Raw genomic sequence first — 283639 nt, 5'->3', positions numbered from 1 at the left:
CACTACTTCAGTGTCAAGGACGCTAGATCAGGCTACTGGGCTATCAAGCTCACAGAAGAGTCATCTAAGCTCACAACATTCAACACACCGTTTGGACGCTACAAGTTCCGAAGCCTGCCTTTTGGGATTATCTCAGCCCAAGACGAGTTTCAGCGAAAGATCGACGAAGTGTACGAACGCCTCGACGGAGTTGTGGCAATTGTGGGCGACAGCCTTGTCTGTTGTCAAACCAAAGAGGAGCACGACCAAAACCGCCGCAGAGGATTCCGGCTCAACCCCGAGAAGAGCACAGAGGTCAGCTACTTTGGACATCTTCTCACAGCAAATGGAATCAAGCCAGATCCACAGAAGATCTCAGCCATAAAAGAAATGGAGCCACCAAAACCATGCAGAGCTGAAAAACAGTGCTTGGCATGGTCAATTACTTAGCCAAGTTGGCACCCAGCCTCTCCAATGCTAATGCACCCCTGCATCAACTGCTAAAGCAGTCCAGTGAGTTCCTCTGGGAAAAGCTTTCCAGAAAGTGAAAGACTTGATCACGAGAGAACCATGACTAATCCTTGCCTACTACGACCCCAACAAAGAGCTCAGACTCCAAGTGGACGCATCGAAGTATGGACTAGGTGCAGTGTTACTGCAAGAAGGAAAGCCCATCGGCTACGCTTCCAAATCTCTCACAGACTGTGAAATCAACTACGCTCAAATTGAAAAGGAGCTCTACGCCATTCTGTTCGACTGTAAACGTTTCCCATCAGTACATATATGGACGACAAGTCATTGTGGAATCTGACCACAAGCCCCTTGAGTCAATTATGAGGAAACCACTAGCTGCAGCCCCGCCAAGGCTACAGAGAATGATCCTTCAAAACTACAAAAATACGACTTCACAATCACTCACCGTCCAGGCAAAGACATCCCTGTCGCAGACACACTCTCCAGGAAGTTTCTTACCTATAAGGACAGTAGCCTCAGTGAAGGCATGGACATGCAAGTGCACACTGTGTACAGCAACTTACCAGTTAGTGACACAAAACTGAAGGAGATCCAAGCAGAAACAGAAAAGGACACACAACTCGCACAGCTGAGGAAAGTCATACAGGGTGGATGGCCTGAGGAGAGGAGAAAATGCCCTCAGCATTTCAGCATCTCAGCATTCTGGAACCATCGTGATGAACTATCACGATCAACGGAATAATTTTCAAAGGAGAGAAAATCATTATTCCTACCAGTCTTAAAGAAGAGATTTTGACCAAGATCCATGCTGGACACATGGGAATGGAAAAGTGCAAACAGAGAGCATGGGACATCTTATTTTGGCCCGGAATGTGCAAACAAATAGAGGACATTGTTGGTAAATGAGCCATATGTCTTGAATGACGACCCTCAAACACCAAAGAGCCAATGTTACCTCACTGTATCCCAGACCAACCCTGGCAGGTCGTGGCAACTGATCTGTTCACCTGGAACAATGAGGACTACATCGTAACAGTGGACTACTACAGCAGATACTTCGAACTCGACAAGCTTCAAGGCACCACATCTGCAGCTGTGATACACAAGCTGAAAGCAGCCAGGCATGGCATTGTAGAGACTTTAATATCTGACAGTGGGCCCTGTTACAAATCAAATGAGTTTGAATCCTTCACAAAAGCATGGGAGTTTACACGTCACCACAAGCCCACATTACCCTCAAAGTAATGGCTGATAAATCTGTGCAGATTGCTAAATCACTCATGGATAAAGCAAAAACGGACAAGAGAGACCCCTACCTCAGTCTCCTTGAATACCGCAACACTCCAGTTGACAACTTCAAATCACCAGCCCAGCTGTTGATGAGCTGCAGACTTCGCTCAATCCTTCCCAGCACCAACCAGCAGCTGCAACCTGAGGTCGTCAGCTACAAGGAAATGCATGAAAAACGTGTACAGAGATAACAACAACAAAAGCAATACTACGACAGGTCAGCTAGACCACTACCACCACTGATCGACGGAGAGTCAGTTAGAATCCAGGAGCATGGCCTCTGGAAGCCAACAGTCGTCATCCAGCTAGCTGACACTGAACGTTCATATCAAGTCCGCACCGCAGAAGGAGTGGTGTACCACCGCAATCATCGTCACCTACTGAACACAAAAGAACAACACACTGATGAGATGAACTGTTCCCCTGAAAGAGAACTTGATGAACTAAACACACACACAGCACAACATACACCATACTTACCTGCAACACCACAAGAACTGTTGACTGACACAGAAGCATGCTCAGCATCATATCGCACAAGGTTAGGAAGAGATGTCAAGCCCAGAGCTGTCCTAGACCTGTGAAACATCAAAGGGTGTTGGCGGATCGCTGCCCTAAAAGAGTTCCAGACTGTAAACTTGTTATTGAAAGTTCACTTGAAATGCTTTGGTATTGTATTTGTTTGAAATGTTAAGATGTTATTTCTACAGTGAAAGCTGAGTTGCTGAGAATCCCTTGTTTGAAAAGTAACAGTATGTTGGATTATTGTTTCAGAGTCTATGTTGATTCAGTTGGTGTAGTGTAAGGAAGTGCTATTTCTTATGCAGGTGACCAGCCTACTGCTATTACATTGCTATAACTGAGACAACGTATTTTCACAGTAAAACATGTTAGGTCCCATACAGGATAGCTCCCACACCCACACACACAGCACACACACATTACACACACTAACTGCCGAGGACACACAGATAAGACATACACCCACACATTGGGAGGAAGAGACAGCCTTGACTTGCAGAAACCAGCGCACACACCTAATCTCCTTTTTTAGCTGAACATTGTGTGACAAGGAACGGCACGACAAGACTCAGAGGGATGACGGACGGCCCAACAGGACCAACCAGAAGACCAGAACTTCTAGACTCAACCTACTTTCTGTACTGTATATAACATACATGCACTCTGTTATCGGGGCTTCTTTTCTGCTGGTTCCTTAAGAACCGAATGAAATGGGCCCGTATACGTTGTACCAGATATCTTTACTCATAATTAAACTGTCACTTGTCATACAATTTACCACCTTGTCTGAATCGATCCTTGACCGGCTCACCCTCCTACATATCCCATTATCAAAAGAATCTTGGTAGCAGAGAGATGGTTTACTAACGACCCAGTCCAGAGTGGTTGATGTGGGTGTGAGGGGGCGAGTTGGTGAAAGGACGGTTCCCGGAGGACAGGTGAAAACTTTCGGGGGTGGACAACAATTCTGCTCAACTCGGGAAACTGATCTCTGGTCGACCACAAAATAAGGTAAGCAAAACCGGTTAAATCGAACTTTGCATATTGTCGAATAGTCATACCAAATTACGATCAGTAGTACCGAGTGTGGGTAAGAATTTTTGTGTAAATTTAACATAAATAATTGACTTGAAATTGACAGTGAAGTAAACATTAGTGGGAATTAGAATATCCCGATAGTCCGGCTTGTGACCGGTCCGGCTTGTGTCCGGTCAGGGATAAGTAGTAGTAGACCTAAATAACCCGAGGGTCCGGCTTGTGTCCGGTCAGGGATAACTAACAATAAATATAGAATATTCCGATAGTCCGGCTTGTGTCCGGTCCGGCTGAGACCGGTCAGGAATAAAATAGTCAATATAGAGTTGCTACCGATAGTCCGGCTAGTGTCCGGTCCGGCTTGTGTCCGGTAAGGTGATCTATAATTGGGCATAGATTTAACCAATAGCCAGGCTTGTGACCGGTGAGGTGTCTACAAAAGGTTAATATATTGAATCTCTAATTAGGCATAGATATAACCAATAGCCAGGCTTGTGACCAGTGAGGTTAAAACCAATAGCCAGGCTTGTGACCGGTGAGGTGTCTACAAAAGATTAATGTATGTTGGACTGAAAAGTCCGCTTTGTGTTTTGGTCTGAACTGATGTGATAAATGTACAAATGTGTGACGTCGTGGAATAAGATGTTCTAATTGATCGATTTTGTTGAAGCTATGTACATGTAAGAATGTTCGTGTATCGACTATAGTATAAATGTAAACGGAGTTTCACAAGACCCTGTTATTATTTCCTAAATTCTAAAAGTATTATCCAATCATTAAACCATTATTGTTGAAAATTCTGGATATACGAAGGAGAAGCTCTGAGATAAGGCAGAGTACGAGCAATAGTGTCTCCAAGAATACATCGTTGATATTAACTAACGACGGGCTAAGTATATTCAGGTAGTCTGTGAGAATTCCGATTAAATTCCGATTAAATTCAAATTAAGATAAATTTAATTCCGATTAAAGCAAATTCACCATGGCGACCCCTAACACTCCTAAGCTGAAATTTAATGATTTCCTAGACCAAAAAATGGAATATAGATCAGGGGGAAAGGAACAATGGAAGCATATCAAGAAAGTTTGGGAGGGATTGAAGTTAAGATGGACAAAAGCAGGTTATCTAGGAGGGGGGCCGCCAACAGGGGCCCAGTTGAAAACAATGGAATGTAGGTTAAGAGAGACGTTGCAGGAGGCTAGAGACAAGGAGGTAGAAAGAAACAAGAGCCGTTTATTTAAGAATCAAGGGACTAAACAGAGAGAAAGAGCAGAAGCGGAACTAAAAAATAGGAACTTGGGCTATCGAGGAGACGCGCAGAGTGCAACTGAATAAGAAACCAGAAATGGGGGTGGTTACTCCCACAGAGGGGGAAGATGAGCTGACGGACCTCCCTCAGGAGATGTCGCCAAATCCCTCTCTGCTGTTTGATGTAAATTACTAAATTTAAACTATTATGATGTGTGAGATTGGAAAATAGTTGAGAAAGTAATATCTCTATTGGCAACTGCAATTTTATTATTGATCGACAATACTTAATGGTGCATTGTGTATGGGATGTACTAGTATGCCTGGCTGGTAGGTGGTAACAGAGAACACTTACTACATGTATGAATGGTGGGTAACGAGTGATCACCAAAGTGCGAATGGAAAGCCATATGATGCGAATGTGATGTACTAGGCAGGGCCAAGTGTGAATGACGGATATTTGAATTGATTACTCGGACTTGAGACCGATTTAGCCTTTGGGAAAGGGTCTCTCTAAGGTCCTAACAAAGCATAGGTGTGTGTGTGAAGTACATCGGGTAGTGAAGTCGGCGCACTGACTACCAAGTTTGAGTGAGGCAGTTTTAGTAAAGGCATAGGTTGTTGACAGTATTGTAATGTACATAAAATATCGTTGAATATAGAAAAGGTGTTGAAAACGCTGAAGTCCACTCTAGAATTGAATGAAGGCAGAGAGGGTAAGGAGTGGAAGAGACGGGGTGAGAAGCTGTACAGAGAATGGACAGAAGGCGGGGACATTGTGTCTCCCACTGGTCTGCTTGCTGGGGTGCATGAAATACGCTTGATATTCAGTCGGGAACTAATATCGGTATGAATGAGGTCGGGGACCAAGCGAGTGTGGTACATTAGGTATTTCAGTTGGAGCTGGTACCGGTGAGAATGTTGAAAAAGTCGCAGGCTTGCTGATGGGAGTTATATCATAGAATATTGAGGGGTGTGCATGACAGTTGGAAAAAGTGTTAAACTCTATTAACGTAAAATTCTGTGTGTAGATTTATATTATGAGGTTTGAACTATACTAATATTGTAGAATTACATAATCAACATCTGAACATACTTACGTTAAACATTAATTGAGCCACTGAATAATAGATAAGATATACACTAGGGACGGGGCGAAGGGTGTGTTCGATGTAAAACGGGAGTGATGTTCTAACCAAGTGCTGAGAAATAAGGTAGATTTATTTTGTTCTTTTAATTAATTTACACAAGTACTTCCCGGTTATTGATTTTGGTTTGATTGTTCAGATAACACCACTGAAATTAAACAGGAGGTTAAGGTATACTAACATTAGAATCTGTTTTCATTATGGGGAACAATGAAAGGCCCGCAGAGTGGATTGCAGGCTGATATTATTTTATGTTAAAGGGACAGTGCACGTTTATCACAATTGTGTGAGTTTATTGGCAGGGTATAAAGCATTTTGGGGAGACAATCCTTTAAAGACTGAATGAGTTACATGAAACATTGAGGAAATTTAAAACAAATTATTTGAAGGTATTATTATAATTATTAGGTTTTGTTTGTCGCAAACGTTTTGGGTTTAAGGGGATTTCCATGTTCCCAGAGACAATATATCTTAAAGGGGTACACTCACATATGAAATATTATACGTTTTTATTTTCTGAGTCTTAATTAAATAGGTGAAATCTTTTGATAGAGGAATGTTGTTTAATATAGTAAGAAACACTTCTTTGAAGGGGTGGTATGACTTATGACCTCCATTGTAACTTTCCTTTGTGGTCTGATCAGCCTCATTGGAAAGCCATTTGGATGGAGAATCTAGGGTAATTTGTAATACTGATATTAAGGTAATTTAATACAAAAAGGCTTTGAAATTTACATTATAGTGTCAATATATTTTCTCTGATGAACGTGGTGTGAAAATTCAGCTAGGATAAGTTTTATTTATGGTAGACTCATGTTAAGTATTTGGGACATATTTTGAGCCAACAGGGCAGGGAAGAAATTGAGATATTTGTGTTTGGTTTTAACACCTGTATATAGGGGGTGCCATTTGAATATTTAATTTGTGGTCATGGGTAATACGTTTATTTTTTTATTTTTTTTTATTTTGTATTTTATTTTTTAAGGTAAATTAATTATAGTGGGGTTTAATTAACCTATATAAGGACTTTAGAAAGTGCCACCATAGACATGTTTTTCTAAAAAAAAAATCCATGAGTTTAGATAAAGCCAAACAGTGAGACATTTAGTTCAAATTTGGAAACATGAGAAAACGAGCTACAGACAGATAAGGGGAAAAGGCAGACAGAAGAGCCCTCCCCTGCACTGCAGAGACCTTGAAGGTTGGAGAGCAGAGAGGAGAAGTTTTAAAAGGGAGCCAGGACGAGCAAAGATAACAGAATGTGTAGATAACAGTTATTGAGTGGAGACAAAAGGGAGAATTGGACATGTGGAAAATGAAAGGGGCGCTCCTACATGATAATGTCAGAACAGAAGGATAATATACTAATCTTACCTAAGTCATTATTTAGAGTAGGTAAGGTTGTTACCTGGGCAGAGCCAGGTATCAAAAGGGGGATGGGTAAATTGTGGTCTAGGATAGGATGGGGCCTATTGGATAAGAAACTAAAGATATAATCAGATAAAACATATGAGAAACTGTTTGTTAACCAAGCCTGTATGTCCAGGATTTTATGCATTACAGGTGAACTACAGGTGAAGTCACTCAATCCAGTCCCAGAGGCTTGTTGGGGGGACCACTCCTGGTGACAGCTAGCTGAAAGAGCTACCCGGATTCATATCGCACGGGGGAGGGTAGCACACACTGACACTGTCGAACAATAAACAGTGTTCGAGAGGAGAACTGGAATTAACAGGATTCCGGGGGCCATCTCTCGAATGAAGTAACCCTCCCTGTCCTGTCACCCCTGTTTTTGTTCATAGAAGTGAAGATGTGTCTCTTGCTAGTGATGTGTTCTCTGGGAGAGGGTGGGGCTTTACAGGAGTGTCAGTGTACCTGTGTAATGGGGGAGGGTGTCCATATGGGGATTACATGATAACCAACTTGGGACAATTCTAGGATTGGAGAAGAGGGTATTCTTAAATTACCCTCCAATACTACTGGAAGCTGTGCACTTGTTACTCTCCTTTTGCCTGTTTCTATCTACCCTACAGAGGCTGGAGACCTCATCCTTAGGGTCCAGAGGGTGAACCCTGAATATTGGAGGGGACGTTCCAGGCGTGCCACCACCCCATCTAGTGGTGATCCGACGTACATAGACGCCATTGGAGTCCTGACGAGTACAAGTTGGTGGATCAGGTGGCAGCTGGGTTTGAGCCCTCCATTTGTTGGTGGTGCACTGTTAATAAAAATGTGGATAGAATACATTCCAGAATCGCATTGCAGTGGATATGCTACCGGCAGAGAAAGGTGGAGCTTGCACTATGTTTGGTGAACAGTGTTGTACTTTCATCCCTAATAACACAGCCTCCGATGGTAGCTTGACCGTAGCCCTAGAAGGTTTGAGGACTCTGAATGGTAAAATGAAATCTCATTCTGGGATTGATACCTCAATGTGGGACTCCTGGATGAGTGCCTTTGGTAAATATAAAACCCTGGTTTCCTCCATTTTGGTCTCCATTTCGGTGTTCGCGGCCATTTTGGTTCTCTGTGGATGCTGTTGCATTCCATGTATCCGTTCCCTTACCACTAGGGTTATCTCTAGAGCTATTGACCCTTCCCCCCTTTCCCAGATGTTTCCTCTGCTTGCTAATGACCTGCCCGAATTTGAGGATGAGGTTGAGAGTGCCTACTAGGTTTTGTTTTTCTTTTCATGAAATGCTATGACTGCTGAAATAAGGGATAATGAGTGACACCCTAGTGGGTGTCAAAAAGGGGGGCTTAAATTTCACACCATTTTCTTTTGTTCTGTTTTTCAATGAGCTGTTGTTCTCTTTTGACATGAGGGTTGCAAGTTCCTAGGTGGCTGGTAGCCAATCTAGTACATAGTGGGATCGAATGGAGAACATGAAGGTATTTTAAACTTTGTAATTGTTAGCCTAGTTTATGTCACATCTCTTAGGAGATGTGAAGAGAGGGAATCACAAAACTTTTCCTTCTGGGAAAAGTTTTCTTTTTGTGTCTGGATCTAGTTAGGTTGTGTCACGTCTCTGGGGAGACGTGAAGAGAGGGATTTGTAAGGAAGTGCTATTTCTTATGCAGGTGACCAGCCTACTGCTATTACATTGCTATAACTGAGACAACGTATTTTCACAGTAAAACATGTTAGGTCCCATACAGGATAGCTCCCACACCCACACACACAGCACACACACATTACACACACTAACTGCCGAGGACACACAGATAAGACATACACCCACACATTGGGAGGAAGAGACAGCCTTGACTTGCAGAAACCAGCGCACACACCTAATCTCCTTTTTTAGCTGAACATTGTGTGACAAGGAACGGCACGACAAGACTCAGAGGGATGACGGACGGCCCAACAGGACCAACCAGAAGACCAGAACTTCTAGACTCAACCTACTTTCTGTACTGTATATAACATACATGCACTCTGTTATCGGGGCTTCTTTTCTGCTGGTTCCTTAAGAACCGAATGAAATGGGCCCGTATACGTTGTACCAGATATCTTTACTCATAATTAAACTGTCACTTGTCATACAATTTACCACCTTGTCTGAATCGATCCTTGACCGGCTCACCCTCCTACATATCCCATTATCAACAGTAGTATGCAATATAAATAGTTACTTACCTTGAGTTCAAACTACAGAGCATGTATTCAAAAGAAAAGCTTAGAATATGTAAACATTTTTGTTTTAAAAGAAGGGGGTTGTAATAGTCATATGTGTAAACATACTGAATTGTAATTGGATGCATTTTACCACCATGTCATACTGTGCTATGATTGGTTAAGACCACCCAAATGGTTAGGTCATGGGCAGTTTGATCCTGATGGGCAATACGTGAACATGACAGTTATAGCTAGCTAATAAAGAGCTACGTTAAGAAATATCCTGTAGTACTGCATTTTATTATTTTGTACAAAGTGTGCAAAACAAGACAACAATGACAGCCTACCCCGGCCAAACCCTCTACTAACCCGGACGACGGCCAATCGCGTGTTGCCCTACTGTAAGTTCAGGAGTACAAATGTGCTTAAGAAGTCACATAATAAGTTCCATGGACTAAGTCACATGCAATAATAGTGTTTAACATGATTTTTGAATGACTACCTCATCTCTGTACCCCACACATTATCTGTAAGGTCCCTCAGTCGAGCAGTGAATTTCAAACACAGATTCAACCACAAAAACCAGGGAGGTTTTTCAATGCAAAGAAGGGCACCTATTGGTAGATGGGTTAAAAAAGCAGACATTGAATATCCCTTTGGGCATATAAATTACAGGTAGGTGAATACGTCGTCAGAGCGCACAACAGGACATTGTACTGTCTACACTCTGTGATTTTAATCCGAACTAAAGTTGCTAAGGATTTCATGAGGGGGTTCCTTTACAGCTGGGACTGCAAGTTTGTGTTCCTTTTTTTGCGTGGATTCCACGAGTGCTAGCTGGCTGTACTACAGACACCTGTTGTTGCCGTGGGAAAGACTCATTGTTATATTTTCGTAAAACAAATGGTTGCAGTAAAGAGCCAATCTGGACACTAAGGAGATCCTGAGGTAAATCGACGAGTACCAACAGCTTTACGTTATAGAGGAACAACATACTCCTTCATGGAAAGATCCGACCACCTCACAAAATAACTTTAACCCTACAAAAAAAAGAAAAACAGATTAATCTACAGACACGGACGATTTACTTAACATTGAGGTTGAGGCTAGTGCTCTGGCTGAAGTCCATGCGACCGGGAGGTCCGTGGGGCGACGCACAATTGGCCTAGCGTCGCCCGGGTTAGGGAGGGCTTGGTCGGTAGGGGTGTCCTTGTCTCATCGCGCACCAGTGACTCCTGTGGCGGGCTGGGCGCAGTGTGCGCTAGCCAAGGTGGCCAGGTGAACGGTGTATCCTCCGGCGCATTGGTGCGGCTGGCTTCCGGGTTGGATGTGCGCTGTGTTAAGAAGCAGTGCGGCTTGGTTGGGTTGTGTATCGGACACCTTTTGAGGATTTCAGAAATCATGTGTTGGGCTAATATTTTGGATTGATGTCGAAAGAGGTTGCAGAAGAAGGAAATGCAAAAAGTGTCCCACTTATTCCAAATTCACCCTACTGTTTGAAGTTTGATTCAATTATTTGATTTTGGACAAAATATAGTAACCAGGCCTGTTTCCTTTCAAAACAACCTATAATTGTTCTAGGCAATTGTCTAAAAAACCTTTCTTGTCCATGTTTCATTTCCTTGTCTACACTGTTTGGAAAAGACATGACAAGTGAAAACCATATGTCTGAAGCTTATCTATCATTGGCCTGGCTTTCAATAAAATAAAAAAATTAAATTGGTAAGTTCTTTCTGATCAGAGAACCATAAATGACCAGAAAACAGAACTGTGTCCATTTCACACACCACGTGGTATATTACTTATTTTCCAGTGAGTGGAAAGTGTTTGAATATTGTTCAGCTGTACATTAATGTTGAAGGCTCTCTTGTTGCCCCCAACAATGAGATATCTCTTCTCCTGCCCATCATTATATTCCAAAACTTATATCCAAAACAAAAAAATTATATTGTGGCACACACACCCCTCCTTCAATTGCTGGAAAAAGCACGATGCTTCAGACTTGATATGGTTGCACACCTGGCAAGTGCATAGAACGCCAAGTAACTTTCTTAACCACCTGCCCCGCTTAACCTCTGGGGTCTCATCCCTGAGCAAGGGCTTGCAGAGGTCTCCTGGTTGATAGATTCACTGCTCTGTCCTAATAAAACCATAATGAGCTCTCTCTTTTTGAGGAATGAGAAAAGGCATCTACATGGGCACCTCTTGGTATAGGATTAATATTGGAATTGGAATTTCCAAAAAGTGCAAGGTCATCTTGAAATCCCTTTTCTAAAAAAGCTTTTTAGGTGTTTATCAATATGAGTTTTTTGTTAATGTGAGAGAAAACAAATCCCTTACTCTTGTGCCTTACATAATGCAGGCCACTACCGGTAAGCCATATTTGTAATGAGGTTGATAAAACAAGACATGCCACAAGAGTTCTCTTCACAATCCCCAAGTCTAGAACAGACTATAGGAGACACACAGTACCTCATAGAGCCTTAACTACATGGAACTCTATTCCACATCAAGTAACTGATGCAAGCAGTAAAATTAGATTTCAAAAACAGATTAAAAAAACACCTTATGGAACAACGGGGACTGTGAAGCAACATAAACATTGGCACATACACTTGCATATACACACACACACACGATAACATAGGCCCTATACATACACATTAGTACTGTTGGAATAGGGGCCTGAGGGCACAAGGTGTGTTGTGAATGTATTGTAATGTTTTTAAAATGGTATAAACTGCCTTAATTTTGCTGGACCCCAGGAAGGATCCATAATAAATACAAATACAAATGATTTATCAGCAATCTGCTGGCCATATGTACTGTAAATTATAAGAATAATAGCTCAAAATGGTTCCTAATATTAGCTCCTCAAAACTGCTTTGTCACAGGCAGAAATTTTCCAAATTCTGCCAACAGCTTGGCATCCTTTAAATTTCTTGTAAAAGCACACGTCACTGAGCTGTGTGACACCATTGGTACATTGAAAGGTCTATTCAACTAAGCTCACTGTCAGGATTCTCCTTATATTTGGCATGACCAGGTGTAAGTACTAGTACTTTGATAAATGTTTTATATCCAGCACTTGCTCTTAGTCAATGGATGTGCATATGCAACTATGCTACCAACGGGACATTAAAAACTTTAATATCTCATGTTTCACCGAGTCTGTCTGAACGACGACATAAATAATATACAGTTGGCTGGGTTTTCCGTGCACCGGCAAGACAGAACAGCTACCTATGGTAAGATGAGGGGTGTGCCTATGTCTATTTGTCAAAAGAGCTGGTGCTCTTAACTCAAGGTTTTGCTTGCCTGGGGTAGAGTTCCTTATGATAAGCTGTAGACCCCACTGTCTATCCACCAAGAGAATTTTCATCTATATTTTTTGTAGCTGGTTATTAACCACCACAAACCGACCTCAACAATCTGTATAAGACCATAAGCAAACAAGAAAATGCTCATCCATAAGCGACGCTCCTAGTGGCCAGGGAGATTGATGCAGAAAAACTTACATTTGTTTGACCTCATTTCTACCAGCATGTCACATATGCAATCAGAGGAAAAACAAACTCCAGACCACCTTTACTCCACACACAGAGATGCGTACCAAGCTCTCCCTCGCCGTTCATTTGGAAAATCTGACAAAAATTCTATACTCCTGATTGCTCCTTTCAAGCAAAAACTAAAGCAGGAAGTACCAGTGACTTGCTCAATATGGAAGTGGTCAGATGACGCAGATGCTAAGCTACAGGACTGTTATATTAGCACAGACTGAAATATATTCTGGGATTCATCCGATGGCATTGAGGAGTATACCACCTCAGTCACTGGCTTCATTAATAAGTGCAACGATGACATCGGTCCCCAAAATGACCGTACGTACATATCCCAACCAGAAGCCATGGATTACAGGCAAAATACACACATAGCTAAAGGCTAGAGTCTGCCGCTTTCAAGGAGAAGGACACTAATCCGGACGCTTATACGAAATCACAATATGCCCTTAGACGAACCATCAAACAGGCAAAGCATCAATACAGGATAAGATTGAATCCTACTACAACGGCTCGGATGTGGCAGGGCTTGCAAACTATTACAGACTACAAAGGGAAACCCAGCCGCGAGTTGCCCAGTGACGTGAGCCTACCAGACGGACTAAATGCCTTTTATGCTCGCTTCGGCAAGCAACACTGAAGCGTGCATGAGTGCACCAGCTGTTCCGGATGACTGTTTGATCACACTCTCCGTAGCCGATGTGAGCAAGATCTTAAACAGGTCTACATTCACAAGGCGGATCAACTGGCAAGTGTCTTCACTGACATTTTCAACCTCTCCCTGACCGAGTCTGTAATACCTACATGTTTCAAGCAGGCCCAAGAATGCCAAGGTAACCTGCCTAAATGACTACCGCTCACGTCTGTAGCCATGAAGTGCTTTGAAAGGCTAGTCATGGCTCACATCAACACCATCATCCTGGAAACCCTAGATCCACTCCAATTCGCATACCGCCCCAATAGATCCACAGAGGACGCAACCTCAATTGCATTCCACACTGCCCTTCCCCACCTGGACAAAAGGAACACCTACAGTGGGGAGAACAAGTATTTGATACACTGCCGATTTTGCAGGTTTTCCTACTTACAAAGCATGTAGAGGTCTGTAATTTTTATGATAGGTACACTTCAACTGTGAGAGACGGAATCTAAAACAAAAATCCAGAGAATCACATTATATGATTTTTAAGTGATTCATTTGCATTTTATTGCATGACATAAGTATTTGATCACCTACCAACCAGCAAGAATTCCGGCTCTCACAGACCTGTTAGTCTTTCTTTAAGAAGCCCTCCTGTTCTCCACTCATTACCTGTATTAACTGCACCTGTTTGAACTCGTTACCTGTATAAAAGACACCTGTCCACACACGCAATCAAACAGACTCCAACCTCTCCACAATGTCCCAGACCAGGGAGCTGTGTAAGGACATCATGGATACAATTGTAAACCTGCAAAAGGCTGGGATGGGCTACAGGACAATAGGTAAGCAACTTGGTGAGAAGGCAACAACTGTTGGCGCAATTATTAGAAAATGGAAGAAGTTCAAGATGACGGTCAATCACCCTCGGTCTGGGGCTCCATGCAAAATCTCACTTCGTGGGGCATCAATGATCATGAGGAAGGTGAGGGATCAGCCCAGAACTACACGGCAGGACCTGGTCAATGACCTGAAGAGAGCTGGGACCACAGTCCCATTAGTAACACACTACGCCGTCATGGATTAAAATCCTGCAGCACACGCAAGGTACCCCTGCTCAAGCCAGCGCATGTCCAGGCCCTTCTGAAGTTTGCCAATGACCATCTGGATGATCCAGAGGAGGAATGGGAGAAGGTCATGTGGTCTGATGAGACAAAAATAGAGCTTTTTGGTCTAAACTCCACTCGCTGTGTTTGGAGGAAGAAGAAGGATGAGTACACCCCAATAACACAATCCCAACCGTGAAGCATGGAGGTGGAAATATCATTCTTTGGGGATGCTTTTCTGCAAAGGGGACAGGACGACTGCACTGTATTGAGGGGAGGATGGACAGCCTGCATGACAATGACCCGAAACACACAGCCAGGGCAACTAAGGAGTGGCTCCGTAAGAAGCATCTCAAGGTCCTGGAGTGGCCTGGCCAGTCTCCAGACCTGAACCCAATATAAAATCTTTGGAGGGAGCTGAAATTACGTATTTCCCAGAGACAGCCCCGAAACCTGAAGTATATGGAGAAGGTCTGTATGGAAGAGTGGGACAAAATCCCTGCTGCAGTGTGTGCAAACCTGGTCAAGAAGTACAGGAAACGTATGATCTCTGTAATTGCAAACAAAGGTTTCTGTACCAAATATTAAGTTCTGCTTTTTTGATGTATCAAATACTTATGTCATACAATAGAATGCAAATTAATTACTTAAAAATCATGCAATGTGATGTTCTGTATTTTTGTTTTAGATTCCGTCTCTCACAGTTGAAGTGTACTTATGATAACAAATTACAGACCTCTACATGCTTTGTAAGTAGGAAAACCTGCAAAATCGTCAGTGTATCAAATACTTGTTCTCCCCACTGTATGTGAGAATGCTGTTCATTGACTACAGCTCAACTTTCAACACCATAGTGATCACAAAGCTCATCACTAAGCTAAGGACCCTGGGACTAAACACCTCCTTCTGCAACTGGATCCTGGACTTTCTGACTGGCCACCCCCAGGTGGTAAAGGTACAGTGCCTTGCGAAAGTATTCGGCCCCCTTGAACTTTGCGACCTTTTGCCACATTTCAGGCTTCAAACACAAATATATAAAACTGTATTTTTTTGTGAAGAATCAACAACAAGTGGGACACAATCATGAAGTGGAACGATATTTATTGGATATTTCAAACTTTTTTAACAAATCAAAAACTGAAAAATTGGGCGTGCAGAATTATTCAGCCCCTTTACTTTCAGTGCAGCAAACTCTCTCCAGAAGTTCAGTGAGGATCTCTGAATGATCCAATGTTGACCTAAATGACTAATGATGATAAATACAATCCACCTGTGTGTAATCAAGTCTCTGTATAAATGCACCTGCAATGTGATAGTCTCAGAGGTCCGTTAAAAGCGCAGAGAGCATCATGAAGAACAAGGAACACACCAAGCAGGTCCGAGATACTGTTGTGAAGAAGTTTAAAGCCGGATTTGGATACAAAAAGATTTCCCAAGCTTTAAACATCACAAGGAGCACTGTGCAAGCGATAATATTGAAATGGAAGGAGTATCAGACCACTGCAAATCTACCAAGACCTGGCCGTCCCTCTAAACTTTCAGCTCATACAAGGAGAAGACTGATCAGAGATGCAGCCAAGAGGCCCATGATCACTCTGGATGAACTGCAGAGATCTACAGCTGAGGTGGGAGACTCTGTCCATAGGACAACAATCAGTCGTATATTGCACAAATCTGGCCTTTATGGAAGAGTGGCAAGAAGAAAGCCATTTCTTAAAGATATCCATAAAAAGTGTTGTTTAAAGTTTGCCACAAGCCACCTGGGAGACACACCAAACATGTGGAAGAAGGTGCTCTGGTCAGATGAAACCAAAATTGAACTTTTTGGCAACAATGCAAAACGTTATGTTTGGCGTAAAAGCAACACAGCTCATCACCCTGAACATACCATCCCCACTGTCAAACATGGTGGTGGCAGCATCATGGTTTGGGCCAAAGTATTAACTTAAGGGGGCTGAATAATTTTGCACGCCCAATTTTTCAGTTTTTGATTTGTTAAAAAAGTTTGAAATATCCAATAAATGTCGTTCCACTTCATGATTGTGTCCCACTTGTTGTTGAATCTTCACAAAAAAATACAGTTTTATATCTTTATGTTTGAAGCCTGAAATGTGGCAAAAGGTCGCAAAGTTCAAGGGGGCCGAATACTTTCGCAAGGTACTGTAAATAGTATGCAGGTGGTCTTGCAAGGCCAAGATATCGACTCTTTGGAAATCGACTCCAAGAAATCGACTCTTGTGGCATCATGTTCTAGAAGTGTCACTATCCCCAAAAAGTTTGATTGTTTTGTTGTAGATGTGGCCTTGTGCCAAAACATTTGTTTGTTGCAGGGATTTTCCCCTACTGCACTGGCGGATGCTGTTGGTACTATATCTAATTATTTAAAACCTTTTCCGTCATCTGAATTTGTTATTTTATTTTAACCTGGATTGACCCCGGCCTCTGATCATTTGAAGAACATTTGCCTTTTCTTTAACCTGACTCAACTAATCTCCAAACCTACACGGATGAATGTAAGAAACCCAGCAAACTCCTTGCTGATTGACCTAATTTTTTACAAATAGCCCCCACAAGTACGAGTGGTGTTTTTGCTAATGACATCAGTGATCACTGTCCTATTGCACGTATAAGAGATACAAAAGAGAGAAACATTGATCCTCGTATAATTAGGAAGATCAAACTCTTTAAAAAATATGTTTATTGTCACATACTGTACACAGGATAGATGCACTGAAATGTGTTGTTTTACAGGGTCAGCCATAGTAGTATGGTGCCCTTGGAGCAAATGATGATTTTGTGCCTTGCTCAAGGCCACATCAACAGATTCTTCACCTTGTCGGCTCGGGTATTTGAAGCAGCGACCTTTCACTGATTGTATAGATTGCCCCTGTATTGTAACATGTTTCATCCACTAGATGGCAGTAATGTGCTAACACTACTGAAAGTTGACAGATTGCACTTGTATGAAGTTAGCTATTTCAAAGATTAAAGCCCATTTTCCAATTGTTTTTTTGTCTCAGAGCAAAACAAAGTAAAAAAAAAATCCCAGTCCCATTTTCAATGGAGAAAATCCTGCTAATTTTCCCCAGGTAGGAAAACTGAGCCATATTATTTACTGTTAAAACAAAAAAACACAAACACAAGAATTCAAGTGTTCAATACATTTTATTTGTGAAGTGCCTTTGTAACAACATTGGAAGAGAATGCTGTAAGAGCTTATTTTTATACCAACAAAATGAAAACACACATACCCCAACCAGCAAGAGGCATGGTCAGCAAGACATGCTTCAAATGATGAAAACATCAGTATCCTTAACATCCTTAAAAGCGCCAAGTGTGCTTGATAAATAGTGAAAAACAGCACAAAACAATAATGTCATTACAATCACAATGTGTTGCGATCGACTGGTTAGTGACCACTGGAATAGATCAATCAAATAGAAAGGCCTGTCCTGTTCTTCAGTCACAATTGGTGATTACATAATTATGCATCGTTCGATTCCCCTCGCTCATCAACTCACCCATTCTCCCCCTTTCTCCCCCATCAATCAAAGTTTCAATAATCCATGCCATGATCCTGGGGAGCGCAGAAGCTACACAAATATACACAGCCATCTGTAGGATGTCAATAGACTGTTTGGTCAAAAGAGAGTTGGGGTTAATACCATACCACATAAACTCACTCAACTAAATTCATAAATAAAAAAATATGTAGAGGATCTTCATAATGGGGATTTTTCTAATCATTTATTTGAGTTTCTATGCATTCCCATGAGTTGAATGAATTAAGTGATCCAAAAACCGTCGTAGCAAATACATTTTACTCCCTGTCTTCCTTCCAGGGTGGGACAGCTTCGTCTGAATGGCGACCACAGAAAGGAGGACTGCATCACCTTAAGTGCACTTGATTACACAAGCTCACTGGGCCTCTCTGCCTCTCCTTAGGCCTGGCGTGTAATCTGTTGAGATTTAAACCTGCTGCTTCTGTTTAATAAATCCCACTGCGATTAAAATAGGATTAGAGCTCTGCTTTCACCCCTAATAACATTTCAGCATGAAACAAATTTAGATTTCTCCCTAATTTTTTTCACTCATTGACATTGCTCATGACAGGGACGGACTTCCAGTTCTTGGCCTATACCTCCTCTCTCCTCAGTGGCCCAGCAGGTCAATCCATAGTAGTCAGTCCATAGTAGGGTGGTCTAATGGAGATTAACCGTATAATACGGTGCACACTCTGTATCAATGCAGCTGCCACTCACAGTAGATTTCTCAATGAGAGATAACGTCCACAGAGAATATGGAGATGGATTTGATGGCATTTGTCCATCCATGTAAGATGAAATATAAACTCAGTAAAAAAAAGAGACGTCCCTTTTTCAGGACCCTGTCTTTCAAAGATAATTCGTAAAAATCAGAATAACTTCACAGATCTTCATTGTAAAGGGTTTAAACACTGTTTCCAATGCTTGAACAATGAACCATAATAAATGAATGAACATGCACCTGTGGAACGGTCGTTAAGACACTAACAGCTTACAGACGGTAGGCAATTAAGGTCACAGTTATCAACATTTAAGACACTAAAGAGGCCTTTCTACTGACTCTGCAAAAGGTCCTTGCTCATCTGCGCGAATGTGCCTTAGGCATGCTGCAAGATGTGGCCAGGGTAATAAATTGCAATGTCCATACTATGAGATGCCTAAAACAGCTCTACGGGGAGACAGGACTGACAGCTGATTGTCCTCGCAGTGGCAGACCATGTGTAACAACACCTGCACAGGATTGGTACATCCAAACATCACACCTGCGGGACAGGTACAGGATGGCAACATCAACTGCCCGAGTTACACCAGCAACGCACAATCCCTCCATTAGTGCTCAGACAGTCTGCAATAGGCTGAGAGAGGCTGGACTGAGGGCTTGTAGGCCTGTTGTAAGGCAGGTCCTCACCAGACATCACTGGCAACAATGTCGCCTATGGGCACAAACCCATCGTCGCTGGACCAGACAGGACTGGCAAAACGTGCTCTTCACTGACGAGTCATGGTTTTGTCTCACCAGGGGTGATGGTCGGATTTGCGTTTATCGTCGAAGGAATGAGCCTCACACCTTGGCCTGTACTCTGGAGCGGGATCGATCTGGAGGTGGAGGGTCCGTCATGTGGTACCCTTCTTGCAGGCTCATCCTGACATGACCCTCCAGCATGACAATACCACCAGCCATACTGCTCGTTCTGTGCGTGATTTTCTGCAAGACAGGGATGTCAGTGTTCTGCCATGGCCAGCGAAGAGCCCGGATCTCAATCCCATTTAGCACATCTGGGACCTGTTGGATCGGAGGGTGAGGTGCTAGGGCCATTCCTCACAGAAATGTCCGGGAACTTGCAGGTGCCTTGGTGGATAAGTGGGGTAACATCTCACAGCAAGAACTGGCAAATCTGGTGCAGTCCATATGGAGCAGATGAACTGCAGTACTTAATGCAGCTGGTGGCCACAGCAGATACGGACTGTTAATTTAGATTTCGACCCCCCCCCCCCCCTTTGTTCAGGGACACATTATTCCATTTCTGTTAGTCACATGTCTGTGGAACTTGTTCAGTTAATGTCTCAGTTGTTGAATCTTGTTATGTTCATACAAATATTTACACATGTTAAGTTGAAAATAATGATGAAAATAAACGCAGTTGACAGTGAGAGGACGTTTCTTTTTTTGCTGAGTTTATATAAACTACTGTTCAAAAGTTTGGGGTCACTTAGAAATGTCCCTGTTTTCCATGAAAACATACATGAAATTAGTTGCAAAATGAATAGGAAATATAGTCAATACGATGACGTTATATAATGATTTTTAATTTAAATAATAATTGTGTCCTTCAAATGTTGCTTTCGTCAAAGAATCCTCAATTTGCAGCAATTACAGCCTTGTAGACCTTTGACATTCTCGTTGTCAATTTGTTGAGGTAATCTGAAGAGATTTCGCCCCATGCTTCTTGAAGTACCTCCCACAAGTTGGATTGGCTTGGGCACTTGTTACATACCATACGGTCAAGCTAGGGTTGAGATCCCGTCACTGTGCTGGCCACTCCATTAAAGACAGAATACCAGTTGACTGCTTCTTACCTACAGTGCCTTGCGAAAGTTTTCGGCCCCCTTGAACTTTGCGACCTTTTGCCACATTTCAGGCTTCAAACATAAAGATATAAAACTGTATTTTTTTGTGAAGAATCAACAACAAGTGGGACACAATCATGAAGTGGAAAGACATTTATTGGATATTTCAAACTTTTTTAACAAATCAAAAACTGAAAAATTGGGCCCCATGCTTCTTGAAGTACCTCCCACAAGTTGGATTGGCTTGGGCACTTGTTACATACCATACGGTCAAGCTAGGGTTGAGATCCCGTCACTGTGCTGGCCACTCCATTAAAGACAGAATACCAGTTGACTGCTTCTTACCTACAGTGCCTTGCGAAAGTTTTCGGCCCCCTTGAACTTTGCGACCTTTTGCCACATTTCAGGCTTCAAACATAAAGATATAAAACTGTATTTGTTTGTGAAGAATCAACAACAAGTGGGACACAATCATGAAGTGGAAAGGATCTCTGAATGATCCAATGTTGACCTAAATGACTAATGATGATAAATACAATCCACCTGTGTGTAATCAAGTCTCCGTATAAATGCACCTGCACTGTGATAGTCTCAGAGTTCCGTTAAAAGCACAGAGAGCATCATGAAGAACAAGGAACAAACCAGGCAGGTCCGAGATACTGTTGTGAAGAAGTTTAAAGCCGGATTTGGATACAAAAAGATTTCCCAAGCTTTAAACATCCCAAGGAGCACTGTGCAAGCGATAATATTGAAATGGAAGGAGTATCAGACCACTGCAAATCTACCAAGACCTGGCCGTCCCTCTAAACTTTCAGCTCATACAAGGAGAAGACTGATCAGAGATGCAGCCAAGAGGCCCATGATCACTCTGGATGAACTGCAGAGATCTACAGCTGAGGTGGGAGACTCTGTCCATAGGACAACAATCAGTCGTATATTGCACAAATCTGGCCTTTATGGAAGAGTGGCAAGAAGAAAGCCATTTCTTAAAGATATCCATAAAAAGTGTCGTTTAAAGTTTGCCACAAGCCACCTGGGAGACACACCAAACATGTGGAAGAAGGTGCTCTGGTCAGATGAAACCAAAATTGAACTTTTTGGCAACAATGCAAAACGTTATGTTTGGCGTAAAAGCAACACAGCTGAACACACCATCCCCACTGTCAAACATGGTGGTGGCAGCATCATGGTTTGGGCCTGCTTTTCTTCAACAGGGACAGGGAAGATGGTTAAAATTGATGGGAAGATGGATGGAGCCAAATACAGGACCATTCTGGAAGAAAACCTGATGGAGTCTGCAAAAGACCTGAGACTGGGACGGAGATTTGTCTTCCAACAAGACAATGATCCAAAACATAAAGCAAAATCTACAATGGAATGGTTCAAAAATAAACATATCCAGGTGTTAGAATGGCCAAGTCAAAGTCCAGACCTGAATCTGTGGAAAGAACTGAAAACTGCTGTTCACAAATGCTCTCCATCCAACCTCACTGAGCTCGAGCTGTTTTGCAAGGAGGAATGGGAAAACATTTCAGTCTCTCGATGTGCAAAACTGATAGAGACATACCCCAAGCGACTTACAGCTGTAATCGCAGCAAAATGTGGCGCTACAAAGTATTAACTTAAGGGGGCTGAATAATTTTGCACGCCCAATTTTTCAGTTTTTGATTTGTTAAAAAAGTTTGAAATATCCAATAAATGTCGTTCCACTTCATGATTGTGTCCCACTTGTTGTTGATTCTTCACAAAAAAATACAGTTTTATATCTTTATGTTTGAAGCCTGAAATGTGGCAAAAGGTCGCAAAGTTCAAGGGGGCCGAATACTTTCGCAAGGCACTGTAAATAGTTTGTGCGTAGTTTTAAGCTGTGATTTGGGTCATTGTCCTGTTGTAGGAGGAAATTGGCTCCAATTAAGCGCTGTCCACAGGGTATGGCATGGCGTTGCAAAATTGAGTGATATCCTTCCTTCTTCAAGACCCCTTTTACCCTGAACAAATATCCCGCTTTAGCACCACCAAAGCACCCCCAGACCATTACATTAACTCCACCATGCTTGACAGATTGTGTCAAGCACTCCTCCAGCATCTTTAAAAAAAAATGTGTCTCACGAATGTTCTTCTTTGTGATCCGAACACCTCAAACTTAGATTCGTCTGTCCATAACACTTTTTTACAATCTTCCTCTGTCCAGTGTCTGCGTTCTTTTGCCCATCTTAATGTTTTATTTTTATTGGCCAGTCTGAGATATGGCTTTTTCTTTGCAAATCTGCCTAGAAGGCCAGCATCCCAGAGTCGCCTCATCACTGTTGACATTGAGACTGGTGTTTTGCAGGTACTATTTATGAAGCTGCCAGTTGAGGACTTGTGAGGAATCTGTTTCTCAAACTAGACACTTTAATGTACTTGTCATCTTGCTCAGTTGTGCACTTCCACCCCTCTTTCTATTCTGGTTAGAGACAGTTTGCGCTGTTCTGTGAAGGGAGTACTACAAAGCGTTGTACAATATCTTAAGTTTCTTGGCAATTTCTCGCATGAATAGCCTTAATTTCTCAGAACAAGAATAGAGTGACGAGTTTCGGAAGAAAGTTATTTGTTTTTGTCCATTTTGAGCCTGTAATTGAACCCACAAATGCTGATGCTCCAGATACTCAACTAGTCCAAAGAAGGACAGTTTTATTGCTTCTTTAATCAGAACAAAAGTTTTCAGCTGTGCTAACATAATTGCACTGTTTTGGTTAGTGATTATTTTCTTATTTCACTGCAGAGCCCCGAGCCCTGTCGAATATGCCTTAGATAACCCTTTTTTTCCACCCCCCACGCATGCGGTGACCTCACCTGGTTTAACTGGTGCCTCTAGAGACAAAACTTATCTCATTGTCCCTCAATGCCTAGGTTTTCCTCCACATCCTACCATACCCTTGTCTGTACATTATACCTTGAATCTATTCTTCCGCACCCAGAAATCTGCTATTTTTACTCTCTGTTCCGAACGCACCAGATGACCAGTTCTTATAGCCTTTAGCCGTAAACCCTTATCCTACTCCTCCTCTGTTCCTCTGGTGATGTAGAAGTTAACCCAGGCCCTGCCGCCCCCAGCACCACTCCCATTCCCCAGGCGCTCTCATTTGTTGACTTCTGTAACCGTAAAAGCCTTGATACCATGCATGTTAACATTAGAAGCCTCCTCCCTAAGTTTGTTTTATTCACTGCTTTAGCACACTCCGCCAACCCTGATGTCCTAGCTAATCATGGCTTAGGAAGGTCACCAAAAATCCTGAAATTTCCATCCCTAACATCTTCCCACAAGACAGAACTGCCAAAGGGAGCGGAGATGCAATCTTCTGCAGGGATACCTTGCAGAGTTCTGTCACACAATCCAGGTCTGTACCCAAACAATTTGAGATTCTACTTTTAAAAATCCACCTTTCAAGAAACTAGTCTATCACCATTGTGTCTAGCCCCAAACTAGTTTAGCCCCAAACTGTGCCCTGGACACCATATGTGAATTGATTGCTCCCCATCTATTTTCAGAGTTCATACTGTTAGGTGACCTAAACTGGGATATGCTTAACACCACAGCGGTCCTACAATCTAAGCTTGATGCCCTCAATCTCACACAGATTATTAAGGAACCTACCAGGTGTAACCCTAAATCTGTAACCATGGACACCCTCTTAGATATCATCCTGACCAACTTGTCCTCTAAATACACCTCTGCTGGAACCAATATACTCAGTCAGTTAGGAAAGCAAAGGCTAGCTTTTTAAACCAGAAATGTGCATCCTGTAGCACTAATTCCAAAAGGTGTTGGGACACTGTAAAGTCCATGGAGTAAGAGCACCTCCTCCCAGCTGCCCACTGCACTGAGGCTAGGAAACACTGTCACCACCGATAAATCTACGATAATCAATTATTTCAATAAGCATTTTTCTACGGCTGGCCATGCTTTCCACCTGGCTACCCCTACCCTAGCCAACAGCTCAGCACCCCCTGCAGCAACTTGCCCAAGTCCTCCCCGCTTCTCCTTCACCGAAATCCAGACAGCTGATGTTCAGAAAAAGCTGCAAAATCTGGATCCCTACAAATCAGCTGGGCTAGACAATCTGGACCTTCTCTTTCTAAAATTATCTGCCAAAATTGTTGCAACCCCTATAACTAGAATGTTCAACCATTATTTTGTATCATCTGAGATCACCAAATATTGGAAAGCTGCCGCGGTCATCCCCCTCTTCAGAGGGGGAGACACTCTAGACCCAAACTGCTATCCTACTCTATCCTACCCTGCCTTTCGAAGGTCTTCGAAAGCCAAGTTAGCAAACAGATCACTGACCAATTCGAATCCCACCGTACCTTCCCTGCTATGCAATCTGGCTTCAGAGCTGGTCATGGGTGCACCTCAGCCACACTCAAGGTCCTAAACGATATCATAACCACCATCGATAAAAGACAGTACTGTGCAGCCGTCTGTGCATACTGTGTAGACCTGGCCAAAGCTTTCGACTCTGTCAATCACCGCATTCTTATTGGCAGACTCAACTGCCTTGGTTTCTCAAATGACTGCCTTGCCTGGTTCACCCTCTGCTTCTCAGATAGAGTTCAATGTGTCAAATCGGAGGGCCTGTTGTCCGGACCTCTGGCAGTCTCTTTGGGGGTGCCACAGGGACTCTTTTTCTCTGTATATATCAATAATGTCGCTCCTCCTGCTGGATTCTCTAAGCCACCTCTACACAGACGACACCATTCTGTATACATCTGGCCCTTCTTTGGACACAGTGTTAACAAACTTCCAAACGAGCTTCAATGCCATACAACACTCCTTCCGTGGCCTCCAACTGCTTTTAAATGCTAGTAAAACTAAATGCATGCTCTTCAACCGATTGTTTCCCGCACCCGCCCACCCGACTAGCATCACTACTTTGGACGGTTCTGACTTAGAATATGTGGACAATTACAAATACTGGAAGGAAGCAGATTCTGGATTTAATTTTGGATTGGAGATGTTTAATGTTTGTCTGGAAGGTGAGTTTACAATCTAACCAGACACCTAGGTATTTGAAGTTGTCAACATATTCTAAGTCAGAACCGTCAACCCACAACCCTGGTGTTGCAAGCACCATGCTCTACCAAGGCCAGATATTGTGTTGATATTATGAAAACTATTTGGAATGCCGGTTATATTACATGTGCGATCTTCTAGGACACGCAAAGTGACCTCAGTGTTTCCTCATGCAGGTGTAATATTAGGACATACTTACTTTCATAGAGGAAATTCATTCACCCACTGTAGAAGGAGAAGTTAAGTGAACAGACTCGAAAAACGCATTGTTGGTCAATTGAGTGCTGAGCTAAATTATAAACTGGCAAAAACGGCAACTGTTATAGTGGTTCCCAAATGTGTTTGTGCTATGACACATCATAAGCTCTGTTTGAGTAAACTAAACAAATGTCTCTGATCACAAACCAGTCTTCAACTATTCCCTGGATGAAAGAAATGATCTATGAGTCCCACCCAGTTCCCTATAGCTATAGAAGATGAGAGAAGTTGTCTGAAAAAAACTCCTGTGTGGGTGGATCAGTCCTGCGGTCTCTCCACTCAACTCATGAAGGGATAGGTGGCTCAGTGTCTTGGGGGCTTACCCAATGTTTACATGCCTCTGTTTCACTTTTGACTGAAATATCCTTCACCTGGTGAAGAGACAAGAACTGTAATATCAGAATCTACAATCCAAAAGTAGATTGTTATTTACATTGAAAATTGGTATAACAACTCATCATGTCAATGTGTGTGGGGCTGTATAAGTCACACCTGACAACGCCCCTGGAAGTGTTGATTATTGTCCCTATTGCATTACCATGGGCATACTCTCAAAACAATAATGGACACATAAGTAGATTGACACATAACAGAGTGTGTAAATTGAAGAGTATTTGGGGTATAGTGCTATAGTGTTCGTGCAAGCTCTTTATGTGCATCATGATGACTTTTTATGAGGTGTGAGTGAGAGCTGGTCTCTCACTTTCCATTGTGCTGTGGTCTAATTAACCCCTGGATTTACCGGTAAAAGACCTGCTTGTGGATTATTGTTCCCCTGATCTCTTTAGAGGGAGGACTAAAATGAATATTCACATTTCATTCCCTCTCTGCTCATTGGTTTTGCGGCTCCATTCCAAATATGTATACTATACTTCTGCTCAGACTGAGCAAACATCTCCACTCTGTTCAAACTTCAAATATCAGGTGAATAGAGTCAATCGTACACCTAAACAGGCAGCTAAGGTGCAGGAAGATACATCTATTAGAGGGAGAAGGCAGCATATACATTTATATACACTACCTATACACTACCGTTCAAAAGTTTGGGGTCACTTAGAAATGTCCTTGTTTTTGAAAGAAAAGCACATTTTTTGTCCATTAAAATAACATAAAATTAATCAGAAATACAGTGTATGTCACATCCTGACCTTAGTTCCCTTTGTATGTTTCTATTTTAGGTTGGTCAGGGCGTGAGTTGGGGTGGGCATTCAATGTTTTTGTTCTATGTTTGGTATTTCTATGTGTTTTGCCTGGTATCAGAGGCAGCTGTCAATCGTTGTCTCTGATTGGGAACCATACTTAGGTAGCCTGTTTTCCCACTCTTGTTTGTGGGTGGTTGTTTTCTGTTTAGTGTATGTCACCTTACAGAACTGTTTAGTTTCATCCATTTCACTTTGTATTAAGTTTTGTGCGTTCAGTCAATAAATTATGACGGACACTTACCACGCTGCATATTGGTCCGATCCTTCTTACTCTTCCTCAGATGAAGAGGAGTTTCGTTACAGTGTAGACATTTTCAATGTTGTAAATGATTATTGTAGCTGGAAATGACTGCAACTATCTTTCCTGTGTTCCAATGGGTTGGGTTAGCTAATCCAAGTTAATAATTGAAAAAAAAACCTTTTGCAATTATGTTAGATCAGCTGAAAACTGTTGTTCTGATTAAAGAACCAATAAAACTAGCCTTTTTTAATGCTAGTTGAGTATCTGGAGCATCAGAATTTGTGGGTTCGATAACACGTTAAAAATGGCCAGAAACAAATAACTTTCTTCTGAAATTCGTCAGTCTATTCTTGTTCTGAGAAATGAAGGCTATTCCATGCGAGAAATTGCCAAGGAACTGAAGATCTCGTACAACGCTGTGAACTACTCCCTTCATAGAACAGCGCAAACTGGCTCTAACCAGAATAGAAAGAGGAGTGGGAGGCCCCGGTGCACAACTGAGCAAGAAGACAAGTACATTAGAAGTGTCTAGTTTGAGAAACAGATGCCTCACAAGTCCTCAACTGGCAGCTTCATTAAATAGCACCTGCAAAACACCAGTCTCAACGTCAACAGTGAAGAGGCGACTCCGGTATGCTGGCCTTATAGGCATAGTTCATCTGTCTAGTGTCTGTGTTTTTTTTGCCCATCTTAATCTTTTATTTTTATTGGCCAGTCTGAGATTAGGCTTTTTCTTTGCAACTCTACCTAGAAGGTCAGCATCCCGGAGTCGCCTCTTCACTGTTGATGTTGAGACTGGTACTATTTAATGAAGCTGCCAGTTGAGGACTTGTGAGGCGCAATACGCAAGCACCTATGCTCCTCTGGCCTCTTCTTAAAAACGCAGGAAAAGTTAGAGTCAAACAGCTTGTTGGACAGCTTGTTGGACATAATTTTCTTTAGCATTTATTATACCAATAGACTATTCGAAGAGGGACGCAAGCTCTATTTTGCTGAATGTTAAATACAGCAGCCAATAGAACTCCTGGGTAGTTTGAAGAAGAGTGAACACACGATGGCGGTAGGCTATAGCAGTTATTTATTCAGACCCATAACCATTCAATCTTCATGAAGAGAAGTGAAAGCCTCCTGCATCAAATTATAGTCCTATATTATTCAAGGATTTCGTTAGAATGATGAAGATAAGGACAACGAAATGTATTTGTTTTTCTGTTGTGCGTAATGTGCAGCAGCCTATGTCATATTTGTATTGGATAATGGCACAATCCTTTGAGCTTTTTGGGCTCATTAAATGTTGTTAATGTAGGGCTCATAAAATGTATTTAATATGTGGCTCATCAGGCTCATGTAGCGTCAGGTTTGAATTGTCAGGCTGATCAGAACTCTAATAAAATCTAGACATACTTTTATGTTTTATAATGCTTTTCATAGACACTTCAGGGTTTGGCGGGAAATACCGGGTTACCCGGCAGAAAAGTGATTTATTCTCGGGATGGAACATTTGTAAAATACCGGGAAAATGTTCATCCCTAGTGTACCCAGAAAGCACAGCTGGTCTCTTATAGGCCAATCCAAGCCTTTTTGGTCAGTATTGTGGTGGAGGAGGGGGATTAGCCTACAGCAGATGTTAGGGCATCATTTAATCTCATCCCAGAGTCTTCCAGAAAAAAAACGATTTGGATGACCCTACACTTGTAATGTTTCGACCACCAACCCGCAAAACTTCGGCAATAATTGTGGTTAGTCAGTTTAAATTTGCTTTGGTGGCAGCTGCATCTCTCCCTTTTTGGTGGAGAACCCCCTATGTTCCACACAAAAGCATGAATTTGGCTGCTGGCCCAAACTGAGGGTGGTATGGGTGGTAGGGCCTGGGTGGATCATTCTGTTCTTTGACTTCGTACAGATTTCAGACAAATCAAAACAAGCCCCATGACCAGTCATACATTTTATGCTGGAGATGCAGCCAGGTATGTGCAACTCATGAGGAGAAGGCTGGGGACCCATTTTGGAAAAAAGAGCTGACAATGTCGGGGGATCTCATTTGATAGGTAAAATCATTGCCACATATCCAACCTCATGTGAAGAGGGGCTGGTTGTAGTCAAGTGTTGTTGTAGTCAAGTGTTGTGCAAACACATGCCATTGGCCTTTGTTACTTTATAAGGTTTTCAAATTTAACAATAAAATGATTCATTCATATGGGGTGAATGGGGTTATCATCCCAAGATGTAGCCTTCAGAGACAAAATGTAATTGTGCACAGACTAAATTCACCAAACTTGAATACTGACAGGTGAACAAAAAACTGCTTCCTGCACAGTAAATATTCTGCAACGATCTGATTGATCACATAGCATACGTATCTATCTATCCATCCATCAATCAAACGCTCATTTTAATGAACTTGTCTAATGGATGAAGACACACTCTGAGTAAAAAACTTTGGAGTCGGATGACTAGGGACACTGATTGTGAGAGGCAGTGCCCAATTCATTTGGAGGAGTGCACGCCACTGCATAATGGATCAAGCAAAGCAATACATTTTGAAACACTTTGCAAGTAAATTAATGGCCCAGTAGGTTTTTACATCTTTCATTTTGTATTTTTTAAATGTAACCTTTACTTAAATAGGCAAGTCAGTTAAGACCAAATTCTTATTTACAATGACAGCCTACCAAAACGCAAAAGGCCTCCTGCGGGGGCTGAGATTAAAAATATAGGACAAAACACACATCACAACAAGAGAGACAACACAACACTAGATAAAGAGATACCTAAGACAACAACATAGCATGGCAGTAACACATGACAACACAGCATGGTAGCAACACAACATGACAACAACATGGTAGCAACACAACATGGCAGCAGCACAACATGGTAGCAGCACAAAACAGGGTACAAACATTATTGGGCACAGACAACAGCACAAAGGGCAAGAAGGTAGAGAGAACAATACATCACGCAAAACAGCCACAACTGTCAGTAAGAGTGTCGTCCATGGTTAAGTCTTTGAATGAAGAGATGGAGATAAAACTGTCCAGTTTATGTGTTTGTTGCAGCTCGTTCCAGTCGCTAGCTGCAAGACGAGCGACCCAGGGATGTGTGTGCTTTGGGGACCTTTAACAGAAGAACAAACCAATGTTTGTCCTAGGAAGAATTTAATGATATTACACACAATAGGTATTTCTAAAGAAGTATTGATAACACTTTCTATCAGACGTGGGACCAAGTCATTGTTTTTACAAGTGACAAGTAAGTCTCAAGTCTTAGCACTCAAGTTCCAAGTCAAGACAGGCAAGTCCGAGTCAAGTCTCAAGTCAAGACCAACAAGTCCCGAGTCAAGTCTCAAGTCCTAAACTTTGAGTTTCGAGTCCTAAATAAGTCATAATGTGCTCTTCACCAAATGTAATACCATTTCATGTTTTTAACAAGAGTAAGAGTTAGTATATTATATTTACGCAAAACATGAATGCTTTTAAATATATATATATATATATATTTATTACTTTCCAAATAAACTTTATATTTCCATGGCAATACATGGGTAGCCATGAGAAAGACAGATCAGTATGACAACAAAAACAAAATATTGGAGTGCTCTCTCTCTCTCCAGATATACTCTTGACACCTAAAACAATCCTGCCATAAAGTTACAATAATTTATTAAAAGGTACATCAAAACAACTGCTACTGAACTTCAAGTAGACCTACAATTTGAACACTGGCATGAATGTCTGAGAAAAAAATACAGATCCCAAAGATGGGGGATAAAACCTGAACATGGAGACTACGTGTGTGTGTGTGTGTAATGCATAAACAGTTTACTTTTTTCTCTTATCTCAGGGCCCTATGATGCATTGTATTTACAAAAGACCACATTTTATACAAGTCTGTCAGTCATTTGTGCATGATGAGGCCACAGTTTGATGCCAACATGGCTGAAGACATGCTCCACCGGAGCACTGGAGGCAATAACTGCCAAGACCCTGATGGCCACTTGGGACAGTGAAGGAAGAGCCTTCACATTCATTGCCCAGAACAAGAGGGCATTCTGTCCTTCGCATATGTAAAGGTAGTGACTTAGCTGTAGTGATCCCAACAGCTTTCTTCTGCCTCTTACAGTATGCTGCAAACAACTCTTCTTCTTGTCCAGGACTATGGTCCTCTCGCTCTTCCTCATCAACAAGAGGCACAGCTTGCTCAGTCCCTGCAGCATCTTGCAGAATCAGTTCTGGCAAAACATGTAAAAGCATAGCAGAAACAAAAAGGTTGGAATTAAAGTATTGGTGATGCAGTGGATTAAACAAAAAATATTATTGTTGCAGTCAATTGGATTAAATTATGAGAAAAAGTTACATTCAACTCAATAATATTTACCTTTCACTCTTTGTGCCACCTCCTCCTTGACCAGCACACCTGCTCCACCCACATCAGAGAAAAAGCCGGATCCAAGGCAGCTGCTTTGAGGTAGACTGGATCTGAAAAGGGGGCAGGGATTCCATCTTGTGTCTTGGCCATTTTCACATTGATGAAATTCCAATAAATCTTTTGTTCAGGGATGCATGGAGACTTCTGACCAGGCCGCTCAGGAAATGGACTTGATTCTTCTGCTGCTCCAGGTGGTGATTTAGGGACAGGACAGAGGGAACAACAGAACTGATTGTGACTATCTTCTCCCCCTGTGTCATATCTGTTGCTCCAAATGGCTTCAGGATGTCCACCAACTCCTTTAACTTATTCCACTCCCGTACTGTGAACAACAACTCCTTGTGCCCAGCCTTTTCTAGAACATGACAGAGCTTTAGATGGTCACATTGGATTACTGCCTTCACTTTACTCAGTGTTGAGTTCCATCTTGTGTTGACAGCAGTAGGCATGCCTCTTTCCCCAAATTTGAATGTTGTTCTTGTATGCAGCAGTGAGCTGATTTTTGATAACTTTGAAAGAGAAGGAGTCATCACTTTTGTTTCTTTCAAGCCATCTCCCACCACCAGCTGGAGAGTGTGGGCAAAACACTGCGAGCGCTGTTTTTTTTTGCAATAGCAGCATCCACTGTTTGCTGGTCTTCCAGGGTTAGGTCATTCCAAACCCCCTCATCTTTCGGTCGGACCAAATGTCCACTGTGACTGAAACTTGGTCTGTGTCGCTCAAATGAGTTTTCAGTTTTTAACATCTCTCTGTAGCAAGGTTCTCTACTTTTGATGTCAATGTTCTGCGACACACTGGGCTGTACTTACTGTCAACCATTGACAGAAAGTGATGAAAACTTTTTTTCCACAATAGACAGAGGCAAGTTGCAATCGATAACCAGGTCGAACAGTATTGCTTTGTTGATAGCTTTCTGCTGTGGATGATTCATGCTGTACTGCCCTACACGGGTCTCCATGAACTGTGAGATTGGAGACTTTTGTGGTTCACTTCTGACACTTTTGTTCTTCTGGAATTGTTCAAATCTGTAAGAGGTAAGCATATCAAAAAATTATTGAGCCGCTGCAATAGAACCCCCCCCCCCCCCATAGGGATCGACTATCGAGGATTGCTATGGGGCGCATAGGAGCAATGTAGGCTTGTACACAATCACCCGACCTTACACACACACACACACACACACACACACACACACACACACACACACACACACACACACACACACACACACACACCCTCTCTGTCTGTGGTTACAGTAGGCTAACATATGTCAATGGTTTTAGGAACAGCAGTAACAGTATCAGGCAGGATTTAGGCTACCAACTGCCTAACCAGTTGTAGCTCAATCTTGTGTGCAATGATTACGTTCCCGCACTGAATGACTGTGTGGAGGCTCATTGATTTAACGTTACGTTAGCCTACATGCTACACTAGCAAAGTTATATATAGCTGTCGGCTATATTAGCCACAACTTACCGTTCTTTGTGCAGCTTCAAATGTCAAACAAAGTTGGAAGTTGTTGCGCTTCCGTCTATAATTTTCTTCCCGCATGTTTTGCAAGTTGCAATCAATTTTTTGGTGACTACAGTATTGTCTTTATATCCGAAAATAATAATTTGGGGTATCATCTTTCCAAGGGCTCCATCTGAATTCACCCGCCAACGTTCCTCTGCACTGCCATGCGCAACTTTTTCTCTGCTGGCACAATTGATTGGCTGCTGTCCGATTCAAACTGTAATCCGTTAAATGACGGTTTGATGTGGCGCAAATTTTTTTAATAGCATAATTTTTCATATTTGGGCTTGGGGAGGGTATCAAGTCAGTTCGAGTCAAAAGGCTCAAGTCCAAGTTTAGTCACGAGTCATTGGTGTTAAAGTCAAGTTACAAGTCATCATATTTGGGACTCGAGTCTGACTCGAGTCCAAGTCATGTGACTCGAGTCCACACCTCTGCTTTCAATTAACCCCATTTAGATAATGCGTTAAACAGAGACAAAATGGGTTACAATTTCCCCACTTGCGCTGCCGAATAGCTAGTTTTAAGGTGACGCATCTGGTAAAAAACTTTGGGAAGACTGTCACGTGTGTTTGCGAGGCTGAGGTCCTGAGTTCAAGCCTTGATATGATCTGAATCAGGGGGAAGAGGTACTTGCTAAGCAAGCAGCATGCTGTCCTTTATAATGGTGCTGTGACCCGGTTCAGCAGTTACGCTTAGCTCAATGCCGGGGTTGTTGGGGGGTGAATGTAACAGATTGGGATCTGTGAAACTCACTCCCCAGCCTGAAGTGTCCCCACCGAATAGCTAGCTTTCGGTGGTGCAACTTGTAAGACTCTTCAGGAAGACGGGCACGTGTGTTTGCGAGGCAGAGGTACTGAGTTCGAGCCTCGGTATGAGCCGAATCAAGGGGAATCAAGCAGCGTGATTTCCTTTACACATTTGAGTGGCTTCATTAATCCAGTTCATCCCTCAGCTCTTTACCAAAACAGTGGCAGGGTGACACTTTGTTGTTGTTGGAATTTCAGATTTCCCCTTTTATGTAAAGTAGGGTTACAATCTATGAGAAGTTATACATTTTTCAGAAAACTGCACCTTTAAATCAATCGAAACTAAACAATGTCCTTCCTGTAGTGCAGGGATCATCAACTAGATTCAGCCAAGGGACAATTTTTTCTTGAGTGGATGGTCGGTTGGGGGTCCTGAACATACTAAAAATAAAAATAAATTTGACTGCAAATTGATCGCAAGAAGCCTTAACAGGGGCCTTAATAACAAGGCACTGCATCGCAGTGCTAGCTATGCCACTAGAGATCCTAGTTCAAGTCCAGGCTCTGTCGCAGCCGGCCGCGACCGGGAGAACCATGGGGCGGCGCACAATTGGCCCAGTGTGGAGGTTTTGGCCAGCAGGGATGTTCTTGTCCCATTGTGCTCTAGCAACTCCTGTGGTGGGCCGGGTGCAGTGCATGCTGGCATGGTCACCAGATGTACGGTGTTTCCTCTGACACATTGGTGCATCTGGCTTCCGGGTTAGGCGGTCATTGTGTTAAGAAGCAGTTTGGCTCGGCTGGGTTGTGTTTTGGAGGAAGCGCGGCTCTCGACCTTTGCTTCTCCCGAGTCCGTACGGGAGTTGCAGTGATGGGACAAGACTGTAACTACCAATTGGATACCACGAGAAAGGGGAATTTAAATACATTTTAAAAAGCCTTAAAAATATATAATATTTGACTGAAACATAATAATTTCAAACCTTCATTTACATTTGGGGACATTATTTTGGATGGGATGTTAAAATCGGTGTCCTGACTCTCTGTGGTCATTCAAAATCCCATGGCGCTTATTGTAAGAGTAGGGGTGTTCACCCCGGTGTCACGGCTAAATTCCCAACCTGGCCACATTCCATCATAGCCACCTAATCCTCCACCTCATTCCTAATGGGCATATATCACTCTTCACCACCCCAACTAAGAGCTGATGTGTGGTGAGAGTTCTGGCACAAAAATGGTCGCGGTGCATCACTGAAGTGGGTGAAACACATTGATGGTGGAGGAGGTGAGCTTCCCTCTACTATGTAGCTCAGTTGGTAGAAAAGTGCTATATAAATCCAATCAATTATTATTAATTATCATTATTTATATACGATCACACGTCTCTCTATTATGCGTGGGAATACTTGGGAACAGATTTCTGATATTAAAATCACTTTTTGCTGATTTCCTGGTGTTGTTACAGTCTTCTATGTCCAAATATAAAAATAAAAAGTACATGTATCTCTATTAATTGCTCAGAAAACTTGTGGGGCCAAATATAACCACCGGCGGGCTAAATTCGGCCTGTGGGACTCCAGTTGGGAAACCCTGCTGTAGTGGATGCTGCAAATGATGTGTCAGTTAGGAAAAAAGCTGACGTATCAGGAGCATTACAATCATGTGTTATTATATATATATTTTTTTTCAGGAACAATATTCTAATTCATAGAATTTCATATATTCAGTTCATATGATATTTTCCAATCATTATTTTCCACATACTGTACAGTCAGGTCCAAAATTATTGGCACACTTGAAATACTGAGCTATATTGTATGCAAAAAAAGAAAGGGAAATCATTATGTTATACTCATACAATTGCTCACAGAAGGAGATTTTGATTAACAGGTAAAATACGCATATATATATATTTTTAAAAGGATGCATGAGCAGAAAATAACCCCCATACTTACTGTAAAATATGGTGGTGGATCTTGCCTACACTGGTCCTGGGGCCCTAGTTTAGGTCAACGGCATCATGACCTTTACCTAGTACCAGGACACTGTAGCCAAAAACCTGGTTGCCTCTGCCAGGTGTCTGAAACTTCGAGGCAAGTGGATCTTCCAGCAAGACAATAACCCTAAGCACACATCAAAATCCACAAACAAATGGTTAATTTAACACAAAATCAACATTTTACATTGGCGATCTCAGTCTCCGGACTTGAACACAATTGAATATCTGTCGTTTGAATTTAAGAGGGCAGTCCATAAGCACAGACCAAGGATATCAAGGATCTGGAAAGATTATGTATGGAGGAATGGGCTAAGATCAATCCCAGTGTGTTCTCCAATCTCATACAACATACTCAGTGTCGTTATCCTCGCAAGATGAGGTATTGAAAGGTATTAAAAACAGCGGTGCCAATAATTTCCCGTATCGATTTGAGAAGAAAAAATATGACTTGATTAACAAAATATATTTATCTGAGCAATTGTATTAGTATAAAATAATATGTTTTGGGGGAGCATACAAAATAGCTCAATATTTGTATTATTTATTTTATACAATATTTTTTGCTCATCTTTATCAAACAAAAAGAAGTGGGCCTCCACCCCAAAACCCCCATGCCATTACCCCAACCCCACCCCTGTGTTTAATTTATTCTTAGGAAATGTTCACATGGTATATGTAAAAGTATTTTGTTTTTATATTTCTTTGACCACTTATTTACTTTAATCATGCAATTGTACTAGGTACTTGTTTGCATGTATACTGTACATTCTCTGTATTTTCTACTGCAGTCCCTTCAGAAAGTATTCACACCCCTTGAGTTTTTACACATTTTAGTGTGTTACACCTTGGGATTCAAATTTATTTAATTGTATTTTTTTTGTCAAGGATCTTCACAAAATACTCTGTAATGTCAAAGTTTAAGAAAAATTCTAACATTTGTCTTTATGGAAAAGTCTTAAAGAGCTTTCCACGCCTGGATTGTGCAACATTTCACCATTTCAAAATTCTACTATCTCTGCCAAATTGACCATTGATCACAGCTAGACATAACTGTAACTCAGCCACTCAAACATTTACTGTCGGTGTAAATACGGCCTTGTGTTTTAGGTTATTGTCTTGCTGAAAGGTGAATTCATCTCCAAGTGTCTGAACCGGGTTTTTCTGTAGGATTTTGCCTGTGCTTATTGCCGTTCCGTTTATTTTAATCCTGAAAAACTCCCCAGTCCTTAACAATTACAAGCAAACCCATAACATTAAGCGTGTTAACCCTCAGAGCAAGGGCCGAATAGCTGGCTGGCTGGAGACATATTCAATCCCTATCCCAGTCTGCTGTCCCCACATGCTTCAAGATGTCCAACTTTTTATTTATTTATTTATTTCACCTTTATTTAACCAGGTAGGCCAGTTGAAAACATTTACATTTCATTTACAACTGCGACCTGGCCAAGATAAAGCATAAAGATAAACAACAACACAGAGTTACACATGGAATAAACAAACGTACAGTCAATAACACAATTGGAAAAAATATATATACAGTGTGTGCAAATGAGGTAAGATTAGGGAGGTAAGGCAATAAATAGGCTGTAGTGGAAAGTAATTACAATTTAGCAATTAAACACGAGTGATAGATGTGCAGAAGATAAATGTGCAAGTAGAGATACTGGGGTGCAAAGGAGCTGAAAAAAATAAATCAATAACAATATGGGAATGAGGTAGTTGGATGGGCTATTTACAGATGGGCTATTTACAGGTGCAGTGATTTGTGAGCTGCTCTGACAGCTGATGCTTAAATTTAGTAAGGGAGATATGAGTCCCCTGCTTCAGTGATTTTTGCAATTCGTTCCAGGCATTGGCACCAGAGAACTGGAAGGAAAGGCGGCCAAAGTAGGAATAGGCTTTGGGGGTGACCAGTGAAATATATCTGCTGGGGAGCGCGTGCTACGAGTGGGTGCTGCTATGGTGACCAGTGAGCTGAGATAAGGCAGGGCTTTACCTAGCAAAGACTTATAGATGACCTGGAGCCAGTGGGTTTGGCGACGAATATGAAACGAGGGCCAGCCAAGGAGAGCATACAGGTTGCAGTGGTGGGTAGTATATGGGGCTTTGGTGACAAAACGGATGGCACTGTGATAGACTGCATACAATTTGCTGAGTAGAGTGTTGGAGGCTACATTATAAATGACATCGCCGAAGTCAAGGATCGGTAGGATAGTCAGTTTTACGAGGTTATGTTTGGCAGCATGAGTGAAGGATGATTTGTTGCGACATAGGAAGACGATTCTAGATTTAATTTTGGATTGGAGATGCTTAATGTGAGTCTGGAAGGAGAGTTTACAATCTAACCAGACACCTCAGTATTTGTAGTTGTCCACATATTCTAAGTCAGAACCGTCCAGAGTAGTGATACTGGACGGGGAGGCAGGTGCGGGCAGCGATCGGTTGAAGAACATGCATTCAGTTATACTTGCATTTCAGAGCAGGTGGAGGCCACGTAAGGAGAGTAGTATGGCATTGAAGCTCATATAGAGGTTAGTTAACACAGTGTCCAAAGAAAGGCCAAAAGTATACAGAATGGTGTCGTCTGCGTAGAGGTGGATCAAAGAATCACCAGCAGCAAGAGCAACATCATTGATTTATACAGAGAAAAGAGTCAGCCCGAGAATTGAACCCTGTGACACCCCCATAGAGACTGCCAGAGGTCCGGACAACAGGCTCTCCGATTTGACACACTGAACTCTGTCTGAGAAGTAGTTGGTGAACCAAGCGAGGCAGTCATTTGAGAAACCAAGGCTGTTGAGTCTGCCGATAAGAATGTGGTGATTGACAGAGTCGCAAGCCTTGGCCAGGTCGATGAATATGGCTGCACAGTATTGTTTTTTTTATCGATGGTGGTTATGATATCGTTTAGGACCTTGAGCGTGGCTGAGGTGCACCCATGACCAGCTCAGAAACCAGAATGCATAGCGGAGAAGGTACGGTGGGATTCAAAATGGTTGGTGATCTGTTTGTTAACTTGGCTTTCGAAGACCTTAGAAAGGCAGGGTAGGATAGATATATGTCTGTAACCGTTTGGGCCTAGAGTGTCTTCCCCTTTGAAGAGGGGGATGACCGCGGCAGCTTTCCAATCTTTGGGGATCTCAGATGATACGAAAGAGAGGTTGTACAGGCTAGTAATAGGGGTTGCAACACTTGTGGTGGATAATTTTAGAAAGAGAGGTCCAGATTGTCTAGCCCAGCTGATTTGTGGGGGTCCAGATTTTGCAACTCTTTCAGAACATCAGCTGTCTGGATTTGGGCGAAGGAGAAATGAGGGAGGTTTGGGCTAGTTGCTGTGGGGGGTACAGGGCTGTTGACCAGGGTAGGCGTCGCCAGGTGGAAAGCATGGCCAGCAGTAGAAAAATGTTCTTGAAATTCTCAATTATTGTGGATTTATCGGTGGTGACAGTGTTTCCTAGCCCCAGTGCAGTGGGCAGCTGGGAGGAGGTGCTCATATTCTCCATGGACTTTACAGTGCCCCAGAACTTTTTTGAGTTTGTGCAACAGGATTCAAATTTCTGTTTGAAAAAGCTAGCCTTTGCTTTCCTAACTGCCTGTGTATATTGGTTCCTAACTTCCCTGAAAAGTTGCATATCGCGGGGGCTATTCGATGCTAATGCAGTATGCCACAGGATGTTTTTGTGCTGGTCAAGGGCAGTGAAGTCTGGAGTGAACCAAGTGTGTATCTGTTCCTGGTTCCATTTTTTTTTTATGGGGCATGCTTATTTAAGGTGGTGAGGAAAGCGCTTTTAAAGAATAACCAGGCATCCTCTACTGACGGAATGGATACCTGGGCCAGGTCGATTAGAAAGGCCTGCTCGCGGAAGTGTTTTAGGGAGCGTTTGACAGTGATGAGGGGTGGTCGTTTGACCGCAGACCCATTACGGACGCAGGCAATGAGGCAGTGATCGCTGAGATCTTGGTTGAAGACAGCAGAGGTGTATTTAGAGGGCAGGTTGGTCAGGATGATATCTATGAGGGTGCCTGTGTTTACAGATTGGGGTTGTACCTGGTAGGTTCATTGATAATTTGTGTGAGATTGAGGGCATCTAGCATAGAATGTAGGACGGCCGGGGTGTTAAGCATGTCCCATTTTAGGTCACCTAACAGTACGAGCTCTGAAGATAGATGGGGGGCAATCAATTCACATATTGTGTCCAGGGCACAGCTGGGGGCAGAAGGTGGTCTATAACAAGCGTCAACAGTGAGAGACTTATTTCTGGAAAGTTAGATTTTTAGAAGTAGAAGCTCGAATTGTTTGGGCACAGACCAGGATTGTATGACAGAACTCTGCAGGATGTTTCTGCAGTAGATTGCAACTCTGCCCCCTTTGGCAGTTCTATCTTCTCGGAAAATGTTATAGTTATGGATGGAAATTTACGGATTTTTGGTGGCCTTCCTAAACCAGGATTCAGACACGGCTAGGACATCAGGGTTGGCAGAGTGTGCTAAATCAGTGAGTAAAACAAACTTATGGAGGAGGCTTCTAATGTTAACATGCATGAAACCAAGGCTTTTACGGTTACAGAAATCAACAAATGAGAGTGCATGGGGAATGGGAGTGAAGCTAGGCGCTTCAAGGCCTGGATTAACCTCTACATCACCAGAGGAACAGAGGAGGAGTAGGAGAAGGGTACAGCTAATGGCATTCTGTCTGTACCAAAGAAAGCAAAGGTAACTGAACTAAATGACTCTCCCCATAGCACTCACTTCTGTCATTATGAAGTGCTTTTAGAGACTAGTCAAGGATCATATCACCTCAACCTTACCTGCTACCCTAGACCCACTGCAATTTTCTTACTGCCCCAATAGATCCACAGACGATGCAATCTGTTGGAAGAGGTTAATAGATAATGCCATTGAAGTGTTATTTAATTTGTGTTCTCTTTATGAAAGCAATACAGGCCTTTTTGTGAAATGTGAAAAGAGAGTTTTGCTTATTTGGTAGGCATGATTGATTTTTTTTTTTATAACAAACCACAATGGAAGTGCACATTGTGTTGGTTGGAATAGTATAGAAGAGTTTGAGAAATCATGTCAACCTTCTCAATTCATAGCTCTGAGCTTCTAACACTGTGGGTGCACGGGTCAGTGTGAATTGTTCATGCACATGTCTGTCTTTCAATGATAGGCCTAAGTGGATATTGATAACACAAAGGCAGACAAGTTTCTATCTGTCTATGTTCCCATTTTGGGTTGATTGCAGGCAGGGAAAGAAGGGAGGGCAATCAATAAGGTCAGTGAATCGTGATTTATTACCTACCACGAGGGCATTAGTGTCACACATACTTTCCCACTGCACACAGACGTCAGTTCAATGCCTAGTTTTGATTTACATTTGGTTGAGTTGTCAACTATTGTGAATTGAATGTGAAATCAACAAAACATGTCACCATGTCATTCGAGGTTAAACGTTTAGGTTAAAGGTTAGGTGAAAAAAACACGAAATTCCCTGACGTTGATGACTCTGCAAATCCAATGAGTTTTCCTACATTTATTTTGGGGGGTTGAAATGATGTGAAAACAACGTTGATTCAACTATTTTTCCCCCAGTGGGTTGTCATGCTGTGCAGAGACTGCTGTCTTTATCCAACATGGCTTGTTTGGCATGTCTGCTAATGCTAAGCCCTGGTGGGGATTTTGATGTAAGAGGAATGAAAAGTAAACATGAGCAGCAGGTTCGTAGAGATGAATGTAACTTCAACCGAAGGCTGAGCAACAGACAAATCCCACAACACCAAATCCCACTGATTTCATAGAGCACACACTATTTGACCTTGAAATCATGACTGCATTCCTTTATGGATCTTATGTCCCAAAATGCCCTGATGTTTTTCAACCTAGTGATAGATTAGGAGTGCTGATTTAGGAATAAAGTCCCCCCTCGTATTCCATATGGTTTAAAAGGCTAACCTGATCCTAGCTCTTCCACTTTGTGAATAAAGCACCGGTTTAGCTCCATTTTGGCGACTCCCCTTCTGTGACCTTCAAACCTTCTATCTATATATGAAGGATCATGTGTAGGCCATTAAGTAACATCATTGAATGTTATTTCAAACATGCACAAGTATATCCATCTATATCAGCCCTATCTGTATAGTTGAAATGGTGCCATTGCTGTAACCACGGCAACTCCATCAAGGTCTAGTCTATCCTGTCATGGCATATGACGGCTTCCACTGTTGTAAACTATAACCTCCCTATTCACGTGGTTAGACCGACCTTACCTTAGGTTCCAGTCGTTTCTTTTACATTAGCAATGTATTTTAGACTAGAATGATTTCCCAGTGAGATGGGAGGGATGATGTTGAGGTGAGCGCAGTTTGCAACCAGTTTGTCGGAGCTCCTCCTCAATCGTCGGATAGGGTATGAACATCACATTTGCTCAATGAGAGCAAGGGAACACAAAAGACGGAACCGAATTTCGACCTGGTGTGTTACGGTTGCCGTTCTATTTACCGCTATATAAGGTAAGACATTCATAATTACTGACACATTTGTCAATGTTACATGTTTTGCCCATTTTGCGCAAATTACGACAACTGAGTAGTCTATCCACTGGGCACAGACCCCAGTGCAATGTCTAGTTTTTATTTACATGTGGTTGAGTTGTCAACTAATGTGAATTCAAGGTTAAATCAACAACAACAAAAAATCTCCATGTCTTTTTATCTAGTTTTAAAAGTCGAGGGAAAATACAAAATTCCCTTACATTTCCACGTTGATTCAACGTCATCACATTGCATTTTTTGGGGGGTTGAAATGACGTGGAAACAACATTGATTCAACCAGTTTGTGCACAGTCGGTAATAATCACGCAGCTTTGACGTGTTATGTTTTAATGTTAAGCGGCAGGGAGATTTTACTGCAGGACAGACGCGCAGGTGGCAACAGACGTTTGTCGCTCCTCATATAAATGAAGACAAACCATGCGGATATTTCAATGCACGGTGTAGGCTACGCTAGAGAAGGCCAGTAGCCAATTTTTTTTGCGTGTAGACTATTTCATTTAAACGCCAATAGCCGTTAATATTTTTTATATTGTAAAAGTATTTAGATTTCCGTGACTCAAGTAGAATCTGTCAGTTAACCACGTTTGCGACACAAAACAAGTCTGCGCAACAGAAATGTTACATTCTGCCGAGAATAGATAGCCTAGCCTATGCAGAACAAACGCACATATGATTTGCTTTGGCTACGTTTGATCTGCTTCAAACGCCGCAATCCAATCATATAGTAACTATAACCGGTATAAAGGTTCCATTGAAGTTCGTTTTTAGGTCTGGGGCATTTGGTGCATCACATACCGAGTAGGCCTATAATTTTGTGGAATTTGGTTATTTGCAACAATTCTACCTGGATACCATACCATTAGTAGGGCGGATTCTTTATTATAAATATTTTCTAATGAATCCGAGTAGGCCAACTTGGTGAATTATTTCCACTTTTCACATACATAGCATGGTAACTACAGTGCATACATTCCTGTCATCTATATTTTTCAGAGGAAATAGCCTACCTGTTTTCCATGTTATTATTAGCCTTTATACAACTGGTGGGTCTAATCCTGAATGCTGGTTGGTTAAAATCGAATTCCAGCCGGTGTCTGTTCCATAAATTACCATTTGACTGCGCAATCCACTGTCTCATCAACCCAGCGAGGAAATGTATAAACTTGGCCTTCTCTATAAAAAGCATCTAAACATTATCTCACATTTCTTTTAGCCTAACGTTTAGTTTTCAACAGCAGAGATTTGTATAAACATTGCTGTCTGTCTCTCTGACATTTGCAACATTGTTTCAATATTCAAATCTCCAGTTGTCTCATAGTGATGAATGTGTTGGGACGAGACAGCCAGGCATGCAGCTTTTCTCAGCCCGTCGAAATCAGGAATCGGCTGGTATCATTTTTTATGGCTATATACAAAGAAATGTCAATTGAAAAAAGCTCAAACTAAACGAAGTGCAGTTAGTTTGCAGTCTTTCCAGCTTCAGTTTGAAGTGATTTGAATATGTTGGTAACTCGTTGTATAAAAGCGATAATGCCCTCAAAGCCGATGTTTGGAGGATATATTTTAGCTCGGGCAAACACTGGCATCTCGGGCCTTATCACTTTAATATCTGGGTGTAATTTGCAATGCATGTGACAAGCAATGATTAGTCTATTATGAATTCAAACATTTGAAGATTTTTCCTGATGTTATTTGCTTGTTTCAGAAAATATAAAGTAAGATATAGCTTATTCCCTCAATTTCTCTGCCTCTGAACCCATGTATTGCTGGTATATCTGTATCATAGCATAGGCCTTAATACCACAATGAAACATCAGAACATTGAAATGTAAAAATAATCTTCAAGGAAATTGGATAACCATGGTCAGGACTAGGCTACATCGTGGTGTTAAATCCACTACAGAATTGAGGTAGGCATGTGACAGCTAACAGTTTGTTGCTGTGTGTAAATTCTACATGTTGAAGCTTCCTCCTTTTTCTCTTCAATTTCTATTCAAATCTTGTTTTTAGAGGCTAATATGAAGACATCGTTTGGCAAGCCAGACCCTGGAAAGCTTCAGGAATACTCCCATGTTGTTTGAAGCCCACGGCAGCACCATGCGTTGTGTCTGGTAACAAAAACCAGCTCACCCTCTTTCCAGCCAACCATTGAGAGTATAGAAACACACACAGCACATCACAGTGATGGGTTTGGACCAACCCTGCTTGGATATGGTGGTGCAAAGGCCCTTTCTGGATGCAACGTGTAAGAGGCACCGTCACCAGAACCTGCTTAGAAAGCTGAGGCCCATACGAATCCTGGGTTTTGTGTTCAGCCTGGTAGCCATAAGTGCTATCTCCTTTTCCTTCAGCGCCTTGACATGGAGCTCAGGGACCCACTCGGAGCTGCTCCTGCCTCAAGAGGCCCTCCTTCAGTCTGGTCCTGCTCCCCACAGGACTCTACTTTCCACTCAGCACCAGAGGGATCCCAATGTCTCAGCCAACATGCCCGTGGCCATGAGGTCTTCGGCAGACGGCAACGAGAGCCAGGGGGACTACCCCACGGACCTGTTCACTCTGGAAGAGAGGCGCCAGGGTGCTGTGGTGCTCCACATGTTTGGGATGCTGTACATGTTCATCTCTTTAGCCATTGTGTGTGATGAATTCTTCGTGCCCGCTCTGACAGTCATCACAGAGAAGCTGGCCATCTCTGATGACGTGGCGGGGGCCACCTTCATGGCGGCAGGCGGGTCAGCTCCTGAGCTTTTCACTTCTGTCATCGGCGTATTCATCTCCCACAGCAATGTGGGTATCGGAACCATTGTGGGCTCAGCTGTCTTCAACATTCTCTTCGTCATTGGAATGTGTGCCATCTTCTCCAGGGAGATCCTCAATCTGACCTGGTGGCCCCTCTTCCGTGACGTCTCCTTCTACATCATAGGCCTGATCATGCTCATATGTTTCTTCCTGGATAACTACATCTCCTACTGGGAAAGTATTGCTCTGCTCTCAGCCTATGCCACCTATGTGATCTTTATGAAGTTCAACAGCAATGTTGAGGGCTTTGTGAAAGGCTGCATGAACAAGAATCAAGTGGTGGTGGTGGAGGTTCAGCCGAAGGTGAGTCTCTTTCCCTTCATATATTTTTCTTTATCTCTCTTCCTCTCAGAGTTTCATCAACATTTCCTCTGCCTCCCTTTCTTATGAATGTGACCATTTCAATCTAGGCCAATTGTGCGCCGCCCTATGGGACTCCCAATCACAGCCGGATGTGATGCAGCCTGGATTCGAATCACGTACTGCAGTCTGGATTTGAATCACATACTGCAGTGACTTATAGGCCACTGCGCCGCTCAGGAGCCCCCCTATGTTGTATCCCATAAAAAGTAAAGTCTATCCGTTGCCTGGTAATATACACTATATAAATTAATTCAAATTGAAGTCAGTCAGTTTTTGTATTTAATTGTTTCATTTAACTTTTATTTTAACAGGGAAGACAAATGTGCCCTGTATATACAACATAAATATACATATTATACCCAAAATATATACAGTACTCCCGAGTGGTGCTCTCGAGTGGCACAGCAGTCAAAGGTACTTACATCTCAGTGCTAGAGGTGTCACTACAGACCCTGGTTTGATTCCAGGCTGTATCACAACTGGCCGTGATTGGGAGTCCCATAGGGCGGCGCACAATTGGCCCAGTGTCATCCGGGTCACGGTTTGGCTGGGGTAGGCCGTCATTGTAAATAAGAATTTGTTCTTAAATGACTTGCCTTGTTAAATAAAGGTAAAAATATAGATACAATACCAGTCAAAAGTTTAGACACACCTATTCATTCAAGGGGTTTTCTTTATTTTTGACTATTTTCTACATTCAGAGGAGACTGCGTGAATCAAGCCTTCATGGTCATAACTTCTTTGGTTACCACATGATTCCATATGTGTTATTTCATAGTTTTGATGTCTTCACTATTATTCTACAATGTAAAAAAATCCCAAGAATGAGTAGGTGTATCCAAACTTTTGACTGGTACTGGATATGGCGGACAAGCATAAAGATGGCAGCCACACATGTACTTACCACAAATGCCTAATGGGCTAAGTTCACTGTATAATACAGTGTTCCCCATTACTATTTTTTTGTACTTGCATTAGCATAGTAAACTTGATCCCAACTCTAGCTCAAAGATGGAAAAAAAAAGTACATTGTGCTGATTTATTGGCACGTTGAACCATGTTGCTATAGTTAATAAATTCTGCGGGTTGTGCTAAAACAATGTCAAATCTGAATTCCTCCATCTTTATACACCTTTGCCATCAGGAAATGATTTGAATCTAACATCTTTTCAGTTTATTTAAATAATTTGAAGTGGTTCTTTTTTCACTTATTGAATTGGAATTTCAGGTTACTTCCTGAATTGACTGACTTGACTGACTATTTGGTTTCGATATTTATACAATTTTGGGCTTGCCCAGTCCATGAACTTTAGTCAGCAGGTGTCGTTTGAATGCTTACCCTGTGCTCTGAAATGAAAACGTTTTATTTCATAATACCTCTTTAAATTGTGCTCAATTACAGTGCCTTTGGAAAGTATTCAGACCCCTTGACTTTTTCCACATTTTGCTAGGTAAAAGCCTATTCTAAAATGTATTAAATATTTTTTCCCTCATCTACACACACTACCCCATAATGACAAAGCAACAACAGGATTTTAGAAATGTTTGCTAATTTATATAAGTATTCAAACCCTTTACTCAGTACTTTGTTGAAGCACCTTTGGCAGTGATTACAGCCTCCAATCTTCTTGGGCATGAAGCTTGGCACACCTGTATTTGGGGAGGTTCTCACATTCTTCTCTGCAAATCTTTTCAAGCTCAGTCAGGTTGGATGGGGATTGTTGGTGCACAGCTATTTGCAGGTCTCCCCAGAGATGTCAAATCAAATTTTATTGGTCATATACACGTGGTTAGCAGATGTTATTGCAAGTGTAGCGAAATGCTTGGGCTTCCAGTTCCAACAGTGCAGCAATATCAAACATGTAATCTAACAATTCCACAACAACTACTTAATACAAACAATACTAAGTAAAGTAAAGGAATAGAATAATAATATATACATATATATGGATGAGCAATGACAGAGCAGCATAGGCAAGATGCAATAGATGGTGTAAAATAGAGTATATGAACTCAAAAGCAAAAAAAGAAATGTCCTCTCACTTTCAACAGCATTTATTTTCAGCAAACTTAACATGTGTAAATATTTGTATGAACATAAGATTCAACAACTGAGACAGAAACTGACCCCACTCTTCCACCAAGGCACCTGCAAGTTCCCGGACATTTCTGGGGGGAATGGCCCTAGCCATCACCCTCTGATCCAACAGGTCCCAGACGTGCTCAAAGGGATTGAGATCCGGGCTCTTTGCTGGCCATGGCAGAACACTGACATTCCTGTCTTGCAGGAAATCGCACACAGAACGAGCAGAATGGCTGGTGGGTTTGTGCCCATAGGTGACGTTGTTGCCGGTGATGTCTGGTGAGGACCTGCCTTACAACAGGCCTACAAGCCCTCAGTCCAGCCTCTCTCAGCCTATTTCGGACAGTCTGAGCACTGATGGAGGGATTGTGTGTTCCTGGTGTAACACAGGCAGTTGTTGTCATCCTGTACCTGTCCCGCAGGTGTTATGTTCGGATGTACCGATCCTGTGCAGGTGTTGTTACATGTGGTCTGCCACTGCGAGGACAAACGGCTATCCGTCCTGTCTCCCTGTAGCGCTGTCTTAGGTGTCTCACAGTACGGACATTGCAATTTATTGTCCTGGCCACATCTGCAGTCCTCATGCCTTCTTGCAGCATGCTTAAGGCACGTTCACACAGATGAGCAGGGACCCTGGGCATCGTTCTTTTTGTGTTTTTCAGAGTCCGTAGAAAGGCCTCTTTGGTGTCCTAAGTTTTGATAACTGTGACCTTAATTGCCTACTGTCTGTAAGCTGTTAGTGTCTTAATGACTGTTCCACAGATGCATGTTCATTAATTGTTTATGGTTCATTGAACAAGCATGGGGAAACAGTGTTTAAACCCTTTACAATGAAGATATGTAAAGTTATTTCGATTTTTACAAATGATCTTTGAAAGACAGGGACGTTTCCTTTTTTGCTGCGTTTACATATGAGATGAGTAATTACATGACATGTAAACATTATTAAAGTGACTAGTGATACATTTATTAAACTGGCCAATGATTTCAAGTCTGTATATAGGCAGCAGCCTCTGTGTTAGTAATGGCTGTTTAACAGTCTGATGGCCTTTATAGAAGGTGTTTTTCAGTCTCTCGGTCCCAGCGTTGATGCACCTGTACTGACCTCGCCTTCTGGATGGTAGTAGGGTGAACAGGCAGTGGATCGAGTGGATGTTGTCCTTGATGTTCTATTTCACCTTCCTGTGACATCAGGTGCTGTAGGTGTCTTGGAGGGCAGGTAGTTTGCCCGCGGTGATGCCTTTAGCAGAGCGCACCAATCTCTGGAGAGCCTTGCGGTGCAGTTGTCGTACCAGGTGGTGATACAGCTCGACAGGATGCTTTCAATTGTGCATCTGTCAAAGTTTGTGAGGGTTTTAGGTGACAAATTTCTTCAGCCTCCTAAGGTTGAAGAGGCGCTGTTGTGCCTTCTTCACCACACTGTCTGTGCGGGTGGACCATTTCAGTTTTTCCGTGATTGCTCAGTTTGTCCGGGAGGCCAGCTCTAGGAAGAGTCTTGGTGGTTCCGAACTTCTTCCATTTAAGAATGATGGAGGAATTGTGTTCTTGGGACCTTCAATGCTGCAGTAATTGTTTGGTACCCTTCCTCAGATCGGTGCCTCGACACAATCCTGCCTCGGAGTTTTTACGGACAATTCCTTCAACCTCATGGCTTGAGTTTTGCTCTGACATGCACTGTCAATTGTGGGACCTTATATTGACAGGTGTGTGCCTTTTCCAAATCATGTCCAATCAATTGAATTGATCACAGGTGGACTCCAATCAAGTTGTAGAAACATCTCAAGGATAATCAGTGGAAAATTGATGCACCTGAGCTAAATTTCAAGTCTCATAGCAAAGGGTCTGAATACTTATTTAAGTAAGGTATTTCTGGTTTTTATTTGTAGTACATTTGCTTTGTCATTATGAGTTATTGTGTGTAAATTGAGGATTGGATTTTATTTAATCCATTTTACAATATGGCTTTAATGTAACAAAATGTGGAAAAAGTCAAGGGGTCTGAATACTTTCCAAAGGCACTATATATGGCTTTACATGCTGTACATTGAAGACACAATTTTCTGAGTGGGATTTCAAGTAGTTTTAGAGTTATGATAAATTGTACAACCAATACGGCTTTTGTGTTAAACGCTTTACGACAAAGCTTTCTTAGTGTCCATCAGGCTTTCTCTACCCTTCACCTTGTTCTGAAAACAAAGGTAATGTGGTTTTGTAAGAAGAATGCCCTTCTCCCCTCCGGTGTGATTACTACCTTTGAGGGTTCAGAGCCTGAGGTGGTCACCTCATACAAGTACTTGGGAGTATGGCTAGACGGTACACTGCCCAGCACATATCAAGGTTTCCTCTATCATAATCACTCCTCTTTCACCCCAGCTGCCAAACTAACCCTAATTAAGATGACCATCCTACCAATGCTAGATTACGGAGACGTCATTTATAGATCGGCAGGTAAAGGTGCTCTCGAGCGGTTAGATGTTCTTTACAATTCGGCTATCAGATTTTCCACCATTGCTCCTTACACACATCACTGCACTCTATACTCTTCTGTAAACTGGTCATCTCTGTATACCCGTCCCAAGACCCCAACGGTTGATGCTTATTTATAAAACCCTCTTAGGCCTCACTCCCCCATATGAGATATCTACTGTAGCCCTCATCCTCCACATACAACACCCGTTCTGCTAGTCACATTCTGTTAAAGGTCAAAGCACACACATCCCTGGGTCGCTCGTCTTTTCAGTTCCATGCAGCTAGCGACTGGAACAAACTGCAACAAACACTCAAACTGGACACTTATCTCAATCTCTTCATTCAAAGACTCCATCATGGACACTCTTACTGACAGTTGTGGTGGCTTTGCGTGATGTATTGTTGTCTCTACCTTCTTGCCCTTTGTGTTGTTGTCTGTGCCCAATAATGTTTGTACCCTGTTTTCGCTGCTACCATGTTGGGCTGCTACCATGTTGGGCTGCTGCCATGTTGGGCTGCTACCATGTTGGGCTACTACCATGCTGTGTTGTCATGTGTTGCTGCTATGTTGTCTTAGGGATATCTTTATGTAGTGTTGTCTCTCTCGTGATTTGTGTTTTGTTCTATATTTTTATTTCATTTTTTTTAAATCCCAGCCCCCGTCCCCACAGGAGGCCTTTTTCCTTTTGGTAGGCCGTCATTGTAAATAAGAATTTGCTCTTAACTGACTTGCCTAGTTAAGTTAAAATAAATAAATACCAAAGTATTGTGAAAATGCAGTCAGAGCTCGCTCAACTCCCTCTACATGTTATTTGCTTGAAGTGCAAATAAAAACAAATCTGAGTCTGAGGAAAACACGGACATGGACATTTTGTATATTATTTGCACTCAAATTACCCAACACAGTCTCCACTTTCTCCGTCTTTCTTTTTCTGATTTTTCATTTAACTACTACAGCCTGTACGAACCTTCTTGTAAAATAATTACAAATTTAGCTTTTTCTACAACAAAGTAAATCAGTTTTTCCTCCACATTCCTCTAGGGACATGACATGACAAATTTTCTCAGATGTTTTCAGACTTCAAAAGTGTTCTTCTGTTGATGACACTGGCCTGCGTCATCCAAGCTGCCATAAAGTGTTCCTTTTTGGGATTAATAAAAATGTCAGTATCATTCTAGGTTAAGCTGTACATGTGTCCCAGTTTGACAAAAAAGTCCCTGAAAATTTAAGGAATCCCTACAAAACATACTTCAAGGTATGGTCTGTTTTGAAAATGTATTTATTTTTCTTCTTCAAATATCTTAATCTCATTCCTCAAAGTATGATAAATAACACCTATTAGGAGACCTTTACTGTGAAAAACCTTAAACCAGTATTAACACCTTCCACATGATAATTACAGGTCTCATTGCAAGGAGGAGCAGTACCTGTACACAGAATTGCTACTGTGGTACAATGGTCTTATTCCATCTGTCTCAGACATTCTCATTAAGAAATTCTAAGAAGCTTGAAATACTCCCTCGGGTTAAATTATGCTGTAAGATATTTTTGGTTTATTCACCAAGAATGACTGGTATCTTCCTTGTGATACATGTATAAGAAATCCATTGATTCAAAGCATTACTTCACAGAGTATAGAATGCTATGCTCAATGACACTGGAGGGCAAAGGGAATATATTCCAGAGTAATTTGATACCGTTGTTGAGATTATCCTGATGGATTTAGGTTACTTTGTGACACGAGATGGAAATTAATTTTGGTGATACTAAGTCAGGATTTACTTTAGGTACATAAAGGATATTTCATCAGAGGTCACATAATACTGGGAATTGAACATCCAAGAGACTGAAAGATTTGCATAGCTTTCAAGGGAGTGAGATTCTAATAACAAAGCTTTCAAAATGTAAAGAGGTCTAGAATTTGTATTTTGGACTCTGGCTGCTTCTAATGAGGGAAATAAACCTCATAAAAATACAACAGGGAGTTCCAGAGCAAATATATTCTATTGACCTTGAGCTGCAATGCATGCTGAGCACCCGAATAAGACTACTGAAGAAAATAACAGAAAAACAAATAAAAAAAGGAGGGAGACCGATAAGTCGATCAACCTGGCTTGTGGAGCTGAGAGCAGACACATCTCTGTCATCGCACATTTATGTCTTTCCTGTCACAGTCTGCTGAGTAATGCCCCCACCCCCCGGCTACAGACCAAGTGTAGGAAAGGGAACAGAAGATGCCTAGTCAATTGTACAACTCGAAGCATTCAACTGATATGTTTTCCGCATTTATCCCAACCCCTCTGAATCAGAGCGGTGCGGGGGGCTGCCTTAATCGACATCAACGCCTGGGGAACAGTGGGTTAACTTCCTTGCTCAGGGGCAGAATGACAGATTAGATCCTGAATGTGAGAATCTATCTTATGTTTATAATTTTACAGTTGACATTTGACATTTTTTGCTTCATTATATAACTGTAGGTATTAGTGATATGATCAACTGTAGTTGTATTTGGATGTTACAGTGGATATGAGCTATCATGTAGCCTCTTATTTTATTTTAACATGATGGCGCCGATTGAGATGTGTTAGTGTTTAAATACTGGAGAGTTGAGAACAAATCACGGACGCTGGACAGAGTGGATTTCAGTTGTAACAAAAGACAGTTTTAATGAGTCAGAGATATCTTGTCCCGCAGTTTTACGTGCACGGACCTAGTTCACATAACTCGGCAAGGAGCCAGGTGAAAAAGAGGCCTTATACTACGGTTACATTCATTTTTATACATAGAATAAAGTAGGTGGAGTCTTGTCGTTTCGGTCTTCTTGACTGGTCGGAGGGTTGGAGGCGGGCCTTGCTCTAGCCAGAGCGGGCCCCATTGGTGCACAGCAAAAGTCCTTTGCTCTTGGGACCGGCCAGTTAGAGGGAGGAGATGTGTGTTTATATAAGGAAGAGGGGGTCAGTCTTATGGCTGGGTGTATGTGTTCTTACGACGGAATGTCTTTGTTTATATGAGCTATGTGTATGAATATTTATATAACAAATCCCCCTCTTCACGTCTATTAGACGTGAAAACTATAGTGCAATGGTGGTGGTTGCATTCGTGGTGCTTCTAACCTTGCCTGGTGTGTATGGTGGGTCTGTAGGTGTAGTGCTACGTTTGGGACGGGAGTGATTGGAGGGAGTGATATCAGGAAAAGAGTTAGGGGCATGTGTAGGGGTTGGTGTACGTGATGTGGCAGGGTGAAATAGTTGTTCAATTAACCATGTGAAAGTCCTAGGGTTACTCCAAATATCAGTAGGAATATCACAAATAAGGGACCAGATATCCCCAGCCTCACCCAGAGAGGGAGAAATTTCCCTCTAACTGGGCGAGGTTCCCTTCTCAGGGGAGGCGGAGTTTGATGCCGCATCACCTGAGGAAGGAGTGTCTTCATTTGGAATCGAATTTAGGCCGCTCAAATCAGCTCTGACTTCAGTCAGTGTTTTAGAAGGAATTGGGGCTGGGGTGCACCGCAATGTGTAAGGCGGTGCCAAGGTGTGCCTGATTTACCTTTGACCTGGACTGAGTGTGAAGTAACCTCCTTCACTTCGTACGGTCCAGTCCACCTGGGTTCCAGCCACTTTCTCTTGTGGACTGTAACCCTCACCCCGTCACCAACCTTTACCTTCAGTAGTGGCGTGTCCCCCGGCAGCTCCCCCTCCTGGACCTTGTGAACCTGGGTAGAGAGTGCTGCAGAGAGAACCGTCAGTTTTTTCACATAATTAGACATTACAATTTGTTGTACATCAAGGGCGGGCATATGACCTCCCTCCCTTGGTGGACCATGCATGACTCTACCAGTCATTATCCCATGAGGCACATACTTTAGCTATCTTAGCTTTTGCTTTTGGTTTGACGTTCCACCAGATTTTGGGATTGGGGCCTGTACACAGATCCAAATCTGTGGGTTATGCCAAATCTTTCTTCCACCTGTCTCAGGTGTTTGTTAAATGTAAGCCATTTGTCAAATTTGATTTGTCTTGGGATGCCATACCTGGGTATTAGTTTGGTTTGTAGCCACTCAAAGACTGACCTAGCATCCTCCCCTTTTGTTAGTATTGCCTCTACCCATTTGGAGAACCTATCTACTATGACTAGGAGATAGAGTTTGCCTTTAGATACATTTTCGGGGCCCATGTCGGTGTAGTCTATACTAATATCCTGAAAACATGCATTAGGTATTAAGTATGAGCCCATTGGTGTTCGATATGGTTTCTTTGGGTTGTGTCTGTCACAACCATTGCATTCGTCACAAAATAAATAATCGTCATAAAATAAGTCAGTCATATTTTTTATGTGAGGGTGCCACCAGATGTGCGAGGCCTTTTTGGAGGGTCTTTAGTTTGCCTTCGTGTGTGGGGCCATGTGTTTCTCATAAAAGTTCTGGGTCCATCAGTGTGGCCTGCTTCATGGGCATGGGCTGAGTCTGTATAGATATTCAGTCTTTCCTTTTCCTCTGATGAGGACCTGCGTCAATTCGATGATTTCAGCTAATTTGGCCGATGCTGGTTGAGGGATGATGGCTGATTGAAGGGTGACATCACGAGGTGAGCTGTTTTTTCAATAGCTTTTGCTACTGCAGCAACGTATCTGGAGCATGTTGACTGTCCTACCTCAATGTGGTCAAGTTTGAAGAGTAGTACATCAAGACCCTTCTCTCCCCCTCTTGTTTCTGGAATAGGACGGATGAGGTGAATCCTTCCCTTTCAGAAACATCCAAATGGAACTTGTTCTTGTAGTCAGGTGCAGTCAGAGCTGCTGCCGCTGATAGATCTGTTTTCAGGAGTGCTATGGCTGTTGATGCTTCAGCCGTCCAGGCCAGGGGTGCATGGAGGTTCCTTGATCGTAGGATGACTGGTGCTGCCACCCCCTCTGGGCCACACCCAATGGTACAACACCTGATAGGTGCGGTCAGGTGCATCATGTCTTCGTCACAGTCTGCAGTGTAGAGGCAGTCATCAGTTTCTGTTGCATTGAGTGTGCAATGGATCTCAGCTTGGGGAGTCTTATATGGGTGCAGAGTGTAGATTTGAGCTTTCAGTTGGTTGAACTTAAACTGGATGTGAGGGGTGGCAGGCCCTGTGGGTAGGCATTTTAGCCAGTACACTTCTTGGGCTTCAGACAGTGTGGTCATCGGCAGGAGTGGCATCCTCATCATTCTTACTGGGTGATCAGGTGTTGAAGTGGGAGGGTTGGTTGTAATCTTGCTGCTCCTGCTGCATGTGGCTAGATTCTGGGTGGTTGTATGCTGGCTGTTGCTGATGCATGGGTGTGGGTCCTGGTTGCTGATGTTGCAGAGGTGGGTTTCCCCCACTTCCTCTTGCTCTCCATTGCTGTTGCTGCGGGGAGAGTGGTTTCATGCAATCTCTGGCAAAATGACCGGGAATTCCGCAGTTAAAACACTGGTAGTTTCCCCCTCTGTGTTGTCCAGTGTAGGGACCCCGTCGAGCCCATACTGGGTGTTGTTGTTGCAGGATATACTGCTGTGGGGGAGGGTATTGGGGTGGTTGGGCCCCCCTAGTGGCCGTGAGTGAGGCTGCCTGCTGTTGGATCATCTGAGAGACAGTCTGGGCCACTATTTGGGAGATGTCTGTTTTGGTTCCCGGCTCCTTCGTTTCTTCCGCCACCATCTGTTTCTTAGGTTTTTCTCCTTGTTGTGCTTCCTTCAATTGGAGTTTCAGGAGTTGTACCAGGAGGGACTGCACCTGGCTCTCAGCACCCCCTCTTTCCTTGTTGTGGTGGGTCACATGGTGGTGCACATGCGTATTGAATTGGGTCCGAGGAAGTGCAATCAACCCTACCGTTCCTCTGAGTTTGGTTTTAACATCTCCAGGACACCCGTTGACCACCATTTCCTTCCACATGCTGAGTGTGGTATCAGTGTGATCGAATGGTTCTTCGTGGACCGATCTCCATGTGGTCTTAGCCCTGTCCAGGTATGCTGCAGGTTGCTCACCTGGGTTGATTGTAAAGGAGGATAAGGTGGCATGGTTTCTTTCTGTAGGGTATGCTCTCTGTAGAACTTCCCATAATCTGGTACGGAAGTGGTCTATGGGCAGTGTTGGGGCCCGCCATCCAAGGTCAGCTGCTGTCATGAGGGCCTCCATGGTTCCGTGGTCGGTGGCTCTTGCTAGAAGTGCTTTCATGTCTCCTAGGCAGAGTTGCAGGCCTGACGTAAGTGTCTGCAGTTGAAGTAGCCACGCTGAAGCTCCTCCATGTAGGCTAGGCATCTGTCCCATCAGTGTTGTTAAATCAGTCATTTTCAAGGGCTGGTACTCCACAGTGTGTGCATCACCTGGTGTCGGTCGCAGGGGGTACTGTCCTGCCATCTCCTGCTCTCGCTCTCTTCTATCAGCAATTCTGGAGGACCGACGGAGTGTTTCGGACCCCATTGATTCGGTAACTTTGGTTACTGTTCCTCTCATTATGCCTTCCACACGGTAGGCTCCCTCTCTGTTGTTATCTTGGTTAGCTATTAGCTCCCTGAGTTCCTTAGCTCGAGCTACTGATGATTTCAGCAGCTCCTGCATCTTAGTCACGTTTGGAGCTCCCATCGGAGCTGGGGTGAGCACCATGTCAATTTCTTCTTCGTTTTCGATATCCATGTTCTGATGACAGTCCTCCCTATCCGTCTGATAGAAGTGGTTTGAATCTAATCTTGTTTGTAGGTGTCCTCTGGTTTCAGAGGTGAGAGAGTTCACAGAGGAGCATTGCGGCCTCCGTTCCTGGGGGAGGTCTCCTGCTCCTGGAATCCCAGTTTCGAACTGTTCACATACCATATGGCCAGCCGTTATCCCCAGGGTAATTTCCCCTTTTAACTCCCCTTGGTCTATTCTCAGAACTGGAGCCTGTATTGTGGGAGGTGCCCTGGGCAGGAATGGGTTGTGTGACGGGCTCCGGTGATTTTGTCCCTTTGAGTATGGCTTTAACATCCCCCGACGCCACAATAGCCACGCACATCATGTCTGGTGTGTTTTTGGGTAGCACCCTCCTACTCTCCTGTATGGCCCATGTACCTATCTTGAGCTCCCCCTCCGCTCTCTCTCTCTCTCTTGTACCTACTTTTTTGAACCTGTGTATCTTGTTTCTCTCCGCATCACTCGCTTTTGCATGCTCTACTGCGTCCTCTAATTCTGTCTGCATATCTTGGAGTTTCCCCCCTGTAGGTGGTCCTCCGCTAAAATAACCTGCTTGTGTCCATCTTATCCGTAATCCTTTCCACACTTTCTCCACTTTCCCATACTGTTCTTTACCTCCCGCTCTATCAATCATACTCTGATCTAAATATTCATTGAATTTTAGTTTGGGCGTGGTGGCTGCAGACATTTTATCTAGTTCGTCTGATAATGTGTATAATGCGTTATTTTAGGTATATTCAATCCTTACTATGTGGTGTTTATTTCTATCGTTGTATGCTTAGCCCGTCCCTGGTCGAGTCCAGGGATGTACTGCTGTACTGGCTGTGGCTTATCTCTTCCACCCCCACCCTCGCATACAAAGGGGGTTATCAGTATGTGACGCCCGCCACGTGTCTGTTTCTCCGGTATTTTATTTGAATTTGTTCAGCGATTCGTTTAGGTATTTTCTAGAAATGATTCGGCGATTTCCTTTTGGAACAATATATCAGTGAATATATGCGGTTCTATAACAATTTTCAGAGTAATTCTAGCTCTTTAGGAAATATAGATAGAATTTCTAGACAACTAAGAGTTGTTCAGTGAATTATTTAAATACTTTCTGTAAACAATTCGGTAAATTCCTTTATGAACTTATATCAGTAAATTCGAGCGATTCTATAGCAATTGTCAGAATAATTCTATATCTTTAGGAAATATGGATAGAATAGAAAAACCCAAAAATCAGTGTGTAGCTTTTAGCGTCTGTCAAACAAAGTCTGTACTAAGCTCGGCGGATTATTTAAATACTTTCTAGAAACAATTCAGTAAGTTCCTTTATGAACTCATATCAGTAAATTCCAGCGATTCTTTAGCAATTGTCAGAATAATTTTAAACTTTAGGCAATATCAACAGGAATGAAAAAAAAACGAAAATCAGTATTCCAGCCCGGCTGCTGTCAATCAAAGTTGCACGGCCATTCGATACTAAGGTGGCTTTGTCTATCAGCACGTGTGCCTAATAGCCCAGTTACGTATCCCAACCTACTCCGCGACAAACGTTTCTTTCAATTTAATTTCCCCCATCTCCAAATCATGGAATGTCAACTCTGGTTCATATTATGTTTATTGTTTGATGTGCAAAAGCCACCTCATTCCCGATCTCTGTCTTGTGGAACGCCAAACTCCTGTATCCTGTATCTACTCGACTACACCTCTTACAAAACCTATTAAATAATACACAGCTTTTTTAATAGGGCATTTTTCATGCAGATTCATTCAATCCAACCACACCTCCACAAGACCTATTCGATGTTATATGTATCAACAGGAGACTTTACTTGCAGATCCGGTTCATCTATCATTCAACTATAACCACACCTCCACAAGACCTTATTCGATAGTACAGAACGTATCAAAATAGGACATTTTTACTTGCAGATTCGGTTCATCTATAATTCAACTATAACCAGACTATAATTTATAAAGGCCTCATGAGCATAGCTCAACTGTCGTTCTCTATAAAACACCAAAATATAAGGTTGTTTTTACTCCATTGTTTAAAGACAAGAACGTAAACAAACAATGTAAAGTTTTCTAAATATGTTTAAAACAAACTACTGCCAGTTGATGTCATGGACTGGCAGTCCATGCATCTAGAGCTGTCTACGAATTTAAGAGGGCGTAATATTCCCTTTGTCCCATCTCTTAATTGTATAACAAAACAAGTGGCAGGGCTGCTGTTTTGTTGTTTTCGAATACCACATGTAGTTTTAATGAAGCATTCATAAAAGACCTGCATATACAGTGCATTCCGAAAGTATTCAGACCCCTTGACTTTTCCCACAGTTTGTTGCGTTAGTCTTATTCTAAAATTGATTAATTTTTTCCCCCTCATCAATCTTCACACTATAGCCCATAATGTCAAAGGAAAAGCACATTTTTGCAAATGTATTATAAATAAAAAACTGAAATATCACATTTACTAATAGGTGCCCTGCTTTGCGAGGAATTGGAAAACCTCCCTGGTCTTTGTCATTGAATCTGTGCTTGATATTCATTGCTGAACGAGGAACCCTGCAGATAATTGTATGTGTGGGGTACAGAGAAGAGGTAGTCATTAAAAAATCCTGTTAAACACCATTATTGGGCACAGAGTTAGTCCATGCAACATATTATCTGACTTGCTATGCCCATTATTACTCCTGAAGTTATTTAGGCTTGCCAGAACAAAGGGATAGAATATTTATTGACTGAAGACATTTCCGCTTTCCATTTGTTATACACATTTCTAAAAACCTACTGTACATCCACTTTGACATTATGGGTTATTGTGTGTAGATCAGTGACACAAAATCAAAATTTAAATGATTTTAAATGTGTGCTGTAACGTAACAAAATGTGTAAAAAGTCAAGGGATGTGAATACTTTCTGAATGCACTGTATAAGGGTGATATCAACATGTCATTAAATCGGGTGATTTGCAGATTGTGGCATAAATCCGTTTGCCAACCTTTTATAGTATGTCATTCTTTTTACAAATTATGTGAATCATTGATGTAGGCCGTATAAGGGCTTATGGAAACTTTGTAGATTTTTAAGATGAATTTTGTACTGAATCTGAGATGTGTTTGAGATTTTCAAACTATTTAAGTAAGTATATTATGCCCGTTGGTGTAAAGTGAGGAAGTCTAGTTTTCATTTTACACCAATATTGTTTTGTTTCTATAGCCAGATGTCCATCCAATTGGTGACTTTAATGGTGATTTAAATGTGAATATAAAAAATCCACATAAAGAAAATATGCGCATTTTCCCACCGCTGGTGTTTCCACCAAACTGACTTATTGTGGATAAAATTCAGTACGGGATGACAATACTTTTTTGCAGACAAGCATCGTTCATCGTGTCACCAGAATAAGACCCTCAATATTTACTGGAAAAGAGGATCAAGCTCACCCCCGTGTGAAGTTCATCCTAACTTTATTAATTTGTAGCCTAATAAACTGTGTGGCTTCCTGAGTCGTAGGGGGAGGATCTTGCACTATATAATCTTGTGACTCCAAGTTTACTTCAATATGATGATTATTATATCAATATTTGCGCATAAAGGAGTTTCCGCTGCCATTTCTCGCATAATTAATTTCACATACACAAAAAGATCCCACGATGTCGAAGAACAAATTATCTGTCAGCATTTAGAAAATTGTACCAAAACTTCCTCTTTCCATCACAGCTGTTGTGATTTTTTTTTAATACGGTATGACTTTACCGTATAAACTTGACTGTGCACATTACTCTAGGTCTGGGTTCATAAAATGGAGAAAACCAGCTGTCGTTGTCGATCACTAGACGAGTCAGATATGCAACTCAATTTAGCCCTGAGGGTCAATACTTCAAACTCAAACTGTCTGTTCCCAGTTCTGCTTTGTGCTTGCCTCTGCAAATTGCATAGGAGAGAAACAATTTGGAGATGGTATGCTCTTTCTAGGCCTTTGTAAGCACATTTCAATCTTTGAGAAAATCCTATAGCAAATCTTTAGTAACAGTTTACCGCTGCTGACAACACATCACAGTCTTGTTGACATGCATATCTTGCATAACCTGTGGAGAAGGTTGATCAGTTGGAAATTGATTTTAGAATCAGCTGATGCATAGTAGCAAAATGCACAAGAATGTGTACCAACTATGTACCATTATGTTGTTTAAAAAGATGTGACATGATTGGCATCTAATCAGAAAGCACCCACCAATCAAAGCATTCCCTCTTAAAACTCTACGGGATCGGTGGGACACCCGCAGGACGGTTGAGCTAATATAGGCTAATTTGATTAGCATGACGTTGTAAGTAACAAAAAAAAATCCCAGGACATAGACATATCTAATATGGGCAGAAAGCTGAAACTCTTGTTAATCTAACTGCATTGTCCAATTTACAGTAGCTATTACAGTGAAATAATACCATGCTATTGTTTGAGGAGAGTGCACAATTATGAACTTGAAAATGTATTAATACACCAATTAGGCACATTTGGGCAATCTTGATAAAACAGTTTGAACAGATATGCAATGGTTCATTGGTTCAGTCTAAAACTTTGCACATACACTGCTGAGATCTAGTGGCCAAAATCGAAATTGCGCCTGGGCTATAATAGTACGTTATGGCCTTTCTCTTGCGTTTCAAAGATGATGGTACAAAAAAAAATACATTTTTTTTCTTTTTATCTTTTACCAGATCTAATTTGTAATATTCTCCTACATTCATTTCAAATTTCCACACACTTCAAAATGTTTCCTTTCAAATGGTATCAAGAATATGCATATTATTGCTTCAGGTCCTGAGATACAGGCAGTTAGATTTGGGTATGTCATTTTAGGTGAAATTTGTAAAGAAAAAAAAAAGGTTGGATCCTTATTAAGCTTGTCCATTACAGATAATATTATATTATACACTGAGTGTACAAAACATTAGAAACACCTGCTCTTTCCATGACGTAGACTGACCAGGACAATTCAGGTGAAAGCTAAGATCCCTTATTGATGTCACCTGTTAAATCCACATTAATTAGTGTAGATGAAGCAGGAGAAGACAGGTTGAAGAAGGATATATATTTTTTTTACCCTTGACACAATTGAGTATGTGTGCCATTGAGGGTGAATGGGCAAGACAAACGTTTTAAGTGCCTTTGAATGAGGTATGGCAGTTGGTTCCAGGCGCATCAGTTTTAGTGTGTCCTTTGAAACTGGGATTACAGATACCTGTGTGTCCTTTGAAACTGGGATTACAGATACCTGTGTGTCCTTTGAAACTGGGATTACAGATACCTGTGTGTCCTTTGAAACTTTATAAACCAGTGACCCACAGTGTTTGTCATTATACTATGATGAAGACAGCTTGTCTGTCGAAACAATGGAACTCTTTCGACCCCTTGTAGAGTCCAGGCCCCAACAAATTGAGGTTGTTCTGAGGGCAAAAGGGGGTGCAACTCACTATTAGGAAGGTGTTCCTTATGTTTTGTACACTGTGTAATATGACTACAAAATTAAGGAAATACTATAAAAAATGCTAGCTGAATATAACAGTTCTGTACTTGCTCAGGAGTTTCAAGCTCTTAGATAGATCAACTCTGTGATACCGAGGCACATAATACTTTGTGTTTATGGCCTCTTTGACCCAATAGATGTCTAAGAGTTGTACTACCCTTCATTAATGCATGTCCAATTGGCTGCTAATACATGTGTATCCATGATGAGCACTTACCCACTGATAAGGTCTTGAAGTGCTCTCTTCTCTGGCCTATAATGTTACCATTGCTACCTCTACCAGCATGACTTGGCTAACCTGGGATCACACAGATCCCAGGTTAGTGGTACTGGGTCAGTGGTATTGACTGGTTGATGAGGAGGGTGAGTTTCCTAACCAGTCAGGTGGAATTTTCACTCTATCACAATGGTGCTTTGGCTTATTGTTTTATGTCAGATATCGAGACGATTCCATCTGCACTGATTTGTCTCGTATCTAGCAATGAGTAATCGGATAGATCAAAAGTAGTAGCTACTAACAACGTACTGTCATAACATTCTAAAATATGACCTATTGTATGTATGTGTCTGCTGAATGTCTGCCTCAAAACAGTCTAAATGATTTTTAGCTACAATACATCTGTAAACCCTTTTTTGCACATTTGTTTATTAAATAACTATCATGCCACAGGATTGCGTGCCTGCAAGTTTACTATGTTGTATCGTCCTCCCATTACGACTTAGAAAGCATGCATAGTTTATTATATTTATATTACTAATTTGGTCTCTAACTTTGAGTAACGCCTGGAGGCAGAGTCAATCTAGGAACATCCAATCACATAACGTGTCATAGACAGACAGGAGCATCTGCCAATAGTGCAACTAATAAGCATGGGAACGTTCTTTTTACATTCCAAGCATTTTTTCCAGTCCCACAAAAGCGCAACAAAGCAAAACACTCACCCCGTCACTCAGAAACGTATTCCAGTGTCTGCCTGCCTGCCATCTGAAAATCTTTGCCAGTGTGTGTGCGTGCGTAGACCTCTACTCCTCCGAATCATACAAGCATGATTCAGAATTTAGGGATAAGATATTTTTTATTAGATAAGAATGGATGAACCTTTTCAAAGTTAGTTAAGGATATTATAGTTATCACTTTTCACATTGAATTTATTAACTACAAAAAGGTAAGTGTTTTTATTTTCATTCTGGTGCCGCTCTGCACACACAAGCTTGTTAGCTAGCCAGTGCAAGCTGGTCCAACGTTAAGCCAACTTTCTTGATTTTTTTTTGGGGTCATTTGTTCATTTTTTTAAACAATACAAAACATACACATATAAAGAGAACATACAAACATCAACATCACTCCTGCCCAGACTCGCCTGTTCTCCCCATCTCACCAACTACCTTCCACAACATGTCCTCAAAATGCACCATTTTGTTCCTCTCTGTCGCCCACACTATTTCAATATTTAGATAATGAAGCACATGATTGTTCCATTGTCTTAACAATGGAGGATTGGTTCATTTCCAAGTTTGATCAAATCAAAATATATTTTAGATTCTTGAAAGTAGCTACCCTTAGCCTTGATGACAGCTTTGCACACTCTTGTTATTCTCTCAACCAGCTTCACCTGGAATGTTTTTCCAACAGTCTTGAAGGAGTTCCCACATATGCTGAGCACTTGTTGGTGAGTCCATGTATTGACAGGGGTAGCATTTTATATTGAAAGTCAAGTGTTTTTTTTTCTCCAATTGAGTGATCAGGGACATGCAACTATAGTTTTCCTTCACATAAAATACATTAGTGCAACACATTCAGCAGAAAATAGCTTCCTTTTCATCAGATGACAATAGAAGCGCAACTCTATTTGTCTGGCAGCCACACAAGTAAATGAGCTCACAATGAAAAAGCAAGGTATTTTTTTGAAGAAATTATGCATGGCCATCATATTACTAATGTTTATCGTGGAAAGAATGTAGTCGGCTACAATTCGAAATGTTTTGCTTAAAGTTAATCTTGCATATTACCAGAGACAGGTAGACTGGCTACACCGGGAAAAGTAGCTACACAGCTGTCTGCTGATAGATGAGAATTCACAAACTGGCATTCTGAGTGGAGAAGTGCAACTGAAGCACAAAATGAGTCTGATGCTGAACAGAATTTACAATATGAAGCAGTTTAGATCTACGTTTACACATGTATAACTTTATGAGATTGATTGCCTGTCTTTGCAATTTGTTTATTTTAGTTTGCACTCGTTAGCAGATTTAGCTAGCAGCCTCCATGGAAATGTGCTATTACTTGTGCTAATTTTGTTAGCATTTGCATTTTTGGGCGCCCCCTTGTGTACTAAGCCGGTAATACCGTAAATCCCAGGAGGAGAGAAGGACGGTATGACAATATGAAAATCTGGATGCCGCCTGACCCTAAAGTCAATGCACAGCTGACCCTGCTATGTGGGAGGAAATCTGTGTCATCACAGATCTCATTCTCCGCGGCTCTTGGCACGCCGTTCAGAGTTGTGACCTTACCAAAAGATTTACGATAGTAGGAAAGAGGGTCCTTTGGCTGGACTTTGTCAGTCTTATGGTCAAGGAAAAATATGGGCTCTTGGATGCCCCTATTATACCCATTGGGTTTTTGTGCAATCTGTCACTGACATTCTTCAGAAATGCTAAACCTTTTCATTGAAAGTCAATATATATAAAAAAATATTTAAAAAATAAAAAGAGTTCTTAACAGGGCGTGTTTTTTTTTACTCTCGCAGGGCTGGTCCTAATAGCATTATTAACCGTCTTGGGCTGGACAATAGTAACCCACATGGTTAACTTTTCTGCATCGTCAATTCCAACCTATTCTACTAAATTTGCCCCCTAAATCTTGCAGATAGACTCCCAGACTGTTAACACACAGTCAGCTGTTCCGCAATTTTTGTTTTGCCGATGGCCACCGCGAGGCACTATACTTAGTCTTATTAATATAGCTAAACGAATCTCCCGGGGAAGATCTGAACTTTCTACGGACGGTGACAATGTAGACAATAGGACTTCGTTTGGGTTTTGGTTGTAAAAAGAGAGGAGACTAACCGATTTGGACAGCGAGTTCGGGTTCAACTATCATTCCTGAGATCTCCTCTGACAGTCTCTCATCCAAGGCCAAATCCACTGTAAAGCTGTTAGACAGAGGATGAGTAAGAAGATTTGCTCCACAATTTTTCTTAAACTGGCGCCTGCTTCCTCTCCAACCTCTCCCATCACAAACTCAGAAACCTCCTTATTTTGTTGATACGAGTTTGTGTCTACACCTGCTAATAACTTGCCAGCTAGCTAGCAGAAAACAACATTTTGACATTTCTCATTCTCAACTCCTGTGGCTGGACGCCACTCAGGCCTTATGGATGTATCGCCGCCTTGTCATCTGTCCCTATCCAAATGTCCTGTGCCACCTGGAACTTGCCTGCCAAGGATGTTGTCTCCATCTGCTTCTCCTCCACCATCTTGTAGTGGAGTAGACGGAGAACAGCGCTGGTCCCATGTCACAAGTCATGGAAACTGAAGCCAGCGGAATGTTGCGAGAAGTTTGGAGCAGATTGACATAAGAAATAGCTTTGCCGCACTGGTGCCTGATCTACCTGCGCCTCCATTTCTGGGATATCTGTGTCTTCGACAGCTATGCTGACTCCAACTACGCTGACTCCAGCAGCGGCTTCGTCGTTGAGTTCGACTCCTTTCCCTCTCTGGAGCTGATGGGGCACTGCCTGCTGTGGGAAGTCTAGACCTATTCTCGGGAGCAGCTATCCTTCTTCTCTTGAGCCCGTGAATGGTTAAATTAATTGTGTGAGAGGTGGGAATGGGCAGATTTCTCCATCCCCTTCTCCAGCCATTGTATTTGGCAGTTCAATGGTGAGAAATGTCTCAGTCCCTAGAGCAAAAACATTGTGCTATCCAGGAGTGTGAGTACAGGACATCAATAAGCTGCTCCCAAACATTTTAAACCTGCATCATCTGGAAATTGAATCTATTATAGTTCGTGTGGGATTCAATGACATTATGAAGAGCAGCTCAGAACAGCTGAAGATGGATTTTAAAGAACTGATTGGGTCGCTGCTTGTTACCAACAAATGCCACATATAAGGACATGTGCCCTCCTTAAATCATGGAATTGAATGTTTCAGCAGACTTTTAGCCCTCCATAACTGACTTTTAGCCCTCCATAACTGGCTATGAAACTATTGCAGCTCTGTGGGTGTAACATTTATTGACAATTTTGATACCTTCTGGAAGCAAAGCTCATATTATAAGGAGGATGGGATGCACCCAAAACATTTGAGTTCCTGGATCCTCTCACATTATAAGGCTGCGTTGAGACAATGACTTACCCAAGCCCAACTCAGTTATTCCCTACCATTGTGTCGCTGAGTTGTCATGACACCTCAGCAAATGTACATTATCCCAGTAGTGTTGGAAGACACAATGTTAGTAACCCAACTGATGTCCCTCTTACTGCCCTGAATGCCTCTGCTGATCTCAAAGCTATTGTATGCCGTAATCATGTGCCTATGAACCAGAGTTATGTGCCTTGGTAGGAAGTCTACTGTGTGCAGCTCACCCTGCACTAACATAAATAACATGAGCATATCTGCTTAGCTTCCCAGTAAAGCAATGTAAACAATCAAGCAACCCAGAAAAGTGCTAAAAATAGCTCATGTTAACATATGAAGCTTAAGAAAGAAGGTTCATTCGGACAATCTCCGGCCCTCAAAGAACTTCACTGGACTTTATGCAAACTGGAAACCACATATCCTGAGGCTGCATTTATTGTAGCCTGGGATTTTAACAAAACAAATCTGAGGACTAGGCTGCCAAAGTTCTATCAACATATCGACTGTCCTACTTGAGTTAAGAAGTCTCTCGACCATTGCTATTCAAACTTCCCAACCCTTATTTCGGCAAATCTGACCACAACTCCATTTTGCTCTTCCCGTCTATAGGCAGAAACTCAAACAGGAATTGCCTGTGCTTCGTACTATTCAACGCTGGCCTGACCAATCGCAATCCATGCTTCAGGATTATTTTGATCACTTGTACTGGGATATGCTCAAGGTAGCTTGCGAAAATGATCTAGACGCATACATGGATACAGGGACTGAGTTTATTAGGAAGTGTATAGGAGATGTAGTACCCACTGTGACTAAAACATACCCTAACCAGAAACCGTGGATAGATGGTAGCATCGCGCAAAAATGAAAACGCGAACCAGTGCATTTAAACCATGGCAAGATGACTGGTAATATGGCAGAATATAAACAGTAAAACATTTCAACGTGTTAACCGGCCCAGACGGCATCCCTAGCTGCGTCCTCAGAGCTTGTGCAGACCAGCTGGCTGGTGTGTTTACCGGCATATTCAATCTCTCCCTATCCCAGTCTTCTGTCCCCACATATTCAAGATGTCCACCATTGTTCCTGCACCCAAGAAGGCAAAGGTAACCTCTGTCATCATGAATTGTTTTGAGAGACTCGTCAAGGATCGTATCACCTCTACTTTACCTGCCACCCTAGACCCACTTCAATTTGCTTACCGCCCCAATAGATCCACAGGCGATGCAATCGCCATCACACTGCCCTATCCCATCTGGACAAGAGGAATACCTATGTAAGAATGCTGTTTATTGACTATAGCTCAGCATTCAACACCAAGCATTCAACCTTAAGCTCGAGGACCTGGGTCTCGACCCTGCCCTGGCAACTGGGTCCTGGACTTTCTGGCGGGCCGTCCCCAGGTGGTGAATTTAGGAAACATCACCTCCTCTCTGCTGATCCTCAACACTGGGGCCCCACAAAGGTGCGTGCTCAGCCCCCTTCTGTACTCCCTGTTCACCCAGGACTGCTTTGCCAAGCACGCCTCCAACTCAGTCATCAAGTTTGCAGACGACACAACAGTAGGCTTGATTGATTGACGAGGCCGCCTACAGGGAGGAGGTGAGGGCTCTGGGAGTGTGATGCCTGGAAAACAACCTCAACAAAACAAAGGAGATGATCGTGGACTTCAGGAACCAGCAAAGGGTGCACCCCCTATCTACATCGACGGGACCGAAGTGGAGAAGGTGGAAAACTTCAAGTTCCTTGGCGTACACATCACTGATATTCTGAAATGGACCACACACACAGACAGTGTGGTGAAGAAGGCGCAACAGAGCAGCTTCAACTTCAGGAGGTTGTGACGGTATCTTAGTCACTTAATGTTTACATATCTGGCATTACTCATATCTTATGTATATACTGTTTTCTATACTATTCTACTGTATCTTAGTCCGTTACATTCTGACATCGATCGTCCATATGTATATAGTCTTATTTCGTACCTACTGAGATTTGTGTGTATTTGGGTATATGTTGTGTAATTTGTTAGATATTACTTCTTAGATATTACTGCACTGGCGGAGCTAGAAGCACAAGCATTTCACTCCACCCGCAATAACATCTGTTAATCACGTGTATGTGACCAATCAAATTTGATTTGATTTAGAAGTTAGCACTGCAGTCGCAGACACAGATAGTCCCAGCGATGAAGGCGCAGGTAGATCAGGAACCAGTGCAGCGAACCTCTCGCAGTCACTCTCGTCCGCTTAGCAGCATGCAGCTGGCTTCGGTTTACACGACTTGTGACATGGGACATTCTTGCTGTTCTCCGTCTACTTCACTACAGGATAGAGGAGGAGAAGCAGATTGAAACGACTTCCTTGGCAAGCAAGCTCCAGGTATCACAGGCCATTCGGATAGGGACAGATGACAAGGCGGGGAAACACCCATTAGGCCTGAGTGGTGTCCTGCCATAGGAGTTGAGAACGAGAAAGTTCCAATCTGCGTTTTCTCCATAAGTTTGTGCACAATTGAGATTTGTTTGCTCAGCATAGCCACCTCATTCCGGTAATCCTCCGCAAGCAAACCATTTCTGCATGTCCTGTCTCAGCCACTGCCTGTCATGAAGGGAATACACCAAGGCTCGATTCAAGGCTTTCTCTGAACACCTCTAAAACAAAGATGATGTGGTTTGGTAAGAAGAATGCTCCTCTCCCCTCCGGTGTGATTACTACCTTTTTGAGGGTTTAGAGCTTGAAGTAGTCACCTCATACAAGTACTTGGGAGTATGGTTAGACGGTACACTGTCCTTCTCTCAGCACATATCAAAGCTGCAGGCAAAGGTTAAATCTAGACTTCGTTTCATCTATCGAAAACGCTCCTCTTTTACACCAGCTGCCTAACGAAGCCTGATTCAGATGACTATCATACCCATGCTGGATTACAAAAACATAACTTATAGATCAGCAGGTAAGGGTGCTTTCAAGCGACTAGATTTTCTTTACCATTCGGCCATCAGATTTGCCAGCAATGCTCCTTGTAGGACAAATCACTGCACTCTATACTCCTCTGTAAACTAGTCATCTCTGTATACCCGAGGCATGACCCACTGGTTGATGCTTATTTATAAAACCCTCTTAGGCCTCACTCCACCCATCTGAGATACTTACTGCAGCCCTCTTCCTCCACAAGCAACACCTGTTCTGCCAGTCACATTCTTTTAAAATTCCCCAGAGCACACACATCCCTGGGTCGCTCGTCTTCTCAGTTCGCTGCAGCTAGCGACTGGAACGAGCTGCAACAAACACTCAAACTGGACAGTTTTATCTCAATCTCTTCATTCGAAGACAAGACAATCATGGACACTCTTACTGACAGTTGTGGCTGCTTTGTGTGATGTATTGTTGTCTCTACCTTCTTGACCTGACTGTGCCCAATGTTTGTACCATGTTTTGCGCTGCTACCATGTTGTGTTTCGACCATGCTGTTGTTATGTTGTGTTGCTACCATGCTGTGTTAAGTGTTGCTGCCTTGCTATGTTGTTGTCTTCGGTCTCTCTTCATTTAGTGTTGTCTCTCTTGTTGTGATGTGTGTTTTGTCCTACATACATTTTTTAAAATCCTAGGCCCCTGTCCCCACAGGAGGCCTGTTACCATTTGTTAGGTCGTCATTGTAAATAAGAATTTGTTCTCAACTGACTTGCCTAGTTAAATTAAAATGAAATGTCTGTCCAATAATGTTTGTGCTGCTGCCATGTTGTGTAGCTACCGTGTTGTTGTCTTGTTGTGTTGCTGCCATGCTGTGTTGTTGTCAGGGGTATCTCTTTATGTAGTGTTGTATAGTGGTGTTCTCCTGTCGTGGTGTGTGTTTTGTCCTACATTCATTTTTTAATCCCAGCTCCTGTCCCCGCAGGAGGCATTTTGCCTCTTGGTATGCTGTCATTGTAAATAAGAATTTGTTGACATATTGGCATTGCTTAAAGATACATTAATCACCCTCATATAGAAACATTATCATAGTTGTCATAGTTTTTGCAAAACTATAGACTAAAATAATGAAAGTCGTAGGTTGTATTGGAGGTGTTGGTGGTTATCGTCATATTTGTTCATGTCATACCTTAATGTCATGTTGTGGCATCTATCGCCATCGTCAAAACAATGAGTGTCTTTGTACTGTATGTTAGAGAGGTCTTATCATTTGAAGCGCTAGCCAATCATCTGTATGGCTTTCCCATTCGTATCTTGTTATCTTGCGGCTCTCTCATTGCTTGGGTGATGAACTGACTGGATGCTTTTGAAAATACTGGGTCTGGCAGATTAGATTACTCAGCACTTTGCTCAGGATGGTTTTATGAAAGACAGTGAGAACCATTTTGCACAAAATGGTACGTCTGACCTTTATGTGTGAAGGTCGATATACCAAAAATCACATTACAGTGTGTTCATATTATATCACACTGTTAATATAAAGACATGTTGGTACATGATTTAATAAAATTACCTTGAAACGGGACTTTTACATGATGATGTAGGCTGGTAAAAAGTATCTGCATATATTGACTACACAAATGTATCAGATAACTTTTGTCCTAGAAACAACATTAGGATGAATCTCTTGATTGAAATGGAACATGATATTAAGTCCTAGAATCTAGTTAGTTGACTTAACTATTTAAAAGATAAAAATAAAGCATATAGCGTACCTGCCAACAGTACACGCTAGACAGTATGTCATATATGGATTAAGTCAGGCAATTTACAATCTGTGGAAATCTTGATGAAGTACAATCAATTATCTCATATTAAAATATAGACGGGCTTAACATTGTTTGTTTTTATAAAATGGGTTTGGAGAAATATGCAATATGATTGGCTGAAATGCCGTTCAAATACATTAAACAGTAAAGGCAAGTTGATATAAGAGCATCTACGACAAGAAAAGTCAAGTCTTTGAATAAAATGGAAAGCACATTTAGGAAAGACAGGCAAAAAAAGGGGAAAAAAACAGACATGTTTTTATCCTCACAACGGTGCTAAGTAGGATTCCGTGCCTAGCCACAATATTAGATGTCTGTGTCCTCCATGTTGGATAAGCCGGTGTACTGAGGCAGATGTTGGTGCAGTGATGGAAGGTGTGACCTCCGATGCATTACCAAGCTATAAATAGAGGCACAGAGGCAAGATCCACCATCAGGATGCAGAACAGTTACAAAGGGGATTGTGTGCAAACACAGCAGACAGTTTGCAATTTCCTTCTGCGGATTTAGAAATTTGGGTACTGGTGTTGATGTTGTTTGAGTTCCACAAACAGTTGAAGTCAGATGTTTACATACACTTAGGTTGGAGACATTAAAACTAGTTTCTCAACCACTCCACAATTTCTTGTTAACAAACTATAGTTTTGGCAAGTCGGACTCTACTTTGTGCATGACACAAGTCATTTTTCAACAATTGTTTACAGACAGATTATTTCACTTATAATTCACTGTATCACAATTCCAGTGGGTCGGAAGTTTACATACACTAAGTTGACTGTGCCTTTAAACAGCTTGGAAAATTCCAGAAAATTATGTAATGGCTTTAGAAGCTTCTGATTGGCTAATTGACATCATTTGAGTCAATTGGAGGTGCACCTGTGGATGTATTTCAAGGCCTACCTTCAAACTCAGTGCCTCGTTGCTTGACATCATGGGAAAATCAAAAGAAATCAACCAAGACCTCAAAGTATTGTAGACCTCCACAAGTCTGGTTCTTCCTTGGAAGCAATTTCCAAACGCCTGAACGTACCACGTTCATCTGTACAAACTTTAAGCAAGGATAAACACCATGGGACCACCCAGCCGTCATACCGCTCAGGAAGAAAGACGTTTTCTGTCTCCTAGAGATTAACTTACTTTGGTGCGAAAAGTGCAAATCAATCCCAGAACAACAGCAAAGGACCTTGTGAAGATGCTGGAGGAAATGGGTACAAAAGTGTCTATATCCACAGTAAAACGAGTCCTATATCGACAATCTGAAAGGCCGCTCAGCAAGGACGAAGCCACTGCTCCAAAACCGCCATAAAGCCAGACTACGGTTTGCAACTGCACATGGGGACAAAGATCGTACTTTTTGGAGAAATGTTCTCTGGTCTGATGAAACAAAAATAGAACTGTTTAGCCATAATGACCATCGTTATGTTTGGAGGAAAAAGGGGGAGGCTTGCAAGCCGAATAACATCATCCCAACCATGAAGCACGGGGGTGGCAGCATCATGTTGTGGAGGTGCTTTGCTGCAGGAGGGACTGGTGCACTTCACAAAATATATGGCCACATGAGGTAGGAAAATTATGTTGATATATTGAAGCAACATCTCAAGACATCAGTTAAAGCTTGGTCGGAAATGGGTCTTCCAAATGGACAATGACCCCAAGCATACCTCCAAAGTTGTGGCAAAATGGCTTAAGGACAACAACATCAAGGTATTAGAGTGGCCATCACAAAGCCCTGACCTCAATCCCATAGATGATTTGTGGGCAGAACTGAAAAAGTGTGTATGAGCAAGGAAGCCTACAAACCTGGCTCAGTTACAACAGCTCTGTCAGGAGGAGTGGGCCAAAATTCACCCAACTTATTGTGGGAAGCTTGTGGAAGGCTACCCGAAACATTTGACCCAAGTCAAACAATTTAAAGGCAATGCTACCAAATACTAATTGAGTGTATGTAAACTTCTGACCAACTGGGAATGTGATAAAATAAATAAAAGCTGAACTAAATCACTCTTTACTATTATTCTGACATTTCACATTTTTAAAATAAAGTGGTGATCCTAACTGACCTAAGACAGGGAATTATTACTTGGATTAAATATCAGGAATTGTGAAAAACAGGATTTTAATGTATTTGTCTAAGGTGTATTTAAACTTCAGACTTCAACTGTAATTAAGCAATAAGTCCCGAGGAGGTGTGGTGTATTGGCCATATACCACAAACCCCTGTGGGTTTGCTAATATTGCTATTATAAATTGGTTATCAACATAAATAGAACCGTAAACAAGTGTTTTTGCGTCATACCCGTGGAATATTGTCTGAAATGCACATGGCAGAAATGCTGTTTCAGCCAATCAGCATCCAGGGCCCAAACTACACAGCTTATAATTGCTATTATAAACTGGGTAGTTTGAGCCCTGAATGCTGATTGGCTGAAAGCCGTAGTATACGAGACTGTATACCACCAGTATGTTGTGACTGGACTATCATTAAATGTGAATAGTTATATCAAATCAGTTCTCTAGGTGTAATTATTACGTGATTAAACTAATCATGTAAACATGAATTAACTAGGAAGTCGGGGCACCATGGAAAATGTTGAGATTTACAGAGTCATAATTTTCCGAATATAACTCTTCAGATATTTTAATATCTAATCAATTAGTCTTTTGTTAACGAATTCTTCTTATTATTACCTCATCAGTTCTCATTACTGAACATCGCAAACCCTTAGATATCTGAACGAACCCTAGTTTCCATAATGAATCAGAATTATACAAATTGGCTTAATTATTTATTTACCAACTAAGTAATCACAGAAATACATAACAAACAAACAGTAGATATTGGTTACTCACAATGATAGAAAAGTCCCTAGTGGGCTAAGCCGACATGGCGGCTTGCTAGACAAAGGAAAGGGGTGGGGACTGAGAGAGTGGGAAAGACAAAATGGATTCACGACACACAGCGGATAATTATAATCACTGAAATGCTAATCCTTTGCACATGAACGGCCGCTCATTCGAGAATATCTACAATGTATATAATTACACCCGTATGTTGTTGTTGTCTTCTCTGTTGGAATCCGGTCCATCTGCTGGAGAGTCAGTTCATCAAAGAGTCTCTGGTTAACGTCCCCAGAAGTCCCAATGTCCTTAGTGGTTGTATGTGGTTAGAATCTATACTTCAGAGTACCATTCGGAAATGCTCTAATAGATAGATGCTTTGGCAGTTGTCTGTATTCTCATTCTAGGTTACTTAATTTCTAGCTGCAGACTAGTAATTTGTGTCATCTACAATTGGCTCCTTCTGTAGTGAATCGATAGTCTCATAGTTGAACCATTTGTAGCCATGTAGCCAAAACTATGGCTGTATGGTCTGCGTGGTCTATAGAATTGTGGCCATTCCAACGTGGGGACTCTGTCCCGGTGTTCTCTGACTTAATGTATATGTTGTAGGAAGTGGGTTTTATACTCTGTGAAAGGGGCAGTTCTATGATGCCTAATGTGATGTCTGGGCTCACAGGGGTGTGGCTACTGACTAGTTAATCTTTATATGAAAATCTATGCTCTCATTTAAAAGGTTAACATCACATTGCATCTTTTCACAAATAGTTTCATGTTTAGTCACTTTCGTTTCACAATATTTAGATGTAAACCTGACAGCTGGGAAATGTACACTTTAAGAGATACAGTTGTGTGTTTCCTGTCCATGAGATCACCAAATGAAACATACTCGTCATAACTGTCCCTTAAGTGTCTATGGACCATTCCCACATTCTCAAAAGTAGAAACATTATTTACTTCTCCCTTTTTGGGGATTAAGAGTTTGGCCAAGTCTCTCTTTGTTCTCTCTCCCTCAATACTGCATGTCCAAAGGGGAGAGGGTCTCTTCCAGGAATGTACAACCTGTCGTTAAGTCATAAAACTGTGGAGAGAGAGGGGGGGGGGGTGCCTATGATACCCCCCCAAGGACAGTCATGACAGTCCCCCCCTGGTGGTTGAATCTTGTGATTATCCTGCAAGTTGCCAACCAACATAAAAAGGACCACGTGATGTCCTGGTTGTGGATCATCTTTGCGGTCCCCTTCTGGTAGTTGACCTTGGTAGGCTATCTGAAAGCGGAGCAGTCCACCACAAGGATGGGCAGTGGAAGTCCGGTGGGTGATCGCTGTTGCGGTCCCCCTCTGGTCTGTTTACCTTGGTAGGTTTTCTGGAAGCTGCAAAGTACCACAGGAATGGCCAGGGGATGATCGCCGTTGCAGTCCTCCTCTTGTGGTCGACCCGGGTAGGATTTCTGCAAATGGAACAGCCTGCCACAAGGATGGGCAGTGGATGTCCGGATTGGGAAGGCCGTTCCAGACCCGTCGTCTGGTTGTCCAGACTGGAAGATCTGGGCAGTAACTGAGGCAGATGTTAACAACACACACACCCACAAAATATATAATTACATTTCTTCCCAAATGAGAGGTGTTGTGGCACTAAGTGATGGTTGTATGGGGAACTTGTTTATGGCTCTATCACCTAAGTGTCAAAGGAAATTAAATGAAAAGGAATGAAAGCAAACAAAAGATACAGTGTGATCATGGTTCATGACTACTCATAACTGTCCTCCTGAATGGAGGGTTCTATTTATTAATGGCAAGTGTGATGACCATCAGAAGAGTGTTCTGGAGATTCCCTTACACGTGTTGCAATCTGAGTCACTACTAACTCCTCTGTCGCTGTTATTAATAGCAATTTGACTTGTGATGTCTCTAATCCTCTCACTGACTGTGGTAGCGTTGTTACTGGTACTCAAGGGGATCAGTTATCCTACTGATTTATTCTGAAAAATTATCCTACCGGAACACATGATTAGAGCATTTTACTAGTTGTAGTTGTTTTGGAGATGGAAGTCCACCTCAGTAATATCTTAGATGTGTTCTAAGATTATCTCCGTCTAGGGGCCTGTCTGCTCCTCACTGTTCTCATAGGGGAGTTTACCACTAGATTTGTTTTCTGCTCTGGCCGCCTCGTACCATGCTGCACATGGTCTCGACCTCCCCACTGGCCTCGATAAGGCTCATCATGGGTCTGGGCTACTATTCCTCCCCTTTGTGGCTTGGGAACCCCCCCAGCGGTTGGCGTTGGTATCCGAGGTACAAACGAAAAGGTCGGGCCCTATGTACGAGTTGTCAGCGGCCGCGTTCTAATGAGAATGGCTGTAACCTTTCAACCAAATCTCCTGGTGTTTGTGCTTCAAAATGCCCAGTGGCTGTCGAGGCCTGTCAGTCCCCACAGCGTCCGCATGTGGCAACCTCTTCAGTACCTGCGAACTGAGATGAGGATATCTGTCTGTGATATCGCAAGGTGTCTTACCAGTGGGAGTCAGCGGGTCAGTTGCGGTACTGATGCCATTAGTGTCATTGTAAGGGGTGAAAGTCCCCCCCCAAAGTGGAAGATGTATCATTGGAAGTACACTGCGCATCAATGTTTTTCTTGCTGAGATGGCCGCAGTGCTTGAGGAAGTGTCCGAAGGGCAAGAGAATTTAATCTCAACTACAGTATTGCACGACTTCAAGGAGGAGGGACGTTGCTCATTCACAGAGACTGCTAGCTCTAAATCATGAAAAGAATGGTCAATCAGGTTTGGTGATGGAATGTTGCGAGATTGTAATATCTCCTTGGATCGGATGGATCTGATCCCACTGGGTACAGACATCAATTTAATGTCTATTCCACATCAACGTAATTTCATTGTGTGCCCAGTGGGATAGCTTTGCCCCGTCGCTGCCCCCCAAAAATCATGTACGTTTCTGGACTCATCACTGACAAATTAGAAATATAGTTCCTTCAGAAAGGATTCACAGCCCTTGACTTTTTCCACATGTTGTTGTGTTACAGCCTGCATTTAAAATGTATTAAATTAAATAATACCCCATAAGTGGAATTGTTTTTTTTCCCGCTAAATCTTTACAATAATTTAAAATTAAAAGCTGAAATGTCTGAGTCAATAGGCATTCAATCCATGTTATGGCAAGCATAAATAAGTTCAGGAGTACAAATGTGCTTAACAAGCCACATAATTTGCATGGACTCACTCCATGTGCAACGACATTTAACATAATTTTTTTAATGACATCCTATTTTCCGTATTCACATGTAAGGTCCCTCAGTCGAGCAGTGAATTTCAAACACAGATTCAACCATAAAAACCAGGGAAGTTTTCCAATGCCTCGCAAAGGTCACCTATTGGGAGATGTTTAAAAAAAATCTGATGTTGAATATCCCTTTGAGCATGGTGCAGTTAATAATTACATTTGGGATGGTTTGTCGATACACCCATTCACTACAAAGATACAGGCGTTCTTTCTAACTCAGTTGCCGGAGAGGAAGGAAACCATTCAGGGATTACACCACGAGGCCAATGGTGACTTGAAGACAGTTACAGAGTTTAATGGTTGTGATAGGAGACAATTGAGCATGGATCAACAACATTGTGTTTACTCCACAATACTAACCGAACTCACAGATGGAAAAGGAAGCCTGTACAAAATAAAAATAATCCTAAACATACATCCTGTTTGCCACAAGGCACTAAAGTAATACTGCAAAAACGGTGGCAAAGTATTTCAATTTTTGTCCTGAATACAAAGTGTTATGTTTGGGGGAAAATCCAATACAACATATTACTGAGTACCACTCTCCATATTTTCAATCATAGTGCATCATGTTATGGGTATGCTTGTAATCATTAAGGACTGGGGAGTTTTTCAGTGTAAAAAATAAATGGAATGGAGCTAGGCACAGACAAAATCCTAGAGGAAAACTTTGTTCAGTCCAGAAACTGGGAGATCAATTCACCTTTCAGCAGAACACCAACTTCAAACACAAGGCCAAATCTACACTGGAGTTGCTTACTAAGAAGACATATAATGTTCATAACTTGCCGAGTTACAGTTATACTTAAATCTGCTTGAAAATCTATGGCAAGACCTCAAAATGGTTGTCTAACATTGATCAACAATGAATTTGACAGAGCTTAAAGAATTTTGAAAAAAATTATGGGCAAATGTTGCACAATCCAGGTGTGGAAAGCACTTAGAGACATACCCAGAAAGACTCACAGCTGTAATTGCTGCCGAAGGTGATTCTAACATGTATTGCCCACTTAGGGGGTTGTTTAGTAACCAAGATATAATAGTGTTTTATTTTTCATGATTCTTTTTTACAAATGTTAGAATTTTTCTTCCATTTTGACATTAGAGTATTGTCTGTAGAATTTTGACCAAAAATGACAATTCATTTCATTTTAATCCCACTGTGTAACAACAAAATGTGGAAAAAGTCAAGGGGTGTGAATACTTTCTGAAGGCACTATAGAGTGCATTCGGAAAGTATTCCGCCCCCTTTTGTTTTTCTACATTTTGTTATGTTACCACCTTATTCTAAAATTGATTAAAAAAAAGATCAATCTGCACAAAATACCCCATAATGACAAAGTGAAAACAAGTTTTTAGAAATTGTTGCAAATTTGTGACGGACCGGCTCAAATTGGTCTTATGTAGCAACATTTGAAATTGTGATTTTTTTTACATTGGATAAAAGTAGAGTCTCAGAGCTACATGTGCTAAACAGTGAGTAGTGTAGTAAAGATGAAGTCTAAAAGTGGTAAAAGTCGTAGCCTACAATAAGGAAAAATTCCAGGTAAACAGAAAGTGTCCAGATAAAAATATTTTATAAATATTAGATGACGCTTACCCAGACACATTTTGATGGGTCATGTGAAGGAAATGCTATATACATACTATGCTATATACATATTGCCAAGTGGATGGGTCTCTGCTCGTAACCATTTGGCTATACCGTAATATCAGAAATATATAGTGTCAATATAAATAAAATAATATACAGTACGTTCAAGAACAACATCAATAATGATGTCAGTGATAGACAAGATAGTTATATGAATACAATCAGGGGTAAAGTGTCTGAGCAGCAGGATAAAAAAATTAAAAAGTAGCAGCAACGTATGGCATGTGTGTCAGGAGAGAGTCATTTGAATAGAGGGATGACTAGTCCGTCCGAAACACACATAAACAAGGGAGCCTATATTCGGAGAGTCTGTTTCTGTCCTGCCCTTGACTTTGGTGCAGGACATGTGATGTCCATAGCCTCTTCGTTGCAAAACTCCCTGATCTTCTCAAAAAACACAAGTTTGTGTTTCCCCAACTCCGTAGTTGGTGAAGAAATGGTGCATGTAGTTGATGACTGCGCTGCTGCCTTTGCTGGATGACATGCCTTCATCCATTAAGTAGTTGACAGGTTGTGGTATTTCTTCACAACAGACACCAAACAAGCCACGCTTGCAAGGAATAAAACGTAGATGGGACCTGGCTGCATAGGGTCAGAAGGATGGTGCACCTGCAATCAACAAAAGAACATTAAAAAAGTTAATGAAAATAAAATGTAATGTAAAACAATATAATTTTTTAATGCATCATTATCAGGTTAAGTTTCACTTACCTACACATGTGCAGAGCAGCAGCACTGGATACATAAACATCTTGGAAACTGGAAGCTAAAATGATAACACAAGTAATGTGAGATAATAGCAGTGCCAATCATGTTGGAGGTCAATTAAATAATCAAAACGTGTTGTTTATCCTTAAGTGTTGTCAGCGATTCCTTGTAGAGATGCCACACTGCTGCTTTTGTCACATGGGATGGCATCAGCTTTCCACCAAAGTGTTTGTGTCCTGGGTGGCGTCCTGGTAATACTATTGCATTTTCTTCTGCGTAGTTGTTGATGAAGTTCACCACTCGCTGCAAGTCCTCATGCTTCAGGTGTAACCTGTGCTTGCTTGGGCCAGCTCTCTATTTGATGGGAGGCATTAGACCATTCTCCTTTTATGACTGGTAGAGGAGAGTCAGGTGTGTTCTACTGATGCTGAAGACAAATTTCAGATACAAATATTTTGGCATTATTATACAATAGATAGCTGTAATCACCGTCAGACACACCTGGTGGGCCATGTATTCATCTGGTGAATTATAGTCTTTTGTTTAGAAATGCTAGCTACACAATTAACCATAATCCCAATCCATAGAGTACTAGCAATACAAACCGATTGTCATAGCTAGCTAAAGTTAACCAAATAGGTTCAACATTAGGCTATAACTAGCAATGTGAAATGGCATTCTGAGATTACATTACTACACACAAATCATAAACGTAATGTTACCTAGCGAGCCAGCCATTTAACGTCAGCTAGCTAGCTAACAGTAAGCTTTAACTTGCAATGAAAAAATATATAATAATTGAAACGTATCAAATCTGGATGAATCCTTCACCGCTGACTGAAACCCCTTTTATTAAATAAGACATTTTGTTTGTACAGCTTGCTTGGCCAGTCAAGTCACTCTGGTTCACACTGATCACACTGATCATGTGCAATGCCATAAGAATCATCTCAAGCTTTAACCCCCACCCAAACTCTGACCATTTTACTCGCCCTAGCAGAGCTGGTTAGGCTGTTTTCATGTTAACCAGAGCGTTGGTGACTGTAACTGAGCTCCTGGCAACAATTTAATTACGCTTTTTTTTGCTAACGTTTACTGACACCGGCCATATTCAACCGGCGTTGATCGTTTGTAAACTCATCAGTTATTCTGCGCTCTGGCATACTCAGACGAGAGTGCTCGGAAGCAGTTGTTGCAGTGACGTTCTATTGAAATGAATACTTGCATTGTTGACCCTTTTGTTAAATTTTACTATGCAATACATTTAAAAAAAGCTGCGTTAGACAGGATTACCTACACAAACTTACCGACTCAAATAGACAGAAGCGTGCTATATGACAGACCAATCCAAACAAATCTCTTGGTATGTCCAGCCCACTCATTATCGCAGCCAATCATGGGTAGCGGGAAGGAGGCTCACTTTTTCTGTGGCTTAACCAACTAGGCTCGTAATTTAACAATTCTATTCGTATTTACAGATGGCATACACATTTCTTATTAAAGGCACATGGAAGTTCACATGTTCGAGAAGGCATTTCATCCCCAATTTCTTTTTGAAAATTAAAAATAGTTTACGTTCAAATGGCTCTGCTCTGAAGTAGTGAATAAAAATAAACAGAAATACCTTATTTACATACAGTTCGGCAAAAAAGTATTTAGTCAGCCACCAATTGTGCAAGTTCTCCCACTTAAAAAGATGAGAGGCCTGTAATTTTCATCATAGCTACACTTCAACTATGACAGACAAAATGAGAAGAAAAGAAATCCAGAAAATCACATTGTAGGATTTTTAATGAATTTATTTGCAAATTATGGTGGAAAATAAGTATTTGGTCACCTAAAAACAAGCAAGATTTCTGGCTCTCACAGACCTGTAACTTCTTCTTTAAGAGGCTCCTCTGTCCTCCACTCGTTACCTGTATTAATGGTACATGTTTGAACTTGTTATCAGTATAAAAGACACCTGTCCACAACTTCAAACAGTCACACTCCAAACTCCACTATGGCCAAGACCAAAGAGCTGTCAAAGGACACCAGAAACAAAATTGTAGACCTGCACCAGGCTGGGAAGACTGAATCTGCAATAGGTTAGCAGCTTGGTTTGAAGAAATCAACTGTGGGAGCAATTATTAGGAAATGGAAGACATACAAGACCACTGATAATCTCCCTCGATCTGGGGATCCACGCAAGATCTCACCCCAGGGGGTCAAAATGATCACAAGAGCGGTGAGCAAAAATTCCGAACCACACGGGGGGACCTAGTGAATGACCTGCAGAGAGCTGGGACCAAAGTAACAAAGCCTACCATCAGTAACACACTACGCCGCCAGGGACTCAAATCCTGCAGTGCCAGACGTGTCCCCCTGCTTAAGCCAGTACATGTCCAGGCCCGTCTGAAGTTTGCTAGAGATAATTTGGATGATCCAGAAGAAGATTGGGAGAATGTCATATGGTCAGATGAACTCAAAATATAACTTTTGGGTAAAAACTCAACTCGTCGTGTTTGGAGGACAAAGAATGCTGAGTTGCATCCAAAGAGCACCATACCTACTGTGAAGCATGGGGGTGGAAACATCATGCTTTGGGGCTGTTTTTCTGCAAAGGGACCAGGACGACTGATCCGTGTAAAGGAAAGAATGAATGGGGCCATGTATCATGAGATTTTGAGTGAAAACCTCCTTCCATCTATAAGAGCATTGAAGATGAAACATGGCTGGGTCTTTCAGCATGACAATGATCCCAAACACACCGCCCGGGCAACGAAGGAGTGGCTTCGTAAGAAGCATTAAGGTCCTGGAGTGGCCTAGCCAGTCTCCAGATCTCAACCCCATAGAAAATCTTTGGAGGGAGTTGAAAGTCCGTGTTGCCCAGCAACAGCCCCAAAACATCACTGCTCTAGAGGAGATCTGCATGGAGGACTGGTCCAAAATACCAGCAACAGTGTGTGAAAACCTTGTGAAGACTTACAAAAAACGTTTGACCTCTGATGGTATATAACAAAGTATTGAGAGAAACTTTTGTTATTGACCAAATACTTATTTTCCACCATAATTTGCAAATAAATTCATTAAAAATCCTACAATGTGATTTTCTGGTTTTGTCTGTCATAGTAGAAGTGTACCTATGATGAAAATTACAGGCCTCTCTCATCTTTTTAAGTGGGAGAACTTGCACAATTGGTGGCTGACTAAATACTTTTTTGTCCCACTTGTATTCAGACCCTTTGCTATGAGACTTGAAATTGAGCTCAGGTGCATCTTGTTTCCATTGACCATCCTTGAGATGTTTCCGTAACTTGATTGGAGTCCACCTGTGATAAATTCAATTGATTGGACATGATTTGGAAAGGCACATATCTGTCTATTTAATGTCCCACAGTTGACAGTGCATGTCAGAGCAAAAACCAAGCTATGAGGTCGAAGGAATTGGCAGTAGAGCTCCGAGACAGATGTGGAATAGAGTCAACACATTGTTCAACACTTTTATAAGCCATCAAATGTGCGTTCTCCCTACTTCCACAACCAGCACTGCAGCTGCAATGAATGAGTATAGCAGTGTTTAGATAAGCTTGCATTGTTATTATTAGCGGCTTGTCTCTTTTTTATATCAAGTAATATTTCATTTTTTCTGGACATCGGATTAACAACATTTAGTGGTAGATGAGGAAGAAATAATGCAGTGTGACGAGTTTTGCCATCAGCTGGAAGACAGTGTTCCCTTTTCTCAGCGTAGGGAGGGAGAGCGTAGGGAATGTTGAGTCGGGTGAGAGGCCTCAAACTGACCATCAGTCCAGTAAAAAAAAAAAGCCTATTATTATGCTCACTCAGCAGTGCCTCAAAAGTTATACAACAAATGATCTATTACAAGTGTGATCACATTCCTCCAATTTTGAAATATTATTTCAAAATGGTCTGAGAAGAACAACATTGGCAGGGCAATTCAAGCATAGACAATACATATTGGGCATACAGCATCCAACAAACCTCATTGATACAGAACTGTTTTTAGTAGGTTAATGTTGCATCAGCTTACTTTTAAGTAATGTTTAAAAACAAATCTGAGTGGTAGATCTCGGCTTGCATTTTGTCTCAGAAAGTGATCTTGACTCATAAAAGGTTGGTGACCACTGAACTACACCATCACCAATACATCTATTATTTAATCTAGACAGGTCTAAAGAAACATGATATGAAGAAAATGTTAGGCCCTGATCTGGCTATGCCATATTGCTGTGGGCTACACTAGTTAATTTAACAGACAAGATTTGCTTAGAATTCCGTGGCATTATTTTATAGAATGAAGAATACAATTGAACATACAGTGCCTTGCGAAAGTATTCGGCCCCCTTGAACTTTGCGACCTTTTGCCACATTTCAGGCTTCAAACATAAAGATATAAAACTGTATTTTTTTGTGAAGAATCAACAACAAGTGGGACACAGTCATGAAGTGGGACGACATTTATTGGATATTTTAAACTTTTTTAACAAATCAAAAACTGAAAAATTGGGCGTACAAAATTATTCAGCCCCCTTAAGTTAATACTTTGTAGTGCCACCTTTTGCTGCGATTACAGCTGTAAGTCGCTTGGGGTATGTCTCTATCAGTTTTGCACATCGAGAGACTGAAATTTTTCCCCATTCCTCCTTGCAAAACAGCTCGAGCTCAGTGAGGTTGGATGGAGAGCATTTGTGAACAGCAGTTTTCAGTTCTTTCCACAGATTCTCGATTGGATTCAGGTCTGGACTTTGACTTGGCCATTCTAACACCTGGATATGTTTATTTTTGAACCATTACATTGTAGATTTTGCTTTATGTTTTGGATCATTGTCTTGTTGGAAGACAAATCTCCGTCCCAGTCTCAGGTCTTTTGCAGACTCCATCAGGTTTTCTTCCAGAATGGTCCTGTATTTGGCTCCATCCATCTTCCCATCAATTTTAACCATCTTCCGTGTCCCTGCTGAAGAAAAGCAGGCCCAAACCATGATGCTGCCACCACCATGTTTGACAGTGGGGATGGTGTGTTCAGCTGTGTTGCTTTTACGCCAAACATAACGTTTTGCATTGTTGCCAAAAAGTTCAATTTTGGTTTCATCTGACCAGAGCACCTTCTTCCACATGTTTGGTGTGTCTCCCAGGTGGCTTGTGGCAAACTTTAAACGACACTTTTTATGGATATCTTTAAGAAATGGCTTTCTTCTTGCCACTCTTCCATAAAGGCCAGATTTGTGCAATATACGACTGATTGTTGTCCTATGGACAGAGTCTCCCACCTCAGCTGTAGATCTCTGCAGTTCATCCAGAGTGATCATGGGCCTCTTGGCTGCATCTCTGATCAGTCTTCTCCTTGTATGAGCTGAAAGTTTAGAGGGACGTCCAGGTCTTGTTAGATTTGCAGTGGTCTGATACGCCTTCCATTTCAATATTATCGCTTGCACAGTGCTCCTTGGGATGTTTAAAGCTTGGGAAATCTTTTTGTATCCAAATCCGGCTTTAAACTTCTTCACAACAGTATCTCGGACCTGCCTGGTGTGTTCCTTGTTCTTCATGATGCTCTCTGCGCTTTTAACGGACCTCTGAGACTATCACAGTGCAGGTGCATTTATACGGAGACTTGATTACACACATGTGGATTGTATTTATCATCATTAGTCATTTAGGTCAACATTGGATCATTCAGAGATCCTCACTGAACTTCTGGAGAGAGTTTGCTGCACTGAAAGTAAAGGGGCTGAATAATTTTGCACGCCCAATTTTTCAGTTTTTGATTTGTTAAAAAAGTTTGAAATATCCAATAAATGTCGTTCCACTTCATGATTGTGTCCCACTTGTTGTTGATTCTTCACAAAAAAATACAGTTTTATATCTTTATGTTTGAAGCCTGAAATGTGGCAAAAGGTTGCAAAGTTCAAGGGGGCCGAATACTTTCGCAAGGCACTGTAGCTCAATAAAATAGAAAGGATATTTTCACCAAATTATTTCTGAGAGAGTGCACACATTCTGTTTTGAGAGATTGACAAAGAAACAGATCCTCCTAAATCCTCCTTAATTTAGAGTTATGCAATTTAAGTTGTGATACAAACATTTGGTTAAATGTTTAGATTTTTAATACATTCCAAGGCTGCATGATACGACTAATGATTATTTTAAAATAATTGCATGAAAGGCATGACCTCTGCTATGTTTCTGGCACAGGCTGCACAAACTTCATCAGTCTCTCATTCACAATTTGGCAAGCACTTGATAATATTCTCACCCATCAGACTATTCTTAATTTAAACTTGTCTTTACATATAGCCTACTAATAATATGTCTGTGGAGTAATATTTTATTTAGAATGACCCACAAAAATATACTTGTCATCCGTAGCCTGCACTTAAATTGTCAAATATATACACTACCGGTCAAAAGTTTTAGAACACCTACTCATTCAAGGGTATTTCTTTATTTTAACTATTTTCTACATGAAACTATGAAATAACACATATGGAATCATGTAGTAAGCAAAAAAAGTGTTAAACAACTCAAAATATATTTTATAGTTGAGATTCTTCAAATAGCCACCCTTTGCCTTGATGACAGCATTCTCTCAACCACCTTCACCTGGAATGCTTTTCCAACAGTCTTGAAGGAGTTCCTACATATGCTGAACACTTGTTGGCTGCTTTTCCTTCACTATGCAGTCAGACTCATCCCTAACCATCTCAATTTGGTTGAGGTTGGGGGATTGTGGAGTCCAGGTTTTCTGATGCAGCACTCCAATGCTCTCTTTCTTGGTAAAATAGCCCTTACACATGCTAGAGGTGTGTTGGGTCATTGTCTTGTTGAAAAACAAAGCCCAAACCACATGGGATGGTGTATCGCTGCAGACTGCTGTGGTAGCCATGCTGGTTAAGTGTGCCTTGAATTCTAAATAAAATCACAGAGTGTCACCAGCAAAGCACCCCCACACCATAACACCTCCTCCTCCATGCTTTATGGTGGGAAATACACATGCGGAGATCATCCATTCACCCACACTGCGTCTCACAAAGACACAGCATTCGGAACAAGAAATCTCCAATTTTGACTCCAGACCAAAGGACAAATTTCCACCTGTCTAATGTCCGTTGCTCGTGTTTCTTGGTCTTGTTTCTTGGTCTTATTATTTGTGTCCTGTAGTAGTGGTTTCTTTGCAGCAATTTGACCATGAAGGCCTGATTTACACTGTCTCCTCTGAACAGTTGATGTTGAGATGTGTCTTACTTGAACTGTGAAGCATTTATTTGGGCTGCAATTTCTGAGGCTCTAATGAACTTATCCTCTACAGCAGAGGTAACTCTGGGTCTTCCATTCCTGTGGCGGTCCTCATGATAGCCCATTGCATCATAGCGCCTGATGTTTTTTGCGACTGCAATTCATGTCAAATCAAAATGTATTTGTCACGTGCGCAAAATACAACAGACCTTACAGTGAAATGCTTACTTACAGGCTCTAACCAATGGTGCGGAAAAAAAGGTTTGAGTGTGTGTGTGTGTGTGTAGGTAAGTAAAGGAATAAAACAACAGTAAAAAGACATTTGAAAAAAGAGTAGCAAGGCTATATACAGACACCTGTTAGGCAGGCTTACTGAGGTAGTATGTACATGTAGGTATCGTTAACTATGCATATATGATGAAAAGAGAGTAACAGAAGCGTAAAAAGAGGGGTTGGCGGGTGGTGGGACACAATGCAGATAGTCCGGTTAGCCAATGTGTGGGAGCACTGGTTGGTCGGGCCATTTAGGGAGTATGTACATGAATGTATAGTTCAAGTGACTATGCATATAAGATAAACAGAGAGTAGCAGCAGAGTAAAGAGGGGTTGGGGGGGCACACAATGCAAATAGTCCGGGTAACCATTTGGTTAGATGTTCTTATGTCTTATGGCATGGGGGTAAAAACTGTTGAGAAGCCTTTTTGTCCTAGACTTGGCACTCCAGTATCGCTTTCCATGCGGTAGTAGAGAGAACAGTCTATGACTGGGGTGGCTGGGGTCTTTGACAATTTAAGGCCTTCCTCTGACACTGCCTGGTGTAGAGGTCCTGGATGGCAGGCAGCTTTGCCCCAGTGATGTACTGGGCCGTACGCACTACACTCTGAAGTGCCTTGCGGTCGGAGGATGAGCAATTGCTGTACCAGGAAGTGATGCAACCGGTCAGGACGCTCTCGATGTTGCAGCTGTAGAACCTTTTGAGGATCTAGGACCCATGCCAAATCCTCCTGAGGAGGAATAGGCTTTGTCGTGCCCTCTTCACGACTGTCTTGGTGTGTTTGGACCAATCTAGTTTGTTGTTGATGTGGACACCAAGGAATTTGAAACTCCCAACCTGATCCACTACACCCCTGTCGATGAGAATTGGGGGCGTGCTCGGTCCTCCTTTTCCTGTAGTCCACAATCATCTCCTTAGTCTTGGTTACGTTGAGGGATAGGCTGTTATTCTGGCACTACCCGGCCAGGTCTCTGACCTCCTCCCTATAGGCTGTCTCGTCGTTGTCGGTGATCAGGCCTACCACTGTTGTGTCGTCAGCAAACTTGATGGTGTTGGAGTCGTGCCTGGCCATGCAGTCGTGGGTGAACAGGGAGTACAGGAGGGGACTGAGCACACACCACTGAGCTGGTTGAGAGAATGCCAAAAGTGTGAAAAGGTGTCATCAAGGCAGAAGCCAGAAGCTAGCCAGAAGCTAGCCAGAAGCTAGCCAGAAGCTAGGCAGAATTTAACCAGAAGCTAGGCAGACGCTAACCAGAAGCTAGGCAGACGCTAACCAGAAGCTAGGCAGACGCTAACCAGAAGCTAGGCAGACGCTAACCAGAAGCTAGGCAGACGCTAACCAGAAGCTAGGCAGACGCTAACCAGAAGCTAGGCAGAAGCTAGGCAGAAGCTAACCAGAAGCTAACCAGAAGCTAGGCAGAAGCTAGGCAGAAGCTAACCAGAAGCTAGGCAGAAGCTAACCAGAAGCTAGGCAGAAGCTAACCAGAAGCTAGGCAGAAGCTAGCCAGAAGCTAGCCAGAAGCTAGCCAGAAGCTAGCCAGAAGCTAGCCAGAAGCTAGCCAGTTTACTGGCTGACGTTAGTATTCAGCTAACCACGGTAGGTGGTCATCAGCTATCCTTTAGCTCGAAAGGATAGCTGTACAACGCGACTCAGACCAGATCATACTGGACCTATTTTTCTCTCCATATCCCCGGATTTCAACCGAATGCTCTGGACATTTACACCTGGATCTGGAAGCTAGCAGGCTGCTATACGTGTGACTATTGGCTTACGTCGATTCCGGCGCAAACATCAATTATTCCAGAGCTAGCCAGCTGAATAGTTACATCAGCCACTCCTGGGCTACAATCACCTATCCGGACCCGTTTTACTGCCGATGCGGAGCCCCACCGAGCCTTCATGACTGGCCTACCGACGTTAACTGCCCGAGGGAGTTATCCAACTGGCCCCTCCGTCGCGACGTTACCTGAACGGCCATCTGCGGCCTGCTAATCATTGTTACGCACGCCTCTATGAAGAGGGAACGCAACACCCTGCTACAACTAAACTCTCCGTGAAGTGAAAAAGGTATGGACTGTAGGTGCGAGTAAGGATGACAACAGGCAGAATGTGGTACCGTTTTACAAGGACTTTATTCCTTTACACGGTAATATGGGGAAAAGGGGCTGGACGGAACCAAAGCAAAGAAAGTAAATTTCAAAGCCCCCTCTCCTATCTTACCTGCCTACCCACTACTTACCTAATTTAGCACCACCTGGTGCCCTAACCAAAATACAGGGGGTGATCCGCCCAGGTCTTACCTAGTGTGCCTAGACAGTGAATATACTACGGGTATATGTATGCCCGCAGGCCTCTTGCCTAAGCACTCCCAAGGTGCCTTCCCCTTCCCCCCTGGGAACAAATGAAACAGAATATTAAACAATTTCACAAACAAACTAAGAAACAAAGGACATCAAATAAGCTCTACCTGAGCAACAAACTCACAGAACATACCACTTCCCAGCAATGAACTCCCAGCAAAATCAACCTCTAGCAAAATCTCTCTGCAATGACCTCCCAGCAAATCTCTCTAGCAAATCTCTATCACAAACAATCGCTCTGCAATGACCTCAGCAAAATCTCTCTGCACTGACCTCCCAGCAAATCTCTCTCCTGAACAGAACACTGGCTTTTATATAGCTTCTGAAGGAATGTGTAACTGGAGACAGCTGCCTCTTGACGAGGGGGCGGGGTCAGCTCTCCAATTAGCCATGGAGTCGACCAATCAGCTGCTTGAGGGATTTCAGGAAGCCATTTCCTGAAATAAACACATGCAAATACACAAACTACAACACATACGTGCGTAACAATCATTAGGTGTCTTTTCGTCTGCTATCTGAATAGGTCTATTAGACAATTTTTCTTGGGTATAACTATATATATTTTGCCAATTGGATTGATCCCCTCTACCACACGGAACCCCACTAATCTACTGACGGAAACGCACGTGGAGGCTAAAAACAGACCTCCATCCTATGCTAGCCTGCTACCGATGGCCCGGCTAGCTGTCTGAATCGCCGTTACCCCAACCAACCTCACTACTCACTAGACCCTTATGATCACTCGACTAAGAATGCCTCTCCTTAATGTCAATATGCCTTGTCCATTGCTGTTCTGGTTAGTGTTTATTGGCTTATTTCACTATAGAGCCTCTAGCCCTGCTCGTTATATCTTATCCAACGTTCCAGTTCAGTTCCATGACATCACCTGGTTTCAATGATGTTTCTAGAGACAATATCTCTCTCATCATCACTCAATACCTAGGCTTACCTCCAATGTATTCACATCCTACCATACCTTTGTCTGTACATTATACCTTGAAGCTATTTTATCGCCCCCAGAAACCTCCTTTTAATTTCTGTTCCAGACGTTCTAGACGACCAATTCTCATAGCTTTTAGCCGTACCCTTATCGTAATCCTCTTCTGTTCCTCTGGTGATGTAGAGGTGAATCCAGGCCCTGCAGTGACTGGCTCCACTCCTATTCCCCAGGTGCTCTCTTTTGATGACTTCTGTAACCGTAATAGCCTTGGTTTCATGCATGTTAACATTACAAGCCCCTCCCTAAGTTTGTTTTATTCACTACTTTAGCACACTCTGCCAACCCGGATGTTCTAGCCGTGTCTGAATCCTGGCTTAGGAAGACCACCAAAAATTCTGTAATCTCCATCCCAAACTAAAACATTTTCAGACAAGATAGACCTGCCAATGGGGGCGGTGTTGCAATATACTGCAAAGATAGCATGCAGAATTCTGTCCGACTATCCAGGTCTGTACCCAAACAATTTGAACTTCTACTTTTAAAAATCCACCTCTCTAAAAACAAGTCTCTCACCATTGCCGCCTGCTATAACCACACTCTGCCCCCAGCTGTGCTCTGGAAACCATTTGTGAACTGATTGCCCCCCATCTATCTTCAGAGCTCGTGCTGCTAGGCGACCTAAACTGGAACATGCTTAGCACCCCAGCCATCCTACAATTTAAGCTTGGATGCCCTCAATCTCACACAAATGATCAATGAACCTACCAGGTACCACCCCAAAGCCGTAAACACGGGCACCCTCATAGATATCATCCTGACCAATTTGCCCTCTAAATACACCTCTTCTGTTTTCAACCAAGATCTCGGTGATCACTGCCTCATTGCCTGCATCCGTAATGGGTCAGCGGTCAAACGACCCCCACTCATCACTGTCAAACGCTCCCTGAAACACTTCAGCGAGCAGGCTTTTCTAATCGACCTGGCCCGTCAGTAGAGGATGCCTGGTTATTTTTTGTAAATGCCTTCATCACCATCTTAAATAAGCATGCCCCATTCAAGAAATGTAGAACCTGGAACCCTTGGTTCTCTCCAGACCTGACTGCCCTTGACCAACACAAAAACATCCTATTGCGTTCTGCATTAGCATCGAACACTCCCCATGATATGCAACTTTTCAGGGAAGCTAGTTTTCTCAAATTATCTGCCTATATCTATCCTACCCTGCCTTTCTAAGGTCTTTGAAAGCCAAGTCAACAAAACAGATTACCGACCATTTCGAATCCCACCATACCTTCTCTGCTATTCAATCTGGTTTCAGAGCTGGTCATGGGTGCACCTCAGCCACGCTCAAGGTCCTAAACGATATCTTAACCATCATCGATAAGAAACAATACTGTGCAGCCGTATTAATTGACCTGGCCAAGGCTTTCGACTCTGTCAATCACCACATCCTCATTGGCAGACTCGATAGCCTTGGTTTCTCAAATGATTGCCTCGCCTGGTTCACCAACTACTTCTCTGATAGAGTTCAGTTTGTCAAATCGGAGGGCCTGTTGTCTGGGCCTCTGGCAGTCTCTATGGGGGTGCCACAGGTTCAATTCTTGGACCGACTCTCATCTCTGTATAAATCAATGATGTCGCTCTTGCTGCTAGTGATTCTCTGATCCACCTCTATGCAGACGACACCATTCTGTATACTTCTGGCCCTTCTTTGGACACTGTGTTAACAACCCACCAGACTAGCTTCAATGCCATACAACTCTCCTTCCGTGGCCTCCAATTGCTCTTAAATACAAGTAAAACTAAATGCATGCTCTTCAACCGATCGCTGCCTGCACCTGCCCGCCCGTCCAACATCACTACTCTGGACGGTTCTGACTTAGAATATGTGGACAACTACAAATACCTAGGTGTCTGGTTAGACTGTAAACTCTCCTTCCAGATTCAAATCAAATTGTATTTGTCACATACACATGGTTAGCAGATGTTAATGCGACTGTAGCGAAATGCTTGTGCTCCTAGTTCCTACAATGCAGTAATAACCAACGAGTATTCTAACCTAACAATTCCAAAACTACTACCTTATACACACAAGTGTAAAGGGATAAAGAATATGTACATAAAGATATGAATGAGTGATGGTACAGAACAGCATAGGCAAGATGCAGTAGATGGTATCGAGTACAGTATATACATATGAGATGAGTAATGTAGGGTATGTAAACAAAGTGGCATAGTTTAAAGTGGCTAGTGATACATGTATTACATAAAGATGCAGTAGATGATAGAGTACAGTACATACATATGAGATGAGTAGGGTATGTAAACATTATATTAAGTAGCATTGTTTAAAGTGGCAAGTGATATATCTTACATCAATTTCCATCAATTCCCATTATTAAAGTGGCTGGATTTGAGTCAGCGTGTTGGCAGCAGCCACTCAATGTTAGTGGTGGCTGTTTAACAGTCTGATTGCCTTGAGATAGAAGCTGTTTTTCAGTCTCTCGGTCCCTGCTTTGATGCACCTGTACTGACCTCGCCTTCTGGATGGTAGCGGGGTGAACAGGCAGTGGCTCGGGTGGTTGTTGTCCTTGATGATCTTTATGGCGTTCCTGTGACATCGGGTGATGTAGGTGTCCTGGAGGGTAGGTAGTTTGCCTCCGGTGATGCGTTGTGCAGACCTCACTACCCTCTGGAAAGCCTTACGGTTGTGAGTGGAGCAGTTGCCGTACCAGGTGGTGATACAGCCCGACAGGATGCTCTCAATCGTGCATCTGTAGAAGTTTGTGAGTGCTTTTGGTGACAAGCCGAATTTCTTCAGCCTCCTGAGGTTGAAGAGGCGCTGCTGCGCCTTCTTCACAATGCTGTCTCTGTGAGTGGACCAATTCAGTTTATCCGTGATGTGTACGCCGAGGAACTTAAAACTTATTACCCTCTCCACTACTGTCCCATCTATGTGGATAGGGGGGTGCTCCCTCTGCTGTTTCTTGAAGTCCACAATCATCTCCTTTGTTGACGTTGATGTTGAGTGTGAGGTTATTTTCCTGACACCACACTCCGAGGGCCCTCACCTCCTCCCTGTAGACCATCTCGTCGTTGTTGGTAAATCAAGCCTACCAATGTAGTGTCGTCCGCAAACTTGATGATTGAGTTGGAGGTGTGCATGGCCACGCAGTCGTGGGTGAACAGGGAGTACAGGAGAGGGCTCAGAACGCACCCTTGTGGGGCCCCAGTGTTGAGGATCAGCGGGGTGGAGATGTTGTTACCTACCCTCACCACCTGGGGGGCGGCCCGTCAGGAAGTCCGGTACCCAGTTGCACAGGGCGGGGTCGAGACCCAGGGTCTCGAGCTTGATGACGAGTTTGGAGGGTACTATGGTGTTAAATGCTGAGTTGTAGTCGATGAACAGCATTCTCACATAGGTATTCCTCTTGTCCAGATGGGTTAGTGCAGTGTGGTTGAGATTGCTTCGATTATCAGACTCACCTGGACTCTATCACCCCTATTTATCAATGTAGTGTCAGTGCTACTTAAAAGTTTGTTTTGGACAATACTTTTCTCCTCAAGTTTAGATGGATGTCATATTCTATTTGTGTCTCCCGTTTGTGTAGGTCTATTATATGGACAACGTCATTTTTATTGATCTCTTTGATCTACTCAGCATAGTAGGCTACCCTGTATTCTGCTGTTTCCAGTCGGATAAAGTTAGAATTGCATGAAATGTGTTTATATAAGGGCAAATTTTTAACCGTTTGTAAAGCGGATTAATGTGCTTAATTTTAAGAACTGAGCAATAAATATAGCAGCATAATAAAGCTGGGATCCTCCTTTAAATAGTGGCCAGTCAAAACAATGAATGGGCTTACAAGAACACATTTCACTAGGCCCTGTAGGCGATGTGCTCTTCAGGGGTCCTAAACCTACAGGCTACATTTGGAGTTTTGGCCACTTTAGTTGTGATGCAAACCTCATCAAAACATATCGGCTTATGGGCTAGGCTACATGTGTGCGACTATGATTTGAAAAAGTAAAAAAAAGCTGGCCAGCATTCACATGTAATGTAATATTATCACCCATCAGACTATTTTCAATTTAATTTTGTCTTTACAAATGCTAAATAATATATGTGTGAAATTAGTTTTGATTGAGAATGGACCATTATCATGCACCGGAACAGTGAAAAAACAAAAAAACATGTCAAGAATAAACTTAAATAGAAAATGGAGGATGCTTTTCCCTTGGCTCATTTTCATGCCAGCCAGGTAAGCTACTCCTGTTGTGAAGAGAAGCAATGTGCTTAATATTAGGAAAGTTGAGAAATAGATAAAGTAGGCCTAGCCTATAGAAAGCTGATGAGAGCCTCTTCTTTTTAATAGAGGCCATAAAAACTCTGTTTTATCACGTAATTGCATAGCCTATAGAAATGTTGAGCAACATGGGCTAATGAGCTCATGGGTGTTTGATTTGATTTTCGATTGCATTTGTCCCACCTGCTCCCGCTCCTCCCCCCTGGCGCTAGAGGGCGCCAGGCTCCCCAGCATTGCGCACTCCTACCACCATCATTACGCACACCTACCTTTCCCACGTCACACGCATCAGCGATTATCGGACTCACCTGGACTCTATCACCCCTGTCATTACCTTCCCTATATATGTCTGGTTCCCCTCTCTGTTCCCTGCTTCAGCATTGATTGTCGTATGTCCTTGTTTACCCGTGTTCCGACGCTGTGCCTGTCTTGTTATCTGTTTGTTCCTGATTAAATGTTGACTCCCCGTACCTGCTTCTCATCTCCGGCGTCAGTCCTTACAGCATTGACATTGATGTCATGAGTGATTAGAGGGACAATAGAGCGCTGAGTATCAGCCCAGCTAGCACAGTGGAAATGGGATCTCGGCTGAGATTCAGACTCGGCCGACGTCATGTGGCCCGAGTCTGGGCCGCTTTCGGCAGTTTTACTATTGGCTAGGATGAGGGGATTGAACTCGGGCCAATTCCGGTGTGAGTTATCTGGCCCAAATGTAAAATCAGCAAAAAAAGAAATGTCCTCTTTTCAGGACCTTGTCTTTCAAAGATAATTTGTTAACATCCAAATAATAGATCTTCATTGTAAAAGTTTTAAACACGGTTTCCCATGCTTGGTCAATGAACCATAAACAATTAATGAACATGCACCTGTGTAATGGTCGTAAGACACTAACAGCTTACAGACGGTAGGCAATTAAGCTCACAGTTATGAAAACTTAGGACACCAAAGAGGCCTTTCTACTGACGCTGAAAAACACCAAAAGAAAGATGCCCAGGGTCCCTGCTCATCTGCGTGAATGTGCCTCAGGCATCCTGCAAGGAGGCATGAGGACTGCAGATGTGGCCAGGGCAATATATTGTGATGTCCGTATTGTGAGACGCCTAAGACAGCGCTACAGGGAGATAGGATGGAGGGCTGATCATCCTCGCAGTGCACAGGATCGGTACATCCGAACCATCACACCTGCGGGACAGGTACAGGATGGTAACAACCAGGAACGCACAATCCCTCCATCAGTGCTCAGACTGTCCGCAATAGGCTGAGAGAGGCTGGACTGAGAGCTTGTAGGCCTGTTGTAAGGCAGGTCCTCACCAGACATCACCGGCAACAACGTCGCCTGTAGGAGAAAAAAAGTGCTCTTCACTGACGAGTCGCGGTTTTGTCTCACATAGGGTGATGGTCGGATTGCCGTTTATCGTCGAAGGAATGAGCGTTACACTGAGGCCTGTACTCTGGAACAGGATCGATTTGGAGGTGGGGGGTCCATCATGGTCTGGGGTGGTGATTCACAGCATCATCGGACTGAGCTTGTCATTTTTATATTTTATTTTACCTTTAGTTAACTAGGCAAGTCAGTTAAGAACAAATTCTTATTTTCAATGATGGCCTAGGAACAGTGGATTAACTGCCTTGTTCCGGGGCAGAACGACAGATTTTTACCTTGTCATAATTAATATTTCATTATTTCTTTCTTTCATTATTTATTTTTCCATATTTTCTCATTGTTTCTGTGATCAAAAATACTATTATGCACGCAAACTCGGTCACCAGGTGTACAGTGTTTTCTCCGACAATTTTTTTTTGTGGATGGGGTTTTGTATAATTTGTATGTATAAAATGTTTAATGGTAATATTTAAGACTAAAATCGGGTAATTTTGTATTAATTTATAAAATGTTGCATCGGTCTGCTTCTGTGAGGATTCTGGTAAGATGGCGGCAAAATTGGCTGAATTCCGGTAGACGGGCCGATTCTGGGCAGTCATTCATTTTGATTCCAGGCCGAGTCCGACACCCGATTCTGGGCCGATTTAGTCAGTTCCGGCCCCCCGGAAGAGGGCTGCTTCATTGTGAGCTGGGAGTCCATTAGCGAGGGGCAGTTAGCAAGTTTGGTAGGCTACTAATAACCATCAGTGGATCAGAGTGCAGTTTTGGAGAAGCCTAGTTACCTTTTTTATTTATTTTTATTTCACCTTTATTTAACCAGGTGGGCAAGTTGAGAACAAGTTCTCATTTACAATTGCGACCTGGCCAAGATAAAGTAAAGCAGCTCAACACATACAACGACACAGAGTTACACATGGAGTAAAACAAACATACAGTCAATAATACAGTATAAACAAGTCTATATACGATGTGAGCAAATGAAGTGAGATAAGGGAGGTAAAAAGGCAAAAAAAGGCCATGGTGGCAAAGTAAATACAATATACCAAGTAAAACACTGGAATGGTAGATTTGCAGTGGAAGAATGTGCAAAGTAGAAATCAAAATAATGGGGTGCAAAGGAGCAAAATAAATAAATAAAATAAATACAGTAGGGAAAGAGGTAGTTGTTTGGACTAATAACCTTGACTGATAGTCATGTGGAATTTGACTGCGGTCATGACTCGTGACCGCCGGTGTGGTGGTAATGGTCACCATAACAGTCCTTACCTTACTTCATTTTTAAATTACAGACAAAGGAGTCACCAGACCCGATCACAGAGATGACTAATTCTAGAGGTCCTGTTGGTCACTTCGGAATTAGGTAAATCTGCATTCCGTTTTTTTGCACCCGGTGTATGGAATTTCCTGCCGAGCTCTCTGTATCTTCAAGATCTTAATGGAGGACCTCATTGCTGAGGAATGTGTTTGCTTCTTAAATTGCTTGTAGTATTGTTTGTTCTTGTGACGTTGTATGTTTGAATGTTGTACATTTTATAAATTGTGTTCATGCAGGGCTCCCTTGGAAAAACGGCTATAGTCTCAAAGGGAGTCCCTGCGAAAATAAAGGTGAAATAATTAATGACATTTTTTGGGGATACATCCAAAACAATGGCACAGATAAGTTGCTGTCTTGTCAGGACACACACTGTTGATTACAGTAGTCGAGGAGATCGCATTGCAAATTAAAAACTAGACTAGAAGCTAGCTAAATAGTTTATTGCTAGCAAATCTGCCAGTATGACAACCAAATTCAACAATATCAGTTGCTGAAAACATCTGGGCAAACCAATAGGGTCTGGCTTCATTAGATAGCCCTCCCTCACAAGGAAAGCTGGTCTGTGTGATTCAGTTCAGTCCGCTCTCAGCTGCGCAACATATGTTGTTGATTTGTTCACCAGGAGTGTCCGTATAGCCTCTCCCTACAAATTGTCTTCATGTCCAGAATGCACCGCAGAGCAGCTGTAGTCAAACAATCGCTGCCTTTCTACGTATTCTGCAAAGGGCCCAATCTTTTCTTCAGAACCATGGACAGCAGCCCCATAGGGGTGGCTCTTGTACTGCCTGAAAATTTCCCTTATTGCAAGGTTAGAACTGTTTAAATCCTATATGGTCATTTTAAGGCAACCAGAGGACTATTCAAACAGGTCAAATCACTTGGCCTGTAAAGGCAACCAACTATATGGTCTGCTGGACTCGAGCTCCAGCAGAGAATCGAATCTGAATAAGTCCAGACCGTGAGCCGCTTCTCTCCCTTTGTTGCTTAATGAGTGTGTGTTCTGAAGTGGCCTGGGAGTGGGGGCCTGCTCATGAAGAGCATTGCCTTAAGTTTAAATTGGCATCTTTAACGGAAGCCGTTTCAATTGATTGTTTCAATGCCCTGAAATTATACTTTAACTGTTTGCAAGTCTAGCAAGAAGTAGGCTAGATAAACCCTGGATTGCAGGCAGTCCTCCTCCATTTATAATGTTTTATCAAATTCTGTGTCTACACAATGATTTTGGTTTAATTGTGCAGGTTCATCATGGTATTTGTATTAATTAGCGATCCCCAAGGCAGCAGCTACTCTTCCTGGGGTCCAAACACACCAAAGCATCCACATTATACATATAAAACAAAAGATTAAAAACAGTGAACTGTGTTTGTACTGAATGAGGTGAAGATAAAACAGTACATCATTTAACATGCCTACACCACCACATATCCACAACACAAAATGTTCAGTACCACCATACAACAATATGACAATGTGTGCATATACATGTGTCTGTACCTTTTGTATGTGTCTGTTCACAGTCACCGTTGTTCCATGATGTGTATTTTTATCTGCTTTTTAAATCTGAATCTACTGCTTGGATCAGTTACCTGATGTGGAATAGAGTTCCATGTAGACATGGCTCTATTTAGTACTGTGCACCTCCCATAGTCTGTTCTGGACTTGGGGACTGTGAAGAGACCTCTGGTGGCATGTCTTGTGGGGTATGCAACACCTCTTACAAAAACAAGTAATGATAAGGTCAATCTTTCTTCCACTTTGAGACATGAGAGACTGACATGCATGTCATTAATGTTAGCTCTACGTGTAATTTTAAGGGCCAGTCATGCTAGACTGTTCTGAAACATCTGAAACTGTGGTCAGGTGCCTCTTTGTGGCACTTGACCACACTACTGAACAGTAGTCTATGTGCAACAAAACTAGAGCCTGTAGGACCTGCCCTGTTGATACTGTTGTTAAGAAGGTAGAGCAGCAACACTTTATTATGGACAGACTTCTCCCCATCTTAGCTACTGTTGTATCAATATATTATGACCATGACAGTTTACAATCCAGGGTTACTCAAAACAGTTTAGTCACCTGAACTTGCTCAATTTCCACATTATTTATTACAAGATTTAGTTCAGGTTCAGGGTTTAGTGAATTATTTGTCCCAAATACAATGCTTTTAGTTATAGAAATACCTAGAATGGGTGGTAATAAATAAGTTAGTCCTAAAATTGGCTGCAGACCCTTTTTAAGTATTGCAGTGATTTCACTCACTGTATTAGCTGACATGTACAGTGTTGAGTAATCCGCATACATAGACACACAGGGTTTACTTAGAGCCAGTGACATGTCATAAGTAAAGATTGAAAAGAGTAAGGGGTCTAGACAGCTGCACTGGGGAATTCCTGATTCTACCTGGATTGTGTTGGAGAGGCTTCCATTAAAGAATACCCTCTGTGTTCTGTTCGACAAGGAACTCTTAATCTACATATAGCAGGGGGTGTAAATCCATAACAAGTATGTTTTTCCAGCAGCAGACTATGATCGATAATGTCAAAAGCTGCACTGAAGTCTAACAAGACATCCCCCACCATCATTTTATCATCCATTTCTCTGAGCCAATCATCAGTCATTTCTGTAAGTGCTCTGCTTGTTGAGTGTCCTTCCCTATAGGTGTGCTGAAAGTCTGTTGTCAATTTATTTACTGTGAAATAGCATTGTAACTGGTCAAACACAATTTTTGCCTGAAGTTTACTAATAGTTGGTAACTGGTCGGCTATAGGCTGATTGGTCAGCTATTTGAGCCAGTAAAGGGGGCTTTACTTTTCTTGGGTAGCGGAATGGCTTTAGCTTCCTTCCAGGCCAGAGGGCACACACTTTCTAGTTGGCTTAAATTGAAGATGTGGCAAATCGTCCACTATTATCCTCAGTAATTTTCCATGCAGATTGTCAGACCCCGGTGGCTTGTCATTGTTATTATTGATAGACAATAATACTTTTTTTCACCTCTTCCACACTGACTTTACGGAATTCAAAAGTACAATTCTTGTGTTTCATAATTTGGTCAGATATACTTGGATGTGTAGTGTTGGCGCTTGTTGCTGGCATGTCACCCATAAGTTTGCTTATCTTGTCTTAAAAGTTATTAAAGGAGTTGGCGATATCAGTGGGTTTTGTGATGAATGAGCCATCTGATTCAATGAATGATGGAGCCGAGTTGGCTTTTTCCCCACGAAATTTAATCTAAGGTGCTCCAAAGTTTTTTACTATCATTCTTTATGAAATGCATCTTTGTTTCATAGTATAGATTATTTTTATTTAGTTTCATCACATGATTTGTTAAATTTGCCATACCTTTTGCCTCATCACTCTCAACCATATCACAATGTACTGTATACCCAAACATCAAACACTGGACCAGGGTGATACAAATGCATTTTTGACTGCTTCATCTCAGAATAACCTTGGAATATCTAATCTTGATTAGATCTAAGACAAGACACTACAGTGCAATACAGAAAGCCTCAAATCCATAATTTTAGACAGTAGGCAGACCGTATTGGCTATTTCCCACAGGGCACAGACATCAATTCAACGTCTATTCCACATTGGTTCAACGTAATTAATTGAAATGACACGGAAACAACGTTGATTCAACCAGTGTGTGCCCAGTGATATTTGAATTCCAGTAATATGACAGAGAGGCAGGGCCTCTCTTCGATAATTGAATTTCAAATCAAACGGGAAATGTCAAATAGATCATAACATCCAGATTTAGTTGCGCTAGCCTCTTAGATGCATGTAAAGCAATCCTGTCGGCCTGGGTATTTTTTTCAAGTTTTAGCATCACATGTGGCAAGGATACTCAAGGTGAAGAACCGAGACGAATGGGAAACTGGAAGCTCAATCGATGCTGACTATTTTGAAAGCCTGGTCGTATTAGCTAGTGTAGCCACTGTAAAAGCATCATGGAGGGACACTGTTATTCTCCAGTATAAAATGGGGGGGGGGGGGGGGGGGGGTTGTACTGTACGTGGGGGGTGGGAGGGGATTCTAGGTGGGTTCGCATGATCAGTGTTCATCCCGAAGGGATTTTTTCAGCTGTAATTCTGTCGGCCTCGCTAAACTGCTGAGAGAGAGTGTTTGCAGCGCCTCTAACACTAACGTCAGTCTCTCAAGTCGTGGTTCAAATCACCTCAGTTTAGAATATGCAATAAATTGTTCCCTGCATAGCACTGAACACAGTGGGTTTTACAGTATTAGACTGACCTGACATTGCTGCTAATGGGAAACCAGTTGTTGCTGAGATTAAATTAAAAGGTCCTCACTTTCATACCCTTAAAAATGCATGACTCTAATGAGCTAATTAGGAGAAGAACAATTCTGTAAATTAATCTACTTTAAGCCCTCCTTGTCCAATAGGCCTCCACTCATTGGGTTAGTCTAAAAATGGGAGCAGGTGGATGTCTACTTTAAGGTGACACGAAAGGGCTGCATCAGCATGTTGCCATGTCTATAGTAAGTGCTATATTGTAGTGTGTGACACGAGTTTCTGCTGCTGATAGAGACAGATATGGGCTTCCTGGTGTTTCCTCTGCGCTGAGGTAAGGTTTGTTATCTGCGACCCGACCCGGTTAGTGGTAAAGTATAGAGGGAGACAGGGTTAGTAGGGGCGAAGACGGGGCTCAAAACCCGCCGCCAGGGGGCTTGTGTGGTCCGGAGATGAGAGCGTTGCCAGTAGACCACACTTTGCCAACAAGGCAGATACTCTTGGGTCAAATAACCAACAACAATTAATAGAAAACTAATATTATAGCCCTAACTAAAAAGGTGGAACAACAGCTCAACAGTGCAAGTGGAGGCTGGCCATTGAAATGATACCTTGCTTGCACCTGAGGCACAACTTAGATCTTCTTCAGGTAGGGATATGTCAGGACAATGGCCCTGAATGATGATTGTGAAAGAATGAGCACTTAGTGTTCCAACCTGAACACCACATTTGAAATCCTTGAAGACTTCTGTTTTTATCTCCCACTGACTTTGTTTATGCATTGAAATCACTGTCATTCTCATGTAGTTCAACCTCTTTTTTAGTAGTAGTGTTAGTAGCAGGAACAACAACAGTAGTAGTATTAGTAGTAGGGCAATTCCACAATAATGGAATTACACTTTGATTCAGATTTTCCACTTCAAAATGTATACCAAACAAAAAGCATTGATTTTAAAAGTTTAAACATTTTACACAGAAAATGTATTTCACAAAAACAAATTTACTGGAAAAACTGTAGATGCGAAGTTTGGTAACAGAATTACATTAAAATCTCCCGTTTTTTTATGCAACCACCTCAGTTAAATATCTGCTCCAAATTAAGATTCAAAGATGTCTGCAGAAAGAATGTGGTGTCAGCTATGACGACACCTTGAGTTTAAAAAAAAATGGACTAATTGAACTACAGTAGGTGAAGTTAAGCCACATTTGGTTGGTCCGCTACACCCTCAGTAACATTTGCTAAATATGTGAATGTGACCAATACATTGGATTTTTATTTTATTTGGTCAAATCTGAAACAAAAAGTTTGGACATTACAGTAGAGCAGAAAGAGAAAGATCAGTAAAAATGCTATAACTAATTGATAGGTTTAGCTTTACTTGTTATTCTGTGAACATTCATTATCCTCCCTCATAAGGGAGAGAAATCAGAAAATATCGTCAAGGTGTGTGGGTTTTTGTTAATGGAATTACAAGGCAATGGTGCTTAAACTTATAGAAGGAAAATCATATCTCCAAAACTACAGTGCCTTGCGAAAGTATTCGGCCCCCTTGAACTTTGCGACCTTTTGCCACATTTCAGGCTTCAAACATAAAGATATAAAACTGTATTTTTTTGTGAAGAATCAACAACAAGTGGGACACAATCATGAAGTGGAACGACATTTATTGGATATTTCAAACTTTTTTAACAAATCAAAAACTGAAAAATTGGGTGTGCAAAATTATTCAGCCCCTTTACTTTCAGTGCAGCAAACTCTCTCCAGAAGTTCAGTGAGGATCTCTGAATGATCCAATGTTGACCTAAATGACTAATGATGATAAATACAATCCACCTGTGTGTAATCAAGTCTCCGTATAAATGCACCTGCACTGTGATAGTCTCAGAGGTCCGTTAAAAGCGCAGAGAGCATCATGAAGAACAAGGAACACACCAGGCAGGTCCGAGATACTGTTGTGAATAAGTTTAAAGCCGGATTTGGATATAAAAAGATTTCCCAAGCTTTAAACATCCCAAGGAGCACTGTGCAAGCGATAATATTGAAATGGAAGGAGTATCAGACCACTGCAAATCTACCAAGACCTGGCCGTCCCTCTAAACTTTCAGCTCATACAAGGAGAAGACTGATCAGAGATGCAGCCAAGAGGCCCATGATCACACTGGATGAACTGCAGAGATCTACAGCTGAGGTGGGAGACTCTGTCCATATGACAAGAATCAGTCGTGTATTGCACAAATCTGGCCTTCATGGAAGAGTGGCAAGAAGAAAGCCATTTCTTAAAGATATTCATAAAAAGTGTTGTTTAAATTTTGCCACAAGCCACCTGGGAGACACACCAAACATGTGGAAGAAGGTGCTCTGGTCAGATGAAACCAAAATTGAACTTTTTGGCAACAATGCAAGATGTTATGTTTGGCGTAAAAGCAACACAGCTCATCACCCTGAACACACCATCCCCACTGTCAAACATGGTGTTGGCAGCATCATGGTTTGGGCCTGCTTTTCTTCAGCAGGGACAGGGAAGATGATTAAAATTGATGGGAAGATGGATGGAGCCAAATACAGGACCATTCTGGAAGAAAACCTGATGGAGTCTGCAAAAGACCTGAGACTGGGACGGAGATTTGTCTTCCAACAAGACAATGATCCAAAACATAAAGCAAAATCTACAATGGAATGGTTCAAAAATAAACATATGCAGGTGTTAGAATGGCCAAGTCAAAGTCCAGACCTGAATCCAATCGAGAATCTGTGGAAAGAACTGAAAACTGCTGTTCACAAATGCTCTCCATCCAACCTCACTGAGCTCGAGCTGTTTTGCAAGGAGGAATGGGAAAAAATGTCAGTCTCTCGATGTGCAAAACTGATAGAGACATACCCCAAGCGACTTACAGCTGTAATCGCAGCAAAAGGTGGCGCTACATAGTATTAACTTAAGGGGGCTGAATAATTTTGCACGCCCAATTTTTCAGTTTTTGATTTGTTAAAAAAGTTTGAAATATCCAATAAATGTCGTTCCACTTCATGATTGTGTCCCACTTGTTGTTGATTCTTCACAAAAAAATACAGTTTTATATCTTTATGTTTGAAGCCTGAAATGTGGCAAAAGGTCGCAAAGTTCAAGAGGGCCGAATACTTTCGCAAGGCCCTGTAAATGTTTGTTGATATTAGTTGGTAGGGGTCTTTACTTCGACATTGTGTTTTGATGTATTTCTATTACCTTTCAAGACTTTTGCTGGTAAGACCCCTTTTTCCATCTGTTTTGACCAGATATCAAAGCTATATATATTTACACTGCTCAAAAAAATAATGGGAACACTAAAATAACACATCCTAGATCTGAATGAATGAAATATTCTTATTAAATACTTTTTTCTTTACATAGTTGTATGTGCTGTCAACAAAATCACACAAAAATTATCAATGGAAATCAAATGTATCAACCCATGGAGGTCTGAATTTGGAGTCACACTCAAAATTAAAGTGGAAAACCACACTACAGGCTGATCCAACTTTGATGTAATGTCCTTAAACAAGTCAAAATGAGGCTCAGTAGTGTGTGGCCTCCACGTGCCTGTATGACCTCCCTACAAGGCCTGGGCATGCTCCTGATGAGGTGGCGGATGGTCTCCTGAGGGATCTCCTCCCAGACCTGGACTAAAGCATCCGCCAACTCCTGGACAGTCTGTGGTGCAACGTGGCGTTGGTGGATGGAGCGAGACATGATGTCCCAGATGTGCTCAATTGGATTCAGGTCTGGGGAACGGGCGGGCCAGTCCATAGCATCAATGCCTTCCTCTTGCAGGAACTGCTGACACACTCCAGCCACATGAGGTCTAGCATTGTCTTGCATTAAGAGGAACCCAGGGCCAACCGCACCAGCATATGGTCTGTGGTCACAAGGGGTCTGAGGATCTCATCTCTGTACCTAATGGCAGTCAGGCTACCTCTGGCCAGCACATGGAGGGCTGTGCGGTCCCCCAAAGAAATGCCACCCCACACCATGACTGACCCACTGCCAAACCGGTCATGCTGGAGGCAGCAGAACGTTGCAGGCAGCAGAACGTTCTCCACGGCGTCTCCAGACTCTGTCACGTCTGTCACATGTGCTCATAGTGAACCTGCTTTCATCTGTGAAGAGCACAGGGCGCCAGTGGCGAATTTGCCAATCTTGGTGTTCTCTGGCAAATGCCAAACGCCCTGCACGGTGTTGGGCTGTAAGCACAACCCCCACCTGTGGACGTCGAGCCCTCATACCACCCTCATGGAGACTGTTTCTGACCGTTTGAGCAGACACATGCACACTTGTGGCCTACCGGAGGTCATTTTGCAGGGCTCTGGCAGTGCTCATCCTGCTCCTCCTTGCACAAAGGTGGAGGTAGCGGTCCTGCTGCTGGGTTGTTGCCCTCCTACGACCTCCTCCACCTCTCCTGATATACTGGCCTGTCTCCTAGTAGCGCCTCCATGCTCTGGACACTACGCTGACAGACACAGCAAATGTTCTTGCCACAGCTCGCATTGATGTGCCAACCTGGATGAGCTGCACTAACTGAGCCACTTGTGGGTTGTAGACTCCGTCTCATGCTACCACTAGAGGGAAAGCACTGCCAGCATTCAAATTGACCAAAACATCAGCCAGGAAGCATAGGAACTGAGAAGTGGTCTGTGGTCACCACCTGCAGAACCACCTGTTATCTATTCTAGTTGCACAACAGCATGTGAAATTTATTGTCTATCAGTGTTGCTTCCTAAGTGGACAGTTTGATTTCACAGACGTGTGATTGACTTGGAGTTACATTGTGTTGTTTAAGTGTTCCCTTTATATATGTACACATATACATACATACATACATACATACATACATACATACATAAAGCATACACACATACAGTGGCAAGAAAAAGTATGCGAACCCTTTGGAATTACCTGGATTTCTGCATAAATTGGTCATAAAATTTGATCTGATTTTCATCTAAGTTACAACCGACAAACACAGTCTGTTTAAACTAATAACATACAAACAATTATACATGTCTATTGAACACGCCGTGTAAACAATCACAGTGCAGGGTGGAAAAGTATGTGAACTCTTGGATTTAATAACTGGTTGACCCTCCTTTGGCAGCAATAACCTCAACCAAACATTTTCTGTAGTTGCGGATCAGACCTGTGCAGAAAGATTTTTGGACCATTCCTCTTCACAAAACTGTTTCAGTTCAGCAATATTCTTGGGATGTCTGGTGTGAACTGTTCTCTTGATGTCATGCCACAGCATCGCAATTGGGTTGAGGTCAGGACTCTGACAGGGCCACTCCAGAAGGCGGATTTTCTTTTGTTGTTGATTTACTTCTGTGTTTTGGGTCATTATCCTGTTGCATCACTCAACTTCTGTTGAGCTTCAATTGGTAGACAGATATCCTTACATTCTCCAGCAAAATGTATTGATTAACTTGGGATTTCGTTTTCCCACAATGATAGCAAGTTGTCCAGGTCCTGAGGCAGCCCCAAACCATGACGCTCCCTCCACCATACTTTACAGTTGGGATAAGTTTTTGATGTTGGTGTGCTGTGCCTTTTTTTCTCCACACATAGTGTTGTGTGTTCCTTGCAAACAACTCAACTGTAGTTTTATCCTTCCACAGAATATTTTGCCAGTAGCGAAAATCCAGGTGCACTTTTGCAAACTTCAGACATGCAGCAATGTTTTTTTTGGACAGCAGTGGCTTCTTCTGTGGTGTCCTCCCATGAACACCATTCTTGTTTAGTGTTTTACGTATTGTACTCATCAACAGAGATGTGAACATGTTCCAGATATTTCTCTAAGTCTTTAGCAGACACTCTAGGATTCTTCTTAAACTCATTGAACATTCTGCGATGTGCTCTTGCAGTGATCTTTCCCTTACGGCCAAACCCTAAGGATAGTAGTAATAGTGATGAACTTTCTCCATTTATAGACAATTTGTCTTACCGTGGACTGATGAACATCAAGGCTTTTAGAGATACTTTTGTAACCCTTTCCAACTTTATGCAAGTAAAAATGCTTTATCTTAGGTCCTATGAGATCTCTTTTGTTCGAGGAATGGTTTATATCAGGCAATGCTTCTTGTGAATAGCAAACTCAAATTTTGTGAGTGTTTTAATTAGGGCTAGGCAGCTTTAACCAACATCTTTAATCTCATCTAATTGATTGGACTCAGGTTAGCTGACTCCTGACTCCAATTAGCTTTTGGAGAAGTAATTATCCTAGGTGTTCACATACTTTTTCCAACCTACACTGTGGATGTTTAAATTATGTATTCAGTATAGACAAGAAAATACAATAATTTCTGTGTTCTTAGTTTAAGCACACCGTGTTTGTCTATTGTGACTTAGATGACGATCAAATATCATTTGATGACCAATTTATACAGAAATCCAGGTAATTCCAAAGGGTTCACATACTTTTTCTTGCCACTGAGTATGCCTTAATTTAAAAAAAGATATAGACTGTTAGCTTTTATTTTACACCCAATTTGACATGCTCATATGAACTTCATATGTTGGTGCTCATGGGTCCTTTTAGATGGAAATGTCCAGTAGCAGTGGTGGGAAAAGTATCCAATTGTCGTACATAAAAGTAAAGATACCTTAATAGAAAATGACTCAGATAAAAGTAAAAGTCACCCAGTAAAATTATGGTTGAGTAAAAGGCTAAAAGTATGTTTAGAATATTTAAAATATACTTAAGTATCAAAGTAAATTAAATAGCTAAATTCACACACTTATCAACAGAACATCCCTGGTCATCCCTACGGCCTCTGATCTAGCGGACTCATTAAAACACACATGCTTCGTTTGTAAATTGTATCTGAATGTTGGAGTGTGCCCCTGGCTATCCATGAATTTAAAAAACAAGAAAATTGTGACATATGGCTCGCTTAATATTAGACTCCCCAAAATTACTTAATTAGCACTTTAAAGTATTTTTTACTTAAGTACTTTACACCACTGCCCAGTAGTAATAGTAATAGTTGTATAAAGTGTTATTATCCCTTAGGGGGAAGTAGTTTTTGCAATCATCCATAAAAACAGCAACATCAACCAATTTATTGCCTGTGAACTAATATACTAATACAGTTCATACTGATCAATAAATGTATTTGCTTGAAGCATGCATTTGTGAAAATGACACAGTGTTATTTATCTGGCCTCCAATCAACAAGAGCAGCCTGATTGGAGGGAGAGCAATTTTGATTAGTTCTGTGGGCATGTGGAGCATTGCCTTGTGGGAAATCAGTGATGTGGCATCTCCTGTAATTAGTTGTGCTTTTTAGAAAATTGAATGGGCTAGTAATTAGCAAGTGGGTAGCTTTTTGACTTGTTGTGCCTTTCCTTGAAGATCATTATTATTATCTTCTCAAGGCAAATCTAAGAAGCCTTGTGGCAGAGGCGAAAAACAGCTCAGTCTTGCTGCTCAACAGCTTCATGCCTACGTGTGTAGTTTAATGTGTATATTTTATTTTGATATGTATAGGTTTGCTAAACAGGGCTCATCTGGAAAATAGACCTTGGTCTCAGCATTGACTCGCTGTCAAAATAAGGGTTAAATAAAATAAAACATGCAGATGCAGCGCATCTAGATAGTTCTTATGCATCCTCCGAAACACAACTCAACTAAGCCGCCCTTCTTCTTGACACAATGCCCATCCAACCCTGAAGCCAGCCGCACCAATGTGTCGGAGGCAACACTGTACACCTGGCGACCGTGTCAGCGTGCACTGCTCCCGGCCCGCCACAGGAGTCGCTAGTGCCGGCCAAACCCGGACGACGCTGGGCCAATTGTGCGCCGCCCCATGGGCCTCCCTGTCACGGCCGGCTGTGACAGCCAGTCTGGAGTCGAACCCAGAATCTCTAGTGGCACACTGTGCCACTCGGGAGGCCCTTCTTTCCATTTTTTAATAGTGTATTTAATGGTGCTCCATGGAATATTCAAGTTTCTTTATTTTTTTATAACCCAACCCTGATCTGTACTTCTCCACAACTTTGTCCCTGTCCCTGCCCTGTCCTGTCCTGTTTTGAGAGCTCCTTGGTCTTCATGGTGCCGCTTGCTTGGTGGTGCAGTCCCTGGGGCATTTCAGAACAGGTGTATATATACTGAGATCATGTGACAGATCATGTGACACTTCGATTGCACACAGGTATACTTGATTTAACTAATTATGTGACTTCTGAAGGTTGCATCAGATCATATTTAGGGGCTTCATAGCAAAGGGAGTGAATACGCACGCACCACTTTTCCATTTTTTTAAGTAATTTTTTTTCATTTAATTTTCATTTCACTTCACCAATTTGGACTATCTTGTGTATGTCCGTTACATGAAATCCAAATAAAGAATATATTTAAATTACAGGTTGTAATGCAACAAAATAGGAAACACGCCAAGAGGGATGAATACTTTTGCAAGGCACTGAAGTGACTAAAGAATTACCTACAGTTGCATAAATCGTTCAATCCACATTTTGGTTTCCATGCTGTGTGTATTGGTCCATTTCTCTGTAACATTCTTTGTTGAAACCAGGCCAGGAATAGAATATAACTGGAGGGTGCTTACTTTCAAAATGATCACTTGTTGGCGATCAAAAATCCTTATTGCCTTAAATTGGGGAGCTGGTTGATTGAAACAAACTTTATTTTGCACTGATCCGGGTTGTAATATGTGTTGAGTTTATCAATAGCCTGATTAAGTGTATGCACACTTTTACGATTAACTGGTCTGTGCTGTACTTTCCAACACTGTTGAATATTAACTGACTGTAAATAAACTTTAACATCCAGAACAACTTTTACTTCTTCACCCAGCTCTTTTTTGGAAGACACAAAATAAGAACATAGGCTATTGGCCATTTGTGTCATTGGATTCGTCTGTAATTATGGAGATGCTTTTTCATTTGTTTTATTTCTTAACTTCAGATGGCGGTCTATTGCACAGTTTATTTTTTAGTCTAAGGTATTGTAATAGTTTTGCAGCATATACTGTATTGTTACCTGCAACAAGCACCCCAGCAGGGTATTGACACTATTTTTCAAGCGATATTCTGATCTTGAATTAGCCTATCTATTCTTTTCTTTGTACTTCCATGGTTGGTTTCACTGACTTTCCCTTTTAACTGCCCCTAATTTACTCATTTTTACAATTTCCGATGACCAGAGATTGAGTTTGTTGGAGAGGATCAGCGTAAGCAAAGTGAGGTGTAGAATCACGAATCTACAAATACTACACAAACAGACATTGATTGATTAATTGATTGATTGGAGACACTAGCGGGATAATGCTGTAAATACACAGTGCCTCATTTAATTGCCCAAAACACAGAGCCCTATACATGGTATCAGAGACCAGCAGCCTTCCAGCTGTCAGTTCAGTTCCATTCTTGTGTCGCACGGCCCCGTGCTTGAACCAGAAAACGGAAGTCCTCCTCCCTAACCTCTAGGCTACTGCTGTCCCACGAGCTAATCCCCTCATATTTGAATGAGTGGATGTGAAATTCAGATCACTACGATTCTTCTACTTTTAGGACTTTTAATGGATAGCAGAAGTTGCACAGGAGGAACAGGAGGTCAGTTTTACACATAATAATCCATAATCCGTTTCCAGGAATGATCCTGATGTGACATTACATAAGAACTGGGACCAGAGCTGTCGGGATTAGCACGCACAGTGACTCCAGAGGACATGCTAATCTCCCTATGTGATTATTAGTCATGATATTTAACACTGGCTTAATGAGCAAAGCAGTATTATCTGGCATATTTTCCTGTTCCATCTGCCTCTCTGGGTTTCCTTTAACAAAAGGTACAGAGAATTTAAGTGGATTTATTCTAAATCAGGGATTATTCAACAGATATGGAATGACTAAGGAAGGTTTTAGCAGTTCAGTCCTGATGAATCTGGACTAAAAGGGAGCTCTAGGTCCTTTTGTTAGATCAAATGTTTAGGTGTTGGAACCCTGTGATGGGGATGCTCATTCGATCCTCGCATGAGCCCTACACACTTCTACTCCCTCGATTCCAGCCATACTAAACAAGCGGATCACAGTCTTTCTGAGGTCTTGGCTGATTTCTTTAGATTTTCCCATGATGTCAAGCAAAGAGGCAATGAGTTTGAAGGTAGGCCTTGAAATACATCCACAGGTGTATCTCCAATTGACTCAAATGATGTCAATTAGCCTATCAGAAGCTTCTAAAGCCATGACATAATTTTCTGGAATTTTCCAAGATGTTTAAAGGCACAGTCAACTTAGTGTATGTAAACTTCTGACCCAGTGGAATTGTGATACAGTGAATTATAAGTGAAATAATTTGTCTGTAAACAATTGTTGGAAAAATGACTTGTGTCGTGCACAAAGTAGATGTCCTAACCGATTTGCCAAAACTATAGTTTGTTAACAAGAAATTTGTGGAGTGGTTGAAAAATGAGTTTTAATGACTCCAACCTAAGTGTATGTAAACTTCCGACTTCAACTGTAGGTCTCTTTTACAAATGCACCTTGTATATACAACATAAATATACACATTTTACCCAAACTATGTTGAAATAAAATATAAACGGAACATGCAACAATTTAAGTTAGAGTTCATATAAGGACATCAGTCAATTTAAATAAATTCATTAGACCCTAATCTATGGATTTCATATGACTGGACAGGGACGCAGCCATGGGTGGGTCTTGGAGGGCATAGGCCCACCCACTTTGGAGCCAGACCCATCCAATCAGAATGAGTTTTTCTCCACAAAAGGGCTTTATTACAGACAGAACTATTTTAGAGTGGCCTTTTCCCCAGCACAATATGTGCAGTGTGTGTTGTCCGTGTATGTTCCAATCTATATACGCCTAAAATTCGGTGTAATGATCATGCTGTTTAATCAGCTTCTTGATATGACACACCTGTCAGGTGGAGAACTACTCATTAACAGGGATGTAAACAAATTTGTGCACATCATTTTAGAGAAATAAACTTTTTGGGCATATGGAACATTTCAGGGATCTTTTATTTCATCTCATGAAACGTAACAACATGTGGAAAAAATCAAGGTGTCTGAATATTTTCCAAATGCAATTTATATACAGTACCGGTCAAAAGTTACTCATTCAATGATTTTTCTTTATTTTTACTATTTTCTACGTTGTAGAATAATAGTGAAGACTTAAACTATGAAATAACACATATGGATTCATGTAGTAACCAAAAAAGCTTTAAACATTCAAAATATAAAAAGTAGCCACATTTGCCTTGATGACAGCTTTGCACGCTCTTGGCATTCTCTCAACCAGCTATCACCTGCAATGCTTTTCCAACAGTCTTGAAGGAGTTCCCACATATCCTGAGCACTTGTTGGCTGCTTTTCCTTCACTCCTTCAACTCATCCCAAACCATCTCAATTGGGTTGAGGTCAGGTGATTGTGAAGGCCAGGTCATCTGATGCAGCACTCCATCACTCTCCTTGGTCAAATAGCCCTTACCTGTAGGTGTGTTTGGTCATTGTGCTGTTGAAAAACAAAGGAAAGTCCCACTAAGCGCAAACCAGATGGGATGGTGAATTGCTGCAGAATGCTGTGCAGGTTAAGTGTGCCTTGAATTCTAAATAAATCACTGACAGTGTCACCAGCAAAGCACACCCATACCGTCTAACCTCCTCCTCCCTGCTTCACGGTGGGAACCACACGTGGAGATCGTTCGTTTACCTACTCTGCGTCTCACAAAAACATGGTGTTTGGAACCAGAAATCTCTAATTTGGAGTCATCAGACCAAAGGACAGTTTTCCACCTGTCTACTGTCCTTTGTTCGTGTTTCTTCGCGCAAGCAAGTCTCTTCTTCTTCTCCGTTAATCGGGGTTTCTTTTTAGCAATTCGACCATGAAGGCCTGATTCACGCAGTCTCCTCTAAAACAGTTGATGTTGAGATGTCTGTTACTTGGAATAATTATTTAATAGTTTTGATGTAAAAATAAATAAAAATCCTTGAATGAGTAGGTGTGTCCAAACATTTGACTGGTACTGTACATTTTTCCCAACTCATTCATTTACTGAATGAGTTGGGTAACGCGTCTAGTCTGTATCTTACTTGTTGATATTCAGTGGCCAATCACAGTCTCCGTGGATTGATAAATACAGTGCCTTGCGAAAGTATTCGGCCCCCTTGAACTTTGCGACCTTTTGCCACATTTCAGGCTTCAAACATAAAGATATAAAACTGTATTTTTTTGTGAAGAATCAACAACAAGTGGGACACAATCATGAAGTGGAATGACATTTATTGGATATTTCAAACTTTTTTAACAAATCAAAAACTGAAAAATTGGGCGTGCAAAATTATTCAGCCCCTTTACTTTCAGTGCAGCAAACTCTCTCCAGAAGTTCAGTGAGGATCTCTGAATGATCCAATGTTGACCTAAATGACTAATGATGATAAATACAATCCACCTGTGTGTAATCAAGTCTCCGTATAAATGCACCTGCACTGTGATAGTCTCAGAGGTCCGTTAAAAGCGCAGAGAGCATCATGAAGAACAAGGAACACACCAGGCAGGTCCGAGATACTGTTGTGAAGAAGTTTAAAGCCAGATTTGGATACAAAAAGATTTCCCAAGCTTTAAACATCCCAAGGAGCACTGTGCAAGCGATAATATTGAAATGGAAGGAGTATCAGACCACTGCAAATCTACCAAGACCTGGCCGTCCCTCTAAACTTTCAGCTCATACAAGGAGAAGACTGATCAGAGATGCAGCCAAGAGGCCCATGATCACTCTGGATGAACTGCAGAGATCTACAGCTGAGGTGGGAGACTCTGTCCATAGGACAACAATCAGTCGTATATTGCACAAATCTGGCCTTTATGGAAGAGTGGCAAGAAGAAAGCCATTTCTTAAAGATATCCATAAAAAGTGTTGTTTAAAGTTTGCCACAAGCCACCTGGGAGACACACCAAACATGTGGAAGAAGGTGCTCTGGTCAGATGAAACCAAAATGGAACTTTTTGGCAACAATGCAAAATGTTATGTTTGGCGTAAAAGCAACACAGCTCATCACCATGAACATACCATCCCCACTGTCAAACATGGTGGTGGCAGCATCATGGTTTGGGCCTGCTTTTCTTCAGCAGGGACAGGGAAGATGGTTAAAATTGATGGGAAGATGGATGGAGCCAAATACAGGACCATTCTGGAAGAAAACCTGATGGAGTCTGCAAAAGACCTGAGACTGGGACGGAGATTTGTCTTCCAACAAGACAATGATCCAAAACATAAAGCAAAATCTACAATGGAATGGTTCAAAAATAAACATATCCAGGTGTTAGAATGGCCAAGTCAAAGTCCAGACCTGAATCCAATCGAGAATCTGTGGAAAGAACTGAAAACTGCTGTTCACAAATGCTCTCCATTCAACCTCACTGAGCTCGAGCTGTTTTGCAAGGAGGAATGGGAAAAAATGTCAGTCTCTCGATGTGCAAAACTGATAGAGACATACCCCAAGCGACTTACAGCTGTAATCGCAGCAAAAGGTGGCGCTACAAAGTATTAACTTAAGGGGGCTGAATAATTTTGCACGCCCAATTTTTCCATTTTTGATTTGTTAAAAAAGTTTGAAATATCCAATAAATGTCGTCCCACTTCATGATTGTGTCCCACTTGTTGTTGATTCTTCACAAAAAAATACAGTTTTATATCTTTATGTTTGAAGCCTGAAATGTGGCAAAAGGTCGCAAAGTTCAAGGGGGCCGAATACTTTCGCAAGGCACTGTATGACGTCTAGGGCTGGGAATTAACAGGGACCTCACGATATGATTTTTATCACAATTCTTAGTTACTGATATATGTATTGCGATTCTCACAATTTTCACAATTCTATATGTATTGCGGTTCAATACGGCAATTTTATTGCAATTTTATGTTCCAAACATTTTGCTCACTGTATCGATTTTTTATAAATCAGCCCAATCCACTTTTTTATTTTTTTCAAATTGTCGTTGTCTGCCGCAGAGATGCTTGAGAAGTTTGTTTTGATAAGTCTTGGAAATAAAAGTGATGACAACATTTTGGCTCACTATTTAAAAAAAAACGTAGAACTAGCTATAGAATGAAAAATACCAGAGTTTTGGAGCAGGTACAGCCGACTAGCGCTAGCTAACTCTACTTAGCATTTTTTACAGATAGATACTTGGAGTCAAAGTATCGATATAATATCGGCCAAAATAATATTGCGATATGTAACTATCGATTTTAATAAATCAGCACAATCTACCTTTTCATTTATTTTTTTTTGTCGCCGTCTTGGAGCTAGAATTGGGATCATGTATGCTAAATAATGCTGATACAAAAAAAGCAGAACGGAGAGCAATGTAATAATTCGGCAAACTTAGCAAATGAGGCAACCATGGTAAGTACATGAGAGCGGTCATCTTCATGCATGTCCGCCATTACTATAACTCCTTTTTTCCCCAATGATTTGCCCTTAGCTTGAGTGGTTTTCCATGTGGCTGATAAATCTCAAAAGTCTGCTGAGAAACACGTTTTTTAATCAGGAGCCTATCTTGGTCAGCTATATAATGACTGATATACAGTAGACACAGCACTGCAGTGGTGTCAGTCTCTTGAATCCATTCTCGTCAAATCATCATCACTATGACACTAATGTCTCTCTACTGTCTTCATCTGCCTGTCTCTGGATTGTAAAGGCATGCTTCACATCTATGTGCTCTTTTTCTTTCTCCCTCTCTCTTTTCTTTGATGTGAAGGCTGTGAGTCCCGGGGCACCAGAGGATGAGAGCAAGCTGTCGGTAGGTCCTGTCTTGTTTGTCTATGTTTATGTCTGTCTATATGGCTAGTCTAACTTCTTTCTCTCCTTCCATACTGTACTCAAGAACCATGCATTATCTGTTTTATGGGTCCAACCTGCCTGTAGTATCTCTGTCTTAAAACTTTTTTATTGAAAACTTATTTATTTAACTAGGCAAGTCAGTTAAGAACAAATTCTTATTTACAATGACGGCCTACCTCGGCCAAACCCAGACAACACTGGGACAATTGTGCGCTGGCCAATAGGACTCCCAATCACGGCCGGATGTGACACAGCCTGGATTCAAACCAGGGACTGTAGTGACGCCTTTAGCCCCGAGATGCAGTGCCTTAGACCGCTGCTCCACTCGGGTCTGTCTTTGCAATTCAAATATTACTCTCTCAGTACATCACTAGTGCTACTGTGAGTTATCATACAATGATGCCTACAGTTTCAAACACTTGAAGACCAGTTAATATATCCAAAATGCTAAAACAAAGTTTTTGATCAGAGAGTGTTTTGCTAAAAGTCCTTCATAACCAATATAGGCAACAATGAAATATTTACTTTACATTTTGTCCAAAAAGGCCCCAAAACTGTTTTGAACAGCAAAATAACAATTCTCAGCGGATTCCACTAAGCTGCATACTTATGGCCTTTCACAAACAGCGCAGACAGTCTTGTGCGTCCCAACCTGCACACAACCACATGGCCTTGAGAATTAGCAGCTGACACCTCCAGATTGGACCGAAGCATCACCACAGGCCAGCCAAAGCGGGCACACTCAAAACAGCTGACGCCTATGACGGTGGCCGATATCACACATATCTCAAGTTCAGCTCAAACCACCAGAGTAACCTTGGCAAGGCTATTTGGGCTATTTTGGCGATATCATGATGACCACTTTAGCTGTAATCGGTTGCTTTAACCTATGGAGTGGTACATTCTGTCTGATACCCCTGGCCTTGTGCCTGTTTCAGCATTAGCTGCTATTGAATTAAGCTTACATTTAGCATGAAAGCTTGTGGCTTTCATGCAAAGGATGAACGGTGAATCATATGCAACAGAGTCTCATTAAAGATTATGCTATTGGGCACAGTAGACCTGTCAGAAAGGGCTTTGATTGCTGTGTTGGAGGTGGAACTGCGTTAGAGCTGTCAAATACACAAGCGGCTCCTGAGAATATACTGTACCTAAAGCGGACATTGCCATTGGCTGCATAGAGTTGCATTAACAGAAATCCCATGAAGACTTGTTGACGAAATGTGTTTTTCTAGCCACAGTTACAATCCATTTTTCACATTGGAATTTTACAAACATTCACATTAATTGTGTGTTTGGTGTAGGCTTACCTTGTCCTGACAGTTTTAATAGCCGTGTAATTCTCTCTCAGAAAAGTTGAGAATTCCCTGTCAAGTAGAGAGACAAGGAAGCCCAGCTGGCTTAGCTAGCCTAGCTAGCCTGTAGCCTCAAACGGAGGACGCTAACAAATGTATTTAACGCTACAGGAGCTGTGCTTATTTTACTTTATTCTGGGGCAATGTGGACCTCCCATACTTTCAATATAGCAACTGTTTGCTTACAGAGGACTACAGGGGCAAAGTGGCTACTCTTAGCAAACAAGTAGCAGACTTACACAAGCTACTGGGGAATCCACGGCCACCTACATTTTATTTCTCTTCTACCTCAGTAGCCGAACGTCGCTCTGGCCTGGTAGAAGTGTCGCTGCCGTGTCGGCTCTCCATAGCCGACTGGCCGGTACTCTGCAGGGATCCCTCCCCAAAGGAGTCTACCCCTTACCTAGAGAATGGATTTAGTAGGGTGCTCCTGAATGACTTGGTGGATGTTCCTGTTCTCCATCCTACCAACCAGCCATGGAGATATGTCACTTGCCGTGGAAGTTGAAAACAGCAACCTCTGGCAACGGGGGCCTACTTGTCAAAATTAAGCTCGGACTGGACTCTAGACTGGAGTCTAGAAACAGCTTCGCTGCCCTGGATCCAGAGGTTCTGACGCCTTCTTCCCTGGGGGCTTCTGATATGAGATCGGATGCGGAGGTACCTGCGCCGTGTGTTCTGTCTCCCTCTCCTGTGGCTTCTACCTCAGGTTCAGATCCTCAGAGCTCCCCCTCATCAGACCGTGAGACTGTCTAATACTCCATCTCATTCATTATCCACAATTTATACTACAGCTGGCTCGGGTCCATCGGGTCCCACCGCCCTTCAGTCCTCGAGAGGTTTGCGAAAGAACGGCCGGACCTTGTCGGCCATTGCACTAGCTGTCGTCATCGGCAGCTCTATGGTAAGAAACATCTCAGTTCCTGGGGCAAAAACCCTTTGCTATCCTGGAGCAAAACAAGGCTGCTTCCAACCATTCTGCGACAGCTGCCGGGAGCTGACACAGTCATAGTCCATGTGGGGTCAAACGACATTAGGAGGGCTAACTCGGAACTGCTGAAAATGTATTTTAAAGGAGGGCTAGCGCTGAAAAATTCCCAAAAGCTGGCAATTATTTCAGGTCTGGTACCAACGTTGGGCCGTGGGTGTGAAAGATTTAGCAGGCTACTAGCATTACACACCTGGCTAAAAGTTTCCTGTAGCTCTGTTGGAATATCTTTTTTAGATAACTTTGACACCTTTTGGAAACAGAAGATGCTCTACATGAATGACGGAGTCCATCCAAATTATCTTCGCTCCTAGACTCTGTCTACACATATCAAGGCTGCGTTGAGACAATGACTTATCAATGACTCAACCCCAGGTTAGATAATCACTACCATTGTAATGGTGAGTTGTAGTAATGCTGGAAAAAATTTACATAATCCCAGGTGTGTTGGCAGTCACAATGAAAGTAACTTTTATGTCCCTCTAACTCCCCTGAATGCCTCTGTCGATCCTATAGCTATTGTATACAGTAATCATGTGTCTATGAACCAGCGTTATATTGTTAGCACTGAGGCGGTGTGCCCTAGTAGGAAGTCCACTGTGTGAAGCTCACCCTGAACTATCAGCTCAAACATACAGTAAATAATAATAAGCTTCCTAGTAAAGCAATATAAAAAATCTAGCATTCCAGAAAAGTGATAAAAATAGCCTACATTAACATATATAGCCTAAGTGACAAGGTTCATGAAATCAATAACTTGCTAGTAACAGATGACATTCATATTCTGACTTTCTGAAACTCACTTAGATAATACATTTATTGATACAGTGGTAGCAATACATGGCTTTAACATCTACAGAACAGACAGAAACGCCAATGCGGTGGTGCAGCCTATATACAGAGACAGATTCCTGTAAAGCTTAGAGAGCATCTCATGTTAAATATTATTGAAGTAAAATGGCTACAGGTTCATTAGCCTCACCATTCTTGAGGGAAGCTGCTATAGACCATCAAGGGCTAATAGTCAGTTTCTGGATAATTTGTATGAAATGCATGTGATTTTCAACAGAGAGGTATATTTTCTGGGTGACCTTAATATGGACTGGCTTTCATCAAGCTGCCCACTCAATAAAAAGCTTCAATCTGTAACCAGTGCCTGAAACTTGGTTCAGGTTATCAACCAGGTTATTTACAAACAACACAGGAATTAAATTAAATCATGTATTGATTACATCTTTACTAATGTTGCAGAAATCTGCTTTAAAGCTGTATCCAAATCCATCGGATGTAGTGATCACAATATAGTAGCCATATCTAGGGAAACCAAAGTTCCAAAAGCTGGACCTAACATAATACATACACAAGGTCATACAATACATTTTGTAATGATTCCTATATTGAGGATATAAAGAATATTTGCAGGTCTGTGGTGTGTAATGAGGAGCAACCAGACGCTGCACTTGATACATTTATGAAATTGCTTGTTCCAGTTACTAATAAGCATGCACCCATTAAGAAAATGACTGTAAAAACAGTTAAATCCCCATGGATTGATGATGAATTAAAGAGAGGGATGAGGCAAAAGGAATGGCAAATAAGTGTGGCTGCACGACCAATTGGCAAACGTACTGCAAATTGAGAATTCATGTGACTAAACTGAATAAAAATAATAAACTATACTGTGAAACAAAGATAAAATATATAAAGACTGATAGTAAAAAGCTTTGAAGTTTGCAAAAAGGCAAACTCAGCTCCATCATGCCGACACTACACATCCAAGTATAACTGTCCAAATTATTAAAGACCAGCATTGTAATTTTGATTTCCGAAAAGTAAGTGTGGAAGAGGTGAAACATTATTGTTGTCTATCAATAATGACAAGCCACCTGGGTCTGACAACTTGAATGGAAAATTACTGCGGAAAATAGCGGACGATATTGCCACTCCTATTTGCTATATCTTCAATCTAAGCCTACAGTTGAAGTCGGAAGTTTACATACACCTTAGCCAAATACATTTAAACTCAGTTTTTCACATTTCCTGACATTTAATCCTTTTAAAAATGTATTGTCTAAGGTCAGTTAGGATCACCACTTTATTTTAAGAATGTGAAATGTCAGAATAATAGTAGAGAGAATGATTTATTTCAGATTTTATTTCTTTCATCACATTCCCAGTGGGTCAGAAGTTTACATACACTCAATTAGTATTTGGTAGTATTGCCTTTAAATTGTTTAACTTGGGCCAAACGCATCGGCTAGCGTTCCTCAAGCTTCCCACAATATATTGGGTGAATTTTGGCCCATTCCTCCTGACAGAGCTGGTGTAACTGTGTCAGGTTTGTAGGCCTCCTGGCTTGCACACGCCTTTTCAGTTCTGCCCGCAAATTGTCAATAGGAATGAGGTCAGGGCTTTGTGATGGCCACTCCAATACCTTGACTTTGATGTCCTTAGGCCATTGTGCCACAACTTTGGAAGTATGCTTGGGGTCATTGTCCATTTGGAAGACCCTGATGTCTTGAGATGTTGCTTCAATATATCCATATAATTTTCCTACCTCATGATGCCATCTATTTTGAGAAGTACACCAGTCCCTCCTGCAGCAAAGCACCCCCACAACATGATGCTGCCACCCCGGTGCTTCACGGTTGGGATGTTCTTCGGCTTGCAAGCCTCCCCTTTTTTCCCTTCAAACATAACGATTGACATTATGGCCAAACAGTTCTATTTTCGTTTCAGCAGACCAGAGGACATTTCTCCAAAAAGTGTGGTCTTTGTCCCCATGTGCAGTTGCAAACCGTAGTCTGACTTTTTTGCTCCGGTTTCGGAGCAGGGGCTTCTTCCTTGCTGAGGACTGGTTTTACTGTGGCCATATTTCCTCCAGCCTCAGGCCCTGGGATTGATTTGCACTTTTCACACCAAAGTAAGTTCATCTCTAGGAGACAGAACGTGAGCGGTATGACTACTGCGTGGTCCCATGGTGCTTATACTTGCGTACTATTGGTTGTACAGATGAACGTGGTACCTACGTTTGGAAATTGCTCCCATGAACCAGACTTGTGGAGGTCTACAAATTTTTTCTGGGGTCAAGGCTGATTTCTTTTGATTTTCCCATTATTTAAAGCAAAGTGGCACTGAGTTTGAAGGTGGGCCTTGAAATACATCCACAGGTGCACCTCCAATTGACTCAAATGATGCCAATTAGCCTATCACAAGCTACTAAAGCCATGACATAATATTTTGGAATTTTCCAAGCTGTTTAAAGGGACAGTCAACTTGTGTATGTAAAAGTGTATGTAAACTTCTGACCCACTAGAATTGTGATACAATGAATTATAAGTGAAATAATCTGTCTGTAAACAATTGTTGGAAAAATTACTTGTGTAATTCACAAAGTAGATATCCTAACCGACTTGCCAAAACTATAGTTTGTGAACAAGAAATTTGTGGAGTGGTTGAAATATGACTTTTAATGACAACCTAAGTGTATGTAAACTTCTGACTTCAACTGTACGTAAAGCAAAAGTCATTCCGCTACTCAAGTAAAACTTGCTCAAATAGCAAACCAATTCAGCCTGTTACCAACCCTTTGTAAGCTTTTGGATAAAATGTTGTTTGACCAGATACAATGCTATTTTACATTAAACAAATTGACAGACTTTATGCATGTTTATAGGGAAGGATATTTAACACAAATGACTGGCTGAGGTTTGGCTGAGAGTCTGGGAGAAATTGGCTGAGAGAAATGGATTATAAAAAGATTGTGGGAGCTGTTTTGTTAGACTTCAGTATGGCTTTTGACATTATCGATCATAGTCTGCTGATGGCAAAACATATGTGTTATGGATTTACACCCCCTACTATATTGTGGATAAAGAGTTACCTGTCTATATTGTGGATAAAGAGTTACCTGTCTAACAGAACACAGAGGGTATTCTTCAATGGAAGCCTCTCCAACACAATCAAGGTATAATCAGGAATTACCCAGTGCAGCTGTCTAGACCCCTTACACTTTTCAATCTTTACTAATGACATGTCACTGGCTCTAAGTAAACCCTGTGTGTCTATGTATGCGGATTACTCAACACTGTACATGTCAGCTAACACAGTGAGTGAAATCACTGCAATACTTAAAAAGGGACTGCAGCCAGTTTTAGAATGGGTGGCAATAAACAAGTTAGTCCTAAGTATTTCTATAATTAAAAGCATTGTATTTGGGACAAATCATTCCCTGAACCCTGAACCTCAACTAAATCTTGTAATAAATAATGTGGAAATTGAGCAAGTTGAGGTGACTAAACTGCTTGGAGTAACCCTGGATTGTAAACTGTCATAGTCAAAACATGTTGATGCAACAGTAGCTAAAATGGGAAGAAGTCTGTCTATAATAAAGCTCTGTTCTGCCTTATAAACAACACTATCAACAAGGCATGTCCTAGTTTTGTCACACCTGGAATACTGTCCAGTCGTGTGACCAGGTGCCACAAGCCTTTGTCCTTCAGGTATTTCCTTAGGGGAACAGCCAAGGACTTGAAAGGATTGTGTAATGGTGCCATTGTTTGTTTGACAGCGTTGACCTCCTTTTGCAGGCTAGGCCACGGCTCCAGAGAGGTGGCAGCTCAGCCTCCCTGCACAACAGCCTGATGAGAAACAGCATCTTTCAGCTTATGATCCACACACTGGACCCACTCAGTGAAGGTAAGCAGTTATCCAACATACACAACACTGTTTCTCTATTCTTGTCTTGCTACTAATGTTTACACAAAGCAACATGGTATGCCTTGTTTTTATCTTTGCCTGGTTACACTTCCATAGAGTGCCAGAAAGTTAACGGGTGTTCATAATCCCGGTCCTCTTCAGGTTAACCCAGGACTTTCTGTCACTCGACCAACGCTCAATGGAGAGAGGTTGAGTTGTTGCACATACGTTTTTGCAATTAGATGGATTCTAATAGAACCATGTGGTTCATGGCCTTTTGATAAATAAATATAGAACACACCATAAAACCTATATACTGTGAAATGAATGTCTTCATTCTACCATAAATGTAGCACTATCCACTACTATCCCTCTCAGAGCAGTACAGTAGTATAATGTACTTCAAGTCACTTGCTGCTCTGACTTACAGTATAGCTCTGAGAGCTGTAAATAACATTCCCAGGTTAAACCTGTTGCTTGGGCCCTATACTTTATATTGTGATTTATTGTAGCAGAATTTTGCTTGTTATTTCAGACCAGGGCTCTGTGAACATATACAGTACCCCATACGAGCCTAGTGAGGGGAGGATAGTTCATAATAATGGCTGGAATAGAGTGAATGGAATGGTATCAAACACATGGAAAGAACAGAAAGGCCACGCACTGTACATCCCCCTAATTACCACCTTTCAAATCAAATCAAAGTTTATTTGTCACGTGCGCCGAATACAGCAGGTGTAGACCTTACAGTGAAATGCTTACTTACAGGCTCTAACCAACAGTGCAATTTCAACAAACAAAAAAAGTATTAGGTGAACAATAGGTAAGTAAAGAAATAAAAACAACAGTAAAAAAAGACAGTGAAAAATAACAGTAGCGTGGCTGTATACAGTAGCGAGGCTATATACAGGCACCAGTTAGTCAGGCTGATTGAGGTAGTATGTACATGTAGATATGGTTAAAGTGACTATGCATATATGATAAACTGAGAGTAGCTGTAGCGTAAAAGAGGGTCTGGCGGGTGGTAGGTGGCAGGACACAATGCAGATAGCCCGGTTAGTTGGGCTAATTGAGGTAGTATGTACATGAATGTATAGTTAAAGTGACTATGCATATATGATCAACAGAGAGTAGCAGCAGCATAAAATAGGGGTTGGGGGGGCACACAATGCAAATAGTCCGGGTAGCCATTTGATTACCTGTTCAGGAGTCTTATGGCTTGGGGGTAAAAACTGTTGAGGAGCCTTTTTGTCCTAGACTTGGCACTCTAGCACTGCTTGGCTTGCGGTAGTAGAGAGAACAGTCTATGACTGGGGTGGCTGGGGTCTTTTTTTTTAGGGCCTTCCTCTGACACCGCCTGATGTAGAGGTCCTGAATGGCAGGCAGCTTAGCCCCAGTGATGTACTGAGCCATACGCACTACCTTCTGTAACGCCATGCGGTCGGAGGCCGAGCAGTTGCCGTAACAGGCATTGATGCAACCATGCGCTCGATGTTGCAGCTGTAGAACCTTTTGAGGATCTGAGGACAAAGCCTTTTCCCCCTCAGGATACTAAAAAGGCATTACGGCGAAAGCATACCATGCGATTATCTGAGGACAGCACCCAGCACACAAAACATTACAAACAGTTACCAGCCAAGTATTGGAGTTACAAAAGTCAGAAATAGCGATACAATTAATCACTTACCTTTGATGATCTTCATATGGTTGCACTCACAATGATCTTCATATGGTTGCACTGACAAGAAACTCCCAGTTTCACAATAAATGTTTGTTTTGTTCGTTAAAGTCCCTCTTTATATCCAAAAACCTCTGTTTTGTTGGCGCGTTTTGTTCAGTAATCCAATGGCTTAAAGGCAGTCACAACAGGCAGACGAAAAATCCAAATAGTATCCATAAAGTTCGTAGAAACATGTTAAACGATATTTATAATCAATCCTCAGGTTGTTTTTAGTCATAATGATCGATAATATTTAAACCGGACAATAGCTTCGTCAATATGAAAGAAAAACAAGAAAGGCGTGCTCTTGGTCGGGCGCAGCAAACAGGTCTGGGGACTTTCCACTGTCCACTTACTCAGAGTGGTCTTACTCCCTCATTTTTCAGAATACAAGCCTGAAACAATTTCCAAAGACTGTTGACATCTGGTGGAAGCCATAGGAAGTGTAATTTGAGTCCTAAGTCATGGGATACTCTATAGGCAGTCAATGGAAAACTACAAACATAAAAAAATCCCAATTCCTGGATGGATTTTTCTCAAGTGTTCGCCTGACATATCAGTTCTGTTATACTCAGAGACATTATTTTAACAGTTTTAGAAACTGTAGAGTGTTTTCTATCCAAATCTACCAATAATATGCACATCCTAGCTTCTGGGCATGAGTGACAGGCAGTTTAATTTGGGCACGCTTTTCATCCAGAGGTGAAAATAGTGCCCCCTACCATAGTGAGGTTAAATATGTTTTTTTTCCACCTATCTACACACCCATCTTTCACCCATCCCCATAATAATTCACCCATCCCTGACACTGAAGCATCCCCATAGCATGAAGCTGCCACCACCATGCTTCACATTAGTGAGGGTGTTAGATGGGTGATGAACTGTGCCTGGTTTTCTCAAGACATAGCACTTTGCATTCATGCCAAATAGTTAAAAAAAATTCTCATCAGACCACATAATCTTTTGCCTTATTCTCTCATAGTCTTTCACATGTCTTTTTTCATACTCCAGGCGTGCTGCCATATGCCTTTTTCTCATGAGTGGCTTCCATCTTGCCACTCTCCCATAAGCCCAGATTGGTGCAGTGCTGTGCTCTCATCTCAGCCAAGAAACTCTGTAGCTCTGTCAGAGTTGTCAATCAGTTCTTGGTCACCTCCCTGACCAAGGTCCTTCTTGCCCGGTTGCTCAGTTTGTTCGGACAGCCAGTTCTAGGCAGAGTCTGGGTAGTTATATATATTTCTAATTTCCCAATGATGGAGACCACCGTTCTCTTGGAAACTTCCAACACTCCAGAAATTGTTTAATACCATTCCCCAATTCTATCTCAGAGATATACGGATAGTTCCTTTCTGCTTTGACATGCACCGTCAACTGTGGGACCTTTTATAGACAGGCGTGTTTCTGTCTTAAATGTCATGTCTAAACAATTGAATTGGCCACAGGTGGACTCCAATCAAGTTGTAGTGACGTCTCAAGGATGATCAAAGGAAATGGGATGCACCTGAGTTCAATTTGGAGTGGCATAGCAAAGGCGTGTAATAGCTACCTAAATTACACTTCTGTATTTCATTTTTTTTAATAATAAAATGTTTTCACTTTGTCATTGTGAGATATTGTGTTGATGGGTGAGAAAATATTTTTTAAATACATTTTGAATTCAGGCTGTTACACAGCAAAATGTGGAATAAGTCAAGGTATATGAATAGTTTCTTAAGGCATTGTATGTAATGGTGTGAGTCCATATAATGGGACTTTCACAAACACTATTAGCCCACAGATTTGTGTAATGCTTTTATCCTAATAAATGGCTGCTAAGGGAAACATCTTAAATGTAATGTGAGGTCAGTGTAATATCGGGAATCTAGTGAAGGAGAGAGCTGATTTATTTTAATCCAAGTTGAAAACCTATTAGCTATTTACAGAGAAATTATAAATGGCATCGCGTCAGGGCTGAATATGCTAATTCAGTGGGGAGGTACAGTGTCATTCCAATCTAATCCCGTCAAGGGAGTAGGGTGAAAATATCACCCAATTTTGCAATGCAAATAGAAAGGCAAGGAACTTGAGGATGCCCTGAATGATTTGCGTTCCAAAGGATTCTCCATATTAAAGCTTAGATGAAGGAGATTTTTGAAGTTCAGAGAAACATAGCAGCCATGTTTTTATATGTGGGATGAATGTAGTTGAGCATTTCCATTTTTTTTTTTAAATAAGTGAGTGCCGAAGAAATGTTTGAAATGTAGGTGTGAAGAAATATTGTCAATAGTTTAAAGGAGTAAATGACTAGTGTTGTTGACCTGTAAAATGGTCTGCTGTTCTGAGGACTGGTTGTGTACAGTGCCTTGCGAAAGTATTCGGCCCCCTTGAACTTTGCGACCTTTTGCCACATTTCAGGCTTCAAACATAAAGATATAAAACTGTATTTTTTTGTGAAGAATCAACAACAAGTGGGACACAATCATGAAGTGGAACGACATTTATTGGATATTTCAAACTTTTTTAACAAATCAAAAACTGAAAAACTGGGCATGCAAAATTATTCAGCCCCTTTACTTTCAGTGCAGCAAACTCTCTCCAGAAGTTCAGTGAGGATCTCTGAATGATCCAATGTTGACCTAAATGACTAATGATGATAAATACAATCCACCTGTGTGTAATCAAGTCTCCGTATAAATGCACCTGCACTGTGATAGACTCAGAGGTCCGTTAAAAGCGCAGAGAGCATCATGAAGAACACACCAGGCAGATCCGAGATACTGTTGTGAAGAAGTTTAAAGCCGGATTTGGATACAAAAAGATTTCCCAAGCTTTAAACATCCCAAGGAGCACTGTGCAAGCAATAATATTGAAATGGAAGGAGTATCAGACCACTGCAAATCTACCAAGACCTGGCCGTCCCTCTAAACTTTCAGCTCATACAAGGAGAAGACTGATCAGAGATGCAGCCAAGAGGCCCATGATCACTCTGGATGAACTGCAGAGATCTACAGCTGAGGTGGGAGACTCTGTCCATAGGACAACAATCAGTTGTATATTGCACCAATATGGCCTTTATGGAAGAGTGGCAAGAAGAAAGCCATTTCTTAAAGATATCCATAAAAAGTGTTGTTTAAAGTTTGCCACAAGCCACCTGGGAGACACACCAAACATGTGGAAGAAGGTGCTCTGGTCACATGAAACCAAAATGTAACTTTTTGGCAACAATGCAAAACGTTATGTTTGGCGTAAAAGCAACACAGCTGAACACACCATCCCCACTGTCAAACATGGTGGTGGCAGCATCATGGTTTGGGCCTGCTTTTCTTCAGCAGGGACAGGGAAGATGGATGGAGCCAAATACAGGACCATTCTGGAAGAAAACCTGATGGAGTCTGCAAAAGACCTGAGACTGGGACGGAGATTTGTCTTCCAACAAGACAATGATCCAAAACATAAAGCAAAATCTACAATGGAATGGTTCAAAAATAAACATATCCAGGTGTTAGAATGGCCAAGTCAAAGTCCAGACCTGAATCCAATCGAGAATCTGTGGAAAGAACTGAAAATTGCTGTTCACAAATGCTCTCCATCCAACCTCATTGAGCTCGAGCTGTTTTGCAAGGAGGAATGGGAAAAAATGTCAGTCTCTCGATGTGCAAAACTGATAGAGACATACCCCAAGCGACTTACAGCTGTAATCGCAGCAAAAGGTGGCGCTACAAAGTATTAACTTAAGGGGGCTGAATAATTTAGCACGCCCAATTTTTCCGTTTTTGATTTGAAAGTTTGAAATATCCAATAAATGTCGTTCCATTTCATGATTGTGTCCCACTTGTTGTTGATTCTTCACAAAAAAATACAGTTTTATATCTTTATGTTTGAAGCCTGAAATGTGGCAAAAGGTCGCAAAGTTCAAGGGGGCCGAATACTTTCGCAAGGCACTGTATATACTGTAGGCTATATCATATAAGTCAAAGGCTATTTCCATGTGGAATTGGGATTTGCTCCATTAGTTTTGTTGGTAGGTCTACATTATGCTAAAATAACCACGAAAGCATATTGGCTACTGGCTAAAACTGTAAAGGTACAGCCTCACTGTTCACTGTAAATGCATGCCAGAAGTTGCGAAAAATTCTCACAACTTTCAAGTTTCCACTCACAAGACCTAAAATTTGCTCAGTCCCCCAAAATATTAGAGGGAACATCAGTGAAAAGCGTGATTTATAAGATAGGAAGATACATTTTTCATTAGAGAAGAATAGATACATTTTTCAATGCTTGTTAAGGATACTTTAGTTTCACATTGGCTTTATTAACTGCAAAAGGTAAGATGTGTTTTTAATTCTGGTGCCGCACTACACACACAAGCTTGCTAGCAAGCTAGCTCTGGTCCAATCAACTCTCAAAAATTTAAAGACATTCAAAGCTGCTCCTCTGTAGGTAGCGTATAATTCTGTGGGCTTGATTCAGATAATGCATGTCATAACAAGACATTCAACGCTTCAAGCAGCCTCCTCCTCCACCCTCTCTCAATCTCTCCCCGCCTGCATCTCGCGCTCTACACTTGTCTGTCCACCGCACATGTAAACAACTATCCTGCCCGCTACATGGCAAGCTGCTCTATCTGCACGGATTGGTGAAGTAATTGAATTAGCTAAATGTAAAAACCAATCAATTTTACAGGTTAAAAAAGAAACCGAAAGGAATTATATAAACCATCACTTTTTGGGGGGGGGGGGTTTGAAATGGTTTAGCACCTTATTTTGCTGGTCGGAACAGTGGAACGGAACAATTTTGGGGGGGGTTCTGTTCAGAATGAAACGATTGGAAAATAAGTTTGGTTCCAAACCCTAGTGCAAATAATCTCTGAACCTCATGTTTGTGCTGGTGGACAGCTAAGGACGCTGTTTAACAGTCTTATGGCCTGGAGGTAGAAGCTGTCTGAGACCAGATGCTCTGCTACCGTCTGCCCACACTGGATAGGGCAAGCAGAAGCATCAGTCTAAGACAGAGCCAAAGTATCTTGTCCTTAAGCCTCACCATCCCTTGCAGGCTTTTAGACCTTAAGTTGCTCAGTGGTGTTATATAAAGCCGGCAGTGTTCATAAATATCTCATAGAGACTTGTAAATGTAAGTGGAATGATGCTGTCTAGTCTCACTAGACACATCCCACTGGGCACTGACGTCAATTTCATTTAAATGACGTGGAAACAATGTTTATTCAACCAGGGTGTGCCCAGTGGGATAGGAGCTTGTAAAGAACAACCTTCCATTGGGTGGTATTCATTTACCATGGTGCAAGACAGAGGGGTAGTGCGAACGGCCCAGTACATCACTGGGGCCAAGCTTCCTGCCATCCAGGACCTCAAAACCAGGCAGTGTCAGAGGAAGGCCCTAAAAATTGTCAAAGACTCCAGCAACCCTAGTCATATACTGTTCTCTCTGCTACCACATGGCAAGCTGTACCGGAGTGCCAAGTCTAGGTCCAAGAGGCTTCTAAACAGCTTCTACCCCCAAGCCATAAGACTCCTGAACATCTAGTCAAATGGCTATCCAGACTATTTGCATCCCCCCCCCCCCCCTCTCCACACTACTGCCACTCTGTTGTCATCTATGCATAGTCACTAATAACTCTACCTACATGTACATACTACCCCAACTAACCGGTGCCCCCACACATTGACTCTGTACCGGCACCCCCCTGTATATATTGTTATTTTTTACTGCTTCTCTTTAATTACTTGTTACTTTTATCTCTTTTTTGATCTCTTTTTTATTTCACCTTTATTTAACCAGGTAGGCTAGTTGAGAACAAGTTCTCATTTGCAACTGCGACCTGGCCAAGATAAAGCATAGCAGTGTGAACAGACAAAAACACAGAGTTACACATGGAGTAAACAATAAACAAGTCAATAACATAGTAGAGAAAAAAAAGAATCTATATACATTGTGTGCAAAAGGCATGAGGAGGTAGGCAATAAATAGGCAGAGGAGTGAATAATTACAATTTAGCAGATTAACACTGGAGTGATAAATGATCAGATGAACATGTGCAGGTAGAGATACTGGTGTGCAAAAGAGCAGAAAAGTAAATATAATAAAAACAGTATGGGGGTGAGGTAGGTAAATTGGGTGGGCTATATACCGATGGACTATGTACAGCTGCAGCGATCAGTTAGCTGCTCAGATAGCAGATGTTTAAAGTTGGTGAGGGAAATAAAAGTCCAACTTCAGCAATTTTTGCAATTCGTTCCAGTCACAGACAGCAGAGAACTGGAAGGAAAGGCGGCCAAATTAGGTTTTGGCTTTAGGGATGATCAGTGAGATACACCTGCTGGAGTGCGTGCTATGGGTGGGTGTTGCCATTGTGACCAGTGAACTGAGATAAGGCAGAGCTTTACCTAGCATAGACTTGTAGATGACCTGGAGCCAGTGGGTCTGGCGACGAATATGTAGCAAGGGCCAGCCGACTAGAGCATACAGGTCGCAGTGGTGGGTGGTATAAGGTGCTTTAGTAACAAAACGGATGGCACTGTGATAAACTGCATCCAGTTTGCTGAGTAGAGTATTGGAAGCTATTTTGTAGATGACATCGCCGAAGTCGAGGATCGGTAGGATAGTCAGTTTTACTAGGGTAAGTTTGGCGGCGTGAGTGAAGGAGGCTTTGTTGCGAAATAGAAAGCCGACTCTCGATTTGATTTTGGATTGGAGATGTTTGATATGAGTCTGGAAGGAGAGTTTGCAGTCTAGCCAGACACCTAGGTACTTATAGATGTCCACATATTCTAGTTCGGAACCATCCAGGGTGGTGATGCTAGTCGGGGGTGCGGGTGCAGGCAGCGAACGGTTGAAAAGCATGCATGTGGTTTTACTAGCGTTTAAGAGCAGTTGGAGGCCATGGAAGGAGTGTTGTATGGCATTGAAGCTCGTTTGGAGGTTAGATAACACAGTGTCCAAGGAAGGGCCAGAAGTATACAGAATGGTGTCGTCTGCGTAGAGGTGGATCAGGGAATCGTCCGCAACAAGAGCAACATTATTGATATATACAGAGAAAAGAGTCGGCCCGAGAATTGAACCCTGTGGTACCCCCATAGAGACTGCCAGAGGACCGGACAACATGCCCTCCGATTTGACACACTGAACTCTGTCTGCAAAGTAGTTGGTGAACCAGGCAAGGCAGTTATTAGAAAAACCGAGGCTACCGATAAGTCTGCCGATAAGAATATGATGTTTGACAGAGTCGAAAGCCTTGGCCAGGTTGATGAAGACGGCTGCACAGTACTGTCTTTTATCGATGGCGGTTATGATATTGTTTAGTACCTTGATCATGACTGAGGTGATTTGTGTGAGATTGAGGGCATCTAGCTTAGATTGTAGGACTGCCGGGGTGTTAAGCATATCCCAATTTAGGTCACCTAACAGAACAAACTGAGGGGGCTCGGTAGCTGAGGGGGGTCGGTAGCAGGCGGCAGCAGTGAGAGACTTATTTCTGGAGAGATTCATTTTTAAAATTAGAAGTTCGAACTGTTTGGGTATAGACCTGGAAAGTATGACAGAACATTGCAGGCTATCTCTGCAGTAGATTGCAACTCCTCCCACTTTGGCAGTTCTATCTTGACGGAAAATGTTATAGTTTGGTATGGAAATCTCAGAATTTTTGGTGGCCTTCCTAAGCCAGGATTCAGACACGGCAAGGACATCAGGGTTGGCAGAGTGTGCTGAAGCAGTGAGTAAAACAAACTTAGGGAGGAGGCTTCTGATGTTGACATGCATGAAACCAAGGCTTTTTCAATCACAGAAGTCAACAAATAAGGGTTCCTGGGGACATGCAGGGCCTTTGTTTACCTCCACATCACCCGAGGAGCAGAGGAGGAGTAGGATGAGGGTACGGCTAAAGGCTATCAAAACTGGTCGCCTATAGGGTTGGGGACAAAGAATAAAAGGAGCAGATTTCTGGGCGTGGTAGAATAGATTCAGGGCATAATGTGCAGACAGGGGTTTGTGGGGTGCGGGTACAGCAGAGGTAAGCCCAGGCACTGGCTGATGATAAGAGAGGTTGTATCTCTGGACATGCTGGTTATAATGGGTGAGGTCACCGCATGTATGGGAGGCGGGACAAAGGAGATATCAGAGGTATGAGGAGTGGAACTAAGGGCTCCATTGTAAACTAAAACAATGATAACTAACCTGGACAACAGTATACAAGGCATATTGATATTTGAGAGAGACATACAGCAAGGCATAAAGTAATCGCAGGTCTTGATTGGGAGAGCTAGCTAAAACAACAGGTGAGACAACAATAGCTAGTCAGCTAACACAACAACAGCAGGTAAAATGGCGATGACTAGGCGGAGAGGGTCGGATTAACTACACACAGAGCCTGAGTTTGCGGCTGGGGCCGACAGATAAAACATAAATAAACAGAATGGAGTACCGTGATTAATGGACAGTCCAGCAGGCATCAGCTATGTAGCCAAGTGATCATAGTGTCCAGGGGGCAGCAGTAGATGGAACCAGGGGGCAGCAGTAGATGGAACAGCTAGCCACTACGCTAGCACGCAGGCGACACGGCGTTTAAAGTTAGTAGCCCGGGGGTGGTAGGGGGGTCTGCTCAGATGGAGGCTGATTGAAGGCACAGTGGATGGAGTATTCGTCGGCAGACCAGACGTGGTGGTGCGGAGGGGCGCCGTGTCGACAGAGAATCCAAGCCAGATGGAGAAAAAGGTATTGTAGAATTTTGTTTGCTAGCCGGGAGATGTGCCTGGCTCACGGCTAACTGGTGCTAGCTTCGTGGCAGTGGCGTTAGCCACTATAGCCAATCGGTAGCAGAGGTGATCCGGTGCCAAGGTCCAGAGTTTACAGCAAAGATCCAATGGAGTATTGGACTCTAGCCGTGCATGAGTGGGGTTCGGGTAAACAGCTGAGTAGGCCAGGAGGTGGGCCTCAGGGATAGCTTCGGTACTGGGTGCCACGGAGGGTGCAAGTTAGCTTTGAAGATTAGAAGTATTGGCCCAGGGATTACGGCAGGAATCCGGCGTTGTTGTGGAGAGACAGTCCGATACTGGTAGGTTGGCGAGTAATATCCAGGCTAAGAACAGGGCTGGTATCTCTGCAGAAGGTAAAAGCCGCTAGCAGTGGCTAACAATGACTAAATATATTGTAGCTAATTAGCTGGTTAGCTTCTGGAGGTTCTTGAATGTGTTCTAAAGTTAAAAATAATATCGATTCCGTATCACATTGGGTGAGGCAGGTTACCGGAAGGTATAATCAAATTAAAAATCGAAAAGAGATTGAGATTTAAAAATATATATTTATACAAAAAATAAGAAAAATACAAAAGTACACAAGAGGACAAACAAAACACGTCTTCACTGCTACGCCATCTTGGCTCATGCTGTTATTTTTATTCATATTTGTTTTAAAATGCACTGTTGGTTAGGGGCTCGTAAGTAAGCATTTCACAACCTCTTGAATCTAGGGGACACTATTTTCATTGTTGGAAAAATAACATCCCCAAAGTAAATGGCTATTTTGTCAGGACAAGATGCTATAATATGCATATAATTGACAACTTAGGATAGAAAACACTCTAAAGTTTCCAAAACTGTAAAAATATTGTCTGTGAGTATAACAGAACTGATGTTGCAGGAAAAAGCCTGCAAAACAGGAAGGGCTCCCGGACCCGGGATGGGTAGTATCAAGAGTCTACACAGTCTACACCTGTTGTATTTGGCGCATGTGACTAATAAGATTTGATAAATAAAAAAATAAAAAAAGACTGTGGTACATTATTTTGTATTAGCGTCCCAACTGGCCAACATCCAGTGCCCAAAATCCCAAAATACTAAATTCAAATATTTAACATTCTTGAAAATATATGTGTTATACATCAAAATAAAGCTTAACTTCTTGCTAATCCAGCCGCTGTGTCAGATTTCAAAAAGGCTTTATGGCGAAAGCAAACCATGCGATTATCTGAGGACAGCGCCCTGCATACAAACACATGACAATCATATTTCAACCAGGCAGGTGCGTCACAAAAGTCAGAAATGGAGATATAATTAATGCCTTACCTTTGAAGATCTTCTTCAAAGGTACTCCAAAATGTCCCAGAAACATCACAAATGGTCCTTTTGTTCGATAATGTCCTTCTTTATGACCCAAAAATGTCAATTTATTTGGCGTGTTTGATTCAGGAATACACCGGTTTCAACTCGCCCTTAACATGCCTACAAAGTATCTAATAAGTTACCTGTAAACTTGGTCCAAACATTTCAAACAACGTTCCTAATCCAACCTCAGGTACCCTAAAACGTAAATAATTTATCAAATTTAAGACAGAATAAACTGTTTCTTATACCGGATAAAAACAACGTGAAGCACACTCCAGTTCACGCTCACCAAAACAGTAGAGTCACCTGGAGTCACCTGGAGTGACACAATGACTTCTTCATTTCTCAAAAGAAAATCATCGAACAATTTCTAAAGACTGTTGAAATCTAGTGGAAGCTATAGGAACTGCAACCAGGTTCCTAATAATAAGGGAGTCCCATAGAAAACAATTGGAAAATCCTATGACCTCAACAACAAAAAATTCTGGATGGTTTGTCCTCAGGGTTTTGCCTGCCATATCAGTTCTGTTATACTCACAGACAATATTGTAATAGTTTTAGAACCTTTAGAGTGTTGTATATCCAATTATACCAATTATATGCATATCCTAGCTTCTGGGCCTGAGTAACAGGCAGTTTACTTTGGGCATGCTTTTCATCTGGATGTCAAAAAACTGCCCCCTACCCCAGAGAGGTTAAAGCTGAATATAACCTCACTGTAAAGCTCAGGAACAACAAAGCCCATTTAGCAAAAAAACATGTCTATAAAGTCCAGTACATGTCTGTCAAAAAAGGTGCTTCTAGAACCTAAAAGGGTTCTTCGGCTGTCCCCCATGGGAGAACCCGTTGAATAACTATTTTTGTTTCCAGGTAGAACTTTTTCGACAACCAAAGAACCAGTTTGGAACCCTTTTTTTCTAAGAGTGTAGCAATATTCCAATGGCCAAATGTGCTTATTTAATTTTTTGATCTACTTAACCATAATTTATCCAGCTCATTCAGATAATTCAGAGCCAACTCTCATTGGTGTTAATGGCCTAAGCATAATGCAAACCTTTCATAAGATCCAATGTTTTATCATGTTTTATCAACTTATACATCATCTGGTTTATCTTTTCTCTCTCTCTGTATTTCTCTTTCTTCCTCTGTCCCCTCAGAATTTGCTGATTCTGGTGAGTTACTTTTCTAACTATCTCTTTTTTACCCCTTGTAAGCTAACCATTGTAACAATACATGCTATACTGACCATCTTGCATGCATGGGACCGGGAGATACATTGGGGCCAAACACTGAGAGAGCTAGGTACATGATTTGTTCTTTGACACACGTCCAAAAAAAGTAGAGGACAGAGGACTATGGAAAGACCAAAAACAGTCCGTGGCCGACCATTGCTCACTGTGTCTGTGGTGTGTTTGCCCAGTTGAGGAGAAGATTCTTGCCACTTTGATTCCTTAATAAATCTACATGTTTTCAGGATGACACAAACAGCATGTAATTGTATTTTAGTCTCTGACACTAACAATACTGTCTTTGGCATGTTCAAAAAAAGGTGTTAGTATTATGGTCAGCTAGCTAGTCATAGCGTGTAACAAACCACACCTAACCTTACACTTTGAGTGTCTTTGTACTTATAGACATTCCTTTTGACTTAGAAGTCAAGACAAAAATGACACAAACATTTGGGAAGACAGAATAATGGTTGTGTTTAGAAATCCTTGCAGTGTCAGGCACAGTTTTTCATTACATTTTTTTTTCAATCACATTGCTGCATTTTGTACTGTACGTGGTATATTTTCTAAACTGTAAATGCAAAACTTTAAACTGATGGCACTTGTAATGTAACCATGGATGTTTAACTTGCACAAATGGGTAATTTGGTCATTATAGAGTTGGATCATTTCTGTTTTGGAAGTGGTTCCTACATTTATTGTGTTCATCCTGTTTTATTGAAGGTCCTTTTTGGAAGAGACAATTCAAGTCTGACTACGCCCTGTGCTATTATTACACACCACAACTGTCAGCACACTCTCTCTTTTTCCATCAGTGTGGCGCTAAAAACAATATCACTTAGGAGCTGCATCAAATATTGAACTGCAGAAAACAGGGAGGGGTTGGCTACATTGAACATTTTGGTTTTGTGCCTGAGCTCTCTTTTAATAACAAAATCATGTCATAGTAACCTGCACAGCCTTACAGTACATCTAAGTTCTTAACCAGACCTCTGATCCGAACACAGTCTTGTTATCTGTGGAGTTCTGTTGAATATTCATAGCTGAGATCAGCTTCATTGTCAGAGGTTTACACAGATCTGTGACTGGGGGAATTATAACTTTTGGGATAAATAAAACAAAATGTGTGCTCCATCTCGATCTAGTTCGCAATTTAGATAGCTAGTTGAATAATTTTAACTCAGTCCTGAACATGGTGTACACTGGGAAAACATAAAAATATAAAATAGTGGCATGAAATCATGTTGTCATGTCAACAAAACGTGAACGACAGGGTTGGTAGCTCATCCCAGAGCACGCTCTGGCAGAGCATATGATGAAGAACAAAGACGCTATGCTCGTTCGCTAATAGCATATTTTTTTCTATCTAGAACCTTTTAAAGGCTTATTTGGCTAGCCCCACCCTTTTTGGTTCCATGTTTTTTTTTATTTAACTAGGCAAGTCAGTTTAGAACACATTTTTATTTAAATTACTGCCTACACTGGCCAAACCTGGACAACGCTGGGCCAATTGTGTGCCGCCCTATGGGACTCCCAATCACGGCCGGTTGTTGTACAGCCTTGATTCAAACCAGGGTGTCTGTAGTGATGGCTCTAGCACTGAGATGCAGTGTCTTAGACCGCTGCACCACTCAGTAGCTCCGTGTAGAGCCTTTTCCCCAGAAAAGAGTTCTACCTGGAACCCATAAGGGTTCTATCTGGAACCAAAAATGGTTATCCTATGGGGACTGTCATGTACTGTCATGTTGTGTCTTGTCTCTGTCCTTTCCCTTCACCCTGTCTCCCTCTGCTGGTCGTTGTTAGGTTACCTTTTCTCCCCCTCTTTTCCCCCAGCTGTGCCTTGTCTCCTCCTAACCACCTCGTCACCCCTTTTCCCACCTGTTCCCTTTTTCCCTCTGATTAGGTCCCTATATCTCTCTCTGTTTCTGCTCCTGTCCTTGTCGGATTCTTGTTTGTTGTGTTTCATGCCTGAACCAGACTGTCGTCATGTTTGCTGTAACCTTGTCTTGTCCTGTCGGAATCTGCCGGTCCGTCTGAGCCTACCTATGTTTGGTAATTAAAGAAGCTCTGTTTAAGTTAATTCGCTTTTGGGTCCTCATTCACGCACCGTAACAGAAGAATCCGACCAAGAATGGACCCAGCGACTTCGGATCCTCTCCACTCAGCCGTCGGGATCCAGGGAGCGATGCTAGGCAGACACGAGCAGGAATTGTCTGCTGCTCGACATGCCGTTGAGACCCTGGCCACCCAAGTCTCCAACCTCACAGAACAGGTTCACCATCTCCGCCTTGATCCACCGGCCACTTCCAGGGCTTTCGAATCTCCGGAGCCCAGAATCAATAACCCGCCGTGTTACTCTGGGGAGCCCACTGAATGCCGCTCGTTCCTCACCCAGTGTGATATTGTGTTTTCTCTCCAGCCCTACACTTTCTCCAGGAGCACTGCTCGTGTCGCCTACGTCATATCTCTCCTTATTGGACGGGCTCGTGAGTGGGGCACGGCAATCTGGGAGGCAAGGGCTGAGTGTACTAACCAGTATCAGGACTTTAAGGAGGAGATGATACGGGTTTTTGATCGATCTGTTTTTGGGGAGGAGGCTTCCAGGGCCCTGTCTTCCCTATGTCAAGGTAATCGATCCATAACAGACTACTCTATTGAGTTTCGCACTCTTGCTGCCTCCAGTGGCAGGAACGAGCCGGCTTTGCTCGCTCGTTTTCTGGAGGGTCTCCGCGCAGAGGTAAAGGATGAGATTCTCTCCCGGGAGGTTCCTTCCAGCGTGGATTCCTTGATTGAACTCGCTATTCGCATTGAGCGACGGGTTGATCTTCGTCACCGAGCTCGTGGAAAGGAGCTCGCGTTCTCCGTTGCCCCCCTCTCCGCATCACTACCATCTTCCTCTGCCGGCTCGGGTGCTGAGCCCATGCAGCTGGGAGGTATCCGCATCTCGACTAAGGAGAGGGAACGGAGAATCACCAACCGCCTCTGTCTCTATTGCGGTTCCGCTGGTCATTTTGTCACTTCATGTCCAGTAAAAGGCCAGAGCTCATCAGTAAGCGGAGGGCTACTGGTGAGCGCTACTACTCCTGTCTCTCCTTCAAGATCCTGCACTACCTTGCCGGTCCATCTACGCTGGACCGGTTCGTCAGCTTCCTGCAGTGCCTTAATAGACTCTGGGGCGGAGGGCTGTTTTATGGACGAGACCTGGGCTCGGGAACATGACATTCCTCTCAGACAGTTAAAGGAGCCCACGGCCTTGTTCGCCCTGGATGGTAGTCCTCTCCCCAGGATTCAGCGTGAGACGCTACCTTTAACCCTCACTGTTTCTGGTAATCATAGTGAAACCATTTATTTTTTAATTTTTCGTTCACCTTTTACACCTGTTGTTTTGGGCCATCCCTGGCTAGTTTGTCATAATCCTTCCATTAATTGGTCTAGTAATTCTATCCTCTCCTGGAACGTCTCTTGTCATGTGAAATGTTTAATGTCTGCTATCCCTCCTGTTTCCTCTGTCTCTTCTTCACAGGAGGAGCCTGGTGATTTGACAGGGGTGCCGGAGGAATATCACGATCTGCGCACGGTGTTCAGTCGGTCCAGGGCCACCTCTCTTCCTCCACACCGGTCGTATGATTGTAGTATTGATCTCCTTCCGGGAACCACCCCCCCCCGGGGTAGACTATACTCTCTGTCGGCTCCCGAACGTAAGGCTCTCGAAGATTATTTGTCTGTAGCTCTTGACGCCGGTACCATAGTCCCCTCCTCCTCTCCCGCCGGAGCGGGGTTTTTTTTTGTCAAGAAGAAGGACGGGTCTCTGCGCCCCTGCATAGATTATCGAGGGCTGAATGACATAACAGTGAAGAATCGTTATCCGCTTCCTCTTATGTCTTCAGCCTTCGAGATCCTGCAGGGAGCCAGGTTTTTCACTAAGTTGGACCTTCGTAACGCTTACCATCTCGTGCGCATCAGGGAGGGGGACGAGTGGAAGACGGCGTTTAACACTCCGTTAGGGCACTTTGAATACCGGGTTCTTCCTTTCGGCCTCGCTAACGCTCCAGCTGTCTTTCAGGCATTAGTCAATGATGTCCTGAGAGACATGCTGAACATCTTTGTTTTCGTTTACCTTGACGATATCCTGATTTTTTTCACCGTCACTCCAGATTCATGTTCAGCACGTTCGACGTGTCCTCCAGCGCCTTTTAGAGAATTGTCTTTTTGTGAAGGCTGAGAAGTGCACTTTTCATGCCTCCTCCGTCACATTTCTCGGTTCTGTTATTTCCGCTGAAGGCATTAAGATGGATCCCGCTAAGGTCCAAGCTGTCATTGATTGGCCCGTCCCTAAGTCACGCGTCGAGCTGCAGCGCTTTCTCGGCTTCGCGAACTTCTATCGTCGTTTCATCCGTAATTTCGGTCAGGTGGCAGCTCCTCTCACAGCCCTTACTTCTGTCAAGACGTGCTTTAAGTGGTCCGTTTCCGCCCAGGGAGCTTTTGATCTCCTCAAGAATCGTTTTACATCCGCTCCTATCCTTGTTACACCTGACGTCTCTAGACAGTTCGTTGTCGAGGTTGACGCGTCAGAGGTGGGCGTGGGAGCCATTCTTTCTCAGCGCTCCCTCTCTGACGACAAGGTCCACCCATGCGCGTATTTTTCTCATCGCCTGTCGCCGTCGGAACGTAACTATGATGTGGGTAACCGCGAACTGCTCGCCATCCGGTTAGCCCTAGGCGAATTGGGACAGTGGTTGGAGGGGGCGACCGTTCCTTTTGTCGTTTGGACTGACCATAGGAACCTTGAGTACATCCGTTCTGCCAAACGACTTAATGCGCGTCAGGCGCGTTGGGCGCTGTTTTTCGCTCGTTTCGAGTTCGTGATTTCTTATCGTCCGGGCTCTAAGAACACCAAGCCTGATGCTTTGTCTCGTCTCTTCAGTTCTTCAGTAGCCTCCACTGACCCCGAGGGGATTCTCCCTGAGGGGCGTGTTGTCGGGTTGACTGTCTGGGGAATTGAGAGGCAGGTAAAGCAAGCGCTCACTCACACTCCGTCGCCGCGCGCTTGTCCTAGGAACCTTCTTTTCGTTCCCGTTCCTACTCGTCTGGCCGTTCTTCAGTGGGCTCACTCTGCCAAGTTAGCCGGCCACCCTGGCGTTCGGGGTACGCTTGCTTCCATTCGCCAGCGTTTTTGGTGGCCCACCCGGGAGCATGACACGCGTCGTTTCGTGGCTGCTTGTTCGGTCTGCGCGCAGACTAAGTCCGGTAACTCTCCTCCTGCCGGCCGTCTCAGGCCGCTTCCTATTCCCTCTCGACCGTGGTCTCACATCGCCTTAGATTTTGTCACCGGACTGCCTTCGTCAGCGGGGAAGACTGTTATTCTTACGGTTGTCGATAGGTTCTCTAAGGCGGCTCATTTCATTCCCCTTGCTAAGCTTCCTTCTGCTAAAGAGACGGCACAAATCATCATCGAGAATGTTTTCAGAATTCATGGCCTTCCGTCAGACGTCGTTTCGGACAGAGGTCCGCAATTCACGTCTCAATTTTGGAGGGAGTTTTGCCGTTTGATTGGGGCTTCCGTCAGTCTCTCTTCCGGCTTTCACCCCCAGTCTAACGGTCAAGCAGAACGGGCCAATCAGACTATTGGTCGCATCTTACGCAGTCTTTCTTTTCGCAACCCTGCGTCTTGGTCAGAACAGCTCCCCTGGGCAGAATACGCCCACAACTCGCTTCCTTCGTCTGCGACCGGGCTATCTCCTTTTCAGAGTAGCCTCGGGTACCAGCCTCCGCTGTTCTCATCTCAGTTCGCCGAGTCCAGCGTCCCCTCCGCTCAGGCTTTTGTCCAACGTTGCGAGCGCACCTGGAAGAGGGTCAGGTCTGCACTTTGCCGTTATAGGACGCAGACTGTGAGGGCTGCTAATAAGCGTAGAACTAAGAGTCCTAGATATTGTCGCGGTCAGAGAGTTTGGCTCTCCACTCAGAACCTTCCCCTTAAGACGGCTTCTCGCAAGTTGACCCCGCGGTTCATTGGTCCGTTCCGTATTTCTCGGGTCATTAATCCTGTCGCAGTTCGACTTCTTCTTCCGCGATACCTTCGTCGCGTCCACCCGGTCTTCCATGTCTCCTGCATCAAGCCCGTCCTTCGCGCCCCCGCTCGTCTTCCCCCCCCCCCCCCATCCTTGTCGAGGGCGCACCCATCTACAGGGTCCGTAGAATTTTGGACATGCGTCCTCGGGGCCGTGGTCACCAGTACCTCGTAGATTGGGAGGGGTACGGTCCTGAGGAGAGGAGTTGGGTTCCCTCTCGGGACGTGCTGGACCGTGCGCTGATCGAGGATTTCCTCCGTTGCCGCCAGGTTTCCTCCTCGAGTGCGCCAGGAGGCGCTCGGTGAGTGGGGGGGTACTGTCATGTACTGTCATGTTGTGTCTTGTCTCTGTCCTTTCCCTTCACCCTGTCTCCCTCTGCTGGTCGTTGTTAGGTTACCTTTTCTCCCCCTCTTTTCCCCCAGCTGTGCCTTGTCTCCTCCTAACCACCTCGTCACCCCTTTTCCCACCTGTTCCCTTTTTCCCTCTGATTAGGTCCCTATATCTCTCTCTGTTTCTGCTCCTGTCCTTGTCGGATTCTTGTTTGTTGTGTTTCATGCCTGAACCAGACTGTCGTCATGTTTGCTGTAACCTTGTCTTGTCCTGTCGGAATCTGCCGGTCCGTCTGAGCCTACCTATGTTTGGTAATTAAAGAAGCTCTGTTTAAGTTAATTCGCTTTTGGGTCCTCATTCACGCACCGTAACAGGGACAGCCAAAGAACCCTTTTGGAGCACATTTTCTAAGAGATGTGATAGGATCCGGAAGCAGCTAGGTTTAGCATCTCTTTAGAAATCAACAACTTGTGTTAGTCACAAATTCAGAGATGATAGTAGACAAAATAAATTACCTAATACAATACAATTTGGTGCTTTGTCTTGGAGGGACAAAAGCCAAGCTGACGTTTGACTAGGTATGCGGTACAAGCCCCGCATTCATTGATGAGTAGTGCTCAACTGTAGCACTTTGAGATAGTTTTTCAATGAAATGCGCATTATACATTCAATGTACAATGAATGTGCTTACTTATTTATTCTGCCCACTCAAGCGCTTAAATTATTTAAGTTAGTATGATTTGTAAACATGAAACCAACTTTTAAATGTGCTGATGGCCCCAACTTGGATTGCTTGAGGAAATATTTTTTTATTACATTTATACTTTTTGTACTACAACAATATTTAATACATTCGTATTTCAATGACAAAAAAAGGGTCATAGACTTACATGGGGAATATTACACCATTTAAGCTATAAACACCAAACCAATGTTGCGATGTTCAGACTGACCCAACTTTGATTCCTTGTCAAAGGTTTTTTGATACTATGTCTACTTTTTGAATTATAAATGTTCATAGAAGCGCCATAGGTTTGAATGGGAATTATTTGGATTTGCCACTGCTCCAACTTAGATGGCTTGCATTCAGATTTATGATACTATTAAGTTATTTTCCTAATATAACGATTTTGAATTTTCATAAAATTATGTGTTTGAATGGGAACAATAGGAAGACAGTAATAGCTATTCAAAATAGTCCTGCTCCTTGTCCAATTAAGCTACAAGACCAACTTTGAAATGTTCAGGCTATTCTTACTTCAAACTATAGAACTATACCTGTACTAAACAAAAATATAAACTTAACATGCAACAATTTCAAAGATTTTACTGAGTTACAGTTTATTTAAGACAATCAGTCAAGTAAAGTAAATTCATTGGGCCCATAATCTGTTGGTCACAGATACCTTAAAAAAAGGTTGGGGCATGGATCAGAAAACCAGTCAGTATCTTCATTTTAGTAATTTAGGAGATGCTCTTATCCAGAGCAACTTACAGTAGTGAATGCATACATGTTTGTATTGGTCCCCTGTGGGAATCAAACCCACAACCCTGGCGCCATGCTCTACCAACTGAGCCACAGAGGACCACCATTTGCCTCATACAGCGCGGCACGTCTCCTTCGCATAGAGTTGATCAGGCTGTTGATGGTGGCCTGTGGAACGTTGTCCCACTCCTCTTCAATGGCTGTGCAAAGTTGCTGGATATTGGCGGGACCTGAAACACGCTGTCGTACATATCAATCGAGAGCATCCCAAACATTCTCAATGGGTGACATGTCTAGTCATGCTGTGCATTATCATGCTGATTGAAACACGAGGTGATGGCGGCGGATGAATGGCATGTCAATGGGCCTCAGGATCTCGTCATAGTATCTTTATGCATTCAAATTGCCATCGATAAAATGCAATTGTGTTTGTTGTCCATAGTATCCCATAATATAACCTCACCAACCCAATGGTGCACTCTGTTCACAACGTTGACATCAGAAAACTGCTCACCTACACACTTCTCCAGCATGCCAGTGGCCATTGAAGGTGAGCATTTGCCCACTGAAGTCGGTTTCGACGCCGAACTGTGGTCAGGTCAAGACCCTGGTGAGGACAACGAGAAGGCAGATGAGCTTCCCTAAGACGGTTTCTGTGCAGAATTTCTTCGGTTGTGCAAACCCACAGTTTCATCAGCTGTCCGGGTGGCTGGTCTCAGACAATCCAAACATGTGAAGAAGCCTGATGTGGAGGTCCTGGGCTGGCATGGTTACACGTGGTCTACGGTTATGAGGCTGGTTGGACGTACTGCCAAACTCTCTAAAACAAGGCTTATGGTGGAGAAATTAACATTCAATTCTCTGGCAACAGCTCTGGTGGACATTCCTGCAGTCAGCATGCACATTGCACACTACATCAAAACTTGAGACATCTGTGGCATTGTGTTGTATGACAAAACTGCACATTTTATTGTCCCGAAACATGGTGCACCTGTGTAAGGCTCATGTTGTTCAATTAGCTTCATGGGGCTCCCGAGTGGAGCAGCAATCTAAGACACTGCATCTCAGTGCTAGAAATGTCACTACAGACCCTGGTTCAATTCCAGGCTGTATCACAACAGGACATGATTGGGAGTTCCATAGGGCGGTGCACAATTGGCCCAGTGTCACCTGGGGTAGGCGGTCATTGTAAATAAGAAATTGTTCTTAACTGACTTGCCTAGTTAAATAAATAAAAAATGTATATGCCACACCTGTCAGGTAGATGGATTATGTTGGCAAAGGAGAAATGCTCACTAACAGGAATGCCAACAATTTGAGAAATAAGCTTCTTGTGCATATGGAACATTTCTGGAATCTTTTATATCAGCTCAGTTAATATTTCTGTTCAGTTTATATTTGCATACTTTAGCATAAAACATACAACCAACAGTATCTATTGAACTGTTCAAGCTAGAGTCACCAAACCAACTTTCACATGTTCAAACTATCCAATCCTATCATCAATCAATCAATCAATCTTTCCATCGCAATTTAAGCTACAACACCAACTTTCAAATGTTCAGGCTATCATAACTTCAAATTCTTTAAAACACTTATAAACTATAATTATATTCATTAGCTTATATTAGCAAAGCATAACTTTTGAACCATTCAAACTAGATTCCTAAACTACATTAACATGTTCAGGCTATCATATTCTATCAATCAATCCAAAAATTCTCCCATCTAAATCAAATCACATTTTATTGGTTTCATACACACGTTTCGCAGATGTTATTGCGGGTGTAGCAAAATGCTTGTGTTTCTAGCTCTGACAGTGCAGTAATATCTAACAAGTAATATCTAACAATTTCAGAACATGTACTCAATACACACAAATCTAAGGAATTAAGAATATATAAATATATGGACGAGCAATGTTAGAGCAGCATAGACTTAGATACAGTAGAATAGTATACAGTATATACATATGAGATGAGAAATACAAAATATGTAAACATTATTAAAGTGACTAGTGTTCCATTAATTAAAGTGATTTCAAGTCGATGCATATAGGCAGCAGCCTCTAATGTGCTACTGATGGCTATTTAACAGTCTGATGGCCTTGAGATAGAAGCTGTTCTTCTGTCTCTTGGTCCCAGCTTTGATGCACCTGCACTGACCTCGTCTTCTGGATAATAGTGGGGTGAATAGGCAATGGCTCAGGTGGTTGTTGTCCTTGATGATCTTTTTGGCCTTCCTGTGACATCGGGTGCTGTAGGTGTCCCGGAGGGCAGATAGTTTGCCCCCGGGTAGGTGTTGGGAAGACCGCACCACCCTCTGGAGAAACCTGCTTTTTTGGGCGGTGCAGTTGCCGTACCAGGTGGTGATACAGCCCAACAGGATGCTCTCAATTGTGCATCTGTAAACGTTTGTTGGGGTTTTAGGTGCCAAACCAAATTTCTTTATCCTCCTGAGGTTCTTCACCACACTGGCTGTGTGGGTGGACCATTTGAGTTTGTCAGTGATGTGTACGTCGATGAACTTGAAGCTTTCCACCTTCTCCACTGCAGTCCGGTCAATGTGGATAGGGGGGTGCTTCCTCTGCTGTTTCCTGAAGTCCACATTCATCTCCTTTGTTTTGTTGACATTGAGTGAGAGGTTATTTTCCTGGCACCACACTCCCAGAGCCCTCACCTCCTCCCTGTAGGCTGTCTCATCGTTGTTGGTAATCAAGCCAACATCTGCAAACTTGATGATTGAGCTGGAGGCGTGACTTGCCACACACTCTTGGGTGAACTGGGAGCACAGTAAGGGGCTGAGCATGCACCTTCGTGGGGCCCCAGTCTTGAGGATCAGCAAAGTGGAGGTGTTGTTTTCTACCTTCACCACCTGGGGGCGGCCCATCAGGAAGTCCAGGACCCAGTTGCATAGGGCGGGGTTCAGACCCAGTGTCTCGAGCTTAATGATGAGCTTGGAGGGTGCAAATGTGTTGAATGCCGAGTTATAGTCAATGAACAACATTCTGACATAGGTATTCCTCTTGTCCAGATGGGATAAGGCAGTGTGCAGTGCGATGGGGATTGCATCGTCTGTGGATATATTGGGGCAATTAGCAAATTGAAGTGGGTCTAGGGTGACATTGTCCTTGACTAGTCTCTCAAAGCACTTCATGATGACAAAGTGAGTGCTACAAGGGCGATTGTCATTTAGTTCAGCTATCTTTGCTTTCTTGGGTACAGGAACAATGATGGCCATCTTGAAGCATGTGGGTCAGAAGACTGGGATAGGGAGATTGAATATGTCCATCAACACACCAGCCAGCTTTTCTGCACATGCTCTGAGGATGCGCCTAGGGATGCCGTCTGGGCCTGCATCCTTGCGAGGGTTAACATGCTTAAATTTCTTACTCACATTGGCCACGGAGAAGGAGTGCCCACAGTCCTTGGTAGCGGGCCGCGTTGGTGGCACTGTATTATCCTCAAAGCGGGCAAAGAAGGTGTTTAGGTTGTCAGGAAACAAGCCGTCGGTGTCTGCGACATGGCTGGTTTTCCTTTTGTAGTCCGTGATTGTCTGTAGACTCTGCCACAGCTCGGGTGGCAGGTAGTCTAGTGGTTAGAGCGTTGGGCTAGATCAAATCCCAGAGCTGACAAGGTAAAAATCTGTTGTTCTGCTCCTGAACAAGGCAGTTACTAGGCTGTCATTGTAAATAAGAATTTGTTCTTAACTGACTTTCCTAGTTAAATAAAGGTAAAATAAATAAATATACGTCTTTTGTCTAAGCCTTTGAATTGCGACTCCACTTGGTCTCTATACTAACGTTTTGCCTGTTTGATTGCCTTGCGGAGGGCATAACTACACTACACTTATGCCATTCTGCGGAAAAGCTGACCACGACTCCATTTTGTTGATCCCTGCCTACAGACAGAAACTAAAACAAGAAGCTACCGCGCTGAGGTCTGTTCAATGCTGGTCCTACCAATCTGAATCCACACTCCAAGACTGCTTCCATCACGTGGACTGGGATATGTTTCGTATTGCGTCAGACAACAACATTGACGAATACGCTGATTCGGTGAGCGAGTTCATTAACGTGCGTTGAAGATGTCGTTCCCATAGCAACGATTAAAACATTCCCAAACCAGAAACCGTGGATTGATGGCAGCATTCGCGTGAAACTGAAAGCCCGAACCACTGCTTTTAATCAGGGCAAGGTGACCGGAAACATGACCGAATACAAACAGTGTAACTATTCCCTCCGCAAGGCAATCAAACAAGCTAAGCGTCAGTATAGAGACAAAGTAGAATCTCAATTCAACGGCTCAGACACAAGAGGTATGTGGCAGGGTCTACAGTCAATCACGGATTACAAAAAGAAATCCAGCCCCCTCCCAGGCAGACTAAATAACTTTTTTCCCCCGCTTTGAGGACAATACAGTGCCACTGACACGGCCCGCAACTAAAACATGCGGACTCTCCTTCACTGCAGCCGACGTGAGGAAAACATTTAAACGTGTCAACCCTCGCAAGGCTGCAGGCCCAGACGGCATCCCCAGCCGCACCCTCAGAGCATGCGCAGACCAGCTGGCTGGTGTGTTTACGGACATATTCAATCAATCCCTATCCCAGTCTGTTGTTCCCACATGCTTCAAGAGGGCCACCATTGTTCCTGTTCCCAAGAAAGCTAAGGTAACTGAGCTAAACGACTACTTCCGTCATCATAAAGTGCTTTGAGAGACTAGTCAAGGACCATATCACCTCCACCCTACCTGACACCCTAGACCCACTCCAATTTGCTTACCGCCCAAATAGGTCCACAGACGATGCAATCTCAACCACACTGCACACTGCCCTTACCCATCTGGACAAGAGGAATACCTATGCGAGAATGCTATTCATCGACTACAGCTCACTGGACTTCCTGACGGGCCGCCCCCAGGTGGAGAGGGAAGGCAACAACATTTCCACCCCGCTGATCCTCAACACTGGGGCCCCACAAGGGTGCGTTCTGAGCCCTCTCCTGTACTCCCTGTTCACCCACGACTGCGTGGCCACGCACGCCTCCAACTCAATCATCAAGTTTGCGGATGACACAACAGTGGTAGGCTTGATTACCAACAACGACGAGACGGCCTACAGGGAGGAGGTGAGGGCCCTCGGAGTGTGGTGTCAGGAAAATAACCTCACACTCAACGTCAACAAAACTAAGGAGATGATTGTGGACTTCAGGAAACAGCAGAGGGAACACCCCCCTATCCACATCGATGGAACAGTAGTGGAGAGGGTAGTAAGTTTTAAGTTCCTCGGCGTACACATCACAGACAAACTGAATTGGTCCACCCACAGAGACAGCATCGTGAAGAAGGCGCAGCAGCACCTCTTCAACCTTAGGAGGCTGAAGAAATTTGGCTTGTCACCAAAAGCACTCACAAACTTCTACAGATGCACAATTGAGAGCATCCTGTCGGGCTGTATCACCGCCTGGTACGGCACCTGCTCCGCCCACAACCGTAAGGCTCTCCAGAGGGTAGTGAGGTCTGCACAACGCATCACCGGGGGCAAACTACCTGCCCTCCAGGACACCTACACCACCCGATGTCACAGGAAGGCCATAAAGATCATCAAGGACAACAACCACCCGAGCCACTGCCTGTTCACCCCACTATCATCCAGAAGGCGAGGTCAGTACAGGTGCATCAAAGCTGGGACCGAGAGACTGAAAAACAGCTTCTATCTCAAGGCCATCAGACTGTTAAACAGCCACCACTAACATTGAGTGGCTGCTGCCAACACACTGACTCAACTCCAGCCACTTTAATAATGGGAATTGATGGGAAATGATGTAAAATATATCACTAGCCACTTTAAACAATGCTACTTAATATAATGTTTACATACCCTACATTATTCATCTCATATGTATATGTATATACTGTACTCTATATCATCTACTGCATCTTTATGTGATACATGTATCACTAGCCACTTTAACTATGCCACTTTGTTTACATACTCATCTCATATGTATATACTGCACTCAATACCATCTACAGTATCTTGCCTATGCCGCTCTGTACCATCACTCATTCATATATCTTTATGTACATATTCTTTATCCCCTTACACTTGTGTGTATAAGGTAGTAGTTTTGGAATTGTTAGCTAGATTACTTGTTGGTTATTACAGCATTGTCTGAACTAGAAGCACAAGCATTTCGCTACACTCGCATTAACATCTGCTAACCATGTGTATGTGACAAATAAAATTTGATTTGATTTATTCCCATTCACCTTGCCATGGTTAAATGCAGTGGTTCGCACTTTCAGTTTTGTGCGAATGCTGCCATCTATCCACAGTTTCTGGTTAGGATAGGTTTTAACAGTCACAGTGGGTGCAACATCTCCTGTACACTTCCTGTTAAACTCATTCATCGTATCAGTATATTCTTCAATGTTATTATCGGAGGCTACGCGGAACATATCCCAGTCCGCGTGATCAAATCTATCTTGAAGCCTGAATTCCGATTGGTCAGACCAGCGTTGAATAGTCCTTAGCACAGGTACATCCTGTTTGAGTTTCTGCCTTTTGGAAGTGAGGAGCAAAATGGAGGAATTGTCAGATTTGCTGAAAGGAGGGAGGGGGAAGGCCTTGTAGGCATCCCGGTTGTTGGAGTAGCAGTGGTCAAGTGATTTAGCAGCGCGAGTACGACAGTCAATGTCTTGATAGAACTTTGGCACCCTTTTTCTCAAATATGCTTTGTTAAAATCTACCAGCTGAAATAAATGCGGCCTTAGGATATGTGGTTTCCAGTTTGCATAAAGTCCAGTGAAGTTCTTTGAGGGCTGTCGTGGTATCGGCTTGAGGGGGGATATACACAGCTGTGACTATAACTGAAGAGAATTCTCTTGGGAGATAATATGGTCGGCATTTGATTGTGAGGTATTCTAGATCAGGTGAACAAAAGAACTTGAGTTCCTATATGTTATCACAATCACACGATGAGTCGTTAATCATTAAACATACATCCCCACCCTTCTTCTTCCCAGAGATATACAGTGCCTTGCGAAACTATTCGGCCCCCTTGAACTTTGCGACCTTTTGCCACATTTCAGGCTTCAAACATAAAGATATAAAACTATTTTTTTGTGAAGAATCAACAACAAGTGGGACACAATCATGACGTGGAACGACATTTATTGGATATTTCAAACTTTTTTAACAAATCAAAAACTGAAAAATTGGGCGTGCAAAATTATTCAGCCCCTTTACTTTCAGTGCAGCAAACTCTCTCCAGAAGTTCAGTGAGGATCTCTGAATGATCCAATGTTGACCTAAATGACTAATGATGATAAATACAATCCACCTGTGTGGAATCAAGTCTCCGTATAAATGCACCTGCACTGTGATAGTCTCAGAGGTCCGTTAAAAGCGCAGAGAGCATCATGAAGAACAAGGAACACACCAGGCAGGTCCGAGATACTGTTGTGAAGAAGTTTAAAGCCGGATTTGGATACAAAAAGATTTCCCAAGCTTTAAACATCCCAAGGAGCACTGTGCAAGCGATAATATTGAAATGGAAGGAGTTTAAGACCACTGCAAATCTACCAAGACCTGGCCGTCCCTCTAAACTTTCAGCTCATACAAGGAGAAGACTGATCAGAGATGCAGCCAAGAGGCCCATGATCACTCTGGATGAACTGCAGAGATCTACAGCTGAGGTGGGAGACTCTGTCCATAGGACAACAATCAGTCGTATATTGCACAAATCTGGCCTTTATGGAAGAGTGGCAAGAAGAAAGCTATTTCTTAAAGATATCCATAAAAAGTGTTGGTTAAAGTTTGCCACAAGCCACCTGGGAGACACACCAAACATGTGGAAGAAGGTGCTCTGGTCAGATGAAACCAAAATTGAACTTTTTGGAAACAATGCAAAACGTTATGTTTGGCGTAAAAGCAACACAGCTCATCACCATGAACACACCATCCCCACTGTCAAACATGGTGGTGGCAGCATCATGGTTTGGGCCTGCTTTTCTTCAGCAGGGACAGGGAAGATGATTAAAATTGATGGGAAGATGGATGGAGCCAAATACAGGACCATTCTGGAAGAAAACCTGATGGAGTCTGCAAAAGACCTGAGACAGGGACGGAGATTTGTCTTCCAACAAGACAATGATCCAAAACATAAAGCAAAATCTACAATGGAATGGTTCAAAAATAAACATATCCAGGTGTTAGAATGGCCAAGTCAAAGTCCAGACCTGAATCCAATCGAGAATCTGTGGAAAGAACTGAAAACTGCTGTTCACAAATGCTCTCCATCCAACCTCACTGAGCTCGAGTTGTTTTGCAAGGAGGAATGGGAAAAAATGTCAGTCTCTCAATGTGCAAAACTGATAGAGACATACCCCAAGCGACTTACAGCTGTAATCGCAGCAAAAGGTGGCACCACAAAATATTAACTTAAGGGGGCTGAATAATTTTGCACGCCCAATTTTTCTGTTTTTGATTTGTTAAAAAAGTTTGAAATATCCAATAAATGTCATTCCACTTCATGATTGTGTCCCACTTGTTGTTGATTCTTCACAAAAAAATACAGTTTTATATCTTTATGTTTGAAGCCTGAAATGTGGCAAAAGGTCGCAAAGTTCAAGGGGGCCGAATACTTTCGCAAGGCATTGTATTTATTACTGTCTGCGTGATTAACTGAGAACCCAACTGGCCTGACGGTTGAGAGTGCCATGCTTCGGGTGAAAAGAGTATGTTATAATCCCTGATGTCTCTCTGGAAAGAAATCCTCGCCCTGAGCACGTTAACTTTATAATCCAGAGACTGAACATTAGCAAGTAACATACTCAAAAGTACCTCTCCTCTGCCGGTGGTGTTTTGGGTCGGCCTCTGGAATCAGATCAATTGCCCTGGGGGGTGCAAACAAAGAATCCGATTTGAGAAAATTGTATTCCTGGTCGTAGTGCTGGTAGTGCTGGTGAGTTACCGCCGCACTGATATCCAATAGTGTTTTCCGGCTGTATGTAATAACACAAAACATTTTCTGCGCTCAAAATGTAAGAAATAATACATAAAACAACAAAATACTGCAAAGTTTCCTAAGAGCAGCCCTTTCTGTCGGTGCCATTTTCAACCTACTTTTTCAGCTATAACTAGTCACTCCATTATAACTGCAGTCACTTCCACTACTATAACTTATTTCACAACCATTAATACTTTACGAAAAGCTAGCAAGCACACACGTTTTCTTTAGGAAATCTTTTGCCACATTTCAGGCTTCAAACATAAAGATATAAAACTGTATTTTTTGTGAAGAATCAACAACAAGTGGGACACAATCATGAAGTGGAACGACATTTATTGGATATTTCAAACTTTTTTAACAAATCAAAAACTGAAAAATTGGTCGTGCAAAATTATTCAGCCCCCTTAAGTTAATACTTTGTAGCGCCACCTTTTGCTGCGATTACAGCTGTAAGTCGCTTGGGGTATGTCTCTATCAGTTTTGCACATCGAGAGACTGACATTTTTTCCCATTCCTCCTTGCAAAACAGCTCGAGCTCAGTGAGGTTGGATGGAGAGCATTTGTGAACAGCAGTTTTCAGTTCTTTCCACAGATTCTCGATTGGATTCAGGTCTGGACTTTGACTTGGCCATTCTAACACCTGGATATGTTTATTTTTGAACCATTTTTTTGAACTTTAAACAACACTTTTTATGGATATCTTTAAGAAATGGCTTTCTTCTTGCCACTCTTCCATAAAGGCCAGATTTGTGCAATATACGACTGATTGTTGTCCTATGGACAGAGTCTCTCACCTCAGCTGTAGATCTCTGCAGTTCATCCAGAGTGATCATGGGCCTCTTGGCTGCATCTCTGATCAGTCTTCTCCTTGTATGAGCTGAAAGTTTAGAGGGACGGCCAGGTCTTGGTAGATTTGCAGTGGTCTGATACTCCTTCCATTTCAATATTATCGCTTGCACAGTGCTCCTTGGGATGTTTAAAGCTTGGGAAATCTTTTTGTATCCAAATCCGGCTTTAAACGTCTTCACAACAGTATCTCGGACCTGCCTGGTGTGTTCCTTGTTCTTCATGATGCTCTCTGCGCTTTTAACGGACCTCTGAGACTATCACAGTGCAGGTGCATTTATACGGAGACTTGATTCCACACAGGTGGATTGTATTTATCATCATTAGTCATTTAGGTCAACATTGGATCATTCAGAGATCCTCACTGAACTTCTGGAGAGAGTTTGCTGCACTGAAAGTAAAGGGGCTGAATAATTTTGCACGCCCAATTTTTCAGTTTTTGATTTGTTAAAAAAGTTTGAAATATCCAATAAATGTCGTTCCACTTCATGATTGTGTCCCACTTGTTGTTGATTCTTCACAAAAAAATACAGTTTTATATCTTCATGTTTGAAGCCTGAAATTTGGCAAAAGGTCGCAAATTTCAAGGGGGCCGAATACTTTCCCAAGGCACTGTATAATAAAGGGAGACTAGATAATTTCTGCATTGTGGTGTGGACATGTTGTTGCTGTTATCTTTTCTGTAATTACCATTTCTATATGGCATTGACCATTGCTGAACAGACAATTACCATGAATGGTTCACCCGCCAACACACACGCTCACCAAAAGTACCTCTTGTCACACAGTCTAATGAAGTGTGGCTTACAGTAAATATTGCTCATGCAATAAAAAATTATACATTTTTCAACAAAGAGTGGCTTATCTGCTAGATTAGATATGCCATATGTAAAGGTTGCTAGATCGAATCCCTGAGCAAGGCAGTAAAAATCTGTCGTTCTGCCCCTGAACAAGGCAGTTAATCCACTGTTCATATGCCGTCATTGTAAATAATATTTTTTTCTTAACTGACTTGCCTAGTTAAACAACGGTTAAATAAAAAAAATTAAATAGATATTAACAAACAACCAATACTTGTAAAAAAACAGTAAGGGGATATAATAGATCACTATATGATTATTTGTTCTTGTCACGCCCTGGCCATAGAGAGGCTTTTATTCTCTATTTTGGTTAGGCCAGGGTGCGACTAGGGTGGGCATTCTAGTTTCTTTATTTCTATGTTTTCTATTTCTTTGTTTTTGGCCAAGTGTGGTTTATCAATCAGAGGCAGCTGTCTATCGTTGTCTCTGATTGGGAATCATACTTAGGCAGCCTTTTCCCTACCTGTGTTTTGTGGGTAGTTGTTTTCTGTATAGTTAATTTGCCTTACTGAACTGTTCGTTTTTCACTTTGTTATTTTTATTTTTTTGTGTTTTGATAAATCAAAATCATGAACACTTACCACACTGCGTTTTGTTCCGATCCTCATTCTGACGAGAGACGTTACAGAACTACCCACCACCAAAGGACCAAGCAGCGGGGCCAGGAGTAGCAGGGATCATGGGCCCGCTAGAAGAGTGAGTGGAGGACCTCATGGACATGGACAGGAGGTTATGGCAGGGGACAAGACCCTGCCATGTGCAGGCTCAGAGTTCCTGGCCCCCGGTGTGTCTCGTCAGCCCAGGTTATCCTGCACCAGCTCTACGCATGGTGTCCCCGCTTTTCCAGCAAAGCCCAGTGTGGCCTGTTCCAGCTCCCCACACTTGCTGGGCTAAGGGGGTATTCAGCCAGGACGAGTTATGCCAGCTCTGCGCTCCAAACCTCCGGTGCGCCTCCATGGTCCAGTGTGGCCTGCGCTGGCTCTACGCACTATGCCTCCAGTGCGCCGTCATAGCCCAGTGCGTCCTGTGCCAGCTCTCCACACTCACCAAGCTAGAGTGGGTATCCAGCCAGGACGTGTTGTGGCAGCTCCACTCACTAGGCTGCCAGTACTTCTCCTCAGTCCGGTGAGACCTGTTCCGGCTCCACAGACCTGTTCCGGCTCAGGCTCCACGTCATCACTCCATCCAGCGATGATCCATGGCACGAAGCCTCCAGTGATGATCCATGGCACGAGGCCTCCAGTGATGATCCGTGGCACGAAGCCTCCAGTGATGATCCGTGGCAGCTCCACTCACTAGGCTGCCAGTACGCCTCCTCAGTCCGGTGAGACCTGTTCCGGCTCCACAGACCTGTTCCGGCTCCACGTCATCACTCCATCCAGTGATGATCCATGGCCCGAAGCCTCCAGTGATGATCCACGGCACGAATCCTCCAGTGATGATCCACGGCACGAAGCCTCCAGTGATGATCCATGGCACGAAGCCTCCAGTGATGATCCATGGCCCGAAGCCTCCAGTGATGATCCATGGCACGAAGCCTCCAGTGATGATCCATGGCACACAAAGCCTCCAGTGATGATCCATGGCACGAAGCCTCCAGAGATGATCCACGGCACGAAGCCTCCAGCGTTGATCCACAGTCCGGAGCCTCCAGTGACGGTTCCCAGTCCAGAGCCTCCAGTGAAGGTCTCCAGTCCGGAGCCTGCAGCGACGGTCCCCAGTCCGGAGCCTGCAGCGACGGTCCCCAGTCCGGAGCCTGCAGCGACGGTCCCCAGTCCGGAGCCTGCAGCGACGGTCCCCAGTCCGGAGCATGCAGCGAAGGTCCCCGGTCCGGAGCATGCAGCGAAGGTCCCCGGTCCGGAGCCTCCAGCAACGGTCCCCAGTCCGGAGCCTGCAGCGACGGTCCCCGGTCCGGAGCCTGCAGCGACAGTCCCCAGTCCGGAGCCTGCAGCGACGGTCCCCAGTCCGGCTCCTGCAGTGACGGTCCCCAGTACGGAGCCTGCAGCGACAGTACCAAGTCCGGAGCCTGCAGTGAAGGTCCCCAGTCCGGAGCCTGTAGTGACGGTCCCCAGTCCTGCAGCGACGGTCCCCAGTCCGGAGCCTGCAGCGAAGGTCCCCAGTCCGGAGCCTCCAGCGAAGGTCCCCAGTCCGGAGCCTCCAGCGAAGGTCCCCAGTCCGGAGCCTCCAGCGAAGGTCCCCAGTCCGGAGCCTCCAGCGAAGGTCCCCAGTCCGGAGCCTCCAGCGAAGGTCCCCAGTCCGGTGCCTCCAGCGACTGTCCTCAGTCCGGAGCCTGCAGCGACGGTCCCCAGTCCGGAGCCTGCAGCGACGGTCCCCAGTCCGGAGCCTGCAGCGATGGTCCCCAGTCCGGAGCCTGCAGCGACGGTACCAAGTCCGGAGCCTGCAGTGACGGTCCCCAGTCCGGAGCCTGCAGTGACGGGCCCCAGTCCTGCAGCGACAGTCCCCAGTCCGGAGCCTCCAGCGACGGTCCCCAGTCCGGAGCCTGCAGCGAAGGTCCCCAGTCCGGAGCTTCCAGCGAAGGTCCCCAGTCCGGAGCCTCCAGTGAAGGTCTCCAGTCCGGAGCCTGCAGTGACGGTCCCCAGTCCGTAGCCTGCAGCGACGGTCCCCAGTCCGGAGCCTGCAGCGACGGTCCCCAGTCCGGAGCCTGCAGCGACGGCCCCCAGTCCGAAGCCTGCAGCGACGGTCCCCAGTCCGGAGCCTCCAACGACGGTCCCCAGTCCGGAGCCTGCAGCGAAGGTCCCCAGTCCGGCGATGATCGGTGGTCTGGTTCCTCTGGCGATGATCTGCGGCCCGGTTTCTCCAGTGAAGTTCCATGCGCTAGGGCCGCGACCAAAGCGAAGGGATCTGCGGGCGGAGGGGGTCTACGTCCTGCACCGGAGCCTCCGCCGTGAAGCGATAGCCACCAGGTGTGGCCACCAGCTGCATTAAGTACTGTAGTGCATCTCCACCAAGGCACCTGCAAGTTCCCAGACATTTCTGGGGGGAATGGCCTTAGCCCTCACCCTCCAATCCAACAGGTCCCAGACGAGCTCAATGGGATTGAGATCCGGACTCTTCGCTGGCAATGGCAGAACACTGACATTCCTGTCTTGCAGGAAATCACACACAGAACTAGCAGTATGGCTGGTGGCATTGTCATGCTGGAGGGTCATGTCAGGATGAGCATGCAGGAAAGGTACCACATGAGGGAGGAGGATGTCTTCCCTGTAACGCACAGCGTTGAGATTGCCTGCAATAACAACAAGGTCAGCCTGATGTTTTTTTGACACACGGCCCCAGACCATGACGGACCCTCCACCTCCAAATCGATCCCGAGTACAGGCCTCGGTGTAACGTTCATTCCTTTGATAATAAACGCAAATCCGACCATCAACCCTGGTGAGACAAAACCTCAACTCGTCAGAGAAGAGCTGGTGATGACCTGCCTTACAGGCCTTCAAGCCCTCAGTCCAGCCTCTCTCAGCCTATTGCGGACAGTCTGAGCACTGATGGAAGGATTGTGCGTTCCTGGTGTAACTCGGTCAATTGTTGTTGCCATCCTGTACCTGTCCCGCAGGTGTGATGTTCGGATGTACAGATCCCGTGCAGGTGTTTTTACACGTGGTCTGCCACTGCAAGGACAATCAGCCCTCCGTCCTGTCTCCCTGTAGCACTGTCTTAGGTGTCTCACCGTATGGACATTGCAATTTATTGCCCTGGCCACATCTGGAGTCATCCTCCTTGCAGCATACCTAAGGCACGTTCACGCAGATGAGCAGGGACCCTGAGCATCTTTCTTTTGGTGTTTTTCAGAGTCAGTAGGAAGGCCTCTTTGGTGTCCTAAGTTTTCATAACTGTGAGCTTAATTGCCTACCGTCTGTAAGCTGTTAGTTTCTTAATGACCATTCCACAGGTGCATGTTCATTAATTTATTATGGTTCATTGTTCAAGCATTGGAAACAGTGTTTAAACCCTTTACAATGAAGATCTGTGAAGTTATTTGGATTTTTACAAATTATCTTTGAAAGACAGGGTCCTGAAAAAGGGACGTCTCTTTTTCTGTTGATTTTATCTGAAAGATAAATAGTAATGCAACGTTCATGTATCATGCTCTATGTAAATCCTATGTCAAATGTGGCATAGTATTCTGGTGACACTCTGGTGCCCGAACTACCCCTGGTCTTGCGTGTGTGGCTGGTCATGGCACCTGGTTGTTGTCGCCCCCATACAGTCTTATCTATGATCGTATGCTATCCATTCATAATTGATCACGCAGCTCAATATGCCTCCTTTTTTTAGGAAACCTAAGAGGTTTGCTGCTACAACCACTCAGTGCTCAGATGCCTTTACTACCCCACACAGGAATTGTTAGATGAATGATTGGGCCTTGACTAAATTATGTAAGCCCCCCCCCAACTCGGAGCATAGTCGAGGTTTTGCACCTAATGGTGCTATGATGCTCCGAGTTGGGGGGGCTTACATAATTTAGTCAAGACCCAATCGTTCATCTAACAATTTATGTTGAAAGAATCAATGTTAAAAGCCTTTTGCTCCAGGACACTGCATTTTCATTATGAAAAAAATGAAATAGAGTAAAGAGGTCATGCCACAAGGACAAAAATAACAACAAGTTCTTATGTCCCGTTGCAAACAAACATAAGTGGGATTTCATTAACGGCACAGTGCAGTCAAAAACGTGATTTTTCTGTGTTTAATATACAAAAAAAAGAAAAGGAGAGCCACACACTCAAGGAGTTCAGATGCAATAATGTAATAACCTAATAACCAATGTTTCAACAGACACGCTGTCTTCATCAGGGTATAATGACAAACACTGTGGGTCACTAGTTATATGGTGTCAAATGACACACACAGGTGTCTGTAATCATGGCCAGGTGTAGCCTGATATCATTGGTTAATTCTCAGATATAAACAGAACATACAAAAACATGAATGGATAGCATACGATCATCGATACAATGTGGCTGCATAGGCTTACAAACATTTACAATGAATAGCAAAAACACAATAATCACAAGAATGGCTTCAGATCAAAGTCTACGTTGAGCCCGAAGGGAGCAAGGGTCTTTAAATTAAAGATCCAGGCAGCGTCTTGTTTAAACTTGATTCCAAAAAGTGGGCCACGATGCTCCGAGATTCGTACTTTTTAATTTGCGATTTGTTATACCCACATCATTTTTAACACAAGGACAAGTTATAAGATAAATAACTGCCTTAGTGGAGCATGTGATAACACCTTTGATTGGGATCTGTTTCCCTGTTTGGGGGTGTTTGAAGGATCTACATTTGTAAGTGCCATTGCATTGAGTGCAGCCATTGCTCTTGTAGTTTCCATCCGATAGAGGCGCAAATAGACATTGTGCAGGGATATTTTGGGGTGGTAAATCAGTGTTTACCAATTGATCTCTGAGATTTCTGCCCCACTAGAATACGACCAAGGGAGGGTCCGAAAACACATTACCGGCACTGTCATCGGATCTTAGAATGTGCCAATGTTTGTGAACGATACCCTTAATTTGTTCAGAGCACTTTGAATGGTGGGTAGTTAGAATGCAAGAATGCTTCTTTTTGCGAGACTGTCCTTGAAAGAGATCATGTCTCGATTAGTTTAACATTTTCTCAATGGCAGTATTAATCTGACCATTAATCTGACCTCTCCTTGAATTTTCTTTGCTTCTCAGCCATATTTCTGTCTAAATCTGATTGATTTCTGCAAATTCTTTTGATTTGACAGATTTGGCTGTAGGGCAAACTGTTTTTCAAGGGAAGCGAGTGACAACTATCCGCCCTCAACAAACTGTTACGATCAGTAGGTTTCCGGTAAAGATCAGTGTATAGAACATTATCCTCACACAAAATCAGAAGATCAAGGAAACTGATTTGACGTATGTGAGATTGCATAGTAAATCTTAGGTGCTCAGAATCAGAGTTAAGAAAAGCATGCAATGCCTGGAGCTGTTTTGCATCACCCCTACATAGAACAAAAATATCATACATTTACCGTTTCCAAATAATAATGTTAGGCAAGATTTTTTTTGAGAGGATTGAAAATGGACTGTTTCTCCATGTAACCCACATACAAATTAGCATAGTTTGGAGCAAAAGGGGACCCCATAGCAGTACCCTTTGTCTGAATAAAGAAATAATTTAAAAACATGAAGTAGTTTTTGGTGTTCGTACTATTTCATTCTGCGAGTTCTGCGAGTGGTTCTGCGAGTGGTCTAATAAAAAAGTCAACAAAAGCCGATAAAGGGTACGTTACTGCATCAATGCCCGCAACAATAGGGCGCCCTGGAGGTTTTGTAACATTCTTGTGTAATTTCGGCAAAGTATAGAAAGTGGAAATTTTAGGGTGTTGAGTAGCCAGTAGTTTTTTGGTGATTTGACCAGAATTTAAATACCCATCTAGGACAGTGAATAATAGATAGTGTTCTGAAATTGGGAAGTGGGGTCACTTCTGAGTCTCTTGTAAAAGGTCTTGTCAATCAGTTGTCTATGACACTCATTTACATAAACTGTCCTATTCATGAGTACAACTGACCCCCCTTATCAGCAGGGCGGGTAAGGACTGGCGTATCGGATTGTAAATCAAGCAAAGCTTGTTATGGAAAAATATGTACTCCTGGTATCTGTGACCATCAGACGCATATCTGTATTCCCAGTCATGTAAAATCTATAGATTAGGCCCTAATTTATTAATTAAATTGACTGATTTCCTTATATGATCTGTAACTCAGTAAAATCTTTGAAATTGTTGCATGTTGTATTTATATTTTGGTTCAGTGTAGCTGTGGTCATCTGACTAGAATCAACAAGGGCTTTCTACAACAATAGCAATATTAGTGCAGCTAGCTAGCTAACATTGACTAGACCATAAAGCAACACACAGGGACATGCATTGCCAAACAACACTACTGTCACCTTCTGGTTTGTAGTATTTAAACAAGGCTAAGCGGCTGATGATTTTGAGGTCTTTGTTGTGTGAACACAAACATTTAATAAGCCTACTGGTGTGTCTGAGTTATTAGCTATACCATTGTAAGAGCCTCTATGTACACTGAGTGTACAAAACTTTAATGATAAAAGCTCTTTCCATCACATAGACTGACCAGGTAAATCCAGGTTAAAGCTATGATACCTTATTGATGTCACCTGTTAATAAATAAATTTCAATCAGTGTAGATGAAGGGAAGGAGACAGGTTAAAGAAGGATTTTTTAGCCTTGAGGTAATTGAGACATGGATTGTGTATGTGTGCCATTCAGATGGTGAATGGGCAAGACAAAATATTTAAGTGTCTTTGAACAGGATATGGTAGTAGGTGCCAGGCGCACCGGTTTGTGTCAAGACCTGCAACACTGCTGGGGTTTTCACACTAAACAGTTTCCTGTGTGTATCAAGAATGATCCCACACCCAAAGGACATCTAGCCAACTTGACACAACTGTGGGAAGCATTGGAGTGAATTGAGGCTGTTCTGAGGGCAAAACGGGGGAGGGGGCTGCTCAATATTAGGAAGGTGTCCTTAATGTTTTGTACACTCAGTGTATATTGAGATCCCTGAAACCATCAAATGAAAAATGTATATCCCCTCAATTCTGTTAGATTGAACAGATTGAACTGGATATGTACAGTTGAAGTCGGAAGTTTACATACACCTTAGCCAAATACATTTAAACATAGTTTTTCACAATTCCTGACATTTAATCCTAGTAAAAATTGTCTTAGGTCAGTTAGGATCACCACTTTATTTTAAGAATGCGAAATGTCAGAATAATAGTAGGAGAGAAGGATTTATTTCAGCTTTTATTTATTTCATCACATTCCCAGTGAGTCAGAAGTTTACATACACTCAATTAGTATTTGGTAGCATTGCCTTTAAATTGTTTAACTTGGGTCAAACGTTTCAGGTAGCCTTCCACAAGCTTCCCACAATAAGTTGGGTGAATTTTGGCTCAGGCCTCCTTGCTCACACACACTTTTTCAGTTCTGGATTGAGGTCAGGGCTTTGTGATGGCCACTCCAATACCTTGACTTTGTTGTCCTTAGGCCATTTGCCACAACTTTGGAAGTATGCTTAGGGTCTTGTCCATTTGGAAGACCCATTTACGACCAAGCTTTAACTTCCTGACTGATGTCTTGAGATATTGCTTTATTATATCCACATAATTGTCCTCCCTCATGATGCCATCTATTTTGTGAAGTGCAGTCCCTCCTGCAGCCAAGCACCCCCACAACATGATGCTGCCACACCCCTGCTTCACAGTTGGGATGGTGTTCTTCGGCTTGAAAGCGCCTCCCTTAATTCCTCCAAACATAACGATGGTTATTATGGCCAAACAGTTCTATTTTTGTTTCATCAGACCAGAAGACATTTCTCCAAAAAGTACAATCCTTGTCCCCATGTGCAGTTGCAAACCGTAGTCTAGCTTTTTTTTATGGCAGTTTTTGAGCGTTGGCCTCTTCCTTGCTGAGCGGCCTTTCAGGTTATGTCAATATAGGACTCGTTTTACTGTGGATATAGATACTTTTGTACTGCTTTCCTCCAGCATCTTCACAAGGTCCTTTGCTGTTGTTCTGGGATTGATTTGCAATTTTCGCACCAAAGTACGTTCATCTCTAGGAGTCTCCTTCCTGAGCAGTAGGACGGCTGCGTGGATTTCATGGGGATTATACTTGCGTTGTATTATTTTTACAGATGAATGTGGTACCTTCAGGCATTTGGAAATTGCTCCCAAGGATGAACCAGACTTGTGGAACTTGTGGAGGTCCATTTTTTTACCATTAGTTTTCAGAGGTCTTTTGATTTAACCATGATGTCAAACAAAAAGGCACTGAGTTTGAAGGTTGGCCTTGAAATCCATCCACAGGTACACCTCCAATTGACTCAAATGATGTCCATTAGCCAATCAGAAGCTTCTAAAGCCATGCCATAATTTTCTGGAATTTTCCAAGCTGTTTAAAGGCACATTCAACTTAGTGTATGTCAACTTCTGACCCATTGGAATTGTGATACAGTAAATTATAATTGAAATAAACTATCTGTAAACAATTGTTGAAAAAATTACTTGTGTCATGCAAAGTAGATGTCCTCGCCGACTTGCCAAAACTAGTTTGTTAACAAGACATTTGTGGTTAAAACACGAGTTTTAATGACTACAACCTAAGTTTATGTAAACTTCTGACTTCAACTGTATATCGGATGGGAAATTGTTATTCATTCAAAGTAGGTATAAGGATTCAATTGTTTCTGTTGTTGTTGTCATGAAGTCCTTGCACCTTTGTTTTGCATTTATGCAGTGATGTCTTGGTCTGAGAGAGAATTTGCTATCCTTCTCTATGCTGTGTGTGTGATGCTAAACCTTCAAAATATCTTGTTCTTCATGCTCCTTTGCTTTTCTATGTCTTTATTGCCTTACCCTTGTCTTTTGCTGTAACGTTGTAGAACTTGGAACTTATGGAAAACTAAAATATTATCACACAATGACCGAGGAAGGTAAGCCTTTTCAATAGATTATTTGACTCACTTTTCTCATTTATTTTATTTTTCTCTACATTTTGGTCACTTTGCCTCATGCTTCATTATTTTGTGCTTGTAATGTATGTTTTTCTTGGTTTGATCACCTCTCTACGAGATTTCACTAACATAAGTGCAGATATTGTTTGCCATGCCCTTTGTAACTTTCTATTTTTTCCATTTACATATTTGTTATTTGTGCTCAGAGGTATTTTACATTTGTTGTATGTTTTAGTGTTTCTTTATTGATTGTATTTGTTATTATTAATGTTGATTTATACTAAATGTCACCTTGGAACACACCATACAGGAATGAAGGAACTATACTTGGGATCCTCAGATCTTTTATTTATTTTACTCTGGAAATTCTATTTTTAATTTGTGAAGCTGAAGTTAATATGTGCAGTGTCGACCATACAGTTCTCAAAATGTTTGGGAGAGATTTTTCACTTACTCTTTTTAGATCTGCTCAGGGTTTTTCCTGATGGGTCTAAATTTGACTATAATTTAGCAGGCAGAGGGACCATGCTAAGTTATTTTCCCAACACTGATCTGCTAGTGAGTGGATATGCACTGTCTTGGTTTGTGATTACTCTCTGACCCAGGTCATTGACAATAGAAATGCAAGATTTATATCGGTATCTGACTCTTTTCAATGCAAACAGACACACATAGACACACACGCATGCACAAACATACACAAAAGCATAAGCATAAGTCCTGTCCCTCTCATCTTGGAGAAACAGATCGGCCATGCGTCAGCACACTCTCGGAAGCCCCACAATCGACAGTGAGAGCAGAACTGCGTATGCACGTAAGATTTACGTCACCAATTTTGGTATTGTGGAGTGACTCATCCACCCAGGAATTGCATAACAGTATCAGAAAACAGAGTAGCAACAGAGAGATAATGTAATAATGATATTTGGGAAAGGGTTGTCTTTGATTAAATTTGGTAATTAACTTTGAAGATAGATATTTTGTATTGTGTGACTTACACCAGTCCCAATGACAAAAAAAGGCTCATGCTGTGTAAAGGCTTGGAAATACAAATAAATATTTTTGAAGTGACAGTGATTTAGTAAACAAGGTATGGCATAGGGAAATCACTTTGAATACATTGCATATTTAAATAATGTGTCAGTACTAGACCGGCTTAAAAATAGATTGATCGAGACCTTGCGGGTTGAACTGTACCATTATACCTTTACCCAGAAGATGAAGGGCACTCTCCACATTAAGGACAAATACTGTACTCCTGCTTCAGATACAGCATTATGCCCATCCATCCATGTCTGAAGAATTTGCTGGAAGCTCTGATCACACACAGCATGCAGGCGACCTCAGTGCCGATCTCCCAAGGTGAGTCGGGCTAAAGGCTGTAGACGCGGAGAGTCAGTGATCCATATCAGTGTGTCAGAATGTATTAACAAGTGTGTGCAAGGGCGTTGATTGCTACAGACAGCGGATAGAGAAAGCGAGGGGGGGGGGGGGGGACTCTGTTACGCTGGGTTGGTGTTGGGGAGTTAATGATTTTGCTGGAAGGTCACAGATGGTGACATGGTTGGGTGGACTACATGTCGATGACTCACCACAGCAGCCCTAATGAATTAGCCAACCTTACTTTATTCAGCCAAAAACTCATTAAGCTTTCATATTGATTGATGTGCACTTGCCTGATTGAAAGTATGCACAACATATGTGTACAGACTTGCACGCTCATGGATGCAGCATGCCGTTAACAAGCGCACATGTATGCAGCATGCCCATATCTGCATACACAACAACTTCAGTAAGACGTGATGTATTTCAGACCCTTAACTTGTAAGCCTTTACACTGAGTGTACAAAACATTAGCAACACCTTCCTAATTTTGCCTGCAGAACAGCCTCAATTCGTCAGGGCATGGACTACAAGGTGTCAAGTTTTCCACAGGGATGCTGGCCCAAGTTGACTCCATTGCTTCCCACAGTTGTGTCAAGTTGGATGTCCTTTGGGTGGTGGGCCATTCTTGATACGCACAAGAAACTGTTGAGTGAAAACCCCAGCAGCATTGCAGTTCTTGACACAGTCAAACCGATACGCCTGGCACCTGCTACCATAACCCGTTCAAAGGCACTTAAATATGTTGTCGTGACCATTCACCCTCTGAATGGCACACGTACACAATCCATGCCTCAATTGTCTCAAGGCTTAAAAATCCTTCTTTAACCTGTCTCCTCCCCTTCATCTACACTGATTGAAGTGGATTTAACAGGTGACATCAATAAGGGATCATAGCTTTCACTTGTATGGTAAGTCTATGTCATGGAAAAGTGTTCCTAATGTTTTAATAGTTATATATCTTTTTAAACAAAAAATGAAATAATTAGTGCCAACTTTGCACCAGGCAAAAGTTTAGTAAATTTGGCTAGATGAGGTCCATATATGATCATTATGAACCTCTTGTCACTGCTAAGGAGTATTTATGTCAGTTATAAATCCCTTTTGTGGGGAAAAACTCATTCTGATTGGCTGGGCCTGGTTGCCCAGAGGGTGGGCCTGTGCCCTTCCAGGTCCACCCATGGCTGCACCCCTGCCCGGTCATGTGAAATCCATAGATTAGGGCCTAATGAATTAATTTCAAATGACTGATTTCTTTATATGAACTGTAACTCAGTAAAATCTTTGAAATTGTGCATGTTATTTTTATATTTTTGTTCAGTATAGATTTTCCAATATGATCTGATCTATTTTCTTCTTATTTTGACCTCTATGTTAAATGTATAATCTCTTGTTCTTGCCATTGTGGTCTTTTTTATAAATATATTTTGGTACATCAAATGTGAATATGCTGAGAAGAGGTTCCTAATGATCATATATGGACCTCAAGCCAAATTTACTAGACATTTGCCCGGTGCAAAAATGGCACTAGTTATTTCTTTTTTTTTTTTTTTTTTTTTTTTTTTTTTTTTTCTTATTTTACCCCTTTTTCTCCCCAATTTCGTGGTATCCAATTGGTAGTAGTTACTGTCTTGTCTCATCGCTGCAACTCCCGTACGGACTCGGGAGAGGCGAAGGTCGAGAGTCATGCGTCCTCCAAAACACAACCCAACCAAGCCGCACTGCTTCTTAACACAACGCACATCTAACCCGGAAGCCAGCCGCACCAATGTGTCAGAGGAAACACCGTACACCTAGCGACCTGGTCAGCATGCACTGCACCTGGCCCGCCACAGGAGTCACTAGTGCGCGATAAGACAAGGATATCCATGCCGGCCAAACCCTCCGTAACCCGGACGACGCTGGGCCAATTATGCGTCACCCCATGAGCCTCCAGGTCGCGGCCGGCTGCGGCAGAGCCTGGGCTCGAACCCAGAGTCTCTGGTGGCACAGCTAGTACTGCAATGCAGTGCCTTAGACCACTTATTTTCTTTTTTATTATCTCTGTAAACCAGAAGGAAAATCTTGCGCTAGCTACTGAAATAAGTTCTGGGGGAGATGTATGAGAAAATATTCTAGAACGAGGAGTAGAAGCATGGTGGTAGCTCCAGCCCCTCCACCCCACTCTTCATGTGTCAGTCAAGTCTATGGGTCAAATGTCTCCTCCCGCCTCGAAAGATGCTCACACCTGCTAAATCATGAAAAGTCAGTATACCGCAACAACTGTTGCTCGTTAGTCATCGCATCCCACATTCTTCTGACAGACGTACGATACCATTTATGTTCTGTTGTCTGTCCACGAGAGATTAGTAAAACATTTATAATCTGAAATGGACATTATTGAGTAAATATCTTAATCAGTCTCTTAAATGTTATGTTACTTTTGTGTTCTATCTTTTAAAATACACGCTATGCCTCCAGAAAATAAAAGTGTACAAATTGTGCCACAACTAGTACAAAGGCTTAGTAGACCTGGCAGTAGATTGGGTGTGACCGATTATGCTTCATAAAGTGTTCTCCCCCACTGGCTTGCATCTTGGACATTGCTGGCTCATCAGTACATGATATGATATTGACTTCAAACTGTCATTTGAATACTGATGTGAAAAATGCATGTGTTATTTTCCTTTGAACTAAGTGAAGTCCGGAACCATGAAAAGGCAGAGGAGACCTGAGTCTATGCAAAGGAAATTTGAAGGTGACATGTTCATTTAAACACAGTCCCCTAGTTAACTCCCCAATGGTTGTGTTGCAGGGAAATTCAGAGAGAAGGCATCCATCCTTCACAAGATTGCCAAAAAGAAATGCCAAGTAGAGGACAGCGAGAAAGCCAATGGAGTAGCCAGCCGGTCAGGTGAGTGGCATCTGTACTCTGGGGTTGGATTGTAACGAAGACACAGAACTTCACACGGAGCACCCCGTTACTGCTGTTTTTCTTAAAACGAAATATGCTTGATTGCTACAAAAAACCCAAAGGAATACATTTCTGATTTTACGTTGATACCAGACACCTTTAACTTTCTTAGTCTAGATTCTCTTTTCCCACCACAATGAAATAATGACCTATCAGGAGCATCGGAAACCGTAAGACTAATGAATGTAAAATACTTATCATAAATATAGGACTTATGGGCCTATACTTTATGCAAATGTTTTATCTTAAATGGTTAAATCATATATGGGTACAAATAAAATGTTAATTTGATAACAATTATAGATTAGCCTATATAACTCATCACGATTGACTTGGTTTAGTTGTTTATTTCAAATATGATGCAGCGATATATCCCCCGCAGTCTTAATAAGAAATTAATATACTTTTAAAGACAAATTGTAATTAATGGATTACATCATTTGGAAAGGAAGAGGCTGCACCAACATGAGTTTTCCATTCATACAACAGGATAAATTGACACAGTAGATTTGCCGTGGTAGATGAGGAAAAACTTTATTTCAGTTTAGTTCAGTTTATACAGATACATCACCCTTAGTCTGTTAAAAAAATTGGATTAATAATCCCCACCAGAGGGAAAAACAGCATTGAACATTTTGGGCAGAAATCAGGACAAAAAACATAACCTTGACATCTGCTTTATGGAGCAGTAAATCTTGGCTTATGATGGTTGCAATTGAGATTAGCTGTGAGGGTGATTTTAGCGTGTATTTTCCATGTGTTGGTACATTGGACAATGTTCATTGCAATTGACCCTGGGGGTCTATTGTAGTCTCATGTGTTAACACAATTGTATTTTTTCTTTAACGAGTCGGAATTACTTCAGATATGCGACAAAGTCCAAATCACCGTCATTCGCATGAAGAAGAGATGAAGACACCGGGGACGTAGGTCAGGGTACTTTGTAAGGATCCAACGCCGAGTGAGTAATCCCCCGCTACCATCAGTCCTATTAGCCAATGTGCAATCATTGGATAACAAAATAGATGAGCGCCAATCAAGACTATCCGACCAAAGGGACATTAAAACTGTAATATTTCACAGAGTCATGGCTGAACGACGACATGGATAACATACAGCTGGCTGGGTTTTCATTCCATCCACAAGATACAACAGCTGCCTCCTGTAAGACAAGGGGTGGCGGTCTGTGTCTATTTGTATATAACACCTGGTGCACGAAAACCAATATTAAGGAAGTCTCTAGGTTTTGCTTCCGGCGCCGACAGAGATGGCCGCCTCGCTTCGCGTTCCTAGGAAACTATGCAGTTTTTTTTTATTTTTTAACGTGTTATTTCTTACATTAGTACCCCAGGTCATCTTAGGTTTCATTACATACAGTCGAGAAGAACTACTGAATATAAGATCGGCGTCAACTCACCATCAGTACGACCAAGAATATGTTTTTCGCGACGCGGATCCTGTGTTCTGCCTTACAAACAGGACAACGGAGTGGATCCCATGCAGCGACCCAAAAAAACGACTCAGAAAAAGAGGGAAACGAGGCGGTCTTCTGGTCAGACTCCGGAGACGAGCACACCGTGCACCACTCCCTAGCATTCTTCTTGCCAATGTCCAGTCTCTTGACAACAAGGTTGATGAAATCCGAGCAAGGGTAGCATTCCAGAGGGACATCAGAGACTGTAACGTTCTTTGCTTCACGGAAACATGGCTCACTGGAGAGACGCTATCCGAGGCGGTGCAGCCAACGGGTTTCTCCACGCATCGCGCCGACAGAAACAAACATCTTTCTGGTAAGAAGAGGGGCGGGGGCGTATGCCTTATGGCTAACGTGACATGGTGTGATGAAAGAAACATACAGGAACTCAAATCCTTCTGTTCACCTGATTTAGAATTCCTCACAATCAAATGTAGACCGCATTATCTACCAAGAGAATTCTCTTCGATTATAATCACAGTCGTATATATCCCCCCCAAGCAGACACATCGATGGCTCTGAACGAACTTTATTTAACTCTTTGCAAACTGGAAACCATTTATCCGGAGGCTGCATTCATTGTAGCTGGGGATTTTAACAAGGCTAATCTGAAAACAAGACTCCCTAAATTTTATCAGCATATCGATTGCGCAACCAGGGGTGGAAAGACCTTGGATCATTGTTACTCTAACTTCCGCGACGCATATAATGCCCTGCCCCGCCCCCCTTTCGGAAAAGCTGACCACGACTCCATTTTGTTGATCCCTGCCTACAGACAGAAACTAAAACAAGAGGCTCCCACACTGAGGTCTGTCCAACGCTGGTCCGACCAAGCTGACTCCACACTCCAAGACTGCTTCCATCACGTGGACTGGGATATGTTTCGTATTGCGTCAGATAACAACATTGACGAATATGCTGATTCGGTGTGCGAGTTCATTAGAACGTGCGTTGAAGATGTCGTTCCCATAGCAACGATTAAAACATTCCCTAACCAGAAACCGTGGATTGATGGCAGCATTCACGTGAAACTGAAAGCGCGAACCACTGCTTTTAATCAGGGCAAGGTGTCTGGTAACATGACCGAATACAAACAGTGCAGCTATTCCCTCCGCAAGGCTATCAAACAAGCTAAGCGTCAGTACAGAGACAAAGTAGAATCTCAATTCAACGGCTCAGTGGCAGGGTCTACAGTCAATCACGGACTACAGGAAGAAATCCAGCCCAGTCACGGACCAGGATGTCTTGCTCCCAGGCAGACTAAATTACTTTTTTGCCCGCTTTGAGGACAATACAGTGCCACTGACACGGCCTGCAACGAAAACATGCGGTCTCTCCTTCACTGCAGCCGAGGTGAGTAAGACATTTAAACGTGTTAATCCTCGCAAGGCTGCAGGCCCAGACGGCATCCCCAGCCGCGCCCTCAGAGCATGCGCAGACCAGCTGGCCGGTGTGTTTACGGACATATTCAATCAATCCCTATACCAGTCTGCTGTTCCCACATGCTTCAAGAGGGCCACCATTGTTCCTGTTCCCAAGAAAGCTAAGGTAACTGAGCTAAACGACTACCGCCCCGTAGCACTCACTTCCGTCATCATGAAGTGCTTTGAGAGACTAGTCAAGGACCATATCACCTCCACCCTACCTGACACCCTAGACCCACTCCAATTTGCTTACCGCCCAAATAGGTCCACAGACGATGCAATTTTTAGTGGTCGGGGACTTTAATATTGGGAAACTTAAATCCGTTTTCCCTAATTTCTAGCATGTTAAATGTGCAACAAGAGAAAAAAATAAACTCGAGACCACCTTTACACCACACACAGAGACGGGTACAAAGCTCTCCCTCGCCCTCCATTTGGCAAACCTGACCATAACTCGATCCTCCTGGTTCCTGCTTACAAGCAAAAACTAAAGCAGGAAGTACCAGTGACTCGCTCAGTAATGAAGTGCTCAGATGACACAGATGCTAAGTTACAGGACTTTTTTGCTTGCTCAGACTGGAATATGTTCCGGGATTCTTTCGATGCCATTGAGGAGTATACCACCTCAGTCACCGGCTTCATCAACACGTGCATCGATGACGTTGTCCCCAGTGACCGTACGTACATACCCCAACCAGAAGCCATGGATTACAGGCAACATACACACTGAGCTAAAGGGTAGAGCTGCGGCTTTCAAGGAGTGGAACTCTAACCCGAACACTTATAAGAAATATGTATGCCCTCTGATGACGAACCATCAAACAGGTGAAGAGTCAATACAGAACTAAGATTGAATCATGCTACACCGGCTCCGATGCTTGTCAGATGTGGCAGAGCTTGCAAACAATTACGGACTCCAAAGGAAAGCACAGCCGTGAGCTGCCAAGTGACACAAGCCTACCAGATGAGCTAAATAACTTTTATGCTCGCTTCGAGCATCAGCTGTTTCGGACAACCTTTAAATATGTCAACATTCACAAGGCCGCAGAGCCAGACGGATTACCAGGACATGTACTCCGAGTATGCGCTGTCCAACTGGCAAGTGTCTTCACTGACATTTTCAACCTGTCCCTGACCAGGTCTGTAATACCAACATGTTTCAAGCAGACCACCATAGTCCCTGTGCCTACGAACACCAAGGCACCTGCCTAAATGACTACCGACCCATAGCACTCACGTCTGTAGCCATAAAGTGTTTTGAAAGGCTGGTCATGGCTCACATCAACACCATTATCCCAGAAACCCTAGACCCACTCCAATTTGCATACCGCACCAACAGATCCACAGATGATGCAATCTCTATTGCACTCTACACTGCCCTTTCACACCTGGACAAAAGGAACACCTACATGATAATGCTTTTCATTGATTACAGCTCAGCTTTCAACACCATAGTGCCCTCAAAGCTCATCACCAAGCCAAGAACCCTGGAACTGAACACCTCACTCTGCAACTGGATCCTTAGGTGGTGAGGGTATGTAACAACACATCTGCCATGCTGATCCTCAATACGGTGGCCCCTCAGGGGTGCGTGCTCAGTCCCCTCCTATACACCCTGTTCACCCATAACTGCATGGCCAACCACGACTCCAACACCATCATTAAGTTTGCAGACGACACAACAGTGGTAGGCCTGATCACCAACAACAATGAGACAGCCTTTAGGGAGGAGGTCAGAGACCTGGCAGTGTGGTGCCAGGATAACAACCTCTCCTTCAACGTGATCAAGACAAAGGAAATGATTGTGGACTACAGAAAGAGGAGGACCGAGCACACCCCCATTCTCATCGATGGTACTGTAGTGGAGCAGGTTGAGAGCTTCCTTGGTGTCCACATCACCAACAAACTCTCATATTCCAAACACACCAAGACAGTCGTGAAGAGGGTACGACAATGCCTATACCCCGCAGGAGACTAAAAAGATTTGGCATGAGTCCTCAGATCCTCAAAAAGTTCTACAGCTGCACCATTGAGAGCATACTGACTGGTGGCATCACCGACTGGTATTTCAACTGCTCGGCCTCTGACCGCAAGGCACTACAGATGGTTGAGCGTCCCGCCCAGTACATCATTGGGGGCAAGCTTCCTGCCATCCAGGACCTCTATACCATGCGGTGTCAGAAGACACAAAAAATTGCCAAGACTCCAGCCACCCTAGTCATAGACTGTTCTCTCTGCTTCCACACGGTAAGCGGTACCAGAGCGCCAAGTCTTGGTCCAAAGGGATTTTTAACAGCTTCTACCCCCAAGCCAAAAACTCCTGAACAGCTAATCAAATGGCTACTAGGACTATTTGCATTGTCCCCACACCACCCCTATTGTTATGCTGCTGCTGCTACTCTCTGTTTATTATCCACGCATAGTCACTTTACCTCTACCTACATGTGCATATTACTTCAATTACCTCGACTAACCGGTTCCCCCGCACATTGACTCTGTACCGGTACCCCCTGTATATAGCCTCACTACTGTTATTTTATCGTTGCTCCTTAATTATTCTATATGTTTCAATTTTATCTTATTTTTGTATTTTTTTACCTCAGTTTATTTTAGTAAGTACTTTCTTAACACTTTTTTTCTTAAAACTGCATTGTTTGTTATGGGCTTGTAAGTAAGCTTTCACTGTAAGGTCTATCTATAACTGTTGTATTCGGCGCATGTGACAAATAAAATGTGATTTAATTTTAGATTTTTTTAATGTTATTAGAATGCTATCAGAAACACAAACAAGTTCAAGAGTGATCTATTTTTCTTTTGTTTATTTCTCTTGCACACACACTTTCACAAATATTTGTATGTTTGGCAGGTGGCTAAACAAACAATCCACTAAACAAGAAAAATACAATTTTCCCTTCAATGCTCTTTGTTTCAAAACCAGTTGACAAAATCTGAAATCTGATGAAAAATGCAGTTCAATAATCTCCAATAACTACACAGACAGAGATGGTCACTATTTGGCCATGTTACAAAGTGTAGTTCCAAACTATCTGCAATCTGATTATACTCATTACGTCATTACTCCTGTCCTTATTACTGTAGCATGCCCATCTAGTGATTATTACACTGTCGAACGAGAACCAGTTGTAACTTGATACATCAAATCTCAATAGACCAACAGGCTCTGACTCAAAGAACGTGGTAGACATTTTGCCCCGTTTCTTACCTGTAACAAGTAGTAACTGCCAACTTACGGTTCTCAATGCGCTTACCGGTGTTCATAAATTCAGTCTGGCCATCTACTCTGGTTTCAGAGCACTCTCGTTTGAGTGTGCCAAAGAGTGCAGAATAACCGATAAATTTATGAAAGGGATATTGACCGCTCTGGATAACACAAAAACAGCTTAACCAGCTCTGCTAGGGCGAGTAAAATGGTCAGAGTAGGGTGTTCTCTCATTATGTGTTTGGAAGTAGCTAGCAAGCTAGCCAATGTCAGCCCGTTAGCTTGGGTGCTAGGCTAAAGCTTAAGAGAGTGTGAAAGATGCTGAATGGGTGTAGACAAATAAGGTATTTCCAGTAGCAGTACCAAAACATTCAAAAACTCACTTTTGAGAAAATGGCCTATCAACTTTCAAGGAAAAATTACTTTCCCGTTGTTCCTCAACTGTAGTGGATTATATACCATTTTGTAGCTCTGAGTCTCTACTTTTTCCAATGTAAAAAGCATAATTTCAAATTTTGCTGCATAAGACCGATATGAGCCGGTCGGTCACATTTGTGTAAGTGTCGTGCTTGTTGAATGTCCTTCCCTATAAGCGTGCTGAAAATCTGTTGTTCCTTTTTTTTACTTTGAAATAACATTGTATCTGGTCAAACACATTTTTTCCATAAGTTTACTAAGGGTTGGTAACAGATTCCATAAGTTTACTAAGGGTTGCTATTCTTGTGTAGTGGAATGACTTTTGCTTACGTTCAGGCCTGAGGGTACACACTTTCATGTAGGCTTAGATTGAAGAGATGGCAAATAGGAGTGGCAATATCACTCACTATCATCCTCAGTAATTTCCATCCAAGTTGTCAGACCCAGGTGGCTTGTCATTGTTAATTGACAACAATAATGTTTTCACCTCTTCCACACACACTTTACGGAATTCAAAATGACAAATCTTGTCTTTCATAATTTGTTCAGTTATTCATGAATGTGTAGGGTCACGATTTGTTTTTGGCTTACAATATCATGCCTACACTTGCTAATCTTGGCAATGAAGAAATCATTAAAGTAGCATTATCAGTGTTTTTTTTTATTTGATTCAATGAATGATGGAGCCGAGTTTGCCTTTTTGCCCAACATTTTATTTAAGGCACTCTAAAGCTTTTGACTATCATTTATGTTTGTTTCTAGTTACAGTTTCTTCTTTTTGTTCGCTATAGTCATATTATTTCTCAATTTACAGTACATTTGCCAATCGGTTGTATCCATATTGATGCAGAACATCTAACATTTTGTTGTAGATATTAGGGACAACTTGACTGACAAAGTTCTGAAAAATTGGGAGGATTGAATTAACCACCTTTGAGATATGCTAGCTTGAGGGTTAATGAGGGTTTGAGGGTTAATGAGGGTTAATGAGGCCTTGCTTCTAAAGCCAAGCAAGCATGGAATTTAGAACTGCCAAATCAATTTTGACTGTTGTCTTAGAGCAATTTTTTTATTTCACCTTAATTTAACCAGGTAAGCTAGTTGAGAACAAGTTCTCATTTACAACTGCGACCTGGCAGAGATAAAGCAAAGCAGTGCGACACAAACAACAACACAGAGTTACACATGAAATAAGAGTGCTCTGAAACCAGATTAGATGGCCAGACTGAATTTATGAATGCACCTGAAATGGTTACTTGGAAAGAGGAGTCTTTTGTTAAGACATGTAGCTTGCTAGCTAGCTAGGTAAACAATTAACGTAAACTCACCCCATTCCGTACAAATGTGCGCAACCGCGACGTTCAAACGAGGCTGCAAAGAAACATACAGTCAATAATACAATAGAGAAGGTGTGTGCAAAACACAGTGTGTGCAAATGAGGTAGGATAAGGGAGATAGGCAATAAATAGGACATAGTGGCGCAATTAATACAGTATGTGTTACGGCTCTCGTTGATGGCAGGAAGAGTGGACCAAAGCACAGTGTGGATAGTGTTCATGATTATTTTATTTAAAAAAACACTCAAACAAAATAACAAACGTGAAAACGAAAGCGCACAGTTCTGTCAGGCAGAAACACTAAACAGAAAACAAGATCCCTCAAAACCCAAAAAGGAAATTACAACTTATATATGATCCCCAATCAGAGACAACGATAGACATCCGCCTCTGATTGGGTAACACACATGGCCAAAAACAAAGAAATAGAAAACATATACTTTCCCACCCGAGTCAAACCCTGACCTAACCTAACCAAACACAGAAAATAATAAGGAACTCTAAGGTCAGGGCGTGACAGTATGGCAAATTAAACACTGGGGTGAAATATGTGCAGAAGATGAGTGTGCAAGTAGCGGTACTGGGGTGCAAAGGAACAAAATAAATAACAATATGGTGATGAGGTAGTTGGATGGGCTATTTACAGATTGGCTATGTACAGGTGCAGTGATCTGTGAGCTTCTCTGACAGCTGGTGCTTAAAGCTAGTGAGGGTGATTAAGAGTCTCCAGCTTCAGTGATTTTTGCAGTTTGTTCCAGTCATTGACAACAGAGAACTGGAAGGAAAGGCGGCCGAAGGAGGAATTGGCTTTGGGGGTGACCAGCGAAATATACCTGCTGGAGCACGTGCTGTGGGTGGGTGCTGCTATGGTGACCAGTGAGCTGAGATAAGGCGGGGCTTTACCTAGCAATGACTTATAGATTACCTGGAGCCAGTGGGTTTGGCAACGGGTATGAAGCGAGGGCCAGCCAATGAGAGCATACCGGTCTCAGTGGTGGGTAGTATATGGGGCTTTGGTGACAAAACGGATGGCACTGTGATAGACTGCATCCAATTTGCTGAGTAGAGTGTTGGAGGCTACATTATAAATGACATGGCCGAAGTCAAGGATCGGTAGGATAGTCAGTTTTACTAGGGTATGTTTGGCGGCATGAGTAAGGATGCTTTGTTGAAAAATAGTGTCGTGGAAATTCAGTACTGAGAGAGACTTGGACTTGGTCATCTCTTCAAACAATTATTTGTATTTAATATCTATATCTATTATATAATATATAGTATTATTGAAAATATTATTGATAATGAGACTGTCAGCCCACCAGTCTTGACTGACTGTTATGCTGAGAGTCTAACCTTTACAGATGATGCACCGTTTTATATAGCTGATACCAAGATTGCTTAGTCAGTCATTTCTTAACTTCCCATAAGCCACCTAGGTTATCTACAAAGGATGGTATTTTACTTAGTTTCCCAGATGACAGGAAGATGAGACAATGAGGCATTGTTCTTAACTCTTCCAGGCTCTCTCTATCTTGAGTCACACACTCCACATCTTGTCCATAGAATGCTAGCTTTTAGGTTTTTATCCCCAAGACAAATCAATTGTCAGCTTCAAGCTATGCCATGTCCTCAACACCCAGACTAGCTGCAGGGTGCTAGAGTGGAGACCATAAAACACAGCATTAGCAGGACAGAAATATATTACTGTTCATTAAGTAAATAAATGTTACATATCCAACAAATAAGGTGAATACCAAATTTTTCCCTCACCATAGGACGCCGATTCTAGATTTAATTTTGGATTGGAGATGCTTACTGTGAGTCGGGAAGGAGAGTTTACAGTCTAACCAGACAATTAGTTGATTTGTTCAATTGAGACGCTCCCAGGTGCAATTAATGCAGGTTTTCATTTCAAAGACACAATGGTCAAAAAGATACGCAGGGAGGCCATAGAAATAGCTTTCAATGGTACAAAATCAAAGAGGGAAATGGATATTTATTACTGAGACAAAATTATGCTAACAGCGCTACATTAAAATATTAGCATCTAAACCGAACCCAAATGCATGACCAGTTTTGATAGATGCTGGCTTTGATGCTTGGTTCTCTTGTTGTTAAATTAGAGCTAATAGTTCATGGTGCTGATTCAATGGGTTTTAGCTTCAAAAATATTGTACTGTAGACCAAAAAACATTCTGATTGGATTAATAAACAAATGTGTAGTTCCTTGTCTTATTTACTCAGATTTTTATATGCCACATATTATATCAAATCTACATATCAAATGTATAATGGATGTGATTATTTTCTATGGTTTAGTTAATAGTATAGGTATAGGATACCTTCCAAAAGGACCAGGGAAGTAATTTATTAGACGAGTATCAGATCACAGCATCTCCCTGACAATCTCCTGCTGTGTCACAAACACACTTGGATTAAACCAATTTCCATGGCAATTATGTCATAATCATCCAATTACATGGCTTTCGGCATTTTGTATTTTAATCAAGAGCATAAGTGAATCTGGCTCTAAATGAATAGGATACATATTAGCCCTCATACAAGATAGGGGGAGCTGCACTGCAGGAACACACTCACACAGACACTCTAAATCCAACATCTCATGCTTTGCATTTTTGGTGCTGCTAGCAGTACGAATGGGGACAGATTGTATCGGGCAACTGTGCACTGAAAAGCACAAAAACATCCCCAAAACAAAATATTAGCCATTGTATATCTTGACCATGAAAGACCTGGGTTGGATGTCCTAAAGCAGTATTCTTCAATCCTTGTCTTGAAAAACGATGTACACCTGCAGAAGCTCTGCTGTTTTTTTATTGTTGTTTTCTAAACTTTCTTTCCATGGGAACAATTTGTATGGGGGACAAATGGCTGTACAGTTTGTTTGTTTGTTTGTTTTCTCATGGCAGCAATACGTTTGTGTGGATAAGTGTGTACGATTTTTATTTTATAAGGGGAATCATCTTCAAAACCATGCAACATCTGCTCCGAATGTAAAGCAAACACTGCCTGTGTTTGTAAGGATACCGTAGATAGTTTGAATGATGGATGTGCAATTATAGCTAGTCATTCCTTATTAGTTAATCTCTTGATTAATCATTGCAGTTGTTTACTGATATTACTCTGCATTTAATTAACATACCACACTGATCTTACATGATCCGTGCATTGGCTTTTTGTCTACCAATATACCACAATTAAATTAATTGCTCTCTATGTTTTCTCTTTTATAATATGCAGATAAGAATCTTCCAAACAGCTCGAATGTCGAGGTGGAAGTCACACCACCAATGAATGGCACTGCTGGACAAGAAGGGGAAGCTGCGGTAAGAAACCCATTTTAAGCACACACATAAACACACAAACCAACATAAATCCAACAGCAAGCAAGTGGGCACACATACATTTGAAGTCAGAAGTTTACATACACTTAGGTTGGAGTCATTAAAACTCGTTTTTCAATCACTCCACAAATTTCTTTTAACAAACTATAGTTTTGGTTAGAAAGTTGGTTAGAACAACTACTTTGTGCAAGTCATTTTTCCAAAAATTGTTTACAGGCATATTATTTCACTGTATCACAATTCCAGTGGGTCAGAAGTTTGCATACACTAAGTTCACTGTGCCTTTAAATAGCTTGGAAAATTCCAGAAAATTATGTCATGGCTTTAGAAGCGTCTGATAGGCTAATTGATGTAATTTGAGTCAATTGAAGGTGTACCTGTTCGTATATTTCATTCCTATCTTCAAACTCAGTGGCTCTTTGCTTGACATCATGGGAAAGTAAAAAGAAATCAGCCAAGATTTTTTTTAACCTCCACAAGTCTGGTTCATCCAGCAATTTCCATACGCCTGAAGGTACCACGTTCATCTGTACAAACAATAGTACGCAAGTATAAACACCATGGGACCACGCAGCCGTCATACCGCTCAGGAAGGAGACGCGTTCTGTCTCCTAGAGATGAACGTACTTTGGTGCGGAAAGCGCAAATCAATCCCAGAACAACAGCAAAGGACCTTGTGAAGATGCTTGAGGAAACAGGTACAAAAGTATCTATATCCACAGTAAAACGAGTCCTATATCGACATAACCTGAAAAGCCGCTCAGAAAGGAAGAAGCCACTGCTCCAAAACTGGCATAAAAAAGCTAGTCTACGGTTTGCAACTGCACATGGGGACAAAGATTGTACTTTTTGGAGAAATGTCCTCTGGTCTGATGAAACAAAAATAGAACTGTTTGGCCATAATGACCATCGTTATGTTTGGAGGAAAAAGGGGGAGGCTTGCAAGCTGAAGAACAACATTCCAACCGTGAAGCACGTGGGTGGCAGCATCATGTTGTGGGGGTACTTTGCTACAGGAGGGACTGGTGCACTTCACAAAATAGATGGCATCATGAGGTAGGAAAATGATGTGGATATATTGAAGCAACATCTCAAGACACCAAGTTAAAACCTGGTCGCAAATGGGTCTTCCAAATGGACAATGACCCCAAGCATACTTCCAAAGTTGTGGCAAAATGGTTTAAGGATAACAAAGTCAAGGTATTGGAATGGCCATCACAAAGCGCTGACCTCAACCCTTTAGAAAATGTGTGGGCAGAACTGAAAAAGCGTGTGCGAGCAAGGAGGCCAACAAACCTGAGTCAGTTACATCAGCCCTGCCAAGAGGAATGGGCCAATATTCACCCAACTTATTGAGGAAAGCTTGTGGAGGCTACCCGAAACGTTTGACCCAAGTTAAACAATTTATAGGCAATGCTACCAAATACTAATTGAGTGTATGTAATTTTCTGACCCACTGGGAATGTGATGAAAGAAATAAAAGCTGAAATAAATCTCTCTCTCTACTATTATTCTGACATTTCACATTCTTAAAATAAAGTGGTGATCCTAACTGACCTAAGACAGGGATTTTTTACTAGTATTAAATGTCAGGAATTGTGAAAAACTATGTTTAAATGTATTTGACTGAGGTGTATGTGAACTTCCGACTTCAACTCTACTAAGCATCAAACTTCATAACTCCCTGCCAGCCTCTTGTGCACATAGTTACTAAGGTACTAGTCAGATGCTGTAGAACCTCAAAGATACAAACCATAGAGTTACGTAATGATGAACCTGCACATTTATTAAATGCAAAAAAACAGAATTACTGTGGTTTAGAGACAAACGTAAATGTGGCTTTAATATGCTTAGAACTCCTCAGATATTTAAAGCACTGTATGCAGATGCATGGTTAGGAAATATACGAATACACAATTTCTATTACCAGACACAAAATGTGTATTATAGATGCGAACAATAGTCGTTGAATAATTAAAGTGAGTTTTCGCCTCGTAAGTTCTCCGTCAATACTTCATATTACGGAACGAATTTTGGCACACCGATTGAGAACTTAGTTCCCTAAATGGTCAGCAGATGACACCGCAATCTGCTTGCTAGTTTTCTTGCTGGAAGGGTGGATAGAAATTTAGCATTCTCCGGTAGGAATTCTCTAAGAAGACATTTAAGAAATTCTACTAATTTATAAACAGTTACACTTGAATGATAGACAAAGATGACATATCAAAAGTGCTTTCCGTTTGAGTATTCGAGAAAGGTGTTGTTTTCTCTATCTTTTACTGCAAATCATGAAGGAAAACTAACTAATTACACAGGGGCTAACAGGCAAATATTTAATTTTTGTTGAAGGAGAAAAAGGAAAATATAGACAGAATTTGGATTACAGATCATCCATATCATTTAAAGTTATGCAGCATGGATATCTATTCAACCTATATTAGGGGCTGTGACGAATCGAAGCTACCTCGTTCTCCTGTCATTACTAGCTACTTGGCACAGTTGCCTTGCAGACAGTATTTAGCTAGTGGCAAAGGTTATTAGCTAGTTAGCTAGATAACACGTATCTTAAACCAGATAGCCGGCATGCTTTAAAATTGTATATGTTTCTGCTTACATTGTAGCTAGATAACATTAGCCAGCTAACTATTAGCTATGCAGGCTGCCGAGTAAATAATGTCCCGTCCGAGTGAACAACGACAAGTATAACGTTAGCAATAACATTACCTAGGATACGAAGGAAAAAAAAGAAAAAAACAGCCGCAGCTATGGCACAAGTTAGGTAACTAGCTAACTCCGTATATCCAAGGTTGAAACCCAACATACATTCAGTTATTATCTCAGCCATATTCAAAATTGAGGCTGATGAAATAGAAATCGCAAACCAACCTGTCTATTGTAGCTACATTAGCTAGCCAATTTAATCAAATCAATGCTTGTCTAAAGTTACATAGCTAGCTACAATAGCATAATGTGGCATTGAATCCTCCGACAGTTTGAGCAAACACACATAGGAGAATGTTAAAGGTATGACCATATTCCCTTGATCATTAGTATTAGCTTCTCCTGGCCATATCTCCAATATTATTTGGACAGTTACATCACAAAATCGTATATAGGAAGGTGTCCAGCAATATCCAAGATGGCTGTGGACTTTTGTTGCATCTAACAGTAAGGTCCTTAGCCTGATATATCCTCAGTTTTCTGCCTGGCAATTGTGTAATTCAAATAACATATTGAAATGCAAGAGGCATGTGATGACCAGTTACATGAAGTATAACAATATAAAACATGACAATCTTTCATTCAAGTCTTTATTACAACATTCTTGTAATTGAGTCATCAGCACAATCCATATTAACCTAGCTAGTGGAACTTCTTAATTACTTACATAGAGCATAATAAGAATAAGAAACAAAAAAGATTATTCACTTTATTTAAAATGATGATGTAATGTAAATTAATCAAACATTGAATGACTTTGTGAAATGTGTAAGCTGCAAGCAGTCTGTGTTGTCATCCTTCTCAGTCCCCTAGGGGAGTGGGGCAATTCACAATCACCAGAGAGGGCTATAATAGAGAGAGGTTTAAAAAGAGAGGGGTCGCCTTGGACTAGGTGGAGCTTCAGATCTCCTGCAGAACCCTCTTTTAGGTTATCGCTCAAACTCCAGCTGTAACTTTCCTGATTCAGCTTATGAACCAGGGCCTGGTTTCCCGATAGCGATGGAACTTAGGCTTACGAGTGCTTTACCAATGCATCTTTCCTACAACGGACGAAGATGTAACATGCATTTCCCAAAACATTGCAGAGAGAACTGATAGGATCTATAAAAAAAGGCACCACTGCTCTCGGAACAGCTTACCTTAATATTAGAATTATTCCACAATACTGACGATGGATCAACTCCTAGAAAGACATGATCCCTTATGACTGCAAATATTGAGGCGGCTTCTAATGCTTACCTATAATAATACACTAACTCAAGATTTAGTACATCATTGTGCATATGTTGTTAAACATTAAATATACTGAGGCAAAAATTACAGACAGTAGCCTACAATTATCAAAAACATTTAATGAACATTTTAGATTATTTCCATATTATTGAATTATATAGGCCTGTAGCCTATACTGTAGGCTATTTGTCTTTTAATGCACTCATCTCTGTTTTCATTTGAAGCATATTTTTATCCTTTGCTTGTTTGTAACAACTGTAAAGACATTGGCAACTTTGTATTTGTAATCTACTTCGTTGTGAAGTTATCGGTGGTCACAGAGAGACATATAAACATCTTGATTCTATTTTTAGTGGAGGTCTTCCGTGTATAAAGTGATGGGGTAAGGAAGAAAACGCATCTAACGATTCACTTAGCTGTTCTACGAGTGGTCTGAGACAGTCCGTAAATGACGATTGTTTTCAAATGCAACTTTAGAAACAATGGTTTTGGGAAACAGCTCAGAGATTTAACGATGCTGCTAAGAAGGTTCTAACAAAGAACTTAGATGCTTTGGGGAAACCGGGCCCAGCTAATTATTAGAATCAGGAGCACTGGATCAAGGTCGGAGCTTAAACCTACAAGACTCTAGCTCTCCAGGAACAGGGTTGGAGAGCCCTGCATCAGATACAAGTAATGCTGAATGACTGTTGATGGAATCTGGATCTGGTCATCCTCATTGTGGTAGGTAGACTGTAACCATGATGACCTGAAAAATATTAATAATTGCTTGTGGTGAGCAAATAATGCAACAGGCATTCGTTGTAGTATGGTCAATGTGTTCACAGAGTGGGATCATGTCTACATAGGGTGGCGGGATGCAAATAGTCTAGACCATGAGCTGTGTAAATTTGGGTCTGTGCATTTTCAGACAAGGTGTGTATGTACCTGGCTGGAGGTGAGGACTCGGACCTTGACAGAAATCTGTAGTCACTCTCACTGACTCACTTGCGACTTGTCTCTGACAATGTAGCTACATCAAGCGATTATTATTAATCATACATTTAATTAACTACAGATTTTCACATAGCAAGCTAGCTCGGTTTAATTTACAGTTGCAGAACTCAGCAGGGCGAGAATCCATTGATTGATGTTGGACGAGGCTTTACGTTTCACGGGTAAGTTACCTAATGAGCTAATTAGCTAGCAAGCTAAATTATTTCCCAATCATAATTTAGGTCACGCAGGATATTAACTCTAATTTAGTAATTTTCAGATCCACAGGCGGTAACACTATGAAGCCTGTTCTTAAAACAATGATTTCGACAGATAATTCAAATAGATTGTCTGGAGCGTTAGCTAAAAAAAAGATGCAGAGAGGAGGTTTGATTTATCTGGCCCGTCATGTCATTGGGCAAAAAACAGAGGGAAGGAAGAAAAAGTGTTGTTATCAAAAGCAATCACTTGTTCATGTGAAAACACTGAATTTATTTGTCACATGCGCCGAATACAACCTTACAGTGAAATGCTTACTTACAAGCCCTTAACCAACAATGCAGTTTTAAGAAAATACAAAAAAGTAGTATTCTGGGTAGCCATTTGATTAGATGTTCAGGAGTCTTATGGCTTGGGTTAGAAGTTATTTAGGAGACTTTTGGACCTGGACTTGGCGCTCCGTTACTGCTTGCCATGCGGTAGCAGAGAGAACAGTCTATGACTAGGGTGGCTGGAGTCTTTGACAATTTTTAAGGCCTTCCTCTGACACCGCCTGGTATAGAAGTCCTGGATGGCAGGAAGCTTGGCCCCGGTGATGTACTGGGCCGTACGCACTACCATCTGTAGTGCCTTGTGGTCGGAGGCTGAGCAGTTGTCATACCAGGCAGTGATACAACCTGTCAGGATGCTCTCAATGGTGCAGCTGTAAAAAACTTTTGAGGATCTGAGGACTGTCTTGGTGTGCTTGGACCATGTTAGTTTGTTGGTGATGTGGACAGGGAGGTGATTAGTCCCAGGGTCCTTAGCTTAGTGATAAGCTTTGAGGGCACTATGGTGTTGAAAGCTGAGCTGTAGTCTATGAAAAGCATTCTCACATAGGTTTTCCTTTTTGTCCAGGTGTGAAAGGACAGTGTGGAGTGCAATAGAGATTGCATCATCTGTGGATCTGTTGGTGTGGCATGCAAATTGGAGTGGGTCTAGGGTTTCTGTGATAATGGTGTAGATGTGAGCCATGACCAGCATTTCATGGCTACAGACGTGAATGCTACGGGTCGGTAGTCATTTAGGCAGGTTCTACACATGCTTAATTACGTAACTTTTGTTTTGAGGCGACTTGGCTGAACTTTCAGCGATTTAATTGAACCCCCTCAATGATTCTGATGTTGTTTTACCTGGTTGCACCGAGTGCAGAACCCCCTGACTACTTTTTTCTTGTGGGGGGCGACTTCAGATTTTCTGTGAACACGCAGAACAGTAACTTGACACTGTCAAGTCCAGTCAGCACAAAATTGGATTATAATAATGACAAGAAGGCAGGAGTTCTTGAAACAGCGATGCTGTCAGTCGAGTCTGGTCAGTTGTCTGACGCTAGCATGCATTTGCACACCTGCCCCATTGAGTATACATGTTGTTCACAACTAGCTTTCCATTTCTTAACAAAGCAATTGATTTTCTATGGATTGTGTTGTGGTCTTGGCTGTTCTTAGTTGAGGAAATGTAGCGTAGCTAACTGCAGTGTTTTTCCTGTCTGAAATCTGACTACCTTGTCTTACTGTAGCTTGGTCTATGCAAAGCAAATGAATGTGAGCAGGGTGGCAGTTTCCCAAAGTTTGGTGGTTTTATTGTTTGTTTTTTTATTGCTTTTCTGACTTTCGTGATCAATCTACTTTGCTGCTAGCTGTCCTCACATAACCACATGGTTTGCTTTCACCATAAAGCCTGACACGCCGGCTGGATTAACAACAAGTTAAGCTGTGTTTTGGTGTATTGCACTTGTGATTTCCTGAAAATTAAATATTTTTGTAATTTAATTTGAATTTGGTGCTCTGCAATTCACCGGATGTAGACCGCTAAAGGGATCTGAGCGGCAAGAGGTTAACCTAAATAACGTTAACTATCTATGTTTTGTGTAAAAAAGTATGATATATTGTGATATTATACACATTAGTTAACGTTAGTCTTACATTAGCTAACGTTACCTAGCTAGCTAAAGTTAACTGGCTATCATAGCAGTCATTGATGTTCACTAGCTTACTTGTGCATACTTCTTTTTGCTCCGATTACACGCAAGTCTAGATCAGCAGTTTCCACATGATGACTTCAGCATTATATGAAAAACCTTACTTGGCAAAATATACCGAGCTAGCTTTCCATGCTTGTTGGTTAGATACCTACCCAATGTTAGCACTCACCTGACTAGTATAACATTACGTTAGCTAACTAACTTGGTAACTATAGTAGCTTATCAAAACAAAATCACATTCATTGGCAAGCTACCTTTATTTGCCTGGTTGTTAGCTAGATAGCTTTCAGCTGACTGGTGTTAGCTAGCTACAAAGGGTTAACTGCTGGACTTTGTACAAGTAAGCTAACTTTAACTATGTAATGTTAGCTAGCTACATAGCTAATCAATATATCTATCAGAAATGTATCAGAAATATCGTGTAGACATTGTTAATGTTGTAAATTACTATTGTAGCTGGAAACGGATGGAATATCTACATAGACGTACAGAGGCCCATTATCAGCAACGATCACTCCTGTGTTCCAATGGCATGTTGTGTTAGCTAATCCAAGTTCATAATTTTAACTTCTTGACGCACCCCATCCCGTTAGCGGGATCATTTTCATCAACACCCGCTGAATTGCAGCGCGCCAAATTCAAATAAAATTACTAAACATAATACATTTTAATGAAATCACAAGTGCAATATAGCAAAACACAGCTTAGCTTGTTGTTAATCCACGTATCGTATCAGATTTTGAAAATATGCTTTACAGCGAAAGCAATCCAAGCGTTTGTGTGAGTTTATCGATCACTAGACAAAACATTATGAACACCTAGCATCAAAGTAGCTTGGTCACGAAAATCAGAAAAGCAATCAAATTAATCGCTTACCTTTGATGATCTTCAGATGTTTTCACTCACGAGACTCCCAGTTACACAATAAATGTTCCTTTTGTTCCATAAAGATTATTTTTATATCCAAAATTCCTCCATTTGTTTGGCGCTTTATGTTCAGAAATCCACTGGCTCGAGCGGTCATGACATCGCAGACGAAAATTCCAAATAGTATCCGTAATGTCCACAGAAACATGTCAAACGTTTTTTATAATCAATCCTCAGGTTGTTTTTAAAATATAGAATTGATAATATATCAACCGGGACAATCACTTTTTCAATAGGAGAGGGAGAGACAATGGCTGCCCCACTCTGTTGCGCAAGCAAAACTCATGCGAACACCCAGCTATCCACTGACGCAATGTTATCTTTCTCACTAATTTTTCAAAATAAAAGCCTGAAACTATGTCTAAAGACTGGTGATACCTTGAGGAAGCGATAGGAAAAGGAATCTGGTTGATATCCCTTTAAATGGAGCGAATACAGGCTATGGAACATGGAGCTTTCAAAATAGAAGCCACTTCCTGGTTTGATTTTCCTCAGGTTTTCGCCTGCAACATCAGCTCTGTTATACTCACAGACAATATTTTGACAGTTTTGGAAACTTTTAGAGTGTTTTATATCCTAATCTGACAATTATATGCATATTATAGTTTCTGGGCCTGAGAAATAGGCCATTTCAAATGGGTACGTTTTTCATCCAAAAAATCAAAATACTTCCCCCTACACTCAACAAGTTAAAAGGCTAATTGATCATTAGAAAACCCTTCTGCAATTATGTTAGCACAGCTGAAAACTGTTCTTCTGATTAAAGAAACAATAAAACTGGCCTTCTTTAGACTAGTTGTGTATCTGGAGCATCAGCATTTATGGGTTCGATTACAGGCTCAAAATGGCCAGAAACAAAGTTTCTTCTGAAACTCGTCAGTCTATTCTTGTTCTGAGAAATTAAGGCTATTCCATGCGAGAAATTGTCAAGAAACTTAAGATCTCGTACAACGCTGTGTCCTACTCCCTTCACAAAACAGCGCAAACTGGCACTAACCAGAATAGAAAGAGGAGTCGGAGGCCCCGGTGCACAACTGAGCAAGAGGACAAGTACATTAGAAGTGTCTAGTTTGAGAAACAGATGCCTCACAAGTCCTCAACTGGCATCTTCATTGAATAGTACCCGCAAAACACCAGTCTCAACGTCAACAGTTGAAGAGGTGACTCCGGGATACTGGCCTTCTAGGCAGAGTTCCTCTGTCCAGTGACTGTTCTTTTGCCCATCTTAATCTTTTATTTTTATTGGCCAGCCCGAGATGAGACTTTTTCTTTGCAAGCACAGCACTTATACATTATGACCTCAGCTTGAATACCACCACCATGTAAGCAGCTGTGTTGTTGCCGAGCAAAAGACTCGGTGTTAGAACTCTGCACTTCGGGAAAAAAATATGTTAGCATTGTCAGAAATGCTAGAAAAAGGTAGCACATTGTTGGTTCTTATTGGACAGAAATGAGCACGTGAGAGCGAATAATTATATATTTAATCAAAACGGTTGACCCTAGAAACTTATTCAGCCCGAAAGGTGGCAAATCTAATGGCCCCTTTATGTACGCTGTAGTCTCGTTCTTATCCGACGCCTAGATATTGAGCTACTTCTGACCAATAATTTTTGATTTTTTTCCCCAATGCTGTTTAAAATCCAGTATGTGGTTCTCGGTAAGGAACGGACAGCTCATGACAAGAAGCTGGGAGTGTGTTTTATACCTCCAGTCCAGTTGATTTGTAAATTTTCATCAATATTGGTGTCATATTGGCTTAGATATAATGTTAGGGAGATTTTAATTTGAGCTGTGGGGATGATAATGTGGGGACGATAATGGATGAATGTCTTTGAGATAAAGAATCCCACACTGGGAGCTGTACTTCAGCATAGTGAGAAGAGAAGTTCTGTGGGATTGATGCAAAGGTGGAAATGACCTCAGCGTGGGTCATTATTGTTGGTAATCTCCCAGCATGCCTGTGGGTGCAATTATACCCCTCTCTCTCCCGCTGCCCACCACCTCAGGATGCGTGAAACTCAAACACACTCACAACAGTAGCACCGGCAAGGAGACTTTCATTGCTTCACTATGCCGTGCCAGGTAAGCAGATGGCACAGCATGCTACCAGAGTGATCAGGCGCTCACTCAAAGTGACAAAGAGGAAGGGAAACAGCCTCACTGGCAAGACCAGAATAAATGGCATTATGACCTATCCCATGGTGAATCCATCCTGTACATCAAGGACAATTTGGTGTATTCAAGCAGAGCCAATGAACTTCAGTTGCACTTCTTTTTTTAAATGCTGTAAATATCTAACAATCACCCATCAAGATGTAATACCCTTTAATTCTTTTTTTGTCATTATCTTATTCCATTTCTTCTTATTATTATTATATATATATTTTTATATTAAAACATACAATCTACTTGCAGTGAAGCCTCTCAACATCTACATCACATTCAGTTATCTAACAGACTCCCATCCAGAGCGACCCACAGAAGCAACCACGGTCATCGCCCTGCTCAAGGGCTCATCGACAGATCTCCCACAATGTCAATAACGGGGACTCAAACCAGCGATTGGTCCCTCCACAGTTCCCCAAGAGCTGCAACTCAACCACCCAAGACCCCCCCCCCCCCCCCCCCCCGAGTGAAATAAAACTATTCAGTTCCCCACCCCCAAGACCCTTGTCCCCAAATCCCCATCCCCCAAAGCGCCAACAATCAACAAAATGAACACAATTTTAAAAAAGAATGACAGGCTGATCAGCCTCAAGCAAGGAAAACAAAAAACAAAAGACATCAAGGACAACAAAAATCATAACAGCAAGGCCAACTGAAGATGTTTGAGTGCATGTATGGCATTATTTACATGTGTGTGTGTGCGTGTGTGTCCCAGTGTATGTGCACATGTATACATTTGAATGAGAGTGTGTTTTTGCATGTGTACAAACACCTAAACTGCATCAGCCTCAGGCAAACAGGCATTAGCTGTAACAACACTGCCCCTCAGTGTCATTCAAACTTACTTGTTATTTTTGGACCTTTTTTTCTTCTTTTATCTTTGATCGTCATTCTATCCCTTGCCCAGCAACGTTTCTACAAACGTTTACCAAAACATAGATACCAAAGTTAGATATCATACCTCCAAAATCTTTAACAAATTGAGCTGTATTACTCACAAAGGATATGTCATGTTTTTGTTTACATTGGGATTCATTCTTAATGAATATTAAAGGGGCAATCTACAATTGGTACATCCATTTTAGACTTTTAAATTCATTATACATACCCATTGATTCTTGAAGAATATAACTTATAAATGCATTTTGAGCTTAGTTTTTTGTATTTGTATTTATTAGGGATCCCCATTAGCTACTGCCTCTTCTTGGGGTCCAAACACATTAAGGCACTTACATCACACATAAAACAAAAGGTAAAACATTACATCATATAACATTATTACACCACTAAATACTGTATCTTGAATACAATGTATAATACCACCATACAGCAATATTTCAATGTATGTGTGTGTAGAGTGTCTGTGCTAGCGTGTGTTTGTGTATGCATGTGTCTGTGTCTGTACCTGTGTGTGTGTCACTTCACACTCTCCGCTATTCCATAAGGTGTATTTTTATGTGTTTTTTCAAATCTAATTCTACTGCTTGCATCGGTTACCTGATGTGGAATAGAGTTCCATGTAGTCATGGCTCTATGTAGTATTATGCGCCTTCCATAGTCTGTTCCGGACTTGGGGATTGTGAAGAGACCTCTGGTGGTATGTCTTGTGGGGTATGGATGGGTGTCATTTTGATCTCATTGATGGTCAGTCCTTCCATCCATATCTCTGTCTATGAATTTGAGAGTAGTTACATTTCTCCAGACCCATCCCGCAGCTGTTTACCAAAATGGTTCACACTTTGCTGTTGTTTGAATGGCATATTACCCTGTCAAATGAACTGTATTACTCACAAAGGATATGTCATGTTTTTGTTAACATTGGGATTAATTATTGATTAATCTTAAAAGGGCAATCTACATATTGAACATATTTAAAGTTGTTAAGCAAAATCAGCTTCACTTCGGATCTTATAATCATCTACAGATATCTTTGCCATCACTGGAAAAACATTACTCGTCCTTCCCCATTCCACAACACACCAGTCACACTGAAAAATGCTCTGGGTAACAAAAGGGATCCCCTTGATTTTCAGCAATTTTTTATAGTCTTTTTCACACAGGCTTGCCAGTGCTTTGAAATAGATCTTACTGGTTGTTGTCCTCTAAACGCCGATACATTTTTGTATCTACCTAGTTTATTTTTAAAGTTATTTTTTAGTTTTGAACTCTCTATTATTACACATTGGGAATGTAGGACAGTCTTAGAATAAACTACGGAAAGAAGCTGGTGAAATTGAGCCTTGTTGGTAATATGGACATGCACATCGATCAATTCAGCTGTACCCCATCAGTTTTATGATCTATTGATCTATGATCTATTGCTAATAATAGTCATCACCTCAACCCTCATCACTCATACTGTTGCTCAGATTAATAAAATCTATGGGCTAACTATTGTTTGCTCTAAAAAGAGAGGAAATGTTACCTTCAGCAAACAATTTTCACAAATTCAAACTTTGAGGTGCACGAAAACCAAACTCAACTTATGATTATCTTTTGTAATATAAATGAGTTGATGGTTTCAACAAATTATTTCTACATGTTTCTAATTCACCACCTCAGAAAGTACACACCCCCTGACTTGTTTTTTAAATTTTGTTGTGTTACAGCCTGAATTAAAAAAACATTTTTATTGAGATTTTCTGTCACTGGCCGACACACAATACCCCATAATTACAAATGAAAAGCTGAAATGTCTGAAGTCAATAAGTATTCAACCCCTTTGTTATGGCAAGCTTAAATAAGTTCAGGAATAAAAATGTGCTTAATAAGTCACATAATAAGTTGCATGGACTCACTCTGTGTGCAATAACAGTGTTAAATATGATTTTTTGAGTGACTACTTCATCTCTGTACCCCACACATTCAATTATCTGTAAGGTCCCTCAGTTGAGCAGTGAATTTCAATCACAGATTCAACCACAAGGACCAGGTATGTTTTCCAATGCCTCACAAAGAAGGTAGACAGGTAAAAAAAAGCAGACATTGAATACCCCTTTGAGCATGGTGAAGTTATTAGTTACACTTTGGATGGGGTATCAATACACCCAGTCACTACAAAGATACAGGCGTCCTTCCTAACCGGAGAGTTGCCGGAGAGGAAGAAAACCGCTCAGGGATTTCACCATCAAGCCAATGGTGACTTTAAAACAATTACTGTGATAGGAGAAAACTGAGGATGGATCATCAACATTGTAGTTACTCCACAATACTAACCTAAATGGCAGAGTGAAAACAAGGAAGGCTGTACAGAATACAATATTCCAAAATATGCATCATGTTTGCAATAAGGCAGTAAAGTAAAACTATCAAAAATGTGGCAAAGAAATTAACTTCATGTCCTGAATACAAAGCGTTATGTTTGGGGCAAACACAACACATCACTGAGTACCACTCTGACCAGAAATAACCCTGAAGGAGCGGCAAAGCTCCACAGCAGAAATTGGAGTATCTGTCCATAGGACCACTTTAAGCCGTACACTCCACAGAGCTGGGCTTTACGGAAGAGTGGCCAGAAAAAAAGCCATTGCTTTAAGAAAAAAAAATATGCAAACACGTTTGGTGTTCGCCAAAAGGCATGTGGGAGACTCCCCAAACATATGGAAGAAGGTACTCTGGTCAGATGAGAATAAAATTATGCTTATGCAAGCAACACTTGAGTGGTTTAACGTGAACCATTTAAATGTCTTGGAATGGCCTAGTCAAAGCCCAGACCTCAATCCAATTTAGAATCTGTGGTATGATTTAAAGATAGCTGGACACCAACGGAACCCATCCAATTTGAAGGACCTGGAGCAGTTTAGCCTTGAAGAATGGGCAAAAATCCCAGTGACTAGATGTGCCAAGCTTATAAAGATATACCCCAAGAGACTTGCAGCTGTAATTGCTGCAAAAGGTGACTATTTCTTGTTTGCTTCACAATAGAAAATGTTTTTCATCTTTAAAGTGGTCGGTATGTTGTGTAAATCAAATTCTATAACCCCCCCAAAAATCCATTTAAATTCCAGGTTGTAAGGCAACAAAATAGGAAAACTGCCAAGGGGGTGAATACTTTCGCAGGCCACTGTATGCAAATGTGTTATTTCTGTATTTCATTTTCAGTATATTCATAACATTTCTAAAAACATGTTTTCATGTTATCATTATGGGTTATTGTCTGTAGATGGGTGAGATTTGTTGTTGCTTTAATCCATTTTGAATTCAGGTTGTAACACAACAAAATATGGAATAATTCAAGGAGTATGAATACTTTTTGAAGGTAATGTAGATCTGTGTTTCTCCTCCTACCTCTCCAATAGGAAGCAATACATCAATATTGGATAGTCCAGGTCTGAGGAGTCTGCAGTCACAGGGGTCAGTGTTGAGCCCTATCCTGTTTTTAATTTACATGCTCCCTCTCGGCCAAATCCTCAGAGATTATAACATCAACTTCACCTGCTACCTTGACTATACCCAGATTTATATTAACACTAAACCGGACATTCAGCAGCTAGCAAAACTCAGCAGCTGCATAGAAGACATCAGGGCATGGATGAAAGAGAACTTCCTCCAGTTAAACAGTAACAACACTTAGGCTGTGCTTATTGGGACACCCAAGCAGGTCATCAGTGGTGGAAACATCTAACCTACAATCAACGGCCAAGCCTTCCACCTGTTCTCTGTCATCTCCAACCTGGGAGTCAAGTTGGATCCTTCTCTGTCCTTCGATGCCCACATAAAACAAATATGTAAAACGTAATTTTTCCATCTTAAAAACATGACTAGATGTTGTCAAGATCTTTGCAGATGAGCCAAAAATACCAAATGCCATTGCGCAGGTTCTTAAGCTTGTTCCTCATGTTTTAGCTAGAGCAAATCATGCCTTTGATGGTGTGATTGATACCACTCTTTGACTCAATAATGAAATATATCAGGTTACTGATGGATGGGTTTGGATTTTGTCAAGAATAGGCCTGCTTGGATTAATGTCATGCAGTGAGTCACTTTTCAGTGGAAAAGTGAGCCACTGCCTACTTCCATGTCACCTACACAGCGATGCAGACTCTTATCGTCCGAAGTTGAGGTCTCTCACCTGTTTGGTATTCAGATGACCACACTGAGGGTCCAGCAGTCCAGACATGTCATAGTACCTGATAAGTAGAGTGTCGGACTCCTCCAGGCTTGAAGCAATCTTCCCAATCTCTGTCATCAAACACCACTCTCTTAAGGTCACTGAGAGTGAGGGCATGCTGACCAACTCTATCATCAATTCCTAAGGCCTTTAGTTGTCAATGTTATTTATCATCAAAATCGTCATAATAATATTTTCCCACCAGAAAATATTTTTGCTTATTGAATAGAGTTCAAGTGGTGATGAAATAAATCACAAGAGCCTTTGTTTCAATCACTGTCCAGGTGCCCATGGATGTGCCTGACTTGACTCCCTGAACATTTTGTAAAACTGTGTATTATAGAGCTTCAAGATGGCTGACCCTGACTGCACCACATGACCCATTGAAATTATTTTTGAGCACAGATTTCTCCAAACCAATGTATCCATTCTGCGAGTTTCTCTTTTCTTTGAAGCTATCACATTATTTCCATTCACCTGCAACAAGAACTCAGATGTGCGAGTGATTTTTGAATTTTGAAACTGTATCCATACTGAAAGCTCTCTCTTCTTAGGCTGAGGATGAGGAGGATGAGGACCAGCCTCTGAGCCTGTCCTGGCCAGACACCATGCGCAAGCGTTTCACCTACCTCTTAATCATGCCCATCATCTTCCCTCTGTGGCTAACACTGCCCGATGTCAGGAAACCAGTAAGTGCTTCTCGTCCATTTCTATCTCTTACTGTTCCAGTTTGTCAGATAGAGAATTAGACATGTGTCCCAAATGGCACCATATTCCCTATGTAGTGCACTACACCCTATGGGCCTTGGTCAAAGCTAGTATAGGGAATAGGGTGCCATTTGTGACACAGACATAGAGAGAAAGACTAATGTTTGATATGAACTGTATCTGTTTACTTATTTTTCTATAACTGGTAATTGTGTGATGTGTTATTTGCTGTAGATATCTGTATACCATAGTATTGAGGCTTCATTTCTGTAATTTCCATCTTTATAGTAACTATATATTTTTCCTCCCTTTGTCTAACAGACTGCAAAGAAGTTCTTTCCCATCTCATTTCTGGGCTCTATCTGCTGGATTGCTGGATTCTCCTATTTAATGGTGTGGTGGGCTCACCAGGTACGTGGGGAACAGTGGAGGCTAAAATAATTGAACCGTTTTTCACACTACTGAGCCTTACCGAACCAAGCCAAACCAAGCTGTAATAAGCTGATCTGGTTATTCATAGGGCTGTGGCAGGTATAACATTTTGTCAGCCCGTGATTGTCAAGCAAATAACTGCCGGTCTCACGGTAATTGACTGTTAATTAATATAAACAAGTTTAGCATCTGCTGGCTTCCACACATAGCCTACAAGTCACTGATGCAGAACTTTGTAACTTCTACGTTTTAAAAAAGTCATATAAATCAATTTAATATGGACTACACCTTCACATTAAATCCATGATTTATTTTAGACAGTTCTAAAGAACCATGATATGAAGAAAATGTACTCTATTTCAGAAGAAATAGCCTTCCTCGTGTTAGGCCCTGATATGGCTATGCCATACAGCTGTGAACTACGCTAGTTAATTTAGCTGACAGGATTTGCTTAGAATTAGGGGGCATTAAAGTATGAAGAATACAATTGAACATGGCTTAATAAAATAGAAAGGATATTTTCTCCAAATGATTTCAAAGGAAGTGAGCACCTTCGGCTTTTCCTGTGATGAGCGGTTAACAAAGAAACTGGTCCCACTATATGCTTAATTTAGAGTTATTTATGGAACTTTAGTTGTGTTTGGATTTTGTATCAATTCTAAGGCTGCATGAGGAGACTCTAATGATGATTTGAAAAAAAATAGCATGAAAGGCATGAGCTCTAATTTGTTTCTTGTGCAAGCTGCACACACTTCATCAGTCTCTCATTCACAATTTGACAAGCACTTGATAATATTCACCAGACCTTATTAGCCAATGCCCGTCAAGTGATTGGGTCCTTCTCACAGGCATTTCAGCTAAAAAGTAGGCTACAAGTAAATGAAGACAGACACATTGGGGACAAAACTGTGCGCGTTCCTTTTATTGAATTCCGAGGCAAATATTAAAGATGTTAGAACTGTCAACGTTTAGCCTACTTTTCGTCAGCCAGCAAGTTATCCTGCCTCTTGTCCATCCTTAAAGGGTTCTCCTAATCCTGTTCGAGTGGGCGGATTTCCTCATCTTTCTCGCCAGCCATGATTTTGGGCAGCTCCATGGTAAGAAATGTCACTGTTCCTGGTGCAAAAACACTGCTGTCCTGGAGCTCCAGTAAATTATATTACAAAGCTGCTCCAGAATGTTCTACGCCAGGATATGGATATCAATTCTATTGTAGTCTATGTCTGTTTTAATGATATGTGACTAACCACCTGGATTTGGTCTTATGTAGCAAATTTTTTAATTGTGTTTCTGACTTTGGATAAAAGTAGAGACTCAGAGCAACATAATGGTATATCATAAACTGCATTTTTGAGAAAATGGCGTTTGAATGTTTTGGTATCTTAAGAAGAGATCTTCTTTGTCTACACCCATTCAACCTCGTTCACACTGTTTTAAGCTTTAGCCCCACCCATCTCGTTTCGCCCTTGCAGCCTTCAGAGCGCACACTTGATGATAATTTGTTTACCTCTTGATACCATGAAAACAGCCTAACCAGCTCTGCTGGCAACAATTTAATTATGCTTTTTTGCCAATGTTTATTGACACCTGCCATATTCAGCGGGTGTTGTACACTTTACCTTAAGACATGTAGCTAGCTAGTTAGGTAAACAATAAACCTAGCTAGGTAAGCAACATGTAAGATCACACACGTCACATAACGTTAGCAGACGAGCCAGCCAGCTAACGTTAGCTGGTTAAACAACAATGAAATAGTGCCAAATCATGTCATTCCTACCCTGCAAGAACCTTCTGGAAGCTAACCAACTAGATTCAATGTTAGCTTGCCTGTTTGGGAAAGGCTCGCCGTTAGCGGGACACCTCGACAACATCCGGTGAAATTGCAGAGCGTGAAATTCAAACAACAGTATTATAAATATTTAACTTTCATAAAACCACAAGTGTAATATATAAAAATAAAGCTTAACTTCTTGTTAATCCAGCCGCCGTGTCAGATTTCAAAAAGCAAACCATGCGATTATCTGAGGACAGCGCCCCGCATACAAACACATGACAATCATATTTCAAACAGGTAGGTGCGACACAAAAGTCAGAAATAGCGATATAAAAAATGCCTTACCTTTGATGATCTTCTTCTGTTGGCACTCCAAAAGGTCCCATTTACATCACAAATGGTCCTTTTGTTAGATAATGTCCTTCTTTATATCCATAAAAACTCATTTTAGCTGGTGCGCTTCAGTCAATAATCCACCCATTTTCCCTCCATCAAAATGCATACAAAATGAATCCAAAACGTTACTAATAAACTTTCCCAAACAAGTCAAACAACATTTATAATCAAACCTTAGGTATCCTAATATGCAAATAAACAATCAAATTGAAGACGGAGAATAGTTATTATCTTTACCGGAGAAAAATACCAAAGAACGCGCTTTCTTCCACACGCTTGGAAACACTACAGCCAAAATGGGAGCCACATAGAAAAATTACAATTTCTGGGTAATTTTTCAAAAACCAGCCTGAAATTCTTTCTAAAGACTGTTGACATCTAGTGGAAGCCCTAGGAACTGCAATCTAGGAGGACTTGGCCTTATAATTAAAGTAATAGCCATTGAAAAAAGTGGTAAGCTGACATTTTATTTTTTGGGGATGGTTTGTCCTTGTAAACTGCCATATCAGTTCTGTTATTATTTTAACAGTTTTAGAAACGTTAGAGTGTTTTCTATCCTAATCTACCAATTATATGCATATCCTAGCTTCTGGACCTGAGTAACAGGCAGTTTACTTTGGGCACGCTTTTCATCCGGACGTCAAAATACTGCCCCCTAGCCCAAAGAGGCTAGCTAACATTAGGCTCTAACTAGTAAACAAATGGCTTTGGGATACGAATAATAACATCATAAACATAATGTTAGCTAGGGAGCCAGCCAGCTAACGTTAACTAGCTAGTTAACAGTACACTTTACCTTAAGACATGTAGCTAGCTAGCTAGGTAAACAATGAATCTAGCTAGGTAAACAACGTGTACGATCACACACGTCACGTAACGTTAGCTAACGAGCCAGCCAGCTAACATTAGCTAGTTAAATAACAATGAACATAGTGCCGAATCATGTCGTTACTACCCTGCATGAATCTGCTGGGAGCTAACCAACCAGGTTCAATGTTAGCTAGCTAACATTAGGCTCTAACTAGCGAAGTAAATGGTTCTGGGAAACAAATAATAACATCATACACTTAACGTTAGCTAGGGAACCAGCCAGCTAACGTTAGCTAGCTAGCTAACAGTACACTTTAACTTGAAATGAAACCACTTTCTGTCAAAATTTGAAACGTTTAATATCTGAAAATGTAGCAAGCTAGACTATCTTACCCGCATAAATCATCATGCATGATGGACGCGTCTCCCTATCATGGATGCCCTTAGTTTGAAGATGTAATCCGGAGACTGGTGTCTCCATTTCTTTAGCGATCATCTAATTCTACTGATTTCAAAACTCGATCCTCCAGAAAGTGGAGAGCAACACTTATGCAGCTCCACTACAGAATATTTTTTTTAAAAGCTGCATTCGACAGGATTAACCAACACAGACTGACCAGCTAAAATAGACAGAAACCTTCTATATGGCAGACCAATCTGAACTCCTCTCTTGGCGTCCAGCCCACTCATTATCTCAGCCAATCATGGCTAGTGGGAAGGTTGCTTGTCTTTTTCTGTAGCTTAACCAACAGGGCACGTAATTTAACAGTTATTTTTCATATTTACAGATGGCATGTAAGTTTGTTATTAAGGCACATGAAATTTCCAAAGTTCCAAAAGGCGTTTCTGACAAAAAAAACGCATTTTGATGAAAAAAAAAAATATATAAAAATGGCTCTCCTGTGAAGTCGTGACTTGCGACATACGCCTAGTTTCCTGAAACGGGTCACATATTATAAAGGGCAGCTCTGAACAGTTGAACCTGGATTTTAAATAGCTGACAGATTCTCTGCTAGACACTAATAACATGTGCATTATATCTGGCCCTGTGCTCACTCTGAATGGTGACATTGAACGCTTTAGCAGTATTCTTTCTCTTCAGATGGCTCATTCATCACAAAACCTACTGATGTTGCTGATTTACTTTAATGATTTTTTAATTGGCAAGATTAGCAAATTTAGGCATGACATGCCAGCAACAAACGCTGACACTACAAATTAAAATTTTGAAAGACAAGCATTGTAATTTTGAAATCCGTAAAGTGAGTGTGGAAGAGGTGAAAAAATTATTGTTGTCTATTAACAATAACAAGCCACCGGGGTCTGACAACTTGGATGGAAAATTACTGAGGATAGTAGCAGACAATATTGCCACTTCTATCTGCCATATCTTCAATCTAAGCCTACTAGAAACTGTGTGCCCTCAGACCTTTAGTGAAGCAAATTTAATTCCGTTACCCAAGAATAGTAAAGCCCCCATTCCTGGCTCAAATAGCCGACAAATCAGCCTGTTACAAACTCTTAGTAAACTTTTGGAAAGAATTGTGTTTGACCAGATAAAATGCTATTTTACAGTAAACAGATTCACAACAGACGTTCAGCATGCTTATAGGGAAGGACATTCAACAAGCATGGCACTTACACAAATGAATGATGATTGGCTAAAATAAATTGCTGATAAAAAGATTGTGGGAGCTGTTTTGTAAGACTTCAGTGCGGCTTTTGAAATTATCGATCCCAGTCTGCTGCTGAAAAAACATCTGTGTCATGGCTTTACACTCCCTGCTATATTGTTGATAAAGAGTTACCTGTCTAACATAACACAGAGGTTGTTCTTTAATGGAAGACTCCAACATTATCCAGGTAGAATCAGGAATTCCCCAGGGCAGCTGTCTAGGCCCCTTACTTTTTTCAATCTATACCAATGACATGCCACTGGCTTTGAGTAAAGCCACTTTGTATGTGGATGACTCAACACTATACAGGTCAGCTACTACAGCGAATAAAATCACTGCAACACTTAACAAAGAGCTGCAGTCAGTTGGGGTGACTAAACTGCTTGGAGTAACCCTGGATTGTAAACTGTCATGGTCAAAACATGTTGATACAACAGTAGTAAAGATGGGGAGAAGTCTATCAACAAGGCATGTCCTACAGGCCCTAGTTCTGTTGCACCTGGACTACTGTTCAGTCATGTGGTCAGGTGCCACAAAGAAGGACCTCAGAAAATTACAATTGGCTCAGAACAGGGCAGCATGCATGGCTGGCCCATAAATGAACACAGAGAGCTAACATTAATAATATGCATATAAATCTGTCATGACTCAAAGTGGAGGAGAGATTGACTTCATCACTACTTGTTTTTGTAAGAAGTGTTGACATGCTGAATGCACCGAGGTGTCTGTTTAACCCGTGTGTTGTCTTAAGGGTAAAAAATGACCCACCACTATGTTTAACAGCAGACAAAAACCCTTAAATTATATTTTTTCAACATGAAATTTGATTACTTTTCCTAGAATGACCCCAACATTAGAAAAAGTGAATCATCGCTTTTGTTCATACTTCCGTGAAAGCTGTACACCACCGGGGTCATTTTTGACCCGGCAGTTATAAAATCATTTACACACCACAAAAACCACAAAGACACACACACACACACACACACACACACACACACACACACACACACACACACACACACACACACACACACACACACACACACACACACACACACACACACACACACACACACACACACACACACACACAATGAGAAATGGAGATTATCTGTGCTACTGATTGAACTCACCCAGCAGCTCCTGAAGAGGAAGATCACCATGGTTGGCACAGTTAGAAAGAACAAGCCTGAGCTCCCCCCTGCAGTCCTTGCAACAAGGGGGAGAGAGGCCTTCTCATCAAAGTTTGCCTTCACCCCCACCACCACTCTAGTTTCTAACCTTCCAAAGAGGAACAAGAATGTGGTCCTCCTGAGCACACTGCACAATCAGTGATGGTGAGGACAGGAAGCCGTCATCCTGGACTACAATCACGATAAAGGAGACATGGACAACCTGAACAAGGTGATTGGAACTTACAGCTGCAGGAGGATGACTGCCCGCTGGCCCCTGGTCATCTTCCATAACATCATTGATGTGTAGTCATACAATGCCTTCGTGATATGGAACAAGATCAACCCTACCCTGATGCCTGATAAGCGGAACAAGAGGATGGTATTCCTGGAGCAGCTGGGAAAGGCACTTGTAACCCCAAACATTCAAAGAAAGTAGTGCCTCCTCCACAGAGCAACCACTGCAGCGCTTGTGAAAGCTGTTCACGAGGCTGAATCTTGTCCTGATCTACCCAAGGCTGCAGCTGGGGCAGGCAAGAGGAGGACATGCCAATTCTGCCCCCCAAAGAAGGACTGTAAAAACAAATACTATGTGCTGCACATGAGAAATACATCTGCAAAGTTCATGTACACACACTTACATACTGTCCTACATGTGCTAATTAGATTTGATTGATTTATGTTCTTCACGTTTTTGTTTTGTTTCTATAATCTTATTTTATTCTTATTTATTGTTGTTGTTTATACACCTTGTGCGTGGGGGCAATGGTTAAAAAATAGGAGAAGAATAGTATTTTGTAGTTGAATTCCTCATTGTAGAGTATATAAGAATATATCACTATGTTGCCAAAAAGGTTCAAGACTGTTATTGTTTCCCTTCAATAAAATGCATTCAAAACTACTTTCTGCACATATCTTCTACTTTCTTTGGCTATACAAGTGCTATATCTTGCTAAAACATTTATGTTTACACCTATGCAGTACCTTTAGCAATAATAATAATAATAATAATTAACTTCTACTTTAATAAAGAAAACAATTATGACAGGTGTGTTGTAATAAAAGCGAGTGGTGTCCACTGATTAAATGCAGTCTTTCTGCATTGTGAAGAGGGAAATCCCAGATATTCACAAAGTTTGTGATGAATGACCGGTTGTTTCTTCATGCAAAAAAGATTTGGAGTTTAAATTTCAATTAAGCTGCTTTATTTTAGGGGTTTAGTGAAGGTGGGTCATGTTTTACCCTTAGGACAAGGGAAGTATACAGAATGTTAAGACTACACAAGGGTTAAACTACTAACACACAGTTCAGACACCCATGCATACTCCACAAGATATGCCACAAGAGGTCTCTTCACAATCCCCAATTCAAGAACAGACTATGGGAGGTGCACAGTACTACGCGGGGCCATGGCTACATGGAACTCTATTCTACATCAGGTAACTCATGCAAGCAGTAGGATCAGATTTAAAAGACAGATAAAAATACACCTTATTGAAAAACGGGGACCGTGAAGAAACACACAGGCACAGACACCCGTTTGCACATATGAATGAATTTTCTATTTGTAGATATGTGGTAGTAGAGTAGTAGCCTGAGGGAACACACTTTGTTGTTGCCTTGGCAGCAGCTAATGGGGATCCTTAATAAATATAAATGAGTAGGTCTAACAAACAGCAAAAGCACTAGCCTATGTCAATCTACTATCTCCCATAGTACAAAAGTTGAATTATTATATTGGTCAACTTGTCCTTCTGTGCAGTAAATAAATATTTCAAACATACTCTGGGACAGTTGTGGGAGGCGATAGATCCCAAATTAATAAAACCATACCATAAAAAAACTTTCAAAAGCAATGAGGCTGATGTAACAGATAAGAGCATTTAGCTTAAAATGTTAATAAACTATTAAGCTATACATTAAGTGTGCCCTCAGGCCCATACTCGACTACCACATATCTACAACACAAAATCCATGTGTACGTGTGTGCAAAGTGTGTATGTTATTGTGTATTTGTATGCATGTGTCTGTGCCTATGTTTGTGTTGCTTCACAGCCCCTGCTGTTCTATAATCAAATTTTACTGCTTGTATGAGTTACTTGATGAGGAATAGAGTTCCATGTAGTCATGGTTCTATGTAGTACTGTGTGCCTCCCATAGTCTGTTCTGGACTGGGACTGTGAAGAGACCTCTGGTGGCATGTCTTGTGGGGTGTGCATGGGTTTCTGAGCTCTGTGCCAGCTGTTCAAACAGACAGCTTGGTGCATCTCTCACAAATACAAATAGTGATGAAGTCAATCTCTCCTCCACTTTGAGCTAGGGGAGATTGACATGCATATTATTAATGTTAGCGCTCTGTGTACATCTAAGGGTCCGCCATGCTGCCCTGTTCTGAGCCAATTGCAATTTTCTTAAGTCCCTCTTTGTGGCACCTGACCACATGACTGAACAGTAGTCCAGGTGCAACAAAACTAGGGCCTGTAGAACTTGCCTTGTTAATAGTGCTGTTAAGAAGGCAGAGCAGCGTTTTATTAGAGACAGACTTCTCCCCATCTTAGCTACTGTTGCATCAACATGTTTTGACCATGAAAGTTTACAATCCAGGGTTACTCCAAGCAGTTTAGTCACATCAACTTGCTCAATTTCCACATTATTAATTACAAGATTTAGTTGAGGTTTAGGATTTAGTGAATGATTTGTCCCAAATACAATGCTTTTAGTTTTTTGAAATATTGAGGACTAACTTATTCCTTGCCACCCATTCTGAAATGAAGTACAGCTCTTTGTTAAGTGTTGCAGTCATTTCAGTCACTGTAGTAGCTGACGTGTATAGTTTTGAGTCATTCGCATTCATAGACACACTGGCTCTACTCAAAAGTAAAGACTGAAAAAAACCTATAGAAATGTTGCGCAACATGAGCTCATGAGCTCTCTTGAAGTGTTTGATTAGATTTTCGATTCCATTTGCATTGATGTCAGAGTGACAAGAGAGCGCTTAGGACCAGGCAATTAGCACATTTGCTAATAAGCATTAGAGCTTGAAGCAGCATAATTACCGTGACTAAGCGGTCACTTGGAATTTGACTTCCGTCATGATTCGTGACCGCCGTTGTGGCGGTAATAAGGTCACCGTAACAGCCCTAGTTATTCATACACCATAGCTGCTGAAAAATGCAGGATGGTTCAGTATTACATTTTGTGAAATCATGTTACCTTTTGTGAAGACACTAAACCACCTCCTCACACAGAACAACACACAAGCATGTTTTCAAGCAAGTGGGTAATTAGAAAAGTAGCAGGATATTCGGAGGGTTAGAATGCTGTGGGATTGTTATTAGCAGCCTTCTGTGAAATGTATTCAGGCTAAGACCTGGATGTCATTCAAAGCTAGACAGCACTAAATAGTCAGAGTGAGTGCCAAAGTATCTCCTGTCCCCGAATACTGGGATTTTCTCCTCATGCATGTTAACAGAATGGAGAAAAAAAATAAAAAATATGTCCAAAGTATAGCTCACTTTCATTCCTCTACTCAACCCCTCAGCGAAGAAAAAAAATATTTAGTTTTATTTACCCAATTTATTTCTCTTTTCTATCTACAGGTTGGAGAGACCATTGGGATTACAGAAGAGATCATGGGCTTGACTATATTAGCAGCTGGTACCTCCATTCCTGACCTAATCACCAGTGTCATTGTTGCACGGAAGGGGCTGGGAGACATGGCTGTGTCCAGCTCTGTGGGCTCCAACATCTTTGACATCACTGTTGGGTACGCTAATATCATCAGTACTGTGACCACTCTTCTATTGAATTACTAATTTCTTTTAATATCTGTTAGTTTCACATTTTGAAACATAAGATTCTTCTCACAGTGCTGGGGGAAGTTTTTACATATTACATAGTAACAGTCATATTACTTTGTTCTTATCCAATAGTGAATTTGGGATTCGCTAAAACCACAATAATTACACTTGGACACCATTTTCATAACAATTATTTCCATCTATATGATAAATGCTTGCCAGATATATGATGTAAAAGTTCATTGAACTTTGTTTTATTCTCTAATTCGTTTGATTGAGTAAGGTTTGCCCATGGGTGACATGGAAGTTCCCACTGGAAGTTCCCACAAAAAAACCCACATCTAGTTGTTTCATCTAGTTATTTTTAAGTAACTGGTTTACTCAACTTTTCGGTCAAGGTGTTACCTGAACTTAAAATGTTTAGTTGGATCAAACCTAGCTCCAACATGAGAAAAGGTAGGCAAAAATTCTGTCAACTTAAAATGATGTGTTTGCTCAATTTGCCTCATATGTTCATTCAACTAGATTTTTTAAATGTTTATATCTTACCTAAAAAATGCCTGTGGAACTAGTTACACACACAGTGCTGTTAACATACAATGTTTTCAACGTATATATTTGACGCACATGCTTACATTGTGCATGTTAATTTATACAGTAATTGTTATTTAACATGTCTTCAATTGGGATTTGAACTCACAACCTCTAGGTTTATAGCTTTCCGATCTTCCTGCTACGCCACCCTGTCTGTGTCAATTATCAGTTAATCAGACAATTTTTTCATAATTGATTTACTTATTTAAGCTATTTTAGGTTTTTCTGTCTAGTTTTCTAATGTTGGTGGGGCATACTACTCTGTTTTAATGCTGCTCCTTAATCACTGTGATAAATAAAATATGTTTTCTTGAGTGTACTCATAACAGAGCCAAGATTTACGTTGAAGTGCAACGTTTAGCAATACTGTTGAGATCAGTTACCTGTCCTTTTCCATGACATAGACCATCCAGGTGAAAGCTATGATCCTTTATTGATGTCCCATGTTAAACCCACTTCATTAGTTTAGATGAAGGGGAAGAGGCACATTAAAGAAAGATTTTCAAGCCTTGAGACAATTGAGACATGGTTTCCGTGTATGGGTGCTATTCAGAGGGCAAATGGACAAGACAAAATATTTACAGTGCCTTCAGAAAGTATTTAATACTTTAATACTTTTGCTGTGTTACAGCCTGAATTTGAAATTGATTAAATTGAGATGTTTTTGTCACTGGCTTACACACAATACCCAATAATGACATAGTGTATTTTTTTTTTTTTTTTTTATGTTCCAAATGTATTCAAATCTGAAATGTCAATAAGTATTCAACCCCTTTGTTATGGCAAACCTAAATAAGTTCAGGATTAAAATTTTGCTTAACAAGTCACATAATAACTTACATAGAATCACTCATTGTGCAATAATAGTGTTAACCATAATTGTTTATTGACTCTACCTCACCTCTGTACCCCACATATACAATTATATGTATGGTTCCTCAGTCGAACAGTGAATTTCAAACACAGCTTCAACCAAAAAAACAGGGAGGTTCTTCCTCAAAGAAGAGCACCTATTGGTAGATGAGTAAAAAAAAGCAGACATTGAATATCCCTTTGAGCATGGTGTAGTTATTAATTAATTACACATTGGATGGTGTATCAAGCCACCCAGTCACGACAAAGATACAGGCATCCTTCCCAATTCAGTTTCTAGCGAGGAAGGAAACAGCTCAGGGATTTCACCATGAAGCCAATGGTGACTTAAAAACAATTACAGATTTTAATGGCTGTGATAGGACAAAACTGAGGATGGATCACATGCATACACACATACACATGATAACATACGCACTGTACACACACATATATATATATATATATTTTCCAATTGGTAGTTACAGTTTTGTCCCATCGCTGCAACTCCCGTACAGACTCGGGAGAGGCGAAGGTCGAGAGCCATGCGTCCTCTGCAGTGGCAATTTTAGCATGTAAATCTTGGTGGTCAAAAAAAATAGTGGGATGCATGCCAGCAAAGCCACTAAACAATACATGAATTGCACTCAAACGGTGCCCACAAACGACCTACATAAAGCTGTCCCAACAGCAGTCCAAACATCTTACTACTGCTACACCTGGCTATCATCGGAGCCTTGTCTGGCAGCAAAGCAGTTCATTCAGCCTCATTTACTGCCTTTTAAAAATATATTGCTGATATGGCTGACTTGCTTAAACAAATGTGGTTTCTAATGACAATTGAGATGTACAAACTATGGCATAAGGGGACGACAAGTGGATAAGAGGCAAGCCGAGCTAGGACGGATGTAGGCAATATAACTATTTGTTTAGCACTTTTGAAATGTACAGCAACAGAATTCAGAACATGGGCTGTTCTTACAGTGTTCTCACTCTACACCAAGTCATAACCATAGGATAAATAAAGGGGGCATATAAGCAGACATGGAAAGCTCTTACGATATTGGATGATAACCTTTCTCTAAAACAGGTTATAGGCTACATGTGCATCACCAAGTCAGAACAGTAGGCCAAATTAAGAGAGGCAAATAGACCAAATTATTAGGGTGAGGCTCATGGACTTCTAACACCTTACTACACAACTTTCTTTCTTAGCTACAGTATACATATCTCCCTGGCATATACATATCCATGTTTAGACTCACCTTGTTGTGCTGTGCTCCCTTGAAGAGGAAGGTGGCTATTTTCCCAGTCGGAGCTGGTTTAATCCCGACTTCCCAGTTGTCTTGAATTCACTGAAGCCAGGTTTTCGCAGTTCCAAGTTAATAGTTGTTTTGAACGCAGCACAAATCATGCTTCATTGACAGCATGGCCAATGTTGAATGTTTATCATTTTACACTTGTCAAAGAGCCCCTTAATCCCAGATTTGGGACCACACAGCCACTCCATATAGCAGGCTAGTGATTCCTTTGCAATGCTTGCAGTTAACATTAGGCACTGTCACTGATTCCTTCCATTGTTGAATTTGCGATTTCCATTTCGTGTAATGTTTATGTCCAATGGCCGATGAGCACCGATACGTTTTATCTATAATTTCTCTTCATTATTTATCTTCATATGAGAAGGATTTTCAAGTAGATTGTTGACTTGATTCAGGATGATGACTGCTAACTATAATTTTGAAAGTATGATGTTGACATCATCAGTCCAACCAACTGTAACGTGATTTGTCGTCATTTTATCTGTGGCCAATGACCTTGAGCCCTCTTGGATGGGCACTTCTAATGTAACTCTATGGCAGCACCCAAGTGGCTAGAATTTTCTCCCCTTAGACTTGCGGTGATGTAGTGTCCCCATGAGTGACTGAGCCAGTCACGGCGCAACGCTCCGTATCTTCTGCTGGCTTGCCCCACCACCACAGAAAGAACTGAGCTAGGCTGAAACACCGACATTTTGGAGCTGCCTTACTCAAGAAAATAATAAAAGAGACCATGTTTGTATGCAGCTTTATTAACACAATGATATATATATATTTCTTTACATTGTTAGCAAATTGATATGTGACACGTATTGGCAGTGGTCCTCCGAAAGATGACCCTGCCAAGCCGCACTGCTTCTTGACACACTGCTCGCTTAACCCGGAAGCCAGCCGCACCAATGTGTCGGAAAAAACACTGTACACCTGATGTCCGTGTGCATGCGCTCGGCCTGCCACAGGAGTCTCTAGAGCGCTATGGGACAAGGACATCCAAACCGGCCGGCCAAACCCTCCCCTAACCAGGACGATGTTGGGCCAATTGTGCGTCGCTTCATGGGTCTCCCGGTCATGGCCGGCTGCGACATAGCCCAGGGTTGAACCCTGATCTGTAGTGACTCCTCAAGCACTGCAGTGCCTTAGACTGCTGTGCCACTCAGGAGGCCCCAACAATTAACTTTTTGTCCTGAATACAAAGTTTGGGGCAAATCCAATACAACACATTATTAAGTACCACACTCGATATTTTCAAGCATAGTGTTGGCTGCATCATGTTAAGGGTATGCTTGAAATCGTTAAGGACTGGGGAGTTTTTCAGGATAAAAAGAAACTGAATGGAGCTAGCCACAGACAAAATCCTAGAGGAAAATCTGTTTCCGTCTGCTTTCCACCAGACACTGGGAGATTTCAGCAGGACTATAACTTAAAACACAAGGCTAAATATACACTGGAGTTGCTTACCAAGAAGATAGTGAATGTTCCTGATTGGCCAGGTTACATTTTTGACTTAAATATACTTGAAAATATATGGCAAGACCTGAAAATGGTTGTCTAGCAATGATCAACAACCAATTTGACAGAGCTCAAGGAATTTTGAAAAAAATAATCGGCAAATGTTGCACAATCCAGGTGTGGAAAGTTCTTAAAGACCCAGATGGACTCAGCTGTATTAGCTGCCAAAGGTGCTTCTACAAAGTAGTGACTCAGAGGAGTGAATGTACATATGCAAATAAGATATTTCTGTAATTAATTTTCAAGACATTTGCAAAAAATCCTAAAAACATGTTTTCACTCTGTGTGTGTGTGTGTGTTTATTTTGTGTGTTTCAGCCTGCCATTCCCATGGCTCCTCTGGTCCATCATCAACAACATGCAGCCTGTGGCGGTGAGTTCTAACGGGCTGTTCTGCGCCATTGTGCTGCTGTTCCTCATGCTCATCTTTGTCATTATCTCAATTGCTGCCTGCAAGTGGCGGATGAGCAAACTGCTGGGCTTCATCATGTTCGTGCTCTACTTAGTGTTCCTGGTGGTCAGCGTTATGCTGGAAGACAAGATCATCGCCTGCCCTATATCCATTTGAAAATCCTCTCCCTCCACTCCTGCCAGAAAGCATTCACCCCTAACACAAGATTCAAGAAGCATGGGGATGGGATGGAGGAAAGACTCCTACAAGAATGAGGGCGCAAGATATGGCTCAGCGGATTCATTGGTCGGAAGTAGATAAATTAAAAAAATGTGTGCGTGTAGATGGCTGGGGGTTTACATTTTTGGGGGGATGGTGCGTGGTGTATTAGCCAGGTAGAGGAACAACTATGCCATCTTATGCATGTCACCTGTTTTACTAGATCAGTTGATTCTGGACTACTCCTAGCAGATTGAGGATTCTGACCTCCTGTGGACTTTGAGGTCATGAAGTACACAAGAGACTTCTGACAAAGCTGGCTGAGCTTGGCACAACAGACAGGTGTTGCCACAATATTGTTCTCAGCTTCAGGATTGATTGTAAAAAAAAAACTTTTAAAATAACACTTTGGATGACCCTCTAACTGACTTCACTGACTGACTAGATGACTTCACTCAACTTGTCACTCCAGTGTCTGTTGTTCTAGTGAGTTTGATGATGAGCAACCCTTGGATGAAGGGATGTTGCTGATGCTACACACAAAGCATTGGTTTTACATAAGACTAAAATATGGTTTTGAGCCATAAACTTCTCCTCTCTTGTGTACTTAGTGACCAAGCATCAAAAGATGAAACAGTCCAAGCAGTTTTGCATGCAGAGCTGGAGATAGGAACAGATTTTTCCTAATTCATCTTGTGTTCTGTCCAAAAGCTCAAACTTTACATCCACCCTTCCAGATGTCATTGCTCACCATGTCTCTTTGATTGACACACTAGCTATAATTACTGAAATAGTAGTAGCGTCAGTTGTACTGTCGCAGTAATATGTACTGTAGGTGGACTTTGACTCTTCCTGGGTCTTGATAGGCCTACTGATTATCTTATCCTCTTCTCCACCTGCCATTGGACATAAGAGTTCATAATGTACAGAGCTTGCCATTCTTCACACGCCAATTAAACTCTACTGGAAAATGTTGACTTGGAACCCAATTCAATCAATTTGCAGAAAAGGAAAACCGCACCACGATTGACCCAATGTTTATTCTGCAAAGGACAGATGTTTTCACACATCAATATCCAATGACTACGGACCTTATTCAGAGTTGAGATACGCGAATGCAACTGGTAATTTTGCATGAATCATTCATTCACATCTCAATTTAGCATAACGCCAACAGTCTGCAAGAAGAAGAGTTTCTGAGTGAAACCACAGGGTAGTTTTCCTTTATCTGCACATGATTGAATCAGCCTTAACTGTAGCATCTCAGAATATATAATAGCTTACAATGTTATTCACTCTGAATAAGCAAAGCATGTGTAAACTCAGATAGGACACTCATAACCAATATGTCTATGTCAAAATAAGGTAGTAGATAAAATAACTGGCACTCAATGTTTGAAAGAATCATACAATGATCTATTTAGATTAGTGAATGTTTAGCACACTCTTGAAATTAAGACTTGAATATTCAGGCTCCTAGAGAAGTTTATAGTAGGAGGGAAATGCATGATAAAAAAATATCAGGCTGAATTGTGTTATACCTGTGAGAATTTTCTCTCAAAAAATAATGAATTGTCTAATATTTAACATTTCGCTATTTCTTTGACACAATAATATTAGGCTTCTATGTACAAAATGTCAACAAATATGTGTGGTTAATATCTATCAACCTTGTGCAATTTATTTTCAATTGAAAGGTGTTTTTGTCTGCATATATGCAGTCTGTATACTCTCTGTATACAGTAATAGCAAATCAATTGAGGTTATATTACCAGTATTTTGCAGCAAACTGAAACATGCACACAGAATTATTGAATTATGTATTAAGTTAGCAATTCTCATGCAGTCATTTTCACAGTCACCCACGCTGTACTTCAAGTTAGTGTTCCTTCTTTTTATTACCAATTAACCATCGAGTGACTTTTACGAAGAAGTATCAATCAACAGTAGTGACCATGATCCTCACACAAAAATCTGCAAAAAGCCATTTTTGTTTTGTTTATACAACAAAGTGATTAGATAACTCAACATATAACAGCATTACCTTACGTCTTTGGTTTTGAATTCAAATTCACTCCACTCAGAGGTAAATGCCTATTCTGGCAAAGAGCCTCCTCACAAGAAACAGTCAACTTCTAGGAACATGGATATCACAAAACCAACAGCAATATACTGTATGTACTGTATGTGTCAGGGTTAGGGTCAAGTATTTTATATATTTTATATATATATATATATATATATATATATATATATATATATATATATTTTTAATGAAATTCCACTTTTCTATGTATTTATTTAAGCTTTATTTACATGGTGAAGAATTAGATGGGGAAGACAGGCAAGGAAGAGATAAAGTCTGCTGGGGTGCGGCAGGGATTAAATCCACGACTGTCAGCACGTGTGCTTTCTTGGAGTATTATCATTGAACCACAGTGTCCAATTAAATTGCAAAATTGTATTGGTCACACCCCCTCTTGGATGGGGGGAAGCAGAATTTGAATTGAATTTGAAATAACTGAAATCGAATTTAATTCTATAAAATTGAAATGGATAATCTATTCTACACATCCCTATAAAATATATTTATTTTGACATGGTTACCAATACTTTTCAAATAAGCTTGATTACAACTCATAGTTCTCAAACATGATTTTTTAAATATTTTTTGTCAAGAGATGTTAACACTGTTGTTCACTGACATTCTGGAGTATTTGAACTAATGCATTTTGGGAAAAAAATGTTTTCTGATATTTAACATATAAGTTAATTATGAATTACTATAGACAACCTGACATATGATTAAAACATTTCAATTGTTTAACATTTTGTAGGTTGTCTATAGTATTTAACATGTAAAATAATGATGAATTACTATAGACAACCTACAAAAAAGTACAAGTTAAACAATTGAAATGTTTTAATCATGTCAGGTTGTCTATAGTAATTCATAATTAATTAATATGTTAAATATCAGAAAAAAATATTTTTCCAGAATGCATTAGTTCAAATACTCTAGAATGTCAGTGAACAACAAAATGTTAACATCTCTTGACAAAAATACAACAATAATACTGTTTGAGAACTTTGAGTTGTAATGAAGCTTATTTGAAAATGTATCTGTATTCTTTGCTGTAACAAGTGGCAGGTGCTTTTGGTAAAATATTTGTCAAAGAAATTAGACTTTAATGTTTCATCGCAGTTGAATTTCTTTGAATTGCTTTGAATTAAATTTGACTTCCTGCGAGGTGTGTCCAATTCGAATTTCAATTCATGGGTTGAATTTAATTAAATGCAAAAATTCTGAATCGACCCCAACCCTGTTATGTGTCATTGAGAATTGCATTTCCATGCATTCGACTGATGTACTTGTCTGTTGTGACCTCACTAACCTACACATTTGGAAACTATTTCTCCTGAAATCCTCCAAAATCTCCACATGACTTACTTTCAGATATCTAAACTTTCCAAACACACCTTCTCTCAGTTCAATCTCTGTATATTTGCAAGAGTATACTGGAAAATATGAATAACTAAATAATGTGAATGTATGAGGAAAATGCATCTGGGGAATTTGGGCTGGTTACCCATGGGTGGCACACATGAAATAGAATTATGTTAAATTTATGCATAACTCAAAAAGAATAGGGGTACTCTTTTCTTTTGTAAATAGAAAATACATGTTTTTATAAGATTCCTCACGTGAACCAATCTAGAACAAAACTCCTTGGTCCATGTTTATATTGATTAACAATTTAATTTATATAATGTTTCAATGGTAGGAGAATGTATATCTTTCAGAATATTGATATAGTAAGCTTATATACACTACCGTTCAAAGGTTTGGGGTCACTTAGAAATGTCCTCGTTTTCCATGACAACATACATGAAATGAGTTGTAAAATGAATGGGAAATATAGTTCAGACATTGACAAGGTTATAAACAATGTTTTTTAATTGAAATAATAATTGTGTCCTTCAAACTTTGCTTTCGTCAAAGAATCCTCCATTTGCAGCAATTACAGCCTTGCAGAACTTTGGCATTCTAGTTGTCAATTTGTTGAGGTAATCTGAAGAGATTTCACCCCATGCTTCCTGAAGCACCTCCCACAAGATGGAATGGCTTGATGGGCACTTTGTACGTATCATACGGTCAAGCTGCTCCCACAACAGCTCAATAGGTTTGAGATCCGGTGACTGTGCTGGCCACTCCATTATAGACAGAATACCAGCTGACTGATTCTTCCCTAAATAGTTATTACATAGTTTGGAGCTGTGCATTGGGACATTGTCCTGTTGTAGGAGGAAATTGGCTCCAATTAAGCACCGCCCACAGGGTATGGCATGACATTGCAAAATGGAGTGATAGTTTTCCTTCTTCAATATCCCTTTTACCATGTACAAACCTCCCACTTTTCCGCCACCAAAGCACCCCAAGACCATCACATTGCCTCCACCATGCTTAACAGGTGGCATCAAGCACTCCTCCAGCATCTTTTTACAAAATTCAGCATCTCACGAATGTTCTTCTTTGTCATCCGAACACCTCAAACTTAGATTTGTCTGTCCATAACACTTTTTTACAATCTTCCTCTGTCCAGTGTCTGTGTTCTTTTGCCCATCTTAATCTTTTATTTTTATTGGCCACTCTGAGATATGCCTTATTCTTTGCAACACTGCCTAGAAGGCCAGTATCCCGGAGTCGCCTCTTCACTGTTGACGTTGAGACTGGGGGGTGCGGGTACTATTTAATGAAGCTGCCAGTTGAGGACTTGTGAGGTGTCTGTTTCTCAAACTAGACACTCTAATGTACTTGTCCTCTTGATCGTGCACCGGGGCCTCCAACTCTTTCTATTCTGGTTAGAGCCAGTTTGTACTGTTCTGTGAAGGGAGTAGTACACAGCGTTGTACCAGATCTTCAGTTTCTTGGCAATTTCTTGCATGGAATTGCCTTAATTTCTCAGAACAAGAATAGACTGACGAGTTTCAGAAGAAAGTCCTTTGTTTCTGGCCATTTTGAGCCTGTAATCGAACCCACAAATGCTGATGCTCCAGATACTCAACCAGTCTAAAGAAGGCCAGTTGTATTGCTTCTTTAATGAGCACAACAGTTTTCAGCTGTGCTAACATAATTGCAAAATGATTTTCTAATGATCAATTAGCCTTTTAAAATGATAAACTTGGATTAGCTAACACAACGTGCCATTGGAACACAGGAGTGATGGTTGCTGATAATGGGCCTCTGTACGCCTATGTAGATATTCCATGAAATAAATCTGCCGTTTCCAGCTAAAATAGTCATTTACAACTTTAACAATGTCTACACTGTATTTCTGATCAATTTTATGTTATTTTAATGGACAAATAATTTGCTTTTATTTCAAAAACAAGGAAATGTCTAAGTCACCCCAAACGTTTGAATGGTAGTGTCTATTATCATACTATTTTTTTTAAACTATCAAATATGAAGTCAACCTCATACACTTCAAGGATTGACTATTATAATAATTGATTGGTTTTCTGGAGACTTCCCCTGTGTGTTTGCCCCATTTATGCATTGTTTGCTGGTATAAAGTATGAGGGCTTTAGATACCACATTGCCTCCTGATAGTCTACAAGTATGCTACATTATACTGATGCTATTTATTTATTTGTTTATTACCACACCTGTCTTTAAAGTGTAGGCGCTAAAGTCAAGAGGCAGATTGGGCTATCACTCCCAATGGATCATTTCTTCTCCCATGCACACAGGCGCACACATGAAAACACAAATTAGAAAGCCAAGATATATATTTTAAGCACACCCTTATTCACATTCAGATAATAAGATAAGATGTTTTCCACACACACTTTTTTTTCATCTTCGCTAAACAGTGCCCATTGCCTTATCCTGTAGTACGATCCAGAGAAAAAGAGAACTGTGTCTGTGGCTAGAATACAGTATACAAGTCAGGCATATTCTGTCATTGAGTCCCTCCTACCCACACGCTCATTAGTCTTGCCTCACCTCACCACTTGTTCTTACCCTTTTTTTCTTAGGTGGGTGTCGATTGCTTGAGTTCACACTTCCCCAACCTTAGAGAAAGGTTGTTCATGTTGCGCTTTTCATTCATCCTCACTTTTCCAGCTTCCCTTATGTCTGCTGTCACAGGTGCTGTATGCATAAAGTATCCTGAAAGGCTCCTGTCAAAGAATCTTGTATGAGCAAAGGCAAAGTTGTATGGAATATTTGTGAACAAGCATGAATGATGAGCTAAAAATGCAAAAACAATCGGTTTAGCATGTGAAACACATTGAGTGCAGATTATAGGGTATAAGTCGACCACGAATACACATTTTTGCACTGTAAATGTAAATGTCTTTATTTTATTGGTGTTAATGTAAGATTTATTTATTTAAGGTGTACATAATATACAGACAAATTAACTATATAATCTATATGTGTAAAATAACTATGTAAAACTCTACTGTAAAACAAAGTATCTATTACAACAATGAATAAAGGTAACAAAGAAATGATTCAAACTTGATGTCTGTTTTATTTTCCATTATGTTAAATCTGCAGTCGGGGATTGGAAAAACAACAAAACAGCCACCCTGCCACTTGTTTTGGTAAACAGGGATGGGGGTGCAGAAATGTAACCCCACTCAAGTTCATAAATGGGTCCCTAGATATGGTTCAGGCCACTGCATATGGCACATGAAAAGTCCCCCTGCCTGCGTAGGATCAAATACTTCCCCCACCGGCCTTCTTACCTCTGTATCTCCTATCTATCTCCCCCTAATTAATTTATGTCACTGTCCCCCCCCCAAAAAAATAAATAATGAAAAAAAGAAATCATAGAGATTAAAATGATTGTTTTTAACCATGACCAGAATTCACTCAAAAGCGCACTGCACCAGATTTAGTCTCAATTCGAATTGAAGTCAGTCAATTGTGGAAGTAAATTCCCCCCCAAAATGTAATTATATTATTGAAAAAAGACATCTATTTAAAAAAAATCTCATTCAACTGAAAAAGAGAGGGTATTTATTTGAAGTTTTTGAATTTCAATTCAAACTGAGGCCAACCGTGCACTGCACTGTCGACAATGTGACTTTCAAAAGTCCAGTGCAATGCGCTTGTCGACAACGCACCTTTTATCGAATCCCAGCCCATATTACATTTTTAGATATACAGTATATATACTATATTATTACTATCCAAGAGCGTGCAGATTGTTCTGCTTATCCTTTTTAGGAATTAGACCAGCACAAATAACACAATGTAAAACAGCATATCAGGTAAACTCAAAATGAGAAACATGCTTAACAGACTCAAAACAAGGAAGCGATGCCTAAACTCATCTATATCAACACCCTTCTTGTCAATTTAACAGGTCCATGTTGCTGCTGTCAATTGTGAGCAGCACATTTAAAGTGGTTCCTCCTTTAAAAGTTGTGAGCCTACCCAGCATCACGGCTTCATTCCTCCAGACCACAGCAAGGGGGAGTTAGAGCACTCATTATGCATTTGGGTCCCAAGGTTTTCATATGACCAATCACATCGAGTGGTTCCAATGACGAATTTGACGTGAGCCCTGGTGACGAAGTCCCTGGTGATTTTCTTCAGCAAAGATGGTTGACAAAACATTATGGTGGAAGGAAATGTAAGCAATTATAACATCATATTGAGTCAAGCAAAAAATGTACCATTGAGAGGAATATGTTAGTTAATGTAGAGACAAACGAATGTGGATATTTTTTTGTCATAAAGTTAATTTACGAAAATCGCTATTTAGCAAGTTTTTTTTCTTCAGTCATATCCAATACAAGGTGTATCAAACTCCATTGTTTTAATGTTGCTGTGTCTGCATGTATGTACCACAAGGAACGAGGAACGAGATGGGAGTAACAATCCAGGCTATTTGCTCTGAGGCGAGTATAATAATGTAATGAAACAAGCAGGGAGTCACGCTAACTTCTGACCTAATGGAATTGTGATACAGTGAATTATAAGTGTCTGTCTATAAACAATTGTTGGAAAAATTACTTGTGTCATGCACGAAATAGATGTCCTAACCGACTTGCCAAAACTATAGTTTGTTAACAAGAAATTTGTGGAGTGGTTGAAAAACGAGTTTTAAACTTCCGACTTCAACTGTATATCCATTGATTCTTGAAGAATATAATTTATAAATGCTTCATAAGCTTAGTTCAACTGTCACACTCCATGAGAACCCAAAATATAAGCTTGTTTAACTCCAATGTTTGTAAACATTGCAAATGTAAACAAATGCTCTATAGCCTCATAACATGGTTAAAACAATCATGGATGGTCAGTCCTTGCATCCATAGATCTGTCTATTATTCTGAGAGTGGTTACATTTTTCCAGGCCCATACCCCAGCTTTTTTTACCAAAACAGAGACAGGGCGACTATTTTGTTATTGTTTCATCTGTGGATTAGCCCTTTAAACAGCTGCTTATTATCAGGATATCACCAACAAAAAGGTAAACAATAGGCCAAAAGCAAATGCAGCATATAGCATTCTTTCTTGACATGTAAATAGCACTTTTCAGTAGTATTCAAAGCATACCATTCCATGAGCGTAGAATTTATTTTTCAACTCGAATCAATGAGGCCAATATGTCCTCCATGACAACAAAACAGAGTAGGGCTAGTTAATAAGTCCTTAGTTTTGGGGTCATGCTCAGGTAAAACAATTTTGCTTATCTATCTAATATCTTCCATATTTCCAAGTCCTATTCTTGATGATCAAGGGGTATAACATTTATTGGAATGACTGGAATTCTTGTTGGCTGCTTTTCCTTCACTCTGCGGTCCAACTCATCCCAAACCAATTGGGTTGAGGTCAGGTGATTGTGGAGGCTAGGTCATCAGATGCAGCACTCCATCACTCTCCTTCTTGGTCAAATAGCTCTTACACAGTCTGGAGGTGTGTTGGGTCATTGTCCTGTTGAAAAACAAATGATAGTTCCACTAAGCGAAAATAAGATGGGATGGTGTATCGCTGCGGAATGCTGTGGTAGTCATGCTGGTTAAGTGTGCCTTGAATTCTAAATAAATCACAGACAGTGTCACCAGCAAAGCACCCCCACACCATCACACCTCTTCCATGCTTCACGGTGGGAACCACACATGCAGAGATCATCCGTTCAACTACTGGAACCAAAAATCTCAAATTTGGTCTCATCAGACCAAAGGACAGATTTCCACCGGTCTAATGTCCATTGCTAATTTCTTGGCCCAAGCAAGTCTCTTCTTATTATTCATGTCCTTTAGTAGTGGTAGTAGTGGAAATTCGACCATGAAGGTCTGATTCACGCAGTCTCCTCTGAACAGTTGATGTTGAGATGTGTCTGTTACTTAAACTGTGTGAAGCATTTATTTGGACTGAAATCTGAGGTGCAGATAACTCTAATGAACATATCCTCTGCAGCAGAGGTAACTCTGGGTCTTTCTTTCCTGTGGTGGTCCTCATGAGAGCTAGTTTCATCACAGCGCTTGATGGTTTTTGCGACTGCACTTGAAGAAACTTTCAAAGTTCTTGAAATTTTTCGAATTGACTGACCTTCATGTCTTAAAGTAATGATGGACTGTTGTTTCCATAGCCACAGGCAGAAAAGTTGAAACTGGAGCAGCAGCAGGACAATGTGGACTGGGGCATGGTCCTAGGGTTCAGGTCCTCCGAGAGAAGAGAGAAAGAGAGAATTAGAGGGAGCATACTTAAATTCACACAGGACACCAGATAAGACATGATAAATACTCCAGATATAACAGACTGAACCTAGCCCCCCGACACAAACTAGTGCAGCATAAATACTGGAGGCTGAGACAGGAGGGGTCGGGAGACACTGGGGCCTCATCCGACGATACCCCCGGACAGGCCAACCAGGCAGGATATAACCCCACCCACTTTGCCAAAGCACAGCCCCCACACCACTAGAGGGATATCTTCAACCACCAACTTACTACCCTGAGACAAGGCCGAACAGCATTCTTACATAGGTATTCTTACATTCTTACATTGGTATTCCTCTTGTCCAGATAGGATAGGGCAGTGTGCAGTGTGATTCTGATTGCATCGTCTGTGGACCTATTGGGGCAGTAAGCAAATTGAAGTGGGTCTAGGGTGACAGGTGAGGTAGAGGTGATATGATCCATGACTAGTCCCTCAAAGCACTTCATGATGACAGAAGTGAGTGTTACGGGGCGATAGTAATTTAGTTCAGTTACCTTTGCATTCTTGGGTACAGGAATAATGGTGGCCATCTTGAAGCATGTAGGGACAGCAGACTGGGATATGGAGATATTGAATATGTCCATAAGCACACCAGCCAGCAGGTCTGCGCATGCTCTGAGGACTAGGCTAGGGATGCCATCTGGGCCTGCAGCCTTGCGAGGGTTAACATGTTTAAATGTCTTACTCACGTCACCCACAGAGAAGGAGATCCTTAATAGCGGGCCACGTCGGTGGCACTGTGTTATCCTCAAAGTGGGCAAAGAAGGTGTTTAGCTTGTCCAGAAGCAAGACATCGGTGTCTGTGACGTGGCTGGGTTTCCTTTTGTAGTCCGTGATTGTCTGTAGATGCTGACACATACGTCTCGTGTCTGAGCCGTTGAATTGCGACTCTACTTTGTCTCTGTACTGACGTTTTGCCTGTTTGATTGCCTTACGGAGGGAATGACTACTCTGTTTGTATTCTGCCATATTCTCAGTCACCTTGCCATGGTTAAATGCGGTGGTTTGTGCTTTCAGTTTTGCGCGAATGCTGCCATCTATCCAACATCTCCTGTACACTTCCTGATAAACTCAATCACCGTTTCAGTATATTCGTCGATATTATTCTTAGAAGCTACCCGGAACATATCCCAGTCCGCTTGATCAAAACAATCTTGAAGCGTGGATTCCGATTGATCATAGTCCTTAGCACGAGTACTTCCTTTTTGAATTTGTGCCTATAGGAAGGGAGGAGCAAAATGGAGTCATTGTCAGATTTGCCAAAAGGAGGGTGGGGGAGGGCCTTGTATGCATCCCGGAAGTTGGAGTAACAGTGGTCGAGCTTTTTAGCAATGCGAGTACTGCAGTCGATATGTTTATTGAATTTAGGGAGCATTTTCCTCAAATTGCTTTGTCAAAATCCCCAGCTACAATAAATGCAGCCTCAGGATATGTGGTTTCCAGTTTGCATAATGTCCATTTAAGTTCTTTGAGGGCCGCCGTGGAATCAGCTTGAGGAGGCATATACACGGCTGTGACATAAAGGAAGAGAATTCTCTTGGGAGATAATACGGTCAGCATTTGATTGTGAGGTATACTAGGTTGGGTGAACAAAAGGACCCGAGTTATGGTATGTTATCAGAATTACACCATGAGTCGTTAATCATGAAACATGATTATTTTTTCCCAGAGAGATGTTTATTCCTGTTTGCGCAATCAACTGTTACAATCCCTGTTGTCTCTCTGGAAAGAAAACCTTGCCCTGAGCTCTTCAACTTAATTATTCAGAGACTGAACATTAGCGAGTATTATACTCGGGAGCGGTGGGTGGTGTGCTAAGTCGGACTGGAAGACTGCTCCTAGTACCTCTCCTTCGCCGGCGTTGTTTTGGGTCGGCCTCTGGAATCAGTTCAATTGATGGGTGGGGCGAACAAAGGATCCGATTTGGAAAAGTTGTCTTCCTGGTCGTAATGCTGGTAGTGCCGGTTGAGTTACCGCTGCTCTGATATCCAATAGTTCTCCCAGCTGTATATAATAAGACATAACATTTTATGGACTAACAATGTAAGAAATAATACATGAAAAACAAAATACTGCAAAGTTTCCTAAGAACTATAAGTGAGGCAGCCCTCTCTGTCGGCGCCATGTTGATGTTAGATCTGATGGCATAGGCGGGACCCGCCTTGATATCCAGGGGAGGTGGAGGGGTGTCGTGGGGGACAGCCTCATTCAGCTGACCAGGAACCACCAGCCTGAGAAGGGAGGCATGAAAGGAAGGTGAGATACGGTAGTCACTGAGGAGCTGTAATCTATATGTCACCTCGGTGACCCTCCTGAGAACCTTGAATGGCCCCACAAATTGGGGGCTCAGCTTCTTACAGGGCAGATGGAGTGGGAGGTTCCTAGTAGAGAGCCAGACACGATCACCGGGACGGAACCCTGCAGTTTTACTGCAGTGGCAATCCGCCTGCTCATTCTAACGGACGGCGCTTGAGTCTCACGTGGGCATCGCTCCACAATTCTGCTGCATGCCTGAACCACTGCAAGAGCTTCGGTCTGGCCTCGGGTCCACGGAGCCAGGTCCGGCTGATAACCCAAATCACACTGGAAGGGAGTCAGCCCGGTAGAGGAGTGACATAACGAATTCTGGCCATACTCCGCCCATGGAAAGAATTGGCCCACTCCCCCTGCCGGTCCTGGCAGTGGCTCCTCAGGAACCTCCAGGGTCAGAGACGATGTCCTCCAGTTGGCCATAATACCAGAATACCTGCTGGAACAGTGCCTCAGCGACATGGAGAACAGTAGGGAGACCTGAGAGCGGGAAATCAATGGATAGATGAGACCAGGGACGCTGAGGCACGGGAAGGAGTTTCCCTGCTGGAGTGTAATGAACAGGAGTTGATGTAGCGAATAACGTCCTGCTCCAAGGTGGGCCACCAATACTTTTCGGAGATGGATGTCCAGCGACGACAGCTGTGTGCGCCCAGGTCAGCAGCCGATCCCTTATCCCCGTGGGAATGTAGATGCGATAAGGGGGACAGGTAGTGGGTGCTGGTTCCCTCTCCAGAGCCTTGGCGAATGTCTAAATCTACGTCCCAGACCACAGGGGCTACGACTCGACAGGGGGGAATTATGGGTCCATTCAGGACAGGACCCTCTCCTGAATTGTAGAGATGGGAAAAGGCATCGGCTTTTGGTGTTCTTTGAACCTGGGCGATAGGTCAGAGTGAAGAAAAGGACCCCCCTTGCTTGGCACGTATGTACTACAGGCTCCAATGGTCAGTGAGGATGATGAATGGGTCCTTGGCACCCTTCAGCCAGTGTCTCCACTCCTCTAATGCCAACTTTACCGCCAGGAGCTCTCGATCGCCGACGTCATAATTCCTTTCTGCATGATTGTCTTAGAGCGTGAGCGTGGCTGAGGTGCACCCATGACCAGCTCTGAAACCAGATTGCATAGCGGAGAAGGTACGGTGGGATTCGAAGTGGTCGGGAATCTGTTTTTTGACTTGGCTTTCGAAGACCTTAGAAAGACAGGGTAGGATAGATATAGGTCTGTAGCAATTTGAGTCTAGAGTGTCATCCCTTTTGAAGAGGGGGGTGACCACGGCAGCTTTCCAATCTTTGGGAATCTCAGACAATACGAAAGAGAGGTTGAACAGGCTAGTGATAAGGGTTGCAACAATTTCGGCAGATCATTTTAGAAAGAGAGGGTCCAGATTTTCTAGCCCGGCTGATTTGTAGGGGTCCAGATTTTACAGCTCTTTCAGAACATTAGATATCTGGATTTGGGAGAAGGAGAAATGGTGGGGGCTTGGGCAGGTTGCTGTGGAGGGTGCCGTGCAGTTGACCGGGGTAGGGGTAGCCAGGTGGAAAGCATGGCCAGCCGTACAGAAATGCTTATTGAAATTCTCAATTATTCTCCCGGGTGGTACAGTGGTTAAGGGTGCTGTACTACAACGCCAGCTGCACCACCAGAGACCCTGGGTTCGCGCCCAGGCTCGGTCCGTGGGGCGACGCACAATTGGCCTAGCGTCGTCCGGGTTAGGGAGGGCTTGGCCGGTAGGGAAATACCCAGGATACCCCGGCCAGGTCGATTAGAAAGGCCTGCTTGCAGAAGTGTTTTAGGGAGCATTTGACAGTGATGAGGGGTGGTCGTTTGATCACAGACCCATTACGGATGCAGGCAATGAGCCAGTGATCGCTGAGATCTTGATTGAAAACAGCAGATGTGTATTTGGAGGGCGAGTAAGTTAGGATGATATCTATGAGGGTGCCCGTGTTTACGGATTTGGGGTTGTACCTGGTAGGTTCATTGATAATTTGTGTGAGATTGAGGGCATCAAGCTTAGATTGTAGGATGGCCGGGGTGTTAAGCATGTCCCAGTTTAGGTCACCTAGTAGCACGAGCGCAGAAGATAGAGGGGGGCAATCAATTCACATATGGTGTCGAGGGCACAGATGGGGGCGGAAGGTGGTCTATATCAAGCTGCAATGGTGAGAGACTTGTTTCTGGAAAGGTGAATGTTTAGAAGTAGAAGCTCGAATTGTTTGGATACAGACCTGGATACTAAGACAAAACTATGCAGGCTATCTTTGCAGTAGATTGCAACACCGTCCCCTTTGGCAGTTCTATTTTGGCGGAAAATGTTATAGTTAGGGATGGAGATTTCATGGTTTTTGGTGGTTTTCCTAAGCCAGGATTCAGACACGGCTAAGACATCCGGGTTGGCAGAGTGTGCTAAAGCAGTGAGTAAAGCAAATTTAGGGAGTAGGCTTCTAATGATTACATGCATGAAACCAAGGCTTTTACGGTTACAGAGGTCAACAAATGAGAGCACCTGTGGAGTGGGAGTGGAGCTAGGCACTGCAGGACCTGGATTAACCTCTACATTACCAGAGGAACAGAGGAGAAGTAGGATAAGGGTACGGCTAAAGGCTATACGAACTGGACGTCTAGCACGTTTGGAACAGAGAGTAAAAGGAGCAGGTTGCTGGGAACGATAGCATAGATTCAAGGCATAGTGAACAGACAAAGGTATGGTAGGATGTGAGTACAATGGAGGTAATCCTAGGCATTGAGTAATGATGAGAGAGATGTAGTCTCTAGAGATGTTTAAACCAGGTGATGTCATCTCATATCTAGGAGCTGGAACAATATGGTTGGTTAAGGCATACTGAGCAGGGCTAGAGGCTCTACAGTGAAATAAGACAGTAATCACTAACCAGGACAGTAATGGACGAGTCATATTGATATTAGAGAGAGGCATGTGTAGCCAAGTGATCATATGGGTTCAGTGAGTGGTTGGGCTGGCTGGGGACACGGCGATTCAGACAGTTAGCAGGCTGGGGCTAACAAGCTCACAGTTTGTAGGCCGGGGCTAACAAGCTAGCAGTTATCAGACTGGGGATAGCAAGCTAGCAGTTAGCAGACCGGGGTTAGCAAGCAAGCAGTTTGCAGACTGGGGCAAGCAAGCTAGCGGTTAGCAGACCGGGGCTATCAAGTTAGCAGAAGGGCCTTTGGGGGACGTCTCGATGTAGGAAAGTCTGTTTTTGCCTCCTCGTGCAGTGACATCGATAGACCAGTCGTGGATTAGTAGGGTTCCAAGTAGCTCTAGATAGCTAGCGGGCCGCGGTAAGCAGAATGGGCCTTCAGCGGACGTCGCGCCTGAGGGGCCTGTTGGAATCCTCGGGCAGATTATGTCGGTATTCCAGTCGTAGAGGATCGGCGGGGTTCCTTGCCCCGTACCAGCAGTAGAAGGGGTCCCGATATTGTAGCCCAGGAGCCCTAGCCGGGCTAGCTTCAGGCTAATTGGTACTTGCTCTTGGATGGAAACGCTAGCCAGGAGTAGTCTCCTGGGATTGGGGTTAGCTAGTTGCGAAGATCCAGATGAAAAGGTTGAGAGTTTGCGGTAGGAATCCAGGGATATGGAGAGAAAAATAGGTTTGTTATGCTTTGGTTTGAGTCACGTTGTACGATTTGGCGAGAGCTCTCTGAGCTAAAGGTTAGCTGATGACCGCTAGCAGGGGTTTACTGACTGATAGCTGGTAGCTAGTTAGCTAGCTAGCTTCAGTTGAGGTATTCCAAATCCGAAGAAAATAGAAATAATTTAGAAAAAAAAAACAGCTCCACGCCGAGCTCCGAGCTGTAATCTATATGTCACCTCGGTGACCCTCCTGAGAACCTTGAATGGCCCCACAAATTGGGGGCTCAGCTTCTTACAGGGCAGATGGAGTGGGAGGTTCCTAGTAGAGAGCCAGACACGATCACCGGGACGGAACCCTGCAGTTTTACTGCAGTGGCAATCCGCCTGCTCATTCTAACGGACGGCGCTTGAGTCTCACGTGGGCATCGCTCCACAATTCTGCTGCATGCCTGAACCACTGCAAGAGCTTCGGTCTGGCCTCGGGTCCACGGAGCCAGGTCCGGCTGATAACCCAAATCACACTGGAAGGGAGTCAGCCCGGTAGAGGAGTGACATAACGAATTCTGGCCATACTCCGCCCATGGAAAGAATTGGCCCACTCCCCCTGCCGGTCCTGGCAGTGGCTCCTCAGGAACCTCCAGGGTCAGAGACGATGTCCTCCAGTTGGCCATAATACCAGAATACCTGCTGGAACAGTGCCTCAGCGACATGGAGAACAGTAGGGAGACCTGAGAGCGGGAAATCAATGGATAGATGAGACCAGGGACGCTGAGGCACGGGAAGGAGTTTCCCTGCTGGAGTGTAATGAACAGGAGTTGACGTAGCGAATAACGTCCTGCTCCAAGGTGGGCCACCAATACTTTTCGGAGATGGATGTCCAGCGACGACAGCTGTGTGCGCCCAGGTCAGCAGCCGATCCCTTATCCCCGTGGGAATGTAGATGCGCTCAGGAGGACAGGTAGTGGGTGCTGGTTCCCTCTCCAGAGCCTTTGCGAATGTCTAAATCTACGTCCCAGACCACAGGGGCTACGACTCGACAGGGGGGAATTATGGGTCCATTCAGGACAGGACCCTCTCCTGAATTGTAGAGATGGGAAAAGGCATCGGCTTTTGGTGTTCTTTGAACCTGGGCGATAGGTCAGAGTGAAGAAAAGGACCCACCTTGCTTGGCACGTATGTACTACAGGCTCCAATGGTCAGTGAGGATGATGAATGGGTCCTTGGCACCCTTCAGCCAGTGTCTCCACTCCTCTAATGCCAACTTTACCGCCAGGAGCTCTCGATCGCCGACGTCATAATTCCTTTCTGCATGATTGTCTTAGAGCGTGAGCGTGGCTGAGGTGCACCCATGACCAGCTCTGAAACCAGATTGCATAGCGGAGAAGGTACGGTGGGATTCGAAGTGGTCGGGAATCTGTTTTTTGACTTGGCTTTCGAAGACCTTAGAAAGACAGGGTAGGATAGATATAGGTCTGTAGCAATTTGAGCCTAGAGTGTCATCCCTTTTGAAGAGGGGGGTGACCACGGCAGCTTTCCAATCTTTGGGAATCTCAGACAATACGAAAGAGAGGTTGAACAGGCTAATGATAGGGGTTGCAACAATTTCGGCAGATCATTTTAGAAAGAGAGGGTCCAGATTGTCTAGCCCGGCTGATTTGTAGGGGTCCAGATTTTACAGCTCTTTCAGAACATTAGATATCTGGATTTGGGAGAAGGAGAAATGGTGGGGGCTTGGGCAGGTTGCTGTGGAGGGTGCCGTGCAGTTGACCGGGGTAGGGGTAGCCAGGTGGAAAGCATGGCCAGCCGTACAGAAATGCTTATTGAAATTCTCAATTATTCTCCCGGGTGGTACAGTGGTTAAGGGTGCTGTACTACAACGCCAGCTGCACCACCAGAGACCCTGGGTTCGCGCCCAGGCTCGGTCCGTGGGGCGACGCACAATTGGCCTAGCGTCGTCCGGGTTAGGGAGGGCTTGGCCGGTAGGGAAATACCCAGGATACCCCGGCCAGGTCGATTAGAAAGGCCTGCTTGCAGAAGTGTTTTAGGGAGCATTTGACAGTGATGAGGGGTGGTCGTTTGATCACAGACCCATTACGGATGCAGGCAATGAGCCAGTGATCGCTGAGATCTTGATTGAAAACAGCAGATGTGTATTTGGAGGGCGAGTAAGTTAGGATGATATCTATGAGGGTGCCCGTGTTTACGGATTTGGGGTTGTACCTGGTAGGTTCATTGATAATTTGTGTGAGATTGAGGGCATCAAGCTTAGATTGTAGGATGGCCGGGGTGTTAAGCATGTCCCAGTTTAGGTCACCTAGTAGCACGAGCGCAGAAGATAGAGGGGGGCAATCAATTCACATATGGTGTCGAGGGCACAGATGGGGGCGGAAGGTGGTCTATATCAAGCTGCAATGGTGAGAGACTTGTTTCTGGAAAGGTGAATGTTTAGAAGTAGAAGCTCAAATTGTTTGGGTACAGACCTGGATACTAAGACAAAACTATGCAGGCTATCTTTGCAGTAGATTGCAACACCGTCCCCTTTGGCAGTTCTATTTTGGCGGAAAATGTTATAGTTAGGGATGGAGATTTCATGGTTTTTGGTGGTTTTCCTAAGCCAGGATTCAGACACGGCTAAGACATCCGGGTTGGCAGAGTGTGCTAAAGCAGTGAGTAAAGCAAATTTAGGGAGCAGGCTTCTAATGATTACATGCATGAAACCAAGGCTTTTACGGTTACAGAGGTCAACAAATGAGAGCACCTGTGGAGTGGGAGTGGAGCTAGGCACTGCAGGACCTGGATTAACCTCTACATTACCAGAGGAACAGAGGAGAAGTAGGATAAGGGTACGGCTAAAGGCTATACGAACTGGACGTCTAGCACGTTTGGAACAGAGAGTAAAAGGAGCAGGTTGCTGGGAACGATAGCATAGATTCAAGGCATAGTGAACAGACAAAGGTATGGTAGGATGTGAGTACAATGGAGGTAATCCTAGGCATTGAGTAATGATGAGAGAGATATAGTCTCTAGAGATGTTTAAACCAGGGGATGTCATCTCATATCTAGGAGCTGGAACAATATGGTTGGTTAAGGCATACTGAGCAGGGCTAGAGGCTCTACAGTGAAATAAGACAGTAATCACTAACCAGGACAGTAATGGACGAGTCATATTGATATTAGAGAGAGGCATGTGTAGCCAAGTGATCATATGGGTTCAGTGAGTGGTTGGGCTGGCTGGGGACACGGCGATTCAGACAGTTAGCAGGCTGGGGCTAACAAGCTCACAGTTTGTAGGCCGGGGCTAACAAGCTAGCAGTTATCAGACTGGGGATAGCAAGCTAGCAGTTAGCAGACCGGGGTTAGCAAGCAAGCAGTTTGCAGACTGGGGCAAGCAAGCTAGCGGTTAGCAGACCGGGGCTATCAAGTTAGCAGAAGGGCCTTTGGGGGACGTCTCGATGTAGGAAAGTCTGTTTTTGCCTCCTCGTGCAGTGACATCGATAGACCAGTCGTGGATTAGTAGGGTTCCAAGTAGCTCTAGATAGCTAGCGGGCCGCGGTAAGCAGAATGGGCCTTCAGCGGACGTCGCGCCTGAGGGGCCTGTTGGAATCCTCGGGCAGATTATGTCGGTATTCCAGTCGTAGAGGATCGGCGGGGTTCCTTGCCCCGTACCAGCAGTAGAAGGGGTCCCGATATTGTAGCCCAGGAGCCCTAGCCGGGCTAGCTTCAGGCTAATTGGTACTTGCTCTTGGATGGAAACGCTAGCCAGGAGTAGTCTCCTGGGATTGGGGTTAGCTAGTTGCGAAGATCCAGATGAAAAGGTTGAGAGTTTGCGGTAGGAATCCAGGGATATGGAGAGAAAAATAGGTTTGTTATGCTTTGGTTTGAGTCACGTTGTACGATTTGGCGAGAGCTCTCTGAGCTAAAGGTTAGCTGATGACCGCTAGCAGGGGTTTACTGACTGATAGCTGGTAGCTAGTTAGCTAGCTAGCTTCAGTTGAGGTATTCCAAATCCGAAGTAAATAGAAATAATTTAGAAAAAAAAAACTGCTCCACGCCACATTGGGTGAAGCGGGTTGCAGGAGAGTATTTAGAAGTTGAGGTTTAGGAAAATATCTTTAAAAGATTTGCAAAGAAAAATATATAATACAAGGGACACGACAGGACAAAGACGTCTGACTGCTACCCCATCTTGGAAGGAATGTAACGGAGACGCTGGGAGTCGAGAAGCAGGTGCAGGTGTGAGTTTAATAATGCAATGAATATGTAACGATACAAAACAAGAGTAGCGTCTGAACATGAAACACATAACCAATACTGCCTGGGGAATGAACCTAAGGGAGTGACAGATATAGGGGAGGTAATCATTGAAGTGATGGAGTCCAGGCGAGTCTCATGATGAGGCGCAGGTGCGTGTAACAATGTTGCCCGGTGAGCGTAATGATGGTTGTCAGAGCCAGTGATTAGTAAACTGGCAACGTTGAGTGCCGGAGAGGGGGAGCGAGAATCGACGTAACAATATAAACAAAGAAATTACACAAACTGAACAAATAAAAAGCACCATAAGTAAAAGCTAAGCTAAAAACATATTTTAAGATCTATTTTAAATATGTTCACATATTCCCCGGTTACCTAGCAGGCTATTCCAGAGAGCATACAGTGCCTTGCAAAAGGATTCATCCCCCTTGGTGTTTTTCCTATTTTGTTGCATTACAACCTGTATTTTAAATGGAGGCGCTCCGTATTAAACGAACGGGGACAAGAGAGAATTGTTTTTGCTCTCAAGGAAAGGGCGCCATTGAGAGGAGTAATTACTTGGGTAGGGGTAAATGTGAAAGTTAACCAACTGAAGGGGAAGATTCCCGGTGTTTGTGATGCTTGTCGTTTGGTGCGACGCAGACAGGGTGGCGTGAGTGGTGAAACAGTCGGTGTCTGTCCTTTTGAGTTTTGATGTTGACTCTTTACCCGACAAAGTGGGGTATTTAAGTTATCCCGGATGAGCTTTTGTGCCAAATACATTACTTTGTTACAGGTGTAAAGCTGATGGACATGTGGCAGCAGTGTGTAGGAGGGAGGTTCTTAGGTGTGAGAAGTGTGCAGAAGAGCATGAGACAAAGGAATGTGTAACATTGGGGAAAGAAGTGGTATGTCTTAATTGTAGGGGTGCCCAATGGGCTGGGGATCGGAAATATCTAGTGCAAGAGAGGCAGGTTGCAGTTTCCAGGGTTAGAGAAGTGGAAAAGTTGTCATATGCTGAGGCAGGGAAGAATGTAGAGGAAGGTAGGTCAAGGGGGAGGGATCCTGAGAGGAATGGTGTGAGTAGTAGAGCTGTACCAGTACAGAGGGATAGGCCAACAAGTGATATATGTTTTAGTAAGATTGGATTTCTAGTACTTCTAGCACTGTATAGCAATGTTTATCAACTGTAATGCAGGGACAAAGTCACAGAAAATTAAGGTGGTGGTGGCAGCTGCATAGAGGTATTTGGATGTGCGAGACTTGACGTCAGAAGAGTTACAAGGTGTGTTAAGTGGTGGTTTTCCATCTTTTCACGCTGTTGGCTTGAGGTAGGACTAAATACAGTGCCTTGAAAAAGTATTCATCCCTCTTGCCGTTTTTCCTATTTTGTTGCATTACAACCTCAAATAGTTATGCACACCCCAAAAATCTATTTCAATTGCAGGTTGTAAGAAAACAAAATAGGAAAAATGGCAATGGGGTTGAATACTTTCGCAAGGCACTGTAATAACTAAAGGCTGCGCATCCATGCATCTTGGTCTTCGGCTTTGGGATAGTTAAAAGGCCAGTGCCAGAGGACCTGAGGGACCTACTGGGTGCTTAACTTAAAACCAAGTCTGACATGTTTTTGGGGTGATCAATCGTGGATTGATTTATAAACCAATAGAATAATCTTTAAATGAATTATAAAACTCACATGCAGCCAGTGCAGAGACATTAAAACCAGGGTAATGTGTGTTCTCCGTCTGCTCTTGGTCTGTTTTTCAGTTGACCAATGGCTTTCTTGGGTAGATCAGAAAGGAGAGCAGACGGAGAAGGCTGCTTGTAATAAAAGCATGGAATGAGTCTCTCTATATCAGCCTGAGAGAGAAACGTCCACATCTTGGCAATGTTCCTCAGGTAGTAAAAAGCTACTTTGGTCATATACCTAATGTGTGGTTAGACATTTAGTTGGGTTTTCAATCTGGTGTTTTATCTTTATTGCCCGTGAATTAAAATGTGTGGCCAGATTCTCTCTCTGTTCTTTGGCTCCAACAATAAGTACCTCGGTCTTGTCTTGATTTAGCTGGAGGAAGTTGTGAGCCATCCAAGTTTAAATCACGAATGCAGTCCAATAATTTATCCATGGAGCAAAAATTATCTGGTGACATATAAGTATATAGTTAGGTATCAATGCTGTTCTTTCTGATAACGCTGCCAAGAGTCAACATATATAAATTGACCAGTACCGGACCCAAAATTTAACCTTGTGGAATACCACATTATATGTTCATCAAGTGTGACAAAAAACTCTTGACTGGTTAAATACAGTTGAAGTTGAAAGTTTACATACAACTCAGTTTTTCTCAATTCCTGACATTTAATTCCCTGTCTTAGGTCAGTTAGGATCACCACTTTAATTTAAGAATGTGAAATGTCAGAATAATAGTACAGCAAATTATTTATTTCAGCTTTTATTTCTTTCATCACATTCCCAGTGGGTCAGAAGTTTACATACACTCAATTAGTATTTGGTAGAATTGCCTTTAAATTGTTTAATTTGGGTCAAACGTTTCGAGTAGCCTCCACAAGCTTCCCACAATAAATTGGGTGAATTTTGGGCCCATTCCTCCTAACAGAGCTGTTGTAACTGAGTCAGGTTTGTAGGCCTTCTTGCTCACACACGCTTTTTCAGTTCTGCCCACAAAACTTTGGTGGGATTGAGGTCAGGGCTTTGTGATGGCCACTCAAATACCTTGACTTTGTTGTCCTTAAGCCATTTTGCCACAACTTTGGAAGTATGCCTGTGGTCACTGTCCATTCGGAAGACCAATTTGCGACCAAGCTTTAACTTCCTGACTGATGTTTTGAGATGTTGCTTTATTATATCCACATAATTTTCCTCCCTCATGATGCCATATATGTTGTGAAGTGCACCAGTCCCTCCTGCGGCAAAGCACCCCCAAAACATGATGCTGCCAACCCCTTGCTTCTCGATTGGGATGGTGGTCTTCAGCTTGCATGCCTCCCCTTTTTCCTCCAAACATAACAATAGTCGTTATGGCCAAACATTTGTATTTTTGTTTCATCAGAACAGATGACATTTCTCCAAAAAGTATGATCTTTGTCCCCATGTGCAGTTGCAAACCTTAGTTATGTCGGTACTTATGTCGATATAGGTTTTGGAGCCATGGCTTCTTCCTTGCTGAGCAGCCATTCAGGTTATGTCGATATAGGTCTCGTTTTATGGTTGATATAGATACTTTTGACCGGTTTCCTCCAGCATCTTCACAAGGTCCTTTGCTGTTGCTCTGGGATTGATTTGCTCTTCACGCACCAAAGTACGCTCATCTCTAGGAGACAGAAAGCTTCTCCTTCCTGAGCAGTATGATGGCTGCGTGGTCCCATGGTGTTTATACTTGCGTACTATTGTTTGTACAGATGAACGTGGTACCTTCAGGCATTTGGATATGGCTCCCAAGGATGAACCAGACTTGTTGAGGTCTACAATTTATTTTCTGAGGTCTTGATTGATTTCTTTAGATTTTCTATTGATGTCAAGCAAAGAGCCACTGAGTTTGAAGGTAGGCCCTAAAAACATCCACAGGTACACCTCCAATTGACTCAAATGATGTCAATTAGCCTATCAGAAGCTTCTAAAGCCATGACATCATTTCCAAGCTGTTTAAAGGCACAGTCAACTTAGTGTATGTAGACTTCTGACCCAGTGGAATTGTGATACAGTGAATTATAAGTGAAATAATCTGTCTGTAAACAATTGTTGAAAAAATTACTTGTGTCATGCACAAAGTAGATGTCCTTACCGACTTACCAACAGGAAATTTGTGGAGTGGTTGAAAAACAAGTTTTAACTTCTTGGTGACTGGGGGGCAGTACTGAGTAGCTTAGATGAATAAGGTGCCCAGAGTAAACTGCCTGCTACTCAGCCATAAAAGCTAGAATATGCATGTAATTAGTATATTTGGATAGAAAACACTCTGAAGTTCAACTCATTGCCCTTCCAATATACAGTGTCAGTGTTTTGCACTTCCTAAGGCTTCCACTAGATGTCAACAGTCTTTAGAACCTTGTTTGATGCTTCTACTGTGAAGGGGGTGAATGAGAGGGGATTGAGCCAGGTGTCTGGCAGATTGCCACGAGCTTGTGACGTGAGGTCATGTGAAAGTTATCTTGCGTTCCATTGCTTTTCTACAGACAAAGGAATTCTCCGGTTGGAACATTATTGAAGATTTATGATAAAAACATCCTAAAGATTGATTCTATACTTCGTTTGACATGTTTCTACGACCTGTAATATAACTTTTTGGACTTTTCGTCTGACCTTTTGGCTGGACACGTGCATTTGGATTTGTTTACCAAATGCCCTAGCAAAAGGAGGTATTTGGACATAAATTATTAACTTTATCGAACATATCAAACATTTATTGTGGAACTGGGATTCCTGGGAGTACATTCTGATGAAGATCATCAAAGGTAAGTGAATATTTATAATGCTATTTCTGACGAATGTTGACTCCACAACATGGCGGATATCTCTTTGGCTGTTTTGGTCTCTGAGCGCCTTACTCAGATTATTGCATGGTATGCTTTTTCCATAAAGTTTTTTTGAAATCTGACACAACAGTTGCATTAAGGAGAAGTTTATCTAAAGTTCCATGTATAATAGTTGTATCTTTTATCAATGTTTATTATGAGTATTTCTGTAAATGTATGTGGCTCTCTGCAAAATCACAGCATGTTTTGGAACTACTGAACATAACATGCCAATGTAAAATTTGATTTTTGGATATAAATATGCACTTTATCGAACAAAACATACATGTATTGTGTAACAGGAAGTCCTATGAGTGTCATCTGATGAAGATCATCAAATCATGCTTTTTGTGACTCCTCTCTTCGGCTGGAAAAATGGCTGTGTTTTTCTGTGAATTGGTGGTGACCTACCATAATCGTTTGTGGTGCTTTCACTGTAAAGCCTTTTCTAAATCAGACACTGTGGCTGGATTAACGAGAATTGTATCTTTAAAATGGTGTAAAACTTGAAAGCTTGAGGAATTTTAATTATGAGATTTTTGTTGTTTTGAATTTGGCGCCCTGCACTTTCATCGGCTGTTGGCGGGGTGGGATGCTACCGTCCCAAAAATCCCAGAGAGGTTAAACTAAGTCTGTCTCTGTACAGTGTTGGGCACGAAAACCAGATTGGAATTTAAAAATACAGATAGCACTTAAGTCATTATTTTGCTGTTTGAACACCAATTTCGCCAGAATTTTTTTTAAGGGTGGTAGTTTGGAGATTGGCCGAAAATTGCTAAGAGCTGAAGAATCTGAACTCAACACAAAAAGAAACGTCCTCTCACTGTCAACTGCATTAATTCTCAGCAAACTTAACATGTGTAAATACCCCAGGTGGTGAGGGTAGGTAGCAACACATCTGCCACGCTGATCCTCAACACTGGAGCTCCCCAGGGGTGCGTGCTCAGCCCCCACCTGTACTCCCTGTTCATCCACGACTGCATAGCCAGGCACGACTCCAACACCATCATTAAGTTTGCAGATGACACAACAGTAGGCCTGATCACCGACAACGATGAGACAGCCTATATGGAGGAGGTCAGAGACCTGGCCGGGTGGTGCCAGAATAACAACCTACCCAAGACTAAGGAGATGATTGTGGACTACAGCAAAAGGAGCACCGAGCACGTCCCCATTCTCATCGACGGGGCTGTAGAGGAGCAGGTTGGGAGTTTCAAATTCCTTGGTGTCCACATCAACAACAAACTAAAATGGTCCAAACACACCAAGACAAATGTGAAGAGTGCACGACAAAGCCTATTCCCCCTCAGGAAACTAAAAAGACTTGGCATGGGTCCTGAGATCCTCAAAAGGTTCTACAGCTGCAACATCGAGAGCATCCTGGTTGCATCACTGCCTGTTATGGCAATTGCCCGGCCTCTGACCGCAAGACACTAGAGAGGGTAGTGCGTACGGCCCAGTACATCACTGGGGTTAAGCTGCCTGCCATCCAGGATCCCTACATCAGGCGGTGTTAGAGGAAGCGGCCCTAAAAATTGTCAAAGACCCCAGCCACCCCAGTCATAGACTGTTCTCTCTACTACCGCATGGCAAGCGGTACCGGAGTGCTAAGTCTACTTCAAAAAGGCTTATCAACAGTTTTTACCCCAAAGCCATAAGACTCCTGAAATGACTACCCGGACTATTTTCATTGTGTGCTCCCCCCAACCACTATTTTTACGCTGCTGCTACTCTCTTTTTATCATATATGTATAGTCACTTTAATTATGCATTCATGTACATACTACCTCAATTGGGCCGACCAACCAGTGCCCCCCGCACATTGGCTAAACGGGTTTTCTGCATTGTGTCCCAATAACCACCACCCGCCAACCCCTCTTTTACGCTACTGCTACTCTCTGTTCATCAAATATGCATAGTCACTTTAACCATATCTACATGTACATACTACCTCAATAAGCATTTCACTGTAAGGTCTATCTGTTGTATTCGGCGCACGTGACAAATAAACTTTTATTTTATTTAATTTATTTGTATGAACAAGATTCAACAACTGAGACATGAACTGAACAAGTTCCACAGACATGTGACTAACAGAAATTGAATAATGTGTCCCTGAACAAAGGGGGGGGGGGTCAAAATCAAAAGTAACAATCAGTATCGGGTGTTGCCAGCAGCTGCATTAAGTACTACCGTGCATCTCCTCTTCATGGACTGCACCAGATTTACCAGTTCTTGCTGTGAGATGTTACCCCACTCTTCCACCAAGAGATCTGTAAGTTCCCAGACATTTTTGGGGGGAATGGCCCTAGCCCTCACCCTCCGATCCAACAGGTCCCAGGCGTGCTCAATGGGATTGAGATCCGGGCTCTTCGCTGGCCATGGCAGAACACTGACATTTCTGTCTTGCAGGAAATCACGCACAGAATGAGCAGTATGGCTGGTGGCATTGTCATGCTAGAGGGTCAGAATGAGCCTGCAGGAAGGGTACCACATGAGGGAGGAGGATGTCTTCCCTGTAACGCACAGCGTTGAGATTGCCTACAATGACAACAAGCTCAGTCTGATGATGCTGTGACACACCACCCCAGACCATGACGGACGCTCCACCTCCAAATCTATCTCGCTCCAGAGTACAGGCCTCGGTTTAACGCTCATTCCTCCCTTCGACAACGAATGCGAATCTGACCATCACCTCTGGTGAGACAAAAACGTGACTAGTCAGTGAAGAGCACTTTTTGCCAGTCCTGTTTAGTCCAGCGACGATGGATTTGTGCCCATAGGCGACATTGTTGCCAGTGATGTCTGGTGAGGACCTGCCTTACTACAACAGGCCTATAAGCCCTCAGTCTAGCCTCTCTCAGCCTAATGCGGACAGTCTGAGCACTGATGGAGGGATTGTGCATTCCTGGTGTAACTCGGGCAGTTGTTGTTGCCATCCTGTAGCTGTCCTGCAGGTGTGATGTTTGGATGTACCGATCATGTGCAGGTGTTGTTACACGTGGTCTTCCACTGCGAGGATGATCAGCTGTCTGTCCTGTCTCTCTGTAGCGCTGTCTTAGGCATCTCACAGTACGGACATTGAAATCTATTGCCCTGGCCACATCTGCAGTCTTCATGCCTCCTTGCAGCATGCCTAAGGCAAGTTCACGCAGATGAGCAGGGACCCTGAGCATCTTTCTTTTGGTGAACAGGGAGTGACTAACAAAAGATTGCACTTCTTCAGATATGCAATTAACAACTATTTTGAAGAATGTAGTGGGGATAGGATCGAGAAGGCAGGTAGAAGGCTTAAATTGTGATACACTACAGGTTCAACCTGCTCGTTGAACAATACATTCTTTGTTTCCCAGGGCACTGATATCGAGTTGGTCCCCCCTTTGCTGCTATAACAGCCTCCACGCCTTCTGTGAACGCTTTCCACAAGATGTGTCACACCCTGATCTGTTTCATCTGTCTTGTGCTTGTCGCCATCCACCACCAGGTGTCTCCCATTTGTTCCCATTATCGCCTGTGTATTTATACCTGCGTTTTCTGTTGCCAGTTCATCATGTCCCATCAGGTCCAACCAGCATGTTCCCTGTGCTCTAGTGTTTCCTAGTCTTCCCAGTTCTGACTAGGATGCCTCTCCCAATCCTGCCTGCTGTCATGGACTTGCCTGACTCTGATTTGGATTATGACTTTTTGCCTGCCTTGACTTACCTTTTGCCAGCCCCTTGTACTGAGACTCGTACTATCCTCCTGTTTCTGCAACATTGGTCTTAGGCTGAGCTGTGATAAGATGTTGGAACATTGCTGTGGAGACTTGATTCCATTCAGCCACAAGAGCATTAGTGAGGTTGGGTACTAATGTTGTGCAATTAGGCCTGGTCATCACAAAGGTGTTTGATCGGGTTGAGGTCAGTGCTCTGTGCAGGCCAGTCAAGTTTTTCCACACCTATCTTGACATACCATTTCTATATGGACCTTGATTTGTGCACAGAGTCTTTGTCATGCTGAAACAGCAAAGGGCGTTCCCCAACTGTTGCCACGAAGTTGGAACCACATAATGTTTTAGAATGTCATTGTATGCTGTAGCGTTAATATTTCCCTTCACTGGAACTAAGGGGCCTGGCCCATGAAAAACAGTCCCAGACAATTATTCCTAATCCACCAAACTTTACAGTTGGCACTATGCTTGGGGGCAGGTAACGTTCTCCTGGCATCCGCCAAACCCAAATTCATCCGTTGGACTGCCAGATGGTGATGCGTGACTCATCACTCCAAAGTCCAATGGCGGTGAGCTTACACCACTCCAGCTGACGCTTGGCATTGCGCATGGTGATCTTAGGCTTGTCTGTGGATGCTCAGCCATGAAAACCCATTTCATGAAGATCCCGACAAACAGTTATTGTGCTTACATTGCTTCCAGAGGAAGTTTGGAACTTGGTGGTGAGTGTTGCAACCGAGGACAAAGATTTTTACACACTACACGTTTCAGCACTCAGCGGTTCGGTTCTGTGAGCTTGTGTTGCTTACCACTTCACGGCTTAGCCGCTGTTGCTCCTAGATGTTTCCACTTCACAATTACTGCACTTATAGTTGACCGGGGCACCTCTAGCAGGGCAGAAATTTTATGAACTGACTTGTTGGAAAGGTGGTATCCTTATGACAGTGCCACATTGAAAGCCCCGTTGAAAGTCACTGAGCTCTTCAGTAAGGCCATTCTATTGCCAATGTTTGTCTATGGAGATTGTGTGACTGTGTGCTCGATTTTATACACCTGACAGGAACGGGTGTGGCTGAAATAACCAAATCCACTAATTTGAAGGGTGTCCTCATAGTTTTGTATACATACAGTGCCTTACGAAAGTATTCATCCCCCATTGCATCTTTCCTATTTTGTTTTCTTACAACCTGGAATTAAAATTGATTTTGTGGGGGTTGTATCATTTGATTTACACAACATGCCTACCACTTTGAAGATGCTAAATATTTTATTATTGTGAAACAATAAAGAAATACATATTTTTTTAAATGAACATTTGAGTGTGCATTACTACTCCCCCCCTCAAAGTCAATACTCTGTAGAGTCACCTTTTGCAGAAATTGCAGCTGCAAGTCTCTTGGGGTATGTCTCTGTAAGCTTGGCACATCTAACCACAGGGATTTTTCCAATTCTTCAAGGCAAAACTGCTCCAGCTCCTTCAAGTAGGATGGGTTCCGCTGGTGTACAGCAATCTTGAAGTCATACCACAGATTCTCAATTGGATTGAGGTCTGGGCTTTGCCTAGGCCATTCCAAGACATTTAAATGTTTTCCCTTAAACAACTCGAGTGTTGTTTTAGCAGTATGTTTAGGGTCATTGTCCTGCTGGAATGTGAACCTCTGTCCCAGTCTCAAATCTCTAGAAGACTGAAACAGGTTTTCCTCAAGACTTTCCCTGTATTTAGCACCATCCATCATGCCTTAAATTCTGAACGTGTTTCCCAGTCCTTGCCGATGGAAAAACATCCCCACAGCATGATGCTGCCACCACCATGCTTCACTGTGGGGATGGTATTCTCGGGGTGATGAAAGGTGTTACGTTTACGCCAGACATAGCATTTTCCTTGATGGCCAAAAAGCTCAATTTTAGCCTCATCTGACCAGAGTACATTCTTCGAGGCTCCCACATGCCTTTTGGCGAACACCAAATGTGTTTACTTGTTTTTTTCTTGAAGCAATTACTTTTTTTCTGGACACTCTTCCATAAAACCCAGCTCTGTGGAGTGTATGGCTTAAAGTGGTCCATGGACAGACACTCCAATCGCCGCTGTGGAGGTTTGCAGCTCCTTCAAGGTTACCTTTGGTCTCTTTGTTGCCTCTCTGATTAATGCCCTCCTTGACTGGTCTGTGAGTTTTGTGGGCGGCCCTCTCTTGGCAGGTTTGTTGTGGTGCCATATTCTTTCCATTTTTTAATAATGGATTTAATAGTGCTCTGTGGGATATTCAAAGTTTCTGATAAAAAAAATTATAACCCAACCCTGATCTGTACTTCTCCACAACTTTGTCCCTGACCTGTTTGGAGAGCTCCTTGGTCTTCATGGTGTTGCTTGCTTGGTGGTGTTGCAGACTCTGGGGCCTTTCAGAACAGGTGTATATGTACTGAGATCATGTGACAGATCATGTCATTAGATTGGGCACAGGTGGACTTTGTTTAACTAATTACAGTGCCTTGCGAAAGAATTCGGCCCCCTTGAACTTTGCGACCTTTTGCCACATTTCAGGCTTCAAACATAAAGATATAAAACTGAATTTTTTTGTGAAGAATCAACAACAAGTGGGACACAATCATGAAGTGGAACGACATTTATTGGATATTTCAAACTTTTTTAACAAATCAAAAACTGAAAAATTGGGCGTGCAAAATTATTCAGCCCCCTTAAGTTAATACTTTGTAGCGCTACCTTTTGCTGCGATTACAGCTGTAAGTCGCTTGGGGTATGTCTATCAGTTTTGCACATCGAGAGACTGAATTTTTTTCCCATTCCTCCTTGCAAAACAGCTCGAGCTCAGTGAGGTTGGATGGAGAGCATTTGTGAACAGCAGTTTTCAGTTCTTTCCACAGATTCAGGTCTGGACTTTGACTTGGCCATTCTAAAACCTGGATATGTTTATTTTTGAACCATTCCATTGTAGATTTTGCTTTATGTTTTGGATCATTGTCTTGTTGGAAGATAAATCTCCGTCCCAGTCTCAGGTCTTATGGCAGACTCCATCAGGTTTTCTTCCAGAATGGTCCTGTATTTGGCTCCATCCATCTTCCCATCAATTTTAACCATCTTCCCTGTCCCTGCTGAAGAAAAGCAGGCCCAAACCATGATGCTGCCACCACCATGTTTGACAGTGGGGATGGTGTGTTCAGCTGTGTTGCATTTACGCCAAATAGAACGTTTTGCATTGTTGCCAAAAAGTTCAATTTTGGTTTCATCTGACCAGAGCACCTTCTTCCACATGTTTGGTGTGTCTCCCAGGTGGCTTGTGGCAAACTTTAAACGACACTTTTTATGGATATCTTTAAGAAATGGCTTTCTTCTTGCCACTCTTCCATAAAGGCACGATTTGTGCAATATACGACTGATTGTTGTCCTATGGACAGAGTCTCCCACCTCAGCTGTAGATCTCTGCAGTTCATCCAGAGTGATCATGGGCCTCTTGGCTGCATCTCTGATCAGTCTTCTCCTTGTATGAGCTGAAAGTTTAGAGGGACGGCCAGGTCTTGGTTGGTAGATTTGCAGTGGTCTGATACTCCTTCCATTTCAATATTATTGCTTGCACAGTGCTCCTTGGGATGTTTAAAGCTTGGGAAATCTTTTTGTATCCAAATCCGGCTTTAAACTTCTTCACAACAGTATCTCGGATCTGCCTGGTGTGTTCCTTGTTCTTCATGATGCTCTCTGCGCTTTTAACGGACCTCTGAGACTATCACAGTGCAGGTGCATTTATACGGAGACTTGATTACACACAGGTGGATTGTATTTATCATCATTAGTCATTTAGGTCAACATTGGATCATTCAGAGATCCTCACTGAACTTCTGGAGAGAGTTTGCTGCACTGAAAGTAAAGGGGCTGAATAATTTTGCACGCCCAATTTTTCAGTTCTTGATTTGTTGAAAAAGTTTGAAATATCCAATAAATGTCGTTCCACTTCATGATTGTGTCCCACTTGTTGTTGATTCTTCACAAAAAAATACAGTTTTATATCTTTATGTTTGAAGCCTGAAATGTGTCAAAAGGTCGCAAAGTTCAAGAGGGCCGAATACTTTCGCAAGGCACTGTATGTGACTTCTGAAGGTAACTGGTTGCACCAGATCTTATTTAGGGGCTTCATAGCAAAGGGGTGAATACATATGCACGCAACACTTTTCCAGTTTTTTTTCTCCATTTCACTTCACCAATTTGGATTATTTTATGTATGTCCATTACATGAAATCCAAATCAAATTTCATTTGAATTACAGGTAAATTAAAACTGAAACCATATCATGACCAAGACTTGGCATCTATATTAAGGTCTTATTTATGCATACATGTAAGCAATGACATGAGATGAATATATATATGCAACAAAATAGGAAAAATGCCAAGGGGGATGAATACTTTTGCTAGGCAATATAGTGCATCACATTCCTGAGTATGTCTGTGTCAACCAGGGAAAATAAATCCATTGTGCCTTTGCGGGGTAGGCTAGGGCACATATCAAACTTCTCATCTGGTCTTGCTTGACTGATAACCAATTTTAGTCTGGGTATCTCTGAAATATTCCGCAAACTCATCACATTTAGATGTGGAGGAAAGTTCACATACTGTAAGTTTGCGGGGGTAGGATTTCAGGCCATCAATGTTTGAGAAGAGCACTCTAATTTTTCTGATTAGTAAATGATCAATTTGGAAAAAATGAGCTCGTCTGGCATTTCTAATGACGTTTTTATACTGTACATTGCAAGTTGAACTTTTTGCTATTTTTCAATTGACTATAATGGGGATCCTTCTTTCTTTATATAGTGCATTCGGAAAGCATCAGACCCCTTGACTTTTCTACATTTTGTTACGTTCCTGCCTTATTCTGAAATGTATTAAATAGTTTTTTCCTCATCAATCTACACACAATACCCCATAATGACAAAGCAAAAACAGTTAATTTTTTATTTTAGCACATTTATTTAAAAATAAAAAAAACATATTACATTTACATAAGTATTCAGACTCTTTACTCAGTACTTTGTTTAAGCACGTTTGTCCGTGATTACAGCCTCAAGTCTTCTTGGGTATGACACTACAAGCTCTGCACACCTGTATTCGGGGAGTTCCACCCATTCTTCTCTGCAGATCCTCTCATGCGCTGTGAGGTTGGATGGGGAGCATCGCTGCACAGCTATTTCAGGTATCTCCAGAGATGTTTGATCAGGTTCAAGTCCGGGCACTGGCTGGATGCACTTAAGGACATTCAGAGACTTGTCCTGAAGCCACTCCTGCGTTGTTTTGGCTGTGTGCTTAGAGTCGTTGTCTTGTTGGAAGGTGAACCTTCGTCTGAGGTCCTGAGCAGGTTTTCATCGAGGATCTCTTTGTACTTTCCCTCAATCCTGACTAGTCTCCCAGTCTCTGCTGCTGAAAAACATCCCCATATCATGATTCTGCCACCACCATGCTTCATCATAAGGATGATGACAGGTTTCCTCCAGATGTGATGCTTGGCATTCAGGCCAAAGAGTTCAATCTTGGTTTCATCAGACCAGAGTCCTTTAGGTGTCTTTTGGCCAAATCTGGTGCTGCAGACATGGTTGTCCTTCTGGAAGGTTCTCCCATCTCCACAGAGGAACTCTGGAGCTCTGTCAGAGGGACCATGCAGTTCTTGGTCACCTCCCTGACCAAGGCCCTTCTCCCTTGATTGCTCAGTTTGGCTAGGCAGCCAGCCAGCTCTAGGAAGAGGCCACTGTGTTCTTGGGGATCTTCAATGTTGAAGAATTTTTTTGGTACCCTTCCTCAGGGCTGTAACTCGACACAATCCTGTCTCGGATCTCTACGGACAATTTCTTCAACCTCATGGCTTGGTTTTTGCTCTGACATGCACTGTCAACTGTGGGACCTTATAGACAGGTGTGTGCCTTTCCAAATCCTGTCCAATCAATTGAAATGATCACAGGTGGACTCCAATCAAGTTGTAGAAACATCTCAAGGATGATCAATGGAAACAGGATGCACCTGAGCTCAATTTCGAGTCTCATAGCAAATTTACATAATGCTTATGTAAATAAGGTATCGTTTTTTTATTTGTTATAAATTTGCACAAAACAAACCCGTTAATTATGGGGTATTGTGTTTAGATTGATGAGGCTTTTTTGTATTTAATCTATTTCAGAATAAGGCTATAACGTAACAAAATGTCGACAAAGGAAGAGGTCTGAATACTTTCTGACTATACTGTACAACAGCCATCGACTTTGAGCTTCAGAGCTTCAATGAGAGGGGGCAGTCATTCTCCATCCAATCGGAGGCGATGTTTTGTGTTTCTGGGCTCGCCATCCGATGATAAACACAGAAGAAAACTCGGAAGTAGAATTCAAAACATGAGAGAATGAAATCGGGTTCTTGACAGTGAAAATAGCTGCAAAGGTAAGGCAGATACATTTAAAAAAAAAAAGATAAACACTACAATAACCAGTAGCCAAATCAATATTAGCATAAACGGAGCTGAGGATTACTTTGATTCGGCATTAGCCCTGAATACACCACTCGTTAGAAGGTTGTACTTTAGTTTTGTGATGAACACGTTCGCTAAAGTACACGTTTCTACTGACTATTATTGCTAGAATTGCATATGCTAATCTACTCTTATCTGTTTAACAGCGAATGTTGAGATGAATAGTGAAAACTTTTCCATAAGTGAGAAGATTGTGTCGGCATCCTACATTCGCCAGGGGTCACAGGCACGTCGCAGTCATGAGCAGCTGATTAGACAGCTTTTGGACCAGGTAACGTTAATATCCGAATAACATTCCTTCAAATTCTATTATTTCGATAAGATGATCAGATCAGTTGCACATTTGCCAGGTAACTACATCAGGGGTGTATTCACAAGGAACCAAACAGCAAAATGAACTGGCTGTGATGGACAGCAACAACTTCTTTGGAAACTGTGGTGTTGGTGAGAGGGAGGGCAGAGTGGCATCTAGTTTGGTGGCCCGACGACATTACAGGTTCTTATTAACTGTTGCTTTTCAAAGTAAAGGAATTTTCTATTGCTTTGTTAAATTCCAAGTAGCTACCTGTTTTGTCATACATGTTCAGTGGAGTCATGATCATGAGATATGTATGTGTTGCTTTATACATGGGATAGGACAATCTGGTGACATCGCTGCAACTCAACCTAAGGATGCAGGTTCCAGTCTGCTGGGCAAGCTGACTAATTCAGTTGTACTGGACATTTTAAAACTCAGGTGTGTAACTAAGATTGCATTTAGCCTACTGATAAATGTATGGCAGTAATGGACACCTCCAGTTCTGTAGTAGAGCTACACTGTGTGCACACTTTTGTTCCTAGCTTGTTTGTTATTGTGTATGTTTACAGGTGTGCAAAGTGTGGCCAGTTGTTTTGTAGTTCCAATGGCAACCGGGATGAGCCTGACACTGTGCTTCCTAACACTTCGCCACAAGAGACCAAAGGCGCGCTACATCATCTGGCCCCTCATTGACCAGAAGTCCTGCTTCAATGCCATGATCACCTGCAGGTTAAGTACTAGCATGACCGTGTTCAATACCACTCTCTGTAACATTATAAAAGTAAGTTATGCCCTACAGTTTCTTGTACTCCCCATTCCTGCTCTAGATGCACCTATCAGTTCAGCTAGTTTTGAAAATGACTGAATTTTTCTAAGAGCTGCCTAAAATGCATGCTATACTTGACTCGTAGGGCCTAACTTTTGCAGAGTGTGAGACGCTCCCGTTCATTCATCCCTGCTTAGTGCAACATTTCTCTCTGTTTCTATTTTCAAGAATTCGGTGCACGGCTCACACATGAAAACACATAATAAAGTATATTGCGCTCTGCTCATGCCGGCAAACGTTATGCGTCCACTACCCCACTGTAGCTCCCCTGCAAGGCAACTCTTGTCCAACCCCAACATTGATCACTTTTGCTCGTTGTAACCATGAACAGGGTTTGAACCCGTGGTGGTGAGAACATTTTGGAAGGCGATGAGCTGAGAACAGATCTGGAGTCTGTGGACCTTAAGATGCAAGAGCTGGGAGCAGAGAACATCCTTTGTGTCCACTCCACTACTTCTTGCTTTGCCATCCAATCATGGTTAAATAGAGCTGTAACAAATAAAATGTCCATGTCCTATTATCATGTGCTATTATAACTGGTATCACTGGAAACAAATGTTATTTGTATAGTCTGTAAACTGTTTTATTATATAGTCTACTTCATGACATTACTCACAGAAGCATACTTCCATATTATTACAGTGTATGTTGGGTGAAGATTACCAGGGCATTATTTGATAATGACTTCCCTCTGTTCTGGCAAATTGGAGGAGCTAGCCACAATGTGTGCCAAATATGACATCCTCCATGTTGTCAACAATGCTTATGGAGTGCAGTCATCCAAGTGTATGCACTTTATTCAGCAGGTACTACTGCTCCAACTCCTCTTTCATAAATCATATTTTTCCATTCCATAGGCATAGCAAAGTTAGGTTATTTTCATAATCTCTTCAGGGGGCTCGTGTTGGAAGAATCGATGCCTTTGTACAAAGCCTGGACAAAAACTTCATGGTTCCAGTAGGTGGTGCCACAATTGCTGGTTTCAATTAGTCTTTTATTTCAGGAGATCAGCAGAATGTATCCAGGTTAGTGCTGTTTCATATCACTAAGGGCTATATGTGTTTGAACCAAGCCTGCAACCTTTTTGTGTAAAGTTGCTATTACCTGCATTAGCTACTAGTTTACTGTTATCATAGGGCTCATCTAGTGTAATTGTTCCGCCAGCCCTCAGTGTCTCTGTGCTCTGTTGTATTCCTGTGTGTCTGTATTGTCTCTGCCTGTCTTATGCTGGTGACACATTCCATTTCCCCTCTGAAATGTTGGAAGTTTGTTCATTTTGGTAGCACAGGGTCTCGATCTAATGCCCATTTTGGGGAAGCTACTTGGTGTGCTGGATTATATTCCAGCCCAGCACTAATGCCAGTTTCAAATAATCAACATGTCATGAAATCAGGTATGTTAGTGCTTGGCTACAATAAAGACCTGCATGTGGTAGTATGTGTTGTAGTAGGATATGTTGCCTAAAAGATGAGAATAAAATAAACAGAAATGTCAGTTTGCAACTACAGTGCCTTGCGAAAGTATTCGGCCCCCTTGAACTTTGTGACCTTTTGCCACATTTCAGGCTTCAAACATAAAGATATAAAACTGTATTTTTTTGTGAAGAATCAACAACAAGTGGGACACAATCATGAAGTGGAACGACATTTATTGGATATTTCAAACTTTTTTAACAAATCAAAAACTGAAAAATTGGGCGTGCAAAATTATTCAGCCCCTTTACTTTCAGTGCAGCAAACTCTCTCCAGAAGTTCAGTGAGGATCTCTGAATGATCCAATGTTGACCTAAATGACTAATGATGATAAATACAATCCACCTGTGTGTAATCAAGTATCCGTATTAATGCAACTGCACTGTGATAGTCTCAGAGGTCCGTTAAAAGCGCAGAGGGCATCATGAAGAACAAGGAACACACCAGGCAGGTCCGAGATACTGTTGTGAAGAAGTTTAAAGCCGGATTTGGATACAAAAAGATTTCCCAAGCTTTAAACATCCCAAGGAGCATTGTACAAGCGATAATATTTAAATGGAAGGAGTATCAGACCACTGCAAATCTACCAAGACCTGGCCGTCCCTCTAAACTTTCAGCTCATACAAGGAGAAGACTGATCAGAGATGCAGCCAATAGGCCCATGATCACTCTGGATGAACTGCAGAGATCTACAGCTGAGGTGGGAGACTCTGTCCATAGGACAACAATCAGTCGTATATTGCACAAATCGTGCCTTTATGGAAGAGTGGCAAGAAGAAAGCCATTTCTTAAAGATATCCATAAAAAGTGTTGTTTAAAGTTTGCCACAAGCCACCTGGGAGACACACCAAACATGTGGAAGAAGGTGCTCTGGTCAGATGAAACCAAAATTGAACTTTTTGGCAACAATGCAAAACGTTATGTTTGGCGTAAAAGCAACACAGCTCATCACCCTGAACACACCATCTCCACTGTCAAACATGGTGGTGGCAGCATCATGGTTTGGGCCTGCTTTTCTTCAGCAGGGACAGGGAAGATGGTTAAAATTGATGGGAAGATGGATGGAGCCAAATACAGAACCATTCTGGAAGAAAACCTGATGGAGTCTGCAAAAGACCTGAGACTGGGACGGAGATTTGTCTTCCAACAAGACAATGATCCAAAACATAAAGCAAAATCTACAATGGAATGGTTCAAAAATAAACATATCCAGGTGTTAGAATGGCCAAGTCAAAGTCCAGACCTGAATCCAATCGAGAATCTGTGGAAAGAACTGAAAACTGCTGTTCACAAATGCTCTCCATCCAACCTCACTGAGCTCGAGCTGTTTTGCAAGGAGGAATGGGAAAAAATGTCAGTCTCTCGATGTGCAAAACTGATAGAGACATACCCCAAGCGACTTACAGCTGTAATCGCAGCAAAAGGTGGCGCTACAAAGTATTAACTTAAGGGGGCTGAATAATTTTGCACGCCCAATTTTACAGTTTTTGATTTGTTAAAAAAGTTTGAAATATCCAATAAATGTTGTTCCACTTCATGATTGTGTCCCACTTGTTGTTGATTCTTCACAAAAAAATACAGTTTTATATCTTTATGTTTGAAGCCTGAAATGTGGCAAAAGGTCGCAAAGTTCAAGGGGGCCGAATACTTTTGCAAGGCACTGTATTTCAAGTGAGTGCTGGTCCCCTTTTTTCCTTGTTATGTGATTGACTGTTGACTTCAAGCTTCCTTTCTCTGTTTTTACTTAAGAATATAGATTTGAGTGCAAATTGATACAGTCATAGTAAGGGTTCAGGTTAGAAAGTGTTTGTGCCCTTTTAGTATGATGTTGACTGCCCTCTGTCTACAGGTCAAGCATCAGCCTCCCCCTGCCCGGATGTGCTCATCACCCTGCTCACCATGGGGGCCAGCGGCTACAGGAAAAAGGTAAGACCTCTACTCCACTGAACAGGGTTGGGGCCCAATTCAGTATTCATTCAGTTTAGGAAATGAAATGAAACTCATTAGCATGTATTTTAATTTAGTTGCACATCTTTGTGAACAGGTGATTGCCAGCTCTGTGTATCCTCTACTTGAATTGTAGTTTTGCAGTAGTTTTTTATTTAACCTTTATTTAACTAGGCAAGTCAGTTAAGAACAAATTTTTATTTACAATGACGGCCTACCCCAGCCAAACCCGGATGAGTTGGGCCAATTGCGCCGTCCTATGGGACTCCCAATCACAGCCAGTTGTGATACAGCCTGGATTCGAATCAGGCACTGTAGTGACGCCTCTTGCACCGAGATGCATTGTCTTAGACCGGTGTGCCACTCGGGAGTATACTAAACACGCTATCATCACCATTCCCAGACACTCCAAGGCAATATATGTGGAAAATCTGACTTGCAAAGGTGATGAAAATTGCTCTTGTCTTTTGTACTGGAAATTCTCAGCTGGTCTCCTTAGCCAGTACTCGGGTACTTCAAGCAGGGTTATTTTGTGTCGGTTCCTAAAGGCGACTGTATGCACCATAAAAGGTTGCTTCCTATTGGATACCATACAATGTCCGGAATGCTATCAGTGTAATGTTTGCTCAAATCCACCCAGGAAATACCTCTTGCCTGTCACGTGACCTGGCAATGTCAGACTTTATTGATTTCAATTGGTCTTGATCATGAATATTTGAAGTCTGAACCAGATTATGGCCATGTAGGATAGCATCAAAGCCTTCAAAGTCGGCTGCAATGTTGAACAAGCTTATTAATACCATCTGCAGCTTAATGATTTCATTACATCCCCTGGCGAGTCAACAGCTTTGAATAATTAATGTCATGAAAGGACTCTTTCTCATTAAAGGGTAACTCTCAATGCTAATTTCAGCCTTTGCCCAACCCCTTCAATTAAAAAATGCATTTAGGTGAAAGTTGTGGGAATTCAATCAAACCTGCATTTCAATATTTACGCAGTAGTTTTTTTTCCAATGGTCAAATTAACTCACAGATTGTTCTCGGGTACTGTATAAAAACCTACAACTGCTACCAGGGTGACCACGCTCACAGGTGTGATTTCAGATTTCAGAATTAGAAGTGTGTGGGCACGGGATGAATATTGTAAATAAAAAAATATATCTGCCCCATGTGGGATTAGAACTCCCAACCATTAAACTATGAGCCAACTCTATTATAGTGGACTACGCCACCAATCAATTGTAGCAGTTAAGAAAAAATGGTCACTGACGACCCCATGGCACTTATTGTGAGAGTAGGGTGTTAACCCCGGTGTCCTGGCTAAATTCCCAATCTGGCCCTCATACCATCACGGCCACCTAATCATTCCCAGCCTCCAATTGGCGCATTCATCCCCCCTCCTCTCCCCTTAACTATTCCCCAGGTCATTGCTGTAAATGAGAATGTGTTCTTAGTCAATTTACCTGGTAAAATAAGGGTAAAATAAAAAGATACACACGCACAAGTAGGAAGTTTATATACTCTTAGGTTGGAGTAATTAAAACTTGTTTTTCAACCACTCCACATATTTCTTGTTAACAAACTATATTGTTTTGGCAAGTCGGTTAGGACATCTACTTTGTGCATGACACAAGTAATTCTTTCCAACAATTTACAGTTTACAGACAGACTATTTCACTTATAATTCACTGTATCACAATTCCAGTGGGTCAGAAGTTTACATACACTAAGTTGACTGTGCCTTTAAACAGCTTAGAAAATGTCATGGCTTCTGATAGGCCAATTGACATAATTTGAGTACCTGTGGGTGTATTTAAAGGTCTACCTTCAAACTCAGTGCCTTTTTGCTTGACATCATGGGAAAATCCAAAGAAATCAGCCAATACCTCAGAAAAATGTTTGTTGACCTCAACAAGTCTGGTTCATCCTTGGGATCAATTTCCAAATGCCTGAAGGTACCACGTTCATCTGTACAAACAATAGTACGCAAGTATAAACACCATGGGACCACACAGCCGTCATACTGCTCAGGAAGGAGACTAGTTCTGTCTCCTAGAGATGAACGTACTTTGGCGAGAATTGCAAATCAATCCCAGAGCAACAGCAAAGGACCTTGTGAAGATGCTGGAGGAAACGGATACAAAATGATCTATATAAAGTATCCCAGTAATACTGGTCCTATTTCGACATAACGAAGGTTTGCAACTGCACATGGGGACAAAGATCGTACTTTTTGGAGAAATGTCCTCTGGTCTGATGAAACAAAAAAATAACTGTTTGGCCATAATGCCCATTGTTATGTTTGGCGGAAAAAAAGGGGGGGCTTGCAAGCCGAAGAACACCATCTCAACCGAGAAGCACGGGGGTGGCAGCATCATGTTCTGGGGGCGCTTTGCTGCAGGAGGGACTGGTGCACTTCACAAAATAGATGACATCATGAGGGCAGGAAAATGATGTGGATATATTGAAGCAACATCTCAAGACATTTGCATGATCGCAAATGGGTCTTCCAAATGGACAATGACCCCAAGCATACTTCCGAAGTTGTGGCAAAATGGCTTAAGGACAACATAGTCAAGGTATAGGAGTGGCCATCACAAAGCCCTGACCTCAATCCTATAGACAATTTGTGGGCTGAACTGAAAAAGCATGTGTGAGCAAGGAGGCAAGGAGTGTATGTAAACTTCTGACCCACTGGGAATGTGATGAAGGACATAAAAGCTGAAATAAATTATTATCTCTACTATTATTCTGACATTTCATTCTTAAAATAAAGTGTTGATCCTAACTGACCTACGACAGGGAATTTTTACAAGGATTAAATGTCAGGAATTGTGAAAAACTGAGTTTAAATGTATTTGGCTAAGGTGTATGTAAACTTCTGTCTTCAACTGTATGTGGTTACTGTAGGTGAGTTGTTTTTGAAAGTGCCAATGTTAAGTGTCTCTGTCCCCCTCTCTCCCTCCCCCTCCATCTCTTTTGTTACGAGCAGCCACGTTGTTGTCGTTCCGTTTGGGACCTGTTTTTAATGTATTAAATGTGTATGTTTATCTAGTCACAATTTAATTAGCTAGTAAATAAATAATTAAACCAACTAGTGTAGTACTGAATCATAAGTAAGGCTCGGGTTTATGCAGACGCAAGAAGGTTATGATGGGTCAGAATGATATGATACGAGGTTATGATTAATAAGTTGACTTTTTATAAATGTGATAGCTAAAGACCTTCTAGAGTTTAATTGGGGATATGGTAACTATTTTTAAAGAACCGCTCTTGTGGTGCCCTCTTGTGGGGGTATACACAAGATGGCCCCATTTGGTAAAATACCAAGTCTATATTATGGCAAGAACAACTCAAATAACCAAAGCGAAACGACAGGCCATCATTACTTTAAGGCATGAATGTCAGACAATACTGAACATGTCAAGAACTTTGCAAGTTTCTTTTAAGTGCTGTCGCGAAAACCATCAAGCGCTATGATGAAACTGGCTCTTATGAGGACTGCCACAGGAATGGAAGACCCAGAGTTACTTCTGCTGCAGAGGATAAGTTCATTAGAGTTACCAGACTTAGAGTTACCAGAAATTGCAGCCCAAATAAATGCTTCACAGAGTTCAAGTAACAGACACATCTCAACATCAACTGTTCACAGGAGACTGCATGAATCAGTTCTTCATGCTCGAATTGCTGCAAAGAAAACCACTACTAAAAGACACCAATAAGAAGAAGAGACTTGCTGGGCCAAGGAACACGAGCAATGGACATTAGCCCGGTGGAAATTTGTCCTTTTGTCTGGAGATCAAATTGGAGATTTTTGGTTCGAACCGCCGTGTCTTTGTGAGATGTGCTGTGGATGAACGGATGATCTTCGCATGTGTATTTCCCACCGTAAAGCATGGAGGAGGAGGTGTGGGGGTGCTTTGCTGGTGACACTGTGATTATTTAGAATTCAAGGCACACTTAACCAGCATAGCTACCACAGCATTCTGCAGCGATACGCCATCCCATCTGGTTTGCGCTTAGTCCCACTATCATTTGTTTTTCAACAGGACAATGACCCAACACAAGGGCTATTTGACTAAGAAGGAGAGTGATGGAGTGCAGCATCAGATGACCTGGTCTCCACAAGCCCCCGACCTCAACTAAATTGAGATGGTTTGGGATGAGTCTGATCGCAGAGTGAAGGAAAAGTAACCAACAAGTGCTCAGCATATGTGGGAACTGCTTCAAGACTGTTGGAAAAGCATTCCAGGTTAAGCTTGCTTGAGAGTGCAAATCTATAATCTAGGCAAAGGGTGGCCATTTAAAGAATATAAAATATATGTTGATTTGTTTAACACTTTCTTGGTTATTTCATAGTTTTGATGTCTTCACTATTATTCTAAAATGTATAAAATAGTACAAATAAAGAAAAACCCTTGTAGGTGTATTTTTCTTTTATGATTATTTGCCAGTGGTTATTGGTTTATGCCCAATTCTTCTCTCTTCAATTCTAGTCTGGAGACATTGATGTGGTAAATCAAGTGACGGGAGATCGCTGCCATTTGAAGTTTGCTCCTTACAGCTACTTCTCTAGAGATGTGGCCAGGAAGGTAGGAGGTGTACACATTTGACGTTTATGTAACAGACTAAAAAGAAGACATAAATCTGTACCTTTCCTTCTTTCTACCTGTATTTCTGGTTCCTTTGCCTTTTCTGTATCTCTCCATATCTCCGTCTAGGTGATGGATAAGGATGGGAAGGCGCACTATGTGCTGCCGGGGACCTGGGATGAGAAGATGGAGTTCCCCAGGGTCATGCAGAGCAGCAAGGGAGAGAACGGCACCCAGGGCCAACAGAAGACTGTCTACCAGACGCTCAAGGGCAGGGAGCTGTGGTGGAAAAACCCTCTACCGTGAGTGTCTGACTTGTTTTGTGTGTCCTCTTTTCCTGCCAGCCACCATAAGATGCAGCACAACACAGTACTGATATTTAGCTGTAAATGGAATGTTGAGAAAGTCTCCACACGAATTTCACCAATTAGAGCCTATTGAGGTATGGCATGGCTGTCTGTCTCTCCCGCTCTTTTTCCGTACAGCAAATACTTTCTGTATTGTCCAATGGCACAGCATAAAATATCCCGAAACAAACTGAAGATGCATCCAATGAGTCACAAGCTTGATGTAGTCATTTGCTAGGAATATTCAACTTTTGACTACACTAGAAGTGAATTTGTCCAAATACTTGTGACTTCATCTCATCGGGGGACTAGATCCATAAAGTCGAATTGAATAGCCCCCGCGATATGCAACTTTTCAGGGAAGTCAGGAACCAATATACACAGTCAGTCCATGGAGAATAAGAGCACCTACTCCCAGCTGCCCACTGCACTGAGGCTAGGAAACACTGTCACCACCGATTAAATCTACTATAATCGAGAATTTCAATAAGCATTGTTCTATTGCTGGCCATGCTTTCCACCTGGCTACCCCTACCCCGGCCAACAGGCCCCCTGCTTCTCCTTCACCCAAATCCAGATAGATGATTTTCTGAAAGAGCTGCAAATTCTGGATCCCTATAAATCTGCTGGGCTGGACTATGTGGACCCTCTCTTTCGAAAATGATCAGCCAAAATTGTTGCAACCCCTATTACTAGCCTGTTCAACCTCTCTTTCGTATTGTCTGAGATCCCTAAAGATTGGAAAGCTGCTGCGGTCATCCCCCTCTTCAAAGGGGGAGACACTCTAGACCCAAACTGTTATAGACCTATAGGGGCAAAAAAGTAACCACCAATTGTGCAAGTTCTCCCACTTAAAAATATGAGAGAGGCCTGTAATTTTCATCATAGGTACACTTCAACTATGACAGACAAAATGAGAAGAAAAAAATCCAGAAACTCACATTGTAGGATTTTTAATGAATTTATTTGCAAATTAGGGTGGAAAATAAGTATTTGGTCAATAACAAAAGTTATTGATCTAGAAGAAAAAGACGAGGTGCTGGCTAGCGGAGTAGAAACTTGAAAATAAAAGAAAGCCGCACAATGTAGGAGCTCAGATGCAAAATTGAATACCAACATTTCAACAGCCAAGCTGTCTTCATCAGAGTATAATCACAAACACTGCGGGATGACTCATTTATATAGTGTCAAAAGACACAGGTGTCTAATCATGGCCAAGAGTGGCCTAATACCATTGGTTAATAATCAAATATTAAAATGTCAAACAAAGAACAGCATACAAACAAATGGATAGCATACGATCATAGATTAATTTAACTACGCAAGTTTACAAACAATTACAATGGCAAAATCACAATAATCACAAGAATGGCTTCAGATCAAAGTCTACGTTGAGACCGAAGGGCGCAAGGGTCTTTAAATTAATGATCCAGGCAGCCTCTCGTTTTAACAATACATTATCAAGGTCAGCCCCTCTCCTAGGGAGGGTGACATGTTCGATGCCAATATAACGCAGAGACGAAATCGAGTGGCCTGCATCCAAGAAGTGGGCCGCAACTGGATAAGTAAAGTTTTTACACCTAATGGTGCTACGATGCTCTGAGATACGTACTTTTAATTCGCGCTTTGTTTTACCTACATCATTTTTAACACAAGGACAAGTTATAAGATAAATAACTGCCTTAGTGGAGCACGTAATAACACCTTTTATTGGGATCGATTTCCCTGTTTGTGGGTGTTTGAAGGATCTACATTTATAAGTGCCATTGCATTGAGCACAGCCATTACATTTGTAATTTCCATCCAGTAGGGGCGCAAATAGACGTTGTTCAGGAATATCTTGGGGTGGTAAATCAGAGTTTACCAATTGATCTCTGAGATTTCTGCCCCGAGAGAATACGACCAAGGGAAGGTCCGAAAACACACACAGTTAGGAGCCATGGGGGATCCCATAGCAGTACCTTTTGTCTGAATAAAGAAATCATTTAGAAACATGAAATAGTTATGCGTAAGTACTATTTCAGCCAGTGTTACAATGCATGCACTGGAAGGTAGTTCATTAGGGTCACTTTGCAGAAGAAAATGTTCCATAGCTTCAATACCGCCCTCGTGTGGAATATTAGTGTATAATGACTCAACATCAAAAGTAACTAACAAGGTATTCTCAGGGAGAGGATCAAGAGATTCAATGATAGAGATCATACTGCTGGTGTCCTTTACAAAGGCGGGGAGCTGTTCTGCGAGTGGTCTAATAAAAAAGTCAACAAAAGTAGATAGAGGGGCCGTTACTGCATCAATGCCCGCTACAATAGGGCGCCCTGGAGGTTGTGTAACATTCTTGTGTAATTTCGGCAAAGTATAGAAAGTGGCAATTTTAGGGTGTTGAATCAAGCAAAGCTTGTTTTTCATTCTTGGGTAAATTATGGAAAGATTTGGATCCCTGTTTATTCTTAAGGAGAAGTCCAACATCATTTTCCACAAGTCTGCAATATGTCTCGATAGAGTGAATGCGATTGGCTGGAGGTATAAAATAACTCTTGCTTCTAAAAGGTATTTTATACTCATAACAAGTTCAAACAGGTGCCATTAATACAGGTAACGAGTGGAGGACAGAGGAGCCTCAGGTCTGTGAGAGCCAGAAATCTTGCTTGTTTGTAGGTGACCAAATACTTATTTTCCACCATAATTTGCAAATAAATTCATTAAAAATCCTACAATGTGATTTTTTTCTAATTTTGTCTGTCATAGTTGAAGTGTACCTATGATGAAAATTACAGGCCTCTCTCTTTTTAAGTGGGAGAACTTGCACAATTGGTGGCTGACTAAATACTTTTTTGCCCCACTGTATATCCATCCTGCCAAGCCTTGCTAAAGTCTTCGAAAGCCAAGTTAACAAACAGATCACCGACCATTTTGAACTCCACCGTACCTTCTCCACTATGCATTCTGGTTTCCGAGCTGGTTACGATATCATAACCGCCATAGATCAAAGACAGTACTGTGCAGCCGTTTTCATCGACCTGGCCAAGGCTTTCGACTCTGTCAGTCACCGCATTCTTATCGGCAGACTCAATAGCCTTGGTTTCTCAAATGACAGCCTCGCCTGGTTCACGGTCATTTGAGAAACCAAGGCTTTTGAGTCTGCTGATAAGAATGCGGTGATTGACATTGTCGAAAGTCTTGGTCAGGTCGATGAAGACTGCGTGTTATTGTCTTTTATCGATGGCGGTTGTGATATCGTTTAGGACCTTGAGCTTGGCAGACCAGCTCAGAAACCAGATGGCATTGCGGAGAAGGTACGGTGCGATTCGAAATGTTCGGCGATATGTTTGTTACCTTGGTTTTCAAAGACTTTAGAAAGGCAGGGTAGGATAGATATAGGTCTGTAACAGTTTGGGTCTAGAGTGTCTCCCCCTTTGAAGAGGGAATTGAGTTGACTCTTCACATGGGATGATTTCGCTGAACAACAAAAGAAAGGAATATTGAATGATCCCCAATGATCCATCGCAACTCCCAAAAACCTTTTCAACATACATCTGTAAAATTATAGTCTAGAAACTAAAGCTTTGGTTGTCTTTCTCAGGCTTCCATGTCTTCTCCCTGGACCTCCTCAATGTCCACCCCTTGAACATCAGACCCTGAGGCCTTATCTTTATTGTCACTTTCCAACTTTGTTGAGGATGGCTTGTTGTCAGGCTCAAAAAGCCTCAAATTTGCCTGGTTGGCAACCAATTTTTCAACCCTCGTATTGGTCAGCCAGTTGCGGGCTTTAATGTGTGTGTTCCCAAACAAGGACAAGTTGCTCTCTGAGGCGGCTAATGTTGGTGGGATTTGGAGGATGATGGAGGCAACAGGGGAAAGAGCCTCAGATCCACAAAGTCCCTTCCACCAGGTGGCTGATGAGATATGTTGGCACGACTGCCATATTACATTTCCATCCCAAAGCCCTTGCTTGGAAGTGTACTTCGCCAGACTGCCAAGAACCTTGCCCTCACCCAGGGCAAGGTGGCGAGACACGGAAGTGATGATATCATAGGCCTTGTTGATCTCTGCACCAAACAGGATGCTCTTGCCAGCATACTTGCAGTCCAACATGTATGCTGCCTCGTGTACGGGCTTCAGGCAGAAGTCTTCACGCTTTTTGATGTATTTCAGAACTGCAGTTTCCTCTGCTTGGAGCAACAGTGAAGTGGGCAGGGCAGTATGGATTTCTTTTCTTACCTCTGCAAGCAAAGTCTGAACATCAGACAGGAAGGCATTGTCTCCCTCAATCCGTGCAAAGGCTACTGCTATAGGTTTCAGGCTGCTTACCACTCTCTCCCAAAATACATAATCCAAGAGGATCCTCTTGATGGGGCTGTCCATATCGGCAGACTGTGATATGGCCATTTCTTGGAGAAACTCCTTCCCCTCCAGGAGACTGTCAAACATGATGACAACACCACTTCAACGGGTGTTGCTGGGCAGCTTCAATGTGGCGCTCTTATTCTTCTCACTTTGCTTGGTAAGGTAGATTGCTGCTTTAACTTGATGACCCTTCACATACCTAACCATTTCATTGGCTCTCTTGTAGTGTGTATCCATTGTTTTCAGTGCCATGATGTCCTTGAGGAGCAGATTCAATGCATGAGCAGCACAGCCAATGGGTGTGATGTGAGGCTAGGACTCTTCTACTTTAGACCAAGCAGCCTTCATGTTCACAGCACAATCTGACACCAGTGCAAATACCTTCTGTGGTCCAAGGTCAAAGATGACTTCCTACATCTGCAATGTAGAGACAAGTGTGTATGTTGTCCCTTGTGTATGTGCTCTTGTAGAATACTGGTTGAGGGGTAGAGATGATGTACTTAAATATTCCTTGCTCACGAACGTTCGACCACCCATCAGAGATGATTGCAATACAGTCTCCTTTCTCTTTTATTTGCCTGACCTTCACTTGAACTCTGAACTCTGCATCCAGCAAATTAGCAGATAAAGCATGTCTGGTTGGAGTGGTGTATGCTGTGAACAGCAGAGGTGAACAGTTGCATACATAGCTCGAGCAAGACATTATCAGCATTTCTCTGACTACGTTCCTCCATGGAGTCCAAAAAACTTCTGGTTCCAGGAGGACCATGAGCTGTTGTTATCGATAGAAGTAGAGGGACTTTTGTCAGAGGTTGCTTGTTGTGAGCGCTGAGGGAACTTTGGGCACTTGGCCAGATGATTTTGCATCTTTGTTGCATTATTCACATATGATTTGGCACAGTATTTGCAAATGTACACAGATTTTCCTTCTTCATTAGCTGCAGTGAAATGTCTCCATACATCAGATAGTGCCCGTGGCATTTTCCTGTAAAGACTAGAAAAATGAGTAAAAAAACAAAAACAAATCCATGTACAGATAAATAGTTAAGCAGTTAGATTAAACAACTCCTTTGTAAGATAATTTTATCTGTATGGGAACAGGTGAATTAACACTCCTCAGTTAGCAGGCTCAAGCACGCTAAAACCCACATGGTAGCAAAAACTAACTAGCAGAATTTTTTTAAACACACTTTGCTGTAGGCTACTATTTACTAGTTAACAAAAAATCATGTATGTCATATAAAATATATTCACCCCACCCAGTATTGTAATCAAAACTTACCAGAAATCATGTAGTCCTTGGCTCAGACAGTGTTGTTGTGTGGGCTCAATAGCATCTCATTAGTGTGATGGAAGAGCACATGCACATGTGATTGAAGAATGTACTGTGCATGCAGAGGGTTGCAATTCCATTGAATTGGAGGTAGTTTAACCAAAATATGCTACAAGACCCAGAATTGCCTTGTGTGTCCCACAAAAAAGATTCACTGTTATAAGCTAACTTTTTTGATGAATTTGAGAAAAATTCCCGCAAATTCCCGGGCTTAACTTCACATGGAAAGTTTCCAACCCTTTGCAACCCTAGCTGTGAGTGCCTTGTTCTCTCCTTGGAGTATGAAAATGTCACTCTAGCTAAACTCAAAATTCAAAAGGCACTCGCACATCTCACCAATCTTTTTTGCAGGTGGATGGTAACAGTTTAATAAAAGGAGGGAATCCACACACTGCTCTTGATAGTATCACTGCTCTTTAATTAGCTTTACGTATCGGCCTCATGGCCTTCGTCAGAGCTTTTGAGTTTTTTCAATTAAGCACCCTTATGTAGACCTTGCCCCACCCACATACGTTCCACGCATCAAATGGGGTTGGATTTGAGGGAAATCAAGTGCTTCCAAATATAACAATATGCATTTCATAAATATTCAAATAAAGTGTGTACATAAAACATATTAAACACGTCTGTAAAACCACAATGAGGACATCGACCTACCAAGCAAGTTTTCATAAATCATTGGGTACAGCGCAAGAAAATCCGTCAGAGTAATCTGAAATAGGGGCATAATTCATGTTCAAATTCACAACATAACATACATAGGCATTTCATCATTAAGACCTTTAGGAAATAATGTCTGGAGGGTGAAAATCCCCAAACATTCTCTTTCGCTCAGAATATTATTAATGTCACCTCCCCTGTCTGATATCTTAACTTTCTCTATGCCACAAAATCTAAAAAGTAGAAATGTCATGTTTAAAGTAATTTAAAATGTGGATAATCTGTATAATCCCTGTCTTTTCTCCTAATTGGACTTTTATGTTTTATGATTCTCTGTTTGAGAGAACGAGAGGTTTTACCTACATAGCCCAGCCCACATGGAGATTTAATAATGTAGATAACATAGCAGTAATAATGTAATTTCTTTGTGGAGCACGTAATAATGTAATTTATTTGGAACCGTTTTCCTGTATGTGGGTGGCATAAGTATTAACACTTCATCATATTGTTGCACTGCGCGCATCCTCTGCATTTATAGCTACCATTTGGAAGTGGGCGTAAAAGAGCCTGGCTGATTTTCTTTTGTGGCTGGCAGTTGCCATGGACCAATTTATTGCGTAAATTGCGACCTCTCCTATATACAATAAGTGGTGGATTCTTAAATTCAGCTGGCAAAACTAGGTCCGATGATAAAACATGCCAGTGTTTCTTGACAGCGTCTCCCACTTTTTGCGACTTCAAAGTATGTGGCTGTGAACATTACAGAGTGTTCTTTAGCTCTAGTGGTCTTTTTTTTGTAGCATTTAATCTTGTCTTTTCCCCAATGCCAAATTAAGAGCTTCATCCACACATTGTGGAGAAAAGCTTGTTCTTAGAAACCTATCGCTCATCTCCTCTACTTTTTCTAGATACAGTGCCTTGCGAAAGTATTCGGCCCCCTTGAACTTTGCGACCTTTTGCCACATTTCAGGCTTCAAACATAAAGATATAAAACTGTATTTTTTTGTGAAGAATCAACAACAAGTGGGACACAATCATGAAGTGGAACGACATTTATTGGATATTTCAAACTTTTTTAACAAATCAAAAACGGAAAAATTGGGCGTGCAAAATTATTCAGCCCCTTTACTTTCAGTGCAGCAAACTCTCCCCAGAAGTTCAGTGAGGATCTCTGAATGATCCAATGTTGACCTAAATGACTAATGATGATAAATACAATCCACCTGTGTGTAATCAAGTCTCCGTATAAATGCACCTGCATTGTGATAGTCTCAGAGGTCCGTTAAAAGCGCAGACAGCATCATGAAGAACAAGGAACACAGGTCCGAGATACTGGTTGTGAAGAAGTTTAAAGCCGGATTTGGATACAAAAAGATTTCCCAAGCTTTAAACATCCCAAGGAGCACTGTGCAAGCGATAATATTGAAATGGAAGGAGTATCAAACCACTGCAAATCTACCAAGACCTGGCCGTCCCTCTAAAATTTCAGCTCATACAAGGAGAAGACTGATCAGAGATGCAGCCAAGAGGCCCATGATCACTCTGGATGAACTGCAGAGATCTACAGCTGAGGTGGGAGACTCTGTCCATAGGACAACAATCAGTTGTATATTGCACAAATATGGCCTTTATGGAAGAGTGGCAAGAAGAAAGCCATTTCTTAAAGATATCCATAAAAAGTGTTGTTTAAAGTTTGCCACAAGCCACCTGGGAGACACACCAAACATGTGGAAGAAGGTGCTCTGGTCAGATGAAACCAAAATTGAACTTTTTGGCAACAATGCAAAACGTTATGTTTGGCGTAAAAGCAACACAGCTGAACACACCATCCCCACTGTCAAACATGGTGGTGGCAGCATCATGGTTTGGGCCTGCTTTTCTTCAGCAGGGACACGGAAGATGGTTAAAATTGATGGGAAGATGGATGGAGCCAAATACAGGACCATTCTGGAAGAAAACCTGATGGAGTCTGCAAAAGACCTGAGACTGGGACGGAGATTTGTCTTCCAACAAGACAATGATCCAAAACATAAAGCAAAATCTACAATGGAATGGTTCAAAAATAAACATATCCAGGTGTTAGAATGGCCAAGTCAAAGTCCAGACCTGAATCCAATCGAGAATCTGTGGAAAGAACTGAAAACTGCTGTTCACAAATGCTCTCCATCCAACCTCACTGAGCTCGAGCTGTTTTGCAAGGAGGAATGGGAAAAAATGTCAGTCTCTCGATGTGCAAAACTGATAGAGACATACCCCAAGTGACTTACAGCTGTAATCGCAGCAAAAGGTAGCGCTACAAAGTATTAACTTAAGGGGGCTGAATAATTTTGCATGCCCAATTTTGGGCGTTCCACTTCATGATTGTGTCCCACTTGTTGTTGATTCTTCACAAAAAAATACAGTTTTATATCTTTATGTTTGAAGCCTGAAATGTGGCAAAAGGTGGCAAAGTTCAAGGGGGCCGAATACTTTCGCAAGGCACTGTAACTCTGGGTCTTCCTTTCCTGTGGCGGTCCTCATGAGAGCCACTTTCATCATAGCTCTTGATGGTTTTTGCGATTGCACTTGACATTTTCGGGATTTACTGACCTTCATGCCTTAAAGTAATGGACTGTCATTTATTTTTGCCTATTTGAGCTGTTCTTTCCATAATATGGACTTGATCTTTTACCAAATAGGGCTATCTTCTGTATACCACCCCTAACTTGTCACAACACAATTGGTAGGCTCAAAAGTATTAAGACATAAAGAAGTTCCACAAATTAACTTCTAACAAGGCACACCTGTTAAATGCATTCCAGGTGACTACTTCATGAATCTGGTTGAGATAATGCCAACAGTGTGCAAAGCTGTCAAGGGAAAGAGTGGCTACTTTGAAGAATCTCAAATATAAAATATATTTTTATTTGTTTAACACCTCTTTGTTTACTACATGATTCCATGTGTGTTATTTTGTAGTTTTGATGTCTTCACTATTATTCTACAATGTAGAAAATGTGTAAAAAATAAAGAAGGAGTAACTTTTGACTGGTTGTGTGTGTGTGTGTGTGTGAATATATATGTTTCTAGGTAAATGTGTGTACTTGTATATATTCTGTATGCAACTGTATGTATCTGGATGGCAGATGAAGTTAAAACAATTGAGAGCTCTCAGTTAAAGTTTTACAAACAATAAAATCCCTGGGGCACCTCGATAAGGACAGAGAGGGGTTAAAACATGAACATTACCGTCCATTCAGTGAAGAGAGGATAACCGGACAGAGGGAGCATAGGAAGCTAGCATCCGTCAACAAGAGGGCCAAGGATTCCTCAGTATTTAACAGGTGGAAGAAACAACCTTGAGAGCTCCATCGGTGCCGAGAGGTTACTTGTAGAACAACTGGAGGCAGCCGGTGATGAAGTGGTAGAATGCTGCTGGTAGAATAGCTAGCTAGCTTAACTAACTGAACCTAGCCAGCAGTTCGTTTGTCTGTCCTTCAAGATGACGAATCCGGTGAATAACCAAATTAAAAGAAAATAGCTGGTGAAAAGGAGCTAACTACACTCATACCGACTATTAAACAAAAAGCAAATTGAACAATAAACTTCGGTGTCACAACACTCTTAACGAACTCTGTCGTTGTTCCCCAAGATCACCTCAGACCAATCATGTACTCGGCAAATCTTTGCCCCACACTGTACATGGACAGTTTCAGAATACAGACATTAGCATTGCCACACACAAAAAAAAACTAAAGCCAGTCTTTACAGGGGGTTACATTTGCATTTAATGTTGGAAGGCGTGGCGCCCACGGACAGCTGTCGACGACCCGACCAGAGGCTTATGGAGGTGGGCCAGTGGGACGAGGCCAACGTAGAGAAACAGAGGCTGGAGGAGAAGCAGCATAGTGTCCGCCGTGAGAGGGAACGGGAGGCCGCCAGCCAGCGTACAGCCAGCGAGTCAGAGGAAGGTAACTGAGTAAAGGCTTCTCCTCGAGTCCCTTCATTTTCCATCTGTCTCAATCGGAATAAGTGTTATACTGTAAGACTTGAAACTGAAGGCCGCTTTCGTGACCCTTTTTCTTCTCCCACAAGCTGTCGATGAGGACTGTTTTACTGACCCTTCTCTGAAAAGCAAGTATCCCTCTTTTGCCTGTTTTCTGTGCTTCTCTGTCTGTTTTTGTCTCTCACACTTTCAACATTGTTTTCAATTAAACAAGTTTCCAAGAGGAAGCAGTTTAACTGTGTGGTCACTTTATAAATCGGCTTCTCTTTTTCACAGGTCCAATACACTAAATAATATCTCATTTATTTTTTCATCAGGCACTCGCCAAGATAACTACACGGTGCAGTGATTTAAACGCTGCGACGACCCTACTCACATAAGGGAGGCTACTGGGAGGCTAAGGAGAAAGGCAGCTGGTAGTCCTGTCCCGAAATATACTGACCTCATAATGGCTGTCTTTGACTAGAAAGTTTCCCAGGACGTAACCTACTTCATTGGACCCTACCAATGAACAGTTACACTCCTCCCATTGTGTGGATGTTTCACTCCACTGGCTCTCTGTTCTAAGAGATCTAGATGCTGCAGTCTGATCCAATGGGTGAACGGGGTATTCCTAAGACTTGGTTGCATTTTAGTCCCTAGCCCCTCTTTCCTCAGCTTCTACCCCGTCAGTGTTCACAGATCTGAAGGGTATCCTAGGTGAAGGCAATTTGGCACAAACCTCACTCCTATAAGAGGGCTAGGTGGAGCCTTCATCACACTGTGTACTCCTTCACATTTGCAAAAAGTCATAGGGTGTGAGGAAAAGGGACATGAAATGAAACTGGGCATACGTTTTGAATAAAAGTAATCTCTCTCCTCTGTCTTTGGCATTAGTGGCGTGGGCCCAGAGCAGATGAGGTTAGATAACAGTTACACCTCTACCTACCATATTGTTCTTATATCCCTCTCTGTGAAGCTATATACTAATGTTCCTCTCTTCATCAAGAGCCTTGTGGTTGGGGGTAAACTTTTTTTTATTAAATGGAATGAAACTCGGTTAATATAATTAGTCATTGAAACGATGATTGGTGGCCTTCAAGAAGTTGGAGAAGGTTTCTCATTTTTAATTTTCTGTTGATTAGTGTATTTAACAAATGAACTAAAGGTTTGGGGGTTTCTGCTAGTATGATTGTATTTGTTCATCCATCGGAAGCTTTATGAAACGCATCGTTGTGCAGTACTCCCATCATGCAGTATCAACACATCGATAGTGGGTGCCCAGAATACTGTATGTTCCTTCTCTTAAATAGTAGTTATTGTACTGTATCGGTTTTCTTACTAGGGCCTCGTCTTTCTCATAATCTATGGTCATGGATATTATGAGATGGTGAAATTAACTTTTTTTATAGGGGTGCTCTTGAGTTGAAGTTGTGAGAAGTAGACCTCTTGTCTGGTTCTTGGCTGGCTCTCTTAGTGTCCTTTCCTGTCATCCCTGCTTTCATCTCCAATGAGTGGACACATTCAGATAATGTAAAAATGTATTTAAAAACAATCAGCAGAACATAATAAAAACCATTGAACGACAAACCCATTATCCGTTTGCGAAGAAAATGCATATTTCAAGAAAAATTTTCGCAGTTTCAGGAAACATATTTCAAGAAACATTTTCGCAGTTTAGGAACAATGGTTTCTACCCACAGTATGTGTTTGATGGGAAATAATAGTAGCCATGAACTGTACATGGTATTCAAAGTTGTTAAAAAAATAGTTATGGTAAATGCTTAGTCTGTATTTGTCAAAGGGGTAATCAAGGGGAAATCAATTCTGAGGTGAAAAACTGTCACTTAACTGTATACATTTCTGTTCTGAAGAGTACATATGCAAGTGTTTTGACACCAAAAAATATGGGATTTACTTTGTTTCATAACAATTTTGTTTAAGTGTAATTAAAATGTACCATTGCAAATAACTATGATTTTATATATGTATAGAAAATGGATTACTATATAGTAATGATGATAATGGTATGGTTGTTTTATTTGGTTTTGGTGTTGTTTTTTTCCTGAAGCGGAAAGGGAGATCCCTTTCAAAACAGTAATCATCATGTGTGTGAAAGGACTTAAGCAATTACTACCTGAATGTCAAACAGGTTGCTGTAATGTGTTTTTCATACTTTTGTCCCTCATTTATTTAGTTCTATGTGGAATATTTTTCACTGTTATTAATTGGATAACAAAAAAAGGAAAGTTGGTTGCCATAGAAATTCAATAGAAAATAATATATCTGTCTTGTTTAGTGCAAGCTGCGATATTGGTGGAGATTACTTAAGATTTTGACAATGAAATAAAAAAAAGTTACATGAAGTCATTTGTGTGCATCTGGAAATATTTCTTTGTCATTTGGATCAAGCTTGATCTTAATATACCTGGTTCCTCAGTCTCAATCTCTCTCAGGGTGTAGCCCCGCCCTTTTGTTTGTTTCACATCGTTTCAATTGATGGGTGTTGTGCTAGTTGCATTAAAACCATTTGCAGTTATTATGAGGAAGACATTGAATGTTGCTACTGTTCAAATGGGTTGGATGCTGGGATGTCTGTCAGTCATCTCTGCGCATACACTAATGATCGTTTGTGTTGTATTCCTCACACTTTTTCAAGTCTCTCCAATTACAACTGACCTGAGAATCGGTTATCCCCCCTCCATGGTCTGGTGGTTGGCAAAAAAAGCTATTTGTTTCTATTTCATTTTATTGAACATGATTATAGTAATTAACTTGATTTTTACGTCTTTTTAATTCAAGTCCACTGTCCAGAACCTTTAAAAAAACACTTGATTAAGACACCATTTATTTAGAGGTGTGTAGCCTTTGCAAAGTTATCACTAAAACAATTGAATTCTTCAGAATGAACTGTGTATGACTATTCTCTATTAATTCTCTTTTCACAGGCTCACACCTCTGTCTTTATATTTAAATTACATTTTATGATAAGGCTAGCAATCTCTCCCAACGTGTACTATACAGTATGTAATTCTGGCCTCTGTCAATGGAGCAGATTTGCTTTGAGCCAACATTTGAAAGGGCTGACTGGAACCTACCATCCTATACATTGTACAGTGTGTGAGAGACCCTGCTTGGCGAGGGGCTTTGGAGCAGGCTGACTGGACAGAGCCGTTGGGACCGAGGCTGTGTGAAAGGAAGGGTGGAGTTTCCACATCGCATTGAGTACACACACTGCTGTCTGCATCACTGTGCAGTACCGCCAGTCCACTGGAGAGGAGTGTCATAGAAGGGGAGGGGGGTTGCACAACAGCATACAGGCCGGCACAGGCTACATTACTATTGAGAGGGAGGGATGAGAATGCTGAATCAGTGAAACTGCATGAAAGCCAGGGAGAGGGTGGGAGAGGGTGAACTGCAGGAGAGAGGGAAGGGAAAGATAGCCGCAAGGGTAAGAATTGTGATATCCTTTTAAAAAAGAGTAGTTAAATGTATCGTTGTGAAGGACAAATATAAACACAGGTTTACCTTGCATCTAAGGTTTCAATATCTGTAAATCTCAATCAAGGTCCAGACATTCAGTTAATTTCAAACCATTCAGTGAAAGTGTGTTTGGTGATTTTGTTATAGGTGAAAGTTCATAGGTTAAACGTTCACGGTGAGCTTGAGGTGGCCGTACACCTTGCTGCAGACCAGGAAAGGAAGCCAAGGTAAGAATTTGACAACATGATTTCTTATGGATTACTGCAGCAATGGTGTTTGCTGGTATTGTTTACCTGCTCTGTCAGCAACCGGAAGTCTTTCATACCTCCAAGTAGAGAATGGATGAGAGCTGGGAATGACAGAACTAGAAGTCACTATGGGGTGTGGGTACAATATGCGTCAAGGCAACCAAGTTTTTTTTTTAAACTCGTCATACTGTTAACGCTAAGCTAGTGAGCTACTATATCAAGAAACAATGCTAGTACAGGTGACATTTCTACGTGTGTGATACTGTTAAAATTACATTTTACTGTTATACTGTAACTCGGATTGCCATCCCATAGATGGAAGGAAGGGAGGTGGTGTTGCCGACTGTGTCCCGCGTTGCACTGTGTGGTGGTACCCATGGCAATGAGCTGTCAGGAGTGTACCTGGTGAGAGAGCGGCTGAAGAGGAAGAGGAAGGTGGAAGAAGAAGACCACATCTCCGTGGTGACCGTGATGTCCAACCCGCGTGCTGTCCAGCAGTGTCGGAGATACACAGAGACAGATCTGAACCGCTGCTTCACCCATGCCACCCTTAGGTCTGATGATGATGATTATGATGATAAAGTATAAGGGAGAAGGTATGGTGGTGATGATAGTGATTGAGTAATGTAGAAAAGAGACATGACGGTGATGACATTTATGTCAAAAGGTATAATGTTGTTGATCATGATGATGGTCTTATGTTGGTAATGGTGAAAGTGAGGAAGGAGATGATGAGAATGAGCGGGATAAAGAGCATGATGATGAGGTTGGAGACAAAAGTTGTATTAGTATTGAAGGTAATGACCATCCATTCATCCTTCTCTCTCTCCCTCTTAGTGGGCCTGTGACAGACAAAACCCCCTATGAGATAGTCCGGTCCCAGGAGCTGAACACCCTGCTAGGTCCTAAAGGTAGTCCAGAGGCCATGGACCTGGTGTGTGACCTCCACAACACAACCGCTAACATGGGCCTGTGCCTCATCGCCTACTCAGACTGTGACTGGATCTCTCTTCACATCTACAGATACCTGCAGGCAAGAGAAAACAATCCTCACAGAGACTCATTATTTTGGATGCATTTTCTCATTAGAGTAGATCTGCACTGATTGAAAATATGGGATAGTTATATTCTTAAAGATCAATATGGATGAATGAAAGTTAACGAGGTATACAATGTTTTTTAATATTTTTTTATAAATAAATATTTTAATAATTTATTTTAATTTAGGAACTCAATAGGGTAGAAAATGAGGTTGGCCTTAACTAGTCTGCTTCTAACAATTCTGAATGATCTTTGAATAGTAGCCTAAATTATGCTAAGAACTTTGAACCAGATCTATTTTGAGGATACACACAATCATGGTGGAAAAAAAGATCTGCGATTCTATGATCTTACCCACGTTATCTTGAGATGATTTTTGTCAGGTTACCACTGGGGTATTGACAATTGATTTTGTTTTCCAGAGACAAATGTCTGACATACCTGTGAGGTTCATTCACTTTGACCTTCCCCTCAATGAAGCATATTCCCTCGATTCTGTAGGCAAACATGGCTTTGGTGAGTAAGTAGGGAGGTGGGCTTCTTTAGTACCAGTACATTTTTCAGTTTTTTTGCCATGGTAGTCTGATGATGCACATCTCTGTGCATTTAGATTTTGTTCATGCTTTTAAAATGGAACCTTCTTTTCCATTTTTAACTGTGCTTAGTTGATTGAGTTTGTTTTGACAATTTAAAAAACACATATACAGCCAGTACATACTGTACATAAACACATATATATCAAGGATAGCACAATAAAGTCAGTCACGTATTTCCATTGTGATGACTTTATCCCGTGACTGACTTTATTGTGCTACCCTTGATATATATTTGTTTGTGTCTCTCCAGAGAAAGATTAAGGCAGGAATTGTAAAACTAATGTTGCAATACATGTTATAATTGCGTACAATGTATTGGAATCAGACTATATCATATGTGTATTTGAAATGCAATTCATGTAAATGTGTCTTTTTTCCTCTGCAGCGATTGAGATTGGTCCTCAGGCCCATGGAGTAGTCAGGTCCAATATTTTATCCACAATGCAAGAAGGGGTCCAGCACATGCTAGAATGGGTCCACCTCTTTAACTCAGGTACATGGCCTACAGAATCCTTTCCAACATTCAATTCAGCGCTGCTTTCAGATTGAAATAGTTCACTGTCCCACATGCTTGAATTGTAACCCCTCATTCAGATTCATCCCACAGAGCTTTCTCTTCCCCTCTTTATCTCCCCCTCTCGCTGTCTCTCTCTTTCACAGGTACCCAATTTGAAGGAGGAAAAGTGGATGTGTACACCATGGTGAAAAATGTGGACTACCCAAGAGACTTTGAGACCCACGGTATTACAGCCGCCATTCATCCTCAACTCCAGGTATACAATGCCCATGAAACTTTAACAACTGGACACTCACTCAGTATGGGATGCACAATAGTTCCTTGCTAAGTAACAGCAAAGCAATCTCTGGGTCAGGATTTGGTATACCCACACTCCTCCACTCTTTAACTCCTCTGTCTCTCTCTCCCCCCTCTCTCTCAGGATCGGGACTTCTGCCTCCTCCGACCCAATGACCCTGTGTTCCAGACTTTCTCTGGAGAGACACTAAAGTACAAAGGGACTGAGCCACTCTATCCATTCTTCATTAACGAATGTGCGTACTATGAGAAGGGCATAGCTCTCTCCCTTGCAAGACAGAGGAGTGTCGGGATACCATCCATCCGATCGGAGAGAGAAGGAGAACAGGGAAAGAGGAAAAGTTCAGCAGATGAAATGGAGGAGGAAGAAACAATTAAAGGGGAAATGGAGGGGGAAGGCTATCAGAAGCTAATGGAATATGGAGAGGAGAGTGATTCACTAAATGGACAACACAACTGAGAGCTAATTTCAAGTTCTTGATATGAATTGTGGATAAAAAAAAAAAAAGTTATGTAAAATGAGACACGTTGATCAAATGTTATGAACTTCAAATAATAATAAAAATCCTTCATTGAAATGACAGCATTTGCTGATAAATGCTTACACACACACACACACCTCACCTTGTGAGGAAAACAGCACTGAGCCTTTTTCTAAAATGTTTTATGAGTTGGAGAACACATTGGGAGGGATCTTATACTATTCCTCCATACAGACTCCTTCCAGATCCTTGATATCCTTCCTCTGCGCTTATGGACTGCCGTTTTCAATTCAAGCCACAGGTTTTCAACGGATTTCAAGTCTGGAGGCCAATTAACCCCACTGACATGAAAATATAATTCTTTGGCCAGACACCAGTGGTGGGTTTGTTATCGTAATGAGAATTCATAAGCAGAAAATAACCCTATACCTACTGAAAAATATGGTGGTGAATCTTTGATGCTATGGGGCAATATTGCTTACACTGGTCCTGGGGCCCTTGTTTAGGTCAACAGCATCATGGTCTTGGCACCAATAGACATGGCAGCTCTGAGTGGATGGAGTGGACTTCTAATCCTGCTCAGGAGGTGTGCACATCATCCACTGCTTCCGAGTATATTACTTGCTAAAGTTCAGTCCCTGGACAATATAGTAGACGAGCTCAGGGGGAGGACCTCCTTCCTGAGAGACATCAGGGACTGAAACATACTCTGTTCCACTGATTCATGGCGCTCTCCGGATATACTGCCCCCGTCCATACAGCCAGCTGGGTTCTCAGTACATCACGCAGGCAGGAATAAAGAACTCTCCAGGAAGAAGAAAGGCGGAGGTGTATGTTTTATGATTAACTACTCATGGTGTGGCGTACTGGAACTCAAGTCCTTTTGTTCACCTGACCTAGAATACCTCACAATCAAATGCCGACTGCATTAACTCCCAGGAGAATTCTCTTCGGGTTACAGTCACAGCCGTGTGTATTCCCCCTCAAGCCGATAGCACAACGGCCGTCCAGGAACTACACTGGACGTTGTGTAAACCAGAAACCATATATCCTGAGGCCGCATTTAACAAGAAAAACGCTACTGAAGTTCTATCAACACTTCGCCTGTAGTACTCACACTTCAAAAACTCCAGGATGGCTACAAGGTCCTCCCCCGCTCCCCGTTCGGCAAATCAGATCACAACTCCATTCTTGCTCATCCCTTTCTACAGGCAGAAATTCAAACAGGAAGTACCTGTGCAAAGGTCTATTCAATGCTGGTCTAACCAATCGGAATCCGTTCAAGATTATTTTGATCACGCGGACTGGAATATGTTCCAGGTTGCCTCTAAGAATAACATTGACATATACACTGACACAGTGACTAAGTTCATTAGGAAGTGTATAGGGGATGTTGTTCACAACATGACTATCTAAACCCACCCAAAACAAAAACCGTGGATAGATGGCAGCATTTGTACAAAACTGAAAAGGCAAACCACCACACTTAACCACGGCAAATTGACTGGGAATACGGTTGAATACAAATAGTGCAGTTATGCCCTCCGTAAGGCAATCAAACAGTACATAGTAAAAGTGGAGTCGCAATTCAATGGCTCAGACACGAGACATATGTGGCAGGGACTCCAGACAATCGTGGATTACAAAGGGAAAACCAGCCACGTCGTGGACACCGACGTCTTGCTCCCGGACAAGCTAAACACCTTCTTGAGAATAACAGAACTGTTTCAGTTTCAGTTATTCACTTTGTTATTTTGTTTAGTGTTCAGTTTAAATAAAAAGTCATGAACACTCCTCTTCATCTGACGACGACACCCGTATACCAAGATTGAACTCTTTGGCCTGAATGTCAAGTGTCACGTATGGAGGAAACTTGGCACCATTCCTACAGTGAAGAATGGTGGTGGCAGAATCATGCTGTGTGGATGTTTTCAGCTGCAGTGACTGGAAGACTAGTCAGGATCGAAGGAAAGATGAACGGAGCAAAGTACAGAGAGATCCTTGATGAAAACCTGCTCATGGGGTGAAGCTTCACCTTCAAACAGGACAATGACCCTAAGCACACAGCACTGACAATGCATGACAAGTCTCTGAATGTCCTTGAGTGGCCCAGCCAGAGCCCGGACTTGACCCCGATCGAACATCTGTGGAGAGACCTGAAAATAGCTGTGCAGTGATGCTCCCCATCCAACCTGACAGAGCTTGAGAGGTTCTGCAGAGAAGAATGGGAGAAACTCCCCAAATACAGGTGTGCCAAACTTGTGGAAGATTCAAGGCTGTAATCGCTGCCACAGTTGCTTCTATAAAGTACTGAGTAAAGGGTCTGAATACATATGTAAATGCAATATTTCAGTTTTTTATTTTTATTTTAATAAATTAGCAAACATTTGTAAAAAACGTTTTGCTTTGTCATTATGGAGTATTGTGTGTAGATTGATGAGGGGAAAAAATTATTTAATCAATTTTAGAATAAGGCTGTAACCTAACAAAATGTATATATATATAGTTTTGGCAAGTTGGTTAGGACATCTACTTTGTGCATGACACAAGTAATTTTTTCAACAATTGTTCCCAGACAGATTATTTCACTTATTTCACTGTATCACAATTCCAGTGGGTCAGAAGTTTACATACACTAAGTAGGCCATGCCTTTAAACAGCTTGGAAAATTCCAGAAAAATATGTCATGCTTTAGAAGCTTCTGATTGGCTAATTGACATCATTTTAGTCAACTGGAGGTGTACCTGTGGATGTATTTCAAGGCCTACCTTCAAACTCAGTGCCTCTTTGCTTGACATCCTGGGAAAATCAAAAGAAATCAGCCAAGACCTCAGAAAATAAATTGTAGACCTCCACAAGTCTGGTTCATCCTTGGGAGCAATTTCCAAAGGCCTGAAGGTACCACGTTCATCTGTACAAACAATAGTACACCATAGGACCACGCAGCCGTCATACAGCTCAGGAAGGAGATGCGTTCTGTCTCCTAGAGATGAACATACTTTGGTGAGAAAAGTGCAAATCAATCCTAGAACTACAGCAAAGGACCTTCAAATCAAATCAAATTTTATTTGTCACATACACATGGTTAGCAGATGTTAATGCGAGTGTAGCGAAATGCTTGTGCTTCTAGTTCCGACAATGCAGTAATAACAAGTAATCTAACTAACAATTCCAAAACGACTGTCTTGTACACAGTGTAAGGGGATAAAGAATATGTACATAAGGATATATGAATGAGTGATGGTACAGAGCAACATAGGCAAGATACAGTAGATGGTATCGAGTACAGTATGTACAAATGAGATGAGTATGTAAACAAAGTGGCATAGTTTAAAGTGGCTAGTGATACATGTATTACATAAGGATACAGTCGATGATATAGAGTACAGTATATACGTATGCATATGAGATGAATAATGTAGGGTAAGTAACATTATATAAGGTAGCATTGTTTAAAGTGGCTAGTGATATATTTACATCATTTCCCATCAATTCCCATTATTAAAGTGGCTGGAGTTGAGTCAGTGTCAGTGTGTTGGCAGCAGCCACTCAGTGTTAGTGGTGGCTGTTTAACAGTCTGATGGCCTTGAGATAGAAGCTGTTTTTCAGTCTCTCGGTCCCAGCTTTGATGCACCTGTACTGACCTCGCCTTCTGGATGATAGCGGGGTGAAGAGGCATTGGCTCGGGTGGTTGATGTCCTTGATGATCTTTATGGCCTTCCTGTGACATCGGGTGGTGTAGGTGTCCTGGAGGGCAGGTAGTTTGCCCCCGGTGATGCGTTGTGCAGACCTCACTACCCTCTGGAGAGCCTTACGGTTGAGGGCGGTGCAGTTGCCATACCAGGCGGTGATACAGCCCGCCAGGATGCTCTCGATTGTGCATCTGTAGAAGTTTGTGAGTGCTTTTGGTGACAAGCCGAATTTCTTCAGCCTCCTGAGGTTGAAGAGGCGCTGCTGCGCCTTCTTCACGATGCTGTCTGTGTGAGTGGACCAATTCAGTTTGTCTGTGATGTGTATGCCGAGGAACTTAAAACTTGCTACCCTCTCCACTACTGTTCCATCGATGTGGATAGGGGGGTGTTCCCTCTGCTGTTTCCTGAAGTCCACAATCATCTCCTTAGTTTTGTTGACGTTGAGTGTGAGGTTATTTTCCTGACACCACACTCCGAGGGCCCTCACCTCCTCCCTGTAGGCCGTCTCGTCGTTGTTGGTAATCAAGCCTACCACTGTTGTGTCGTCCGCAAACTTGATGATTGAGTTGGAGGCGTGCGTGGCCACGCAGTCGTGGGTGAACAGGGAGTACAGGAGAGGGCTCAGAACGCACCCTTGTGGGGCCCCAGTGTTGAGGATCAGCGGGGAGGAGATGTTGTTGCCTACCCTCACCACCTGGGGGCGGCCCGTCAGGAAGTCCAGTACCCAGTTGCACAGGGCGGGGTCGAGACCCAGGGTCTCGAGCTTGATGACGAGCTTGGAGGGTACTATGGTGTTGAATGCCGAGCTGTAGTCGATGAACAGCATTCTCACATAGGTATTCCTCTTGTCCAGATGGGTTAGGGCAGTGTGCAGTGTGGTTGAGATTGCATCGTCTGTGGACCTATTTGGGCGGTAAGAAAATTGGAGTGGGTCTAGGGTGTCAGGTAGGGTGGAGGTGATATGGTCCTTGACTAGTCTCTCAAAGCACTTCATGATGACGGATGTGAGTGCTACGGGGCGGTAGTCGTTTAGCTCAGTTACCTTAGCTTTCTTGGGAACAGGAACAATGGTGGCCCTCTTGAAGCATGTGGGAACAGCAGACTGGTATAGGGATTGATTGAATATGTCCGTAAACACACCGGCCAGCTGGTCTGCGCATGCTCTGAGGGCGCGGCTGGGGATGCCGTCTGGGCCTGCAGCCTTGCGAGGGTTAACACGTTTAAATGTCTTACTCACCTCGGCTGCAGTGAAGGAGAGACCGCATGTTTTCGTTGCAGGCCGTGTCAGTGGCACTGTATTGTCCTCAAAGCGGGCAAAAAAGTAATTTAGTCTGCCTGGGAGCAAGACATCCTGGTCCGTGACTGGGCTGGATTTCTTCCTGTAGTCCGTGATTGACTGTAGACCCTGCCACATGCCTCTTGTGTCTGAGCCTCCAAAGCAACTGTTAACACAAGTAACAATTCTCCTCCAGACATTCCCAGGTACTCACTAGCGCGGGACCAAGACTCAGTACCTGTGCAATCACTCATGTCTCCAGAAATTAGAGTGAAGAGTCAGAAATGGAAACTATTTTTTCATACCAGGTTGGTTTTCTCAAAACGTTTACACAGATCAGACACGGACAGAGTAGGATTAGCTCAGTTTCAAGGGTGTTTATTTAAATAACAAACAAAAAGAAAAGAATAGGTCTCCCCTATGAGACCCTCTCCGGGAGACCGTCTTCTGGGCTCTGGGTCCTGCGGGGAACAAAAACTGAGCTCTCTCCTTTTATCTCTGGGACTGTGCCCAACTATACAGGAGTAACCTTCCTTCCCCCAGTCACTTCTCCCGTGTGCTGCCCTTCTGGAAGCTTTATGGGACTCGTCCAGATGGTGAGCAATCAGCCCTTGATTACTCACCAACCACAATCAGCACCAATTAGTCCTGGCCGAAGAGCCCGTCGAGACCTGGCACGTCTAGCAGAGGGAGCCATCGCCTCATGATGTAGGACTCCATCTGTCACCAGGCATTGACAAGTCTCCCCCTGGTGGCTGACCTGCTGTACGCCACACTATGGGAAAGCCTCCATCCCAGAGTGTTAAAGAGAAACAACCTGAAACCCTTGTTCTGAAATTACAAATGGTCAACATACTGAAAGACAAACTTCATGAATTCCAAAATCCAAACCTAGTGAACAGTCTTCTAGCGGTGAGGTTTATTGACGAGAGCGGAGTGGATACATCAGGAATCACCAGAGATGCATATTTGCAGCCTTCTGGGAAACATTTTTTCAAAACTGTTCAGAAGGCTAGATAGATAAAGTTCCATTGCTGTGTCCTGACTATGGACGTGAGCAGTGGGAAGCTGTTGGCTGCATACTAGTCAAAGGATTCCTTGAAGTCAGCTACTTCCCCATTAATCTTTCTTTGTCCTTCATGGTAGCTCTCATACACAGAGAAGCTCATTTAACCCCAGAGATAATGATGGAGTCCCCCCATTACATCCTTTCATCCCAACATACAATCATACAAACTGAAACGTAACAATACACCTCTTGAGTTGTTATGGCTTTCAAAACCTTAATGTTTTTTTTCAATTGGTGCATCACTCAATTTGAGAGAGACACCTTTTCTGCTGCTATGTGTGACGAAGATTAACAGCTAGATGTTCTTTCGAGAATGGGCAGCCATTCCATCCCAACTGAGTGAAACATGAAATAAGCCATAGTCTAGGTGGTGCTTAAGCAGCTGATCCAAGAACCCAAGTATGCTTTGGACGTGGCCACCACAGCTCGACCCACCATGAAGACCGCTCTACCAAGTGTAGCTGACATAAAACACATGTATGCAGTGAAAAAGCCCAACAACAAGAACATGGTCGACTTACTCTCTGCCAACGTAAAAGATGCAGCTCAAAATCACTTAATGCAGTTTAGGAAGTTGTTGGTCAAATCACTGGACAGTGAGAGGATGACAAATATGTTGCATTTTGTCATTCAACAAGTTGAATTCACAGACCTGAAGGGACTTCAAAGACGCCCTGTGGCCCATATCTGTGGGCCACTCCTGCAAGTGCCAAGTACCTATATAAACTACACAGCGTTCCGCCGTGGAGTTCTGCAATGTCCTTGATGGACAATGCCTGGCACTAAACATTCTATAGTTGACATTGTCTCCCACAGGCATAGCAACAGATCCTACATGTAGACTATTTCCTTTTTGGTGTGATTTTATGCTAACATTTTGATAATTTAGCTAACTGGCACTCTTATTCTTCCTATATGAATGCACATTAACCAAATGTTAAGTTACATTGATGGAGGCTACATTAGGACAAACTATTAAAATCCAGGTTTCGAGCACTGTCAATGTTGAAAGATTGTGTGTCTGAATATGCCAGTGTAGTTAGGAGGTACTCACTTTTTTAAAATAATTTATTAACAACCTCTATGTGCAGTGGACATTCTTCTTCGTAAATGTATGCAAGGATGTAAAGACATGTTTGTTCCAACACTTTTGTAAAGTTGTGTTTTTGCTAGTGTCTGTTGTCATTGCAGTCTCAAACAGTTCATTAACAGAGGTAATTCCATTGGTGTTGCATTGGATGTTCTTGGACGGAGAGATTTATATTCTGACACTTTAATAAAGGTGAGTTTTTGCTATTGTCTGTTGTCAAGGCAGTTTTAACAAGCAAACCATGTGGCTGTAATTTGATGTAGGCTAATACTCTAATCTCATGTTATTATCATGTCACAGCTATTTTACAACGCTGTATCTCAGCAATTTGATAAGATGTGATTTGAAAGAGGCTAGTGCACACAGAATCAATGGCTGTTTAAGTTTATTTGTTAAGCTTTTGGTCTAAAATACCTCATTAGAACATACAGCGTACGTACAGCACACCGCCACAGCACACCACCACTTTCCCTGGACTCTATAACACCAGCGGCTATTTACTTTGTGTGTTTGGGATCAGTTTGAATGTGATATCTTACTATATGCTATTAGTACAGTAAACAGGAATGGGTTATTCCTTTTTGGTAGTTTATTCCATCAGTGCACTGGGCGTGACCTACAGGGTGTCATTATAATCCTGCAGATGGCAGTATTGTCTCAAGACCTGAAGGAGTGACTCTATACTGCTTTCTGCAGGAAGATAACGAGATTCCAACAGTTTAAGTTGGGACCAGCACACAGTCCAGTAGGATAGCGTCACAAGGCTACATAGTCAAAGATTTATATTTGACCACTGCTGGAGGGAATACACAGCCATCCTTGATTGCGAGCTAGTATGAAATGTTGAATTAAATATGTAAGACACAAGAGGTAAACAATGGTTTTCCATCAATAAAAGCAATGTAGGGAGGTCACATGATATTAAAAGGGAATCGCTTAGACCACACTTACCGGTAGGACTAGTTATCTTGTGCTCTGGCAGAGAAGTAGCCTATGTGAGCGCTTTAACAGTAGCCTAAACATACAGTTAAAGTATCCATCACCAACAAATGAAAGAACTTCAGAGATAATAGGCTGGTTTATGTTGATATTGAACAACATGCTTTACTTTTTTTTGTAAGATTTTAGTAACAATGTTTTTTTAACAATACGCATATGCAAACATACAGACACACGCAAACATCCACAACATCACCCCTGCCCAGACCCACTTGCTCACACCCCCATCTCCAGCGCTTTTCACTTTTAAAACCTGCACACACTACCCAGACTGTTAGCAGTTGATGTTATTCAGTGGAAGAAAAATAGGTTTCTTCAAAGAGAACAAAACATAGTTGTCATGCTGGGAAGTAGATGGTCAATGTTCATTCTTCCCTGTCCTCAATGATTCTCCACAGAACAAAGCGACAGGATGTAATTTATAACCCAACCCTAGCCTGTGGTTGGCCAATGAGAACTTGCCACATGTAGCTATGAGTCCAGGACTGAAACCCCCACACAGATTCTAAACAGATGTTGACATGAAAAACAACATTTCCATTGATCGTTAATTTCCTATTGAAATCTAGTCCTCTATGTTGTGTTTAAAATATTCTTACAAGACTGTGCCACTACCAGTTGGGGAGTAGAAATCACGCGCAACCACCTCTAGCGATATGAAAAGTACAGTTGAAGTCGGAAGTTTACATACACTTAGGTTGGAGTCATTAAAACTAGTTTTTCAACCACAAATTTCTTGTTAACAAACCATAGTTTTGGCAAGTTGGTTAGGACATCTACTTTGTGCACGACACAAGTCATTTTTCCAACAATTGTTTACAGACAGATTATTTCCCTTATAATTCACTGTATCAGAATTCCAGTGAGTCAGAAGTTCACATACACTAAGTTGACTGTGCCTTTAAACATCTTGGAAAATTCCAGAAAATGATGTCATGGCTTTAGAAGATTCTGTTAGGCTAACTGACATCATTTGAGTCAATTGGAGGTGTACCTGTGAATGTATTTCAAGGCCTACCTTCAATCTCAGTGGCTCTTTGCTTGGGAAAATCAAAATAAATCAGACAAGACCAAACATTTTTTTGTAGACCTACACAAGTCTGGTTCATCCTTGGGAGCAATTTCCAAGCACCTGAAGGTACCACGTTTATCTGTACAAACAGTAATATGCAAGTATAAACACCATGGGACCACGCAGCCGTCATACTGCTCAGGAAGGAGACGCATTCTGTCCCCTAAAGATGAACGTACTTTGGTGCGAAAAGTGCAAATCAATCCCAGAACAACAGCAAAGGACCTTGTGAAGATGCTGGAAGAAACAGGTCCAAAAGTATCTATATCCATAGTAAAACGAGTCCTATATCGACATAACCTGAAAGGCCACTCAGCAAGGAAGAAGCCGCTGCTCCAAAACCGCCATAAAAAATGCCAAACTACGGTTTGCAACTGCACATGGGGACAAATATTGTACTTTTTGGAGAAATGTCCTCTGGTCTGATGAAACAAAAATATAACTGTTTGGCCAAAATGACTATCGCTATGTTTGAAGGAAAAAGGGGGAGGCTTGCAAGCCGAAGAACACCATCCCAACCGTGAAGCACGGGGGTGGCAGCATCATGTGCTTCGGGTGCTTTGCTGCAGGAGAGACTGGTGTACTTCACAAAATAGATGGCATCATAAGGGCAGGAAAATATGTAGATATATTGAAGCAACATCTCAAGACATCAGTCTTTAAAGTTAAAGCTTGGTCGCAAATGGTTCTTCCAAATGGACAATGACCCCAAGCATACTTCCAAAGTTGTAGCAAAATTGTGGCTTAAGGACAACAAAGTCAAGGTATTGGAGTGGCCATCACAAAGCCCAGATCTTAATCCTATAGAAGATTTGTGGGCAGAACTGAAAAAGCGTGTGCGAGCAAGGAGGCCTACAAACCTGACTCAGTTACACCAGCTCTGTCAGGAGGAATGGGCTAAAATTCACGCAACTTATTGTGGGAAGCTTGTGAAAGGCTACCCGAAACGTTTGACCCAAGTTAAACAATTTAAGGCAATGCTACCAAATACTAATTGAGTGCATGTAAACTTCTGACCCACTGGGAATGTGATGAAATAAATCAAAGCTGAAATAAATCATTCTCTCTACTATTATTCTGACATTTCACATTTTTTAAATAAAGTGGTGATCCTAACTGACCTATGAAAGGGAATTTTTACTAGGATTAAATGTCAGGAATTGTGAAAAACTGAGTTTAAATGTAGTTGGCTAAGGTGTAACTTCTGACTTAAACTGTAATTGTTCATGAAGATTTTTGAATTGTCTGTCTACGCAATCACAACAATACATACAAAAATGAAAATGCTTACATTCATTTATCAAGGTAAGCTTTTCATGGCTTGTGTTGGACATATCTTCTCTTACCCAAAACGAATGAATAAC

At 42.2% G+C, this 283639-nt stretch overlaps 3 protein-coding genes and 1 long non-coding RNA gene across 7 annotated transcripts; all 4 read left to right on the top strand.

Annotated features, from left to right (window-relative positions):
* The first annotated feature begins 42414 nt into the window (after positions 1–42414).
* On the top strand, positions 42415–216062 carry LOC110531927 (sodium/potassium/calcium exchanger 2). 2 transcript variants are annotated; one of them, XM_021615417.2, is made up of 12 exons: positions 42415–42689; positions 44742–45830; positions 117084–117125; positions 124099–124207; positions 137176–137190; positions 165315–165365; positions 169564–169662; positions 180853–180938; positions 196885–197019; positions 197360–197449; positions 206901–207067; positions 211693–216062. In XM_021615417.2, exons 2-12 carry the CDS (start codon positions 44916–44918, stop codon positions 211940–211942), a joined length of 1959 nt encoding a protein of 652 aa, XP_021471092.1. In that variant the 5' UTR covers positions 42415–42689; positions 44742–44915; the 3' UTR covers positions 211943–216062. The 2 variants fall into 2 exon arrangements, with proteins under 2 accessions (XP_021471092.1, XP_021471096.1); XM_021615421.2 differs by lacking the exon at positions 165315–165365.
* Positions 216063–246393: 30331 nt separating this feature from the next.
* Positions 246394–249309, top strand: LOC118966025. 2 transcript variants are annotated; one of them, XR_005053224.1, is made up of 6 exons: positions 246394–246539; positions 246774–246898; positions 246978–247123; positions 247264–247363; positions 247495–247654; positions 248083–249309. It is a non-coding gene; the product is annotated as an uncharacterized LOC118966025 (long non-coding RNA). The 2 variants fall into 2 exon arrangements; XR_005053223.1 differs by having other exon boundaries at positions 247495–249309.
* Positions 249310–250852: 1543 nt separating this feature from the next.
* On the top strand, positions 250853–268189 carry LOC110531926 (oxysterol-binding protein 2). Its single transcript, XM_036987801.1, has 7 exons — positions 250853–250894; positions 251073–251149; positions 255667–255762; positions 255892–256064; positions 266200–266399; positions 266524–266562; positions 266752–268189. The coding sequence occupies exons 2-7, from the start codon at positions 251123–251125 to the stop codon at positions 266781–266783; spliced, it is 567 nt and encodes a 188-aa protein (XP_036843696.1). The 5' UTR covers positions 250853–250894; positions 251073–251122; the 3' UTR covers positions 266784–268189.
* Positions 268190–269316: 1127 nt separating this feature from the next.
* On the top strand, positions 269317–273173 carry LOC110531924 (N-acyl-aromatic-L-amino acid amidohydrolase (carboxylate-forming) B). Of its 2 annotated transcripts, XM_021615412.2 has the most exons (8): positions 269320–269864; positions 270044–270123; positions 270460–270698; positions 270982–271177; positions 271608–271701; positions 272167–272274; positions 272442–272554; positions 272720–273173. In XM_021615412.2, the coding sequence occupies exons 3-8, from the start codon at positions 270460–270462 to the stop codon at positions 273053–273055; spliced, it is 1086 nt and encodes a 361-aa protein (XP_021471087.1). In that variant the 5' UTR covers positions 269320–269864; positions 270044–270123; the 3' UTR covers positions 273056–273173. The 2 variants fall into 2 exon arrangements, with proteins under 2 accessions (XP_021471088.1, XP_021471087.1); XM_021615413.2 differs by having other exon boundaries at positions 269317–270123.
* Positions 273174–283639: the final 10466 nt, after the last annotated feature.

This window comes from Oncorhynchus mykiss, chromosome 9, assembly GCF_013265735.2.
Source record: "Oncorhynchus mykiss isolate Arlee chromosome 9, USDA_OmykA_1.1, whole genome shotgun sequence".
NCBI lineage: Eukaryota > Metazoa > Chordata > Actinopteri > Salmoniformes > Salmonidae > Oncorhynchus > Oncorhynchus mykiss.
This window is presented reverse-complemented; position numbering and strand designations above follow the sequence as displayed.

What these genes read in the sequence shown, in the direction of transcription:
- LOC110531927 (XM_021615417.2), top strand. Translation starts at nt 44,916, where the DNA reads ATGGGTTTGGACCAACCCTGCTTGGATATGGTGGTGCAAAGGCCCTTT. An exon ending in TCACACAATGACCGAGGAAG is followed by an intron (nt 165,366 to 169,563) that starts GTAAGCCTTTTC and finishes GTTGTGTTGCAG; the next exon opens with GGAAATTCAGAGAGAAGGCA. An exon ending in GACAAGAAGGGGAAGCTGCG is followed by an intron (nt 180,939 to 196,884) that starts GTAAGAAACCCA and finishes CTCTCTTCTTAG; the next exon opens with GCTGAGGATGAGGAGGATGA.
- LOC110531926 (XM_036987801.1), top strand. Translation starts at nt 251,123, where the DNA reads ATGGGGGCCAGCGGCTACAGGAAAAAG. An exon ending in CTAGAGATGTGGCCAGGAAG is followed by an intron (nt 255,763 to 255,891) that starts GTAGGAGGTGTA and finishes ATCTCCGTCTAG; the next exon opens with GTGATGGATAAGGATGGGAA. An exon ending in TACTGACCCTTCTCTGAAAA is followed by an intron (nt 266,563 to 266,751) that starts GCAAGTATCCCT and finishes TTTTTTCATCAG; the next exon opens with GCACTCGCCAAGATAACTAC.
- LOC110531924 (XM_021615413.2), top strand. Translation starts at nt 270,460, where the DNA reads ATGGAAGGAAGGGAGGTGGTGTTGCCGACTGTGTCCCGCGTTGCACTG. An exon ending in TTCACCCATGCCACCCTTAG is followed by an intron (nt 270,699 to 270,981) that starts GTCTGATGATGA and finishes TCTCCCTCTTAG; the next exon opens with TGGGCCTGTGACAGACAAAA. An exon ending in CCATTCATCCTCAACTCCAG is followed by an intron (nt 272,555 to 272,719) that starts GTATACAATGCC and finishes CCTCTCTCTCAG; the next exon opens with GATCGGGACTTCTGCCTCCT.